General features: G+C 38.6%; 3 protein-coding genes and 1 pseudogene across 9 annotated transcripts; 3 read left to right on the top strand and 1 right to left on the bottom strand.

Moving 5' to 3' along the window:
* Positions 1 to 4,815: 4,815 nt before the first annotated feature.
* LOC102408441 lies at positions 4,816 to 6,595 on the top strand (annotated as a pseudogene).
* Positions 6,596 to 22,644: 16,049 nt separating this feature from the next.
* On the top strand, positions 22,645 to 36,452 carry LOC102394123 (calcitonin receptor-stimulating peptide 2). 4 transcript variants are annotated; one of them, XM_045162947.1, is made up of 7 exons: positions 22,645 to 22,902; positions 31,270 to 31,887; positions 32,535 to 32,587; positions 32,915 to 32,989; positions 33,984 to 34,078; positions 34,816 to 34,944; positions 35,486 to 36,452. In XM_045162947.1, the coding sequence occupies exons 2-7, from the start codon at positions 31,845 to 31,847 to the stop codon at positions 35,646 to 35,648; spliced, it is 558 nt and encodes a 185-aa protein (XP_045018882.1). In that variant the 5' UTR covers positions 22,645 to 22,902; positions 31,270 to 31,844; the 3' UTR covers positions 35,649 to 36,452. The 4 variants fall into 4 exon arrangements, with proteins under 4 accessions (XP_045018882.1, XP_045018881.1, XP_044785506.1 ...); XM_045162946.1 differs by having other exon boundaries at positions 31,270 to 32,587; positions 35,486 to 35,669; positions 35,861 to 36,452; XM_044929571.2 differs by having other exon boundaries at positions 22,647 to 22,902; positions 31,270 to 32,587.
* Positions 36,453 to 41,290: 4,838 nt separating this feature from the next.
* Positions 41,291 to 65,488, top strand: LOC102394445 (vitamin D 25-hydroxylase). Of its 3 annotated transcripts, none has more exons than XM_006054438.3 (5): positions 41,295 to 41,815; positions 49,820 to 49,961; positions 60,269 to 60,901; positions 62,495 to 62,824; positions 65,089 to 65,488. In XM_006054438.3, the coding sequence occupies exons 1-5, from the start codon at positions 41,591 to 41,593 to the stop codon at positions 65,262 to 65,264; spliced, it is 1,506 nt and encodes a 501-aa protein (XP_006054500.1). In that variant the 5' UTR covers positions 41,295 to 41,590; the 3' UTR covers positions 65,265 to 65,488. The 3 variants fall into 3 exon arrangements, with proteins under 3 accessions (XP_025122482.1, XP_006054500.1, XP_044785502.1); XM_044929567.2 differs by lacking the exon at positions 41,295 to 41,815 and adding an exon at positions 42,066 to 42,250; XM_025266697.2 differs by lacking the exon at positions 49,820 to 49,961 and having other exon boundaries at positions 41,291 to 41,815.
* A 19,206-nt stretch (positions 65,489 to 84,694) lies between these two features.
* PDE3B (phosphodiesterase 3B) lies at positions 84,695 to 257,271 on the bottom strand. Of its 2 annotated transcripts, XM_025266693.3 has the most exons (16): positions 256,148 to 257,270; positions 151,550 to 151,600; positions 139,243 to 139,491; positions 136,300 to 136,442; positions 129,554 to 129,660; positions 122,139 to 122,340; positions 121,496 to 121,572; positions 116,140 to 116,291; positions 115,002 to 115,139; positions 112,721 to 112,832; positions 111,398 to 111,511; positions 102,168 to 102,355; positions 94,147 to 94,350; positions 91,746 to 91,907; positions 88,245 to 88,500; positions 84,695 to 87,043 (listed from the first exon to the last, which is right to left on the bottom strand). In XM_025266693.3, exons 1-16 carry the CDS (start codon positions 257,123 to 257,125, stop codon positions 86,829 to 86,831), a joined length of 3,348 nt encoding a protein of 1,115 aa, XP_025122478.1. In that variant the 5' UTR covers positions 257,126 to 257,270; the 3' UTR covers positions 84,695 to 86,828. The 2 variants fall into 2 exon arrangements, with proteins under 2 accessions (XP_025122478.1, XP_025122479.1); XM_025266694.3 differs by lacking the exons at positions 84,695 to 87,043; positions 88,245 to 88,500 and adding an exon at positions 88,514 to 89,005 and having other exon boundaries at positions 256,148 to 257,271.
* Positions 257,272 to 288,358: the final 31,087 nt, after the last annotated feature.

Genomic DNA, 288,358 nt, shown 5'->3' with positions numbered 1-288,358 from the left:
AACCCAAAACAATAAAGTAAATGGCAACGGGATCATACTTATCAATAATTACCTTAAACATAAATGGGTTGAATGCCCCAACCAAAAGACAAAGACTGGCTGAATGGATACAAAAACAAGACCCCTATATATATTGTCTACAAGAGACCCACCTCAAAACAAGGGACACATACAGACTGAAAGTGAAGGGCTGGAAAAAGATATTCCACGCAAATAGAGACCAAAAGAAAGCAGGAGTAGCAATACTCATATCAGATAAAATAGACTTTAAAACAAAGGCTGTGGAAAGAGACAAAGAAGGACACTGCATAATGATCAAAGGATCAATCCAAAAAGAAGATATAACAATTATAAATATATATGCACCCGACATAGGAGCACCACAATAGGTAAGACAAATGCTAACAAGTATGAAAGGGGAAATTAACAATAAAACAATAATAGTGGGAGACTTTAATACCCCACTCATAACTATGGATAGATCAACTAAACAGAAAATTAACAAGGAAACACAAACTTTAAATGATACAATAGACCAGTTAGACCTAATTGATATCTATAGGACATTTCACCCCAAAACAATTAATTTCACCTTTTTCTCAAGTGCACATGGAACCTTCTCCAGGATAGATCACATCCTGGGGCATAAATCTAGCCTTGGTAAATTCAAAAAAAATTGAAATCATTCCAAGCATCTTTTCTGACCACAATGCAGTAAGATTAGATCTAAATTACAGGAGAAAAATTATTAAAAATTGCAACATATGGAGGCTGAACAACACGCTGCTGAATAACCAACATATCACAGAAGAAATCAAAAAAGAAATCAAAATATGCATAGAAATGAATGAAAATGAAAACACAACAACCCAAAACCTGTGGAACACTGTAAAAGCAGTGCTAAGGGGAAAGTTCATAGCAATACAGGCATATCTCAAGAAACCAGAAAAAGTCAAATACACAACCAAACTCAGGCAGCTGCAACCGGCGCACTAAGTGCAGCCAAAAGGAGGTACCCCACGTCCAAGGTCAGGGGCGGAAGCCGGGAGGACCCCATGCCCAAAGGGCAGTGGCCAAGAGGAGTTATCACACGACTGAGGTCAGGGGCAGCGGCCGAGAGTGCCAGGCTGCGATGGCGCAGGAAGGGCCGAGAGGAGCTACCCCACGTTCAAGGTCAGGAGGGGGGCGGCCGAGAGGAGATACCCCGCGACCAAGGTCAGGGGCGGCAGCTGGGAGGAGCTACCCCACACCCCCAAGCCCAAGGCCAGGGGCGGCAGCCAGGAGAACCAACCCCACACCCAAGGAGCCATGGCTGCGCGAGCACAGGAGGGCCTAGAGGAGATATCCCACCTTGAAGGTCAGGAAGGGCAGCAGTGAGGAGATACCCCTCGTCCAAAGTAAGGAGCAGCGGCTGGACTTTGCTGGAGCAGCCATGAAGAAATACTCCACGCCCAAGGTAAGAGAAACCCAAGTAAGACGGTAGGTGTTGCAAGAGGGCATTAGAGGGCAGATACACTGAAACCATACTCACAGAAAACTAGTCAATCTAATCCACACTAGGACCACAGCCTTGTCTAATTCAATGAAACTAAGCCATGCTGGTGAGGCCACCGAAGACTGGCGGGTCATGGTGGAGAGGTCTGACAGAATGTGGTCCACTGGAGAAGGGAATGACAAACCACTTCAGTATTCTTGCCTTGAGAACCCCATGAACAGTATGAAAGGCAAAATGTTAGGATACTGAAAGAGGAACTCCCCAGGTCAGTAGGTGCCCAATATGCTACCTGAGATCAGTGGAGAAATAACTCCAGAAAGAATGAAGGGATGGAGCCAAAGCAAAAAGAATACCCAGCTGTGGATGTGACTGGTGATAGAAGCAAGGTCTGATGCTGTAAAGAGCAATATTGCATAGGAACCTGGAATGTCAGGTCCATTAATCAAGGCAAATTGGAAGTGGTCAAACAAGAGATGGCAAGAGTGAATGTCGACATTCTAGGAATCAGCGAACTAAAATGGACTGGAATGGGTGAATTTAACTCAGATGACCATTATATCTACTACTGCGGGCAGGAATCCCTCAGAAGAAATGGGGTAGCCATCATGGTCAACAAGAGTTCGATGTGCAGTACTTGGATGCAATCTCAGAAACAATCCAATGATCTCTGTTTGTTTCCAAGGCAAACCATTCAATATCACAGTAATTCAAGTCTAAACCCCAACCAGTTATGTTGAAGAAGCTGAAGTTGAATGGTTCTATGAAGACCTACAAGACCTTTTAGAACCAACACCCAAAAAAGATGTCCTTTTCATTATAGGGGACTGGAATGCAAAAGTAGGAAGTCAAGAAACACCTGGAGTAACAGGCAAATTTGGCCTTGGAATACGGAATGAAGCAGGGCAAAGACTAATAGAGTTTTGCCAAGAAAATGCACTGGTCATAGCAAACACCCTCTTCCAACAACACAAGAAAAGACTCTACACATGGACATCACCAGGTCCACCATGACCAGGTTTGGTCAACACCAAAATCAGATTGATTATATTCTAGGCAGCCAAAGATGGACAAGCTCTATACAGTCAACAAAAACAAGACCAGGAGCTGACTGTGGCTCAGATCATGAACTCCTTATTGCCAGATTCAGACTTAAATTGAAGAAAGTAGGGAAAACCACTAGACCATTCAGGTATGACCTAAATCAAATCCCTTATGATTATACAGTGGAAGTGAGAAATAGATTTAAGGGCCTAGATCTGATAGATAGAGTGCCTGATGAACTATGGACTGAGGTTCGTGACATTGTACAGGAGACAGGGATCAAGACCATCCCCATGGAAAAGAAATGCAAAAAAGCAAAATGGCTGTCTGGAGAGGCCTTACAAATAGCTGTGAAAAGAAGAGAAGCAAAAAGCAAAGGAGAAAAGGAAAGATATAAGCATCTGAATGCAGAGTTCCAAAGAATAGCAAGAAGAGAAAAGAAAGCCTTCCTCAGCAATCAATGCAAAGAAATAGAGGAAGACAACAGAATGGGAAAGACTAGACATCTCTTCAAGAAAATCAGATATACCAAAGGAACATTTCATGCAAAGATGGGCTCAATAAAGGACAGAAATGGTATGGACCTAACGGAAGCAGAAGATATTAAGAAGAGGTGGCAAGAATACACAAAAGAACTGTACAAAAAAGATCTTCACGACCCAGATAATCACGATGGTGTGATCACTGACCTAGAGCCAGACATCCTGGAATGTGAAGTCAAGTGGGCCGTAGAAAGCATCACTACGAACAAAGCTAGTGGAGGTGATAGAATTCCAGTTGAGCTATTCCAAATCCTGAAAGATGATGCTGTGAAAGTGCTGCACTCAATATGCCAGCAAATTTGGAAAACTCAGCAGTGGCCACAGGACTGGAAAAGGTCAGCTTTCATTCCAATCCCAAAGAAAGGCAATGCCAAAGAATGCTCAAACTACCACACAATTGTACTCATCTCACATGCTAGTAAAGTAATGCTCAAAATTCTCCAAGCCAGGCTTCAGCAATATGTGAACCTTGAACTTGCTGATGTTCAAGCTGGTTTTAGAAAAGGCAGAGGAACCAGAGATCAAATTGCCAACATCCACTGGATCATGCAAAAAGCAAGAGAGTTCCAGAAAAACATCTATTTCTGCTTTATTGACTATGCCAAAGCCTTTGACTGTGTGGATCACAATAAACTGTGGAAAATTCTGAAGGAGATGGAAATACCAGACCACCTGATCTGGTCTTGAGAAATTTGTATGCAGGTCAGGAAGTAACAGTTAGAACTGGACATGGAACAACAGACTGGTTCCAAATAGGAAAATGAGTACGTCAAGGCTGTATATTGTCACCCTGCTTATTTAACTTACATGCAGAGTACATCATGAGAAACGCTGGACTGGAAGAAGCACAAACTGGAATCAAGATTGCCGGGAGAAATATCAATAATCTCAGATATCCAGATGACACCACCCTTATGGCAGAAAGTGAAGAGGAACTAAAAAGCCTCTAGATGAAAGTGAAAATGGAGAGTAAAAAAGTTGGCTTAAAGCTCAACATTCAGAAAACGAAGATCATGGCATCCAGTCCCATCACTTCATGGGAAATAGATGGGGAAACAGTGGTAACAGTGTCAGACTATTTTTTTTGGCTCCAAAATCACTGCAGATGGTGACTGCAGCCACTTACTTCTTGGAAGGAAAGTTATGACCAACCTAGACAGCATATTCAAAAGCAGAGACATTACTTTGCCAACAAAGGTCCGTCTAGTCAAGGCTACGGTTTTTCCTGTGGTCATGTATGGATGTGAGAGCTGGACTGTGAAGAAGGCTGAGCACCGAAGAATTGATGCTTTTGAACTGTGGTATTGGAGAAGACTGTTGAGAGTCCCTTGGACTGCAAGGAGATCCAACCAGTCCATTCTGAAGGAGATCAGCTCTGGGATTTCTTTGGAAGGAATGATGCTAAAGCTGAAACTCCAGTGCTTTGGCCACCTCCTGCAAAGAGTTGACTTACTGGAAAAGACTCTGATGCTGGGAGGGATTGGGGGCAGGAGGAGAAGGGGACGACAGAGGATGAGATGGCTAGATGGCATCACTGACTTGATGGACGTGAGTCTGGGTGAACTCCAGGAGTTGGTGATGGACAGGGAGGCCTGGCGTGCTGCAATTCATGGGGTCGCAAAGAGTCGGACACGACTGAGCGACTGAACTGAACTGAACACCTAAAGCAACTGGAAAAGGAAGAAATGAAAAACCCCAGGGTTAGTAGAAGAAAAGAAATCTTAAAAATTAGAGATACGTTTGTGAGGTTACTCCTTTCTGCCCGTGGACGCCGCCGAGAAAGCATCGTTGAAGTCTTCCCCGCCTCCACTGCCATCATGTCTAAATCAGAGTCTCCCGAAGAGCCCAAACAGCTGCAGAAGCTCTTCATCGGAGGATTGAGCTTTGAAACAACCGATGAGAGTCTGAGGAGCCATTTTGAGCAATGGGGAACGCTCACAGACTGGTAATGAGGGATCCAAACACCAAGCGCTCCAGAGGCTTCGGGTTTGTCACATACGCCACGGTGGAGGAGGTGGATGCAGCCAAGTATGCAAGGCCACACAAGGTGGACGGAAGAGTTGTGGAACCAAAGAGGGCCGTCTCAAGAGAAGATTCTCAAAGACCTGGTGCCCACTTAACTGTGAAAAAGATTTTTGTTGGTGGCATTAAAGAAGACACTGAAGAACATCACCTGAGAGATTATTTCGAACAGTACGGGAAAATTGAAGTAATTGAAATCATGACTGACCGAGGCAGTGGCAAAAAGAGAGGGTTTGCTTTTGTAACCTTTGATGACCATGACTCTGTAGACAAGATTGTCATTTAGAAATACCACACTGTGAATGGCCACAATTGTGAAGTGAGAAAAGCCCTGTCTAAGCAAGAGATGGCCAGTGCTTCATCCAGCCAGAGAGGTCGAAGTGGTTCTGGAAACTTTGGTGGCAGTCGTGGAGGTGGTTTTGGTGGGAATGACAACTTTGGTCGTGGAGGAAACTTCAGTGGTCGAGGTGGCTTTGGTGGCAGCCGTGGTGGTGGCGGATATGGTGGCAGTGGGGATGGATATAATGGATTTGGTAATGACGGAAGCAATTTTGGAGGTGGCGGAAGCTACAGTGATTTTGGCAATTACAACAATCAATCTTCAAATTTTGGACCCATGAAAGGAGGAAACTTTGGAGGCAGAAGTTCTGGCCCCTATGGTGGTGGAGGCCAATACTTTGCCAAACCACGAAACCAAGGTGGCTATGGTGGCTCCAGCAGCAGCAGGAGCTATGGCAGTGGCAGAAGGTTTTAATTACTGCCGGGAAACAAAGCTTAGCAGGAGAGGAGAGCCAGAGAAGTGACAGGGAAGCTACAGGTTACAACAGATTTGTGAACTCAGCCAAGCACAGTGGTGGCAGGGCCTAGCTGCTACAAAGAAGACATGTTTTAGACAATACTCATGTGTATGGGCAAAAAACTCGAGGACTGTACTTGTGACTAATTGTATAACAGGCTATTTTAGTTTCTGTTCTGTGGAAAGTGTAAAGCATTCCAACAAAGGGTTTTAATGTAGATTTCTTTTTTTTTTTTTTTTTGCACCCATGCTGTTGATTGCTAAATGTAATAGTCTGATCATGACGCTGAATAAATGTCTTTTTTTTTTTTTTAATGTGCTGTGTAAAGTTAGTCTACTCTGAAGCCATTTTGGTAAACTACCCCAACAGTGTGAAGTTAGAATTCCTTCAGGGTGATGCCAGGTTCCATTTGAAATTTATTTACAACCTGCTTGGTGGAGAAGCTGTTGTCTTCAGAACCTTGGTGTAGTTGAACTGACAGTTACTGTGTTGTGACCTGGAGCTCACCATTAAAAGGGTCACGCATGCAAAGTCATGGAGTTTTTTTATTTTTGGGGGTTATTAATGACTGTTGGCACATCCTATGCAATATATCTAAATTGAATTATGGTACCAGATAAAGTTATAGATGGGAATGAAGCTTGTGTATCATCCATTATCATGTGTAATCAATAAAAGATTTAATACCCTCTTGAAAAAAAAAAAAGAAATCTTAAAAATTAGGGCAGAAATAAATGTAAAAGAAACAAAAGAGACCATAGCAAAAAGCAACAAAGCCAAAAGCTGGTTCTTTGAAAGGATAAATAAAATTGACAAACCATTAGCCAGACTCATCAAGAAACAAAGGGAGAAAATCAAATCAATAAAATTAGAAATGAAAATGGAGAGATCACAACAGACAACACAGAAATACAAAGGATCATAAGAGACTACTATCAGCAATTATATGCCAATAAAATGGACAATGGGGAAGAAATGGACAAATTCTAAGAAAAATACAACTTTCCAAAACTGAACCAGGAAGAAATAGAAAATCTTAACAGACCCATCACAAGCACGGAAATTGAAACTGTAATCAGAAATCTTCCAGCAAACAGAAGCCCAGGTCCAGACGGCTTCACAGATGAATTCTACCAAAAATTTAGAGAAGAGCTAACACCTATCCTACTCAAACTCTTTCAGAAAATTGCAGAGGAAGGTAAACTTCCAAACTCATTCTATGAGGCCACCATCACCCTAATACCAAAACCTGACAAAGATGCCACAAAAAAATAAAACTATAGGCCAATATCACTGATGAACATAGATGCAAAAATCCTTAACAAAATTCTAGCAATAAGAATCCAACAACACATTAAAAAGATCATACACCATGACCAAGTGGGCTTTATCCCAGGGATACAAGGATTTTTCAATATCTGCAAATCAATCAATGTAATACACCACATTAGCAAATTGAAAAATAAAAGCCATATGATTATCTCAATAGATGCAGAGAAAGCCTTTGACAAAATTCAACATCCATTTATGATAAAAAAAAAAAAAACTCTCCAGAAAGCAGGAATAGAAGGAACATACCTCAACATAATAAAAGCTATATATGGCAAACATTATCCTCAATGATGAAAAATTGAAAGCATTTCCCCTAAAGTCAGGAACAAGACAAGAGTGCCCACTTTCACCACTACTATTCAACATAGTTTTGGAAGTTTTGGCCACAGCAATCAGAGCGAAAAAGAAATAAAAGAAATCCAAATCGGAAAATAAGAAGTAAAACTCTCACTGTTTGCAGATGACATGATCCTCTACATAGAAAACCCTAAAGACTCCACCAGAAAATTACTAGAGCTAATCAATGAATATAGTAAAGTTGCAGGATATAAAATCAACACACAGAAATCCTTTGCATTCCTATACACTAATAATGAGAAAATAGAAAGAGAAATTAAGGAAACAATTCCATTCACCATTACAATGAAAAGAATAAAATACTTAGGAATATATCTACCTAAAGAAACTAAAGACATATATATAGAAAACTATGAAACACTGGTGAAAGAAATCAAAGAGGACACTAATAGATGGAGAAATAAATGGATGGAATAGATGGAAATAATAAATGGAGAAATGTTCATGAATCAGAAGAATCAATATAGTGAAAATGAGTATACTACCCAAAGCAATCTTTAGATTCAATGCAATCCCTATCAAGCTACCAACAGTATTTTTCACAGAGCTAGAACAAATAATTTCACAATTTGTATGGAAATACCAAAAACTTCGAATAGCCAAAGCAATCTTGAGAAAGAAGAATGGAACTGGAGGAATCAACCTGCCTGACTTCAGGCTCTACTACAAAGCCACAGTCATCAAGACAGTATGGTATTGGCATAAAGACAGAAATATAGATCAATGGAACAAAATAGGAAGCCCAGAGATAAATCCATGCACATATGGACACCTTATCTTTGACAAAGGAGGCAAGAATATACAATGGACAAAAGACAATCTCTTTAACAAGTGGTGCTGGGAAAACTGGTCAACCACTTGTAAAAGAATGAAACTAGAACACTTTCTAACACCATACACAAAAATAAACTCAAAATGGATTAAAGATCTAAACATAAGACCAGAAACTATAAAACTCTTAGAGGAGAACATAGGCAAAACACTCTCCGACATAAATCACAGCAGGATCCTCTGTGACCCACCTCCTAGAATATTGGAAATCAAAGGAAAAATAAACAAATGGGACCTAATTAAAATTAAAAGCTTATGCACAACAAAGAAAACTATAAACAGGGTGAAAAGACAGCCTTCAGAATGGGAGGAAATAATAGCAAATGAAGCAACCGGCAAAGACTAATCTCAAAAATATACAAGCAACTACTGCAGCTCAATTCCAGAAAAATAAAGAACCCAATCAAAAAATGGGCCAACGAACTCAATGGACATTTTTCCAAAGAAGACATACAGATGGCTAACAAACACATGAAAAGATGCTCACCGTCACTCATTATCAGAGAAATTAAAATTAAAACCACAGTGAGGTACCATTTCATGCCAGTCAGAATGGCTGCTATCCAAAAGTTTACAAGCAATAAATGCTGGAGAGGATGTGGAGAAAAAGGAACCCTCTTACGCTGTTTCTGTTAGGTTCATACCATTTCTGTCCTTTATCGAGCCCATCTTTTCATGAAATGTTCCCTTGGTATCTCTAATTTTCTTGTAGAGATGTCTAGCCTTTCCCATTCTGTTGTCTTCCTCTATTTCTTTGCATTGATTGCTGAGGAAGGCTTTCTTTTCTCTTCTTGCTATTCTTTGGAACTCTGCATTCAGATGCTTATATCTTTCCTTTTCTCCTTTGCTTTTTGCTTCTCTTCTTTTCACAACTATTTGTAAGGCCTCTCCAGACAGCCATTTTGCTTTTTTGCATTTCTTTTCCATGGGGATGGTCTTGATCCCTGTCTCCTGTACAATGTCACGAACCTCAGTCCATAGTTCATCAGGCACTCTTATCTATCAGATCTAGGCCCTTAAATCTATTTCTCACTTCCACTGTATAATCATAAGGGATTTGATTTAGGTCATACCTGAATGGTCTAGTGGTTTTCCCTACTTTCTTCAATTTAAGTCTGAATTTGGCAATAAGGAGTTCATGATCTGAGCCACAGCCAGCTCCTGGTCTTGTTTTTGTTGACTGTACAGAGCTTCTCCATCTTTGGCTGCCTAGAATATAATCAATCTGATTTTGGTGTTGACCATCTGGTGATGTCCATGTGTAGAGTCTTTTCTTGTGTTGTTGGAAGAGGGTGTTTGCTATGACCAGTGCATTTTCTTGGCAAAACTCTATTAGTCTTTGCCCTGCTTCATTCCGTATTCCAAGGCCAAATTTGCCTGTTACTCCAGGTGTTTCTTGACTTCCTACTTTTGCATTCCAGTCCCCTATAATGAAAAGGACATCTTTTTTGGGTGTTGGTTCTAAAAGGTCTTGTAGGTCTTCATAGAACCGTTCAACTTCAGCTTCTTCAGCGTTACTGGTTGGGGCACGGACTTGGATTACTGTGATATTGAATGGTTTGCCTTGGAAACAGAGATCATTGTGTCATTTTTGAGATTGCATCCAAGTACTGCATTTTGAACTCTTTTGTTGACCATGATGGCTACCCCATTTCTTCTGAGGGATTCCTGCCTGCAGTAGTAGATATAATGGTCATCTGAGTTAAATTCACCCATTCCAGTCCATTTTAGTTCGCTGATTCCTAGAATGTCGACATTCACTCTTGCCATCTCTTGTTTGACCACTTCCAATTTGCCTTGATTAATGGACCTGACATTCCAGGTTCCTATGCAATATTGCTCTTTACAGCATCAGACCTTGCTTCTATCACCAGTCACAGCCACAGCTGGGTATTCTTTTTGCTTTGGCTCCATCCCTTCATTCTTTCTGGAGTTATTTCTCTACTGATCTCAAGTAGCATATTGGGCACCTACTGACCTGGGGAGTTCCTCTTTCAGTATCCTATCATTTTGCCTTTCATACTGTTCATGGGGTTCTCAAGGCAAGAATACTGAAGTGGTTTGTCATTCCCTTCTCCAGTGGACCACATTCTGTCGGACCTCTCCCCCATGACCTGCCAGTCTTCGGTGGCCTCACCGGCATGGCTTAGTTTCATTGAATTAGACAAGGATGTGGTCCTAGTGTGGATTAGATTGACTAGTTTTCTGTGAGTATGGTTTCAGTGTATCTGCCCTCTAATGCCCTCTTGCAACACCTACCGTCTTACTTGGGTTTTTCTTACCTTGGATGAGGGTATCTCCTCACCGCCGCCCCTTATGACCTTGAACGTGGAATAGCTGAGGTGGAAAGAAGAGGTAGCAAGAATACACAGAAGAACTGTGCAAAAAAGATCTTCACGACCCAGATAATCACAATGGTGTAATCACTCACCTAGAGCCAGACATCCTGGAATGTGAAGTCAAGTGGGCCTTAGAAAGCATCACTATGAACAAAGCTAGTGGAGGTGATGGAATTCCAGTTGAGCTATTTCAAATCCTGAAACATGATACTGTGAAAGTGCTGCACTCAATATGCCAGCAAATTTGGAAAACTCAGCAGTGGCCACAGGACTGTAAAAGATCAGTCTTCATTCTAATTCCAAAGAAAGGCAATGCCAAAGAATGCTCAAACTACCACACAATTGCACTCATCTCACATGCTAGTAAAGTAATGCTCAAAATTCTCTAAGCCAGGCTTCAGCAATACGTGAACCCTGAACTTCCAGATGTTCAAGCTGGTTTTAGAAAAGGCAGAGGAACCAGAGACCAAATTGCCAACATCTGCTGGATCATCAAAAAAGCAAGAGAGTTCCAGAAAAACATCTATTTCTGCTTTATTGACTATGCCAAAGCCTTTGACTGTGTGGATCACAACAGACTGTGGAAAATTCTTCAAGAGATGGGAATACCAGACCACCTGACCTGCCTCTTGAGAAATCTGTATGCAGGTCAGAAAGCAACAGTTAGAACTGGACATGGAACAACAGACTGGTTCCAAATAGGAAAAGGAGTACGTCAAGGCTGTATATTGTCACCCTGCTTATTTAACTTACATGCAGAGTACATCATGAGAAACGCTGGACTGGAAGAAGCACAAGCTGAAATCAAGATTGCCGGGAGAAATATCAATAACCTCAGGTATGCAGATGACACCACCCTTATGGGAGAAAGTGAAGAGGAACTCAAAAGCCTCTTGATGAAAATGAAAGAGAAGAGTAAAAAAGTTGGCTTAAAGCTCAACATTCAGAAAATGAAGATCATGGCATCCAGTCCCATCACTTCATGGCAAATAGATGGGGAAACAGTGGAAACAGTGTCAGACTTTAGTTTTGGGGGCTCCAAAATCACTGCAGATGGTGACTGCAGGCATGAAATTAAAAGACACTTACTCCTTGGAAGGAAAGTTATGACCAACATAGACAGCATATTGAAAAGCAGAGACATTACTTTGCCAACAAAGGTCCGTCTAGTCAAGGCTATGGTTTTTCCAGTGGTCATGTATGGATGTGAGAGTTGGACTTTGAAGAAAGCTGAGCACCAAAGACTTGATGCTTTTGAAGTGTGGTGTTGGAGAAGCCTCTTGAGAGTCCCTTGGACTGCAAGGAGATCCAACCAGTCCATTCTGAAGGAGGTCAGCCCTGGGATTTCTTTGGAAGGAATGATGCTAAAGCTGAAACTCCAGTACTTTGGCCACCTCATGCGAAGAGTTAACTCATTGGAAAAGACTCTGATGCTGGGAGGGATTGGAGGCAGGAGGAGAAGGGGATGACAGAGGATGAGATGGCTGGATGGCATCACTGACTCGATGGACGTGAGTCTGAGTGAACTGCGGGAGATGGTGATGAACAGGGAGGCCTAGCATGCTGCGATTCTTGGGGTCGCAAAGAGTCGGACACGACTGAGTGACTGAACTGAACTGACTTATGCTGTTGGTGGAAATGCAAACTAGCACACCCACTATGGAGAACAGTGTGGAGATTCCTTTAAAAACTGGAAATAGAACTGCCTTAAGACCCAGCAATCCCACTTCTGGGCATACACACCGAGGAAACCAGAATTGAAAGAGACACGTGTACCCCAATGTTCATCGCAGCACTGTTTATAATAGCCAGGATATGGAAGCAACCTAGATGTCCATCAGCAGATGAATGGATAAGAAAGCTGTGGTACATATACACAATGGAGTATTAGCCATTAAAAAGAATACATTTGAATCAGTTCTAATGAGGTGGATGAAACTGGAGCCTATTATACAGAGTGAAGTAAGCCAGAAAGAAAAACACCAATACAGTATACTAACGCATATATATGAAATTTAGAAAGATGGTAAAGATAACCCTGTATGCGAGACAGCAGAAGAGACACACGTATAGAACAGTCTTTTGGACTCTGTGGGAAAGGGAGAGGATGGGACGATTTGGGGGAATGGCACTGAAACATGTACAATATCATATAAGAAATGAATTACCAGTCCAGGTTTGATACAGGATGCTTGGGGCTGGTGCACTGGGATGACCCGGAGGGATGGAATAGGGAAGGAGGTGGGAGGGGGGTTCAGGATGGGGAACACGTGTATGCCCGTGGTGGATTCATGTTGATGTGTGGCAGAACCAATACAATATTGTAAAGTAATTAGCCTCCAATTAAAATAAATAAATTTAAATTAAAAAAAAAAAAGAAATCGCAGAAGCTTCCTGCAGGAAGCTGACCTTGACCAATAGATGAAGGAAAAGAAAGATATCTTGTGAAGATGCTGACATTTCAAAGTTAGTTTCCAAACTGGCTATGCATCAGAATCACCTGGGAAGTGTAGAGACTATTTAGATTCCTGGAGATTCAGATTCATTAGACAGAGTGGGACTTCTGAATAGAAATATATGTCTTTAACAATACCCAGATGACACTAATATAATAAATCTTTAGACCTCTTGGAAATTTTAGCAATTTTAGGGCAAAATTTAGGACATTTTTTTAAAACTCAAATGTTTAGCATTTGAAAAATGTTTTGATGTCCCTTTTCCCATCAGATTTTTTCCCTTGGCTTTCTTTTTTTGTGGGTGGAATACCTACTAGGTGATGTCTGTTCTTTAGTAGAAGCCAAGATTCTGATACATTCTTTTGCAATTATCATAACAAGTTATTGTAATAACCTTTTAGCTGAATCAGATGAAGTTCTATTTCCATGTTTTCATTAGAATTAAAAAATGGAATAAGACTCCTAGAGCATATGCTTATGAGGTACTTGATATTTTAATATTTGGATTTCTTTTAAATGTCAACATGAATTACCACTGAACAGGGCAAGAGATATTTGGTTGATATTTCCTTTTTAGTGCAGAAATCACTGCCTCCTAGATCAGCTTTCTTTCTTTCAATGTGTGCTAAAACTTTGAAAACCCGATGGATATTACAATGACTTACCAAAAGGATGATTTCTCCCAAAACAGATCTGTTACTATGGCATTTTTCAGAACCTCCTAGAAATATCTACAAGGCTTTTAGCTCATGTCTTCCCCAAATCTATAGTGCACTAAGCAGGGTTCCCAAAAACTGTGTTGAGAATTTTCATATTGGTCTTCTTATATTCTTCAAATTTACTAGAAATTCATTTATTCAAGACAGTTTGGAACATATACTATACTCTAAGAACTAGATACAAGAATGGACAAGGCAGATATCATTCTTGCTTTAATGGAGCTTACAGTCTGATATGAAACAGATAATTATATGCATTATAATCATATCAAGCAAAAGGAAGAATTCACTTTTTCAACAACGTCCCAGTTATTCTACCTCATTACCATAGGAACTGGTTCTCCATCTTCCTGGAGAGAGAGCAGAAAAGATTTCTTAGTAGTATTTTGGTCAGTGAAAATTCCTGAGACAACAATAAAAGGAACAACTCATCACAGATTGACCATAAGGCAAACTGGGAAAAGGAGAAACCAACCCTTCTCTATCTTGTGCTCTTTGCTCTGCCCTTGGGCTCCTCAGGGAGCTCATTCTTCGCATTTTCATTTTAAATGGAAGTTTGCTGTGATGGCATTTATTGGTGCTAAAGAGAAGTTGGGCATTGATTGCTTAAGCCTATTTAACTACTGGTTGAAGACAACTGGCCCTGGGCTGATGGGTTCCCAATGGGCCTTTAAGATCCTCCAGGCATTTTATGCCAATGGGTGACTTTGATCTGGACATTTGAAAGTTGATCAAAAACATCAGCTGAAAAAACTAATTACTTATTTGCCAAAAATGAAACACGATTTCTACTCATGTCCTCAGAACCCTATTATCCAGGGACACATTCCTCCCAAGGTTGCAGCCCGGATCACCAAGCCCTTGCCACATCACAGACTTTGTCTTTCTTCACTATGACTACACTCTTGAAAGAAACTACAAAATGCCCACTCATCAGGTATCCTTAGACTGAAGAGTTTCCTTAAACCAGACAAAGCTAAGAAGAAGAAACCAAGAAAATAGCCTCAGGATAACCTGAAATAGGCATCATAACATTTCATTACTGCCATCCTGACCATTACTGAATTCTTATTCAATGTCTGTAGGCTCTGCATTCACACCCAGATCTAATTTGTGTGGCTAATCTCTGTTTTTCCCCTGAGCACGTTAGTTAAAGCTGTTGTTGGAAAAGACCATGAAATTGCTGATCATTACTCATAAATGTTCACTTGGTATCTATTTACTCTGTACTTACACACAAATCAGACAAGGGTTGTTTCTGTTCACCAGTACAGATTAATGCAGTAAATGTCCAAAAAGAGGCTTTTCATAATTCTTGATAAATATATAAGAAATATATAACATGTATAAATATATAAAATGTACATTTTATAAAGTAAATATATACAATAAATTTACAGGTTTGCACTCAGTGTTTGTAGATAGGCCTGTTGATCCCATAGCATTCTACTAAGCATGGTTTTTGCTGTTTTGTTTTTCTTTTGTTGTGTATTTTACCACGCATCAAATGAAAATGAGAGTGGGCAGACTGTTGCAAAAGATAGTTACAGTGAAACCAGCAAGATGTGATAGTCGACAACCTGATGAACAGAAATGAAATAAAATACCTCTCAGTTCAGTTCAGTTCACTCACTCAGTCATATCTGACTCTTTGTGACCCCATGAACCACAGCACGCCAGGCCTCCCTGTCCATCACCAACTCCTGGAGTTTACCCAAACTCATGTCTACTGACTCAGTGATGCCATCCAACCATCTCATCCTCTATTGTCCCCTTCTCCTCCTGCCTTCAATCTTTCCTAACATCAGGTCTTTTCAAATGAGTCAACTCTTTACATCAGGTGACAAAAATATTGGAGTTTCAGCTTCAACATCAGTCCTTCCAATGAACACCCAGGACTGATTTCCTTTAGGATGGACTGGCTGGATCTCCTTGCAGTCCAAGGGACTTTTAAGAGTCTTTTCCAACACCACAGTTCAAAAGCATCAATTCTTTGGCACTCAGCCTTCTTCACAGTCCAACTCTCACATCCATACATGACCACTGGAAAAACCATAGCCTTGACTAGATGGACCTTTTTGGCAAAGTAATATCTCTGCTTTTTAACATGCTGTCTAAATTGGTCATAGGTTTTGTTCCAAGGAACAAGCGCCTTTTGATTTCATGGCTGCAGTCACCATCTGCAGTGATTTTGGAGCCCCAAAAAACAAAGTCAGCCACTATTTCCACTGTTTCCCCATCTATTTGCCATGAAGTGATGGGACCGGATGCCATGATCTTAGTCATCTGAATGTGGAGCTTTAAGCCAATTTTTTCACTCTCCTCTTTGACTTTCATCAAGAGGCTCTTTAGTTCTTCTTCACTTTCTGCCATAAGGGTGGTAACATCTGCATATCTGAGGTTATTGATATTTCTCCCAGCAATCTTGATTTCAGCTTGTGCTTCCTCCAGCCCAGCGTTTCTCATGATGTACTCTGCATAGAAGTTAAATAAGCAGGGTGACAATATACAGCCTTGACGTACTCCTTTTCCTATTTGGAACTAGTAGTATTATATTAATTTTAAACTGTAAAAAGAAAGATAATGTGATATCAACTAGTACAAGGCTGTTGGCCTTATATGTCTTCTTCTTTGTTTTTTTTTTTTTAATATTTATTTATTTAGCTGCCCTGGGTCTTAGTTGCGACATGCGGGATCTTTTGTTGAGGAGTGTCAGATCTATTCCCTGACCAGGGATGAAACTCAGGCCCCCTGCATTGAGAGCACAGGATCTTAGCCACTGGACCATCAGGGAAGTTCTGGTTCTGCATGTCTTATAGATGCTGAGAGAGGACAGTATTAGTGTCCAGCATGTTAAGTTATGTTCTTATAGTGTCAATGAAATCAAGAAAGTATTAAAAACTATATTCATTATATTCTTTTAAGAATGAAGAGGAGCACTGTTTGCAGATGACATGATTCTCTACATAGAAAACCCTAAAGACACAACCAGAAAATTACTAGAGCTAATCAATGAATATAGTAAAGTTGCAGGATATAAAATTAACACACAGAAATCCCTTGCATTCCTATACACTAACAATGAGAAAACAGAAAGAGAAGCTAAGGAAACAATTCCATTCACCACTGTGACAAAAAGAACAAAATACTTAGGAATAAATCTACCTAAAGAAACAAAAGACTTATATACAGAAAAACTATAAAACACTGATGAAAGAAATCAAAGATGACACAAATGGATGGAAAAATATATCATGTTCATGGATCGGAAGAATCAATATAATGCAAATGAGTATACTACCCAAAGCAGTCTTTAGATTCAATGCAATCCCTATCAAGCTACCAATGGTATTTGTCAGAGAACTAGAACAAATAATTTCACAATTGGTATGGAAATACCAAAAACCTCGAATAGCCAAAGCAATCTTGAGAAAGAAGAATGGAACTGGCGGAATCAACCTACCTGACTTCAGGCTCTACTACAATGCTACAGTCATCAAGACAGTATGGTACTGGCACAAAGACAGAAATATAGATCAATGGAACAAACTAGAAAGCCCAGAGATAAATCCATGCACCTATGGACACCTTATCTTTGACAAAGGAGGCAAGAATATACAATGGACACAAGACAATTTCTTTAACAAGTGGTGCTAGGAAAAGAATGAAACTAGAAACACTTTCTAACACCATACGCAAAAATAAATTCAAAATGGATTAAAGATCTAAATGTAAGACCAGAAACTATAAAACTCCTAGAGGAAAACATAGGCAAAACACTCTCTGACACAAATCACAACAGGATCCTCTATGACCCACCTCCCAGAGTAAGGGAAATAAAAGCAAAAATAAACAAATGGGACCTAATTAAACTCAAAAGCTTTTGAACAATGAAGGAAACTATAAGTAAAGTAAAAAGACAGCCTTCAGAATGGGAGAAAGTAATAGCAAACAAAGCAACTGACGAAGAATTAATCTCAAAAATATACAAGCAGCTCCTGCAGCTCAATTCCAGAAAAATAAACAACCCAATCAAAAAATGGGCCAAAGTACTAAACAGACATTTCTCCAAAGAAGACATACAGATGGCTAACAAACACATGAAAAGATGCTCAACATCAATCATTATCAGAGAGATGCAAATTAAAACCACAATGAGGTACCATCTCACACCAGTCAGAACGGCTACTATCACAAAGTCTACAAACAAGAAATGCTGGAGAGGGTGCAGAGAAAAGGGAAGTCTCTTACACTGTTGGTGGGAATGCAAACTAGTACAGCCACTATGGAGAAGAATGTAGAGATTGCTTAAAAAACTTGAAATAGAACTCCCACACGAGTCAGCAATCCCACTGCTGGGCATACACATCAAGGAAACCAGAACTGAAAGAGACACGTGTACCCCAATGGTCATCACAGCACTGTTTAAAATAGCTAGAACATGGAAGCAACCTAGATGTCCATCGGCAGATGAATGGATAAGAAAGCTGTGGTACATGTACAGAATGGAATATTACTCGGTTATTAAAAAGAATGCATTTGAATCAGTTCTAATGAGGTGGATGAAACTGGAGCCTATTATACAGAGTGAAGTAAGTCAGAAAGAAAAACAGCAATACAGTATATTAATGCATATGTATGGAATTTAGAAAGATGGTAACAATGGCCCTATATGCGAGACAGAAAAAGAGACACAGATGTAAATAACAGTCTTTTGGACTTGATGGGAGAAGGTGAGGGTGGGATGATTTGAGAGAATAGTATTGAAACATGTACATTATCATATGTGAAACAGATCCCCAGTCCAGGTTCGATGCAGGAGACAGGGCGCTCAGGGCCAGTGCACTGGGATGACCCTGAGGGATAAGATGGGAAGGGAGGTGGGAGCGGGGTTCAGGATGGGGGACACATGTACACCCATGGCTGATTCCTGTCAATGTATGGCAAAAACCACTACAATATTATAAAGTAATTAGGCTCCAATTAAAATAAATTAATTAATTTTTAAAAATAAAATAAAAAAGAATGAAGAGGAGAATGCAATATATGTTTTCTAATTTCCCATACAAATTGATGTAATTTGAAACTTGATGGCATGCATGCTTTTGTGCTAAGTCTCTTCAGTCAGGTCCAATTCTGTGCAACCTTATAGTCCAGACTATAGCCCAGCAGGCTCCTCTGTCCATGGGATTCTCTAAGGAAGAATACTGGAGTGGGTTCCCATGCCCTCTTCTAGGGGATCTTTCTGCCCCAGGGATTGAACCCATGTCTCTTATAAGTCTCCTGCATTGGCAGGTAGGTTCTTTTCTCTAGCAACACCTGGGAAGCCCACTTGATGGGGTAGAGATAAGCTTTTGTTTCAATAACAATAATAGACCCGACTCAAGTGCATACTCCATGCCAGGCAGTGTGCCAGGTGTTTAATATAAATTATCATTAACCTGCTGGGCAATGACACTGCAACCTGACTAGGCAGGTATCTGAGAGGATAGGAAAGGCAGATTTATTCTTTTGGGCCTTGACTATTAGTTTTATTTTGAGAACTAAAAACCCAGATTGCCTCTTTCTTAAGAAAGCAGAGGAGTATGTAATGATTTCATTTAATTTACTCTATTAACCTGATACAATTTGGCACTTGAAGGGATAAGCCTTGTTTATAATAATAATAATGGCCACTACTCTTAAGTATCTGCTTCTTGCCAAGTAGGGGCTTCCCAGGTGGCTCAGATGGTAAAGCATCTGCCCGCATTGTGGGAGACCTGGATTCGATCCCTGGGTCAGGAAGATCCCTTGGAGAAGGAAATGGCAACCCACTCCAGTACACTTGCCTGGAAAATTCCATGGATGTAGGAGACTGGTAGGCTACAATCCATGGGGTTGCAAAGAGTCAGACATGACTGAACAACTTCACTCTCTTTCTTTACTACTTGCCAAGTAATACGTCTGGTCTTCAACATAAATACCTTTACTACTCCTAGACAGTTATTATTATTCCCATTTTACATGCTAAGAAACTGACAGAGGGAGATAACTGTGTGCTGGAGGACAAAAAGTGAGTGGTGGAGACAACTTAAATCCAGCTGGCTAAGACACCAACTTATTATCTTCATGACTCAGATAACCACGATGGCGTGATCACTCACCTAGAGCCAGACATCCTGGAATGCAAAGTCAAGTGGGCCTTAGGAAGCATCACTATGAACAAAGCTAGTGGAGATTTTTCAAACAGTTGAGCTATTTCAAATTCTAAAAGATGATGCTGTGCAAGTGCTGCACTCATATGCCAGCAAATTTGGAAAACTCAGCAGTGGCCATAGGACTGGAAAAGGTCAGTTTTAATTACAATCCCAAAGAAAGGCAAAGCCAAAGGACGCTCAAACTACCACACAATTGCAGTCATCTCACATGCTAGCAAAGTAATGCTCAAAATTCTCCAAGCCAGGCTTCAGCAATACATGAACCATGAACTTCCAGATATTCAACCTGGATTTAGAAAAGGCAGAGGAACCAGAGATCAAATTGCCAACATCCATTGCATCATTGAAAAAACAAGAGAGTTCCAGAAAACCATCTACTTCTGCTTTATTGACTACGCCAAAGCCTTTGACTGTGGATCACAACAAACTCTGTAAAATTCTTCAAGAGATGGGAATACCAGGCCACCTTACCTGCCTTCTGAGCAAGCTGTATGCAGGTCAAGAAGCAACAGTTAGAACTGGAAATGGAACAGACTGATTCCAAATTGGGAAAGGAGTACATCAAGGCTGTATATGGTCACCCTGCTTATTTAACTTATATACAGAGTACATCATGTGAAATGCCGGGCTGAATGAAGCACAAGCTGGAATCAAGATTGTCAGGAGAAATACCAATAACCTCAGATATGCAGACGACACCACCGTTATGGCAGAAAGCAAAGAAGAACTAAAGAGCCTCTTGATGAAGGTGAAAGAGGAGAGTGAAAAAGTTGCCTTAAAACTCAACATTCAGAAAACAAAGATCATGGCATCCGTTCCCATCACTTCATGGGAAGTAGATGGGGAAACAATGAAAACAGTGAGAGACTTTATATTTTTGGGCTCCAAAGTCACTGCAGATGGTGACTGCATCCATGAAACTAAAAGACCCTTGCTCCTTGGAAGAAAAGCTATGACCAACCGAGACAGCATAGTAAACAGTGGAGACATTACTTGGCCAACAAATGTCTGTCTAGTCAAAGCTATGGTTTTTCCAGTAGCCATGTATGGATGTGAGAGTTGGACTATAAAGAAAGCCGAGCGCCAAAGAACTGATGCTTTTGAACTGTGGTGTTGGAGAAGACTCTTGAGAGTCCTTTGGATGGCAAGGAGATCAAACTAGTTAATCCTAAAGGAAATCAGTCCTGAATATTCATTGGAAGGACTGATACTGAAGCTGAAACTCCAGTACTTTGGCCACCTGATATGAAGAACTGACTCCTTTGAAAAGATCCTGATGCTGGGAAAGATTGAAGACAGGAGGAGAAGGGGATGACAGAGAATGAGATAGTTGGGTGGCATCACCGACTTGATGGACATGAATTTGAGTAAGCTCCAGGGGTTGGTGATGGACAGGGATGCCTGGAGTACTGCAGTCCATGGGGTCACAAAGAGTTAGACATGACTGAGTGACGGAACTGAACTGAACACACCAAAGTCTTACTTTTCCCAATCCCAGGTGACCCCTTATAGGCACCTCGTGGTTCTCTGACAGTGTTCAAAAAGGAGTCATCAATATTAGGACCTTTGTAGTATGCTGGGAAGATTCCTATTTCTATTCCTTTTCTCCATGGAGCATTGTTCTCAGCCTGGGAGAGGAGAGATATTCTGTATCTGGTAAGGCTGAACTAAGAGAGAATTTTAATCATCTAAGAAGAACCCATCCAGAGTAACTCCTTGACATGACCAGTTGAGTCTATCCATCTCTCAGAGTGACCAGCCTGGTCCTCCTCAACCATACTCATTTCTTTCCCTGGAAGCTGAACTCACCCTAAAAACAACCTTTTGACTTCCAAAGGAATCTCTCCTGGTGCTTATAGCAAGAAGGAGCCTGCAGGGTTGGAAGGAGGCAGCCTGCGGAGGTTGGAAAAAGGAGCCTCCAGGGCAAGTCTGGACAGTGAAGTGGAGCCTGGCGTGCTGCAGTCTATGGCGTAGCAAAGAGTTGGGCACAGCTGAGGAACTGAACAACAGGGTTAGAACTCCCCCAACCCCAGAAGTCCACACCCTAATCCTTGGAAATGAAAATATATTATTTTACATGGCAAATTCAGTTCAGTTTAGTCGCTCAGTCATGTCCGACTCTTTGTGACCCCGTGGGCTACAGCACACCAGGCCTCCCTGTCCATCACCAACCCCTGGAGCTTACTCAAACTCATGTCCATTGAGTCAGTGGTGCCATCCAACCATCTCATCCTCTGTCATCCCCTTCTCTTCCTGCCTTTAATCTTTCCCAGTATCAGGGTCTTTTCAAATAAATCAGTTCTTTGCATCAGGTGGCCAAAGTACTGGAGATTCAGCTTCAGCATCAGTCCTTCCAATGAATATTCAGGACTGATTTCCTTTAGGATGGACTGGTTGGATCTCCTTGCAGTTCTTTACATGCAAAAGAGACTTTGAAGATGTAATTAAACTAAGGACTTTGAGATGGGGAGATTATCCTGGATTTATCCAGGTGAGTCCAATAAAATCACAAGACTCCTTCCAAGTAGAAGAAGGAAACAGAAGAGGAGGCTGGGGTGAGGTGATAGGAGGACTCAAATGGCCAATACTAAAAATGGAGGAAGGTTCTGAAAATGGAGGAAGGGGGCCTTGAGCCAAGGAACATGCTGGCCACTAGAAACAGGAAATAGAAAGGAAATTAATTCTTCTCTAGAACCTCCAGAAAGGACCCAAGCCTGCCAAGAATTTTGCAAATTGAGCACCACGTTGGACCTGAGACTTCTAACCACAGACGTGTAAGTTAATAAACTTGTATTGAGTTATGACACTAGAGTAGTGATAATTTGCTATAGCAGCAATATGGAAGGAGTACTAATTCCCTGGGCTTTCCAGGTGGCTCAGTGGTAAAGAACCCACCTGCCAATGCAGGAGATGTAAGAGACATTCAATCCCTGAGTCAGGAATATCCCCTGGAAGAAGGTATGGCAACACACTCCAGTATTCTTGCCTCGAGAATCTCATAGACAGAGGAGCCTGGTGGGGTTACAGCCCATAGGGTCACAAAGAGTCGGACACTACTGAAGCGATTTAGCATGCACACACTAATTCCCTATCTTTTATTGTTCTTTAATTATTTCATCTGTGTGAGTATTACTTCCCTGTTGTTTCTACTGCTGCTAAGTTGCTTCAGTTGTGTCCAACTCTGTGACCCCATAGACGGCAGCCCACCAGGCTTCCCCATCCCTGGGATTCTCCAGCAAGAACACTGGAGTGGGTTGCCATTTCCTTCTCCAATGCATGAAAGTAAAAATTGAAAGTGAAGTCACTCAGTCGTGTCCAACTCTTAGCGACCCCATGGACTGCAGCCTACCAGGCTCCTCTGTCCATGGATTTTCCAGGCAAGAGTACTGGAGTCCTAGGAGACCATAATGATTCTTAGGAGATTGGTCTTATTCTTTTCCTCTTTCTTTTTCAGGTTCAATTAGATATAAGCTTTAGGCTCTAGGTGAACTCACCAAGCAGTCACATTACAAAACTTCTGCAGACAACTTGCAGAAAGCATGGCATCCAGGCAAGCACTAAGAGTTGTAGACCCATATTTATTAAGAAGAGAAAGATCTGGTGCTGCCAGTCCAGGTGGCAAGCTCTCTCTCCCCTGTCAGAGGGCACTGTTACATATTTTACTATCAACAGTACAAGCGCTAAATATCACTCCGCCTCTTCCTCCTATTTTGAAAATTCTCCCTCTTCATGTTTAGCAACATTTTACAGACATATATCATACCTAAGCATATAGACATAACATATATAACTATACATTATTGAATATACCATTGCTATTTTTATTTTGAACAAATTGTTATCTGTTGGATTAACTAAGTATAGGAAAAATAAATTGATTTGATACTTGATACCTATTCATGTTGTCTTATCACCTTTTTAATTTTTGGATGGCTGGACATGATGTACCAGGTCAAAGGAAATGCCAGAAATAGACCATTATGTGGTAGTGAGGTGTGGGGGCATGGAAAGATTTCCATAGCCCTATAATTAGGTCTCAGCCGTTTAGTGAGACTATTCCTCCAGACTGTGAGCTTCACGGGTGTTTTTCAATTTTTATACTTCCCCACATAGGTGAGAGAGGCAGCTAGAGAATCCTGGAATTGGTGGTTTCCCTACTCCCACCTGAAAGCTTAGGATCGAAGTTAATTGGGAATTTCCCTTCCCCCAGGTCACTTAGGCTCTGATAATACCTCAGCAAAGTTAGGCTCTGATTAACTTAATAAGGGCAGACCTTATTAAGTAAAAACAGAATGCTCTGGTTCATTTCAAAAGGGTTCTTTTCTCCTTTCCAGGTTGAAAGCACAAAGGAATTTTTCTCCAATATTTACTGTGAGAACCTAGTTGAGCTACTGGGGTTAAGTTGCAGATAGTGGCAGCTTAGGAAGGTGAGCTTTTAAGTTTCAGAAATTGCCCACATCGAGCCTCCTGCAAGTTGTCAGTTACAGTTCAGGTTTTCCTACTCTGTCTGGGGCTGGTTTCAGGTGAGTTTGGCCTTGTGAGTGTCTGCTCTGGAAAGCCATTACTCCCTGCATTCACCTGTCTGTCTCCCGAGTCTTGAGGGCAGAAATTTGCCCATACAGTCCTTATCTCTCTTAGGGCTCCTAGAAGAATTGTTGATATTTTTATTCTATTTAACTTTTTATTTGTTATTGTGACTTCTAAACTCCTTGTAAGTGGAACCCTATACAATCAATGTTCAATTAAAATTCTCTGGTTAATTGGACAGTTCTGAGTTTCCCCCAAACTGAAAAGAGTGAATTTGTGTTGTTATTGCTACTACTCTGAAGATGTTATTGTTGGGGTTTTGCTGTTGTTGCTGGTGGTGACTCTATATCATATACAAATTATATAGAATGAAAGGAATAACCTAGAGGAGAACTTCAGGAGAACATTCTTTGACATGAATTGTAGCAAGATTTTCTTAGATCTGTGTCCCAAGGCAAAATAAATGAAAGCAAAAATAAACAAATAGGACCTAATCAAATGCAAAAGCTCTTGCACAGCAAAGGAGACCATCAACGAAACAAAAAGACAGCCTATGGAAGTGGGGGAATATATTTACAACAATGTAACTGACAGGGTGTCAATATCAAAGATATACAAATAGCACATACAGCTCAATATGCCCAATCAAAAAATGGGAGGAGGAGCTGAATATACATTTTTCTAAAGAAGACATACAGATGGCCAATAGGCATAAGAAAGGATATGTGATAGGAATCACTTCACGCTAGTCAGAAGGGCTATAATAATAATGATTGGTGGAAAGGGTGTGGAGAACAGGGAACCCTCCTACACTGTTGATGAGAATATAAACTGGTGCAACCAGTATGGAGAGAAGTATGTAGGTTTCTTAAAAAATTAAAATAGAGATACCAAATGATCCAGAGATACCATATGCACTCCTGGGCATAATCTGGAGAAAACTATAATTCAGAAATATGCATGCACCCCAATGTTCAATAGCAGCACTGTTTAGCTAAGTCATGAAAAAAACCTAAATATTCCTCAGCAGATGAATGGATAAAGATGTGATACATATATACAGTGGAATATTACTGACCCATAAAAAAGAATGAATTAATGCCATTTGCAACAACATGAATGGACCCAGAAATCATCACACTAAGTGAAGTCAGAAAGAAAAAGACAAATACCATATGATATCACTTATATGTGGAATCTAAAATATGACACAAATGGACTTATCTATGAAACAGAAACAGACTCACAGACATAGAGAAAAGACTTGTGGTTGTCAAGGGGGAGGGATGGGTTGGGAGTTTGGGATTAGCAGATACTATTATACATAGAATGAATAAACAACAAGGTTCTACTGTGTAGCACAGGAAACTATATTCAAAGTCCAGTGATTTAAAAAAATGGAAAAGAAGATGACAAAGAATGTATATATGTATATAACTGAAGAACTGTGCCATACAGTAGAAATTAACACAGCATTGTAAATCAGCTATACATGGGTAAAATAAGTTTCTTTAAAAAATGTGTATACCGTGGCAGATGCATGTTGATGTATGGCAAAACCAATACAATATTGTAAAGTAAAAAAATATATATATACATAATAAAAATGGATATATAGAGGAAAATTACTCAGCTATTAAAAAGACTGAAATAATACCATTTGCAGCAACACAGATGGACCTATAGATTATCATTTTAAATGAACTAAGTCAGGCATAGATGAAGACAAATATCATATGAAATCACTTACATGTGCGATCTAAAAAAAGATACAAATAAACTTATTTACAAAACTGAAATAGATTCACATAGAAAACAAACTTATGTTTACTAAAGGGGGAAGGAGAGGAAGGGTAAGTTGTGCATTGGGAATTACATATACATACTATTATATATAAAACAGATAACAATGACTTACTGTATGGCATGGGGAACTATATTCAATATCTTATAATAACCTATAATGAAAAGAATCTGAAAGAATATGTATATATAACTAAATCACTTGCTGTACACCTGAAATTAATAAAACTTTGTAAATCAACTACACTTCAATAAAAAAAAAAAAAGAAAAGTCATCAGAAACAAGCTAAAAATTTTAAAAGACACATGCATCCCAATGTTCATAGCAGCACTATTTACAGCAGCCAAGACATGAAAACAACCAAAGTGCCCATCAGATGACTGACTTAAGATGTGGCACATATATACAATAGATTATTACTCAGCAAAAAAAGAGAATGGAATTTTGCCATTGGCAACGACATGGATGACTGTAAAGAATATTATGCATAGTGAAAAGAGTCAGAGAAAGACAAATATTACATGATATCCCTTATATGTGAAATCTAAAATATAATACAAATGAATCTGTATACAAAACAGAAGCAAACGCACGTAGAAAACAAGTTTATGGTTACTGAAAGGAAGAGGGAATTAGGGAGGGACAAATTAGGAGTAACAGATAAAAACTATGTAAAATAGAAAAGAAACAGGATTTTCTGTATAGCACAAGGAATTATACCCTGTAATTATATCCTGTAATAACATATAATGGAATACAATCAGGAAAAAAAAACAAAACTGAATCACTATGCTGTATGCCTGAAACTAATATAGTATTGTAAATCAACTATACTTCAATTTAAAGAATAAAAGGCATAAGCCTTTAGGAGTCACCTTTTTTTATTCTTATTTTTTAAAATATTCATTTATTTGACTGTGCCAGATCTTGGTTGCATCATACAGAATCTTTCCTTAAGGTGCGTTGACTCTCTAGTTGCAGCACTCAGGCATAGTTGCTCCACAGCATATGGGATCTTAGTTCCCTTGATCAGGGATCAAACCTGCCTCCCCTGCGTTACAAGGTGGATTTTTAAACTCTGGAACCACTAAGGAAGTCCCTAGGTGTAACCTTTTTAATTTGAAGATAATGAGAGACATCTTTTTCTGCACTCCACCTACCAAGGACAGCAAGTCAGGACCTCAGACCTTCCAGGAGGCCTTAGAGTAGTATTTCAAACAGAGAGATCCAGAAACATGTTGGGCAGATAGGAGGGTGGATATGCTGCATAACTGGGTGTTATACAGCATGCTTATTCTTGAGAGTGAGTGCAGGCTTCATAGATGTAGGTCATAATCATCCAGGTATATGCATGTTCAGGGTGCAACTGAGAGTGGATGCCACATGGGTCCCTCTGTGTGCCAGTGTAATTTTGCCAGTGCCTGTGGTTTAGGAGTAGGCACATGTTTGGAGACAATATTGAGTTCATGTGTGTGGAAAAGTATGACTTGAAACATGAGGATTAGGTCCCACAGTAAGTCTTCAACACCATCAAGACTGCAGCCAGCAAAAAAAATTTTCCTTTTTGTATATTCCATCATGTAAAAAAAAAAGTTCACAAATTTGTGAAAGTGAAATCATGCTTTGATATGAAAGAAGATATCATAAGAGAAGCTAGCAAATATTTATAGATGAATGAAAATGAAGAATACAACATACTAAAAGTTATAGGATGCTATGAAAGCAATGCTAAAGGGGAAATTATAGCCTCAAATGCTTAATTAAAGAACAAGAAAGATCTCAAATCAACATTCTAACTTAACAACCTAAGAAACAAAGTACAAATTAAATGCAAAGACATCAGAAAAAAAGGAAGTAATAAAGACTGTAAGGGTAAGGGTTTTTCGCTCAGTTGAGTCCAACTCTGTGACTCCATGGACTGTAGAACACCAAGCTCCTCTAGCCATGGGATTCTCCAGGCAAGAATACTAGAGTAAGTTGCCATTCCCTTCTCCAGGGAATCTTCCCAACCCAGGGTCTCCCACTTTGCAGGCAGATTCTTTATCAGAGCCACCAGAAAGCAGGGTAAATGAAATAGAGGGAGAAAAAACAGTAGAGAAAAATCAAAGAATCCATAACTGGTTCTTCAAAAACATTAACAAAATTGAATGTTTTACCTAGTAGACTAATTAAAAAAGAGAAGACTCATATTACTTAATCAGAAATGATAGAGGGACATTACTACCAATTTGATACAAATTTAAAAAAATGAAATTTTATTGTGAAAAACCACATGCCAAAAAATTGGATAACCTAGGTGAAATGGACAAATTCCTAGAAACATAAAACCTACCAAAATTAAATCAAAAAGAAATAGAAAACCCAAGGGAATTCTCTAGCAGTCCAGTGGTTCAGACTCCACAAAACAAAGACTACTTTTGCTTCGAAGGGTATGAGTGGGGAATTAAGACCCTGCAAGTCATGCCACGTGCTTCCCAGGTGGTGCTGAAAAGTTAAGTGAAAGTGTTAGTTGCTCAGTCATGTCTGACTGTGAGACCACGTGCACCACAGCCTGCCAGGTTCCTCTGTCCATGGAATTTTCCAGGCAAGAATACTGGAATGAGTTGCCATTCGTTTCTCCAGGGGATCTTCATGACCCAGGGATCAAACCTGGGTCTCCAGCATGCCAGGCCAATTCTTTCTGTCTGAGCCACAGGTGGCACTAATGGTAAAGAATCCGCCTGCCAATGCAGGAGACACAAGAGAGGCAGCTTCAATCCCTGGGTCAGGAAGATCCCCTGGAGTAGGAAATAACAGTTCAGTTCAGTTGCTCAGTCATGTCTGACTCTTTGTGACCCCATGGACTGCAGCACACCAGCCTTCCCTGTCCATCACCAACTCCCGGAGCTTACTCAAACTCATGTCCATTGAGTCAGTGATGCCACCCAACCATCTCCTCCTCTGTTATCCCCTTCTCCTCCTGCCTTCAATCTTTGCCAGCATCAGGGTCTTTTCAAAGGAGTCAGTTCTTCACATCAGATGCCCAAAATATTGGAGTTTCAGCTTCAGCATCAGTCCTTCCAATGAATATTCAGGACTGATTTCCTTTAGGATTAACTGGTTTGATCTCCTTGCCATCCAAAGGACTCTCAAGAGTCTTCTCCAACACCACAGTTCAAGAGCATCAGTTCTTCAGTGCTCAGCTTTCTTTATAGACCAACTCTCACATCCATACGTGGCTACTGGAAAAACCATAGCTTTGACTAGACAGACATTTGTTGGCCAAGTAATGTCTCCACTGTTTACTATGCTGTCTCGGTTGGTCATAGCTTTTCTTCCAAGGAGCAAGGGTCTTTTAATCTCATGGCTGCAATTACCATCTGCAGTGATTTTGGAGCCCAAAAATATAAAGTCTCTCACTGTTTCCATTGTTTCCCCATCAATTTGCCATGAAGTGATGGGACTGGATGCCATGATCTTAGTTTTCTGAATTTGTGTTTTAAGGCAACTTTTTCACTCTCCTCTTTCACTTTTATCAAGAGGCTCTTTAGTCCTTCACTTTCTGCCATAAGGGTGGTGTCAGCTGTGTATCTGAGGTTATTGGTATTTCTCCTGACAATCTTGATTCCAGCTTGTGCTTCATCCAGCCCAGCATTTTGCATAATATATTCTGCATATAAGTTAAATAAGCAACAGTTAGAACTGGACATGGAATGACAGACTGGTTCCAAATTGGGAAAAGAGTACATCAAGGCTGTATATTGTCACTTGCTTATTTAACTTATATGCAGGGAATAACAACCCACTCCAGTATTCTTGCCTGAAATTTTCCATGGGCAGAGGAGCTTGACAGGCTATATAGTCCATAGGACCACAGAGAGTCAGACACAACTGGGCAACTACGCACACACACATAAATACACACACACATAAGCCACACCACATGGAAAAACAAACAAGCAAAAACAAACAAGCAAACAAACAAAATCCAAAATACCTATAATTAGCACAGATTAAATCAGTAATCAAAAACCCTTCAGCAGTGAATTCCCTAGCAGTCCACTAGTTGGGATTCCACACTGTCACTGACAAGATCCCAGTTTAATCCCTGGTCTGTTGTTCAGTCACCTCAGTCCTGTCCAACTCTTTGGGATCCCGTGGACTGCAGCGTGCCAGGCCTCCAAGTCCTTCACTATCACCCAGAGCTTGCTCAAACTCATGTCCATTGAATCGGTGATGCCATCCAACCATCTCATCCTCTACACCCTCTTCTCCTCCCGCCTTCAATCTTTCCCAGCATTAGGATCTTTTCCAGTGAATCCACTCTTACCTGTAACTGGCAGAGCCCACTTACATGCCACACAGTATCTGCATTGCCGTGATCGCCAATTTGGTCTTGAGCCCCTAAACCCCAAAACTGTCTCATACCCTGATTTCTTCTTCTAGACTTCAGGATGTGGTCCGCCATCCCGAACCCTTCGCTTGTGCATTTTGCCTTTCCCGGCTCTGTACCTCATTGCACTTGCGCACTTCCCACTAGTTACTCCGATCTCCGCATCCCTTGCCGCCCGGTCTGAAGAGAGCCGATATCAGATACCCAGTTTCCCCGCCCCAAGATTTTATTCCCTTGAATTGATGCCACTCCTGGGCTTAAAAAGCAGAAAACTGGGATAAGAGCAGCTTCGAGGTTCATGTTCTAAGCCGTGAGACCACGAACCTGAAAGGGGAAGAGATGTGCCGCGAGGCAGGCGTGTCGAATGGAACACTGAGGTTTCTTGACACTGAGGTCTGGGTGTGAACCTGTCACTCGGTCACTCATGTCTCGTTTCAGCTAGAATCATTTCTCCTGGGATCTGTGCCCCATCCCCCAGCTCCCCCGCTCCGCAATGCCGCTGCAGTTCTTGCCGCGCTGGAGGGTCTCTACAGGCTGCTTGGATCATGTGCTGTGCGCTCAGACCCAGCGATCCTGTGTACAGTGAGAAGCTTCTTTCTCTGCGTTCTACCTGCTAAGGACAAGTCAGGACCTCGGACCTTCCTGGAAGGCTTAGAGCAGTCGCTCCAACAGAGAGATCCAGAAACCTGTTGGCCAGGGTGTAGGAGGGTCGAGGTGCTGGGCAATCGGGTTTTACAGAGCACGTTTATTCCAGAGAGCCATGGACGCAGGACGTAATCCTGCTCCTGTGTGCTGCACGCTTGCTGCCGGACTGTGAGCATCACCTGGATGCCCCGGTGCACCAGTGTCATTTTGTGAGTGCCTGTGGTTAGGGAGCGCACCTGTTTGGAGTCAGTACTGAGTTTGTGAGTGTGTAAGAGTAGACAGAAGCCAGCACGGGATTACACATCCGCAGGACTCTTCAGCACCATCAAGCTTGGCGGGCTTTCTAGCAGAGGACTGAATTGCAGTAGATGAGGGTGCAGGGCTACCATCACAGGTCACTGGAACATCTTGGTAAACCGCAGCGGGAAGCTGGGCAAATGGTTGGGGAAGGAGGGTGAGCATTAGATGATGAATGGTGGGGGAGGAGGCGTGGGGCTAGAAGTCCGCTTGGAAGCCGGGAGGCGTCTAAGCCTTGCACTTCGCTGCTCAGGCTCAGCGGGGCATCCAGCCCCTCCTTAACCAATGTAGGACCACCCAGCATGACTCCAGGTAGCTGCGGAGGGTGTTGATTGGGAAAGTGTATCGTGATCCCACAGAATCTCCTATGAACTTCCTGGTAAGCTCTTCTAGATCCCTAACTGGGTGGAGAACAGGTACACAGTTAGTAATGATAGCATTGCTTCAAGACTGGAATATGATTCCCATTTCAGAGATAAGTATGTTGAGACTTTACTAGTTTCTAGCCTGCAATCTTTTTACCTGGCAAAGTTACAGCTGGAACAGAGCTGAAATCTGTCAAAGTTCCTGGACTTCCAGGGCTTTATCTCCACATGCCCTGCTCTCCTATGCGCGCTTCCTGCTGCCTGAATCCGACTCCTTGCTTGGGCACAGAATCGTCGACTCTGCTGCGCATTAACCCTGAAGCGCTCTTGGACAGGGGTCTATGGTCAGATCAAGGGGATTCAGGGTTCCCTGTAATGTTGGATTCTACCCTACAGGACTAGGAATGGAGTGGGATGCATGCCTGTTCAAAACCCTTGAAACCCAACAGGTAAAATTAACCGTGACGTCAAATTGTCCTCAAATTCCAACTTACTTTTCCTGTGTTTTTCATTTGTCCTCACCAACCCCACTCTGTGTCCCCTTCCCACCCCCGCCATCAATGACCTCAGTGCAAATACAAGTGGGGTGGTACTTCTGGATGCTCCATGTTCTGGACGCAAGTGGTGACATAATCCTTCTGGGGCTCACATCCTTCCCCTCATTGGTTGCCCGGAGCTCCTGGAACCCCCCCTAGACCCAGAGCAGCGGGAATAAAAGCAGCTGCTCGCGCTGGGAGGTTTCAGAGGCATTCAAGTGTCTCCGCCACTTCTGCCAGAGTGCCATCGCCCACCACCAAAGCTACTGCTGCTGCTCCTTCCTCTGCTCCCAGCCACCTGGTGCCGGCTATCAGGTAAGCCTGGAGATTCCTGCTTAGCTGGGATTCTGTTTCTCTTTCTCCCCTTGCTTCCCTCTCTCTCTCTCCAGTACTTTTTCTTAGCGGATCTCTTCTTGTCTCAACGGCTCTGTCCACTCCTGTCCAGGTCTCTTCGACACACTGCGTTACTCTGCAAGGCTCCTTCCACAGGTAACCCTGAATGGTCTCAGTTTGCAAACTCCCTTCTTCACTCTCCTCATGCCCAGGCTGGCTGCAGTCTCTTTCTCGCGGCTCATGTACTTAGGTCAGTCCGGGATGCTGAGGCTCCCCAGGGCACTGCAGGCTGATCCTGATGCAGGAATAGCTTTATGAAGCCAGTGCTGTCACGGGTCACGTCTTATGTCTAGTGGACCAAGGGAAATGCTTTTCAAATCTAGGACAGTGCAGGCAGGTGGGAAACAGGGACAGGTAGCTGTTAAACAGAAGCCCTCATTTGTGGGTTCTGGGAATTTTTTTTTTTGCCAGTTTAAGTCCTGGGTCCCAATTTGAGACTTCCAGATTGATTCTTACTGGTCATATTTATCAATGTGAACAGCTGAGCATTGGAATTTGGTCCTTCGGTTTCTTGGGGATTCCAACAGCAGAAATTTGTCCTTGGGAACTTCCTTCCCCCACCGTGTGTAGTAAAAGTCCCACACCAGCAGGACAGCTCTGGGTTGTACAAGCGGGAAACTGGTGGTCACAGGTACTCCCAGTATGTCCTGAGTGTGTAAGGTGCTGGTAGGGACCTATAGACCAACATCTTTTCACCCAATTTCCTGCCAGTTTTCATTGCTAAACCAAGCATTCTACAGGCTTACTGGATCATCTAGTGGTTCACTTAGCTATTGCGCATATGATGGTGAAAGGGAGTGAAATGACCAGCCTGAAACCAGGACAACTGGGAGTTAGAGGCACAGGCAGGAGCAGAGCCCAGGTCTGTGGGCTCACGGAAAGACCTGCTACAGGTGGTGACATTCTTTTCTTGCAGAGAGGTATCATGGGGTTCTCGAAGCTGCCCCTCTTCCTGGTCCTCAGCATGCTGATCATCCACCAGGCAGGCATGCTCCAGGCAGCACCATTCAGGTAAGACAGCCCTGCCTGGAGCCCCGTCACTTCCCACAGCCCCTGGAATTATACAATTCTATGTTCTCAGTTGCGCTGTGCTGAATCTGGCTCTTATGAGGGGGTGGTAATGTATGAATGTAAACATGTAGATAAGTTTATCATAAATTTTTTATGAGATGAAGATGTATAGCACACAGTTTATAGATAGACATATGATACATTATATTCCTTGCAAATTTCATATACTGTGAACCTCATAGCATTCTTTTGTTGATTTTTACCAGACATTTTTATCTTTAGGAAACCTAGTTACTAGTTTAACCATAATTTGTGCAATGAGTTGCATCCTAATTTGCTAATTGCTTTGCCAATAAATGTTATTAAATCTGATATATATTTTATCTAATTTCTCACCTTCATTCAAATTACATTAAAGTGAAACCATTTTCAGATTTAAATAATTAATAATGGCTATATTTTATACTAAGCTCATAAAATTCCTGAAAATCTAACCATCACCTTTCACAAGTCTATATGATCCACTTGGACCAAGCCACTTCTCTAGGTCACACCAGATCCTAAATCCTGGTGAAGCAGCAATTTTGGATGAACAATGGCCTACGCCCTGTCCATTGAGAGCTGGTTTAGTCACATCTGTAGGGGAAGTCCCAGAATCCAAGAAACTTCATTGCTTATCCTAGAATGAGGATTTTCGGGGACTCAGAGCACCTGTTGCTCTTGTTTCTCCTCCCCAGGTCGGTCTGGAAAAATGGCCTTGTACCAGCTACACTCACTGAGGAGGAATCGTACTTCCTACTGGCCACAATGGTGAAATATTATGTGCAGAAGGCCAGTGAGCTGGAGTATGAGACTGAGGACTTCGGGTAAATCTGTGTATCCCTCTCAGAACATGGCTTAGATTCTCCATTGGCATACCAGGAAGACATATCCTTAAACATGAGATTGGGGGACTTCCTTGGTGGTCTGTGCTTCTGATGCAGGGGGTCCCAGTTTGATCCCTGGGTGGGGAACTCACGAGTTGGCCACATGTTGATCTCACATGTTGGAAAAAAAAAAAAAAATTGAGATTGGGATAGTGCCATAAGTGTCTCTCTCATCTCATAAGCCTTGGATGATTTTTAATTTACACAGAAAAGACTGGCTGTTACAGATCTATGTTCTAAGACCAGTAACCCAAACCCCCTTTGTTTTATGATACCCCTGGAAATGTCTACAGGGAGTGATTGTAGTATTTTCCCTAATGCTCTAGGCTTTTCTACTGTGATGATCGTATTTAGCAGAAACATTTAAGGTTCACTGGTGCCTCTCAGAGTAGTAATTTTCCACTGATGGTCCCATGGGGCAGCACCTGCCCTCAACCTCTCACTGACAGATCTTTTCATTTTTCTCCATCCTACAAATCAGCATCATTGCCCAGGAGAGAACCAGTAACGCTGCCACCGGCATGACCCATAAGATGGCAGGCTTCCTGGGCAAATCTGGGAGCAAGATTAAGAGGAACATCATGTCCACCAACGTGGCTCCAAAGCCTTTGGCCGGCACCACAGGGATCTTCAGAACCAAGTAGTGAAATAACTCCAGGAAGAAGGTGACCAGCCCAGTACTTCAAATGGCACAGCTGGTGACTGGGTATTACAGACATGCATGCCACATTCTAACCCTCTCTTGGCCCGTACCTTAAAAAAATCCACAGCAGAGTTGCTGAGCCCAGTGTCTAGATACAGAACAGAGAGTCTCAATATCTGAAATCCCTCTAACTTGGATTCATTTGTTTTCCAGTGTCTCCCGGTGATACTGAGATCATCTGCCGGGAAACATAGATCCTATTCATTTTAAAACACTGTTCCAGACTTCTCTGGTGGTCCAGTAGTTAAGACTGCACACTTCCACTACAGGGGGCAAAGGTTCGGGCCCTGGTTGGGGAACTAAGATCCCACATGCTTAAGATCCCTCACTGCAACATGCCACACCATGGTGCAGAAAAAGCAAGCATACAAACAAAAACTGCTCCTTGCAGTTATAATTGTGATTATTCTAGTTTTTGAGTTTGAAAGGCAAAGACCCGACCCTTTGAGAATATTCCCTACAATGTCATCTGGATTCAGAGATAGACTTGGGTTCAAATATTGTGTCCTCTACTATGTCACCATGGGCCAAACCCTCTATAAGCCTGTTTCCCCATTTAACTTGAAGGTAACAATACTAGCTACCTGTTAGCAGCTGAACTCTACTTCTTGTCATTTGCAATGAAAGAAACTTGCAGAAAAAATAGCATGGAAGACCTGCATGTATGCATGCTTGTTGATGTTGAAAATGTTCTTTTCCTTGAAGTAAACTGAAGCTAAATGCAAAATAAAATCATTTGCAGTTATCTAGTGTGCATCTTTTTAATATTTGATTCTATGTTCAGTAAATATGATTCTTGTCTCATCGGCTTATCTGGCAGAAAATTAGGGCCCTGTCAGCCAACTTTGCCAAGAGGTATTACATCCATTATGAATTCAAACTAACTTAGTCTTCATAGACATATTTTGTCCTTAGAAGTATTTTGATTGTGAGATTTTTTTAGTGATAATATATCTGACAATGTTTATTAAATGGCAACCAAACTCTTAGTTTAAAACAAACTTAGCCAAAATACACTACATTTTCCCTGTGCTCTAAAGTTAGAATGTCCTTAAAATAACTTTAATATTCTTTAATGTGTGTGTATGCTCAGTCGGGTCTGACTCCTTGCAATCCCATGGACTGTAGCCTGCCAGGCTGCTCTGTCCATGGAATTTTCCAGGTAAGAATACTAGAGTGGGTTGCCATTTCCTATCCCAGGGGATCCTCCCAACCCAGGGATCGAACCTGCACCACTGAGGCACCTGGGAAGCCCAATCTTCTTTAATAAGCATATTCGGTTTAACCTACTGTTTATTTTGCTTCTTCAAAGTTAACTCTTTAGAAGCACAGTCTAAGAATATTTATCAAGATCTTCTGCAAAGCAAGAGTAAAAAGGCTTCAAATTAGGACTGAAGTGACTCTTTGAGCGAGGTTCACAGATTTAAAGAATGGACTTGTCGTGTTCTATTTCCTTACTCTTCCTACTTGGCACTCAAAGTTCCATAGAAGCCCAGTTGCTTGAGAAGAATTTCAGTAAACTTTGCAGTCAGTATGACTGTGGGGAAGACAAGTCCCTGGTATGAGCTAGTCCTGTGCCCCAGACAGCAAATTCTGACCTCCACTGATTACATTTCCTGTGTTATACAGGCTAATAATACTATTTCTTTACATCAGAAAACTTAACTATTTGTAATGATACATCTATTTGTGATTATTTGATTTATGTACACATTCCCCAATAGACTGTAAATACCATGAAAGTGAGGACCATAGCTAGTTTTTCTCACCATTACATCTCCAGCATTTAGTCTAGGAGGTGTTCAGTAATTCTGTGATGAATGACTGAAGAAACATGTGCCAAGTCTAGAGCCCAGATTTCTGGTTCCACTGGTGCTGCCTTGCATTACCTTGGACAGAGAATTACATATCCACTGAGTCTCAGATACCATGTTTGGAAGAGGGTTTTCAGCAAGATGGTCACTAAGTGTTTGTCCATCCACTTTAGACTTCTAATCTCTTTAAATATAAAGGAGGGAAGAGAAGTCATCCACATTAGAAAATGGCCCAGTAGGGTGCTGTAGGAGAGGCTGTGGCAGAGGGTGGTTGGCTGAGCATCCCTAGGAAATGGCATACATGACTCCCGAAAGAAGTGTGACCTGTCTACAGCCTTTGGAAAAATTGTGAAAGAAAGAAGTTTCTCACTGAAAACTACTTTTTTCCTTATCAGTTTCTTAAATCCTCACACCCACCACCATCAATATGACCATGCTGACAACTCCAACAGATCAGTGTCCTCTCACCTCCCATTCTGTCCTGACTCTAAAAAAAAAAATGCTAAAACAAACACATTCACATATAAGCCCACTTTTAGGAACTTTTTTTTTTAACACTTTACTCTCCTGCCATTGGGGTCTGCATTTTCCAATTTAAGCTGTTTCGGGGGGATGTTTAACTCATACAAATTAAATAGTAAAGACTGAACTTCAGGCACGGTGGGAACTTTTTTTAGTGGTTTAAGGGAGGCTTTCATAAGCTTCCTCAAATCCCATGCAGAGGTGCCACACTTTACCAGCTTTACCTCACTGCCTGACTCCTAGGAGCATCAACGAAATTCAAGTGCACAAACCCATCCTCCATAACACTTTGTTAACAAAATCATCACTTAGGTACCCTTCCAGGGCTGAGACTCTGGTGAGGTATGTGTGGTATTCACCTTGGGAGCAAATTAAGGGGGCACCAAAAAGCTTAGTAATCAAGGTGATATTTTAATGTAACACTTTGAAATAAAAATGCAGAAAAAATTCATGATGAACAAGATACCAAGTTTTTAATGAGCCAACATCGGTATTGATTTTTTTTCTTTTTGCCTTAGGCTTCAATACAGCTAGGCAATACGACTAGGCATTTGAACTCTTCCTCCCTTCCATTCTGATGAAACACAACTGTGAGTGTACATAATGAAATGTGCCAACAAGGCCCCTTGTGCTGATTACATCACTGTAGGCTGGGGGAAGGGCTGTTGGGAGGGCACCCAGGGCTCAGACCATGGGAGCAGGCATCCAAGAACTGACAGGGAACCTTCAGAATGTGTCCTGGAGGGAGGCTTCCGAGTTCACGAAAGAGGCTTCTGCTGGAGCACAGACACTCTTTAAAACCATTACCTGTCTGCACATAGAAATAACAGAGCCATGTACAGGGTTTTCACATTCTTCAGGCAGCCATTCAGCCCTGCATACTGAAGAAGGGATCTCTGCCGTGAAACAGTGAAATACTTCATTTCCTGTTCTACCAAACATCCCTGTCCTGATAAAGTCCAGAGACAAACATAATATTGGTTGTTTTCTCTCACTCTAGGAGCAAATGCAGGGAGGGGGGACAAAGAGAGGGCTTTCTCTTCGCTGAGTGCTGAGAGAACACAGTAAACGATGACAGGAAGGATCTGTGTTCTGAGAGACTCTAAGTGAGTCGTGACGACCTCCCACACAGTGTCCCCAAGGGGCAGTGGGGGTGGGGATGAGGCATCTCATCAGTGCTGTTAGTGAGTCAGGCTGCCGTCAAGGCTTCAGCTCTCCTCTGCAAACGTAGGCAGGGGGAAAATGCCAAAGGAGAAATGCTCCTTACTTTACGTGAAAGGGAGAATATTTGGGGAGTGAAAATTAATCCTTTTTGAAAATAAATGATGGAAGGGGGCCACTCTTGAACCAAGCACCATACTGCCTAACAGCTGTGGCCAGCCAGACAACGCAAGTGGGATGATGTTGGGGAAAGCAGGCAGGGCTGACCTCAGACATCCAGTAGGTGATATGACTCCATTCCTGGTGCTTCTGCATCACTGTGCTCCACCTGCAATGCCAATATCCTCCCTGGGCCATTTCCACTGACCTTTGGTTAGACACTGAGGACTAAGTTTAGAATGGTCACCTAACAGATTATTTTTTCCATTTTACTAGAAAGTTATTGATTAATAAGAATTTTAAGGAATCCCTAAAGGTAATATATTAGGCATTTGTAATAGGCAGTAGGTAGATATTCTGTAGCTGGAGATCCTGTGAAACATACAGGACACTGGAGAAGTCCATTTACCAGATAGTGAGCTCAAAACAGTTAAAAAGGAAAACTTAAGGCTGACGAACTACCTAGCTTCCCCTTCAGTGTTCTTGCATCAGAGATATAGAGAGACTAGAAACACTCTCAGAGGACAAGGCTTGCTTAGCAGATGGGGGCCTTTGCTGTTGGCATTTCTTCTTTGGAGTATTTTCCCCATATCTCTTCCCCTGAGTGTCCCTCCATCCCTACCCCTCATCTCCAATATATCCACATCCTAATTCCCAGAACCAGAGTATGTTAGGTTTCACGTCATGGAGCAATAAAATGGAATTAAGGTTGATAAGGGCTTCCCTGGTGGCTTAGAAGGTAGAGTCTGCCTGCAGTGTGGGAGACCCAGGTTCGATCCCTGGGTTGATAAACATCTGTCCGTTGAGAAGTGGAGATTATCCTGGATTATTCAGGTCCTAAGTAGAAGAGGCAGGCAGAGAAGGGGGCAGAAGGGTCACTGAGATCCAATGTGCTGCCTTTGAAGATGAAGGAAAGGGAACATGCCTTAAGAAATGTGCATATCCCCTAAAATTTGAAAAAGGCAAGGAATCTAATTCTTCCATAGAGCTTCTAGAAGGAATGCAGGCATACAAACACCTAACTTTTGGCCTCTAAGACCTACTTTGGACTTCTGAGGACAAAAATCTGTCAGACAATAAATTTGTGGTTTTAAGGCACTCTAGTAATTTGTTACAGCAACAGTAGGAAACTAACACATCTTATCATTTGATCTAAGTTCAAATGTCATCTTCTTAAAGAGACTTCTTGACATCTCTCACCTGATAAAGGATTTTCCCATGCCCAAGCACTTTCTATAACACATTTTCATTTTGTCTGCTTATTATTATCTACAATTACTTTACTAATGTGTTTACTACTCCTCCCTCTCACAAGAATGTAAGTTCTAGGAGGGTAGTGGTTTTCTTTTCACATATCATCTCCATTGCTTTGCATACTACTACATGGTAGATACTTAAATAATATCTGCAGTATGAATAAGCCTTAAGCTAACAAGGACCATAACATTCCTGCTACTGCTCAGTCACAAAGGGCAGCTGTTACAAGTGTCTCGTGGCCAGCAGGTCCTGTGTTGCAAGGAATTCCCAATACAAAACAGGAATAGAAGCAGAAATAGCAAACAGAATTTTCCAAGTAGTTAATCAGTTGCTTAATTTTAGGTACCTGGAAGCAAAAAGTTTGAACAGTAAGCACTGTCCCTGGACAACTGTAGACCAGACAGCCTTCTGTGACGGCCAAATAGTAACCAGTTGGGGATGACCAGAAAGCTGTGAAAATATATGTAATTCACTCAGGTTGCCTAAATATCATGTAACTACAATTCATAAGGGAATCACATGTAAACACACCTTATATCGTAAGGACAAAAGGATAAATAAAAAAAGGCCAAATCGTGAGATTACTTTCTTTTTATATTGATAGGTCAATTCTTTAATAGAAATTCTGAAGAGTATCAGCTTCTGCTCAAGACAACAGCGTTGATAATCTCCAGTTGTCTGGTCAGATACAAGCAGACCTGGTTCTTAAAAGGATAGCCACAGAAAGGGCTGGCTGCCAGGGACGTTGGATCCGCCTGCTCCAGTGAGCCGCGCATAAATCAAAAGGGCCGCACACCCTCCCATACCAGAACAAAGCCAGCAGTAACAAACCCGAGGGCCCTACGCTCAGCCAGCCAATGGCCATAGAAATGGGGCGGGACCTCGGGGTAATGGACCAATAGGATGCGGTGGGGTTGGAGCTCTCCCCGGGTCCTAGGGCAGCCCGGGTTTGCAGCCCCCGCCCCAGGCCATGTGGGAGCCTCACAGCGCCGAGGCGTTCGCGGCGGCCCTCGGCGGGGTCTTATTCCTGCTTCTCTTCGCCCTGGGGGTCCGCCAGCTGCTGAAGCAGAGACGGCCGTCGGGCTTCCCCCCGGGACCGTCGGGGCTGCCATTTATCGGCAACATCTACTCACTGGCCGCCTCGGCCGAACTCCCCCATGTCTACATGAAAAAACAGAGCCAGGTGTACGGCGAGGTACAGCCGACGGAGGGCCCGCGCCTTCCTCCCCGGGGTAGGGGATGGGGGTGGGAGTCCGATGCTCGTGGGTACCAGTTGTCGGGACCCTGCTCCGTGTGCCCGCAGCGTGGGAGCAAGCCCACTTCCTGTGCCAAGGGACAAGGTCCTCAGGCGGCGCCACTGCCGGGGGCGGGGGTCCTCAGGCGGCGCCACTGCCGGGGGCGGGGGAAAGGAGAGCCCTGCCCATCCGTGAGCCCCGCCCACACCGACGCCCGCGGAATCTGGGCGGGATTCTCCCGCCCCCGAGGGCGAAGAGGTGCAGCTCCCGCGCATGTGCAGTGGGACCCTGGACCCGCGCCGGACGCTCCGTCGGGCGTCACAGGCGCCGACCTCAACTGTTCGTTCCACGCGCCCGGCTTGTCGGGTTCACGGAACCTCACGCCGCGCGCGTAGGTTAGCGTCCCCTTACGGCTTCTGGGGATTTCTAGGGTTGAGTTAATGGTTAATAGGAGGTCGTTGGGTATTTGCATTTGAGAATGGCTGGTCTAGGCGTCTGCTGTGAGGAGGAGCGCAGGTGAAGGACTGTGAAAGAGCGAATGAATGAGTGAAAATCAATGCGGTGTCCCACTGCTGTGCTGTCTACCTGGAGATAGGAGCGCCCCCACAGCAAACACGGAGCCTCCCTTGCAGTGTGACCTCTCCAGGGCAGGTCTTCTAGTACTTTTTTTCGGCGGGGGAAATTTTGGCGCAGACCTGCTGAGTGACTTGTAGGTTGCTACACAGCTGCCAAAAGCAAGAGAAAGGCCAGAGTCCTAGCTTGCCTTGGGAAGAGTGTCCTAACGTGGAGGAGGCAGAAGTTTCCAGAAAACGCCTTGACCCAGCTCAGTTGATTTGTTTTAAATCCTTTCCTTTATAGGAAGCTACTAGCCAGACTCTGATAGGTTCTGTGATGAAGAGGTGAAGAAGGCAGTGTCAACTTAAAAAAATGCCTGATGATAGAGTTGGGAGTTAAATTTTATTTGGGGGCAAAATGAGGACTGCAGCCTGGGAGACAGCACCTCAGACAGCTCTGAGAAGCTGTTCCAGAGGCAACGGGGTAAGGCCGGTATTTATGTGACTTCGGTGAAGGGGTTGTTCATGTAATCTGGGCACATATTTTTGCAGAAGGTTTTAGTAGTCGTGAGGAACAGATGTCACCATAAAGGAATTGAGTGCTTCTCTAGAAATGAAGAGATGCTAGAATTGGGTTCATGAAATCAGCTCCTGAAAATAGCAGCCTATCTGAAGACCTGTTCTGCCAGTTTTTTGGAATGGAGTGCCTCCTTCCTGGTCTCCATCCTGACTGCCTTCAGGTCATATTGAAGGTCAGCAGGTGCAGCAGCGCTTGATGTAGAGGTAGATGGCAAGTGCCAATTGGAAGTAGTTGACAGCAGTCACAGCCTGATTTTAGGTAGTTACAGTCCAGTGAGAGAGAAGCATTAATGATCAACCACAAATTGTGTGTGTTGTAAAAAAACAGGACTGTTGGGCAGTTGTGGCATTCAGGTTTGGGATTACATTCATATTTAAACCAGTTTTTACAAGAATTATTCGAAGTTTCTGCAGTTCACTAATGGTCTCTATCACTATAGGAAGGCTGGACTTAAAGCAAATATATATAATTCTTAGATTTTATTTTCCATCCTCCAGTTCGTGAGTGTATTTGCATGGTTTTCATCAAGTGTATTTGATTTCTGGTGTATTGGTATGAAGCATCATCAATATTACAGAGAAATCAAAAGATGTGAAAGCACAAGACCAGAGGTTGAGTCCTCTTTCAAAAAAGGTCAACATTTCTTAGGTTCTAGTTGATGTGGTGGTTGAACACTTCAGGCTAATGTTTACCATTTAAAGAGAACTGGGATTTTTTTTTACAGCTGATGCATTATCTTTGCTATTGTTACTTGTTTTGCATGATAAATCATTTGTTCTTTTATTCCCTTAAGATTAATTACTGAGACCTGTACAAGGGCAAGTATTGTGCCCAGGCTTAGATCCCCAGATGGCTTAGGCAGAAAATGACTTCTCTTAAGAAAGCCATTCCTGGTTCTATCTTTCAGGGAACCCCTATCCTATCTGATGATAAACAATAGAATATATGAATGTGTTGGAAGATTGTCATCTTGGGATAGGTAGCTCTGGTTTAATGGATTTGTGGCACGAATTACCAGTTTTATTGCTAGTACAACTATTTAAGGCAGCCATGGATCTTTACAGACTTTCCTGATAGCTTAGTTGGTAAAGAAACTGCCTGCAATGCAGGAGACCTCGGTTCGATTGCTGGGTCAGGAAGATCCCCTGGAGAAGGGATAGGCTACCCACTCCAGTGTTCTTGGGCTTCCCTTGTGACTCAACAGGTAAAGAATCTGCCTGCAACGTGGGAGACCTGGGTTCGATCCCTGGGTTGGGAAGATCTCCTGGAGAAGGGAAAAGCTACCCACTGCAGTATTCTGGCCTGAAGGATTCCATGGACAGTATTGTCCATGGGGTTGCAAAGAGTCGGACACAACTGAGCAACTTTCATTTCCACTTTGGATCTTTACAAAGTGGTCTTTTTACTGAAGGTGGTGAAATCAAATAGGACTAACTGTGTTATTATATACAAGAGTGGAGGGAGAAGAAAATGCAGAAATTGAAAGGATGTATGCATTGAAGAGTAGACATTGTTTGAATAAGTCTATTTTAGACTTAAGTTGAAAACCACCTAAAGTATTAACCCTTTAATCTGATTGTTCTTTATCTTAGTTGTGAAACACCCCTACAGGTGTCTCATTGTCTTAGAGATATTTTTCAATTATGACAAAGTCTCAGAGTTGGTTTGAGTTTTTAATGTACTATACTTTTCTTGGAAGCAGAAGGAAACTATTATCTTCTATACTTCTAGAAGGTTGTGGAAAGTTTATATGTCTTACTTATAAATAAAATCTTATTTTTCTACTATGTTTCATGATGATCTGGAGATGTGTGCTCAGAGAAAGTCATGGACTTTAAAATTGCTTATGAGAAGTGACAATCACTTCAAGTGACACCTACTTTTATGAAGTCTGTGAATTCAATTCTCCTTCGTAATTCTTGAAAGGAAGACAACCAGTCTTCAAGTCTTATACAGTCATTTTAAAGACATTCTTATATAGAAGTGTACCACACTGAGACTTAACATTACCTTAGAGATCCATCCTGAATGTGTAAGCTTCTGCAGTGACTAATCTTACAGATTTTCAGAAGCATTCCCTAGCTAGCAAAGCTAGTATGAGGGGTTTTAACAGATTATTTTCAGGTAATGCACATAAGGATAATAAAATAATTACTTTGAGGCAAGTGGAGTTGACAACCTATAATTTATTTATACAGTAAGCATTTATTGAGATTTATGCAAGGCATTGAATGAGATTTTATGGAGTGTTTGAAGATGAAAGGGATGAAATCACTGAATCAAAAGAGTTTATAATTTAGCCAACAAGCAGAAGATAGGCATTCATATAATGCTTCTGGTTTTTTGTGCCAGTGCTATGTTGCTTCAGTCATGTCTGACTCTTGGTCTGTAACCCATTGTAACCCACCAGACTCCTCTGTCCGTGGCATTTACCAGGGAAAAGTACTGGAGTGGGTTGCCATTTCCTACTCCAGGGGATCTTCCTGACCTAGGGAGTGAACCTGTGTCTCCTGCATTGGCAGGCAGGTTCTTCTCCATTAGCGCCACCTTTGGTAGTATTAAATTAAGTGCCATGGGAGCTTTTAAGCATGTGCTGTGGTGGTTCACGGGAAAAAGAGAATGCACCAAGAAAGGCTTCATGGTGGTTGGTCCCTAAAGACTTGGTGGTTTGGACAGTATGGCAGTCAAGGGGGGCATTCCAAATGAGAATACAGCCCAAGCAAATGTTGAAAAGTATATGGCAATTACCAGTTTTTATCAAAGGACTTTTTACATTCCTCTGTTATTAGCACTTAGTCTATAGTGTTGTAAAATATGCTTAAATGTGTTTCTCTACCACTTTTCTTTAATTCAACATATATTTATCAGTTGTTAGCATATGCTGTGTACTATCCTAATTGTGGAGATTTAGCAATGAACAAAACAAGTGGAAATCCCTGCTCTTGTGTGGTTTACATTATAGTGATGGAAGGGAGGCAGTGAGCAGGATAGGAACAATGTAAACACAGTAAGTATATAACATATTAGAGTATAAAGTATAAAATAACTAAATTAGGGTAAGGAAGATGGAGAATACTAGGGGGTGAAATTTTAATGGGTTAGAGCAGGCCTCACTGCAAAAAAGGCATCTGAGCAAATACTTCAAGGAAGTGAAGTAGCAGGCTATGGGAATATCTAGGGGAAGAACATTCCAGGCCAAGGGAACAAGTACTAAGGCCTTGAAGCAGAAATATGCCATGTTGAGAGTCACCTGTAAAGAGACAAGAGGCAATTGAGATCATATAGGGGAGAAATGAAAGATTAGAGTGATGAAGATTACACTAAATGAAAGATTAGTGATGAAGCTGGTAAGAAACTGTCATATTTTGTCTGTATTGTTAAGTTGAAACATCATGACGGCTGAGAAGTGATGTGGAGCTTGGGTGAAAAATGGAGTCAACATGGCCAACTCGGGACTTCCCTGGCTGTCCAGGGGTGAAGAATCTGTACTTCCTCTGCAGAGGGTGCAGATTCAGTCTGTAATCAGGGAACTATGATCCAGCATGCTGTATAGTGTGGCTAAAAGAAAAAAAAAAATCCAAAACAAAAAACACCATGGGCAGCTTGGGACCTGAATATAGTTGTAGGACATCTACCTGGTGTCCCAGAATTGCGTGATATATGGAAAATCAGACATCTGGTGTCATAAGTATTGAGTGCTGAAAGTTGAGGAGGCACACAGGAGGAGGAGTTTTTTCTTTGTATTTACTTAAAATTATGCTTCTGGGAAAAGACTTTAAGACCATCCGCTTACTGCTTTGGAAACTGAAAAGGGCCCTTCCTTTGCTCAGCTGATAATCACTTCCTTTGTACTGAAACTCTCACACTGCCACTATTGACATACCATTGCTTATGGCAGTCAGTCCACGACTTCCCCAGAGTTCTGGGTGTACCTTCTGCTCTGTTAGCAGGGTACATCCTTGTGCCCAAAACTGTGTTGCTCAGTTTGTTGATTCTGTTGCTATTTGGAGGTCTTTATCACTTTTTCTTCTGTAAATACTTCTGTTGAACTTCAGTTCTCTGCTAAGCCTCCATCCCACCCCCCAAAAATTGTGTGAATCATGGCCAAAATCCATTCTGCCTGTTTGCACAAAGATGAGGCTTGACCCAGTATTTTTGGCACTCGAAAACCCTCAGCTAGGGACTTCCATGGTGGTCCAGTGATTGAGAATCCGCCTTCCAATGCAGGGGACATGGGTTTGATCCCTGGTTGGGAAACTAAGATACTGCAGGATAACTACTGCAACAGGAGAAAGCCTGGATGCTGCAGCAAAGAGCCCTGTACACAGCGATGAAGACCCTGCACAGCCAATTTTTTTTTTTTTTTTTTTAAGTTCTCAGCCAGTGCCTGAGAGGATGAGGTTAAGCAATCATTGCATCTCACTGATAAGGTAGCACTGTTCCTTCACTGGATTAGGCCCCTCTGTGGGGCTAACTAGAATAGAGTACCGGACGTATGACATTTTAAGTGAACCTGTAGTGAAGCACGTGAGAAACTACAACAAGGAACAGGATGGATATTCCATCTTTTAGCTCAGAGGCAGCCACGTATACCAAAGTGGCAAATGCCTATACTCCAAGGTCAGATACCCTTAGGGCCCTCTGTTAACCTCATGGCATTCAGGGGCCTAAATAAATAAACCAATGAGTTTCAGTATGTTTTGTTGAGGAAGGGGAAATTTTCCCCTCTGCCCCTCTTGAGTTCTTATGGCTGGACTAATAATAGAATTGACACAAGACAGAGTAACAGGAGAGAAAGAAACACATTAGAATTCATGCGCATGGAGGTCTCATAGAAATGGGATGGAGGAAATGACCAAAGCAGGCAGATTTTATATTTTTTAAATAAAGAACCAATACATTTGCAAAGAATTGACAGGACAAGAAAAACTTTGGTTTTGGGTGCCCAATTAGTGAAGAATCTAAACAGGTCTTGTGATTGGGCAGTAAATTAAAGAAATAACAAGATTTGTTTAAAAAAAGGCTTCTCAGCCCCAAATTCCCTGTCTTTGGTAATTGGCAATGAGTCCTAGGGCGATGAAAGTGAAAGTGGAGAGTGAAAAAGTTGGCTTAAAGCTCAACATTCAGAAAATGAAGATCATGGCATCTGGTCCCATCACTTCATGGGAAATAGATGGGGAAACAGTGTCAGACTATTTTTGGGGCTCCAAAATCACTGCAGATGGTGACTGCAGCCATGAAATTAAAAGACGCTTACTCCTTGGAAGGAAAATTATGACCAACCTAGATAGCATATTCAAAAGCAGAGACATTACTTTGCCAACAAAGGTTCATCTAGTCAAGGCTATGGTTTTTCCAGTGGTCATGTATGGATGTGAGAGTTGGACTGTGAAGAAGGCTGAGCGCCCAAGAATTGATGCTTTTGAACAGTGGTGTTGGAGAAGACTCTTGAGAGTCCCTTGGACTGCAAGGAGATCCAACCAGTCCATTCTGAAGGAGATCAGCCCTGGGATTTCTTTGGAAGGAATGATGCTAAAGCTGAAACTCCAGTACTTCGGCCACCTCATGCAAAGAGTTGACTCATTGGAAAAGACTCTGATGCTGGGAAGGATTGGGGGCAAGAGGAGAAGGGGACGACAGAGGATGAGATGGCTGGATGGCATCACTGACTCGATGGACGTGAGTCTCAGTGAACTCCGGGAGTTGGTGATGGACAGGGAGGCCTGGCGTGCTGTGATTCATGGGGTCACAAAGAGTCAGACACGACTGAGCGACAACTGAACTGAACTGAGGGCTTCCCTGGTGGCTCAGGTGGTAAAGAATCTGCCTGCAGTGCAGGAGACCCAGGTTCAATCCCTGGGTCGGGAAGATCCCTGGAGAAGAAAATGGCAACCCACTCCAGTATTCTTGCCTGGAGAATTCCATTGACAAAGGAGCCTGGTGGGCTACAGTCTGTGGGGCCATAAAGAGCTGGGACATGACTGAGCGACTAACACCAACACAACAACCTCCGTATGCAGAGAGTGCACCTTTCACATGAGAGATTTATTTCCTACTTTCAGGGAGATAAAAAGAGAGAGGTGTCCCTCATTTTTATTTATTTTTATTTTGGCTTGCAGGATCTCAGTTCCCTGCCAGGGATCACACCCAGGCCACAGCAGTGACAGTTCCAAGTCCTAACCAGTAGGTCACAAGGGAACTCCCTAGAGTTTCCTTTTTGTGTTGGCCATTTCTTCAGTAACTTTTAATTCAAAATAATCAATGTGCCATTGAGGCATATTTTGGGATTGCATATCCCAGGCCCCAACAAAAGTTGTCTTCAGTTTCAAGTCTCTTGGGCCTTTGACAATCCCCTCCCTTACCTAAACCTAGAATAATAAATGATATATAGATGGAGTCACCTCCTCAATTTTTCTTGGAAATAAACAGAGGTTCTGAGATATCATTGACTGTTTTGAGTTGGAATGAATTTTAAAAAAGCATTTAACTCAAGTATTTCTTGATTTTCTATAGCAGCCCCGAAGCCCAAAAACTAAGGGTTCTATCCAGTGACCTATATCTGTTTAATGGCAAAGCTTAAAGTATAACCCAGACCTCATGAATCTGGTACTGTTTGCATTACAGCATTTGCAAGATTATGTCTTGAGTCATTGAATGTGTAATGAAATCATTGTGCTTGATAGGCACTCTAAACAGTCAACTGGGTAATAAATGCCAGTATTTTCAAGAAATAACAAATACTGAGAGAGCTGGACTTAGTACTGTAGATTTCTCTGGTTATATTTCTCAATATATTTTTCCATTTAAATGTTTTTCTTTTCTTCTCAAAGATCTTCAGTTTGGATCTTGGAGGTATATCAGCTGTGGTTCTAAATGGGTATGATGTAGTAAAGGAATGCCTTGTTCATCAAAGTGAAATTTTTGCAGACAGACCATGTCTTCCTTTATTCATGAAGATGACAAAAATGGGAGGTACGTTTGTTTTCACCTATCTAGTGATTTACTAAACTATTATAAATTGTAGTTCTTATTTTATATAAATTTATTACATAGTAGTGACTGAACAACTTACAACAACAGACTTAGGGACTGAACAACAACAATCACATAGTAGAGATTGGTTTCTGTTGTACTGATTAATTTATACTGTTCAGTTACAAAGTCATGTCTGACTCTGCAACCCCACTGCAGCATGCCAGGCTCCTCTGTCCTCCATTATTTCCTGGAGTTTGTGAAAATTCATGTCTGTTGAATGTGTGATGCTATCTAACCATAACCACCTCATCCTCTGCTGCCCTCTTCTCCTTTTGCCTTCAATTTTTCCCAGAATCAGGGTCTTTTCCAGTGAAACAGCTCTTCACATCAGGTGACCAAAGTATTGGAGCTTCAGCCTGGCATCAGTCTTTCCAATGAATATTTGGAGTTGATTTCCTTTAGGATTGACTGGTTTGATCTCCTTGCTCTCCAAGGGACTCTCAGAGAGTCTTGCCCAGCACCACAATTAGAAAGCATCAGTTCTTCCATGCTCAGCCTTCTTTATGGTCCAACTCTCACATCTATACCTGACTACTGGAAAAAATGTAGTCAGGCTTAAATTGAAGAAAGTAGGGAAAACCACTAGGACATTGAGGTATGACCTAAATCAAATTCCTTATGATTATATAGTGGAGGTGATGAATAGATTAAAGGGATTAAATCTGGTAGACAGAGTGCCTGAAGATTGTGGACAGAAATTCATACTGATTAATAGGAAAGCATTAATTAGTTAAGTTTTAGAACCTAACATTTGAGGACTTTTAGGCTGTATTACTCGCATATTTTACACGCTAATTCTTCTCTTGTAATCTAGTTCTAATAAATACTGTAAATGATGTTTTAAAGAATTAGCACAAGCAGGTTTTGTGAAACAAGTGTGTGCACACATACTGGAATCAGAAGTATGTTTTAAGCTAGTCTTGAGTGCTTGGTGACATTTTATGATCATTTTACTTCTAAGTTTATAAACCCTGAAACAGCCTTTCTTAACTGTTAATTAATATGATATGTAAATGAATAACTGTACGGTATGTGTGAAGGACTAGTATTCTCTATGGTTTAGTCTTGATCAGTATCAGATGATTACATATTCAACAAGAAAGAAAGGCTGAAAGTTAATGGATGAGAAGAAAGCAACAGAAGACTAACATAGAATGTTGATGTCTGTACATCCGTTTTCATACTTAATAGTATGAGTTTTTATGAACTTCAAAATTTTCCAATTTAATGAGAGCTTCACACTTCATTTCCAAGAAAAATGCAATAGCTTGGTTACATAGACTAAAATATACATAAATTTAAAATGAAAAAGGTAAAAAGTAACTATTTATTAAATTGCAAAGCCAATCAACTTGTGCAAAGAAAATACCAACTTAAAAGGCTGAATTATCAGGCCAGGGTATGATGAACCTTGAAAGCAATAGTATAACTAAAAAGAAGATCTCCAACTTCTTAAATACTCTTCTAAGTAATAATTAGACCAAAAAAGAAATTATACCACAAGTATAATAGAAGACCTTTTAGGAAATTATGAAAATGAATGATATGATCAGAGTAATATTTAGGATAAAATATATGTTTTTTGGCATCGCCTTTAGTTGGAATGAAAAACATTCCATTAGAATTAGATTGGAATAAAAGATGACCTTTTCCAGTTGTGTGGCCACTGCTGAGTTTTCCAAATTTGCTGGCATACTGACTGCAGCACTTTCACAGCATTGTCTTTTAGGATTCTAAATAGCTCAACTGGAATTCCATCACCTCCACTAGTTCCTAGTGATGCTTCCTAAGGCCCACTTGCCTTTGCATTCCAGGATGTCTGGCTCTAGGTGAGTGATCACACCATCGTGGTTATCTGGGTCATGAATATCTTTTTTGTACAGTTCTTCTGTGTATTCTTGCCACCTCTTCTTAATATCTTCTGCTTCTGTTAGGTCCATACCATTTCTGTCCTTTATTGTGCCCATCTTTGCATGAAACGTTCCCTTGGTGTCTCTAATTTTCTTGAAGAGATCTCTAGTCTTTCCCATTTTATTGTTTTCCTCTATTTCTTTCCACTGATCACTGAGGAAGGCTTTCTTATTTCTCCTTGCTATTCTTTGAAACTCTGCATTCAAATGGGTATATCTTTCCTTATCTCTTTTGTCTTTAGCTTCTCTTCTTTTCACAGCTATTTGTAAGTCCTCCTCAGACAGCCATTTTGCTTTTTTGCATTTCTTTTTCTTGGGGATGGTCTTGATCCCTGCCTCCTGTACAGCATCACGAACTTCCATCCATAGTTCTGCAGGCACTCTGTCTATCAGATCTAATCCTTTGAATCTATTTCTCACTTCCATTGTATAATCATAAGGGATTTGATTTAGGTCATACCTGAATGGTCTAGTGGCTTTCCCTACTTTCTTCAATTTAAGTCTGAATTTGGCAATAAGGAGTTCATGATCTGAGCCACAGTCAGCTCCTGGTCTTGTTTTTTGCTGACTATATAGAGCTTCTCCATCTTTGGCTGCAAAGAATATAATCAGTCTAATTTCGGTTTTGACCATCTGTCCATGTGTAGAGTTTTCTCCAGTGTTGTTGGAAGAGGGTGTTTGCTACGACAGTGCGTTCTCTTGGCAAAACTCTGTTAGCCTTTGACCTGCTTCATTTTGTACTCCAAAGCCAAATTTACCTGTTACTCCAGGTGTTTCTTGACTTCCTACTTTTGCATTCCAGTCCCCTATAATGAAAAGGACAACTTTTTGGGGGTGTTAGTTCTAGAAGGTCTTGTAGGTCTTCATAGAACCATTCAACTTCAGCTTCTTCAGCATTACTGGTCAGGGCATAGACTTGGATTGCTGTGATATTGAATGGTTTGCCTTGGAAATGAACAGAAATCATTCTGTCATTTTTGAGATTGCATCCAAGTACTGCATTTCGGACTCTTTTGATGACTGTGATGGCTACTCCATTGTTCTAAGGGATTCTTGCCCACAGTAGTAGATATAATGGTCATCTGAGTTAAATTCACCCATTCCAGTCTATTTTAGTTCATTGATTCATAAAATGTCGATGTTAACTCTTACCATCTCCTGTTTGACCACTTCCAGTTTGCCTTGATTCATGGACCTAACATTCTAGGTTCCTATGCAATATTGCTCTTTACAGCATTGGACTTTACTTCCATCACCAGTCACATCCACAAATGGGTGTTGTTTTGCTTTGGCTCCGTCTCTTCATTCTTTCTGGAGTTATTTCTCCACTAGCGCATCCAAGTATGACCTAAATCAAATCCCTTACGATTATACAGTGGAAGTGAGAAATAGATTCAAAGGATTAGATCTGATAGAGTGCCTGATGAACTGTGGATGGAGGTTTGTGACATAGTACAGGAGACAGGGATCAAGACCATCCCCAAGAAAAAGAAAAGCAAAAAGGCAAAATGGCTGTCTGAGGAGGACTTACAAATAGCTGTGAAAAGAAGAGACATGAAAAGCAAAGGAGAAAAGGAAAGATATACCTATTTGAATGCAGAGTTTCAAAGAATAGCAAGGAGAGAAAAGAAAGCCTTCCTCAGTGACCAGTGGGAAAAAACAGAGGAAAACAATAAAATGGGAAAGACTAGAGATCTCTTCAAGAAAATTAGAGACTAAGAGAAAGTTTCATGCAAAGATGGGCACAATAAAGGACAGAAATGGTATGGACCTAACAGAAGCAGAAGATATTAAGAAGAGGTGGCAAGAATACACAAAAGAACTATACGAAAAAGATATTCATGTCCCAGATAACCACGATGGTGTGATCACTCATCTAGAGCCAGACATCCTGGAATGCAAAGGCAAGTGGGCCTTAGGAAGCATCACTAGGAACTAGTGGAGGTGATGGAATTCCAGTTGAGCTATTTAGAATCCTAAAAGACGATGCTGTGAAAGTGCTGCAGTCAGTATGCCAGCAAATTTGGAAAAGTCAGCAGTGGCCACAGGAATGGAAAAGGTCAGTTTTCATTCCAATCCCAAAGAAAGGCAAAGCCAAAGAATGCTCAAACTACTGCACAATTGCACTCAACTCACACGCTAGTAAAGCAATGCTCAAAATTCTCCAAGCCAGACTTTAACAATATATGAACTGTGAGCTTCCAGACGTTCAAGCTCGTTTTAGAAAAGGCAGAGGAACCAGAGATCAAATTGCCAACATCCGCTGGATCACAGAGAAAGCAAGAGAGTTCCAGAAAAAACATCTATTTCTGCTTTATTGACTATGCCAAAGCCTTTGACTGTGTGGACCACAATAAACTGTGGAAAATTCTGAGAGAGATGGAAATACCAGACCACCTAACCTGCCTCTTGAGAAATCTATATGCAGGTCAGGTAGCAACAGAACTGGACATGGAACAACAGACTGGTTCCAAATAGGAAAAGGAGTGCGTCAAGGCAGTATACTGTCACCCTGCTTCTTTAACTTATATGCAGAGTACATCATGAGAAATGCTGGGCTGGAGGAAGCACAAGCTGGAATCAAGAATGCCAGGAGAAATACCAATAACCTCAGATACGCAGGTGACACCACCCTTATGGCAGAAAGCAGAGGACTAAAGAGCCTCTTGATGAAAGTGAAAGAGGAGAGTGAAAAAGTTGGCTTAAAGCTCAACATTCAGAAACTAAGATCATAGCATCTGGTCCCATCACTTCAAGGCAAATAGATGGGGAAACAGTGGCAGACTTTATTGTTTTGGGCTCCAAAACCAGTGCAGAATGGTTTTCAGCCATGTAATTACAGCCATGAAATTAAAAGATGCTTACTCCTTGGCAGGAAAGTTGTGACCAATTTAGTCAGCATATTAAAAAGCAGAGATATTACTTTGCCAACAAAGGTCCATCTAGTCAAGGCTATGGTTTTTCCAGTAGTCATGTATGGATGTGAGAGGTGGACTATAAAGGAAGCTGAGCGCCAAAGAATTGATGTTTTTGAACTGTGGTGATGGTGAAGACTCTTTAGAGTTCCTTAGACTGCAAGGATATCCAGCCAGTCCTTCCTAAAGGAGATCAGTCCTGAGTGTTCATTGGAAGGACTGATGCTGAAACTGAAATTCCAATACTTTGGCCACCTGATGGGAAGAGCTGACTCATTTGAAAAGACCCTGATGCTGGGAAAGATTGAAGGCAGGAGGAGAAGGGGACGACAGAGGATGAGATGGTTGGATGGCATCACCGACTCAATGGACATGAGTTTGGATAAACTCCAGGAGTTGGTGATGGACAGGGAGGCCTGGCCTGCTACAGTCCATGGGGTTGCAAAGAATCGGACACGACTGAGCAACTGAACTGAATTGATCTCCCGTGACATATTGGGCACCTGCAGACCTGGGGAGTTCATCTTTCAGTGTCCTATCCTTTTGTCTTTTCATGCTGTTCATGGGGTTCTCAAGGCAAGAATGCTGAAGTGGTTTGCCATTCCGTTTTCCAGTGGACCTTGGTTTGTCAGAACTCTCCACCATGGCCCACCCATTTGGGTGGCCCTACATGGCATGGCTCATAGTCATTGAGTTAGACAAAGCTGGGGTTCATGTGATCAGTTTGGTTAATTTTCTGTGATTGTGATTTTCATTCTATCTGCCCTCTGATGGATAAGGATAAGAGACTTATGGAAGCTTCCTGATGGGAGGGACTGACTGAGGGGGAGTCTGGGTCTTGTTTTGATGGGCGGGGCTGTGCTCAGTAAATCTTTAATCCAATTTTCTATTGATGGGCGGAGCTGTGTTTCCTCCCTGTTGTTTGACCTGAGGCCAAACTATGGTGGAGGTAACGAAGATAATGGCAACCTCCTTCAAAAGGTCCCATGCACTACTGCATTCAGTGCCCCTGACCCTTAAGCAGGCCACGGTCAACCCAAGCCTCCACCAGAGACTCCTGGACACTCCCAGGCAAGTCTGGGCCAGTCTCTTGTGAGGCCATTGCTCCTTTCTCCTGGGTCCTGGTGCACACAAGGTTCTGTTTGTGCCCGCCAAGAGTCTGTTTCCCCAGTCCTATGTAAGTTCTGGAGGCGCTATGGTGGGGTTAATGCCGACCTCCTCCAAGAGGGCTTATGCCATCCATACCCAGGTCTACTGCACCCAGAGCTCCTGCCCCTGTGGCTGGCCACTGCTGGCCTGTACCTTCGCAGGAGACACTCATACACAGTTCTGGCTCAGTCTCAGTCTCTGTGGGATCTCCGGATCCTGGTGTGCACAAGGTGTGTTTGAGCCCTCTGAGTGTCTCTGGTGCGTAAGGGGTTTGATTCTAGACATGATTTCACCCCTCCTACCCTCTTTCTGGGGCTTCTCCTTTGCCGTTGGACGTGGGGTATCTTTTTTTGGTGGGATCCAACATTCTCTAGTCAACGGTTGTTCAGCAGTGAGTTGTAGTTTTGGAGTTCTCACAGGAGAAGATGAGCACACATCCTTCTACTGTGCTGTTTTACGCCACTGGAAAGGGTGTAATCCTAAAGAATTTCCAATCCCAAAGAAAGGCAATGCCAGAGAATGTTCAAACTACCACACAATTACAGTCATCTCACATGCTAGCAAAGTAACGCTCAAAATTCTCCAAGCCAGGCTTCAGCAGTACGTGAACCATGAACTTCCAGATGTTCAAGCTGGATTTAGAAAAGGCAGAGGAACCAGAGATCAAATTGCCAACATCCATTGGATCATCGAAAAAGCAAGAGAGTTCCAGAAAAACAATCTATTTCTGCTTTATTGACTATGCCAAAGCCTTTGACTGTGTGGATCACAACAAACTGGAAAATTCTTCAAGAGATGGGAATACCAGACCACCTGACCTGCCTCCTGAGCAACCTGTATGCAGGTCAAGAAGCAACAGTTAGAACTGGACATGGAACAACAGACTGTATGTTGTCACCCTGCTTATTTAACTTACATGCAGAGTACATCACGTGTAATGCTGAGCTGGATGAAGCACAAGCTGGAATCAAGATTGCCAGGAGAAATATCAATAACCTCAGATATGCAGATGACACCATCCTTATGGCAGAAAGCGAAGAAGAACTAAAGAGCCTCTTAATGAAAGTGAAAGAGGAGAGTGAACTCAACATTCAGAAAACTAAGATCATGGCATCCAATCCCATGACTTCATGGCAAATAGATGGGGAAACAGTGGAAACAAAGAGAGTTTATAGTTTGGGCTCCAAAATCACTGCAGATGTGACTGTAGCCATAAAATTAAAAGACACTTGCTCCTTGGAAGAAAAACGACGACCAATCTAGACAGCATATTCAAAAGCAGAGACATTACTTTGCCAACAAAGGTCCATCTAGTCAAAGGTATGGTTTTTCCAGTAGTCATATATGGATGTGAGAGTTGGACCGTAAAGAAAGCTGAGCACTGAAGAATTGATGCTTTTGAACTGTGGGGTTAGAGAAGACTCTTGAGAGTCCCTTTGACTGCAAGGAGATCAAACCAGTTAATCCTAAAGGAAATCAGTCCAGATTCTTTACTGGAAGGACTGATGCTGAAGCTGAAACTCCAATACTTTGGCCACCTGATGGGAAGAACTGACTCATTTGAAAAGACCCTGATTATGGGAAAGATTGAAGGCAGGGGGAGAAGGGGACAACAGAGGATGAGATGGTTGGATGGCATCACTGACTTGATGGACATGAGTTTAAGTAAGCTCTGGGAGTTGGTGATGGACAGGGAGGCCTGGCATGCAGCAGTCCATGGAGTCGCAGAGAGTCAGACAGGACTGAGTGACTGAACTGAACTGTTTTTTGAAACTATAAATTTATAGTTTAGACTATTTTTATCATGAAGAAATAGTAAGTATTCAGCTTAAGATTTTCAAAGAAATAAGAGAAAAAACAGAAAATTAGATGTGGATTTTTGTTGTTGTTGTGGCCACGGTGTGCAGCTTGTAGCATCTTAATTCCTAACAAGGGATTGAACATAGGCGAATGACAGTGAAAGTGTGGATCAAATTGAACACTGAACTAACCACTAACCACTGAACCGCCAAGGAATTCCCTAGATGTGTGATATTAAGATAGATGTACACTAAACTGTATATACTCGGAACTGGGAAATCAGAGCCACCATAAACCCACTGTTTGAATAGGAAAAAGTGGCCCCTTTTTGGTGGGTTTGGCCCATGCCTAGGCATACAGATTGGCCAGTGTAGGCTTAAAATCAGGTTCCTGTGTACCGTCTTATATGTAATTATATACATATGTTACAAACACGTATCCTATATGCATACATGTCCCTTGGGCTTGCTGTCATCTCAGCGCCTGTGCACTAGTTCTCTACCTTTCCTCGGATATCTGCCTGACTCACTCCTGAATCACATCCTCTATGCCTTTACTTACGTCACCTTCTCACTGAGTGTTTTCCTGACCACTCTTACGTCTCTTACCTTGCTAAAGAATTTGTTTGACTCTTCTCAGTAGTATGTAAGGTCCATGAGAAAGAGCCATCTTTGCCTTTTTTTTTACTGATATATCCCTGGCACTTTAGCTCCAGAAATACATTCATGTTGAGTGAATAGTCATCTGGGAGTATGGGGAAGAAAAGAGAGTATGGAATATAAGATTGTTGCACAGCCTTAAAGACCCTCTTATGTATGGTTAACTTTATCATCAGTTCAGTTTAGTTCAGTTGCTCAGTTGTGTCCGACTCTTTGCAACCCCATGAATCGCAGCACGCCAGGCCTCCCTGTCCATCACCAACTCCCGGAGTTTACTCAAACTCATGTCCATTGAGTCAGTGATGCCATCCAGCCATCTCATCCAATGTCTAAGTTCCAAATTTTGTGCAACAGCTGTTGCACAAAAGTTGTTGAAGTGTGAATTATATAGGCACCTCAGGTAGACGAGAGAACATGACATTTTTCATGATAGGTAGACCTATGTACCAATTATAAATGAAATTCCAAGTGAACTACATGTTACATAAATATATGTGCCGAGGATTTTTTTTTCTTGATAGTTGATTTAAAGGGAAGATATTCCAAGTACATAGAACAGCAGAGTGTTCTGTGGAGACTCTGAAATTTTAAGGCAAGTAATATCAATATTAGAAGTTTGAGTTTCATGTTTGTCTTTTTAGTTTGGGCTACTGTAACAAAAATATATAGAGGATGAGTGGCTTAAACAATAAACATTTATTGTCACAGATCTGGAGGCTAGGGAGTTCAAGATCAAGGTGCTAGCAGAACAGTGTCTAGAAAGAGCCTGCTTCCTATAAACTGTAGACTGCTGTCTTCTCCTGTATCCTCAAAAAACCAAGGGCCATCATCTCTACCCACATCCCTTCTTATAAGGGCACTAAGTTCATTCATGAGGGCTCATGACCTAATTGGGCTTCCCTGGAGGCACAGTGTTAAAGAATCTGCCTGCCAGTGCAGGAGACACCAGTTCGATCCCTCAGTCAGGAAGATCCCCTGGAGAAGGAAATTACCCACTCCCATATTCTTTCTGGGAAAATCCCATGGGCAGTGAAGCCTGGCAGGCTACAGTCCATGGGGTCAAAAAGAGTCTGACATGACTTAGCAAATAAACAACAACAACAAACTCATTCATGAGGACTCATGACCTAATTACTTCCCAAAGGCCCCACCACCTGATACCATGACACTGGGAACTGGCAGCACATTCAATCCTTAGTGCCTTCTTTTGGGTTGAGTATTTCCACTACCTCATTCAGGCCATCCTTGCCTCTGCCAGTTATATTATCATGTTTCATATGCCTTTCATGGGAGTAATTTGCATTCTAAAATCTAGTCTCTTAAAGCAGAAAATTTCTAATTCTAGAAGGATGATTTTTCAAGTATGTGTTTAGTCCAGAATAAAAAGTTGCCAACAGAACACACAGTCATTTGTCTTTTGTAAAATAGGCTTGTAGTAGAAGTTCAATAATAAAGTCATCCATGCTTACTTCACCCAGGTTCAATTACACAACATAGTTCAGTTTCTTGTGATGGAGATTATAGGTCTTTTCTGCCTGTCCTCAGGGAAGTATAGATAAGTGTATCGGTTTATAGTATTCCATGGCTACTGAGGAGTAAAGAATAGGGCTTGACTGCTGGGTCTAGTTTTAGTTTTATAGAAAATTTGAAGAAGAATGAATAACCATCTTCCCCAACCCCACTCTGCCACGATAGCATTTTTAACTGTTAGATACAGGGATGTAGGACTAATAAAAATTTTTAATAGTTTTATAAAGAGATGATTGGGAGAAAAATTACTAACCATCCCTTTTATTTATTTATTTTTTTAGGCTTACTGAATTCCAGATATGGCCGAGGATGGGTTGATCACAGAAAATTAGCTGTAAATAGCTTTCGCTGTTTTGGATATGGCCAGAAATCTTTTGAATCTAAAATCTTAGAAGAAACCAAATTTTTCATTGATGCTGTTGAAACATACAATGGTAGCCCTTTTGACTTAAAACAATTAGTAACAAATGCTGTTTCAAACATAACCAATTTGGTCATTTTTGGAGAACGATTCACTTATGAAGACACTGATTTTCAGCACATGATTGAGTTATTTAGTGAAAATGTGGAACTAGCTGCCAGCGCCACAGTCTTCCTCTATAATGCCTTTCCATGGATTGGCATCTTACCTTTTGGAAAACATCAACAACTGTTTAGAAATGCAGCTGTGGTCTATGACTTTCTCTCTAGGCTTATTGAAAAAGCTTCCATCAACAGAAAACCGCAGTTACCTCAGCATTTTGTTGATGCTTATTTAGATGAGATGGAAAGAAGTAAAAATGACCCATCATCTACTTTCTCCAAAGAAAACCTAATTTTCTCTGTGGGTGAACTCATCATTGCTGGAACTGAAACTACAACTAATGTGCTGCGGTGGGCAGTTCTTTTCATGGCCCTTTATCCTAACATTCAAGGTGAGGATTCTCATAATCTTAAGATCTGTGCTTACATTTAGGGTTCACACGTTTTACAGTCTTTGGCTGTATACAAAGCATTCTAGTTAGGAACTCCTGCTATGCTGTCCAGAAAGAGACGTACTGAATAGCTATAAGGTTTTTAAAACTTAATTCATGTAAAAACCTCAGATATAAATCTTACAATACCTATATTATAAATGAGGGAAAAGGCTAAGTGACTGATTTGCCCACTTCCTTCTAGTTCTAAGCCAGAACCTGAACCCTAGTTTTTTGGGAATTTTTGTTTGTTTGGTTTGGTTTGGTTTTGGTTACACCACGCAACATCCAGAATCTTAGTTCCCCAACCAAGGATTGAACCCATGCCCTCTGTAGTGGAAGCATATAGTCTTTATAGCTGAACTGCCAGGAAAGTCCCAACCCTGGCTTTTTAAAAATTATTATTTATTTTTAATTGAAGGATGATTGTTTTACAATATTGTGTTGGTTTCTGCCATACATCAACATGAATCAACCATAGGTATACATATGTCCCCTGCTTCTTGAACCTCCCTCCTAACCTCCCACCCCAGCCCACCTCTCTAGGTTGTTACAGAGCCCAGATTTGAATTCCCACTGACTATTTACATGTGGTAGTCTATATGTTTCCATACTACTCTCCATTTGTCCCACCCTTTCCTTACCCCCAACTCTGTGCCCACAAGTCTGTTTTCCATGTCTGTGTTTCCATTGAAAGTGAAAGTCACTCAGTTGTGCCCAACTCTTTGTGACCCCATGGACTGTATATAGCCCACTAGGCTCCTCTGTCTATGGAATTGACCAGGCCAGAATACTGGAGTGGGTAGCCATTCCCTTCTCCAGGGGATCTTGCCAACCCAGGGATCAAACCCAGGTCTCCTGCCTTGTGGGCAGATTCTTTACTGTCTGAGCCCCAGGGAAGCCCAAGTCCCCATTGCTGCCCTGCACATAGGTTCATCAGTAACATCTTTCTAGATTCCAAATATATGCATTAATATACAATATTTGTTTTTCTCTTTCAGACTTACCTCACTCTGTATAATAGGCTCTAGGTTCATCCACCTCATTAGAACAGACTCACATATGTTCCTTTTATTCACTGAGTAATATTCCATTGTATGTGTATGTGTGTGTGTGTGTGTGTGTATATATATATATATATATATATATATGTACTTTTTCCATTTAACTGTTGATGGATGTTTGGGTTATTTCCATGTCTTAGCTATTGTGAATAGTGCTGCAATGAACATTACCAACCCTGGTTTTTTTTTTTAATTGAAGTTTCTAATGCTTCATTCTTTTCCTCGATGAGAGTAATGTTATTCTAATCCTAGATTTGTTTAATTTTTATTACCTACGTGCATTTCACAGCACAGTTACTTGGAGTCTTAGGTACTGGTTGTATAAGATATGTGGCATGTATTTAAGTAGAACTCCCAGATAATGAAAAATCTGAATCTGAATGTACCCATGCCATGTTGGCTGGTTATCTTTTGTTTTATCCTAAAGAGAGTTTACTTTAGATATAATTCTAAGAATTGCATAATAATGGGAACACTTTTTCTCTTACAGGACAAGTTCAGAAAGAGATTGACTTAATTATAGGACCCAGTGGGAAGCCTTCTTGGGATGACAAGTGCAAAATGCCTTATACCGAGGCAGTTTTGCATGAAGTTTTAAGATTCTGTAGCATAGTGCCATTGGGGATTTTCCATGCAACCTCTGAGGATGCAGTTGTACGTGGTTATTCCATTCCTAAAGGCACAACAGTAATCACAAATCTTTATTCTGTACACTTTGATGAAAAGTATTGGAGAGACCCAGAAATATTCTATCCAGAGCGATTTCTGGACAGCAGTGGACATTTTGCCAAGAAGGAAGCTTTGATTCCCTTTTCCCTAGGTAAGAGAGCTTTTTCACAAGGGCTTAACTTTAGAACAAAGTATAGTGATGATTCATTATGTGTAACATCTTAATCTGAAGCATTCTGTTGTAGAATTAATATCCCAACTCTGAAAACAGCATTGACTCTTACAGGAGAGAATGGTTTAATTAGATGTCATTAACACCTATTTCTACTCAAAATAAACAAGGCATAATTTAGCAGCTAGAAAGTAACTGATGAGAAGCTCTGGCTTTTATTGAAACTCTCTTGCTTGTGAATTTTGACTTGTAATCAAAAATTTGTAGAGCTGGAAGTCAGTAACAGGCACCTTAAGAAACTGAGACCCAGGGACAGGAATGGCATCATAATTTAAAGTGAAACTGGAATCTAGCTCTCCTGATTTTTAATATCATACCTTATCTCCAAAAATATTGCATCTCCTGAGAAAAAGTACACAGATCACAAGACCCATGGAAGATGGCTTGGAGAAATCTTTTCACTGGGGAAGGGTACACATACAGTCATTTGAAATGAAATGAACTTCTCCCGGGTCAATAGAACTAAGTGTTACACCTTAGATCTTTCATGGCATATCTCAGGCTCCATTGCAAAGGAAGCAGAGACTGGAACTAATGAGCTTACAAAAGTACATGACCTGACAAAAGAAGGTAAAAAATGGGCCCTGGGAACTGAAATGCTAGGGCCCATTTCTATTCTTTGGAGCTTAAGAAAATCCTTTAATAAACATAACTTCCTCTCAGTTCAGTCGCTCAGTTGTGTCCAACTCTTTGCGACCCCATGGACCACAGCACACCAGGCCTCTGTCCATCACCAACTCCTGGAGTTTACCCAGACTCATGTCCATTGAGTCAGTGATGCCCCAACCATCTCATCCTCTGTCATCGCCTTCTCCCGCTTTCAATCTTTCCCAGCATCAGGGTCTTTTTCAATGAGTCAGCTCTTCCCATCAGGTGGCCAAAGTATTGGAGTTTCAGCTTCAACATCAGTCCTTCTAATGAACACTCAGGACTAATCTCCTTTAGGATGGACTGGTTGGATCTCCTTGCAGTCCAAGGGACTCTCAAGAGTCTTCTCCAGTACCACAGTTCAAAACCATCAATTCTTCCTTTGGCCCTCAGCTTTCTTTGTAGTCCAACTCTCACATCCATGCACAACTATTGGAAAAACCGTAGCTTTGATTAGACGAACGTTTGTTGGCAAAGTGATGTCTCTGCTTTTTAATATACTGTCTAGGCTGGTCATAACTTTCTTGCCAAGGAGTAGGCGTCTTTTAATATCATGGCTGCAGTCACCACCTACAGTGATTTTGGAGCCCCAAAAAACAAAGTCAGCCACTGTTTCCACTGTTTCCCCATCTATTTGCCGTGAAGTGATGGGACCAGATGCCATGATCTTAGTTTTCTGAATGTTGAGCTTTAAGCCAACTTTTTACTCTCCTCTTTCACTTTCATCAAAAAGCTCTTTAGTTCTTTGCTTTCTGCCATAAAGGTGGTATCATCTGCATATCTGAGGTTATTGATATTTCTCCCGGCAATCTTGATTCTAGCTTGTGCTTCTTCCAGCCGAGCATTTCTCAGGATGTGCTCTGCATATAAGTTAAATAAGCAGGGTGACAATATACAGCCTTGACGTACTCCTTTTCCTATTTGGAACCAGTCTATTGTTCCATGTCCAGTTCTAACTGTTGCTTCCTGACCTGCATACAGATTTCTCAAGAGGCAGGTCAGGTGGTCTGGTATTCCCATCTCTCTCAGAATTTTCTACAGTTTGTTGTGATCCACACAGTCAAAGGCTTTGGCATAGTCAATAAAGCAGAAATAGATGTTTTTCTGGAACTCTCTTGCTTTTTTGATGATGCAGCGGATATTGGCAATTTGATCTCTGGTTCCTCTGCCTTTTCTAAAACCAGCTTGAACATCTGGAAGTTCACGGTTCACGTATTGCTGAAGCCGGGCTTGGAGAATTTTGAGCATTACTTTACTAGCGTGTTAGATGAGTGCAATTGTGCAGTAGTTTGAACAGAGTTTTCCAAATTTGCTGACATGTTGAGTGCAGCACTTTCACAGCATCATCTTTTAGGATTTGAAATAGCTCAACTGGAAGCTCCATCACCTCCACTAGCTTTGTTCCTAGTGATGCTTCCTAAGGCCCACTTAACTTCCTCTAACATTCTTTAAATACCAGAGTTCCTGAAAGATATGTATTAAACGTAAGTTTTGGTAAAAATTTTAAAAAACCATTATGCCTGCTTTCTGTTTAGGGAGAAGACATTGTCTTGGAGAACAGCTGGCTCGGATGGAAATGTTCCTGTTTTTCACAGCATTGCTTCAGAGGTTTCATTTGCATTTTCCACATGAACTGGTTCCAAATCTGAAGCCCAGGTTAGGCATGACATTGCAACCCCAGCCCTACCTCATCTGTGCAGAAAGACGCTGAAAGTACACAGATGTTTTGTGAAACAAGTTGTTTGCCTCACCCCCAAACCTTATTTAATTCCTGTGTTTGGACAGGAATCACAGCATCATAAAACCAAGTGAACAGAGATGTTTCTTTAAAAACATCTACCATAATAATATGCATTAGTGTTAGTCGCTCAGTCGTGCCCAACTCTTTGCGACCCCATGGACTGCAGCCCACCAGGCTCCTCTGTCCATGAGATTTTCCAGGTAAGGATACTGTAGTGGGTTGCCATTTCCTTCTCCAGGGGATCTTCCCAACCCAGGCATCAAACCTGGGTCTCCTGCACTGCAGGCAAATTCATTACCGACTGAGCTACAAGAGAAGCTCAATAATATGCCTTAGCTATTGTTTTTTCCTTATAAGTCTTATGACTTATAAGGTGGAATTATCTGAGGAAAACAGAGGTGCAGTCTGTTCTGATTTGCTTCAAATAGCTGCCAGTGCCAGCTCCTTTCTAATCAGGTATTGTCATTAACAGATTGTGTTACCACACAATCCAGTCCGGTTTCATAGTGGACTAAAGAAATTAGAACCCAAATAAGTGAGTTTGGACTACAGAGGTATTTTATTAGACTCAGTGATAGATGACAGAATATATATTATACAGTATATTTAATATAAAACCTGCTAATACTTTCAAGTCTTACTTCCTACTATAGTTTCATAAGTTGTATCATTCTTCCTACATATGAGGGTTCCTATGATATATAATAATGATATGATATTGATAATGATATATAATAATGTATTTAAAAATGATAGGTAGCATGACCTAGATGCTTCATGGTGTAATAAAGATCCTGTTTCTTCACATCCCTCAAGTTTGCTTTCCAGATGATACTAGCTTTATCTTAAGGCTGGCTTATGGAAGTACATGTTCTTTGCCCATGTCCTTTCAAGATACTGAGCTTGGATTGTTTTGGGGAGAGTAAGGGAGCTTTTCAGATGTTTCCTTAAGACTGTTCTTTATGTCCCATAGGTCCTAACTAAGCTATGTGTCCACTCATTAACACTATGTCTTGGGACTTCCCTATCAGTCCATTGGTTAAGACTCTGTGGTTCCAATGCAAGGGACACAGGTTCGATCACTGGTCAGGGAACCAAGATCCCACATGATATATGGCCAAAAAACCAAAATAAAAACAAAAAAACCTGTCTTGTGAACATGGAAGCAACCCAAGTACCCAGTAACAAATGATTAGATTAATAAAACGTGAGATATATATATGCTATTTATTTTCTTTACCTTGCATCTAAGGAAATGTTGTATTTTTCCCTAATCAAGTTAATTAAAACCTGATGAAAATTATTTAAATATGTAGATTCACAACTTGTTAATGTTAGAAGAGGTCTAATCTCACTTGATGTGCTCATTTTATGGCCAAGGAAGTAGGCATTCAGACAGGGAAATGAAAAGCATAACCCTCTTTCACCTCATCCATGTATTTTTTTAATCCAAACTGTTTATTGGGATGGTTCCTCATTCATCCTGATTCAGAGTGCTTTTAGTGCTTCCATCTGAAGGAACATCCTTTTGTAAGCCTTGTTTTTCCTGCTGTGGGTGGTGGAGTCTTGCTGACTTTGCCAGAGTCCTAGTTAGCACATGGCTAACAATGGCATTCTGGGCATTTCATATCCATGAGGTAAGAACTGCGACTCTGTACCAGGTGCTTCTTTTTATGTATTCTCTTCTGAAGAGGGATGAAGGGGCTTCTTTGTAAGAGGCACATTCTTGTCAGGAGGTCATCAGACCATCTCTTATTCTTTTTACTCACACCCAATAATTTATACTATGCTTTATAGTTCATATGAGTGACTCAACTGAACTGAACTTACAGTTCATAAAGTTGTTTTCATACTGTCAGCTCTTGACTCTTTTCAGCCAATTAACTGGTAAAAGTAAAATACTGCAATTTTAGAAAAATATAAATTAACATGAATTTAGTAAGTAATCCATAATGGACAATATTTCCTTTTTAGAACTACATTGTAACAGACTATCGATCTACTATAGTGAGAAGGCCTTCTCTCTGATCAGTCAGTGGTGAGCTACTAACTTAAAATGTTAGAATTCACTTATGGTTTAAGATAGCAACTGAGCATACTTATTTCTTTACAAATGCCACTGAAATAACCATAAGGATAGAAAAAGGGATAAAGGCATTGATGATGGGGTTGGAGGGATATATTAGTGAATCAGCTACTTCCAGGTTCTAAAAGATGGAATGTAAATGGGATAATATTGAAAGAACCACAGATAGGACCATGCATAGACAAAGCCTGAGGTAGAGATGGGAGCTCATTCTTCACAGCTGATTATGGAAAAAGCAAGTGGCGAAGGAGAGTAGTACATAAGGACAGCAAGAGTGGAAAGAAATCATGTTGATGCTCCTGTCCCCACCCTGCTTTCCCTTCTTGTTTGTGCAGCTATAGAATGTGCTCCCAGTGCTAAAGTAAATGTCTAAATAAATTGAGTTCTATGTCTGGGAGCTAGTGGTGCTCCTACATAGGGATTGGAGCTGTCGATTGGCAGCCCCTTAATTTGGTCTGATTTTGGACCTAAAGTTCTACATAATGCAAATGATTAATCAGGTGGGAGGGCAAATTTCAGTCAACCAAGTGATGACTGGGGAGACATCAGCAAAAGGGCCAGTGTTAAGAATTGAAAATATTTAACTATAGTACTAAGACTAAAACAAAGGTTGGAATATGTGCAACAAAATAATATGTAAAAGTTTATACTCTGACAGTGTGGAAATAATGTATCTTAACAAAAATAAATGAAAGAAAAAAAGGTGGAAAGTAGAATAAATCTCATTGCTTCATGTATAATAGTTAGAAGTCAAAGGATATAATTTGACAAATCAAGTAGTAAATGTGTGAGTAAATTTAAGAGTACAAAAGTAAATGGTAGTAATACTGCTTAAAATTGGGTACTGGAGGACATGGAAGAAGAAAATGTCCATGTGAATTTATTATTCTTAGAAGAGAAGCAGATATTATCCAAACATATTATATAAAGGTAAAAGCATAAAGATGACCACTAAATCAAAAATACAAGGCCACAAAAAAAAAAAAAATACAAGCCTTCCTAAATGTCAGAACTAAAATTAATATTTTAATAAAGAACAGATTATATGAGAGAACTAAATAGGCTTATCTTACCTATTAAAACCATATTCAAATTGGATCACAGAGATAACTTGATGATATAGTTATGTTGTATATGAGAGACATCTAAAAAAAAAGATAAAAAGTTAAGAATATAAGGATGAGTAAGGTCATACCAGGCAAATGCAAATAGAAAGCATGACTCATGATCTTAATAAAACGAGGTAGAATTCAAGGCAGAAAGCATAAGCAAGACAAAGAAATTTGGTCTTTAATCCTAAAGACTCTGATTCTAGAAGAAGTTATAATAATTATGAATAACTGTTGCACCAAAAAGCAGCATCTTTCATGAAGCAAAAATGGCAAGAGGTACAAGGAAAAATGTATGGATGTATATTAATACTAAGAAACTAATTCACTTCTCTCAACCTAAGACAAAACAAGTGGATCTCAAAAAATGAAGATAAAGAAGACCTATACTAAGAATTCCCTGGTTGTTCAGTGGTTAGGACTCCACTCTTCCACTGCAGGGAGCACAGGTTCAGTCCTTTGTTGGGAAACTAAGATCCTGCGTGCCCTACAGAGAGGCAAAAAAAAAAAAAAAAAAGTCATCTGTATTACATAATCAGTAAGGTAGAACTGAGGAATATACATCAAATTTTATATCTGATAATAGAGTATGTCATTTTTATACATGTTGATGAAAATTGGCCATGCAATGGATCAAAAGTTGAACTTTGAAAAATTTCAGAAGTATAAATATTACAGATTTCATTTTCTGAACATAAGATAATAAGAATGGGTATTAATAACAGAATAATAAAACCAAAAACCAAGATTGCCTTCGTATCTTGAAATTAAAATTGTAAAATAATCATTGGACAAGGGGAAAATGCAAACAATAATTGGAGAATTTCTAGAAAACATGATAAAAACATCAGAATCTATGGAATACAGCTGCAGTTGTCTTCAGAAGAAAATTCATGGTCCTATGTACTTGTTTAAATGAAAAAAATAAATCTTGAGGATGAGCTAGGCATGCTTTTTTTAAATTAGAAAAACAGCAAACCAAAGGAAAGTAGAAGGAAGAAATGACAAATTCTGGATAAACAGGAATTAATGAGTTAGACAATAGAAAATAAGACCAACAGGGTGTATCCTTTTTTAAAAAATCTATATGCTAAATCAGGGGTCAACAGTTTTATACTTCACAGGTGAAATTTGGCCCACCATCTGTTTTGTATGACCCCAAGTTAATGGTTTTTACACTTTTACATGCATGGTTAAAAAAAAGAATGGCTGAATGAGGGGAATTAGGGTAAATGGATCAATATGTGATAAAGCAATATAGGAAAATGTAAATTCTAGCATCTAGATTGTTTAAGGGTATTTCTTCTATAATTCTTTCAACTTTTCTGTTTGAAATTTTTGATGATAAAATATTGGGAGGAACACTACAAACAATATTTTGTGATAAATGAAAATTTTCTGCATTTCAAATTTAATGTTCATAAAGTTATATCTCTTTCCAGAAAGAGAATTTTAATCATCGTAAGAAATTGATTTGTAGAACTCAGTGCAAAGAAGTTTGAAGACCTGAATGAAATGGATAATCTCCATGAAAACATAATTTACCAAAGTCTAGTTTTCATAAGAGAAAAAGTTGCCAAAGATGACCTTCAGAAAACTATTTGAGCTCTTCTAGAGCATAGAATGGAGAAGGAAATGGCAACCCACTCTAGTATTCTTGCCTGGAGAATTCCATGGACAGAGGAGCCTGGCAGGCTACAGTCCATGGGTTGCACAAGTCAGACACAACTTAGTGACTAGAGAGAGTGAGAGAGAGCAGAGAAATGAAAAGGAAAATTTTTTTTTTTTTTGGCTGCTCCACTCAGCATTTGGCATCTTAGTTTCCAGATCAGGGATCAACCTGTGTCCATTGCATTGGAAGCACAGAGTCTGAATCACTGGACCACCAGGGAAGTCCCCTGGATGTCAGTTTAAATGTTCTAAATAAGTTATGGAGAAGGAAATGGCGACCCACTCCAGTGTTCTTGCCTGGAGAATCCCAGAGACAGAGGAGCCTGGTGGGAGGCCGTCTATGGGGTCGCACGGAGTCAGACACGACTGAAGTGACTTAGCAGCAGCAGCAGCAAATAAGTTGTTAAGAAAGGATTCAATAGTACAGTTAAAAATTAATACATTCCAATTAAGTCGTTACTCTGGGAATATATGAATGGTTACAATATTAGAAAATGTTATTATTAATCATTTACAGAGAAAATTCATATGGACAAGCTCATACATTTGACAAAATTTAGCATTGAGTGAAATACAAATTGATAGAATGAATACATCAGTATATACATGTATACACCTCTAGGGGACTTCCCTGGTGGTACAGTGGTTAAGACTCCAAGCATAACGCAATGGTGGAGGTTCACTATCTAGTCAGGGAACTAAGATCCCACATGCTTCATGGTGTGACACACACACACAAAACATATATATATATACACACACACCCACACACGCAAACAACATATATATACTCTACAATATACTATATATATAGCAAATAGTATATACATTATATATATATAAGTATAATGTGTATTATATATGATGTTGTTCAGTTGCCCAGTTGTGTCTGACTCTTTGCAACCCCATGGACTGCCAGCATGCCAGGCCTCCCTGTCCCTCATCATGTATTATATATACACATTCCAAAACTGATGTGAAAATATTGGAGGGATTCCCTTAAAGTTACAAACAAGAAAATGAGTCCACTTTCACCATTCTGTTTTCACATTGTATTGAAGGTGTTCACTAGCACAGTAACAACATTGGATTAAGAGACTTTGAGAGAGTAAAACTTTTTATTTGCAGATAATATGACTGTATTCCTGTACAATCTATGAAAAGAAATAGAAAGTAAGATTATTTAATAAAGTAATAGGATATTTGCTGACAAAGGTTCCTATCATCAAAGCTATGATTTTTCCAGTAATCATGTACAGGTGTGAGAGTTGGACCAGAAGGAAGGCTGAGCACCGAAGAATTGATGCTTTTGAACTGTGGTGTTGGAGAAGACTCTTGAGAGTCCCTTGGACAGCAAGGAGATCAAACCAGTCAGTCCTAAAGGAAATCAATCCTGAATCTTCATTGGAAGGACTGATGCTGAAGCTGAATCTCCAGTACTTTGGCCACTTGATGCAAAGAGCTGATTCATTGGAAAAGACCCTGATGCTGGAAAAGACTGAGGGAAGGAGAAGGGGGCAGCAGAGGATGAAATGGATGATATCACCAACTCAATGGACATGAGTTTGAGCAAACTCCAGGAGATACTAAGGACCAGGAATCCAGGTATGCTGCAGTCCATGGGGGTCACAAAGAGTCAGCATGACTTAGCAGAATATAAGATTTACATATAAAAAATCAATAGCTGTTACATATTACAGCAACCATTAGTAGATATATGGAAGAAAAACTACTATTTTTCAATTTCAAAAAAAATAAAATACTTGGAATAAACATAACATAATAAACATAAATACTGGAGTGGGTAGCCTTTACCTTCTCTAGGGGATCTTCCCAACCCAGGGATCAAACCCAGGTCACCCACATTGCAGGCAGATTCTTTACCAGCTGAGCCACCAGGGAAGTCCCTTATAAACAACAAGAACATGCAAAAGATGAGTGGGGAAAACATTAAAACATTCCTGAAGGAGCTGTCAGGGAGAAAGAAATTTTCCTGTACATTTCTGCATTCCTCTTGTATATCTAAGAATTAAATTGAGAGATTAACAAAAAATCAAACAATTTAAAAACATATATACATGGGTGGGAGGGGCCTCAGCACACTGAGTATTGCCAAAATGGTTGAAGCCCTCAGGTTAAATACCTTTCTCAGCTAAAGACAGAAGAGGATGATCAAGGTGGGAAAAAGTCAGTTCTGGGAGGTTACCAAGAAAAGCACAATGAACACGTGAGTGTGATGCAGATTTAAGTCGTTGACTTCTCCCGAGAGTTTCTGGAGCTTTGTTCATTTTCTGGTACAGAGACACCCTTACAACTGGAGTTTTCCCTAAAAAGTGTAAACTTCACTGAGGTTTTAGAGATTTCCCCAAGTCTGCCGTTTCTCTGAAAATAATGAGCTTAAAACAATATGTCATAGAGATGAATTTTAGGGTGGCAAATTCTGCTCCCCTACAGAGCTAATGAGGAGACTTTGACAACTGAATAAATATGTTCTTGGATAAGAAGACAACACAAAGATGTTGGTTCTCCCTAGGCTACGGTGTGAATTTAATGAAACCGTGTAGTTTCTTTTTCTTTTCCCATAAAACTAGACAAGCTGTTTCTAAAATTCACATAAAAAGGTAAAAGAATAGCCACAAACAATACCAGTGTGGGGGTTTTACCCCATCAGGTTTTGAAATATACTTTTGAGTTTGGCTAATTAAAATAGTTGTCATGGCATGGATAGAGTTGAAAAGAAAGAAATTCAAGTACATAAAAGAATATCAAGTCAGTGGAGTAAAGATGGACATTTTAGTAAATGGTACGACTACTTTTCGTCATTTGGTAACCAGTTAAAACATTTGAACCCATATCCCATGGCATATGCTTGATATTACTACTATAGACTGAAAAAAATGGACAGTCTAAATGTTGAGGATTATGCTTTATTTGGGGTATTACTGAGGATTTAAGCCTTAGATACAGCCCTCTTGGAGATAAGGGAGAAGGCAGGATATATTGGAGTTTTTGCAAAAAGCAAGCAAACAGAAACTCAGTGGTCGAACATTGAAATATTACTGCTAATTAAGGAAAAACCAGACTTCTAAAGTTAATGAGTTTAGCACTTTTCTGTTTATGGATAGATGCACGTCTGGGCCTATTTAAACTCTTCCTTTGACATGCACCTTAACTGTCTATAGCCAGTATCCTGTTTTTTGTCCATTCAGGGTGTGCACAGGGGTGCGGGCGGTGGGGGTGGGGTGCGGGGGTGGGGGTGGTGGGGGGTAGCTGCTGCAATGGCTGAAGGCCGAATGGCTGTTGCCTCCTTTGTTTACATTCTGTAAACTTTTTTTTTGTTTTGTTTAATATGATTTATCCTGGGGATCTCTCCATATTGCTACATGTAAAACTTGTTTATTCTTTATATAGCCTTACATATTCTATTGCAGGATATACTATAGAAACATAAAACACAACATAAAAACAACAACATAAATCCACTACAAGGCAAACAATAGTATAAGTGGAAACAAGCTGGGAAGAAATAGGCAAATCTTATTGCCAACAAATGGCTAATCTCCCTAATATAAGAACACTGAAGGAAAAGTTTTAATAAATGCATTAAAAAACATTGGTCAGAAAGAAAGAAAAGAAAGTGAAGCTGCTCAGTCGTGTCCAACTCTTTGCAACCCCATGGACCCTACCAGGTTCCTCCGTCCATGAGATTTTCCATGCAAGAGTATTGGAGTGGGTTGCCATTTCCTTCTCCAGGAGATCTTCCCGACCCAGGATTGAGCCCAGGTCTGCTGCATTGTAGGTGGACACTTTACTGTCTGAGCCACCAGGGAAGCGTTGGTCAAAGGGCCAGTTATGACAGTTCACATAACATACACCACATTGTAAACATCTAAAAAGATAACTAAACCTCACTCAAAAAAAGAAATGCAAATGTAAACTTTACTAAGATAACATATCTCATCTATCATATAGCAAAAATCATAGAACTGTTAGGGGAAACACACTGACTGAAACTGCCCACCTGGCCAGCCACCATGGTAACCATTTGCTTGAGTTATTATAACAGGAGGTCCTTGTAAGGATCACGGAATTAACAAGTCACCAAAAACCGTAAGAACTCAGGAAAGGTCAAAAGGAGACGTCTCATGTCCGACCACCTCCCAGAATTCTCACTCTCATTCATCTTGGCTGAGCAATGCCTGTACCACCAGGAAGGACTCTGAGTCAGAATAATTGGCCAAAGATAATCTGGAAACTAATCCCATTATCATAAAACCTGATGCTGTGAGCCATGTGGCAGAGCAGCTCTTCTGGGTTCCCTTATGCGTCTGCTCTCCACCTGGGCACCCTTTCCCAATAAAATCTCTTGCTTTTTCAGTGCATGTGTCTCCTTGGACAATACATTTACGAGTGCTCGCTCTTGGGCCCTGGAAGGCTTCCCTCTTCCTGCAATAGAACTTGACAATAATCTCTATTGAGAAGGTAGTGCTGAAACATGCCCTTTCATACGTGGGTGATGAAATTACAAATTCACACACATTTCCTCTGGAAGGGAATTCGGCATTATCTATCAAATAATAGATGTATTTCGCTTTAGAACAGTTCTAATTCTTAGAATCTCTCTGCAGATACACTTGAACACTTAAGAAGAGACATAAGTGCCAGGTTATTCACTGATGTGTTATTTGTAATAGCAAAATGGAACAAAAAAGGTCAATGTAACAATACATATCTATCAACAGAGGAATAGTATAGCCTGTAATAGGATATACTATTATAGTAGTATTAACTTTATAGTCAGGAAGTTTTCTTTGTAGTGATCTGTAGAGAGCTCCAGGATAAATCACATAAAAAAAAAACAAGGAACAGCAACATACAGAACGTGGTAGCCAATCTCCGAAAATACCCTCAGTGACCCGCACCTGGTCTAATAACCTTGTTAATCACAGCTGGGCAGTGGGAGGGATAGAACGTGATGAAAGTGGTGGTGCATAAATTCTAAGGCTTGTCTAAAAGCATTGCAGCTTTTCACCTTGGTTTCTCTGACTGACGAAGCCAGCCACCATGCCATGATGACACTCAAGCAAGTCCTGGGGAGAGGCCCACTTGGAGAGAAATTGAGGCCTCCCACCAACAGCCAAAGAATTGATGCTTTTGAACTGTGGTGTTAGAGAAGACTCTTGAGAGTCCCTTGGACAGCAAGGAGATCCAACCAGTCAATTCTAAAGGAGATCAGTCCTGAATATTCTTTGGAAGGACTGATGCTGAAGCTGAAACTCCAATACTTTGGCCACCTGATGTGAAGAACTGACTCCTTGGAAAAGACCCTGATGCTGGCAAAGATTGAAGGCAGGAGGAGAAGGGGATGACAGAGAATGAGATGGCTGGATGGCATCACTGACTCAATGGACATGAGTTTGAGCAAGCTCCAGGAATTGGTGATGGACAGGGAAGCCTGGCATGCTGCAGTCCATGGGGTCGAAAAGAGTGGGACGCAACTGAGTGACTGAACTGAACTGACCAATTGCCCAGATCAACTTGCCAACCTGCCAACCACGCAAATGAGCCAACTTTAAGGAAATAAATTCTCCTTAAACCTTAAGATGCCTGCAGACCTAGCTATCATCTAATTTCGAACCCATGAGAGAGATCCTGAGCCATTTCTAAATTCCTGATTCAAAAACTCACAATAAATATAGTATTTGGTTTTCATCCAGTTCCCTGGCTCACAGTTCCCAAAACCTCGGAGGTTTCCTAAACAGTAAGATCAGTGGGAGCAAGTTTTGTTACAGTATTTTGTCTGTTGTCCTCAATTCCTAAAAAAACTCTTCAACGGCATAAAGGCAAAATGGGTGTCTTGTTATTCATAACAAGCGTTTTTCCACAACAATTGGGTTTATGTTAATGAGGTGATTTTGGAAAGCACCTAAGGACTGGGACTGGTTATCAGGGAACCAAGTTGATTAGAGGGCTGAAACTTCAGCCCCGCCCCCTGGTTACCTAGAAGGAGACAGATTCTGGAGATTGAGTTAATCACCAGTGCCTACAGATTTGATCAACCACACCTGTGTAGTGAAGCCTCCATTAAAAACCCAGAAGGCAGGGTTTCGAAGACTTCCCGGTTGGTAAAGCAGAATGTCTCTAACGGGCTGCTGTACCAGGCTCCAAACTCCAGGAGGACTGAATTTCCTTTGTTGCCCTACGAATCTCTTCATCTGGCTGTTGGCTCCTATGTTTTAATATCTTCGGTAAAAAGCCACTCCGTCTGGTGAGTAAATTGGTTTTCTAAGTTCTGTGAGCTGGTCTAGCAAATTGAATCCAAGGAGAGGGTTGTGGGAGTCTGGTTTATAGCTGGTTGGTGAGAAGTACAGGTAACAACATGGACTTGAGACTGGCATCTGAGGGGGAGAGCTGTTTTGTGGGACTGAGCCCTCAGCTTGTGGGATTTGATGCTATCTCTGGGTAAACAGTGTCTGAGTTGAATTGTAGGACACTCAGGTGCTCTCGAGAATTGCTCTTTGGTGATGTGGGGGAAACCACACTCCTACATAGAAGTTTGTTCCAGAATTTTTTTTTTAGGTTTGATTTAAATAAAACTTAAGTTTGACATTAAAAATCTAGATTTCTTGTAGTATGTTTTTAAAAAATCTAGATTTCTTGTGATATCCATATTTTCAGCTTTTCTTTAAAAAAAGAAGTGACATTTCCATCAATGCTGGGCTGGCATTTTGAATAGCAAAAAACAATTAGAGCTGAACTGTGTTTTTTTACATGATATATACACATGTACTACACAAAGTCCACACCATCGAGGTTTATGTCATTATTTGAACATTCTGTCTGATCTCATGTCCCCCGTACCCAACCTTTAAACATTTAAAGAAAGCTTCCATTTTGGTTCCCCTGTGAATCTTTGCTTCTCCCAGCTAGAATATCATAGGTTCTTTATCTGATTTGGCTCTTATCACTCTTCTCTGGACTTTTAATTTACCAATGTTCCATTTATTTTATCTGGCTCTTTCAGAATGGGGTGGATGCAGACAGTATATTTTGAGGAATGCAAGTTAAGACACTTTTTGCTTTTTTATTTTTTTCCTTAACCAGAGGAACATAGGTAATTGACAACAGCTTCCAGGGCTGTTATCATGAGAGGGCTTATTAAATCAGCCCTTCTCCATTTATCCTTTTCTGAAAGCAGTTATTTGAACTTAAATGCAGTGAATCATACTAAGTCTTCTTAATGGTGGATATTTTATATCTTTTTGGATCTTCTTTGTCTTCATTCAGGCTGATGATACTGAAACACCTATTAAGGGAAAACAGATCGAGACAAAGCGTTAGCAACCAGATCTCCACTTACACTGTCTGTCTTCCTGATGACATTTAACTGTGAATATCCTCTTTAAAAGCTTTCCTTTGAAAAAGCAAGGGACCCCCCCCCCCCTCCCCCGCCCCCTGCCAGCTGGGACTTTTGACTATGTGTGAAGCCTCAAGAGAATTAAAGTGTGTCTGGGACCCTGAACTTGGGGATCATTTCCAAGCTGAAACTAGTGACAGCAGAATTTGATGCTGTTCTCTGAAAATGCAGTGACAGTGTTAGTCACTCAGTTGTGGCCGACTCTTGGCAACCCCACGGACTGTAGCCCACCAGGCTCCTCTGTCCCTGGGAATCTCCAGGCAAGAATACTGGAGTGGGTTGCCATTTCCTTCTCCAGGGAATCTTCCCGACCCAGAGATGAACCTTGGTCTCCTGCATTGCAGGCAGATTCTGTACCACCTGAACTGATGGGGGAAAATGCAGTAGAAATTTGTATATTGATAGTATATGACAATAGTGCCAAACTTTCTATTTTGAATAATTTAATTCTTCATCTCAATTCTTTGGGATTTCCTATTAGACAGTAATATCGTCTGTAAATAATGACTGGTATGTTTTGTCCTTTCCAATTTTTATGGATTTTATTTCTTACTGTTTTGGTTAGAACCTCCAGTAGAGTGCTGATGAAAAGTATGGTGAGCATTCTTGTCTGTTTGAGGGAATGACTGACATTTCATTGTTAAATATGGGACACTGTCATTTCTTTTATGCATACCCCCCAAACTTACGTTTTAGGTTGATATTTTTTCCCCTCTCTTCCCTTCATCCATTCTTTTTTCATTCCTCTTCTTTGTCTTAAATGATTGACTTTTATTATTTTTTGCATTTATCGAGGTAGTAATTCTTTCTTCTCCTTTAATTGGTTAAAGTGCTTAATTACATTAATAAAAAAATTTTTTGAGGGGGTGCACCAAGCAGCTTGTGGGATCTTAGTTCCCTGAGTAGAGATTGAACCCTGAGCCCATGGCACTCATAACCACTGGACTGCCAGGGAATTTCCCAAATTTTCTGATGTTAATCCTTCTGTGCATAATAGCCCTCTTGGCCTAACTGCCTCCCAGTGGCCCACTTCCAAACATCATCTCACTGGGGTTTAGGTTTCAACATATGAATTAGACCCATTGCAATGACCTTTTAGTCCAGCATCTCTTATCTGATAGTTCCTTACTAGTCCAAATTCTTAAGGAGGAATGTGATGGACTAAGCTTAATCTATGGGTTAGAATTTGGGTTTGGTGTAAATTCTTGGATCAGTCAACTGTGGCCAGAGGTCATATGGTTCCAAAAAGGTGGTCTAAACCACTGGAGACAATGTTTTCCAGAAAGGAAAGGTAGGCACTCAGACCTTTCTATTTTCTATCTCTCATTCAGTCCCTAAATTGTCTCAGTGTTGTCTTCAGAAGGTTAAGGCATTGCAGGTATTACCGTCTACCTTTTCCTGCCAAGTTCAGCTATAACAGGTGGACCTTCACAGGCAAACTCTGTCCTGTCCATTTCTGAAATCGATGTATTCAGTGTAAGCGGTTCAGTGTAATCGATGTATACAGTGTAAGTGTCCAATGTCTGCCAGCAGATGGGGTCTAGAAATTAGTCTGGCACACATAAGCAGAAAGTGTCTGTGTCTACAATACTGGTTTCCCCTCACCACTTACTAGGTCTTTTTTTTTTTTTTATAGCCATAGTTAGCATATTTGTTTCATGTGTGCAACATAACGATTACATATTTGTATAAGTGCAAGATAATTGTCACATCAACCAGGGGAATGACCACAGTCTAACTTTTTCCTCCCAGAAGTCTCCTTACATACTGCAAATAATATGATTCAGTCAGTTCAGTTCAGTCGCTCAGTCGTGTCTGAATCTTTGCGACCCTATGGACTGCAGCACGTCAGGCCTCCCTGTCCATCACCAACTCCCGGAGTTCACCCAAACCCATGTCCATTGAGTCGGTGGTGCCATCCAACCATCTCATCCTCTGTTGTCCCCTTCCCCTCCCGCCTTCAATCTTTCTCACCCTCAGGGTCTTTTCAAATGAGTCAGTCCTTCCCATCAGGTGGCCAAAGTATTGGAGTTTCAGCTTCAGCATCAGTCCTTCCAATAAAGAATCTGGACTGATTTCCTTTAGGATTAACTGGTTTGATCTCCTTGCAGTCCAAGGGACTCTCAAGAGTCGTCTCCAACACCACAGTTCAAAAGCATCAATTCTTCGGCACTCAGCTTTCTATATAGTCCAACTCTCATATCCATGCATGACTACTGGAAAAACCATAGCTTGGTTTAGACAGACCTTTGTTGGCAAAGTAATATCTGTGTTTTTTAATATGCTAAGTTGGTCATAGGTTTTCTTCCAAGGAGCAAGCGCCTTTTGATTTCATGGCTGTAGTCACCATCTGCAGTGATTTTGGAGCCTAAAAAGTCTGACACTGTTTCCACTCTTTTCCCATTTATTTTCCATGAAGTGGTGGGACCAAATGCCATGATCTTCATTTTCTGAATGTTGAGCTTTAAGCCAACTTTTTCACTGTCCTTTCACTTTCATCAAGAGGCTCTTTAGTTCTTCTTCACTTTCTGCCATAAGGGTGGTGTCATCTGCATGTCTGAGGTTATTGATATTTCTCCTAGCAATCTTGATCCCAGCTTGTGCTTCTTCCAGCCCAGAGTTTCTCACGATGTACTCTGCATATAAGTTAAATAAGCAGGGTGACAATATACAGCCTTGACTTAACTCCTTTCCCTACTTGGAACCAGTCTGTTGTTTCATGTCCAGTTCTAACTGCTGCTTCCTGACCTGCATGCAGATTTCTCAAGAGGCAAGTCAGGTGATCTGCTATTCCCATCTCTTTAAGAATTTCCCAGAGTTTGTTGTGGTCTACACAGTCAAAGGCTTTGGTATAGTCAATAAAGCAGATGTTTTTCTGGAACTCTTGCTTTTTTGATGATCCAACGGATGTTGGCAATTTGATCTCTGGTTCCTCTGCCTTTTCTAAATCCATGTGGTTGACCCTGATCAAATGAGCATGAACTTGAGCATATCGACAAGGGATTTTTGTCAGTGACATCTCTGTGTAGCATTTGAGCTGCAGCTCCAGTGAGTGTCCTGCCATGTGCACATACTTCTCTCTGCTCCTGGGCTGTCCAGTACTTGTAGAAGAAACAGGAGATTCACCTTGTTGGTGTTGAAAATATTTGTTGAATGAGTGAATTAATAATGGATAAGCAGCATCCCTCTTAATGGGAAAGATTATGGACATGAAAAATGTTTTCTGATAAGTGACTCCTGAGAGTCCTGGTTCCCAGAACGGAACAATGCCAGGAGGTATCAGGCATTGTAATCTCAGCTGCTCTTACACTCAAGTAGAGGACACCGGAGCCCAGAGGAGGGGTTTGGAACAGAAATTCCCTCTTAAACTAAGTAAGAATATGACTCCAAGAAATCTTTTCACACACTAGGGCAGAGCAGGGGTGAGGGTGGGAAGAAGGGGCAAAGGAAGGGTATAGGAAGTAAATGGGGAACTGGTGACCTCTGCCCCCAACATCTCCCCTGGGGCCTTTTCTAATTGGAAATCCTACCCTGGAGCCTGAAGCCTGGGTTCTGCAGGTCTCTTTGCTGCACCTCCTCACCAGGAGTGTCTAGTTAACAAGAAGGATTTGAAGCCTTCAGTGTCTTTCACTTAATACAGCAGCTGCTTTGACACCACTCCATTTGGACAGCTCATTTCTGGTCCTTCATCCCATTAGAGGCAGCCCTTGCTTACCTCCATTTGTCTAAGGAGACTGGGCTTCTTAGAAGACCATTTACTGTAAATTATTCCATTAGAATCAGGAGCAAGAGCAGTTTCTGCCATTGTCTGACAGACTAATCCCAGCGCAGCTAGAGATGGCTGTGAATCCCCTCCCCCCTCCACACACACACACCCCTCCAAGCTTACAGGATTCCCAACCAAGAATCCAGCCCATACCCCCACTGTGGTAGCACAGAGTCCTAACCACAGGAGCGCTCAGGAATTCCTGGCTGTGAACGTTTAACCTGCAGAGTCCCTTTGGGCCATCAACAGGAAGGGGACAGCAAATGTAGGGGAAAGCAGTTAAGGGGTGTGTCCTGACCCGAGCTTCAGCAGCAGCCCTAGGACAGGGAGGAGGTACCTGAGGAGCAGGTGATAGAGGATGATGGTGGGGGTGACAGGCAGGGTAAGGCAGATCTGGGTGTTCCTCCTTCATGCCCACCCCTCATGCACTTCTAGTCTATTGGTTCTCAACCTTGGATGCTCACTGCAATCTCGTGGGACTTTTGCAAAATGCTGATACCCAAGTTCCACCCTTTCCTCCACATTCTGATTAAACCGGTCTGGTCTGTAGCCTGGGCATCAGGTTTAGAGCTTCCCAGGTGAAGAGCCTGTGAAAGGCTATGAAAGGAAATGAGAACATTTCATAGTAGAGAACTCAAAGGACCTCTCCAGAGCAAGGTTCTCAGGTGTAGCAACAGGCCAAGAGGGAAAGGTCATCTACCTACATTAGTTCCTTGCCAGTTTTCCCATTTGTCCTTTCTTTCATGTCATGTGGTCTCTGTCAAGTCTTATTTTCCTCACCTGGGAAATGGGTGCATGCATGTGCTCAGCCATGTCTGACTCTTCATGACCCCAAGCACTGTGGCCCACCAGGCTCCTCTGCCCATGGAATTTTCCAGACAAGAGTACTGGAATGGGCTATTTCCTTCTCCAGGGGATCTTCCAGACCCAGGGATCGAACTCCACATCTCTTGCATTGGCAGGCAGCTGTTTCCCACTAGTGCCCTCCTGTTACCATTTTTGACTCTGAAGTTATTTAGGAGCAATTTCTTACATCTATCCAGCATTCATAGTTTTCAGAGTTCTTTGCTATTTATTTCTAATTAATTGTTTTGTGATCATGGAACATGGTTTGATACATCTTTGAAATTTATTGAAACTTGTTTTATAGACAAGCATGTGGTCAACTTTTTTTTTTTTCTTTTCCATTAGGATATTATTAAGGATATTGAATACAGTTCCTGTGGTCAACTTTTATAAGATATTGGATTTGAGGTTCAGTGTATGTCCAACAAATCAAGACTGTTCATTGTGCTATTTATATTTTTACTAATCTCTGGTCTATTTAACTTACTGAATGTTAGGTCTCCTGCTTGAGTTGTAGATTTGTCAATTTTCTCTACCAAAAAAGTTCTACCAACTTTTGATTTATGCATCTTTGAGACTAATAGATAAGTTCATTTGTTTTATGTACCTGGTGAATTTCCTCCCTACAAAACAGATGATAATACCTATAAAGGTTGTGACAAAAATATACCTACATTATGAGGGTTGCCACAATAATATACCTACATTTCTTACATTTTTATCACATATCGAAGTTATCACTAAGAATAACGCCTAACACATCGTGAGTATGAGAAGATAAGGTAGTCTTTTCTGGTTTCCATTGTTGGTACTGAGAAGTTTGGATACTTTTAAAATTTCATACTGCTTGTTCACCTTTGTCATTCCATATTTTCTTAAACATTTCATACATCATTATTTTGTATTGTTTTTGATAATGCGATGTATAGTCTGAAGATATTGGGACGTCTATATCTGCTATTTCTGCTATTCTTTCTTACATCTGTTTCCTTGTGTTTGGCTATTTTGTCAAAGTTCTCCAGAGAGAGAGAGAACCAACAGAACACGTACACACCTCAGTATCACATCCAAAACCTCCTCCTCTGGCATACCCCACCTCTGAATGACACTGACAGTTGTCCAGATCAGAAACCTGAAAGTCACTCCCATCATCTTTCTTACCGTCACATCCAATTAAGTGGGGGACATTGATTCTAGGTTTTAAATCTTAAGTCCATTTGCTTGACTGTTGTCCTACAACCCATCCTAGTCTATCTAGATCACTGAGGTCTCCCCATATCTAATCTTACTCTTCCACTCAACATGGTATGTTAGTTGAATGATCCTCACAAAATGTGAATCTAATTGTCACTTACAGATTAAACTTTATTCCAAAGGGAAATGGGGGAAAATTGAAAGGGTTTTAAGTGTCCTGTTGTGCTTTAAAAGGCCCTTCATGAACCACCTTCTCTCTACCATTCCTTCTTGCACTCTTAAGTCCCAGCTACCCTAAATCTCTTGGCTCCTCCAAGGTGGGTATGCTTTCTCTTCTCCTGGCCTGTACACATGCTGTTATTCTCTGTCCACAAGGCATCACCTCTGAGCTAACTCATTAAGTCTTCAGTTCTCAGCATTAAAATCTCTGGGACACTTTCATCCCTGCTCCACAAAACAGTCACTGCCTCCCCCATCCCAACAAACACCCTCTAGAGCTGCTGACTGGCCTGGCAGCTACAGTAAAGAATGGCTTGGCTCTACTCATCTGTTTTGTGAAGGTTGTTCCTATGAGATGATGCAATATAGACAGACTGAAGCAGTTCCAGAATACGATCCCTAGGATTCATATAAAAATAAGTATAAAAATTTAATAGCATCAGAGTGAGAAGAGCAGGAGAACAGTCTTCAAATCATGAAGTAACTTTAAAAAGTAGCCTTTTATGGAGAAAAATGTCAGTAAACACACAGATATTATAGCACTACAAGATTATTTATAAGACCAGTGACTTAAAACAGCGAATTCATGATGAAAATGATTCTAATTAAAAAACTGGTCTCATGAATAACCAAAATAGGACCTGCAATATGACTGGCTGCAATTTCTCAAGTAAGATTCCATCTACTAGTGCTGTTTATACTTAACATGCACTCACATTCATTTCTTACAATTTATGAATTTAAGTTTCAGGAAGAATACTTTTTAGTATTTGGGTTATTTTAATATATGTCAATTACTTAGTAAAGGTTAAATAATTTAAGGGTTAACTTAGTTAATGAGTTTTCAGTAATATCATTTAATAGCATAAAAACATGCTGCTTTTGAGAAAATAAAAATACACATTAAAAAACCCAATACAATGTTTTAGTAAAATAGTAAGGAAATTTGTCTCATTATGTACATATGCATGTGTATGAATTTTTATATATGTATATGTACTTTTCAGTAGCAGAAATGTATTTCTGCAGGATAGAAAATGTACTCTAGAGAAACAGAAGCAAAGGATATATACACTGTAAGGGCAAACTCAATAAATTAGATAAAATTTTATTCCTCAGTAATGAGGGACCAGTTTACAATGATGTGACAATGGTAGCAAAAATAGTAGGAAGGAGTTCAGCATCAAAGTATCAAATAAATAAAGCTTAGTGATTCATTAAATATTCTGATATTATACAGGATCAAAACTTTCAACACTTCCATGGGTCTTTAACTGATATCTTTCAGATAAGCTATATAATCTAGATAGTTAAGAAATTGCTTGCTGACATCATACTTTAAAGGAATTACCTGGCACAGGAAACTCTGTTCAATACTCTGTAATGACCTATATGGGAACAGAACCTAAACGAGTGGGTATCTGTATAACTGACTCACTCTGCCATACAGCAGACACTAACACACCGTTGTAAATCGACCATACGCTAATAAAAATTAATTTTAAAAAAGTTATCTTGGAAAACAAAAAATGTTACATAACTTATTTTCCAAAGCCACATGGATTCAAAATATAATATGGTCTCTAAGAATAATGGAAAATATTGGCCTACCATCTTGCTATCATTCTGGCTTGTACTTGATATATTCAAAAATTTTTCACAACTAGGGTATATATCTGGACCCTAGCAAGTTTATAAACATTGTAAATATGGTTCATTTAATTATCTTAATATGCTTTTGTGTAAATGGTATTACCAAAATATTTAATACTTTTAATATAAAAATTAAATAAGTACTCCCATCATTTACTTTATCTCAGAAACTAGACTTGTAGTTGGGCTCCAGATGTACTGAGTAGTCATAGGTCATTTCTGTCGTGTAGTCTCAAGGCAGAAGGAGATTAACAGAAAGATGAACATGGGTTTTATAGTAACTAAACACATGACACCCAAGATAGGGATCTAAAGATTAGGCACATATTCAATTACTTATTCAACATGTGACCTTTAGAGCACACACTATTTCATTTGTTCTTTATCTTTGATACGATTAATTGCATCTGATTTTTGTAGTAAGGCAAAAGACAGACATCTCCTTTTCCTTGGCTTTAATTAGTCTCAAATTCAAGAAGAGAGAATAATGCTTGTTTCATACAAGGTTAATGTCAATATTAGGACAGGTTTTTGTTTTTCTTCTGACAAATTTGTGTTTATATTAAACTCAGTGTTTACAAATACTAATCCTGAGCAAGAGTAAAAATAAGAACAGTTTTGACTAAAGAATAAAATTCATTCATTGTTAAACCTAAACAGCTTTAAAATTCAACCATGGAATATAAAATTGATAAGACTGGAATTCAGACTTCAGATGTCCATGGCAAACCTGAATACTCAGAAAGAACATACACGTAGTAGTAGATTTAAAAAACGAAACAGTAAAAAGCATCAAATATTGATGCACCTGGGTTTTGTTAAATATAACAAAGGTTACTCAGTCCTTCATGGATAAACCTAGCTGGAGAACACCGAACAGTGTACTGCATTAAACAGACCCCTCAGAAAGGCAACACTGGATTTCTCTTTTTAGATAGACAGAGACTGCTCCTCCCCACCTCCCCCAAAACAGTCAAAGACATAAAAGACACATTTGGCAATACAATATGAATCCTGTTTTGTGGGGCTTTTTGTTTGGGGGTTTTTTGTTTGTTTTTGGCTGTGCTGTGCGGCTTGCAGGATCTTAGTTCCCTGGCCAGGGACTGAACTCCAGCAGAGATTAAACCTGGGCCATAGCAGTGAAGGCGCTGAGTGGAATTCCCTTGTTGTTGTTTTCTTTTTTTTAAATCACGTCTTTAAGAAAGCAGAAAATTCACCACTTAGGAAACTACAGTGAATTACTTGAGTTTTTAGGTGCAGCTCCTGCCTCATGAACAATAAAAGCCTTCTACTCAGCAAAGCAGTATTATGACAAAGTATTTATACACCAGTAAAAGCACTGAGTATGGGCTTGGCAACACAAGTCAATTGAAACCAAGCTCTTAAGGATACTTTTCGTCCGTGTGGTGAAAAAGTGCATGGGAGTGGGAAACGCTGGCACAGCAGGGATCCTCTCACAGTGTTAGGGCCTATGGACCTAGGAGCGGTCAGTTCCAAGTCAGGGTGATGAGCACTGGGCAATGACATCGACATAAGGCATGGCCCAAAGCACTTCTTCAACATGCCTTTTCTTTTATTCCAGCTGTCTCTCTTCCTCTTCATCTGCTTCTTCAATGACCTGAATCTCATCTCCTTGAGGTAAGGAAGAATTCTCCACCTGCAGTTTATTCCCATCAGCTTTACCTTTCTCTTCTTCCTCTATGATTTCCTTCCATATCTTGTGGTTTTCGGTGAGATGGTGCATTAGCTGACAAAATATTTGCCGTCTGCCTTTCCGTCTTTGTGGTTCTGTGAAATTTAACACATGTGTATTCTAATCATAGCAATATGATTCAATCATTCAATAAATATCTGAGTGCCTGTTACATCCCAGGCATTTATTTAAGCACTGGGTTTAAAGTTATAGTAAGAGTAAAATAATCTCTGCACCATGGGGCTCTCTTTCTAGTGGGAAGACCTAGATAAGCAAAGAAGCAAGACACTTGTGTGTTAGATAGTGTTAAGTATTATGGATAAAAATAAGTTAAGGTATTAGGGAAGATGGTGGGGGGTGGGAGTTGTGGGGAGAAAGGAGGATAGTATTGAAATTTCAAATGATAATAATGCAAAGTTAAAAACCATCCTTCTAAGGGATTTTTTAAAAAATGTGTTGAATTAAACACAATTATCAAAATTTTGGTGAGCATAAATAATTTTTAGAAGTCAACTTTCCCAAGATGACATCAGATGGTAATGCCATACAATTACTCTTCACTATGCTACTCCTGAATACAAGGTAGGGTGGGGAAAAGTTCTTTTATTATCTTGTTTCACACTATGTTATCTGTTCTGATTTATATAGCATGCTTGGGAAACAAAACAGCTAGATATAATTTAAATCCTGCATTAAAGAGCAGATAACTAGTTTAATTTATAGTTGCAAAGGTGACAATGTCTTTTTTATTTTCCATTTATACTCGTTGGTTTAAATTGCTTTATATAGAAAAACTATGCATTACAATTTGGTACTTCAAAGCCATAATGCTATAAAGCTTGGTTTTCCTCAGAGTTAAGAGAGGATATATTTTCCTCTTCTCCCAACTGGGTTGAATGAACTATTCCCAAGTCTATATGAAGGGTATGTTAACAGGGGTGCATGGTGTGAGAAGGGGTTAGGCAAAGGAGGACTAGTCCTTGAGACCAGCCACCTCACCTAAGTTCAGATTTGGCAACAGCTCCATCATGCGTGCACAGGCAGAGCCTGCTGAAGAGCACTGGCTGGAGGACAGCATCTCCAGAGATGCTGCTTTAACTCAGAATGCTTGTTGTATGATAGCATTCACATGGTACCCAAGCAGTAGCTACTCAAACCGAGATTATTCAGTCTGCACACTTAGATAGTACTTAAGATATAACTACTGTATCTTTAAAAGGAAAGACCCAAATCCAAATTAAATGGACATTTGCAATTAACAACATTAAAGAAACGACAGTATCCCTATATTCTTACTAGGATTTAGATTGTCCTCTATTTCTTCATCCTCTGTATCTAATTCTTCAGCATCTTCTTCCTCATAACAACTTTCAGTATCATCGTCCTCTTCTGATTCTATCCACTGACCCGGTAGCAGACCAGCAGCGTCATAGGAGTTACACAGGGGACCCACTATGTGGGTGATAAAAGATTCCTGGAGTTTTGCTAGTTGAGGAGAAGAACGATCCATGAAGGGACTGATGGGCAAACCAAGATTTGCTTCTTCATCTCCCTGATCATATTAAAAAGGAAAGTACATCTTTAACTGCTGAGAGAACCACTGAGCTTCGTTGTTAAAATTACCTTGAGGTTTTTTTAATCAAGAAAAGTCTAACTCAAAATAATTTTTAGAAAGAAGTATCAATGAAAATTACTCTGTCATTCCAACTATAAAACTTTTTCTACTATTTGAAAAATCCTAAACAAGACTTTATTCTCACACTCCCAGTCAACCAGTATGGTTGATATACAGGCAGCAAGAAAAATATACATCTTTTCAACTAAGTTAAGCAAATAGTTATGAACAAATCAAAATTATACTACTAGAATATATAAATTCTATATAAACTGTCAGAATTCTATAGTATCAGACATAGATCCTCTTTCCCCTAGGGGGGAGATGGTATAATAGAAACATTTTTTGTTGCAGTTGTACCTCAAATGTAGAGTTGACTTTTCTAATGCTTTTCAACATCTTCTCCCTTTTTTTTTTGTAACAGCAGAACCCTTTAATGAATCTAAATTAGAAAACTCGGTATGTAAAACAGAAAGAGATAGAGCAATTGTGTTTGAGGTGAGGATTTGCCCCAACTGCCTGGCTGGCGATCTGTGGTCCCCAGGGTTCTGGAGAGCACAGCTGGAGATCAGACACATGATTTCAGAACCTTCTTTGCTGCCTACAGCCTGTGTGGTGCTGGGCCAGCTCTATGCCTAATTCACGTGTAAGATGTGAATAATCATCTACAGGGTTGCTATAGGATGACAAGCAGTATATATTGAGCACGGTCCCGAGCAGTCCTCAAACGGTGGTAACAATATTAACATTTTAGTGCCGAGTGTCTGAACTAGTGGAGGGTGAATACTCTTCACAGTGCACAAGTTCTGTAGGCAAGCAGTGTGTATCTGTGCTGAGCCAACACAATCCTGAGGAGACAACCAGAAACTGTCCCGAGGTTAAAAAACTTACATGGCTTTGTTTCCTGTGAGGATGAACAGTAATAGTATTTAAAAAATGTATCTAGGTGGGTTTGTTCATAGGATTCTACAGTTTCGTACATTTGACTTTTAAATAGGAGTTTGGTTTTTCTAAGCCCATGGCATGTAATGGGCTTTTTGCAACCTCTTGGAATTCTCCAGGCCAGAATACTGGAGTGAGTAGCCTTTCCCTTCTCCAGGGGATCTTCCGAAGGATCGAAGCCAGGTCTCCCACCTTGCAGGAGGATTCTTTACAAGCTGAGCCACAAGGGAAGCCCAAGAATACTGGAGCCTATCCCTTCTCCAGAGGATCTTCCTGCATTGCAGGTGGATTCTTTACCAACAGAGCTATCAGGGAAGCCTGATGTAATAGCTATAGAAGTATAAATAAAGACAGTATAATGAAGTTAATAAAAAGTTGAGCAAGGTTAGAGATTTGCATCCATATCTAAAGAAAGCTGAATAGCATAACAAGACAGAAGGAAATCTGATGGTTTTGGTGAGGGCTGACTTCCTATATACATTTAACCTTCATGACCACTGTATGTTAGGGTTATCAAGTATATCATTTTTCTCCTTTGACACAGGAATAATGAAACTTAGAAAGATTAAGTGAAACTGTCTGAAATATTGTTTTTTTGTGTGACCTGGAATTATAATATTTTATTGAGCACTTATGTGTCAGAAAACTGTTCTAAGAACTTGACATGTATTAATTCACTTAATCCACAAAGCAACCTTATGAGGTAGGTACCATCAATATTCCTGTTTTCTCAATGAGGAAATTGAGGCACAGAGAGATTAAGTAACTTACCCAAGGTCACATTGCTGGTAAGGAAGAAGAGCCAGGATTCAACCTCAGGCATGGCTTCCAAGTTTGCTTAATAAGAATTAATCTCTATACTTTAAAGATATATTATAAAATGCATCTAAATGAAATTATCTCATTTTCTTTCACTGAATTAGTGGATTTTCTAAAACGGGCATTTTCTACCACTTTATTACTAATGTTTGTACAGATAATAATAAAGACAGAATTTTCCCTAGCATAGAATTCTTTTGTGAATATGAACTGAAGCCTGAGGCAGTCTTCAATTATCTCTGAGAATGAGGATAGCAATATGCAAACCACTATACATACTGTAATCTACAAATTAAATATTTATAACTTTATTTCTTAAAATTATACATAATTTAGTTCAAATGTATCAGCGAAAATTATTCTAAGATTATTACTAAGATTTTACTAATCTGTTTTCATAATTACACAGTATGGTATTTTGTTAACTTGTAAACAGCACAGTATACACTATTTTATTGGGATGTTTAGCTAAGGTAGGTGAAAGACATGGTACACTTGCTGGTCACTCAGTACAGTCTGGGTGTGACAAGGTGTAACAGATAAGTGTGCGTGGTTTATAAGTATGCAGTGCGTCACTCCTACTGGAGTAGCAACTCATGGTGAGAAAGCCCTGACCCAGAAGTTTTACTTGGTAAACATCTTGATCTTTCTTGATCAGTGGGTCTAGTAAGGATTCCCAAGGAATACAATTCCAGTTAAGAGTATGTATTTGTTATTTTGTATTTGAGATAATGTAACATTAGACTTGTGGGGAAATCATTATTTTTCTACAGTGTAGGGAGCCTCAAAATTGTACAAAAAAATAGGTAAAGACTGCAAAATAGTAGGATTAATTTAAAGACAACATTTAAAAACACATGAGAAAAGAGCATGTTTATATCTTAGAACCTTGAAAGCCACTGAGTATCTACTTTGTCCCCATTTCTAGCTCTGATTTCTTACCCTCTGCCAGGACTTTGATCCTACATAACCCATCAACCCAGTTGATGTTTCTAAGGCAGTCTTTCTATAGCAGAGTTGAAAATGGCTTGATACTTTAAAAATACAGTCTAAATATATGCTGAATCAACTAAACAACTTCTTTTGGAAATAAATTATGCTTAGGTTATATAGGTTTTCAAGGTTGAAAGGGATCTTGGAATCATAATGTAGTCTTCCCTTAGCTCTAGACTGGAGTACATTCAGCCTACTCCAGATTGACAATAAGCTTATTACTTTTTTTTTTTAATTTCTGTCTTTCAGTTTTAGCAACAAAGGCAAAGGAGCTGAGAATATTAAAACCAGAGCAAATGCAACAATTTCTAACCATTTTTGGTTAAAGCAACTCATTTCAAGTATTTAATGTAGCTGTCCAAATCCAAAAGGCAGTGTCTTCAGATGACAGCTGTTAAAAGTCCCACCAATCCCATGTTTCAACTTACCTGCTCATAAAATTCATTGACAATGCCTTCTGTCCATTTCAAATGCAAGTCTCGAACTTTGGTTGGGCCATTAATATCTGCCAGTTTGATGCACACCTGGCACACTAGGAGGCGATCATTTTCATTACTCCATTCTATACCGTTACTATTTACATCATTGGCCTATCATTGGAAAAACAGAATTATTGTAGGTACTGAGGGCACAAGAGTCTGTTTTTTGTTTTGTTTATTTTTGGCTGCGCTGTTTGGCTTGTGGTATCTTAGTTCCCTGATTAGGGTTTGAATCCTCGCCCATGGCAGTGAAAGCATGGAGTCCTAACGACTGGACTGCCAGGGAATTCCCCAACTTTTGCTTTTTACTGGATTATCTTAAAACTGTTTCCTGTCCTCTGGACAGGAAGGAATTTTAATAAATGTTTCTTTTAAGTTTGTTTGTGCCATGACATGTACCTCTATGGGTTAAATTTCTCTTTGAAGTGTCATTTACAGCTTTGTTTCAGTGGAAGTAGAGCACTGTATTATACAAGCAGAACAAACCATGAGTTTCAATATTTGTGATTACTGCAGAAAATTATAATTTGTGTATATTGTACATTGTACATATTAGTATATATGACATAAAACATATATGTATATGTAAAAGTAAATCATATAAGAATTGTAACTATTTGTCTCAGAATGGCATGCTTAAGGATCTAACTACAAAAGGCACCGTGATATAGCTGAAAGAATACAAGTCTTATAAGCTGATCTCTATGGTTCTAAATCCTGCCTTAGTATGATTTACCAATCATTGAGTAATGCTGGAAAAATTACTTGAGCTCTTTGAGTCTATCTTTCTTCATCTATAAAATAGGAAAAATAATATCAATCTAGTCATATTGCCTGAGGATTAACGAATGAAAAATGCACAGTTCATAGTAAACGCTAACATTGTTATTTAAATAAATGGTAGTTATCAGGCAAATTACCATGCCTTTCAAGAACTCAAATTTCTCTTGTAAGAAATAAAGTGAAAGGGCCAGATTAGTGACTTTGGAACTATACTGTAATATTAGATTTTTAGTGGCATCCACCATCCTCCCTCCCTTTTTTTTTGGCTGTGCTGCATGACTTGAGGGATCTTAGTTCCCTAGCAGATTGAACCTGGACCTCCTGGGAATTCCCTGGCATCCACCCCTTTTGTTAAAGGAACTCTATGTAGACCACCACCACAGAAAACAGTTAAAAGAAAGGTGAGCTCTTAAGATTGAAAGTATGTAGTCTAGGGAATTCCCTGGTAGTCCAGTGGTTAGGACTCTGCTTTCACTGCCAAGGCCTGGGTTCAATCCCTGCTCAGGGAACTAAGATCTGCAAGCTGTTCCCCATGTGTCACTCATGTGACATTTTCTTGAGAGACTACAAATAGATATCTCTGAGGAACACAGATTCCAAAGTTTTGGGCTAATCTTTCACTTGTAAAAAGAACTTCTGTTTACTTACTATGACTTAAGTGTTTAAATGAATTTTGAGTAAAAATAAAAATTAAATTAATAGAGCTATACAGCTATGAAGTAAGTTTAAAGGCAAACTGATATCGTACTGATTTTTTTCATAAATATTTCATTAAAATTTTCATAAATTTTTTTTTCATTTATCAATATCACAACAGTGACATATACAGGCCTCCTTCCAGGAGGTTAAGTGTGTACTCCTTTGACACCTAGCCCCTCTACCCTGAAGGTAACACCTTCCTTTAGGGCAAGGATGTTATCAAGAAAACAATGGTTTCCTGCCTGCAAAATATGGGGCCTCTTTCCCTCAGGAATCTAAAGCAGTGGTTCTCAACGGTTTTTCACCCCAACCTCTGAGGGATACAACACGCTCCCATTAGTACCACCATCACACAATGGCAGTGATCAATTCCATGGTGAATGTGAGCTCTGTGAGGACAACGACTTCAGCCTGTTTATGCCTTATTCTTAACTAGGATGACTGCACGCAGTGGGCAGTCCTAATAGACAGCAATTCAATGAGTGCTTCATTCTCAAGTACTTCTCCATTCCCACACCAGCCAGTTAAACACTTCACAACATAGAGAAGGGAGACAGGTGCAGCAAAGTAGGAATAACTGGCTTCTTAGAAACACATATTTAATTTCATAAAATGCCTTACTTGGCACTGTGCATAACTTTCTCAAATCTGTCCCTGAAAGCTTCAACTGACATAATTGGAAATGTCACAAGCAATCGTTATTTTTGGACATGTTATAATTTTTTTAATATTGGCATATATATTGTCTTACCAGATTTATCATGACTTCATGAGTGATATTCTGACTTAACGTTAAAAAAATACCTTTTGTCAGTAACATCGACAATAATTTCTGCTTTGAAACCAGGAATTAATTTGCATAACAAACCTTGGCATTGAATTCAGCAAGGAAATCAAAATGCTTTTTAAGATCTGTGGCAAGGATTGCTTCTATGACTAAAAAACGAAAGCGCTTGAATTCCACGTTGTCAAGATTAAGAAGGAAGTTGTATTCTGGACGAGAAAGATATAGAGTCCAGGCTGATGCAGCATGATGATTTTCCAAAACAGATCTGTCGTTGTATAAGACTGCCTAAAAAGGAACAAGAAAAATGAGGCAGGCATCTCAAAAGATATTGAACTTTAGTAATAAACAGAGTTAGGATCATGTTGGAAGAATACAATGAGTATCTATTACATGCCAGGCATTTTAATACTTGTGTAGAAGGGTTGATAATTTGATAAAGGATTAGACTGAAGTGCAAAGAGGATAAGGTACACTTTTCCAGCATTCATAGCTAGTAAATGAAAGGGTAATTTGTCTCCAAGGTTCATCTTCCTTGCAGACACCATGCTGCCTACCAAGAGATATAAAGTTGATATTTGAGGTCTGCTTCCTTAAAGCAGTGAAACTTCTCAGATAAAGCTTCTGTAAATACAGTCATCAGGGACAGAAAGAGCAGGTTTCGGGATATATTACTATTCTTTAGTTAGCATGGAATGAATGGTGGTGGTGACTGAAGGAGAGGAACCCAGAATATTCTGTGCACGGTGAGCTGGAGACCATTAAGTATGAGAAAGGCACATGCTATACTCCCAGCTGACACAGGACCTGGGAGTCAGAGAAGTATCAAACAGGTAAAAGCACAAATCCTCTGTCCAAGTGGTGCAGATCTAGGCACTGTATTTCCCATTTCACTTCAGTGGAAGACCCGGAGGTACCTCCTCAGTAGTCTAGGATTTGGGAATATAGATTCTAAAAATCACTGGATTACAGAATTTTTAAAGCTTCTTCCATCTCTAACAAGTTTAAGTTTTTTAAAATTATTAAATATGCATAGTAATTAAGATGTTTGTGGGCCATTTTTAAAGTCTTTATCAAATTTGTTCCAATTTGCTTCTGTTTTATGTATTGTTTTCTTTTTCCTTTTTGGCCACAAGGCATGTGGGATCTTAGGTCTGACCTGGGATCGAACCCCCACACCTCTGCATTGGAAAGGGAAGTCTTAACCCCTGGAGTGCCAGGGAAGTCCCCCAAGCATAGTAATTATTAAAAGAACTCTTATAGCTAGTGCTAAAGGCTGAGAAGAAAAAGTAAAAACACTGTCTCTATTTTCATAGCACTTTCTAATGGAAAAAGACAGATAAAAATATTGTATAATCTCAGCTACAGTGCATATTCTGAGCCTAATTAGGTCATTTTACAGATCTGTAAAAATTAACTATAGTCTAGATATAAACCATAGGTATTTACCATTTGATTTTTTTTAAAACATCATTTGATTTTAATGTTAGCAGTGATGATTTAAACTTTGGGTCACAAAAAGGTTGAAAAAAATATATGTCCATCAATGGGTGAATAGATAAAGAAGATGCAATATATATACATAGAGTAGAGTATTTGTTAGCCATGAGAAAGAAGGGCATCCTAGCCTGGATGGACCTTGACAACAATATTGCTAAAGTAAGATAAGTTAGACAGAAAAAGACAAATGCTGATATCACTTATGTTTAATCTAAAACTGAACTCGATTTACAGTAGAACTAGGTGGTTACAAGAAGATGGGGAAATTGGGAGACAGTGGTCTAAGGGTACCAACATGCATTCAGAAGATGAATGGGACTTCCTTGATGGTCCAGTGGCTAAGACTCCATGCTCCCAATGCAGGGAGCACAGAATGAGATCCCCATGCCACAACTAAAGATCCTGTATGCTGCAATGAAGATCAAAGATCCTGTGTGCATTTACTGTACAGCACAGGGAACTACAGTCAAAATCTTGTAAGAACCCTATAATGGAAAACGATCTGAAAAATAATATATGTGGTTCATGTATAACTGAATCACCTTGCTGAAACATTGTAAGTCAACTATACTTCAATAAAATTTATGTATTATGGAATTAAAAAAAAAGATCCTGTGGGCAGCAACTAAGAATTAGCACAGCCAAGTAAATAAATAAATATATTTTAAAGTTGAATAAGTTCTGGAGATCTAATGTACAGCATTGTGATTATACAATCCTATATTATGAACTAAAAAGTTGCTAACGACTAGATTTTAAATATTCTTACCACACACACCAAGAAGTTAATTATGTGATGTGATGGAGGTGTTAGCTATTGCTCTGGTGGTAATCATATTACAATATACATGTCAAATTAAAACACTGAACATGTTCAACGTCAAAGACTTGCTAAGAAGTCAACTTACATATAAAAGTGATTTAACTAACTCATGTTTAAATCCAATAAAGACTGATAAATGATCAGAACAACTTTGTTCATGAAGAAGTAATCCAACTCCCAGGTCAATAAACCACAGTGCATAATGAGTGTCCTATAAAGCTACTGGACTTAAACTCGCAGTTAATGAGATCAGTTAAAAAAACAAGAAAACAAAAACCAGTAGTTCAGAATTCCTGCAGCATCCAAATTGCCCTTTGACATTACCAAAGAAATATAAAATGAGGATGAAAAGAAATCTGAATCAATATTAGAATCTAGATATAATCGCAATACTAGAAGCTTTAAAGACATGGTAAACATGGGAATGGATTGAGGAAAGGCCATCTAAGTCATCACCTAAGAAGGAAAAACCCACCTGGAGAATAAGGGGACGGAGGCCTCTCCTGGACCCCAGTGAACGGACTGACTACCTCATGGCTTTGTGGAGGCAAGAATCATGGAGCAGTAAGGAAGAGGCAAATTCTACTTTAGGAAGAACACTGGATGGTCACACACAGAGCAACAAGCAAAGCTTAACTTCAAGGAGGAAAACATTCCAAGTAAAACAGATAATGAATGAAGCCTCAGCTGGCTTTTACTGAAGGCACCTTGACAACTAGAAAATGAAGACAGTTTCCCCCCTAATTCAGAGCTGCAGTAACTTACATTCTTTGAATTTTTGCTAAAGCAACTTGCTACCTGCTTTCTCTAACTATGAATCTTCCTTATCTTCACAAGCAAATTTCTTCTCTAACATGGTAAAGCAATTTAGTTGGTCATAAAGTTTACTTTCACCCAGAGTCAAAAAGATTTGAAATGGAATGAGGTTTAATACAAAAGGATGGAATTAATCTTAATAAATACTTTGCAATAAATGAGCAAAAAGAAAAACCCATCAGACATAAACACTTAGATCAAACAGGAAGCTATGACAAATCTGAACAAACGTCTCCTGTTGAACCACAAGAAAAAGGAGACGTTAAAGTAAATCTCTAGGTCACAGTCCTAAGATTATAAGAAGGTATTTTAATCTTTCTGAAGTGAAGAATCTTGGATTAAGAAGGACGGTTTTCATTAAAAAACTAATATTCCTAACTGAAAAGAAAATCCAATATAGGCAGTAAACAAATTAGGTGCAGCAGAAAACAATGCAGCTACTTTTTTTTTTTTTTAAGAAGTGCTTCTCTTTAAAGAAATAGTTTTGATGAACAGCTTCCATCTAGGGATTCCTTTACCCTCAAGTTCTGCGTTCTAAAATTTCTGGTAATCCTGTATCTTCTAAGGCCCTTTGTCATAGTTTATCACCCTTGTTTTGCCTAAAACACATTTTTATGTAACTTTCTCAGATAGGATGCATGGAACATGATTTTTTTAAATCTTTGTATACCCGAGACTCTTTATTTTGCTCTTAACACTCAACTGTAGCTTAGCTGGATACAGAACTCTTAACTTGAAAATAACCCTTCTATCCAGCACCATCTCCTCCCCTGTTTTACATTTTTCCTAGCACTTATGTTATAATCATCTCTCTTTTACACACACACACACACACACACACACACACTTGTTGGTTTTTTCTTTACTAGAATGTGAGTTCCATATGGGCAGAATGTATTTTTTGCCTGTTTTGTTCAACAGTATTGCCTAGAATAGTGCCTGTCCTTCAGTATGCATCTCATAGCCTTGTGTATGTTTTACTGCTAAGTCTCTTTAATTGGGAAGGATGAGTAGGAGGCCTGTTAATGTGGGTGGGGCTTGTTTACCCAGCAGGTTTTGCTTTGGAATTACCAGTGTGATTTCCAAAATGAGAACGATTTACTCTGGAGTACAAAATCTCTTCTGGCCATTTCCTTCAGTATTTAAGAGATGTGTTTTCTACCTAGAAGTGAATAGATAAGTCACGGTAGCCTTGCTTTAAGGTGTATGGTGTATGTTATATGGGAGAGGCGTGTGTGTGTATGTATGTGTGAGAGGTGTGTGTGCATGTGTGTAGCAGACAAGGGCAATGGCATCAGGAGTCGCCAGGGTTCCACTCAAACCTTGGCTTCCTTTCTAGTGTATTTTAATCTCATTATATTTGCCCACATGATTTTCATTTTCCAAAAACAGTATGAAATTCTTTAACTTACTGGTGATAATATCCTTCTGCCTACTCCTCTCTGTTGTAATGCATTTTATCTTTTATTATTATTTTGATCAGGAGGAAAGGGGGGGGAAACGTACCTGCTTAGTTGCCATCCTGATCCATATTTGGGAGGACAAATGTTTATGACTGTCTCAGATCTATAGTTCTCAGTATTGTTTCCTTTGACCCCAAATCAAAATGTTTTGGCCAACTGCACTGGCAAAAAAGTTCGTTCAGTTTTAAGTACAAATAAAAGACATATATTTCATTTTCACCAAGAACTTTATTGAATGTGTTCACTAACAGAACAAACTTTTTGGCCAATCCAACTCAAACTGTAATATCTCAATCACTAATCAGCATCTTCCAGCCATCCATTCATTTGAAAATAGCTCAGAAATCTCTTATAATTTTAATACTGATGTCCCTCCAAGATAAACTTGACTGAATGTTTCCCCTTCTATGGCAGGGATTCAAAATAGTCTTCCTAAGTCTTCCCACACACTTCCCTTACCATGAGAAAGGAGAATGCTTGATCCTATTGGTGGTATTATGCCCTATTGTCCCTTTTTATCATACACCAGAGAAATAATATCTTTCACTAATTATGGCCTGATTAGACTTACTGAGCTTCCTAAAATGAGAGAGACTGCTTTATTACCTAATAAACAGGTTAAGCCTCAAGTTTTCACAAGAGTCCTTATCTCATAGGCACTAGCTGAAGAAGGTCTGGTGAACCTCATTACTTTGGGAACAATAGAGTATATTTCAGACAAGCTTAGCAGCCTGGCAGAGCAAAGAAGTTAGGCATCCTTCAACATTCAATATATGTTTCCTGAATGCCTTTTGTGTGCTAGGCATCATTCTAGGTATTAGGGAATAAAAGAAAAATGTCTGGCCTCATAGAATTTCATATTCCACTAAAATATACACAACAAAATACATAGTATGCTAAATGGTCGCTGCTGTGGAAAAAACAGAGGAGGAACATAATGAGTGTCATGGAGGAGCTTTTGAAATTTTAGGTGGAAGGAAGTCACAAAGTGATCTTTATAGATGTGTAGGGAAAGAGCACTGTGGGCAAGAGAACAGAAAGAGGCCAGGTTCTCAGAAAGGGAGTGTGCCTGGGACACAGGAGGAAATAGCAAGGAACCCAGTGAGACTAGACCTGAGTGAGTTTAAAAAGAGAATTAATGGGGGCTAAATCATTTAGGACCTTCTGAGCCACTGTAATGATTGTCTTTTACTAGGAGTGAGGGTTCAGGGCAGAACAGGGCCCCTCTGGCTGCTGTGTGTTGAACCCGGACTGAAGAGCATCAGGAAGTAAGCACAGAGACCAGGGAAAAGGCTATACTTTTTCACAGCTGAACTCTCTGATCAATTTCCTTTTCATTCCGGCCCTTCTCACTGCTTCATCTCTTGGCTGTCCTTAACAATGAGAGTTTAGAAATAACACATAGTTATTGACTGTGTCTAGACTTTATGTTTGTATTTTGTTCAGGACAACAGTTTTGAGTACATATAAATTATTGAATACATTTATGTGTCATTGTTTTAAACTATCTGCAATGCAAGACAAACAACACTAGAATTCACTGACTTGTAATAGCCTTGAAGAAGAGGTAATACACAAGTCTGACTCACCTATACTCAATGCTGATCAAGAGAGAATGAAAGTAGAGAGTGGAATAGAATAGTAAATAATTTCTGTCTACGTGATAATCTGATCCAGCAGAAAACTTCCCAAATATTATCTCTTTTTACCTGTACTCACATCAGGTACATATTTTGAGGTTCAGAAAGTAAGGGTTAATTGCCTAATGTCACACAGCTAATAGTGGGTAACCAGAAATCAAGCACAGGTCTCTCCATCCCAAGACTAGTACTTTTTCTATTGTGCCAGTCTGTGACCTGCTATAGAACTAGGATTTTCAAAGATTATGAAGTGCTAGGCTAGAGAAAATGGACATCTGATTCTTGCAGAGTGGGATTGCAAATGAGGAAATGTGCTTAAAAGTGGGTTCAGTTCAGTCACTTAGTTGTGTCAGACTCTTTGTGACCCCATGAATTGCAGCACGCCAGGCCTCCCTGTCCATCACCAACTCCCAGAGTTCACTCAGACTCATGTCCATCGAGTCAGTGATGCCATCCAGCCATCTCATCCTCTGTCATCCCCTTCTCCTCCTGCCCCCAATATAAGTGGGTAATATCTCCCAAAGCAATTCTTAGAAAGTGGAAAAACATTAATATCTAGATTGAAATTCATCTAAAAGTTACCTGGAAATCATGAGCTATGAATAAAGTCTAATTAGAGAAAATGAATTACCTAGCACTTTTAATTTTCTCTCTCTCTGCATCCTATTCTTGTTCTGGCTAGAGAAACTATCTCCTATATTTTAAGTGCTGGGAGTGTGTGAAAGAAAGAGAAATGAGAAGAGGAACAGGGAGAATGGCTATAAAAGATGAAAGAATCAGAACTGAAGTTTGAACATAGAGCAACAAAGTGAGGAAGTAAGACGAATTCAGTAAACAATATTGACAACTTGCTCTTTGTAAGCCAGGCAGGCAGGCAGAAATTCAAAGCTGACATTTCAGGAATCATCTGCCTAAACAAAAACTCACAACCATACTTTGTTTTTGTTTTTTAGTTGCTAAGTCATCACACTAAATTCTGCTTAAAACCAAGCACAGCCATCCCTCAGTATCTTCAGGGAGTTGATTCTAGGACCCCTGTAGATGCTCATATAAAATATATATAAAGTAATGCAGTATTTTCATATAACCTATGCACATCCACTGTATACTTTAAATCTTCTCTAGATTACTTATAATACCTAATACAATGTAAATAGTTACTAGTATGCAGTAAATTTAAGTTTTGCTTTTTGGGAACTTTCTGGAATTTTTAAAATTTTCAAATATTTTTGATCTGCAGTTGATTGAATCCAAGGAGGCAGAACTCCTGGATATGGAGGGCTGCCTGTATTTAGTTCCAAGTCCTAATATTTAAAGCTATTACAATTACAGCATCCATTTGTTGAAACTCCTACCTCTTATGCAAATTGTGACCCTAAAGAAATCTTGCACCTTATCAACTGTACTGAATTCAAAAACAATGTACTAGAAGATTTTTTACATATATGAATATATGCTGAGCTAAGAGATTGCATATTATGGCATGTCTTAGAGGACAAAAAGAGGATAACAAAAATAATAACAATTCTCAGTTATTATAGTTTTTAGGCATATGAAGGATATGGCTAGAAGGAAGAGTAAGTCTTAACAGCTAGTCAAAATCTTACCAATTTGATCAAAGGCAAAGATACTGACAGCACAGGACTCCAGAATTTTATAAAAACAGTGAATTATTCTTTCAGGAATATTTTTATTTATCTTCCAGTTGAATATCTTTCCCTAACTCTTTAGCACATGTCATATCGACGTGTTTTATCCAAGGGCAAAATGCTTCAACTGAAGAATGGTGTGCAAAGGGAAATGTAGCCTGGCTGTAAAATTTCAGAATCATTCCTTAGACTTTCTGAAAAAATTATTTCCTACCTGAGGGGCATTGGTAGCCACTAGGAACGCATTTGTCCGTCCCGGGTGGTCATAGTCATGCATGGCAGCTGCCACATACAGAGCCATCAATTCCAGCGCAGGAATGTTTGAAGAAAGACAGCCGTAGCTCTCATCTGGAATCGAGCAGCTCCTCGAAGAAATGTAAGCAATTCGCTCAGGGTTAATTGCTGAGGAACAAGCAAAATGAAAGAGCATTACATATAAAATCCTTACAGTGAGGCTAAAAGGAGCTTCCCAAAGGTAATATGATCATCTTATTTGTTGACTTAAAAGAAATACTCTCTAAACATGGACATAAAATAGTATGCTATTTCCAACATACATGCTAACAGAGAGGAGCAGTGTTAAACACGACATGACAGGATTCTCATGATGCTCTGTTAACTCAAGCTAGTGGTGATCTTTAAAAACCTCTGATTTTCTAAACTTTTGTTATTTAAAGGTTAAACATAATGGCCAGAGTAATAGGAAAAAACAATCTAGAGAATAAAATTACATGAAACACTATAGAGACTTAGGAACTTAATATATTAACAAAGCAAGCATTTCAACATACATGCTTTTCAAATCTTACCTAAATAGATTTCATTTGTAACCCTGACTACACTATTTCCTCTTCTTTTTCCTTCCATGAAGCCCCTTATAAAATACTGTAAAGAAAAACTCTGAAACCTGAAAAGGTATGGAAAACTGAGGAGTGATCCAGTCAGTATAATTCTTTGTATCTTCTAGTTAGAAACAATAATTTTACTCTCAGCACTGTGCTTTTGATGTCCTTAACACCTTATCATTTGTTTCTCCTTTTTTGGTAATTTGGTGGCTATACATATTTAGATGGTCACTCAAATTGTTTTTGCTAAAGGTATCTTAAAGTATTAAGAAGGAAATAATAAAGTATATTGTGCGTAGACAGCAAAGAAAACCACAAAGATATCAGAGAGATACAAAATTTCATTGGTTGTGTTCAGCAGGGGAAACAGAATAATGTCCTGGCTTGTCAAAGTCCAAAAGGACTTTATCATGATTTAGTTCATTTAATATTTTCAATCACAAGGGTTTTTTAACATAATAACTTAAATACACAATACTGATAGTTATAAAGATACCTAATTATTTTCATGCTGTTTATATTTTGCACCTAAATTGAGTTTTAGAATTACCCACACTAGAGCTTCTTTTAAAAATAAAAAGTAAAAACAAGATACTTAAATGTATGGATAAAGATATATTTAAACATTCAAGTTTCTAACAAGATTTAAATTACCAATATCAGAGTGAAAACTTCAACTTTTTCTGCATTATATGCATTCTGTAGTGCCCCTAGAATTTAGAATATATATATAAAATATTAAAAAATGCAAAAAAATCCTTTTAAACTCAGTATATACTTACAATTGACATATTAGGATCTTAATACATTAGTCTGTGTATGTTTAATATGAAATTACTAGTATAAAAAAAAAATACATGGCAAGACAACTAAATGGCCACACAACTAAACATAAGTACTGAAGATTCCATTTAAAAGGAGGCCTCAGAAAAAGGCATTAGAGACTGAAAAGGAAGAGGCAGAACTATCTCTGTTTGTAAATGACATAATTCTGTATACAGAAAAATCCTAAGAAATCCACTGGAAAAGTATTAAACTAAAAATGAGATCATAAAGGTTGCACGGTACTAGATCAATATGCAAAAAATCCATTTTATTTCTCCACACTAGGGATAAATAATCAAAAAATGAACCCAAGAAAGCAATTCCATTTATACTAGCTTCACTGTTGGTGGGAATGCAAACTAGTACAGCCACTATGGAGAACAGTGTGGAGATTCCTTAAAAAACTGGAAATAGAACTGCCTTATGATCCAGCAATCCCACTGCTGGGCATACACACTGAGGAAACCAGAAGGGAAAGAGACACGTGTACCCCAATGTTCATCACAGCACTGTTTATAACAGCCAGGACATGGAAGCAACCTAGATGCCCATCAGCAGATGAATGGATAAGAAAGCTGTGGTACATATACACAATGGAGTATTACTCAGCCATTAAAAAGAATACATTTGAATCAGTTCTAATGAGGTGGATGAAACTGGAGCCTATTATACAGAGTGAAGTAAGCCAGAAAGAAAAACACCAATACAGTATACTAACGCATATATATGGAATTTAGAAAGATGGTAACAATAACCCTGTGTACGAGACAGCAAAAGAGACACTGATGTATAGAACAGTCTTATGGACTCTGTGGGAGAGGGAGAGGGTGGGAAGATTTGGGAGAATGGCATTGAAACATGTAAAATATCATGTATGAAACGAGTTGCCAGTCCAGGTTCGATGCACGATACTGGATGCTTGGGGCTGGTGCACTGGGACGACCCAGAGGGATGGTATGGGAGGGGGAGGGGGGGAGGAGGGTTCAGGATGGGGAACACATGTATACCTGTGGTGGATTCATTTTGATGTTTGGCAAAACTAATACAATTATGTAAAGTTTAAAAATAAAATAAAATTTAAAAAAAATACAAAAAAGAATAAAATACTTAGGAGTGAATTTAACAAAAGAAGTGAAAAACCAGTATCCTGAAAAATAAAAAACTTTGTTGAAAGAAATTAAAGAAGACAAATAAGTAGAAAAATATCCATGCTCATGGTTCAGGAAACTTAATATTGTTAAGATAGCAATACTCCCTCAAATGATCTATGGTTCAACATACTCCTGTCAATGTCCCAGCTGGCTTTTTTGTACAAGAGATATATAAACTGGCCCTAAAATTCATATGGAAATGAAAGAGATCCAGATTAGCCAAAACAATCTTGAAAAAGAATAATTTTGAAGTTTACTACAAAGCTTTAGTAACAAAAGATTGTGTGGTAATGACATAAGGATAGGTACATAGATTAATGGAACAGAACTGAGTCCAGAAATAAATCCTTATACTTAATGGTCAACTGATTTTTGGATAAGGGAGCCAAGACCTTGTTGAGAGCCAACTATGCTTTGCATGATACAAGGCACTTTCATACATGTTGTTTCATTTAATGCCACATCTTAAAGGCAGAAATGATTTTATAACGTTTAAGAACCAATCATGTAGAATACATAAAGAAATTTTTTCAACAAATGGTGCCAAGACAACTAGATTTCCATATGCTAAAGATGAATGTTAGACCTCTTCCTTACTTCATCCCCTCAAATTAGTTTTAGTGGATCCTAGACCTAAACTATGAAACTCTTAGAGCACTATGAAACTCTTAGAAGAAAACATAGTAAATCTTCATGACCTCAAGTTACACAAACCCTTTGTAGATATGACACCAAAAGCATGAGCAATGAAAGAAAAAATTAGTTAAATTAAACTTCATCAAAACTGAAAACTTTATGCTTTGATTGTTGTCGTTCAGTCTCTCAGTCAAGTCTGACTCTGTGAACTCATGCACTGCAGCACACCAGGCTTCCCTGTCCCACACCATCTCCCAGAGCTTGCTTAAACTCATGTCCATTTAGCTGGTGATGCCATCCAACCATCTCATCCTCTGTCATCCCCTTCTCCTCCTGCCTTCAGTCTTTCCCAGCATCAGGGTCTTTTCTAATGAGTTGGCTCTTCACATCAGGTGGCCAAAATATTGCGGCTTCAGCATCAGTCCTTCCAATGAATATTCAGGACTGATTTCCTTTAGGATTAACTGGTTTGATCTCCTTGCAGTCCAAGGGACTCTCAAGAGTCTTCTCCAATACCACAGTCCAAAAGCATCAATTCTTTGGCTCTCAGCTTTCTTTATGGTTCAAGTGTTACATCCATACATGACTACTGGAAAAACCATAGCTTTGACTAGACAGATCTTTATTAGCCAAGTAATGTCTCTGCTTTTTAATATGCTGTCTAGGTTTGTCATAGCTTATCTTCCAAGGGGCAAGCTTCTTTTAATTTTATGTCTGCAGTCACCATCTGCAGTGATTTTTGGAGCCCAAGAAAATAAAGTCTGTCACTGTTTCCATTGTTTCCCCATCTATTTGCCATGAAGTGATGGGACTGGATGCCATGATCTTATGCTTTGATAGACATCGTCAAAAAAGTGCAAAGATAACACAATGTGAGAAAATAGCAGCAAATCATAAATTTAATAAGACACTTGTATCCAGAACATATAAAAAACTTCTACAACTCAATAATGAAAAGACAAATGACAAAATTTTTAAATGGACAAAGGACAAATATACATATGACCTAAAAACATGAAAAGATGCTCAACATCATTAGCTATTAGAAAAATGTGAATCAAAAAATCCACAGTGAGATACCACTTCACACCAACCATAGAATGGCTATCAAGAAGACAGATAATGATAAATGGCAGATAAATTAATATTAATTTATTATAATAATAAATTGGGATCTTCATACACTGCATGTGGGAATGTAAAATAGTGCAACCATTTTGGAAAATAGTTTGGCAGTTCCTCCAAATGTTAATCACAGAGTCACCTTATGACCCAGCAATTCCATAAAACTAGGTAGATGGCCAAGAGAAATGAAAACATAAGCCCACACAAAAGCTGGTAGATGAATATTCATAGCAGCATTTATTCATAACCGCCCCAAAGTGAAAAGAACCCACATTTCCAATAGGTATACCTACATCAGTAAATTCAGAAAGATCAACCATTACCTTCCTCTGTCTTGATGTAACACTTAAAATCCATTCCCATATATGTTCCTCAGGTTTCTGCCAATATAAATTTAGGAAATTATTCTGGTATTCAGACTTAGATTGTGGCAGATCTGAGTTTAATTATGGATCACAAAGAAATGAGAGGTGGTGGGACTAGGTTTAGAGGTGAACTAGCATAAACCTACAAGTCAAGAATCTCAGGTGAGGTTGTTACAAGGTCTTCAGGCAACCAACATAAGGTGAAATGATGGTTTTTCAGCATGGAGGTACAGCAAGATATGAGGGGTTCAGGGTAATCAGATTTATTGAAATCGACTCAAATATTCTTCCAATTATAAGGGTCCTTTCTTTTCCAATCAATACCACAGCTCTGACATAAGAGGCCTAGTTGAGGCCATGAACTCAACTTGCATTGAATTTCAGGTAACTTCAGGATCAAACTTTGGATTATGTTTTCAGAAGTTATGATCCTCCTACTATAATAATTAAGAAATTCTTTTTTTTTTTAATTAAAAAATTTATTTAATTATTTTTGTCTGTGCTGGCTCTTCACTGGTCCTCAGGCCTTTCTCTAGTTGTGGTGAGCAGGGGCTACCCTCTAGTTGCAGTGCTGCAGCTTCTTGCAGCGGCTCCTCTTTTTGTGGAGCACAGGCGGTGGAGTGTGCACTTCCACAGCTGCGTCAGGTGGGCTCGGCAGTTGCACTGCTGGGCCCTAAAGCACAGGCTCAGTAGTCGTGGCACACAGGCCTAAGTTGTTTGGTGGCATGTGGGACCCTTTCTGGATCAGGGATCAAACTCAAGTCTCCTGCACTGGCAGGTGGATTCTTTACCACTTAGCCACCAGAAAAGTCAAGGAATTCTTTTAACTATCTGGTTCTCTAACCATTCATTAAAACTCTAAACTTGTTATTTCATTTCTTTTTTTATTGAAATATAATTAATGTGAAACACTGTGTAAATCTAAGGTATACAATGTGTTCATCTGATGTATTTGTACACTGCAATATGATTACCACCTGTAGCATCAGCTAACACCTCTACAACACCACATAATTATCATTTCTTTTCCTGGGATGAGGTCAATTAAGATCTAGTCTCTCAGCAACTTTGAACTTTATAAGGTAGTATTTATGACTATAACCACTAGGCTGTGCATTAGCTCTCCAGGACTTATTTATCTACGAGCTCCAAGTTTGTAACCTTAAACAACATATCCCCAATTCCCTCACTCCCAGCCTCTGGTAACCACCATTACATTCTCTGTTTTTACAAGTTCAGCATTTTTATATTCCATATGTAACTGACATCATAAAGTATTTGTCTGATATTTCATTTAGCATAATGCCCTTAAGGCCCATCTGCTGCAGATGGCAGGATTTCCTCCTATCTCATGGCTGAATAATATTCCATTGTGTGTACATGTACACACACACACACACACATATCTTTATCCATTCATGGATTATTTTCATGTCTTGGCTATTATGAATAATGCAGTAATAAATATGGAAGTGCATATATCTCTTCAAACTTCTATTTTCATTTCCTTTGGATATATACCCAGAAACTGCTCCTTCACATGATAGTTCTGCTTTATTTTTTTGAGAAATAAAACTCTCCATACTACTGCTCACAGTGGCTGAACCGACCTGTCTCCCCTTTAACAGCACACAAGTGTTCCCTTATCCCCACATCTTGGCCGAAACTTGCCTCTTGTCCTGATGACAGCCGTTCTAACAAGCATGAGGTGATCGCCCGCTGTGGTTTTGATTTGTGTTTCTCTGCCCGTTGTTTAAAAATTGGATTTTGGGGGGTATTTAGTTGTATAAGTTCTTTATGTATGTTCGATATTAACCCCTTATACTCAGTATATGAATTACAAATATTTACTCCCATTCTGCAGGTTGCCTTTTCATTTTTAAAACTGTTTCCTTTGCTGTGTAGAAGCGTTTTAGTTTGATGCAGTCCCACTTGTTTATGTTTGCTTTTGTTGCTGTTACTTTTGGTGTCACAGTCATCTTTTCTATTCTCCACTGTGGTCAGAATAAAGCAGTGCATTTCATAGTCCTTACAGTCTTTGTTTCTACCACAGTTTCCCATTTCAGCAGCTGCTTGGTTTTCCAAAGCAAACTGTCTTCTACATATACTCTATTCCATAATATTGTATAAGGACTTATAACATTGCTAGTAAGAACTCAGAAGGAAGTGAGGAGCACAGAAAACAAGACACTGCCTTAGGGAATACTCAAATCCTCTTGAACAGGGTGATGGTGGAAAACTTCTGTTAAGGACACTGCCAAGAACCCATCATTGGAAACTAAGGAAAAGGGTGATTGTTAATATAGCAGCAGAAAGCTTGGTTGCACTGTGTTCATGGAAGACAAAACATGTAGACAATGAACTTAGATATTTAGCTGAGGAGATTTCCAAGGAAAGTATTAAAGACAAGCCTGCTAACTTACTGTTTGAAATAAAATGTAAGAGGAGAGTGAGGAAGAATTGCTAAGCAAGAAGGTAAATCTGGGAAATCCTCAACCTGTCCAGACTGCACAAAATACGAGAAGTGAGAGATTCACCATCAGGAATGTGTACTCTGGACAGAAAACCAAGGTTGTAGTTGTACCGCTTTTTGCTAATTCCTTTGAAGGATGAAAAGGTCAGGGTCAGAGACATACTTGAAGCTGCTATGCTGCTGTCTTTGAAGAAGGGGCCATTAGCCATGGAATGCAGGTGGCTTGGGTAAGTTGGAGGAGGCAAGGAAACATTCTTCACTGGGGATTCCAGGAAGAAAACAGTCCTGCGGACACCTGGATTTTAGCCCAGTTGAATGATTTTCAGACTTCTGGATCCAGAATAATAAGTTAATAAATTTGTATTTTGTTTTTGACCACACCACATGGTATGTGGGATCTTAATTCCCTGACTAGGGATCACAGAGTCCTAACCACTTTGGCAGGGAATCCCCCAGATTTGTATCATTTTAAGCCACTAAGTCTGTAGTACTTTGTTACAGGAGCCATAGGAAAATAATACAGATTTTGGCACTTGGAAGTACAGTGTTGCTGTAACAAATATCTAAAAATGTGGAGGTAGCTTTGGAATTGGCCAGTGAGTGAAGGCTGGAAAAATTCTGAAGAGTATGATAGAAACCAATAAAAGACATTAATTAATATATTCAGGAAGTTCACTGAACCCCCAAATAAGATGAATACAAAGAATATAACCTGAGTGTACCATGCACAAAATGCTAAAAACCAATAGCAAAGAGAAAAGGGACATGGTACCATTAAGGAGAAATAAGACTTACGGCTGATTTGTCAACAGATATTATAGATGTCTGAAGATATAATGATATCTACAAATGTGCTGGAATAAGGATGCATTCTTCTAGGATAAAATAAATACATCTACAAACAAAAAGGCTGAAGAAAACAATCTCTGATGGAAGCACAGAACTACTGGAAAGAAGGAAGATCAGTATGAAAGTAAATATGGATGGCAGAGAAAAATGAATCAGTGACATCCGGCAAATCCATCAAACAATGGTGTAGTCCTTTAGACTAAACCACCAAAGAATGTGAAGAAGTGGCTAAGACTGAGACCTTTACACTGATTAGTATGACAACAATTCTCAGGCATTTGTAACTGAGCAAATTCTGTCCTGATTTGTGTGTATTTCTTACTGGAGTATTTCTCCTCTCTTTTTTTCAATGTTTTAAGATTCTGGCTGCAGAGCTTTCAGGATCTCAGTTCCCTGATCAGGGATTGAACCCAGGCCATGACAGTAAAAGCACGAGATAGAGGTTTCCTCCCCTCTTTTATAAACTAGAATAAAAGAGCTGTGAATGTTACAATTCATCACATTTGCATAAATAGTTATATTTATGATAAGGAAACAAAATTTGAATGTTAACAATTTTTTTTTAACATCACTGTTTAAATACTTATGTGAAGCTTTTAAACATGTCCCCCATCTGTTGGGAATGTTACATGTTTTAAATTTGCATGATATACCTAAAACAGGAAAAACAAGAACTGAAAGAAAAGCAAAACAGATTATCATAATATTCAGGATATTGGCTATCTCAGTGAAGAAGCAGCAGGGTGGGACACAGAAAAGAAACATGGTAAATTAAGTAGTATTGAATCTTCAAACGGGGAGTAAGTTTCCCAATTTGCATTCATCAAAATTTACATAATACTTTATCGCCTGAGCCACCAGGGGTATATATAAAGCATCTGCCTACAATGTGGGAGACCTGGGTTCAATCCCTGGGTTGGGAAGATCTCCTGGAGAAGGGATGGCAACCCACTCCAGTATTCTTGCCTGGAAAATCCCATGGACAGAGGAACCTGGTAGGCTACAGTCCATGGGGTCGCAGTCAGTCAGACATGACTGAGCAATTTCCCATTCACTTTATATATACCAAAGGTGGCTTAATAAAAATGCTAAGAGAACAGAGATAATGAAATGAGATAGTTTGATTTATAATGCCTAATGAAATACTTTAAGGAAAGATTAGTAGAAGGGAGTACCTGTTTCATTTCCTGCTCCATGATCACTGTGGATCTGCTGTAGGCCAGGAATGGGCCGTGTTGTCAGATACCAAACAGCATGTAGGACGTCTGTGGCATGTATACGATTGTGATCTAAAGTCAACAAAATGTTTTATAAAAATGGTTATTTTGTTATTTTTAACATAGGACATTTTAAAAAGTACTTTCTAGTCTCACTGTATCCTCCTAAATAAAACATATGGCTTAGAATAATTTCCAACAATTAGGTTTTTGTTTCATCTTATTTTGTCATTTCTTGATGTCTCTTTTAAAAACTTTCACATATACTATGAAAACATAGTACAGGGATCAAAGAAAAGGCATCATACCAGCGCTAACTTACTTAAGGTTACTTTTGCTTGTTTTTGGACCATGCCATTTGGCTTGCAGGATCTAGTTCCCGGAGCAGGGATGGAACCCATGACCCCCGCAGAGGAAGCACGGAGTCCTAACCACTAAGTCTAGCAGGTGCCAGGGAAGTCCCCAGAGACTCATCTTAACCAGTATATCCTAACTGGACATGACAGTGAAGACTCCTCACCATGGCTTTCTTTTTCCCATTCCTTTCTTTTTCCCATTCCTCTGATCTTGAAGTACACCTTAAAGTATCATCTTATTCCATTTGTAAAATTCAGCCACTTTTCAAAATACATACTTTGTGATAATTATAGTACATATAATGCATGTTAAATTATTAAGCATCATTATTATTAATGAATCATGCTAATTTAAGAATAATTGGCTATTTCTCCAAAGAATGTTCCCCTGGAGGTTAAGTGTAGAATGAATCATAAAGAAAATTGTATCTTTTCCTACTATAAAATTAAAATTCTATTTTATCATAAAATCAAATTGCCATTAAAAAGTATTCCACAAGTCAGGACACAGTTAAAAAATTCTGTGGGTAAATTTTAAACATTTTAAAATAAGAAATTTAGGAAACTCATGACAATATTACCAAACATCTGAAATGATAAGGTATTCATATAAATAATTATTAGCAAAGAAAACTTATACTATATAATTATGTGAAAAAGCAGACTATAAATAAGGTATTAATAGTATGTTCACTTCATAAAAAATAAGTATACGTATAAGAAAAAGTCTTGAAGGATATATACTAAAATGTTAACAGCAGTCAATTAACTCTGGGTTGGAGGATGTAGATTTTCTTTTTAAATTACTATTTTTCAATTCTTCCAAACATGCAATTTAAGAAGTGTTTAAGGGACCATCTAAAGGGAGTTTACAAGGAATTTCAAAACCAGTATTATTTCAAGTTAAATAATATATAATACTTACAAGGAATGTCTCGATAACCATTTTCTAAAGCATGAAAGTAGTTCATGAATTGTAGAGTGGGAATTTTAAATATCTCCAATAAGCCAGTGTCTTGAAATAAGGTATACACAACCTAAATGTCAATTAAAAGAAAGTACACTTTAAAAATCAGAATTTCTATTTCTAGTTGAGTATAATGTTTTTTGATTTGCATTGGCAAAGCTAACCATGTACATGTCTCTAACTTAATAATTTATTAAAAATTTCCCTACAATGATTTCTTTCCAAAACATGAAGGAAGATACTACCCCAAAGCCCTTGAAAACCAGAGAACGATTACCATTATCATATCCCAGTTTTAAAAATTTTCCACTCTTCCCTTCAGCTTTTCAGTCATAATTTATTGAAGGGCTTATGAATTGTATTCTAGTATAGCCCTAGGAGTTAAAGAGATGTCAGAACAATATATTTATCACATTTCTGACCCTAAATTACTCAACGTGCTGCTGCTGCTAAGTCGCTTCTGTCGTGTCTGACTCTGTGCAACCCCATAGACGGCAGCCCACCAGGCTCCCCCGTCCCTGGGATTCTCCAGTCAAGAACACTGGAGTGGGTTGCCATTTCCTTCTCCAATGCATGAAAGTAAAAAGTGAAAGTGAAGTTGCTCAGTTGTGTCCGACTCTTAGCAACCCCATGGACTGCAGCCTACCAGGCTCCTCCGTCCATGGGATTTTCCAGGCAAGAGTACTGGAGTGCCTTGCCATTGCCTTCTCTGACTCAACGTGATAAATTATGGGTTTTTTCCACATATTTTATCCTTGTGTTCTCTCATTTCATGAATAAGATACTTTGGAGTTAATGACAGTGATATTTCAGGAAGATTAATCTGACCCTGTTGTGTAGACCCATAAGGAAGAACCTTGAGTCTGGGTGGTAAAATGGAAGTATTTTTCCATGGTTCTAGCATGAAGTGGACCACCTGGCCTTGGGTAAAGCACAGGGAAAGTGAAAGTGAAGTCGCTCAGTCATGTCTGACTCTTTGTGACCCCATGGACCGTAACCTACCAGGCTCCTCTGTCCGTGGGATTTTCTAGGCAAGAGTACTGGAGTGGGTTGCCATTTCTTTCTCCAGGGGATCTTCCCAACCCAGGGATTGAACCTGGGTCTCCCGCACTGTAGGCACATGCTTTTACCATCTGAGCCACCAAGACAGGGTGGACAGGTGAAAAAGATGAAGCCTAAGAAACACTGGACTGTATGAAACACAAGCTGGAATCAAGATTGCTGGGAGAAATATCAATAACCTCAGATACACAGATGACACCATCCTTATGGCAGAAAGTGAAGAAGAACTAAAAAGCCTCTTGATGAAAGTGAAAGTGGAGAGTGAAAAAGTTGGCTTAAAGCTCAACATTCAGAAAATGAAGATCATGGCATCTGGTCCCATCACTTCATGGCAAATAGATGGGAAAACAGTGGAAACAGTGTCAGACTTTATTTTTTTGGGCTCCACAATCACTGCAGATGGTGACTGCAGCCATGAAATTAAAAGACACTTACTCCTTGGAAGGAAAGTTATGACCAACCTAGATAGCATATTCAAAAGCAGAGACATTACTTTGCCAACAAAGGTTCGTCTAGTCAAGGCTATGGTTTTTCCTTTGGTCATGTATGGATGTGAGAGTTGGACTGTGAAGAAGGCTGAGCACCGAAGAATTGATGCTTTTGAACTGTGGTGTTGGAGAAGACTGTTGAGAGTCCCTTGGCTGGAAGGAGATCCAACCAGTCCATTCTGAAGGAGATCAGCCCTGGGATTTCTTTGGAAGGAATGATGCTAAAGCTGAAACCCCAAATTTTGGTCACCTCATGTGAACAGCTGACTCACTGGAAGAGACCCTGATGTTAGGAAAGATTGAAGGCAGGAGGAGAAGGGGACGACAGAGGATGAGATGGCTGGATGGCATCACTGACTCGATGGACGTGAGTCTCAGTGAACTCCGGGAGTTGGTGTTGGACAGAGAGGCCTGGCGTGCTGCGATTCATGGGGTCGCAAAGAGTCGGACATGACTGAGCGACTGATCTGATCTGATCTGATCTATTACTAGATTGTGCTTATGTATATATATGGCTTTACATATTATAGGTTTCTCTTTTCAAATTTTCTACTGAAAACTTTTACTTGTGAAAAAAAAAATTCAATGAACAATGTTGAACTTATATGTAAACCAATATTATAATCTTTAGAATTTGCTTTTTATAAAGATTCAAGGAAAAATTAAAGCAGTAGAGATGTGAAACAAACCTGACTGAGGATCCTTCCTGATTTCTCTCCCATCTTTTCTACAAGTTCAAAAATTTGAAAATTCCAGTTACTCATATTTTCTATTAATGAGTCATAATCTTCTATTAAAATCAGATCCTGTGATGCTTCTTGTTCAATCTGTATATGTAGGGGGAAAAAAACAAACCAACTTAACCTTACCTTTTATAAATATTGTTGTATCCACAGCTAAATGAGAACACTTAAAAATGAATAAAAAATGGTCAATATTATTTTTTATAACAGTTATTCTTAAATATAAACATGTCATCGAGGCATCAAAAGACTTACTGGTCATTATACTACTTTTATAAATAAAAATATTTTATTTCCAAAAGACTACACAATCTAAAATTTATCATTTTCATTTTGGAAGTTAAAGAGATCATGGGATAACAGAGAGAAACTTAGATCCTTATACTGACATTTGTTACTAGGATAACTTCTCACAAGAAATGGTTGGATTTTTTCCCCCTAAAAAGCTTGAATTTTGAAAAAAAAAAATTAAGAAAAAAATGTCCTATGATTTAGTAGATTATTTTCATTGTTTTTAATGACTGCACATACTTTATTGTCTCAGTTTAACATATATAATGAAAATATTAGCATAGAAAATAATATATTGACTATAAAACTAAAGAAATGTGTTCATTTAAAAGTGAATGCACTCAGTTCTAGGATGATGAATTTTAAAGTAATTTTTTTTAATTCAAGGTTTTCCTTTTTTTTAATTTTTATTTTATATTGGAATATAGTTAATTTTCACTGTTGTGTTAGTTTCAGATGTATGGCAAAGTACTTCAGTTATACATACACATATATCTATTCTTTTTCAGATTCTTTCCTCATATAGGTTATTATAGAATATTGAGTTGAGTTCCCTGTGCTATACTTTAGGTCTTTGTTGTTTATCTTATATATAGTAATCTGTATATGTTAATCCCAAACCCCTCATTTATTTAAAGAAATTTTTCTTTCAGGTGTCACAGCGACTTTTCAGTAAAAACTTTAAGAAAATTATTGTATTAAAAACCTTGTTCTGGGCAAAAAATAATAAACTTAGTACTAACTAATAATATATTTCACCTTAACATAATCATATTGAAAGTTTATCTTTTACATTTGGTTGCTCTTCATTCTGTGCTGCTTCTTTTAGGTGATTATCACCTTCCCAAAGTAATTTTCTGCAGTCTCTGTTCTCTGTTTCCACTTCTTGTTGAGCTTCGGTAAGGTTGAATGATGCTTTTGAGAAAATGGTACCGTCTTCGCCACCTTTCCAAACATATATAAAGTAATAAACAAGAATAAAACTTGTCCTGTATGAACAACTTTGTAAGAAAAGTTTGTAAAAAATATTCGGATAAATTGAACCATACTGGCATCCAATCTAAGCTGACACAATTAAGTTGTATCTTGCTGGACTATGTGGCGTGGGTGCCTTGTGCTCAGGCACCGTTTAACCTGATACAGCTACTCGTGGATGAAAGAGATGTGTGAGTATTCACTGTAAAAATGAGAAACTGAAAATGGCAGTCCCTCTCAATAGGGATTGTTTTAAAACCAATTTCATGTAAGCAATTTCTAATACTTGAAATTATTTGAGTTTTGGATATGAAAATTCTAAAGTCATAATTATGGATGAGATTAAGGCACATCTAAAAATTAAAACAATGTCATGAATTATTTCTCTACTAATGTCATTAATAATGTTCTTTTCCCCAAATTGCATGGAAATGGGATGCAGCATTGGTGGCTAACAGCATTCATTCATATGCAAAAAAATATTCATACTCATTCTATATGTAATAGATAAACAGGAAACTTTCCCCAAACCCATCAACAGTAAAATAAATAAACTGTAGTGTATTCACACAATTGGACACTGCAGAGCAAAAAGAATAAACTACAGAATAAACAATATAGTTTTTAAAAATACAATGTCAAATGAAGGAAGACAGACACACAGGCATACTCTGTGATTCTCTTTATGAAAAATTAAAAAACATATCAAAATGATACACATGAATACTGAAAGACAGGATAAACATTATCTTTGGGGGAGCAATTCCTGGAAGCAGGCATGGGAGGAATTTCTGAGGTGCTGGTAATATTTTATGGATCTGGGTGCTGATTATATATGTATATTAGATGTATGAAAATTTACCAAGCCACAAACTTCAGATTTACTTATTTTTCAACATGTAGGGATTTTTTTAAATAAAAGGTTTTTTTAAGTGTTTTTCAGAGCACTCATTTGAGTTGACTTTCAGAAAAACTAGGCTTATTTATTCATTTATTTTTATTGAAGTACAGTTGATTTACAAGGTTTGTTAATTTCTGCTGTAAAGCACAGTGATTGTTATTCATATATATATATATATATATATATTCTTTACTTTCTTAATTTTTTAAATTAAAAAAAAATTTTTTGGCCCAACAGCATGCAGGATTTTAGCTCCTCCAAAAGGGTCGAATCTGCAGCCCCTGCAGTGGAAGTACAGCGTCCTAAAACACTGGACTGCCAGGGAAGTCCTGCATTCTTTTACAGTCCTCTTTTCCATTATGATTTACCATAAGACATTGAATTAGTTCTCTGCGCTATTCACCAGGACCTTGTTATTTACCCATTCTATAGAGAATCCTTTGCACTTCTGCTAATCCCTACCTCCCACTTCATCTCTACCCCAAACCCCTCCCTCTTGGCAACCAAAAGTCTGTTCTCTGTGCATGACAATCTAGTTTTAGAACATTCACATCACCTCAAAAGGGGTTTCCCAGGTGGGGCTAGGTGGTTAAAGAACCCGCCTGCCAATGCAGGAGATAGAAGAGATGCAGGTTCGGGAAGATCCCTTGGAGGAGGGCATGGCAACCCACTCTAGTATTCTTGCCTGGAGAATCCCATGGACAGAGAAGCCTGGTGGGCTACAGTCAGTCCATGGGGTCATAAAGAGTTGGACACGACTAAAGTGACTTCAAAAAATATCCTCATGCCTATTTACATGCCTTATTCTCAGGCAACCGCTATTCCAATTATTGTCACTATAAATTTGCATTTTCTAGAATTTCATATAAATAGAATCAAACTGTATTATCTTTTTAGTTTGGTTTTCTTCACTTAAAATAATGTTTTAAAATTTATCCACATAGCAGCATATATCATAAGTTTGTTCTTTTTTTGTTAATTAGAATCCTACAATATTTATTCAGTTACAAGTTGATGAACATTTGGGTCATTTCCAGTTTAGCACTATCATGAATAAAGATGTCATAAGCAGACACAATCCTGTCTTTTGAGTGCTCTTATTTTTTCTCTTGAGTAAATTCTTATCCTTGTTAGTGCTGGGTAATATGGTAAATTTATGTCTTATTTTTCTGTTTGTTTGTGTTTTGGTTTTTTTTTTTTGGCTGTGCCACACAGCATGCAGTATCTTAGTTTCCCGATCAGGGATCAAACCTGTGAACCTCTGGACCACCAGGGAAGTCTCTATGTCTAACTTTTAAAGAAACTGTCAAAATGTTTTCTGAAGAGGGTTTATTTTAACATTTTATATTTCCATCAGCAATGCACAAGGTTCCAATTTCTCTGCATTTTTGCCAACACATGGTATTGTCTATCTTTTTGATCATGCCTATTCTAGTTTACTGGTATCTCAGTATAATATTAATTTGCATTTCCCTAATGACGTTAATCATTTTTTCATGTATTTACTACCCGTTCTCTATATTCTTCATATCCTTCACCAAAAGTCTTTCAACACAAAATATAAAATCTTTTGCTTGTGTTTTAATTGAGTTAGTTGATTTCTTAAAGTTATATATCACAGATATAAGACCTTTATCAGATGTATAACTGCAAATTTTTCTCCCACTCTGTGGTTTGTCTTTCATTTTGTTATTGGCATCTTTTGAAGTGGAAATAAGTTTTGAAATCAGGTAGTATCAGTCCTCCAAATTTGTTGTTTTTCCAAATTGTTTTGACTTTTAGGTCATTTGTATTTCCATGTAAATTTTAACACCAACTTGTCGACTTCTACTTAAAAAAAAAAAAGCCTTGTGGAATTTGATCAGAATTCGGATGAATTTATAGATCAATTTGGAACAGCCCTGTTGAAAGTACTGTTTTTTCCAATCTGTTTGCTATTGCAACGTCTCTCAATTTATTTAGACTTTAATTTTTCTCAACAATCTTTTATAAATCTATTTTTGTGTTAAATTTATTCTAACTTTATTCTTTTTGATACTATTGTAAGTGGAATTTTTTTTTGTAATTTTATTTATTTTTGGCTGCATTGGTTCTTCGTTGCTAAGTGCCTCTGGTTTTGGAGTGTGGGGGCTACTCTCTCTAGTTGCAGCACATGAGCTTCTCATTGAAGTGGCTTCTCTTGCTTCAGTAGCTGTGGCGCATGGGCTTAGCTTCCCTGTGGCATGTGGAATCCTCCTGGACCAGGCATTGAACCTGTGTACCCCTCACTGGCCAGGGAATTCCCGTGGTGTAGTTGTAAAGAATCTGCCTGGAATGCAGGAAACCCAGGTTTGATCTCTGGGTTGGGAGGATCCCCTGGAGGAGAAAATGGCAACCCACTCCAGTATTCTTGCCTGGAAAATTCCATGGATAGAGAAGCCTGTAGGGCTACAGTCCCTGGGGTTGCAAAGAGTTGGACACAACTGAGCATGCACATACACACACCCTCACTGGCAGGTGGACGGATACACACACCCTCACCCTCACTGGCAGGTGGAGACACACACCCCCCCACACACACACCCTCACTGGCAGGTGGAGTCTTGACCACTGAACCAATAGGGAAGTCCTAGAAAGGTTTTCTTAATTTCAGTTTATGAGGGTTTATTTCTGGTATATAGAAATACAGTTGATTTTGTACATGATTTTGTCTCTTGTGACTCTGTGTGTGTGTGTGTGTGTGTATTCTTTGGAATTTTTTAACAAATGATCTGTGAATAAGAAGAGTTTTATTTATTCCATTTCAGGATTTCCTAATCTTTTTATCTTTCTAAAAATTTTCCTGGCTAGAACCTCCAGTACTATATTGAATAGAAGTGTTTAAAGCAAAAATCTTTCTTTTATTCTTGATCCTAGTGGGAAAGCATCAGTCTTTTTCCAAGAAGGATGATGTTAAACTTGTGTTTCTTTCAAAGATGCCCTTAATCAGGTTGACGAACTTCCTTAATACCATGTGTTTTCATCATGAAAGAGTGTTGGATTTTGTCAAATGTTTTTTGTGCATCTATTTAATTATCATGTGACTTTCCCCCCCTCTTTATGGGGTGTATTACATTAATTAATTTTCAAATGCTATACCACCCCTGCATTCCTGGTATAAATACCAATGTCATGAATATGACATTTTATATGTTGCAAGATTCAGTGTGCTAGTATTTTGCTACGGATATTGGCAATGTTGGTCTCTAGTTGTCTTTTCTTGTGATGCTTTTGTCTGGTTATGGTGTCAGAATAATTCTGGTTTTATTTATAGAATGAGTTGGGAAGTTTGCCCTCCTATTTTGGAAGTATGTGAAGGATTGGTCTTCTTTGTTATTGTTTTTTAATCTTTTAAAATGTAAACCCCCAAAACTATTATATTGTGTACTACGGAAGGGTGAATTTCAAAGTATGTGAAGAGACTGATATTCACCTGTAACCCCTGAAAGAGCCTATCTATTTCTGGTTTACCTTTATTCTTAAGATGCAGTACTGCAGAGTTTACCAAGTTAATCCTGTCATGGCAGACTTTCAACTCTAATCTTTATCTCCGTAGTCCCAAGAAGCTGTCCCATGAAGCTACCAAAAGGGACTGTTTGTTCTATCAGTACTGGCCCCTCTGGAAGCAGCAAACACCTTTTGGTAGCCCCAAACTCGAGACTCATTTCCTTAGTCTCTATTCTCCTCCAGGTCTTACACTGGATATTCTGAGGAGCCTATGAGTTCTTCAGTGGCTTCAAGCAGATTGTTGTTGCTAATAGTTTGTAACTTTTCTAGCCACCTTCAGGAGGTATGTTGCTCTGAGTTACCTAGTTAACTATTACTGGATGCTTGAGTCATCAGTGTTTTAAAATTATAAAACAACTATAATTTTATCACCAACAATATTCTTTTTTTGAGGGTACGTTTCAGAATGACATAACTGACTAAATTTTAAAACAACTTGTTTGTGTAATTATTAAAATGTATGCAAACCCAAGCTTACATAATGCAATTTAAATTTCAATGTTAATATAATTTCACTATTTATGAAGCCTAACCGTAACATAAGACTATTTAATTTATACAGCACATTTTTACCCTTCAAAATACTTTAACCATCTATTATTTATAATTTGCTAATAACTCCTCTGTAAAGTCGACAAAACATTGTAATCTTCGTTTTAAAGATGGGTATCTTAACTCATTTATTCATTTTAAAAACAATGTTAAGATTGTTCTTAAAGTTAAAGACATATGACTTTTGCAGTCTCACCTGACTTTTCCCTGTGGCAGTCTGTACCAGACTCTGGTTCAGATGCTGAATCATATTTCAGTATTTGATGTCCACAGCTTGAAAAATAAAACAGGTAAATATGTATATATGACAAATGAGACAATTTTTGTTTTTATCTAAATACAGTCAGAAAATCTGTTTCTTTTTAAACTGTAAGATCCCAACTGCAAAATACCCTAATATTACAATCTCTCTATAAACTTAATAGGCTTTATCCTAGAAAACATCTTTGTCTCTGTGAAGGAAATAACGTATTTTGAAAGTAACCCTGGGATCGGAGGTAAACATCGTAAAAGCAGAAATGAAAATGAACACCAAATGAACTGGTTACTGTAAGTAAGTAGTAAATTAGTGCATAAAATTATTAGTACTAAAATAATTTTCATACATTTACTGATATCTTATGGATAAAATACCATTATATTTCCCTTTAGATGGAGATCATTTAGCTGGGAAATGAATAATAGCAGTGAAATGAAAAAAAAATTGTTTAGAATAAAAACTACTAGATGAAGAAAAGGATATAGTATTAATCATCTAGTTACAATACAGAACTAGAAAACTAGGAGTACTTTATTAAAATAACCTATATTTTGAAACCATAAACATCTGGGAAACTTACCTGTTACATAAATTGCTATCAGAATTTCTAAACTGCTGATAAAAATCTGGTGAATTGGGTGTACTGCTCAGAGATTTGTGTAAAATGACAGGTGGTTTAGTAAGAAATTCAGCAGTATCAGGAAATTCTATAGGTGATCGGTTAGCTGGAGAGCCAGCAGACACTGGTCCATGACTGGGTGAATTCATGCTTGGTAAACCACCTTAAAAATTGAAAGAGAAGAAAGAGATATTATGTATGCATGTATCTGTTTATTGTCTATGTTTGGGTACTTATAAAGAGCATTCCCCTTCTTTAAAGAAAGCAAAGCATTTTCAATTAAATGATAAAACTACATTTCTACATGGAGCTATCATCAAGACATTCTACGAATTCAGGCAGAATATAGACTATATTTGTTATCGTCAATGACCGTGGAATAAACACCCTGTGGCAGGATGACACATAATAGTAAATACTAAGAGTACGAGGAAAACGTACATAATAATGATAATAACGTGTGTACACGATAATGTGTGGCACAGATTTTCCTAATCCATATTGATCTTCATCTGTCACATTTTGTGTCCCTACCAGCCTGATTATCCATTTTTACCATCTTTACTGTATTGTTTCAATACAATAAAATTCATTTTTATTTTTAAAACAGAGTTCTTAGTAGCATTGAGCAAGCTGAGCATGATAAAATTATATGAGCGTATGATAAATTATATGAACACAACAGCAGATCCCTTAAATAAAATCTACATCTTTCCAGCTCGTTCATTCATTCAACAAGTATTTGAGAGCCTATTATATGCTGGAAAATGTGCTGGGTTTCACAACGGAGAAAAAGATGCCATCCCTACAGTGTTCAACAAACCTAAAAAAGGCTAGTGGAAAATACAAACAAGTGCTGAGTGAATGCTAAAATAAGAGGGAAAAAGTGCTTTGGAAATACATCCCTAATCCTGTTGATTTATTCAAGAGCCTTTGCTAGGTGCCTTGAACTAAGGGTGTATCTGGAGAAGTGTAGGTAGATTTAAAACTTTATTTCAAAAAAAAGATTCAAGTAAAGTGAGAATCACAGAAGAAAGCAAGTAACAGTTATTAAGGTATCATGGTATTTTCAGACATAGTTACAGATGTGTGTGATGGTTAATTTTGTGTGTCAACTTGGCTGGGCTATCATGCCCAGTTGTTTGGTTAAAATCTAGTCTAGATGTTGCTGTGCAGGTATTTTTCAGATGCGATTATCACTAGACTGAATAAAGCAGATTACCCATTGCTATGTGGGTTGGCCCCATTCAATTTGTTGAAGGCCTTAAGAAAAAAAACTGAGCCCCTCCAGAGAGGAAGGAATTTTGCTTCCAGATTGCCTTCAGAGTCAAGACTGCAATACTGACTCCTGCTACAACTTCCAGGTTGGCAGCTTGCCCTAATAGTTTTGGACCTGGCAATCTACCAAGCCAATCCCCATCAATCAGTCAATCACTGTCCCCCTCTCCAATATATGTGTATGTATGTATGGGTATACACACATGCACAAACATCCTGTTAGTTCTGTTTTTCTGGAAAACCCTGACAAATAATATGTGTGTTCTTTTATTTAATCTTCATAATAACCCTGTGAATTAAACAGCATTTTCATTTTACATATGCAGGGCTGCCGCTGCTGTTCTACCAAACAGACCTGTTTAGAGGCTCCCATAATTTCATATAATGTTAGAGCTGAAAAAAAGATTTTTATAAATAATCTGGTCAAACACTTAAATGTTTCAGAAGAAGAAACTGAGGTCTAGAGAGGGGAACTATCTTGCCTGCCAAAATAATGTTAGTTATTAACTGGAGACTAAAGTTCCAATTTTCAGCATTCTTTTCTCTACTTATACTGCTGCTGCTGCTGCTGCTAAGTTGCTTCAGTCTGTCCAATTCTGTGCGACCCCATAGACAGCAGCCCACGAGGCTCCGCCATCCCTGGGATTCTCCTAGTGAGTGTCCAAAACTCTGACAAACAGGCTGAGAAGAATAAAGGATAAACTAATTTTAGGGTAGAAATTTGATATAATGTAGAAAAGCTTTTGAGGAGAGGACAGAATGGTACTGAAAACCCTTAGCAACCCTTAAGAAATACTTTCTACAATACAGAGTCACCATTTTTATTCTAAACCTTTTAAACTGTGAAATATAACATACAGAAAAGTTATAACAGGAATGCTCACCACTCAGGCTAAAATATAAAACATGGCCAGAGATCAGAAACCCATGTCCAGTATCTAATTCTCAGTCCTTTCATTAAAGGAAAGCATTACTTTCACATTATGGTACTGTTTTTCTCGTCTTTCTTTATATTTGTACCACATATATACCTCTTTAACAATTTAGATTAGTTTTGCACTTTCTTTGAACTTTGTAAATGGAATCAGGCAGTATAAATGCTTTTATGCCTTGCTTACTTTACTCAACATTTTTAAAAGATATTTCACATGTTCACTCATTTTGAATGACATATAAAATTGTATGTATGAATATAGCACAATTTTATTTCTCTATTCAAGTACTGAACTGCCAAATTGTCTTCCAAAGTAACGGTAGCATTTTACTTTCCCATCAGTGATGTATGAGTGTTCCTACTTCTGAACATTTTTCCAATTCTTGTTATACCGCCTTGAGAATTATAGACACCATAGTGGGTGTGAAGTCATGGTTCACTGTGGTTTTGATTTGCATTTCCCTAATGACTAATAATGCTGAGTATCTTTTCATGTGGGTAAGGGCCACTGGTATAACTCCTCTGGAGAAACATCTATTCAAATCTTTCACCAATTTTTTAGTGAGATCATTTGTGTTTTTATTACTGAGTTGTAAGATGTCTTCTGTAAGACTCTGGCCACCTGATGCGAAGAACTGACTCACTGGAAAAGACCCTGATGCTGAGAAAGATCAAAGGAGGGAGGAGAAGGGGACAACAGAGGATGAGATGGTTAGATGGCATCACCGACTCAATGGACATGAGTTTGAGCAAGCTCTGAGAGTTGGTGATGGACAGGGAAGCCTGGCATGCTTCAGCCCATGGGGTTGCAAAGAGTCGGACATGCCTGAGCGACTGAACTGAACTGAAGACATCTTTGTCTATTATGAATACCCAAGTTCATTGTCAAATTATAATTTGCAAATATTTTCTCCCATCTTATGGATTGTCTTCTCACTTTCTTTAGGTGTCTTTTGAAGTGCAAATGTTTTTAATTTTAATGAATTCCTATTATCAATTTTTTTCATTCATGCATTGTACTTTTGGTGTCATATCTAAGAATATCCAAAGTCACAAAGATTTTCTCTTGTTTTCTTTTACAAGTTTTATGGTTTCATACTTACATTTGAGTTTATGAGCATTTTAGGTTAATTTTTGAGTATGATGACAGGTATGGTTCAAATTCACTCTTTTTCATATGCATATCTATCCAGGTGTCCCAGCATCATTTATTAAAAACACTATTCCTTCCCCATTGGATTACTGTGGCACGCTGGCTGAAAATCAGTTGACCGTGTAAGGGTTTATTTCTGGACTCTCAATTCTACTCCATTGATTTGGAATATCCTTAGGCCAGTGTCACTGTCAATCAGTGTCTTGATAACCACCGCTTGGTAGCAAGTTTAAATTTACAAGTGTGAATGAATCTCTCCTTTTTTTTTTTTTTTTTTTTCTTTTTTACTAAAGATTGTTTTGGCTACTCTGGGTCCCTTGAATTCTGACATGAATTTTAGGATCAGCTTGTCAAATTTCTGCAAAGAAGCCAGCACAGATTTTGTTAAGGATTGCACTAAGTTTAGAACAATTTGAGGACTATTGCCCTCTTAACAACACCAAGTCTTCTGATCCATGAATATGGGATATCTTTCCATTTATCTGGGAATTCCCTGACAGGACTCCACACTTCCACTGCTGGGGGCTCAGGTTCAGTCTCTGGATGAGGAACTAAGATCCCACATGCCGTGCAGTACCAAACAACAACTAAATCATATTTGGGTCTTCTTTAATTTCAACAACGTTTTATAGTTTTCAGTGTACAAGTCTTGCACTGTTTTGCTAAATTTATCCCAAAGCATTTTATTCTTTTTGATGCTAACTTTAAATGGAATTCTTAATTTCAGTTTTGTACTGTTCATTGCTAGTATATAGAAATGTAACTGATTTTTGCTTACAGATTTTGTATCCTGCCACACTGATTAATTTTTCTATTTGTTGTAATAGGTTTTAAGGAATTTCTTAGGATTTATACATATAGGATGATGTTGTCTGCAAATAGTTTTACATCTTCCTTTCATTTGTTTTTACCTAAACTTCTCAGGGTAGAACCTCTAACCCAATATTGAGTAGAAGTGATGACTATTTTATAATTATTTAAATTATTTTATAATTTTATCATATAATTTCTAGTTCTTTAAATTCATTCTTTAGTGAGATATTGTTATCTCACTAAATAAGAAGAGTATGATATCATACTCTTCTTACTTTATGGTTTCCTGAAGTTCTTTAAAGATATAATGGTAGCAAATTTAAAGCCATTGCTAAATCCAAAGTCCAAGCTCACTCAGGGAAATTCTGTTGGCTGTTTTTCATTGTCTACATGGCAAAAAATTCCTGTTTCTTTGCATGCTTCATAAATTTTTTTTTATTGAAAACTGAACATTTTAGATACTATACTGTAACAATTCTAGTATCAGATCTCTCCCACCCTCAAGGTTTATGTGGCTTATTTTGTGTTTGTTCATTTTATTTCTGACTATTCATTGAATGATCTCCTGAACTCATAATGTAGATTTTTTTCCACTGAGGTGTGTAGCCACTGAGTGCTCTGATGCCTTTTTTCCCCTTTCCTCTTTGATTTATGTTTGACTTCTTAGAGTCACCCGTGGGTCAGTATGATTTAGTTGAGACAGAAAATTTCTTTAAATGTCTTGCCTATGTGTCGTCATCTCCTGATGGGAATATGTTTGAAAAATTACAACTTCAAATTTCCAGGCAGTTTACAAAACAGCTTTAGCTTTTACTTCCTGCTTGTGCAGCACTTCCAGGTCAGCTACAGGTGCCAGGTCAGCTACAGGTGGAGCAACCAGGGCCTTCTCCTTTCACAGATCTTTCCTGAGCATGTGCACAGCCCTGAAAAAGTGCTCAGCCTAGTAGGTCTTCAGGCATATGCCAGAGCTTTTCACTTTCCTGTGGTCATCTAGTGTCCAGGATTTCCTTTGAAATTTCCAATCAGTTCTTGTTTGTCTCAGTTGAAATCACAGCTTTACCCACTCAAAATGTTACTGGCAGAGGGTGTGGGTGTTTTTTGTTGCTGTTATTTTTTTGAAGAGCTGAGCTCTCCGTCAAATGAATTATCCACAACAACCTGGGAACAAGGACTTTTTCCAGTGAGTTTGGACAAAACATTTACTGTACTCTCAGATTGTTGCTTTTAATGCAGTTTTTAAAGAGGTCAGACTCCAATGACTGCAAAGCTAGTGGCTTTTAGCTTAGTACCACTGAGCTGGGGAGAGAGGGTTTGGGAGCTGCTTTCAATTAAACTGTCATAGAACCCAATGCCTCACCAAGGTTCAGTAGTTAGTTTCTCTTGTACAGATGATTTCTAGTGTGTTCTCTGGCCTTTGTTAACTTCCAAAATTCTGCAACAGTTTAGTTTTTCGCTCCTATTTTTGTCCCTGGTGGCTCAGATGGTAAAGAATCTGTCTGCAGTGCAGGAGACCCAGGTTTGATCCCTGGGTCGGGAAGATCCCCTGGAGGAGGGCATGGCAACCCACTCCAGTATTCTTGCTTGGAGAATTCCATGGACAGAGGAGCCTGGTGGGCTACAGTCCATGGGGTAGCCAAGAGCTGGACATGACTGAGCAACTAACACTTTTTTTATTTGACTGTCACACTGGATATTACAATGTACATCTTTGAAGTATTAGTTTCTTTTAAGTTTAAGAACTTTTTAGTACTTTTCAATCACTGCTAGTACATCCCTTTCCCCACCCTTTATGCCACTGTTTCCATATACTTCTTTATACATTATGCAAACTGCAGGGAGTCATTGTTTTCATGCACCCACATATTTAGGCTTCCCAGTGCTTTTCATTCATTCCTGCAGATCCATGCTTCAATGTGGATCACTTTCCTCCTTCCTAAAGAACTTTCTTTGCTAAATTCTCAGTAGTGCACATCTACAAGCAATACATTTTATCTTTTTTTGTATAAAAAAACTTGTTATTTCACCTTAAATTTTAAAGGATATCTTCACTGGATAAAGAATTTCAGGTTGGCAATTTTTGTTTCTGCAATACTTTAAATATGCCATTTCATCATCTTTGGTTGGTGACTATAGTTAATAATACTGTATTGTGTATTTGAAAGTTAAGAGAATAGATCTTGAAAGTTCTCATCACAAGAAAAAAACTTGTAACTATGGTGACAGATGTTAACTAGACTCATTATGGTGATCATTTTATAGTATATACAAACATCAAATCATTTTGTTGTACATCTAAAAGTAACAATGTATCGATTAACAGCCCCCACCCCACCCCCAGATAAAGATTCAATTAAGGGTGGCTTATTAGGATATATCTTCCCTGGTGGCTCAAATGGTAAAGCGTCTGCCACAATGCGGGAGACCCGGGTTTGATTCCTGGTCAGGAAGATCCTCTGGAGAAGGAAATGGCAACCTACTCCAGTACTCTTGCCTGGAAAATCCCACAGATGGAGAAGCCTGGTTACAGTCCATGGGGTCGCAAAGAGTTGGACATGAATGAGCAACTTTGCTTTCACTTTGTTTTGTTTTATTAGGATATAGGATACAGTCAGGATTTTTCCTACTCTCATATTAAGTTTTTCTCCCTCTACAATCACCATGCTACAAAAGAAGGTCCTTTACTGAGGGTTTTCCTTTGTTCTTTGTCTACAACTATTCAGGTTAAATAGTTCTATATTTTATCCCTGAATCCTCAGTGTCTAACAAAGTTACTGATACATAGTATATGTTCAAAAATTAACAAATGAATGAGCAAATTGTCAACTAATAGCCAACCCAAACTGCTTAGTTTTATGTTAACTTAGAACACATGAAATGGTATTCAAAATTAGCTACGAATGTTGTTCTTCGGTTGCTAAGTCGTGTCGGACTCTTTGCAACCCCGTGAACTGCAGCACACCACGCTTTCCTGTCCTTCACTATCTCCCAGAGTTTGCTCAAGCTCATGTACATTGAGTCAGTGATGCCATCCAACCATCTCATCTATGAATAGGTAATGAAAACCCTGTTCTCAGCTAAGAATAGTTTCTATTCGTATCTGAGAAAATATATTCTCAGCTATTAATAGGTAATGAAAAGTTTGTACTACCATATAGTTTGAGACCTCCCATATTTAAGTCACAAAGAATGATTTCTTACCAGCTCTTCTTAGACCTACATGGTGAGTTAACGATACAGATGACGACCTTTGCTTCGGGACTGTCAGTAGATTTGAACTAAAAGGCCCATTTAGATAGCATCCTTGACTAAAAGGGAAAGATAACAGGTTAAGATTTTTAAAAACATGAAAAATTCATTTTTTCCTTATGGTCTTCAATTCATTAGCAAATATCTGCTTATACATCCAGAGTAAACCAGGCACCAGCAAACTTTTCTGTAAAGAACTGAGTAGTAACTACTTTGGACTTTGCAGGCCATAAGGTCTCTGCAATTACTCAATTCTGCCACTGCAGTATAAAAACAGCCTTAACCAATGATAAACAAATGAGTATAATCATGGTTTTCAATATAATTTTATTGACGAAAAAACAGGTATGGGCCTCATTAGATCCACAGGCTGTAATTTGCTGAACCCTGGCAAGAAGCAGGTTATCACTATCACTGGATTTCACCAGTGACTGGTGAAATATACTTCAGAGTCAAAGATTTCTGATTCAATAGGTCTGGGAAAAGGTCACAGATTGGCATGTCTGACAAGTGCTTAGGTGGTCCAGGGACCTCACTGACAATTACTGACCTAAAACATACAGTTTTTCACCATCTTCCACTCCCCTTCTGCACAGATAATTGATTACCCATTAACACAGTCATATCCTGTAACTGAAATATTTATTGTAGGTTTTAGGGTTCTTATGAAGAAATTAAATATAGGGGAGCAATCATAGTATACCAATTGATATATAAAATGCATTTTAAGATTACATATTTTAAAGCCCTTGGCCGAGGGCCATACATATAGTGCTTCCTTTCTTAGATATTCACTAGCCTGTTTTCTTCTGTTAGTCAACCCTGATGTGGGCAATTTGCCACAGGATTAAGAACAAATCTCGAGTCTTTATTTTTCACTCAACATTTTGTTAGTATAGGCTGAGTTCTCAGTAAGCTTCCCCCTCCCTCCAACTCCATTTTTTGTGTCCTCCCATACCCTTACTCAAGAAAGATCTATTTTTCTATGACCCTAGAGGTTTTTGTCCATGTCTGTTATTATATATATCCATACCATATTACAGTTTCAGTGTTCACAGATTCTTATGCCTCACTAAGTTGTGAATTCCTTTCAGGGGCCATAAGATACACCTCTTCATTCAGTTGTGGATACAGCACAGTCAGTGCCTGGTAAAGGTGTTCAGGAGACATTACTGGATTAAATGAATGACCTTGTCTTTAGGTTGCTATTCTCACTTTTCAAGAGAACAGATCTTTTCTCTCTCCAGTTCTGAGTGAATGGACTCTTTCGCTCACTCCTGCTTTGAGGCTTTCTTTGGGCCTTTTTCTCGAAATCTAGTTTGTCTTATAATCTTATGAGAGAAAAAAATTCTGGATAACAAACAGAAGGCTTGTAAAAACAGTTGGCAACCAATTTATCAACAGAAAAATTTTCGTGAATAAAAATTATAAAAATAATAGCACTATTTTGAATATTACATATCATCCATTATTTTAGGTAATTTGCATACTTCATCTCTTTTAGTCATCTGAACAACTTTGTTATTAGATAAGAAAACTGAGGCTTTGAGAGGCTTAGTATTGGGTTAAGCTAAAATTGACAGTGGCAGAGATAAAATTCAACTTCAAATTTCTCTGACTCTTAAATTTTTCTGACTCTGAAGTGTATGCTCTTTCCACAAGACAATTCTGATGTTATTTTTGTGTGTTTCTCCATCTGTAAAATTAGAAGTTTAGAATAAAGAACTTCTAAGATAACATCTAGCCTCTGCTGCTGCTGCTGCTGCTAAGTCGCTTCAGTCGTGTCCGACTCGGTGCGACCCCATAGATGGCCTCCTACCAGGCTCCTCTGTCCCTGGGATTCTCCAGGCAAGAACACTGGAGTGGGTTGCCATTTCCTTCTCCACTAGATTTTGTAATTTTTTTGCTCAAGCTAATAGTAATAATAATTTGTTCACAGTGTTTAAAAAAGAGGCAGTATGTACATAATAACACTCAATAAACTCATCTCCCTACCAGTGTGCAATCATTCTTTGTATTTGAATATTCATTGCCTTCAAAAGGAGTGGGAGAGATGGGGAAAGAAGAGTAGCAATGCCACCCAGGGCAATATTCAAATAGAACAATCTGTGTACTCTACCAACACCTACTTCCTTATTAATATTCAAAACAAAGACAGGTTTTTCTCCTTCACAGAAGAGCCCTGAAGCACACTCCCTAGTCTTCTACCTGAACGGGGGCGAGGAGGGGGTGTCTTCTAGTAATTAAAATGGTTAGTTGTTTAGAATTGAGAAGTATAGGTCAAATTACAGGTTTTCAGCTCAGTTCCATAATCATCCCATTAATTCTTTGCCTAAAACCAGATAAATATTTACCGTAATAAGATATATAAAATAATACTGAAGAAAATAGAGGGCAAGATAGGCTAGGAGTCCCAGTGATTATTAATAGTTGGCAGGAAGATGATTAAAGTCAGAATTACATTGCAAGAGATGTCAAATGTTATGGTCATAGAGTTAAGCCATATATTAACAGCTGATTTCTAAGACAATCAATGCAAATTACCTTGACAAGGTTTATATCACTTCATGTATTATTATTTTTTTTTAAGTAGCTGTAAAAACTTGTTGGCTGTACAATGTCCAGATTTTGCAGAGTCATTATCTTAAGAACTGAGTGGGATGACACCAGTTAGCTGTCTTGAATCTCTGCAGTTCAAATAGGGTCCAGGCTTTAGTATAATTCGCTAATAAATTATGAGACACATAATTGAGAAGCTGGTTCCCAAGTACATTATTTAGGGGACATACTATTGCCAGGCAACGTTATTAGGTTTAATTAAAGAGCACTTTCCGTGATGAACGATGAATCAGAATAGGTTAAAGGCAAGCCTCTTTGGTGTGGGAGTACCTACAGCTGATAGCCCTCAAAGTTTTGGTATGGGATTTGCCTGTGTTTCCCCAGGGAAAATCTGTTCAAAGGAAATGGGCTGTGAGCTCTGAATCTGTACCGTCTGTCCACAGGGAGGGTCTGGGTCCCAGCAGTCCATGGACAGCAGTTCAGCCAAGCTTTCAACTCTAGATACTAACGCTGTGCCTGGATAATTCAACTGTGAGCTAACCCCCAAAACATAAATTCAACCTTGTTGGAATTTCCTGACCAGCAAAACTTCATCCTAGGTCTGAAACTGAAGCAGAAAACAGTATCCAGTGTCATGTGGATAGCATACTCCTGCAGGATACTTGTTAAGCAGCTGTTTATCTTCAAAGACCTGTTTTAATGTAATCCCAAACTCTTCACAGAAGTCCAGCAGGTTTCAGAAGGGTCGTAAGGTCTAAAACAGGTAGGAAATGAAAATTTCCATGAAAGAGCAAAGAAAACGTGTTAAGGAGACTCAGAGGCAAAACAGATTACTTTTCCTTAGAGAACAAAGGAGGGGGTGTCAGGGTGTTACTCTGTAGCCGTGACGTCTGAGCCCAGTCTTTTAGGACATACAGAAGTAAGGGTGAGAGGTCTATTCTAGGTAGAGGGGCACACATGTACACAAACAGAGGGAATATCAAACAGTTTAACTTGCCTGGAGTTTCAGATAAATCAAAGTGATACTGGAGTTATTTCAGTGTTAAAAAGTAATGACCTTCTTAATTAACCTCTCAAGTCCTCTCCGAGATAAACAGTGGCAAGAAGAATAGGTAACACAGCGGCTGTTCAACTAGAACTACCTCTTCTTATGTTTTGCCTAGTATACCTATCACAAAGTTTATAATACTTCATTTTTTTTCTCCAGGCAAAGCATTAAAAAAAAAAAAGCAAAATTAAGTCCTATATTACACTTTACACAAATAAGGCAGCTAAAAAGTATAATTCAGCTTAATTTTCTAAGGGAGTGAAACTAAAAAAGTTTTATGAGAAAACTTCAAGGAAGTGTCTTCTTTAAGGAAGAATCTAACACAACTTATGTGCCTGTTATTTCCATGTAGAGAGCTCCCCAAACCATTTTTCTACTCCTCATTGTGGGACTGCTCATCTATCTCTGTTTAATTTTTCTAAGTAAGGGTGTAGCTTTGTCATGAGCGAATAACAGAATTTCAAATCTCAGGCTAGGAATTGGGGCAGTATTCTACAGGTACGATAAAGGTTCAAAACCTTAATGACTAGAAGAAACAATATAATCAAAATTTTGTTTAAGGACAAATTGTGGTGGAAGGTAGAAGATGGATTGGGTAGTGAAGAATATTAGAAATGGGAAGGATAATTCAACAGCCCACGTAAGCAGTAATGAAAGCATGAAATAATGTAGGCAAAGTGATAAAGGGAAAAGGGAACAGAGAGGTAACAAGCTTTGGAGATTAGACGTGACAGCTATTATCTGTAGAGTAAGGCAACAGGATGTAAAGACAACACCAAGGTTTTCTAGGTAGATCAGTTTTGTAAGCAACCACAGAACAAGAGGATTACAGCCAGCACTGTGCCAGGAAATGAGGACAGAATAATAGTAACAGAGGGAAGAGCAGCCGGAGAGATGAGAAATTAGGTTTCAGACATAGTTTCAGGGAACAAGAGGTTCAATATTTACATCATGTTGAAATCATGGGCAGGGTCATTTAAAATCATAGAGAAGCTTATGACCAGAATGTAGAGCTGCATTCATATCAAAACCAGGAAATGTGCTCTCCATTTGGAGTACTCTAATAAATTTGAAACGAATGCCTCATGAGTTCAGTCACAAGCCTGTTAGTTCTGTGCTTCTAAAACCTGAAGGTCCCCAAACAAAACGTCACCATACATTAAAGATCTATAGCTGTGCTGTCTAATGCGGTTGCCGTTTAGGTCTGTGTAACAGCTGAGTATGGCTCTTTGTATTTTAACTAATTAAAATCAAATCAACTTTAAGTTCCTTAGTCATGACAGACACATTTCAAGTGATCAATAGACACACGTACCTAGCAGCAACCAAACTGGACGCACAGCTATAAAACATTCCCATCGTGACAGACATCTCTACTGGACAGCACTGATCCAGAGACTTGAATTTCAAAAGGAAGAGGCTTGTAAATGCTTCACATATTCCCCTTTACCCTATGTTCAAAGTACACTTAGAAATTCATTACAGAGCAGCTTCAGCTTCTGCACCCTAGAAAAATTCCTTCTAACCTCACCTCTTTAAAGAAGATGTTTCATAATACCACCAATTACTTTATGCTTTACAGTTCTAAATCTTTTATGAGGCATAATAATTTTGTTCTAATGAATATTAAGTAAATATATTGAATCTGCCTGAATTTACCTTTAATTCTGAGATATGTTCATATAAAAATTAGTTTTCCTTGGACCATGTTTCTATTTTATTATCGATTATGTGGAGGCAGTAGGATAAAAATAACCTTAACTCAATGTATCAGACATTTAATTTTAAAAGCGTTGCTGTTACGTCAGTGTGACAGAAAGCTGAAAAAACAGAATCATTTTCATCATTCTTTCTTAAACTCAAAACTATTCTCAAGATGATGTCTCCCAGGGTTAAGAAATACCTGTCGTATTTTCAGTTCCTAACGTCATTTATTTCGTCATATCCTGCTTCCGTTATAAAAAAAAAAACAAACAAACAACAGCAACAAAAACTATCATGTTTAAGCTCTGGGCAAGCTTTGGACCAAATCTCATTTTCCTGTAATGTTCTCTTCTCACTTGAATCCAATCTTGTTTTATATATCATTTCACTGTTTTTCTTTTACAAAAATGGAGTTTCATTTAGTTGAACGTACTGTAGAAGATTCAAATTAATAAATCACAGAAGAATCTGGAAAATTACAATTCTCTGATATTTCATATATAAAATGCTAATACAAAGTTGAACAGAAATAGCTCTGATCCAACACTGCCACCTACTGTTTCAAATGTGTAACTACACAGATCAAGTTATTAAAGACCAACACATGCTCAGTCCTAAAAGAATGGTTTAATAGGAAATTTACATTGATTACAATTTTATTAACTATGGTTATATAACTGACTACATAGATGCCTATAACTCACACAGGAGATAAATATCTGTCCTGGCCATTAAAAGGCAAAGTATCGAATCCTTTGTTTGCAGAGTAAATAGATATGCTTACATTCAGAAGATCAGGTTCTGCTATCTCCCAGCCTCACCTGGCTGTAGTTAGCGACGCACTTCCTTTGCAGGATAAGCACTGCTTAGTTCCAGGTAAATCCTCAACAGGATACGGAATGTATTAGTAGTCTTAATTCCCCAGTAGGAAAGGGCTTCAAAGTGTCCTGCTACCGATATACCTCACGTCTGAGGCAGCATCTGGGGTGAACCTTGGGGGTGCTCCTGCTTTCATAGGTCAGAAACTATTGACCAACATGAAAACTCAGCCGTGGATGATGACTGCCTCTAACTTGGCCACCTCTACCGTGGCTTTCCCAGTTTCACATCTAAAACTGATTCTCCTTTTCTTACACTGCCTCCCTGGTTCATGTTCTTAGGGCTCCAGCATGCTTTGTACCCAACTTGCCTGTTTTGGGTGGAGAAGGCAGATTACCTTCTTTTTAAGGATCAGTTTCTCTACCAGGCCACGTTACAAACCATGCTGTCCTATACCTAAAACACTTCCAGGGTTCCTTTAGGCTTTCAGAATTATTTCACACTTCATTCACAGAAACAGAGTGGCTGGAAGAGATTCAGGCTTCTTGAAAACGCTCTGGGATTTTACCTTAAAATGCCAAATTCTTGGTGAGGCCGTTTGCCATTATTGCGTTCCCACCTTGGAGAAGTCTGATCGATAGGTGGCAGACCTGAGGTTCCCGAGCTCCTCCTCAGATGTGGGGTTGGTAAACTATTCCTACTGCTCAGCCCCTGTTGAATAATTTAACAGTGGTTAAAATTGTTACCCTTTAACATGCTGTAAATGTGATGCTAAAGATGGTACATGAAAATATCAGTACAAAGTACAACTAATCCTTGAACAACTTGGGAGTTAGGGGCACCAATATCCTTCATGCAGTTGAATATCCAGGTGTCATTTACAGCGGGCCCTCCCTACATGTTCTTCCTCCATATCTGAGATTCTACATTCATGGATTCCACCAACCGCAGATGGTGTAGAACTGTAGTTCTACATCCATTTACTACTGAAAAAGATACTGCACATAAGCGGGCCCACACAGTTCAAACCCACGTCATTCAAGGAGCAACTGTACATTTTTAGCATGTATAGGAGAAGCAGAATGAATATGTTTTACTCCAAATATCACATTCTATACAGCTCTTTTATTTACCTTCCTCCTATTTAAAAATTGGTTTCTGAATTCCTGATAGTTTAACCAAATTTTTTTTTCTTTTGTACATTTTATTCATAGTTTTATGAGAAATAAGCAACTGACAATTTTAAAAGTAGATGTACCCTGAAAAAACTACTTTTAGAGGCCAAGCTTAGGATCGGGGATGAGCCCTATTTCCTAAAGCTTTTGTATTTTAAGTACAATGCTAATGTACATAGAGGCTAAGCTGCAGAGTTCTGAGCTTCTGAATTAATGACTACATTAAATTCAGAACACCTTTCACATTAAGAATATCCTAATTTTTGAAAATATTCTCAGGTTAATCCAAATGTTAACCCAGAATATTCCATTTTTGACCACTCTGAATAGGTTTTTTAGTGAAATTGACATAAAACCATTTCTGCTTCTTATGAATTTCCCCTATGAGCAGACATGAAACCATCTCAGAGAGATAAATATGTCTTATATTTAAGTTTTCCCAAGGATGTTGATTTTATAAAGATTCAATGTTAGTTACATTTACACTGAAAAAGCTGTTTACGTAACATGTTAGTTACATTTACATTGAAAAAGTTGTTTATGTAACATCCTTTCTGACTATAATTTAGGTCCATATAATCTTTCTTAGTTCTTATCACGCATATAATTTACTTTAAATCATCTCTTATAAGTCCCTTTTCTTTACTTTTTTCATAAATGCTTTTGCTCTTTTAACACCAGGCTTTTTATATTCTTTTCCAAAGCAGATAAAGTAGATATGAAATTTAAGTAAGAAGTTAAAAGAACACAAAGAAAAGAAATAAGGGTTACTTCCTGATTCTTCTGTGACTTATTCCTATCAGTAAATTGGAGTACTCAAATAAGCCTGATTACCTAGATTTCGTTCAGGAAATGAGGCAATTAGGCATCCTGTTTGTTTAAAATGTTTCTAAAATGTACAAGTACACTTTTCTACATAGTAAACATAGTAACAAACAGAATACTGATATCAATGTGATTTTTAAAATTTCTTCGCCTGGCTGCATGGCTTGCAGGATCTCAGTTCTCCAACCAGGGACTGAACCCCGGCCACAGTAGTGAAAGCCTGGAATTCTAACCACGAGGCTGCCAGTGAACTCCCTCAATGCAATTTTTATGCCTAACAGTTTTAAGAATTATTACTTTTTAAAATTACTATTTGAAACCTCAAATGCCAATGGAAAATATAAAGGAAGAGCAACATACCAAATGAAAACCATTAATAACTCAAAATGTATTAATTATTTTATTGATGAACTTATTGCTATCCCTATTTGATGCTGTGATTAACCCTTTTCTCACGGGTAGAGTGCTTTTAAAAAAATGTGTGTAACTACCATTGGGTTTTGAATAATGCAGCTGCTATTCTATACACTTTAAAAATAAAGCATCACAACTACTTATGATCCAGATTTGTGATCAATAATTACCAAAATTTTGCCCTAACCAGGCTTACTTCATTTTTCAACATTTCTATATAACAATGCTGAGAATTAACAAAATGAATTGATGATCAAAGTCTCCAAAAACTATATTTAACTTTTTCTAAACTCTGTATACACTATTACAATTATAATTAACTGATTGGAATTTCATCTTCTCTTAGTTTCTTTAACAGTAGAACAAAGTAGTTAAAATAATCTCTAAAATATTTCTATTTTTAAAGTTTTATGATATTAACTACAGGTAAAAGTATCAATTTGACTATTGATAGCCAAATAAAAGAATTAAAAGCACTCTGAACATGCATAATGTATACCTATTTAGAATAGTACTTATTATTTTCTAAAGGAAATCCTATTTTGAGTCAATGATATTTAAAGAAAAATCAATCCCATGTCTAGTGATGGAAAAATCAGTGCCTATTGGGCTACAGTAATCTCCAGTGGGTAGGTAGACAGAGTTCCAAAAAATGTGAAAATCAGTTTAAAATAATGCTATGGAATTTCATGACTATTATAATGATCATTTTTTTTTTTTTTTGGTCCAAAAAGAATTCCTGGTTTCCAAAAAATAAAATAGATTAATGACACAATTTGACTACTAGTTTGCTGTACAGCCTGAAAATAAATTTTCCTTCTGTTCTCTGCTTCTTAAAGATAATAAAAAATAGTTGTTACCAATGAAGTTATAACTGCTAATTACAGTAATATTATTCAGAATGAAAACTGAAAGCTTGCTTCATACTGAACTATTTGAAATTATAACTACCTCTGAAGTCCCAAGCAACTCAATGTACTATAAAGGAACCAAGCCCTTTAAAAAGAAATTCTATTTTATCTAAGATTTAAAGGAGCAGTTTTGATTCAAAAACATTATTAAACATAAATAGGGCTGGCTGATTATTGTATTTTGACCTTGTGAAGTTTTCGATCTCCTTTCTCAGCGGGGTCCTCTATCTCAGAGCAGGGATAAAATCCAGGAAATGGTGTGAGGGGATTAATCTTTGGCCTACAGGAGCCTGAGAAAGCACCCATCAAGCTACTGATACTCCGTAGGGAAGCAATGACTTGTGGAGGAAGGGTGGGGTCAACCAGAAGATCTGACACCATATTGCGAGCCTCATTTAGCACTGAAAGATCAACTCCACTTCCACCTCCAGAAATCTAGAAAAGAAAAAAAAACAAGACATAAAATTACATATTTGTTAGACACAAAATTAAAAAAAAAACTTTAAATCAAAGTCCATCTAACAATAGCTTAAGTAATTGAATCCTATTAAATATTAATTTTCACTTATTTGGACATAGCATAAATGATATAAGCAGTATGATTCTAAGCTTAAAATTTTGATGAAGTATATAACATATTGTGAACTTTAATTTTTTTCTACATTATTCATTAGTATATCTCATGTGGTATCAAATGAGACAGTGATAAACTGAACTGAATGGTTAATATGGAAGGAATAACATGAGGCTGGGTCCTGAAGAATAGACAGAAAATACATTTTTCTTAATTTATAAATGTTTCATTGATAAATACATATATTTTTACTTTTCAAAAATACATATGTATTATGTTCAACTCAATTACCCACAGAAATCAGTGCTCTGGTGATCAGAATAGTCAATTAAATGTTACTTCTGTTGTTTTATTGTACCTTGAATTTACGTTTGGGTGTGTTTATAGTTCATAACTATTCATAGTATCTGTTGAGTTCACTGTTATGTATCCTCACCACATTTTTAAATTGAGAAGTGTTATGAAAGTTAGACCAATAATTAGCTTAATAATGTATTTGCTCTTTGAGGAATTCTTTTTTCTTTTTCTTCTTAAGTATTATTTTGTATTACTTTATTTTAAAACATTCCCCATTATTGGGCCATAGCTCAGCTATTTCTAGTCTTTATAAGCGAACACCTCTCTTAATATGTCACTGTAGATAATTAAGCATATTTCTGATAGATAGCTTCCCGTTAACTTGAACTACTGAAGCAAAGTAAATGAACATGTTAAAACCACTATATAAACAAATAAAAAGTGAAAAAAAAAATATTAAAAAAAAAAAAAAAACACTATAAAACTACCCTTACATATTTTGGTCAAACCAATATTTCCACAAATTGTATATAACAGTATCTGTTTTCCCACACTCTAAGAAATCTGTTGTCATTTGACTTGGGTGTTCCTTTATAGGCCGTGTGTCATTTCTCTCTGGCTGCTTCCAATATATTTTCTTTGCTTTTAATTTTCAAAAGTTTAATTAACATATTTTACAGAAGATTTGTTTTGGGGGGGGGGGGACACTGATACTATTTGAGATTCACTCAGCTTTTAAAATATATACATATATTTATTTATTTGTTTATTTGGCTACACTGGGTCCTAGTTTCAGTATACAGTATCTTTGGTTGCGGAATGCAAACTCTTAGTTACGGCATGTCGGATCTATTTCCCTGACCAGGGATTGAACCCAGGCTCCCTGCACTGGAGTGCAGTGTTTTAGCCCCTGGGCCATCCAGGAAGTCCCTGCTCAGCTTCTTGAATTTGCAGAATTACATCTTTTGCAAAATTTGGGAAGTTTTCAGCTATTATTTCTTCAGATACTTTTTCAAACTCACTCTTTCTCCTGCTCAGACACGGATGATTATGAATGCTGGATCTTTTGTTATTGTCCTCCAGGTCCTTAAGATTTTGTTTATTTTGCTTTAATTTCCATTATTGCATTTTGTAGCTCTATAAGCTTCCTCCCCCCTTTTTTGGTAACTTCTATTTTCTTTTTTTCCTGAGATTTTCTATTTCATTTACTGGTTTCAAAAGATTTGTAATTGCTTATTAAGACATTTTTATGATGGCCACTTTAAAATTCCTGAGTTCAGTTCAGTCATTCAGTCGTGTCTGACTCTCTGCGACCCCACGAACCACAGCACACCAGGCCTCCCTGTCCATCACCAACTGCCCGAGTCTAACCAAACCCATGTCCATTAAGTCAGTGATGGCATCCAACCATCTCATCCTCTGTCATCCCCTTCTCCTCCTGCCCCCAATCCCTCCCAGCATCAGAGTCTTTTCCAATGAGTCGATTCTCCGCATGAAGTGGCCAAAGTACTAGAGTTTCAGCTTTAACATCATTCCTTCCAAAGAAATCCCAGGGCTGATCTCCTTTAGAATGGACTGGTTGGATCTCCTTGCAGTCCAAGGGACTCTCAAGAGTCTTCTCCAACACCACAGTTCAAAAGCATCAATTCTTTGGTGCTCAGCTTTCTTTATCATCCAACTCTCACATCCATACACGACCACTGGAAAAACCACAGCCTTGACTAGACGGACCTTTGTTGACAAAGTAATATCTCTGCTTTTTAATATCCTGTCTAGGTTGGTCATAACTTTCCTTCCAAGGAGTAAGCATCTTTTAATTTCATGGCTGCAGTCACCATCTGCAGTGATTTTGGGGCCCAAAAAAATAAAGTCTGACACCGTTTCCACTGTTTTCCCATCTATTTGCCATGAAGTGATGAGACCTGATGCCATGATCTTAGTTTTCTGAATGTGGGCTTTAAGCCAACTTTTTCACTCTCCTCTTTCACTTTCATCAAGAGGCTCTTTAGTTCTTCTTCAATTTCTGCCATAAGGGTGGTGTCATCTGTGTATCTGAGGTTATTGATATTTCTCCCGGCAATCTTGATTCCAGCTTGTGCTTCATCCAGCCCAGCGTTTCTCATGATGTATTCTGCATATAAGTTAAATAAGCAGGGTGACAATACACAGCCTTGACGTACTCCTTTTCCTATTTGGAACCAGCCTATTGTTCCACTTCCAGTTCTAACTGTTGCTTCCTGACCTGCATACAGGTTTCTCAAGAGGCAGGTCAGGTAGTCTGGTATTCACATCTCTTTCAGAATTTTCCACAGTTTATTGTGATCCATACAGTCAAAGGCTTTGGCATAGTCAATAAAGCAGAAGTAGATGTTTTTCTGGAACTCTCTTGCTTTTTTGATAATGCAATGGATGTTGGCAATTTGATCTCTGGTTCCTCTGCCTTTTCTAAAACCAGCTTGAACATCTGGAAGTTCATGATTCACGTACTGCTGGAGCCTGGCTTGGAGAATTTTGAGCATTACTTTGCTAGCATGTGAGATGACTACAATTGTGTGGTAGTTTGAGCATCCTTTGGCATTGCCTTTCTTTGGGATTGGAATGAAAACTGACCTTTTCCAGTCCTGTGGCCACAGCTGAGTCTTCCAAATTTGCTGACATATTGAGTGCAGCACTTTCACAGCATCATCTTTTAGGATTTGGAATAGCTCAACTGGAATTCCATCACCTCCACTAGCTTTGTTTGTAGTGATGCTTCCTAAGGCCCACTTGACTTCACATTCCAGGATGTCTGGCTCTAGGTTAGTGTGAGTGATCACACCATCATGATTATCTGGGTCATTAAGATCTTTTTTGTACAGTTCTTCTGTGTATTCTTGCCATCTCTTCTTAATATCTTCTGCTTCTGTTAGGTCCATACCATTTCTGTCCTTTATTGAGCCCATCTTTGCATGAAATGTTCCCTTGTATCTCTAATTTTCTTGAAGAGATCTCTAGTCTTTCCCATTCTATTGTTTTCCTCTATTTCTTTGCACTGATCACTGAGGAAGGCTTTTTTATCTCTCTTTGCTGTTCTTTGGACCTCTGCATTCAAATGGGTATATCTTTCCATTTCTCCTTTGCTTTTTGCTTCTCTTCTTTTCACAGCTATTTGTAAGGTCTCCTCAGACAGCCATTTTGCTTTTTTGCATTTCTTTTTCTTGGGGATGGTCTTGATTCCTATCTCCTGTACAGTGTCACGAACCTCCATCCATAGTTCCTCAGGCACTCTGTCTATCAGATCTAGTCCCTTAAATCTATTATAATTCCTAGTCAGTTTCAAATCTGATTCATCTTAGTGTTAATAATTGATTGTCTTTTCTCACTCAAGTTGTAAGTTTCCTGGTTCTTGATATGACAGGTGATTTTCAAAATTCTTGTCAACATTTTGGTAACTATGCTAGAAGACTCTGGGTCCTATTTACACCTTTTATAGTAAGAGGTGATCTTTCTGTTTAGGTTTAGTACTATGTCCTACACTGCTTTTTTCAGGCTGTAGTTCTAATGAAATTTAATTTTCAGGGCATTCACAGTGGTATTTTTAGTCTGCTTGATTTCCTTCTGGTTCCACCAGGGCTGGTGCCTAGGGGTGGGAGTTGCAATGTGAGAGACCTGGGTTTGATTTGATCCCTGGGTTGGGAAGATCCCCTGGAGAATGGCATGGCTACCCACTCCAGCATTTTGGCCTGGATAACTCCATGGACAGAGGAGCCTGGCAAGCTACAGTCTATGGGGTCGAAAAGAGTCAGCCATGACTGAGGAACTCCCCAGGTTGGGCTATCTGCTGCAAAGTCAGGGAAGGGAGTCTGCAGGTCACAGGACAAAGAGCACTTTCTGGGCCAGGCACCTGTGTTGGGGAGACCTGGCCACCCCCTGCCTTGCTGGGGAAGGAGAGTCTCATGCTTAGTAGAGAATGAGCATACTTCCCTGGCCACTTCATATGAATGGAGTTCCGGATCAATTTGCCCTTGGTGTTGTTGGCAAGACTCAATCAGTTTTGAAGAAAGGAAGAGCCTACCAGCATCACAGTCTGTGGCTAGGTTGGAAGTCTACATTACCTTTTGCTGTTGGGTGACGGTTATAAGATATCCTATCACAGGTAGGGGTGTGTGTGTGGGGGGAGTGTTATATATATATATATATATATGTTATATATTTAAAAAAAGAAAAGAGCAGTACAAAATAAGGTTGGAGAAGCATGTTGGAACCAATATTTGAGAACATCAGATTCCAGGATAAGGAATATGAACGATGGAAAGTCACAGATTTTGAGCAGGCCAGAGAGAAACACAGCAAGAAAAAGAAAAAGGAAGTGATGGAGGGCACTGAAAAGAATGCACTACGTATGATGTTAAAACCCGACAAATGTGAAAGAGCATTCCAGCACACAGACTAGCACGTGCAAATCTGCAGAGGCAGAAGCCTGTCTGGCTAGTTTGAGGAATAACAAGGAGGCCAGGGTAGCAGGGGCAGAGTAAATGAAAAAGAACGCGTAGATGAAGTCAGAGAACTAAGAGGGAGGAAAGGAAGGGACCTTATTGTGCAGCGTCTTTTAAGTCCTTGATGAGGACTTTGGTTTTTATTTTGGGTGAGATTGCAGCATAGTGAGCAAGAGGCTGACATCACCTGATTTATTTCCAATCGAACTGAATATTCAAAGTATTTGTTATAATTTTAAAAGTTTAACTTAAATTATTTCCCATCAGCTTATATATTTGGCAAACTCTTGTTTGTTGTACACAGAGTCAAGAATAAATTCTACATTTTACCAGTTATTGTGGGAGTGGGGGGGGGGGGCACACAGGTGGGTCCCTGCAAATGCTAAAATACTTGCGATATGGCCCTTTATAGGAAAAAACTTGTTAACTCCTAACTTATGCTATAATTTCAGAGATGCTTAGTATTTATTATTATTGAAATTAATATAATATTAGCTTATAAAATCCCTTATGATTATACAGTGGAAGTGAGAAATAGATTTAAGGGCCTAGATCTGATAGATAGAGTGCCTGATGAACTATGGAATGAGGTTCGTGACACTGTACAAGAGACAGGGATCAAGACCATCCCCATGGAAAAGAAATGCAAAAAAGCAAAATGGCTGTCTGGGGAGGCCTTGCAAATAGCTATGAAAAGAAGCGAGGCGAAAAGCAAAGGAGAAAAGGAAAGATATAAACATCTGAATGCAGAGTTCCAAAGAATAGCAAGAAGAGATAAGAAAGCTTTCTTCAGCAATCAATGCAAAGAAAGAGAGGAAAACAACAGAATGGGAAAGACTAGAGATCTCTTCAAGAAAATTAGAGACTAAGGGAAAGTTTCATGCAAAGATGGGCACAATAAAGGACAGAAATGGTATGGCCCTAACAGAAGCAGAAGATATTAAGAGGAGATGGTAAGAATACACAGAAGAACTGTACAAAAAAGATCTTCACGACCCAGATAATCACAATCGTGTGATCACTGACCTAGAGCCAGACATCCTGGAATGTGAAGTCAAGTGGGCCTTAGAAAGCATCACTACAAACAAAGCTAGTGGAGGTGATGGAATTCCAGTTGAGCTATTCCAAATCCTGAAAGATGATGCTGTGAAAGTGCTACACTCAATATGCTAGCAAATTTGGAAGACTCAGCAGTGGCCACAGGACTGGAAAAGGTCAGTTTTCATTCCAATCCCAAAGAAAGGCAGTGCCAAAGAATGCTCAAACTACCACACAATTGCACTCATCTCACACGCTAGTAAAGTAATGCTCAAAATTCTCCAAGCCAGGCTTTAGCAATATGTGAATCATGAACTTCCAGATGTTCAAGCTGGTTTTAGAAAAGGCAGAGGAACCAGAGATCAAATTGCCAACATCTGCTGGATCATCAAAAAAGCAAGAGAGTTCCAGAAAAACATCTATTTCTGCTTTATTGACTATGCCAAAGCCTTTGACTGTGTGGATCACAATAAACTGTGGAAAATTCTGAAAGAGATGGGAATACCAGACCACCTGATCTGCCTCTTGAGAAGTTTGTATGCAGGTCAGGAAGCAACAGTTAGAACTGGACATGGAACAACAGACTGGTTCCAAATAGGAAAAGGAGTACGTCAAGGCTGTATATTGTCACCCTGCTTATTTAACTTACATGCAGAGTACATCATGAGAAACGCTGGGCTGGAAGAAACACAAGCTGGAATCAAGATTGCCAGGAGAAATATCATTAACCTCAGATATGCAGATGACACCACCCTTATGGCAGAAAGGGAAGAGGAACTCAAAAGCCTCTTGATGAAAGTGAAAGTGGAGAGTGAAAAAGTTGGCTTAAAGCTCAACATTCAGAAAACAAAGATCATGGCATCCGGTCCCATCACTTCATGGGAAATAGATGGGGAAACAGTGGAAATAGTGTCAGACTTTATTTTTTTGGGCTCCAAAATCACTACAGATGGTGACTGCAGCCATGAAATTAAAAGACGCTGACTCCTTGGAAGGAAAGTTATGACCAACCTAGATAGCATATTCAAAAGCAGAGACATTACTTTGCCAACAAAGGTCTATCTAGTCAAGGCTATGGTTTTTCCTGTGGTCATGTATGGATGTGAGAGTTGGACTGTGAAGAAGGCTGAGCGCCGAAGAATTGATGCTTTTGAACTGTGGTGTTGGAGAAGACTCAAGGAGATCCAACTAGTCCATTCTGAAGGAGGTCAGCCCTGGGATTTCTTTGGAAGGAATGATGCTAAAGCTGAAACTCCAGTACTTTGGCCACCTCATGCGAAGAGTTGACTCATTGGAAAAGACTCTGATGCTGGGAGGGATTCGGGGCAAGAGGAGAAGGGGACGACAGAGGATGAGATGGCTGGATGGCATCACTGACTCGATGGACGTGAGTTCAGTGAACTCCAGGAGTTGGTGATGGACAGGGAGGCCTGGCGTGCTGTGATTCATGGGGTCACAACGAGTCAGACACGACTAAGCGACTGATCTGATGTACCAGGCACATATTATTTTAATCACCCCTCTGGAGGAACTGGTATTATTTAAAATTTATAGATGAGGAAATAGGTTCATAGTGACTTAAGAGGCTTGCCTATTTTTCAGCTGGGAGGGACTAGTTTGTATCAGACCAACTCTACTGCCTAGAACAACTAATCTAGAAAAGCCAAAATACACCAGAAATGTATCCATTTCAGGGCATTAGAACAGAGTCAAGCAGTCAGGGCTTGAAAAAACAGCCATCTATGGGGTCGCACAGAGTTGGACACGACTGAAGAGACTTAGCAGCAGCAGAGAAGAGATTGAAGTGAACTGAACCCAATATTCTGTGCTTTCTCCTTTCAAGGAATTTGCTACTGATTCATAACTGACACAGGGCAGAGAAGATGAGAAGCAGAGTAGTTACGAGGCTAGGAAATAGCATAGAGCTCTCTATAGTCTCAAGGGGCTGGGAGACCAAATATGGAATTTAGGGTTATAAAGACAGAGAGCATTAAATGCTTCCGAGCAAGATCCCAGAGAGAAGAGGAGAACAAAGATGCAAGCCTGAATTTGAAGCTGCCTTCCCCGCTGGAGATATTTGCCAATTTGTAAACAGAAGCCAAAAGATAGAGAAACCAAACAGAAATCCTCAAAAAGATTTCTATTTTGAAAGTAAAATAAAGCTGTCAGCAGTCTCAATGCTGGAGGGAACAAAACCAAAGAGTTCCGAGAACACTATGAACAAAAGAAACAAGAAAAGACAGAAAGCTTGAATAGTCCTAAAACTTTAAGAAACTTAATAATTTAAAACTTGTCCATAAGAAAGCTCCAAACTGAGATAGCTTCACCAGAGTATTCTTCCAAAGGAAGAAAAGAAACCCGTCTTACTAGACTATTTTAGATAATAGAAAAAAAGTGGGGGGAATTTCCCACCTTATCTTATGAGGCCAGTATAACCTTTATGCCAAAAACATGATAAAAACAATAATCATAAGGCCAACTCTCATGTAAGCATGAATTCAAAATATTAATAAATAAAATCCAGTGATATATATTTTTAAAAATAAAACAGTTCTTGATCAAATTTTCTTTATTCTGGGAATCCAGGGATGGTTCAACACAGGCCCATAATTAATTTACCACATTAACAGAAAAAAATGGGGGAAAATTCAGGGATCATCTCAATAGACACAAAAAAAGCATCTGATAGAATTCTAGACCCATTTCTGACTCAGAAGAAAAAAGTTTTTGGTGAACTGGGATTAGGATAGAACTTCGTTAATCTGATAAAGGGTACCTATATTAAACATTAGTGGTGAGCATGTTGAATATTTTCTCCCTGAAGTCATGATGAGGACAAGGTTATCTACTAGTATCACTTCTATTCAACACTGCATTAGAAATCCTAAACCATATAGTTATGCAAGAAAAGTCTCATATGATTGGAAATAATAAGCCTGTCTTTATTCATTGATGACATTATTATATCCCTAAAGACTCTAAAAGGATCCTCAGACAAGCTATTAGAATTAATAAGTAAATTTAGCAAGGACACTGGACACATGGGTCAATATATAAAAATCAATTAAACTCCCATGGGGCAGCACAAATGGTTAAAAACATGGAATTTCTAAAAATTGCTACCTTTTACATTTTTCAACTTTAAAAATCAAATATCGAAGAACAAATCTAACAAAATAGATGCATGACACCTGCACTGAAAACATTATTAAGATAAACGATGACTCAGATAAGTGAAGGAATATATCATTTTCATGTATTGAAAGCCTCAGTATTATAAAGATGTAAATTCTCCTCATAGTGATCTATAGAGTCAATAAAATCTCAGTCGAAATCCTAGTATATTTTTTTGGATATGGAAATTTTCAAGTTTATTAAAGAATAGCCAAGATAATTTTGAGAAATAACAAAGCTAGAGAACTTACACTATTATAAAGTTACAGTAATTAAAATAACAAGTCTGGTATTAGTGTTTCAGGAAAGACAAATTGACAAGCAGAATAGAAAGTCCTGAAACAAATCTACATTTTGTCACTTAAAAGACAAAGGTGATAATACAGTACAAAGAAGAAAGATATATTTTTTTCAATAACTGGAAGTGGATCAATTAGATAACCATGTGGAAAAAAGCTGTCTTGATACGTAAACCACAATACAGAAAATCAATTCTAGATGTATTACAGATCTAAAAATGGAAAGTAGAACAATAAAACTGCTAGGAGGTAACAGAAGAGGGTAGACACTGCCCAGGGAGTAGACAAGATGTTCTTACGTAGGACACATACAAAAAACACTAAATAAAAAGGAAATAAGTTGACATAAAAGGAAATGATTGTTGAATAGTGTTTTCAATAAGACACCATGATAAGCCACAGACAGGGAGAAGATTTCTTAAGGAATATTCATGTCCAAAATACATAAAGAACTCCTATTGATCACTAAGTAAAACGCAGATAATTACTGGGGAAAAAATGGAGACAAGATCTTCACCAGAGCATATCTGAGTAGCAAATTAACATGAAAAGATTCTCAACTTGATGAGCCATCAATGAAATGCAAATATTAAAACTACAATAAGATACTCTTCAACAGCTACCAGAATGATTTAAAACACACTACCAAGTGTTGACAAAGATGTGGATCAATTGGAAACATCTATATACTGCTGATGGCTGGGTAAAAGTGATACAATCTCTTTGGAAAATTATCTTGTGCTTCCTACTAAAACTGAACATATACATGCATACCTCCCTCTAACATCCAACAAAAGACATCAAGAATATTCCAGCAGCATAACTTGAAATAGACAAAAAACTGAAAAATAAATGTCAGTCTACTATAGACTGGATGAATTGATTGTATATTCATTCAATAAAACACTAAATGGGATAAGAGTGGGTGAATTACTACTACGCATAACAACAAATTAATCTTACAGAAAAATTTTGAAAGAAGTAAAACAGAAAACACATATGAGTGATTCCATTTACTTACAATTCAGAAAAAGACTAAGTTGTGATGACAGAAATCAGTATTGAAATAACACCTGGGAAAAGCTGATGACTAGGCAGGGGGCTTTTGGGGTGCTGAATTCATCTGAAAAATGGTCACATGTATATATTCACTCTGAGAAAATTCATCAAGTTGCACAGTTGTGACTTGTGCACTTTTATACATGAGGGTTACACTTCAAATTTTTTCTTTTTTTCGCCATGCTGTGTGGCCTACCGTAACTTTAATTCCTCGACCAGGGATCAAATTCGAGACCAGGGCAGTAAAAGCACCAAGTTCTAACCACCAGACTGCCAGGGAATCCCCTACATTTCGATTTTTTTTTTAAAGGATTATTTGAAAGAAAAAGAGAGGTAGAAGAAATAAAATTCTGTGGGACTACAAGCCCATGTGTGAACCATCACTGCTTGCTTATCTTTAGATTTTAGCAGTAATTTAGATACTCTTCCTGGAGAAGGAAATAGCAACCCACTTCAGTATTCTTGCCTGGAAAACTCCATGGACAGAGGAGCCTGGTGGGGTCCACAGGGTCGCAAAGAGTCGCCCACGACTGAGTGACTGAGCACGTAGATACTCTTTTAATTGGAAACTGAGAATCTTGGTGGACATGACTGAGGCAAAGGCCACTATTTAGGTCAAGAAACTCCAGTCCCTTTTATTTAACAGGTCAGATGTAGCCTTCCTCACTTCACCTAACAGTTACATCAGAGAATATAGGCTGTTGTGGTTATGCCATTTATTGTTTAAAAATAAGACTCAACCATTCAAAGGGGTGTTCATTTTTCAAAGTGTTATGTTTGAACAACTAATATTAAGTAAATAGATGTGATAAATAGTTAATGTTTCCGTACACACGTATGACAAGGATTTGATATTAATGTTTATCTGTTAGTATAAAAAAAATCAGGTGTCAAAATAGCATATGGAATATAATATTACCATTTTTGTACTAAAATTATATAAACTATACATTTCAGTACACTGGAAAACTAGGAAAAGATCTATAAAGATATATATCAAAAGTTAACAAAGTTATTCCTTGATGTTTGATTTTCCTTTGTTCTCCTACACGTCTATTTTCAGTTTCACTGATACCAACATAAAGTGATGAAAAATCTTTAAAAAAAGTCCATTTTGTATGATTCCATATGTGTATATCTATCTATATATATACATTTCATAAATAAAACTAATTTCTAGGAGTATGGATAGGGATTTTCTTTGGAGACATATGTAATGACTAGAATGGTACACAAGCGAGGCTTGTAGGACGCTGGTGATGTTCTATTTTTTGTTATGGGTACTAGTTACATGGGAAGTTTAATTTGTGAAAATTCATTCATCTGTGCAGTTTTCTATTGATAAGCCCAGACTGTACCAGCAACATTTAAAAAGTAACTATATACGTTTGGTTACTGATCATTTTCTTTTCCTTTGCAATTAAAATTTATTTTTAAAAAATCTACCTAAATGAAGTTTTGGTTATTTTAATTCAGCTAAAGAAAAATCTTATGGCATAGAAATCTTCTGAATGTAATTTTATATGTCAAAAATTTGATTACAGATGTTAATTATTAGTGATATCATTTATATTTACCTGATAGTGAGGTTTATACCACTGCTTTAAGTCCCAATCCCAAAGAATCATCTGAAAGAAAAAATAAATAAAAGAATTCATTTAGTTACAAAATGGAGCATCTTCAATTACAGATACAAAAACAGCTTAAATTTTGGGAGAGAAATTGGGGAGGTGAGAATAAAAATGATCTCTAGATGGAATATTTCATTAATTGCACAATCTGTGATTGAAAAAGCAAGCGAGTCAGAATAAAGTCACTAAACTAAGCTATATTAACCTTTAAAATATCTACTACCACAGAACCAAAAATATAAATCCAAAATCACATCCATTTACTAAAAATACACCAAAAATGAGAAATCACCGCTCTCCCCCCTTCCCACCCTCTCCAAAGGCTCATAATTTGTCATTTTAAACCAGTGTCAGTAGGTGGTGCTATTTCCCAAGCAACAAGGCTCTGTTGTCCAAAGCACCTTTAAAAAGCTTGCCTGGGGTTTACATAAAGCATGAAAGAGTGGATTTATAAAAAGTTACACACAACCCTTTTGATTCACAGATTTAATTAGTTTCCCTGTTTCTTTTCTTTATAGATTATTATCAATGATAACTTCTTAGTACTAGACTAGTTTTTTCCTGCCCATCTCTTCCTAGCAGGCTGTGGGGCTACTTCCCCATCCAACAGTCACTGCTCAAGGAGACAAAATTAGCTCAAATTTGGCAAGCTATAGCTGCTAACTACAATTAAAGCTAATTTCTTTTAAATTTACTTAAATTGATAAATAAGTTTTTCCTTTTGCCTAAATAACTGATATAATGACGATTTTCTACATAGCTTTGAACCCTAACCGTGAACATAAGCCTAGTTAATTTGTAATCCAATCACACAATTTCTATGTACTAAAATATTTGTTTCTGGTCATAAGGCTCCTGATGCAAAAGATCTTAAAATGTTATCTCTTCTTTCATTGGTCCAATATTTCATTTAGGAGTTGACAGAATTTTTTCGTAAAGGTACAAATAATTTAGGCTTTGTTAAGCCACATAAGGTCTCCATGGCATATTCTTTGCTTTTTGTTTTACAATCCTTTAAAATGCAAAACAAAACAAATATTCTTAGCTCTGTGGCCACACACAAAAGGTTGCTAGCAGGATTTGGTTAGTGGGCTACAGCTTGGCGACCCCTTTTAAAAATCATTATTTGTCATTATCATCAACTCCTTGTCAACATCCTTGCAGAAGGTCATCTCTTGCCAGTGAAGAGAAACATATTTCTTCCCAAAGAAAATCCAGACATACTACAACCGCTTACAAAATTCATGGACTAGTACCTGCAAAATTGCTATGGTACAGCAACATGAAAAGAATTTAATATATATTAGTAGACTCATCAAATTTACACAGTATTTTATACAGTCCTAAGTGTGGTCCTCATAGAATTGCTTCAGGCTGTGATTTAACCATCATATAAAGACATTAATTAATGCAGTTTAAGACACTAATAACTTCCTAAGAACATTCACATTAAGATTAGAGTAACCTAAAATCCCTAAGTTTCTTGTATACTTGTCATAAAATGTAGTAGAAGTGTTAGTTGCTCAGTCATGTCTGACTCTACGACCCCATGGACTGTAGCCTGCCAGGCTCCTCCATCCATGGAATTCTCCAGGCAAAAATACTGGGGTGGGTTGCCATTCCCTTCTCCAGGGCATCTTCCTGACCCAGAGATTGAACCTGGGTCTCTTGCATTGCAGGCAGATTCTCTACCATCTGAGCCACCAGGGAATACATGTTCCATTTGTACACTATGGTTACACAACTGGCTTTTTAGTCCCAAGTGCAACACCTTACTTCAGTCCTGATTTTAGCCTGTCCAAATTTCTTTGGAGAGTGGAATGTTGACTAGCCTATTTACCATTCTTCGCATCATCATGACATTTGTAAATCTGATGTTTCCTTAAATTCACCAAAAAAAAAGTACAGAGTGGACAGGAATGAAGACAGGACCGCCGGTTGCGTCACTAAAGATTACCTATGAGAGTTGTGTCTGAGTCTGCAAAGTTGCCTAACATGCTATTGTCCAATCCATACTCACACATTTCTTCTACAAGGGTACCATCAAATGGTGACATACCTGTGCCTCATTTCTCCTCATCATCAGTCTGAGTAGAAGTTGATTTCTTGCTAACTCCAGCATACTTTCATCATGAGGGTTTCTTAACATTCCTTGCTTCCCACCTGCTACTCTGGTTTTGAATAAACTCTTGAGCAGTAGCTCAGTCTTATTTGCAGTCACTTTCTCTGTGACCAAAAATACATTTGCCAAAAAGCAGCAGGTCTTAGTCTAAAATCCCCTGCATATTAGGAACTGAAGACTGACTTCTGTGTAAACTGGACAAGTAGAATACTAGTGATTTTGAGAAAACAAAATTTCTGCGTAAGTAGTAGAAGATGTATGATCCAGGAATCATACAGCTACAGCAAGACACATCTTAGAGCAGAGTTACTCAATGTGTGGTCCACAATAAAAAAGTACAGAAATGAAGAGTAAATATTTAGAGATGTTTATACCAATTTGATATAAAATTTGATATTTCATGTCATTTGAATATTGCTTTTATCTGTTGAATTTGCATTCTTGGCATTGTGTTACACCTTATGTTGCCAATCAAAAAAATAAATGGCTCAAAATTGGTTTCCTAAAGCTCAAGGTACTAACAAAAACAGTAACATAAATAACTCCAAATAAATGTTAAGCCTAAATCAAGAACAATACTCTAATACAAACTCACTACAAATCTGTGGGTGTGATAATACCACACAAAACCATAAAAGCAAAAATATTACTAAACCATACAACCAGCTAAAAACTGGAATTTTTTTTTTAGACTGCATGTTATCTACTTTGAAACTTTTATGACAGTCACGCAAAATGTGAAGCCTTTTTGGTAAACCAGTAGAACTTTTCCAGAACAATCACATAAAGCTTTCTTATATGAAACTGAAGATTTCTGTTCCTAAAATAGAAGTGGCATAAACTGGAGGCATCATTCAGATTCTGTGCTTCCCCAAAGGAAAAGCATATAAAGAAGATAAACTATTGCCAAGAGATGTGTAAAATTAGCCACACAGATGATAAACTTTATGCTGGAAGAGAGAACAGACCAAAAAATCTCCAAAATGTATTTACTATGCAACACCTTGGAACATCACAGAACTGAAAAGGCATATAAGGTAAGAGTAATTACTGTCATATTTGTACATAGCAAATACTTTAGGGGCTTTCCTGGTGGCTCAGATGGTAAAAGAGTCTGCCTACGGTACAGGAGACCTGAGTTCAATCTCTGGGTCGGGAAGATCCTTGGAGAAGGGACTGACAACCCTTCCGGTATTCTTGCCTGGAGAATCCCATGGACAGAGGAGCCTGGTGGGCTACAGTCCGTGGGATTGCAAAGAGTAAATGCACACATGGGATGAATCTAGACCAGTTCTTGGTTTATGTTCAATACACACAACAGAAGATGGGGGGCAACCTTTTTATGTTTATCATTGAAAAACCCATACTACAAAATAGGATTTTTTTCCTATTTAATCATTATTTTGTGAACAATGATAGAGACTTGGAAATGTGCTGGAATTAGTTTTCAATCAGTTATTGCACATCAAAGAAGAGCCTGGCTAAACAATGAGAATATCTCTTAACTGCAGATCTATCACGGCTTTATTCACAGAAAACGGCTGGTGGTTAAAACACACACGCTGGGCACGATTCAGTGGTCGAGAAATAGTGTAAGAGTAAATGCATTCAATGTTTGGCCACACAAAGTACATCTTTTCGGTGTGCTGTGGGAAAATGGAGTGCAAATAAAAACTATAAATAGCAGATAGAAGTATTTTTTGCAATAAAATGCAAAGAGCTTCTATTTCTCAAGTTTTTAACCATGACAATGCCCATTAACTTAGCAACAGACACAGCCTCAAAAGTAATCTTCAGTGAGAAATCTCTTTATGATTACAGGGTCTGTGTTGAATTTCAGTATTCAGAATCAACATCAAAAAAAACTACTTGCTGCATTCCACTGTAAATTACAATTTTGCTTTAATTTTTTCAATTTAAGAAAATAGAGAAAAGAATCTGGTTGGATATACAGATTGTGTTGTATAGGTTGTGAATCTACAACACACAACCGATTTACTCAACAGTGAGCTAAAACAAATATCTTTAATATTGCAAACAATGTTCACTAATTTCATTTTTAAAAACTGAGTCATTTCATTTTAATACATTTATTTAATACTGGTAGGTAACCACCACACATACTGAATACACAGTGGATGGTGCATGAATATTAAAAGTTTAAGAAACATTGGTAGAAGCATTCATTCCTCCAAAATAACACTTAGCTCTTAAAATTTTACTTCCAAGTAGCCAGTATATGCTCTATATCAATTGTTCCGAAGTCAGCAAAACCTAAACTTCACTCTCAATACCAAAGGAAATCCTATAAATAAATATAAGGATAAATAATTCAAATATTATTAAATTTTGAATCAAGTAAAAAAAGAGTTTTAGTGACTATGGTATGTTCTCAAAACATGGTTATATTATATGATAAGACATCATTTCATGAAAGTGAAGTGAAAGTGAAGTCACTCAGTCGTGTTCGACCCTCAGCAACCCCACGGACTGCAACCTTCCAGGCTCCTCCGTCCATGGGATTTTCCAGGCAAGAGTACTGGAGTGGGGTGCCATTGCCTTCTCCGCATTTCATGAAAGGATGAATTTTAATTGCTGTTTTTAGGAGCTTCCAGTACTCCATTTGTCTCTTTCCATCTAAATTCAAATATTACACAGTATCAGAAATTAGTATTTTCACACACTGTAGACATCTGTTCAAAAATACTTTTAAAAACAGCATTTTCTCATAATTTAAGTAACATATGAGATGCCTATTATTAAAAAAAATTCTTTTAGTTGATTTGATAAAGTAAACCCAAAACTGTGCTTTTATAAACTCAGCTTTTCTTTGTGGTTAAAAAGTTGAATCCTGATAAAAGTTTCTGTTTGAATATGTTTGTAAGTCCAACATGCTTTACAGAGCTCTATGAAACCACCACCACCACAGTGAAACATCAGCAGCACAACCAGGAGATGTTATCAGGTTCAATTACGTCAATGAGGTTTTACTTCATTGTTCCCTAATGTAGCCAAGAAGAAAAACATATATGTGTCCTCAAGTTAAGCTTACAGAACTGTGACATTTATGTGAAATTTCAAAGATTAGCTATTATGTAACAGCTGTGAATTAACTGTTAAAACATACTTTATTTTCAGCATTTTTCACTTGAGCTTCATGTATAAATCTAGGTTAATTTCTCAAATTTCAGTACTTTCAACTTTTTCTGTGCCTTTCAACTTTAGGCCCATTTAACTATGTTTATTGACCATAAACCAAAAACATAAAATAAATGGACACCCTAAAAAGCTAAGCTAAAACTGTACAACTGTACTTTCTAATAGTCTAAAGTGCAACGACAGTCATCTTGACCCCTGCATGACAAATGAAGGCCCCAGTCAGAATACCTGAGAATAAGGGCAAGAAAAAAAGGGTGTGTGTGTCTCTCTGTGTGTGGTGGGGTGGAAACCTGAGAATAAGGGCCAAAAAAAGGAGGGGGGGCGGGGGGGGCTGGAGACGAGTATTACTTGGAAACTAGCCTCATTTACTATTCTTACCAGTCAATCAAAACATACGCTTGCCGCTGTGGCGATCTGGACTGCACGCTATGCACCAGCGCTGTCGGGTGCCTATTCACAATGGCTTCTTTACTCTTTACTAGAATTCTTTGTGGTAAGCCTATTTCCCCATTTTACAAATGACACAACAGAGACTAAAAAGGTGAAGTACCCTGCCCAGAGTCACATGACTAGTAAGTGGCAGAGACAGAAATTAAATTCAGATCTGTCTCATTCCAAAGCTTTTTAAGGATTCTTAAACTTCATGCTAAACGATCTTTTTTTTTTTTTTTTCACTTTGTATCGGGGTATAGCTGATTAACAATATTGTGACAGTCTCAGGTGAACAACGAAGGAAGTCAGCCATACATATACATGTATTATGCTACACCATCCTGTATTATCAGCACTACTATGTGCTAGTAATATGGCAGGTGCTTGACAGCCATGTGGAATCACAACAATTTTGCAAGTAACCCCATTTATATATGGAGAAGTTAAGGCTTAGTGATTATACTAATTATTCTCCATTTGCCTCTCAGATCCCTTCTTTGTCCTCCTCTCCATGATGGGAAGGCTGACCCCGACACTCTGCATCTCCCAAGCTGCCTATGCAGTTGACTTCTACTTAGGTTGGAAGATGATGGCAGGAAACTGGAGTGTGGGAGGAGAGGAAAATGGTTGTGCCCTTCCTGCTGCCTCCATGACTACAGCTCTTAATCAGTTGGTCTTCCCTTCCCAACTTGAGCTGTGACTCTGGAAACACTATTTCCATCCTTGTTCTATCAGCCTCAGGTGAGGTAACAGCTTTCTAGTGTTACTAGCTCTCGAGCTGCCTAACCATCCCTTGATCACCCTCTTGGGCTTGTTCCTTCTTTTAAGGTTTATTTGAACCACCTTGGAGTGAGTTCCATTAATATTTCTTGCAATCCTAAATACAGGGACATTGTGAACCAAGTTCTATTAGGTGTCAGCTAGTAAACTGCAGTGGAGAAGGCGATGGCACCCCACTCCAGTACACTTGCCTGGAAAAACCCATGGACGGGGGAGCCTGGTGGGCTGCCATCTATGGGGTCGCAAAGAGTCGGACACGACTGAAGCGACTTAGCAGCAGTAGCAGCAGTAAATTGCAGAGCAAGTATCTGAACTCAGATTTATCGCCCTTCAAATTTTATTCTCTTTCTACTACTATGCTGAAAGGATAATTATTTAAGCTTTTAATGAGATTTCTTTCCAAAAATAATAAAAAAAGATCATCAAATCATCAGATTACCCTCCAATACCTGATCCCGTATTTCCTGCATTTCATTCTGTTAGTACAGTTGAACTTGCCAAGCTCTAGTCAATGACTCACTTTTCCATAAATGGTCTAGATCCAATCTGCTGGTACCCGCATCTTGCTTCAGAAGTGTCCGACTCTTTGCGACTCCATGGACTGTAGCTCATCAGGCTTCCTCTGTCCGTAGGATTCTCCTTACTAAAAGACCTTACTAAAGAATACTGGAGTAGGCTGCCATGCCCTCCTCCATGGGTTTGATCCCAAGATCCAATCCAGGTGTCTACCTGAGAATGCTTCACAAGCAGCTCTCTCCCTCGCTATTCCATCATTTTTTCTCTCTACTAAATCATTCCCATTATTCCCGTTAGACTATAAACATGCTGCAATTTCTCACCTCTCACACACACACAAACTTTTTCATGATCTTACACTCAGCCTGTATCCCATTTCTTTGCTCCCATTTATAGCAGAGTTCTTCAAGGGTAATGTTTACTTTTTGTTTCTAATTATTCTTCTATAATTCTGAGCTATACTAGGTGGTCCTTGAACATGCCAGGCAACTCCAATGAAGATTTTTTCCTAAAGCTGTACTGATAATTCAGAATTTATAAGATAGCAATTAAAGCGTACAAGTTTGGGCTTTTTTCTCAAAAGTTCCAAACTAGAAACAACAATATTTAAAGGGAGGGTACAAATATAGGTTGAGTGGGAAAAATACGAAGTACTGAAGTCATAGAATGTTTGAAAAAGAGCTTTAATCTTTCAAAGTACCAACTAAAACATTTATAGCCCATTGATCTTATGAGACTTGTTTTTATCATTTGATGTTCTTAAATTGAATTAAAACACCTACTTTATTTTTAATCTTTCAGAATCATTTTAAAACAGTTTAACACACCAAGGTCTCATTAGTTGTGCTAAGGGAATTCAAGCAGAGAGAGTCATTTTCTAAATATATGAAATAGCATCTATCTTATCAGTATTCTTAATCTCTTATCCACTCTAGATGTTTTCAAGTTTTTACCTACCTGCTTCTCTTCTGGACCCGTGTCCTTCTAGATGTATAACTTGGTACGTACCTCGACTGGTTTCTCTACCCTATCGTTAGGCAGAATTCTATCTCCATCTCAGATATGGTCTCTACATTCCTACCGAGAGATACATATTCTGGGGAGACTGTACCAAAAATAACTGGGAAAAAAAAAAAAAAAAAGGAATTGCAAGCCTATAACTTCCGTTTTTTTCCCCTAATGTGAACAGTGTTTTCCTTTTAAGTTACTATATAATTTTCAGTGGGGCTTCCCAGGTGGCTCAGTGGTAAAAATTCCACTTGCCAATGCAGGAGATGTGGGTTCAATCCCTGGTCTAGGAAGATGCTCTGGAGAAGAAAGTGGCAACCCACTCCAGTATTCGTGCCTGGGAAATCCCATGAACAGAAGAGCCTAGTGGGGTACAGTCCATGTGGACACAAAAAGTCAGACACAACTCAGTTGCTGAACAACAACAAAAATAATTTTTCAGTATAGTTTAAGCAAAAGATTAAATTAATAATAGCTAATATTAAAAGACCTTACTAAAACATGTAACAATTCAGGATCACATGGTGGTGGTGGTTTAGTCGCTAAGTCATGTTCAGCTCTTGCAACCCCGTGGACTGTACCCTGCCAGGCTCCTCTGTCCATGGGTTTCTCCAGGCAAGAATACTGGAGTGAGTTGCCATTTCCTTCTCCAACAGGATCACATGAGGAATGTCCTAATAAATATTTTTATGAACAAGAGCAAAAGAGAAAAAAACATTCCACACCTCAGTCAATAGGAATATGCTACAAACTTGACTGTGATTTGGAAAGAAAATTGTGAAATCACAATGGCCTCCTGGGGATTTAAGGTTGATCTAAGATCAACCTAAAATCTAAAGACATGTTCCTCTATACTCTATGCCAGAGCCCAGGCTCTCAAACACTTTACTGTACTGCTTCTCAGCTACTAAGCAGCCTGCATTGCTCTGCTCCTCCCCCCCCCCACATCAACTCTATACTGCTCACAGAGCTGAAAGATCCACAAACTGCACAGACATTCAAGAGAAACAAAGGAACTATCTAGTCCTAGGCAGGCATACCCACTGCCTAACAAAGCAAATATAACAGATTGATTTTTTCTTTTCTGTGATTGCCCATTATAACTTATCTGAGAACAGATATAGTTTAAATTTAAGAATAATGAACCAACCAGACACCAGTCTTACTGGTAAAATAATTATATATATATATATATATGGAAAATAAAATAACATGCAAATTCTCTGCTGGAAATCCCTATGTTTAGGAATTCTCCTTGACTCTCCTGATATTTAGGACTCTAATATGTTCACGCAGACACATAAGCTTTGTATTCCCAAACAACACAATGGAGAATCCCAATGGTATTTCGCCATGAGCAGAGAGTGTATTTCGCCAATAATGTGTAATCTTTGCCCCAAGAGGAGTACTTGAAGAGGGTTAGAATACTGCTGTAGGAAAAAATCTAGAAATTCCCTCTAAGGGTTCAACTCCAGGCTTTGATACCCTCTTGCAATCTGCCCACTCCACCCTGTCTTCAATCATTAGAACTATCAGTGCCCAGAACTATGGGCCCAGAAACCATTCAGATTATGGAGATTTTCCATCTTCAAATATGTCCAGCCCATTTGGAGAGAGGGTGGAAATCATTGTATGTAATAGCTAAATATTGTTTGGGTAATGCATTTGAAAGAGAACAAATGGTGACTTTTAATCAGTCTCAAGTCTTTTAGTGTCCTCAAATTCCTACCTCATTGCAACTAAAAGTAAAACCTAGTTGAAGCGGGGAGGCAACCTCAAGTATGGCAAACCATAGGCAACAAAAGAGGCTCTGAAAACCTTGTGTTTACTACATTAGGTACTCTGTGGGAGCTTTAGATATACAGGTATTATTACCTTCAACCTATGAGATCACTTTTTATAAATAATTAAAGTAACTTGTTGAGTGAATAAATGACTCATTTTTTAGTTCCTCTTTCCTCTTCCCCATAACAATTCAATTCGATCTAGATGTTTCTGATTTTTTGCCATAACCGTATTTTCGGATTTTTATCATATCAGGCCTTGATCACTTTCAACAGCTTCCAATCAATTTTATCTACTTTATACAGTAAAATCAAACTTCAAAGCCATATATTATGGTACGCTCCTGTTAGAAATATTCAGAGTATATTTGAACTTAGGGGAATTTAGAAGTTAATTCCAGTGTTCTCATTTTACGGATAAAGAAAACAAGGACCAGAGTAATTAAGTGATTTTCTTTGTCTTTCCTACTCTCTGCCTAAAAGCACTCAACTAAAAACATCTACCTGTAAGCAGTCAAGTAAAACAAAGAACTATTTGGTTTTAAATGAGACAAGTCTTCCCCTAAGGATTTGTTGTTGCTGTTGCTCAGTTGCTAAGTCACACTGGACTCTACAACCCCTTGGACGTAGCACGCCAGGCTCTTCTGTCCTCCACTATCTCCTGGAGTTTGCTCAAATTCATGTACACTGAGTTAGTGATTCTATCTCATTCTCTGCCACCCCTTCTCCTTTTATAATTCTACCAACTCATCTTTCCAACCAAATTCACGTATGATTATCTCCCCAAACCCACGGGGGAAAATCTAACAACAAATCTGCTTACCACTTTCTACATCTGAGTTAAACCTTCCCAATTTCCTTGGTTCCTATTCTCTACTTCCTATTTCTTAATCTCTTAATGTAGCTGACCACTTAAAAGAAATACTTAAAGGCTACAATGGAGGAATTCTTTAGTAAAGTTTTTTGAAAGTAGCAACTGGAAGTTCCTTTAGAAAGCCACAATCATGACTTAGATTATTCAATATGAACTACCACATTGCCAATATAATAAAGATTCAGGACCACAAACAAAGAACTCTTATTCTGTCAAATGGCTACATCTCCAAAACATAAGGGACATTTTATATACAAAGGACTATATAGGAAAGTAGACAGGTATATGTAAGAATATTTTCTGGGCTTCCCTGGTGGTGCAGTGGTTAAGAATCTGCCTTGCAATGCGAAGGATGCAAAGGACACTGGTTTGATCCCTGGTCTGTGAAGATCCCACATGCTGGGGAGCAACAGTCCGTGCGCCCCAACTACTGAGCCAGCGCTGCAGCTGCTGAAGCCGGCGTGCCTAGAGCCCGTGCTCGCAACGAGAAGCCACTGCAATGAGAAGCCCACACACTGCAACGAAGACCCACCATAGCCAAAAACATAAAAATAAACAAACCTATTTTTTTAAGTGTTTTCTTACCACTTGTTTATATAACTTGTCATGGGTAAAATTTTAAGTAACAGAGATACATTTACTAGGCCTATTTCTGTGTTTTATTTGTTTTTTTTTTTTTTTTTTTTTTTAGAACTGGGGCTTCCTTGGTGGCTCAGATGGTAAGAGTCTGCCTGCGATGCAGAAGACCTGGGTTGGATTCCTGGATTAGGAAGATCCCCTGGAGAAGGGAATGGCTGCTCACTCCAGTATTTCACTGCAGAATTCCATGGACAAAGGAGCCTAGAGGGTTACAGTCCATGGGGTCACAAAGAGTCAGACATGATTGAGAAACTAACATTTTCACTTTTTCTTTCACCACTGGTTTATATAACTTCTCAGGGGTAAAATTTTAAGTAACAGAGATACATTTACTATGCCCTTTCTTGCCTTTTTTTTTTTTTTAAAGAACAGATTATTAAATTTAGGAGGTAGAAGTATTAAAGAAAATTATAAAAAGCATCAAAGTAGATTTTAATTAACCAAGAAACTTAAAAATGTATACTAACAAAACTATTTTTCCACTTAATATTAAATTTTACCGCATTTCATTTGGCATTTTTATCAGTCAGGTGGAAATTACTCAAGTTGGCAGCAGTATTTGTTATTTGAGTGAACAAGTTTAGTCATGATAACAGATAAAAATTAAGCAAAGATAACAGCCCCATAGTGACTTGATATGAAAATGGAACCTCTAGTCAAAAAAAAAAAAATCAGATTTCCCCAGGGATCATCAAAGTATCCCACAGTATCCCAAACATATGAAACAAAATGTACTAAAAGTTTTATGCTTTGCATAGGGAAAATGACTTTAATATCTTTTAAATACAGAGATAAATTTAACACATTTAAATAAAAATTTTACCATGTAAGAGACCACTAAACACTAATTTTCCATGTATAAAATCATGAAAATCTGGAGTATTTAATTTAAATTAGCTAATACTACAATGTAACATCGATCAGCTAAAGAAACCGACAGATCAAAAGCAAGTTTCAAATAACTCTAGAGACCCTATCTAAAAACTCAGAGCAACTATTGACTCTTTTGTTTGCTATCAATTGATATTCAAACATGAAGCCTTCTGACAGTGCTGCACAAATAATACTCACCATTAGTTACTCCAACTGGCAAAGAAAAAGGAACCGACTGTTATATTAAGGTCTGTCAATGATCAATATATTAGTAACAATTTAAAAAGACTTCTTAACTATCTATCCCCCTGCCCCCTCCCCCAATTAATGGTTACTCACTCATTAGGGGACAAATGCACACAAACTTAGCATTCTGCTGAGATTAGTGAGTCCAGCACAATGGGAAATGGTGCTATTTTTTGACCATGAACCTATTACAAAATAAACTAACCTACTCTTTTTTGTAGCTGATAGTTAATGAACTCAGCTTGATAAACTATCAGCCTGGCAACATGGAGTCAGGACAGGCACTATTTACTGATTCACCAACTATTAAATAAATCAGATGCAAATTATGCACCTTCAGCCTCTAGGAGGACAAGGTCATCCCACCATCTAGCAAAGAAAGCACCTAGCACATAAGAGCTGCTTAATAAATACTTGTAGAAAGAATTAACCTGTAACTTGTCACATTAGTTATTATTTATTTTTGGTTGCACTGGGTCTTCACTGCTGTGCCTGCATGCTTTATCTAGTTGCGGTGAGTGGGGGCTACTCTTCACTGCAGTACGTGGGCTTCTCATGGTGGTGGCTTCTCCTGTTGCCAAGCATGGGCTCCAGGACATGTGAGCTTCAGTAGTTGCAGCACATAGGCTCTAGAGCACACGATCTCTAGCCGTGGTGCTGGGCTTAGTTGCTCTGCAGCATGTGAAATCTCCGACCAAGGATCGAACCCCTGTCCCCTGAACTGGCAGGTGGATTCTTATCCACTGTACCACGATGGAAGTCCCACTTTTCCCATTTTATAAGTTTGAAATTTTGATTATGTAGCCTATTAATACTACTAATAGTAGCTAACTATTTAGTGAGAGCTTGCTTACTGTATGACCTGCTGTCCTCATTTTTACAATTAATCATAGCTGCGAGAGATGAAACTGACCAAGTTTACATGGCAGGTGAGTGGCAGAGCAAGAACTCAAACTGGTCTTTCTACCTACAAGATCCAGAATTTTAATAACAATATTTCACTGGAATATTTGTAATTCATTATCATACTAAGAGTCTCTACTATATAAGTCTCTTTTATCCCACAGCAAAGATCAGTTTACAAAAATGTGAAAGTAAATGGGACTTCCCTGGTAGTCCAGTGGCTAAGACTCCAGGCTCCCAATGCAGGGGGCCTGGGTTCGATCCCTGGTCAGGGAACAGGAGGTCCCACATGCTACAACTGAGAGAGTCTCCTGCTGTAACCAAGATCCTGCTGCTGCAATGAAGACCAAAGATCCCAAGTGCCCAACTAAGAACTGATGGGGAACACATGTATACCTGTGGCGCATTCATTTTGATATTTGGCAAAACTAATACAGTTATGTAAAGTCTAAAAATAAAATTAAAAAAAAAAAAAAACTGATGCAGCCAAAGAAGTAAGTACATTTTTAGAATGTGAAAGTAAAGAATTTTCAAATGATAAATAATTATAATACATTATTTGCCTTCCTGGCTTATAGTACTTGGTCTACTGCTGAAGCTGTGTTCTTAATCACTAAAAACAACATTTGCTTCTATTAGAGAACAGAACAACTTTATGCAATGGAAGAAGGAGCCTACCCACTTAGAAAACCAGGGGCTAAGCTATTTTTGTTCCAGATGCCAGCATATAAAACAATGCACTGTATTAAACCTGTTGTGAATATAAAATTAAGAATGTACTTTATAAAACATAAAGCACTACAGAAATGCTCAGAAAATGATATTTCATCTGTTTATATGCTATTGTCCAAAATACATGTTGCCTAGATTACTCACACTTAAGACTATGTTAGCATGCATTGCTGTATAAACAATTTTGCTCCCTATGCTGAATATTCTCTATTTGTCCCTTCAGATCCACTCTCTAAATGGCAGTTTTCTCTTAGGAGGCTGAGCATTTTGGACTGCATCAAAAGGTTGTCATCTGGCTTTTCATGGGGGACAACAGGAGGCACCAGCAGGAGAGGAGAGGGCAGGAGGAGAGTGAGGCCGAGGTATTTATAGGTGAGGATACCATCAGCTCTCTCTGAGACAGCACAGGCTCACAGTGGCTCAACTCCTCTAAAGCTGCAGCTCCTGTGAGGGACCTTCTTCTGTATATCCCAGAGTTTTATCCCTTGTCTCTTCAGGCGGTAGTAAGGGTTATTTCCGTTACCTCTCTTCACACTTTTACAAATTAAAGTAAAAATGTTAGTCACTCAGTTGTGTCCGTCTCTTTGCAACCCCTTGGACTGTATGCAGCTTGCCAGGATCCTCTGTCCATGGAATTCTCCAGGCAAGAACACTGGAGTGGGTAGCCGTTCCCTTCTCCAGGGTATCTTCCCAACCCAGGGCTTAAACCTGGGTCTCCTGCACTGCAGGCCGATTCTTTACCATCTGAGCCACCAGGGAAACCCCCTTCCTCGGTTGGTGGGTAATGCAAAGCTGCCGGTCGCCCACACCCTGAGCTGGAGAGGCCCGGTTCCTGCTATAAATAGTTCTTTACTAAATGATCCTGTGGTGGTGGTTTAGTTGCTCAGTCGTGTCCAACTCTTGTGACCCCATGGACTGTAGCCTGCCAGGCTCCTGTACATTGGATTCTCCAGGCAAGAATACTGGAGTGGATTGCCATTTCCTTCTCCAGGGGATCTTCCTGATCCAAGAATCGAACCTGGGTCTGCTGCACTGCAGGCAGATTCTCTACCAACTGAGCTATGAGGGAAACCCTATAATGATCCTCAGTTACTCCATTTTAGTGTGCCATTTGTTTCTCCCTAAAACCATGGCTGATGTACTACCGTACATCACATGATTTAGGCACTGTTTTTCATAATTCTCCTTTAATATCCTTAGTACCCAGCATGAACACCTGCATATAAAGTATACTAGAAAGGATACTAGACAGCAAATAAGAATGTCTTAGTTCTATTTTCACTTCTACCAATGACTGCTGCTGCTAAGTTGCTTCAGTCGTGTCCAACTCTGTGCGACACCATAGACAGCAGCCCACCAGGCTCCCCTGTCCCTGAGATTCTCCAGGCAAGAACACTGGAGTGGGTTGCCAATGACTAGCATCCACTAAATCAAAGAAGTTGGATTAAATGGTAAAGTCTGTTCCAGAAATGATGTCTTTTTTTCTTTTTTTTTTTTTTTCTATACTGACAGTTGAAACCTCACCAATAGAGTTTTGTGTTTGGATAATAATGAGAATACTTAAAAACAAATGAGTAATTGTTTAGCACTCTTTATGTAAAGGGCCAGAGAGTAAATACGTTAGACTTTGTAACCAAAAAAGCAAAATCAAAAGCTACTATGTAGGGACTTCTATAACTACAAACATATTGCTACAGTTTAAGTTTTTGTAATTACGTTCTGCCCATGGGAAGAATGAAATGAATCTGGAAGGAGCATTTCATTTAATTGGGACTCCTTTATATAGTTGGTTTTCCCTATCCTCAACATCAGTGTCACCTGTTAATGTTCATCTTTAATGATCTTATATATGTCACCTTTGAAAATTTCTTTTCATACAGACAGGGACTGGCAAATATTGGTACCAGCCCACAAACAAGTGATTTTAATTGAATATAATCATTACTTTAAAGGTATTTATAGAATTATATTAGAGTGACTGTACAAAAAAGATCTTCACAACCCAGATAATCACGATGGTGTGATCACTGACCTAGAACCAGACATCCTGGAATGCAAAGTCAAATGGGCCTTAGGAAGCATCACTACGAACAAAGCTAGTGGAGGTGATGGAATTCCAGTTGAGCTATTTCGAATCCTAAAAGATGATGCTGTGAAAGTGCTGCAGTGGATATGTCAGCAAATTTGGGAAACTCAGCAGTGGCCACAGGACTGGAAAAGGTCAATTTTCATTCCAATCCCAAAGAAAGGCAATGCCTAAGAATGCTCAAACTATAGCACAGTTGCACTCATCTCACACACTAGCAAAGTAATGCTCAAAATTCTCCAAGCCAGGCTTCAACAATACGTGAACCATGAACTTCAGATGTTCAAGCCAGTTTTAGAAAAGGCAGAGGAACCAGAGATCAAATTGCCAACATCCTCTGGATCATCAAAAAAGCAAAAGAGTTCCAGAAAAAAACATCTATTTCTGCTTTATTGACTATGCCAAAGCCTTTGACTGTGTGGATCACAATAAACTGTGGAAAATTCTTCAAGAGATGGGAACACCAGACCACCTGACGTGTCTCTTGAGAAACCTGTATGCAGGTCAGGAAGCACAGTTAGAACTGGACATGGTACAACAGACTGGTTCCAATTAGGGAAAGGAGTACGTCAAGGCTGTATATTGTCACCCTGCTTATTTAACTTATATGCAGAGTACATCATGAGAGTACATCTAAAGGAGATCAGTCCTGGGTGTTCATTGGAAGGACTGATGTTGAAGCTGAAACTCCAATACTTTGGCCACCTGATGAAAAGAGTTGACTCATTTGAAAAGAACCTGATGCTAGGAAAGATTGAGGGCAGGAGGAGAAGGGGCGACAGAGGATGAAATGGTTGGATGTGCCAACTCAATGGACATGAGTTTGGGTAAACTCCGGGAGTTGGTGATGGACAGGGAGGCCTGGCGTGCTGTGGTTCATGGGGTCGCAAACAGTCAGACACAACTGAGCAACTGAAATGAACTGATATTTGCATTTCACCATGTCATTACATTGCAGATAATCCATTCCAGTTGAAGGTTACTTGGAAATTCCCTGACTGTGCAGTTAAATGGATTCTGAAATATGGAAAATCCTTTACTTTGAGTTCTGAATGCCACTGCTAGAATAGTACTTAGACCTAGGACATATAGCTGTTGCAAATCTGTGTGGTAATGGAGACTCAACTTTCTGACAAGATGTGAAGTATATAAAGCAGCTTGATGTAACTTGTGATCCGAACAACATTCACTGTTGTCAAAATTACTTTTACCACAATATAAATTTTGCAACTAAGCATTGTTACTCCTTATAATTTTAGGTTGAATTTGTTAAGAAATATCAACTCTGGGCTGGGCTGTGCTTAGTCACTAAGTCATGTCCAACTCTTTGAGACCCTGTGGACTGTAGCCCTCCAGGCTCCTCTGTCCATGGGATTCTCCAGGCAAGCATACTGGAGTGGGTTGCCATTTCTTTCCCCAGGGGATCTTCCAGACCCAGGGATCAAACCCACGTCCTCTGCATTGCAGGTAGATTCATTACTACTGAGCCACCAGGGAAGCCCCAAAATATTTGTACTAGTGGGTTATTTAGATAAAGTGAGATAATACTCATGAAGAGTTTATGTATTATTGCACAAACTGACTCAACAAATGTTAACATTATTTATTAGTATTATTGATGCTAATTCTCCTTGTTGTTAACAAAAAGTTAAGGAATATGAACATTAAAACTAAAGTGGTAAGGAAACTATCCAGTAAAATTAGGTTATCAAATGATCAAATTATCAAGGAAAAAATAAAACCATATTTCCATAAATATCCATGTTACTCAAAAAGGAACAAATAATTCAAGAAAAGTGGCCTATTCCTCTAACACTAACAATGCATTTTGAAGTTTTTGCCTATGTAACTGAGTCAAGTCCTATCTCACAACCCTATCACTTTGTGTCTTTGTATGTTATTTAACATAATTTAAACAGGAAGTGCTGAAAACCCAAGCTTCCATAATCACTCTACCCTGCTCAAAAATAAAAATAAAAAAGCCAATAAGATTTTCATAATAATTCTTGTTTCTTAAATTCTAAAACAAAATACCATTTAGTCATCTAACATTAAGTGGAGTTTTTAAAATCTCCAGGGCCTGCTTGAGTTTTCTAAGAAAAGTAACGATTTTAAGACTTCATGTGTGTTTTACCTACTAAAATATTTGAACACAAGTTGACTGGACTGTGAAAAATTTTTAAAGAGATGGGAATACCAGACCACCTGACCTGCCTCTTGAGAAATCTGTATGCAGGTCAGGAAGCAACAGTTAGAACTGGACATGGAACAACAGACTGGTTCCAATTAGGGAAAGGAGTACGTCAAGGCTGTATATTGTCACCCTGCTTATTTAACTTATATGCAGAGTACATCATGAGAAACCCTGGGCTGGATGAAGCATAAGCTGGAATCATGATTGCAGGGAGAAATATCAATAACCTCAGATATGCAGATGACACCACCCTTATGGCAGAAAGCAAAGAACTAAAGAGCCTCTTGATGAAAGTGAAAGAGGAGAGTGAAAAAGTTGGCTTAAAACTCAACATTCAGAAAACTAAGATCATGGCATCTGGTCCCATCACTTCATGGGAAATAGATGGGGAAACAATGGAAGCAGTGATAGGCTTTATTTTGGGGGCTCCAAAATCACTGAAGATGGTGACTACAGCTATGAAATTAAAAGACGCTTACTCCTTGGAAGAAAAGTTATGACCAACCTAGACAGCATATTCAAAAGCAGAGACATTACTTTGCCAACAAAGGTCCATCTAGTCAAAGCTATGGTCTTTCCAGTAGTCATGTATGGATGTGAGAGTTGGACTATAAAGAAAGCTGAGCGCTGAAGAATTGATGCTTTTGAACTGTGGTGTTGGAGAAGACTCTTGAGAGTCCCCTGGACTGCAAGGAGATCCAACTAGTCCATCCTAAAGGAAACCAGTCCTGAATATTCATTGGAAGGACTGATGCTGAAGCTGAAACTCCAGTACTTTGGCTACCTGATGCAAAGAACTGACTCACTGGACAAGACCTGATGCTGGGAAAGATTGAGGGTAGGAGGAGAAGGGGATGACAGAGGATGAGATTGTTGGATGGCATCACCAACTCAACCAACATGGATTTAGGTAAACTCTGGGAGTTGGTGATGGACAGGGAGGCCTAGCATGCTGCAGTCCATGGGGTCGCTAAGAGTCGGACATGATTGAGCAACTGAACTGAACTGAAATGACTGGACATTGCAGAAAATATTATCTTTCTATGGAAAACAGTAATAAATGTGAGGAAAATTTTAAGTCAATTTTATTGACCAGTTTCATATTTATAAACCGGCTTCTTTTATTACACTAAAAAAGTTTAAAAACAATATGGGGCCAGATGGTGGCCCCTGCTTCCCTCCGATCCCCTAAAAGGGATACTTAAACTCAGACATCATTCTATTTTCAATTAAATTACCTCTATCACTTAAACACAGGGGCATAAAAATAACAATACTTCTCTGGCAGAAAATGGTGAAGATAGGGAATGAATGGTTAGCTTAACATTTACCTAAGGAAATCAAAGCTATTGGATTCTTAAACAATTTTCAACTTTACTAAAGAAATCAGAATTGGCATCTGAGAACACGTCAACTTTAAACACCCAATAACTCAATTTATGAACCAAGGATTCAATAATGTCAAATGTTATTATTCCTGAAGAGATTTCATCTAAAAAAAATCCACCATTGAGAGCATCCAATTTTGTTTTGACTTTAAAATTCAGTTATTTGTTTACATTTCCAACTTCTAGACTTTTTGATGGCAAGATTCCTTCCTTATCCTCAGTCACTAACAAAGTACATGGTTCATGGAAGGCACTCTAAAGAAATATAGAATGGATAAGTGAGTAAATAAAAGCCAGCTATCAAGGTGTGCCTAAGAAAACTGTGACCTGCTGAAATGTTTACAAAAACATCATCTTCTTGACATGAAATTTTTGCAGACTTTGGAAAAGTCTCCTTCAAATATCCTCACACAAATCACTAAACATTCAGAGAAAGTGCTGGTTTGGCATTGTGGCTCAGACGGTAAAGTGTCTGCCTGCAATGCGGGAAACCTGGGTTCGATCCCTGGGTTGGGAAGATCCCCTGGAGAAAGAAACGGCAACCCACTCCAGTACTCTTGCCTGGAAAATCCCATGGATGGAGGAGCCTGGTAGGCTACAGTCCATGGGATCTCAAAGAGTCGGACACGACTGAGCAACTTCACTTCACTTTTCACTACTTGATTTTTAAAATAAAGCTATTACAATACTCAGAAGGTCATCCAGCACAAATTTTACTCCATACGTTCGAGTGAAAGGCAAGTGAAAAAGTAAGTTAGTTTGATAGCTTTTCTAAGAATGCAAGTTTCACTGGTGCTGGTTAGGAAGCATTCATATTTGGGATATACTCCATGATCATTATACCTACGCAACAATATTACATCAATACCACCTTACCATAATTAACAGTCATTTACTGAAAACTATGTGAGATCTCGTATACCAGGAAACACACGCATAGATACACAGTGGCTAAACAAATGCAGAACTCACTTTATCATACTTAATATAATCCCACAATGCCACTCTGATTTTCCCTAGTCTTCTCTTTTCCTTAAATATTTTCATCTGTGCCACTCTCAGATCTATGATCTGTGCTCCCTCTTTCCTCTTAACTTTCTTTAGCCATAAAATAAAATGATTTTAAAATATGTACTGAAGAAAACTCCACGGACATTCGCTTTAGGTTAAAACCACCTGAGCTGAAACTTTTATATTTCTCCCTCCAAAGAACTAAATTCCTTTTCCATTGTGTTAATAGTCAGTTGATCTTTCCTGTGACCCCATGTCTCAAAGATAAGGGAAAAAAAGGTGGGGCTTGGGAAACAGGGATTTAGGTTCCTGACAAAAGACAATTATGTTTGTCTCCCAAACATTACCATTCCTAATATCTGGGCCCCAAATAGTTTATCAGATAATCTGTAATCATTGAATAAGAGTCCCAAGGCAATGGGATAAATGAGAGCAGAAAGGATAGTTCAGAATGTGAAAGTTCAATAGACCATATTAAAACACTAGATAGCTTTCAAAGGAAGAAGGAACAGAACAGAGAAAAAAGAAGAAAGAATGGGGCAGGAGGGGGAAAAAAAAAAAAAAGACAGAAGCCTTTGTATTGCACAAAGACAGACAATAAGGGTCCAGTGCTAACCAGAACCAAGGAGCAAATGTAAACAGTGCGATGGCCATAGAGAGAAAGTTTAGACATAGTCATATGTGACTCCTTAAATTTAAGAAAACATTTCAAATTTATCACAGGAAACAGAGCCATGATTCCACAGCAGAAAAAGGCCAAACCTCAAAATTATCTATGACTTGTAAAATACAAGAGACATCAAAAGGGACTTTTCTGCTGTAAGACCTTATCTCAGAAAGTATTTTAATCCTAACAGAGAAAGCAAAACTCTCCCTCCTAGATTGTCCCATTTTTGTGTGTCACGGATTGAAAAGATGTGAGCTAACATCGTAATGCTGGAACTAAAGCCTAGTACAGGTAAGTTCAATTTCCCTGTAAAGATGAATTACAGTTAAAGGATATGGAGAGAACTAACACATGAGGTCATTTCTAACTGAAGGATTCTAGAAACAAACAAATGTAATTTTCTTCTGAAAGGGAAAAGAAAAGAAAAAAACAACGGATTCCATAAAATGTAAAAGATAACTGTAGCTGGGACCACTGGCACCACATGTCACAGCTCCTCAGCCCACTTCTGGTCATAGCCATGGTGTCCTGGGAAAACTCCTCATATTAACAGAATGATGCTTTACTGATTTATTGATTTTTATTATTTTGGCTGTACCATATGGCATGTGAGATCTTAGTTCCCTGATCAGGGACTGAACCTGTCTGTGACCCTGCAGTGGAAGCCTGGAGTCTTAACCACTGGACCAACTGCCAGGGAAGTCCCCAGAAAACCACTTTAAACATGCATTAGCTCATCTTCCCATTTTCCCATCTCAGGGCTTTCAATGGCACTCAGCCTGTGAGCAAGCAGGTTAACTCCCCCAGGCTGAGGAGGGAAAGCAATCCTCAACTAACAAAAAGCAACACTGGGAATTTCCTGACCATCCAGTGGTTAGGATTCCACACATTCTCTTCAGGGGGGCCTGGATTTGATCCCTGGTCAGGCAACTAGGATCCCACAAACCAAGTGGCACAGCCCAAAAAACCTGATTGGCATTCTGAACACTCTTCAGGAAATCCCAGCATAATCTAGTCCTGGTAATACATTCGTATATGGGCTTTTCCTCCTTCCTTGTTTCACTCTCTCCTACTTCCTTCCAATTCCACTCCCACTCTCAAATTAAACTGACCACTCCACATCCTCGTCTTAGTCTTGATTTCTAAAGGAACCCAGCCCAAATAATGAAGCTGATATTAATGGATCAAAAACAAGATTTAAGGAATGAATTGCAAGAAATTAGGTGAAAAAGCAGGGATCAGAAATTTATATCAAGTCACTAGAAAAATGAACGACAGTCTCTTTTTTGACAAGATTTACAGTTAGATGGCAGATCAAAGTGAGGAAGGTAAACTGTTCATTTCTCAAATCTGATCAAAATGGGGAAGTATAAATTTTATAGCACTATAATATAAATTAATAATTGTTCGAACCTAACGGTACTGCAGGTCAACTTGAAGAGACACAGCTACTACAACGCCTATAATATTCTAATAGCATGTACGGTATAAAAGAATGGGTTCCACATATGAACCCACAGACAAATGCCAGGAACGCTATAAAATCACTAGGTGCATAGTCAGTATTTCTAAGTGTGAGGTAGGACTGCAGAATCTGTTTTTTACAGTTCCTCAGCTGATTCTGATGGGCACCAGGTGTGGCAATCTGTGATAAAAAAGGTTTGCTTATCATTTTTGTGGATGACAAAAACAAAGAGCAGAGAATACAATAACAGTAACTCAGAAATTATAAAGACTAGGACAGGCTGACTCAAAAGATAGACTCTGGAGAAACTTGACTAATAAAATACCCAAATCCATGGATTCCCTGAATTCTATTCATGGTCTGTGCCCCTGGTAGAGGCCATCTGAAAGACATTCTCAGTGATAGAGAAGGACGGTGTGACACATGAAGAATGACTGAAGGAGTTATAAATTTTTAATCTAGCAGAGAAATTTCAGGAATGAAGAGCAAAACAGAGGGGCCACAAAAGCTGTCCTCAAATATTTCACAACTGTTATGAGGAAGGCAGTTAAGGTTATTCTTTACAGCCCCTAAGAAATCTAGGGCCAATGACTTAAAAAGAAAGAAACACAGGGAGACAGACTTTGCTTCACTATAAGTATTTCCTTTTAATTGGTTAATGATATTCAAAAATGAGATGTATCATCTTCAGAAGGACTGAGTTATTCATCATTGGCTCTGTCCTTGCAGAAGCTAGTATATTATTTAGGTATGTGTTCAAGAAAAGTAAGACTAGATGATCTTTTACTTCCTTCCTAACTTGAATATTCTATTACTTTCATTTATGTATATACTAACCCAGATGGAAAACAAGTCATATAAAAAGCTCCTTATATCATAGGTAAGTCTTTAAGCATTTATAAAGTTAGCTTTTCTCTGCGTACTATCAGTGTAGTATAGATATTTCAAATGATGAAGAAAAATACCACTTTCATTTCACTTTAACTATTCTGTAGTTATTACAGGCAGGTGCCTGGAGGCTGTCCAAAGCCATAATGAATGATATTAAAAGAGAAAGAGAGAGAAAGAGAAGTGAAAAAAATCAGATGGTGAGAATTTCATTGTTAATAATTTTTCCCATTTTAAAATTATTAAAGAATAAATGTAATAACCATCTACTTGGGTCATAATTTAAATAATTACTCATAAGAAGTTCTATGTAAAAATATAATTAGAATTCTTAGCTCACTTTTATGTTAAAATAAGCAGTTATTTTATATAAGTGAATATTGTTACATAAAAGTCAAGCTAATATAAATTAACTATGTGAAACCTGAAAGAATATTTATTTGAGTTCTAAAATCACCTCTGTACTGAAAAGCCTTTCTATTTCTGAGAAAGATTTTTAAAATACACAGAAAAAGTGTTAGTGTTTTAATTCATGGATGCTGCTTCTTCAGGCCACCTGCTTCAAATCAAAACAGCTGCCAATGGTAAACTGAGATTGTGACCAATCTATGATCAATATGAAGCACAACAGCTACATAACCAAGAGAACAATAAGTTGCAGAACAGCTACCCATTATAAAAAACCAATTCTGAAGTCTGAGGTCCAATATGAATAATATGGCTCTAAAATAATATTGTCTGAAGTAATTCTTAGCATTTTAAAACATAATTTTAAACTATGTGATCTAATCTTATTAATATTTCAGGTCTGTGTAAACTGATAATATAATTTATAATATGACACTGTTAAAGCAACTGTTATGTTACATATCGTAAATAAAGTATGGCCCTTGCATAGAAACAAAAAATTTGACAGAAAATATCAAGAACAGAGCTATAAAGGAGCAGAGTTTTCAAATACTATTGAAACTATGTTGGAATCAATTCAAACTTAATTGTTATGAGATGGGTAACAACTAAGGAAAAAACAATACAAAAAAATCCAGAAAAAGACGGGAAAGGCATCAAACCAGTACACTAGAAAATATCGATTAAAAGCAAAAGAAGGCAACAGTGGAGAAATTTAGCAGGGAAAAGGTATAAGGAAATAGAGGATTTGAACAACAGTGTAAATCAACTAGACTTAACAGGTATATACAGTACAACACACACAAAACTGTACACAGAACATATCCTAGGATGAGTCAAATATGTTAGGACACAAAACAAGTCTCAGTAAATTTAAAACAACTGAAATTATACAAAGTACGTTCTCTGAACAATGGAATGCAACTAGAAATCAATAACAAGGACAACTGGAAAATTCACAAATATTTGAAAATTAAACAATACATTCTTAAATAGGTCAAAAGAAGAAATTACAAGTAAAGTTAGAAAATATTTTGAGGCAAATAAAGATGAAAACAACATTCTAAAACCTAAAACAGTTCAGAGAGAAATTTATAGCAGTAAATGCTTACATTAAAAAAAAAAAGAAAGATCACAAATCAAAAAGCTAACAGAGTAACTTCAACTCAAAAGTAGCAGAAATAAAGTAATAATAAAGATTAAAATGGAGCTAAAGCAGAGAACAGAAAAGCAATACAATGAATCAACAAAACCAAAAGTTGGTTTCTTTTTTTATCAAAATAAATTTGGTACATTTTTTAGTTAAGCTGACCAAGAAAAATCAGGAGGAAATTTGAACTGCTAAAGTCTAAAAAGAGTAGGGCCATTACTACAGATATGACAAGTAAAAAGAATCATAAGAAAATGCTATGGATTCTATGTTGTTACCTTTTAGTCTCTAAGTCATGTCTGACTCTTTTGCAACCCATAAATTAAATAACACAGGTGATATATGGCCAAATTCCTTAAAAAAAAAAAAAAACAAAAAACTATCAAAACTGACTCTAGAAGAAATTCTTCAGAAAATCTGAACAAATCTACAAGAGATTCAATCAGGAATCAAAAACCTCAGAACAAAAGTAAAGCTTAGGACAAGATGGCCTCGGTGATGAATTTTACCTGACTTAAAAATTTAACACCAGTTCTCAAACTTTTCTGAGAAAGTGGAAGATGCAACAGCTAGTACACGGATCCAAGGGGCCAATCTGTCACAACTATGCATGTGAGCCCATGCTGATTCCACTACCTCCTCTCTCAGATACTCAAAATCCATGTTTTTCATCTTTTCTGAGACTAATGTCAAACAAATACATTTATTGTTTGTGGAACCCCTTTTTCCTCCCTCTGAAAATCAGAGTACTGTGTACCTGTCTCTAGCATTTGAGAACTTTCCTCATTCTCTACAGTGCCTCCAAGAAAAATAAAGGCTTTTGTTTGCTAATCTCTTTTGTAAATTCTCTCCATACCCTGGGACAAAATCCATCTGTATTAGGATGTTTGACTATGTCTGTGAATAACCACATACTGTCCTATAATCTTCACTGATCTGAGACTTCAGTTCCCTTAGGGCAACTCTAGTTCCACTCTTTTCAGTTAGAAAGTAGATCACTCTCCTTGCCAAAAAAATACTGAAATAAAATGTGTATAAAAGAGAGCTCATTTTCTTTATGATCTGAAAGCCTTACAAAATATGCCGCAAGCAGCAATCCTGTATCCTCTTTCATATTCTTACTTTACAAAGACACTCCCAAAGACGACTGCATTTCAACAAGCTTTTACCAACCCTTGGGGCTCTTGCGTCCTTCTATACTTCAGGCTATCTCTTATGTGCTCTTTACTGAGCATCTTTTGCTCATTTAGTCTGTCAGACTGTGTTCTGTGCCTTGTTTCCAAGGCTGTCCTCACCCTGAGCTCTTGTACTCCACAGTCACGGGCACACCCTACCAACACCCAGTCTCAGGGCATCAAGCCTAGATTAAAGGCTTAGCCCTCATTTGGAAGGGACAAGAACACAGATAAAACTAGATTAAAGCCTAAAGTGAAGTCGCTCAGTCGTGTCCAGCTCTTTGTGATCAAGTGGACTGTAGTCTGCCAAGTCCTCCATCCATGGGATTTCCAAGGCAAGAATACTGGAGTGGTGCCACTTCCTTCTCCAGGGGATCTTCCCAACCCAGAGATAGAACCCAAGTCTCCTGCATTGCAGGCAGACTCTTTACCGCCTGAGCCACCAGGAAAGCCCATCAAAACTAGATTATCTATTTTCTACTATCTTTCTTCAGTATACCCCATCTTTGATAAATTTTAAAAGGCTCTCTGCCAAATCCTGAATATATACCCTAAAAGCATATGGTGAGCCTAATGCAGTGCTGTCCAATAAAAGTTTTTTTCTTCATTATGGAAATGTTTTATCTAATTTGATTGCCATCAGCCATGTATAATTACTGTGCACTTGAAATGTGACTAGTGTGACTGAGGGGTCGGAATTTAAAATTTTAATTAGTTTTTAATCGAAGTTGCAACAGCTCTTTCTGGCTAGCCTGACAACTACTGTGTGGCCATCTCTTCTAAATAGTGCAAGTAAAGTGCTTTCTTTCACCTTGTAGTTCTAGGCAATATCCCGTTATTTTTCCACACTGTTCACCAGAAGATCTAACATTCTATTTAGGATAAATCTAGTAATATTTTTAAAAGTGTCATAATGCAACTTTTTCATCTATCCCCTTTCTTTCTTCCTAGTCCTGCTTCATAACCTCAAAACAGGAAATGTTAACAGTTATCATATAGCTCCTAAGTTCCTAGTTTTTTCCTTCCTCCTTTGCATCACATTCCTCTACTCCCTATTTCCCTAACACTGGCTCTGTACCCCGGGACTTTGTTCTATCTAGGAACTTTTCACCTTCCTTCAAATTGGAGTACAGAGGTATGATTCTCAATGCCATCACCTTCTTTTCAAGTACTGCAGTCAGTTCACATTTATCATACATTCATCTGAATGTTTTCCTTTGTTTGACAAAGAAAAATGTGACATCTCTGGAAATTAGTACAATAGTCCAATAGAGTTCCATACATCTTGAATGAAGTTGAAATTTCAATGACAACTCTAATTACTGTCTTCTGGATTACCATCTATACTAATCTCAAGGGCAAAGTACCCAATCACTTCTGACTTTTCAGGCTTAGTAGTATGTCAAGTACAGCACAGGAACTCCGTAAGTTTTGCTAAATAAAAAGAGCATCAGGGACAATGAATCAAGAACATGGACTTTAGAGTCAGGACTAAGTTCAAGTCCTAGATCTGCCACTTACTAAATACATGATTACAAGTAAGTTATTTAAAATATTCTTCTGTTTATTCATCTAGAGGAGAGATAATAATAGTTTATACTTTCTATCAAAAAGATCTAGCACACTTCTTTGGTGTACTGTACCTTGAAAAAAAAAAAATCTCTCACAGGAAAGTTACCTCCAAGAATTGTTGTGAAGGAGTAAATGAAGTAACGTCTGCAAAGCACTTAACACAGTGCTGGGCATGTATTACTGCTAGACATTTTAATTGTTATCATCCTTCTAACTACTGTGTTTTCTCTTTCTGGCCAGGCATATGGTTTGGTTATTAACAAACTAATACCATAATACAAGTAATATAGTCTCCCGGACATAGTTACCAGACCATAAACTGCCCAACTACAAGAAAATGTATCATTTAACTATTATTCAAATTTTTCCCACCTTCTAGAGTCTCTTATAAAAGTACATTCAATTTATGGACAACTTTTGAAGAAGTATTTTAAAGCTCTGAAGTCAATGTTGAGGAGACTGGCAAATACACTATGAAAAATTACTGCCAAACAACAAAAATGTGAGGTAGAAAAGTGGGCTGACACTAGAAAGGAGCACAGTATACAGTAAATACTATTGAAATACAAAATGATTTTCATAACTGAGAAAAAATATGGACAAAATTATTATTTTTTTTTCTTTGTTATTACAATACTTTGGGAGTATCTATAAGTGTCTCAGGCAAAAGATATCTAAGCAGTTACAGGCCAGGAGTAGACAGGGGAAAAGCACTGGGCTAAGATTCAAGAGAATACTTTTGAGTCCACGTTTTACCACATACTCGCACCATCTTCACCTTTCTGGCTTTTAACTTTTTTGTCCATAAAACAAAGGAAAAGACTATCAGAGGTCCCCAAACATCATGAGAATCACTTAAGAAACCTTTTAAAAAGTACAAATCTCTAGACTGAGCCTACTGAATCAGAACTCTCTGGCAGCAGGTACAGGGAAATAGCGTTTTTAAATGCAACTTAGTTAATTCTGAGGTGCAGCCATTGGGGACCAGTGTACTAGAAAGCTAAGATTCCCTTCTACTTCTAAATTCCATAGTTTGTACACTTCTGCTTTCTTCATTTTGATTTTCTGATAGCAAGACCTATCAGAAATTTACTCAAAATAGCTAGTCTAGCAATACTGCTAAGATTAGATGAAGTTGATCTCCTATCTTATGCCTTCTGCATGCACAGAAGTCACAGTATAACAAAGGCACTTCATAGGAGACCTGGGTCTATATACTAGCCAGGGGCCTTGGGGAAGTCATATAACCTCTATATATTACGTTTCTCATCTGCAGGGTGCTACTGGACTAAAATGAGAATACTGTACTAGGAAATCTCTTGTACATATTATAATAGTTTAGTATTTAGTATATTAATATTCTAAGTTCTCTGTAACCATGAAAAATATAGTGTATACTGTGGTTATTAAACTTAAGTATGTATGTAATACAATTTAAAGGTTTTTCAGTAGAAATGTTAAATTTACAATGTTTAATCTATGTTTCTAAAAATACACTGTTGCAAATTTAACAGTCTATAAATTATAAATGTAAGAATCTAGTTAGGTAATAATAGATTTTGAAATCCAATGAAAGGCTATCTGCACTATAATAACTGAAGAATAGAAATTCTGATCCCACCAAGAAACACTAACTAAGAATATTACTGAGTTTAGCATTGATTCTGATTGCCTGAAGTACAAATGCTAATATCCAAATTGCTTATGGATGGACAAAACTATAATTTTAGGAAAATTAAAAATGACAATGACAAAATCCAGAGTATGTGTTCTACCCTAAAATTTTCTAATGGAAAATTGGATCAACAGCAACAAAAAAGATACCCCAGGGTACAGTTTCAAAAGCCAATATTTTTTATCCTAGCCATAATATAGATTCATTTGCTTATTGTTAGTTTCTTTCCTGGATGAATGCCTACTGACTTTCTAAAAGACAGAGTAATGACCAACACGTGTTTCAAGAAAACAGAATTGCCAAGAACTGAGGAAGGTCAGATATATTACGTCAGAAGTGAACTTTCTTCCACAATGGCACAATACAAGCATGAACGCCATATGTCAGAGAGAACAGTAAATGCGAGGCATCTTTGTCACTTGTTTTTCTTTTTAAAGAAGGAGGCTGTAACAAAAAACTGACTTGGTTTTCACATCTTAGTATTTTTTTTAACCAAGAACAAACAGCAGAAGAGAGAGTTTCTTGTGATTCACTACCATTGCCAAACCTTTTACATTCCTGTTTCTTCCATTCCATGCCTTTTTTTTGGCTTTCCTCATTATACCCTCTTGGTTTATGGTACCACAGCCTGTTCCACGGGCCTCCCAGGGACACCCTTGGGTGCTGTTTATTTAACCCATACACTTAAAACTAATTTTAAATTTCTCCTCTGTAATAACAATTCTTCCTAATTAACCTGTAAATTATTCTTGCCATAATTACCTTGCATTTAACTTTAATTACAATGAAAGGTAGAGACAAAGAAAGAACTTGGATTATTAGTCAAACAATTTATCCAGACCCTACAATGAAGACAAATGAAATGCCAAAGAAAACCTATAGTTCTTAGAAAGCTAAGTGTTAGTCACTCAGTTGTGTTCTTTGCAATCTCACAGACTGTAGCCCGCCAGGCTCCTCCATCCATGGGATTTTCCAGGCAAGAATACTGTAGTGAGTTGCCATTTCCTTCTCCAGGGGATCTTCCTGACCCAGGGATTGAACCTTGGTCTTCTGCATTGCAGGCAGACTCTTTACTAGTCTGAGCCACTGGAGAAGCCCAGTGAAAGCTAAAAGGTGCATTAATAAATATCTGAACATATTCTACAACATTTAAAATATACTTCTTCAAACAAAAGTACTCACTGTAATTGATACATAATTATGTCACAATTACAAAACCCAAAGGTTGATAAAAATTAGGTGGGATAAAATTTGGGGGCAAAGGTCGAAAGATTTTCTGAACTTCTTTATAAGTACTTTTCTTCTATCTTCCTCATTCTCCTACAGCTACATTATTATCATTTTTTAAACTATCACATTTAATGTGTTAAGGAGCAGGAAAACTTTCCCCATAGAGGGTAAGACAGTAATATTCTAGGCTTTGTGCCATATATATTCTTTCTTGTTGCTGCTGCTTTGAACATTCCTTTAAAAATGTAAGAACCACTCTTAGTTCACAGGCAATACAAAAAGAAGCCAAATCCTGGATCTAGCCCAAGAGTTGTAGTTTGCTAATCCCAATGTTACTATATGCCTATTACAATTCTAAGGATCTATACATATTAAATCATTCTAGTAATCCTGTGAGGCTGGTGCAATTATTATCATCATCTCCATTTCAAAGCAAGGGAAACTGGGGTACAGAACTTGCCCAAGGTCACAGAACCAAGTAAATCATGGAGCTGAGATTCACATCTGGGCAGATTGGCTCCTATTCTCTACGTACTTTCTCTATTACAAAGGACTTAAGAGTATAAAATGTAGGAATTGATGCCAATTCAGAAACCTTCCTGTTAATAAAGAAAGGAACTGTCATACTGACCAACCCCCTCTACTTCCAGAGATTTTTAAAAAATGTCACAATCAGACTGGAATTCAACTTTCAGCAATACTGGATAAGAGAAGACAACAGAACCTTCCAATCTCTGAAGAACAGCAATGTCAAACAACTTAAAAACCATACATATACTATGTAATCAAGTCTAAGGGTGAATAAAGTCATGTTCAAGCATGCAAGAATTCAGAAAGCATACTTTTATACAGTCTTTCTTCAAAGGTTCCTTGAGAATGTACTTTAGCACAATGAAGGAATACACTGAGCAAGAGAAAAACAGTTAAATTATTATGGAAGTTCAAAGGAAGAAGAAATTGTTTTTAAGGAAGAAGGTTAAGTAGGATCTGATTACTCCAGAAAAAAAGGGGGTTGGGGGGAGGAAAGGGATGAAAATACCAGAATGGGGGAGGGTAGTGAGAGCAGTATGGAAGGACAGCTGATTTCAGACAGGGGCCATCTCTTGGTTATTCCTGTGGATTGCTCTTTGGTTAAAAAGGATCAAAATTAGCATCTGAGTAAAGTCTTTCTCAAATTGCAGTTCTAAAACAACACAGATTTTGTTAAGATCATCTAGGAGGTTTCTAAAGTTTTCATGCTTTATAACATGTTTATATTACTTTTGTATATGAAATGTATCAAACTAATCAAATTTTGTTAATAGCTGTCACTTTACCAGAATCAAGAAAGGCAACACATTCTTAGCATTTATTCTAGATAACAGGCGAGGAATCAGCAGGGGGGCCAAGTAGTCAAAGTTCTTTGAAAGAAAATTACTTAGCCTCTCTGTACCTCAGTTTCCTCATCTGTAGAACAGAGTTAAACAGAGAGCAGTAGCAGTGGCAATGCAATAGAGAGTATGGCTTTCCCAGAGTTGAGCTCAAATCTTGGCTCTGCTACTTAAACAGCTGTGTGACCCTGGAAAAAGTTTTAACTTTGCCTAGTTATCTGTAAAAATGGAGCTAATTTTGTAATCAGTTTCAAAGGACTGTTAAAATTAAGGACGATAACAGGTATAAATCACTTAACATAGTGTTTGTGCTTAAGCACAAAGTGTTCAGTAGATATTATTGATCTATACTGCCAATGCAGTTTAAATACATACATTGTCCTCCCACCCCAAAGCTTTACAGTCTGGATCTAACAATAAAAAAGTTACAAAAATTGAGCATACTGAGAAAATTAATTGGATTTAGTAGCGCCCAAACAGCCAGCAGATATTATAGAAAAATTAAATGGATTAAACTCAACGCCTCTGCTGTAATACTCACACATTTAATTTTCAAGCTTTTTGTCTGTGGCAGTCAACCACAGAAACTAGATAACAAGACTATTGTGCCTTGAAGTCCAAAACAAACATCAGTTGGAAAGAATTAAGGAATTTATTCTAGAAATTCTAATATCCATACTGTATAGAAGTTACCCCTAGGCTTAGTATGATTCCTAACTAAAAAAAAAAAAAAATCACAAATATGATGTCCTCTTGGGATAATCAACATATCTGATCTGCAGGTGTTTGAGTACTGGCTAAAGGAAAACTTAACAGCCACTGGGTCTTACAAAGTAGCCAATGTAAGCAAATTAAAAAAAAAAAAAAACAGTAAATAAAATTCTATGAAAAATAAACTAGAGTAGATTCTAAAACAAAGCTCTACAGTGAAATCTACTTCATCAAACAGTATATCACAGGAATATCCTTAAGTCAAAGTAGGTCTACAAGTTAACCTGTACTTTAGAACCCTTATGGCATGACTGTTCTTAAGAGAAAGTGTTTAAGATTTTACTTCTCATCTAGAAACATCATTTGTCTGCAATTTTAAAAAGACAGAGAAATAGTTATCACCTGAATTTCACAAGCTGAAATTTTTCTTTAGCATTTAAAAATTATCAGTAGAATTACCTTGATAAGGGTTGAAATTATGAGTTTCAAAACCAGATTCAGTTAAAACACATCTTGGCCACTATCCATTGTGTTATCTTAATAATCAACAATCTCTCTACTTTTCAGTTTTCTCACCTATATAATCCTACATATTTCTAAAATAATTAATAAACTTGCATGTTTAATATCTGTCTCACATATTAGTAAAGATCTCTATGAGAATAAGGATAGTTTCTATCAAGGCAACTGGCCTGAACTCTTCAAAAAGTCACTTTATTAGGGAAAAATAATGGTGGGGAGAGTGTGGTTGTAGATTAAATAAGATGAAAAAGATATAACCACATGCAATATATAAACCTTGCCTCATTTGGAAAAAATGAGAACTATAAAAGATATTCTGGAACTTCCAGGGAAACTTAAAGAGTGGATATACAATTATTAATTTTCTTAGCTATGATAAGAGTTTTGTAGTCATGTTGGAGTCTTTATTTTTAGGATGCATGGTTAAGTATATAGGGTGAAGTATCATGATTTCTAGTGATTTCAAATTGTTTAGGAAAGAAAACTGAGCGAATATAACACAATGTTAACTATTAAATTCAAGGACAGGATACACAGATTTTGAATGAATTATTTCAACTTTTCTGTGTGGTTAAAAATGCTGCAAAAGATTGAAGGCAGAAAGAGAAGGGGATGACAGAAGATGAAATGGTTGGATGGCATCACCAACTCAGCGGACATAAGTTTGAGCAAGGTCTGAGAGATGGTAACGGACAGGGAAGCCTGGTGTGCTGCAGTCCACGGGGTCACAAAGAGTAGGACATGACTGAGCGACTGAACAACAACAACAACAAATTTTCATAACAAAAAGATGAATGAATAAAAAAATAGAATCATATGATATGTTCTAAAACCTGTTAATATGTTTCCCCTTAATTAACAAGTGAAAGAAAAAGTTATTTCAGCAGATGCTGAAGAAGTACAGTCTTGGGAGGGATTTTGTCTTTGTGCAATTAGAGAAGAAAAGCAAAATCTGAGATTGGAAAGAAAAAATTATCTCTTACAGATGACATTGTTTACTTGGAAGCTTTAAGAAAAAAACTTAAAATTTATAAGAAAAAATAAATTCAACAAGATTGCTATCAATATATAAAATTAACTATATTAAATTTCAATGTCAGAAGAAATGATATATAAGTCAAATTTTACTTGAAATTTTGAGTCAGATGACTCCTATGCATAAAGCAGGACAATCATCTAGGCTCACCTACTAGCAGACCACCACACCCTAGTCTGAAGAGTATATAATTAAAAGTCATGCCTTAACAAAATTATTTACTTCTATTTGTGAATCTGAAAATTCACCAAGATGTCAGAACTCATACCCCATAATATACCAGAAATATTGGTCAATTTCCAACTTTGACAGATTTAGAGAAAGAAACAGGAGTAATGGGAAGCAAAACAGAGAAAGCAGAGGAAGAGGCAAGAGAACCTAAAATAGGAAATTGAAAAAAGACACAATTGCAGTTTTATTGTCTCTTTTTTTTTTTACTATCTTAAAAGATACTTTTACAAGATAAAACATTCATACCTATAGTTTCAACACTCTATAGAATCCTCACAAACTCCTTGTTATAACTCTATGTTGACAAATATTAGTGAAAAGTAACGAGTAAAAACTAAAATGTTGTTCAAGTATTTTAGAATTTGAATGCCATTTTTTCATATTTTCCTTTTGTAAAGCAATATATGGAAAAATATATGGAATATATGGAAGCAATATATGAGGGGAAAAAAATGGAAACAGTGACAGACTTTATTTTCTTGGGCTCTAAAATCACTGCAGATGGTGACTGCAACCATGAAATTAAAAGATGCTTGTTCCTTGGCAGAAAAGCTATGACAAGCCTAGAGAGCAAATTAAAAAGCAGAGACATTACTTTACTGACAAAAATCCATATAGTCAAAGCTATAGTTTTCCCAGTGGTCATGTATGGATGTGAGAGTTGGACTGTAAATAAAGCTAAGCACTGGAGAAATGATGCTTTTGAACTGTGGTGTTACAGAAGACTCTTGAGAGTCCCTTGGACTGCAAGGAGATCCAACCAGTCAATCCTAAAAGAAATCAGTCCTGAATATTCATTGGAAGGACTGATACTGAAGCTGGAAGCTTCAATACTTTGGCCATTTGATGCAAAAACTGACTCGTTAGAAAAGACCCTGATGCTGGGAAAGATTGAAGGCAGGAGAAGGGGACAACAGAGGATGAGATGGTCATATGGCATCACCAACTCAACGGACCGAGTTTGAGCAGGCTCTAGGAGTTAGTGATGGACGGAAGTCTGGCATGCTGCAGTCCATGGGGTCACAAAGAGTGGGACATGACTGAATGACTGAACTGAATTGAGAGCAATATATATATACTACTCTCCCCAAATATGTAATATGTAATAATAATATGCCAAATTGACTTTTCCATAATATTCACTTTAAAAATATCAAGAAAATAAGTGTGTCTAAACAATGGGAATAATATTTTCATTGGGAATAACAATTGCATTAAGTATTTATGAAACTGCACAAAACATATTATCAATAAATATTTTCTGCAAGGTAAAACAAAACATCTAGAATGCTAACCTGATATATTTATTTATTTTTTTAATTTAATTTTATTTTTTAACTTTACAATATTGTATTGGTTTTGCCATATATCGAAATGAATCCGCCACAGGTATACATGTGTTCCCCATCCTGAACCCTCCTCCCTCCTCCCTCCCCATACCATCCCTCTGGGTCGTCCCAGTGCACCAGCCCCAAGCATCCAGTATCGTGCATCGAACCTGGACTGGTGACTCGTTTCATATATGATATTATACATATTTCAATGCCATTCTCCCAAATCATCCCACCCTCTCCCTCTCCCACAGAGTCCAAAAGACTGTTCTATATATAAGTGTCTCTTTTGCTGTCTCATATACAGGGTTATTGTTACCATCTTTCTAAATTCCATATATACACGTTAGTATACTGTATTGGTGTTTTTCTTTCTGGCTTACTTCACTCTGTATAATAGGCTCCAGTTTCATCCACCTCGTTAGAACTGATTCAAATGTATTCTTTTTAATGGCTGAGTAATATTCCATTCTGTATATGTACCACAGCTTTCTTATCCATTCATCTGCTGATGGACATCTAGGTTGCTTCCATGTCCTGGCTATTATAAACAGTGCTGTGATGAACATTGGGGTACACGTGTCTCTTTCCCTTCTGGTTTCCTCAGTGTGTATGCCCAGCAGTGGGACTGCTGGATCATAAGGCAGTTCTATTTCCAGTTTTTTAAGGAATCTCCAGACTGTTCTCCATAGTGGCTGTACTAGTTTACATTCCCACCAACAGTGTAAGAGGGTTCCCTTTTCTTCACACCCTCTCCAGCATTTATTGCTTGTAGACTTTTGGATCGCAGCCATTCTGACTGGTGTGAAATGGTACCTCATAGTGGTTTTGATTTGCATTTCTCTGATAATGAGTGATGTTGAGCATCTTTTCATGTGTTTGTTAGCCATCTGTATGTCTTCTTTGGAGAAATATCTATTTAGTTCTTTGGCCCATTTTTTGATTGGGTTATTTATTTTTCTGGAATTGAGCTTCAGGAGTTGCTTGTGTATTTTTGAGATTAGTTGTTTGTCAGTTGCTTCATTTGCTATTATTTTCTCCCATTCTGAAGGCTGTCTTTTCAACTTGCTTATAGTTTCCTTTGTTGTGCAGAAGCTTTTAAGTTTAATTAGGTCCCATTTGTTTATTTTTGCTTTTATTTCCAATATTCTGGGAGGTGGGTCATAGAGGATCCTGCTGTGATGTATGTCGGAGAGTGTTTTGCCTATGTTCTCCTCTAGGAGTTTTATAGTTTCTGGTCTTAGGTTTAGATCTTTAATCCATTTTGAGTTTATTTTTGTGTATGGTGTTAGAAAGTGCTCTAGTTTCATTCTTTTACAAGTGGTTGACCAGTTTTCCCAGCTGCTGCTGCTAAGTCGCTTCAGTCGTGTCTGACTCTGTGTGACCCATAGATGGAAGCCCACCAGGCTCCCCTGTCCCTGGGATTCTCCAGGCAAGAACACTAGAGTGGGTTGCCATTTCCTTCTCCAATGCATGAAAGTGAAAAGTGAAAGTGAAGTCACTCAGTCATGTCTGACTCTTAGCGACCCCATGGACTGCAGCCCACCAGGCTCCTCCGCCCATGGGATTTTCCAGGCAAGAGTACTGGAGTGGGGTGCCATTGCCTTCTCTGAGTTTTCCCAGCACCACTTGTTAAAGAGATTGTCTTTAATCCATTGTATATTCTTGGCTCCTTTGTCAAAGATAAGGTGCCCATATGTGCGTGGATTTATCTCTGGGCTTTCTATTTTGTTCCATTGATCTATATTTCTGTCTTTGTGCCAGTACCATACTGTCTTGATGACTGTGGCTTTGTAGTAGAGCCTGAAGTCAGGCAGGTTGATTCCTCCAGTTCCATTCTTCTTTCTCAAGATAGCTTTGGCTATTCGAGGTTTTTTGTATTTCCATACAAATTGTGAAATTATTTGTTCTAGCTCTCTGAAGAATGCCATTGGTAGCTTGATAGGGATTGCACTGAATCTATAAATTGCTTTGGGTAGTATACTCATTTTCACTATATTGATTCTTCCAATCCATGAACATGGTATATTTCTCCATCTATTAGTGTCCTCTTTGATTTCTTTCACCAGTGTTTTATAGTTTTCTATATATATAGGTCTTTAGTTTCTTTAGGTAGATATATTCCTAAGTATTTTATTCTTTTCATTGCAATGGTGAATGGAATAGATTCCTTAATTTCTCTATTTTCTCATTATTAGTGTATAGGAATGCAAGGGATTTCTGTGTGTTGATTTTATATCCTGCAACTTTACTATAATCATTGATTAGTTCTAGTAATTTTCTGGTGGAGTCTTTAGGGTTTTCTATGTAGAGAATCATGTCATCTGCAAACAGTGAGAGTTTTACTTCTTCTTTTCCAATTTGGATTCCTTTTATTTCTTTTTCTGCTCTGATTGCTGTGGCCAAAACTTCCAAAACTACGTTGAATAGTAATGGTGAAAGTGGGCACCCTTGTCTTGTTCCTGACTTTAGGGGAAATGCTTTCAATTTTTCACCATTGAGGATAATGTTTGCTGTGGGTTTGTCATATATAGCTTTTATTATGTTGTGGTATGTTCCTTCTATTCCTGCTTTCTGGAGAGTTCTTATCATAAATGGATGTTGAATTTTGTCAAAGGCTTTCTCTGCATCTATTGAGATAATCATATGGTTTTTATTTTTCAATTTGCTAATGTGGTGTATTACATTGATTGATTTGCAGATATTGAAGAATCCTTGCATCCCTGGGATAAAGCCCACTTGGTCATGGTGTATGATCTTTTTAATGTGTTGTTGGATTCTGATTGCTAGAATTTTGTTAAGGATTTTTGCATCTATGTTCATCAGTGATATTGGCCTGTAGTTTTCTTTTTTTTTGGCATCTTTGTCAGGTTTTGGTATTAGGGTGATGGTGGCCTCATAGAATGAGTTTGGAAGTTTACCTTCCTCTGCAATTTTCTGGAAGAGTTTGAGTAGGATAGGTGTCAGCTCTTCTCTAAATTTTTGGTAGAATTCAGCTGTGAACCTGTCTGGACCTGGGGTTTTGTTTGCTGGAAGATCTTTGATTACAGTTTCAATTTCCGTGCTTGTGATGGGTCTCTTAAGATTTTCTATTTCTTCCTGGTCCAGTTTTGGAAAGTTGTACTTTTCTAAGAATTTGTCCATTTCTTCCCCGTTGTCCATTTTATTGGCATATAATTGCTGATAGTAGTCTCTTATGATCCTTTGTATTTCTGTGTTGTCTGTTGTGATCTCTCCATTTTAATTTCTAATTTTATTGATTTGATTTTTCTCCCTTTGTTTCTTGATGAGTCTGGCTAATGGTTTGTCAATTTTATTTATCCTTTCAAAGAACCAGCTTTGTTGATTTTTGCTATGATCTCTTTTGTTTCTTTTGCATTTATTTCTGCCCTAATTTTTAAGATTTCTTTCCTTCTACTAACCCTGGGGTTCTTCATTTCTTCCTTTTCTAGTTGCTTTAGGTGTAGAGTTAATTTATTTGACTTTTTTCTTGTTTCTTGAGGTATGCCTGTATTGCTATGAACTCACTAGATGGTGACTGCAGCCATGAAATTAAAAGACGCTTACTCCTTGGAAGGAAAGTTATGACCAACCTAGATAGCATATTCAAAAGCAGAGACATTACTTTGCCAACAAAGGTCCGTCTAGTCAAGGCTATGGTTTTTCCTGTGGTCATGTATGGATTTGAGACTTGGACTGTGAAGAAGGCTGAGCGCCAAAGAATTGATGCTTTTGAACTGTGGTGTTGGAGAAGACTCTTGAGAGTCCCTTTAACTGCAAGGAGATCCAACCAGTCCATTCTGAAGGAGATCAGCCCTGGGATTTCTTTGGAAGGAATGATGCTAAAGCTGAAACTCCAGTACTTTGGCCACCTCATGCGAAGAGTTGACTCATTGGAAAAGACTGATGCTGGGAGGGATTGGGGGCAGGAGGAGAAGGGGACAACAGAGGATGAGATGGCCGGATGGCATCGCTGACTCGATGGACGTGAGTCTGAGTGAACTCCTCGAGTTGGTGATGGACAGGGAGGCCTGGCATGCTGCGATTCATGGGGTCGCAAAGAAGTCGGACACGACTGAGCGACTGATCTGATCTGATCTTCCCCTTAGGACTGCTTTTACAGTGTCCCACAGGTTTGGGGTTGTTGTGTTTTCATTTTCATTCGTTTCTATGCAAATTTTGATTTCTTTTTTGATTTCTTCTGTGATTTGTTGGTTATTCAGCAGCGTGTTGTTCAGCCTCCATATGTTGGAATTTTTAATAGTTTTTCTCCTGTAATTGAGATCCAATCTTACTGCATTGTGGTCAGAAAAGATGCTTGGAATGATTTCAATTTTTTTGAATTTACCAAGGCTAGATTTATGGCCCAGGATGTGATCTATCCTGGAGAAGGTTCTGTGTGCGCTTGAGAAAAAGGTGAAATTCATTGTTTTGGAGTGAAATGTCCTATAGATATCAATTAGGTCTAACTGGTCTATTGTATCATTTAAAGTTTTAACCTGATATATTTTAAATTGTTCTCTTTGATTTGGCAAATACATGATCCATCCTAGTACATTTTCTTGAATAGCTGTATTTTTTAAGATAATTATTTTCCTCTCAAAACTATTTAACCATTAAAAATGACACTAAAAAAGGCCTCAAATTACACATAGCTCCTCAGAGGATATTTAATCTGACCTATTCGTCACATCCAACTATTCTTGAGCCATGGTTTTCAACCTAGGTGCCCCAATAAAGTACAGTCACTCAAACCCCATCCATCCTCTGACATGCTGTTTGAGCATTAACAATTCTTACTAACAATGGAAACATTCAGGACAGTTAGGTACCAGTATGTAATCTAGATATAAGAAAAAAATATTTCTTAGTAAGCTTTTTTATTATTTTTATCTTATCTCCTTTTACTTGCCCCCTCTGCTTGCCCAGCTTTTGACATACCGTCTCCTTTGCTTAATGTGAACATGTCAGACACATGCCTGTCTCAGAACCAATGCCCTTGTTCTTAAATTTTCTTCTTCAAGATACTTGCATGTCTCCCTCGCAAACCTCTTTTAGGTCTTTTTTTTTGCTCAGATGTCAACTTCCTAGGAAGGTCTTCCTCAACTATCCTGTTTAAAATTACAACTCCCCTCTCCACCCTCAGAACTCTCTTTTTACCTTTCCTTAGTTAATTTTGACCATGGCCCTCACTTATCAACAGCTGACCACTATTAGTTTTCACCTTTATTTTCTGTCTTCTTCTACTAGGTGGCTCAGATGGTAAAGCGTCTGTCTACAATGTGGGAGACCTGGGTTCGATCCCTGGGTCGGGAAGATCCCTTGAAGAAGGAAATGGCAATCCACTCCAGTACTATTGCCTGGAAAATCCTATGGACAGAGGAGCCTGGTAGGCTACAGTCCATGGGGTCACAAAGAGTTGGACACGACTGAGCGACTTCACTTTCTTTCTTTCTACTAGTATATTGGAGAAGGCGATGGCACCCCACTCCAGTACTCTTGCCTGGAAAATCCCATGGGCGGAGGAGCCTGGTGGGCTGCAGTCATGGGGTCGCTAAGAGTCGACACGACTAAGCGACTTCACTTTCACTTTTCACTTTCATGCATTGGAGAAGGAAATGACAACCCATTCCAGTGTTCTTGCCTGGAGAATCCCAGGGATGGGGGAGCCTGGTGGGCTGCCGTCTATGGGGTCGCACAGAGTCGGACACGACTGAAGTGACTTAGCAGCAGCAGCAGTTACTAGCATATAAGGCCATTGAGGGCAGTTCCTTTATGGGAACTAAATTACAGCCAGATGGCTAAATAGCACCAAACAGAAAAGCATTTCTACTAAGGAAAAAAAAGTAATAATATTGAAACAATAGTACATTATCAAAAAAAAAAAAAAAACCATTAAAACATGCTCTGACTTAGTTATATACCAAAAAGTCCTTAAATAAAGTACATAATCACTATTTAGAAGACTGATCTGAAAGAAATCATTTTTCCTCTACATATGTCAATTTCCACATCTATAAAATTGACATTATAAGGGTGTCATAAGGATAAAATCAAAGTAAAAGGCTTTAAAAGTTTACAAACTATACAAAAGTAAAGTGACAGTAGTGGGGTATAATCAAGAGTTACTATTCAGAATAAGAACAAAATTCTAAACATAAAACCCATTTGAGAAATTCTCTACATTTCTCAACTGAGAAACGCTACATTTGAGAAATTCTCTCTACCTGATGACTGTTGAGAAATTCTATATTTGAGAAATTCTCTACCTCAGAATTTGAGCAATTCCCTACCTGATGAATTCTGATGGCCTGCAGAGCTCACTTGCCCTCTACACAACCTGAAAATGTCAGACATTCACTTGCCAATCATTTCTGGAGTTATGGTATTAGCATATGTCCTTAAATCAACTACTCAGAAACACACATCAGGGCTTTAAACTGGGGGGATAATGATGCAGTGGGGGGGAACATTAGAGAATCCATTCTGGAGACAGATGGACACTGGTGATAGCAACATCAAGGTTCTGACATAACAGTGTCAGAGCTAACAAGTAACATTTGTGAGTTAGGATAATTAAGGTGCAGTAAGTATTCACTGTTGGTGGCAGCCATAAATATATTCATCAGATGAATGCTGTGCTGTGATTTGGGGCTGTAGTCCTGTCTTCTGCTGTGCAACTTCTCTTTATTTTTGTCCTTTTTTTGAGACTAGTTTTCCAGATTTCCCAGGGACTCTCTGAGCTGCTCTATATTCTTTCAGCATTTCTTTTTCAGTTTTTAAAACAGTCAAAATTGATTTCTGTTAGTAACAAATAATAGAATGTTTCAGTAGAACTTTTGGCTTGCAAATTAAAATATAAAAAACTGCAAAATCTTGGTATTTCACTATGTAGTAGTTAATTTCTGCAACCAAGATGGAATAATACAGGGAGCAGTGAAAAATATGACTCAGTTTTACTAAAGCAACATCTATCATTATATAAATCTGAGAAACTACAACTAGCCAGGTTCCACCCAGGCTAGAACTTTATTGCTTTTGATCAGAGGTCACTGGGGAAATAAGCACAATGTGATCTTTGAAATGTTATAAAATATAAATAAGGAGTAAACACAGAAGTAAATTAATTATTCCCGTCTCTTGAAGAATTTTCCACAGTTTGTTGTGATCTACACAGTCAAAGGCTTTGGCGTAATCAATAAAGCAGAGAAAGATGTTTTTCTGGTATTCTCTTGCTTTTTCGATGATCCAACAGATGTTGGCAGTTTGATCTCTGGTTCCTCTGCCTTTTCTAAATCCAGTTTGAACACCTGGAAGTTCATGATTCACGTACTGTTGAAGCCTGGCTTGGAGAATTTTGAGTATTACTTTGCTAGCGTGTGGTCGCAAAGAGTTGGACATGACTGAGCAACTGAACTGAACTGAAATTAATTATATTCGAATTAATTTCAAATAAGAATCATCAAATTAATACATTACTATCATTTTATTTGGAATTCCTAAAACAACTGAACTATGATCATCAATAAAAGGCTTGATGCTTTCTTATTTATCTACAACAGTCAAGGATGCATTTGCTGTTGGCATTCTAAGGTAAATGCTAAAGAAAATATCTCCAAGAAACACCTATTATGCCCTTATCTAAAACTATATCAGAAGTAAAAGGGAAGGTTGTCTAACTCAGGAGCTCCTACAGAAGATAAATGAACTGGGTGGAGATAAAGATAAGGTTGTTCATGAGTTATCTTCAGTATGGTAGTGAGCATGATCTGGAGTCACACTGCTATAAAAATGTCTGGGCTTTGGAAAAATATCAATGACCATACATATTTGAGACATGTACTTTAATTACTTTTAAGTATTCTATATCACTTTGACAGATAAGGCAGATATGCAACTCGAAAAGATATGCATCTATGAAAAGACTTGTAAGCATATTTAGAAGTAGTGTCGTATCTTGATGTTTATGATAACTACATGACTAAAATTTAAATATCATAGAAATTCTGTTATTACATAAAATAATTTTCTGCTTAGCAAGGTCAAAGAACAACTCCATGAAGCAAGAGTATAGTATCAAATAGCTCTGGATTTTAATTCTAGTTCTACCTGTGTTGATAAAGATCAAGATAATCTTTGTAACATCAGTTTCCTCATCTTTAAAAGGTAACTGATTAATACTTACCTTAGAAGAGTTTTGTGAGAATTAAATGAGAGAATGTAGGTAAAAACCCTACCACTGAGTTTCTAAGAGTCTAAGAGATGCTCAAAAAAATGTTACTCCCTCTTTCTTTTCTCTGATCCTCCTAACTTTTCTCCATTGCCTCTGGCATTCTTTATATTGCTAACATGAAAAGAAAAAAAAATGAAGTCAACCAGTCATGTCCAACTCTTTGTGACCCCATGGACTGTAGCCTGCCAGGCTCCTCTATCCATGTGATTTTCCAGGCAAGAATACTGGAGTGGGTTGCCATTTCCTTCTCCAGGGGATCTTCCCAACCCAAGGATCAAACCTAGGTCTCCCGCATTGCAGGCAGACTCCTTACCATCTGAGCCACCAGGGAAAAGTACTGTCTAAATCTAGGTTCTTACAGTTTCTTCTCAATGGTAGCAGTAAAACTATTTTAAATTTTAAATGTGACTTTCATAAAAGCACAAAAATTTATTTAAACAAACTTTAGCCTTTCAATATTAGGACATCATCATCATTTTATCAGCCACATTTGGTTTGGCCAATGACCTGAAATGAACAAACTTAATTCATAATTTAAAATTTTAAATTCTAATTCTAAAATAATTCCAAAATTAAATTCTTAAAAACTCTTATCTTTCATTAAACACATTACTAATTATCTTATAAAACCTACTCATGTATTATAAACTCTACTGTAGGCATGTTGATAAGACCCTTCTGTATTAGATAAATGAAAGAAACGTGTACAACTATCACATAAACAGTGCCAACATTCTTTTTCAATGATGCCTATGAGTATGCTCTTTATCACTGTCAAAATGGAATGTCATGAATCCAAGAGAGTATGTTTAAGAAGTGTGAACTTGATAATGGCTACTCTGACATTCTGGAAATTGTAAGTCTTGTAAGGTTAATTAAATTACTCACAGAATAAATAGTGCTTATTCATATAAGCACAAATAAATCTAAAATTAAAGTTCATAGCTAACAGAGGTAGGCCAAAAAAGATACAGGGAAAGAAATGAGATTTAGGAAACAAGTCTATCTGATTAGTAAATTTTATTCCAGTCATTATTTAATTAAATGTTTCATCTATCTCTGAAACCTGATTATTGTAAAAAATAATGGAATTACCAATAACCCAGTCCAAAACTTGAATTCATATAATAGACATAAAGGGAGAGGAGGAGAATTCTTGACTACCAAAACGTTTAACCAGAGACATAAATGTTTAACATACTTGAAGACACTTGCTTTGTTAAGGTAGAGACAGATTAGCATAGTGCCTAAGAGCAAAAGCTCTCGAACAATACTGACAGTCACTTCCTAATTGTATAATCTTGAGGAAATTAGTTCAAGCTTTCTGCACCTCATATTCCTGGATCCTCTGTCTAGAATAATAATAGCACCTGTCTCCCAGGGTTGTTTTCAAATACTAACTCAATAAACACATGAAAATCTCTTCAAAATATCCCATGTACACAGTAAATAATATACATTAGCATCTTATTACAATCACTACTACTACTGTTGACACTTGAAAGTATCTATGACGGCTATGCAATGCAATAAAATCATCAAGCAAAGCAAACAGCTGAAAAAGCTTAATTTACTAATGAATTATCACTTAAAGAAACAGAAAGCATTTATCAAGGACTCTAATGAAATGAAGAAAGAAAAAGTACCTTGGCAAATAGAAGGTTTGGGGAGGAAGCTGCTGCTGCTGCTAAGTCGCTTCAGTCATATTCGACTCTGTGCAACCCCATAGACGGTAGCCCACCAGGCTTCCCCATCCCTGGGATTCTCCAGGAAAGAACACTGGAGTGGGTTGCCATTTCCTTCTCCAATGCATGAAAGTGAAAAGTGAAAGTGAAGTCGCTCAGTCGTGTCCGACTCCTAGCAACCCCATGGACTGCAGCCTACCAGGCCCCTCCGTCCATGGGATTTTCCAGGCAAGAGTACTGGGTTGCCATTGCCTTCTCTGGGGGAGGAAGCTAGGTTCTTGCAAAAAGACATTATAAGCAAATCCACCAGTTAACTGATGACAGCTCAACCTCAATCCAAGAGAAGATGGATGGATCCCAAGACGAGAAAAGGAGAGGAAATGCTTAAGCCTTCCCTTGCTTTCATTTCCTTCCTTCAGTGATCTCCCAATTCTCTGTTCCCCTTCACAGCAAGACTCCTCAAAGGGCTTCTCTACTTGTCTCTTTCTACTTCTTGACCTTTATTCCTGCCACTAAAATCTCATTTCTGCCCCAACCACCCACTGAAATAAGTCCTGAAGCCCACACAACAGGCTTCACCTTGTCAAATTCAATGGTTAAATTCACAAACTTCATCTTGGTCACCCTCTCAGTATCATTCAACACAGCTGTATGCTTAGAATATTTCCTCTCTCTGTTTCAATGATGTTTCTTTTCTGGTATTCCTAATTTCCTGGGTTCTTCTATTCTGCTTTATAAGTGCAAAGGTAGCCCACAGCTTAAATCTGGGTCCCCTTTTCTGCTATGGCTACACATTGCCCCTTGATAATCTCCTATGGTTTTAAAAAACCATCTCTATGCTACTCCTAAATTTACATTTCAGCACTGAACTGTCCCCTGAACGCTAGACTTAAATATTCATTCATTCAACAAATCTTTATTGAACTCACACATTATGCACCCGGCATTATTACAGGCTACTGGGATACAGAGATAAATCAGAAAAGGTCTCTGAATTTTAGATAGGGAGAAAAATAATAAACAAATGTGTGTCTGTGTGGGGTGGGTGGTAAGTGGAATGAAGAAAAATAAAGTGGCTTATGGAAATATAGAATGATAGGCAGTCATGGAGAGATGGTCAGGAAAAACCTCTCTTACAAGGTTACACCTGAACAGAAATTGGTATGAAATAAGAACAAGGTCTATGGAAATTTATTGGAAGAGCATCGAAGAGGAAGAAACAGCAAATGTAAATACCCTAAATTCAAGAATAATGCTGATACTCTGAAGTAGAGTGAAAACGCATCTGAATGTGAGGTGAGAAAAGCAGAAAGTGACCAGGTCTAATAGAGCATTATAGCCATGATAAAGTGCTTAAACTTGACAGGGAGAAAGACTGGAGTACTTAATCAAGGAAGTGACATTGTAAGATATTCATTTTTAAAAGACCACTCTGGCTGCAATGTGCCAGACAGATTACATGGGGACATGACTGCTGCTGGGAGGCCACAGAAGAGGTTAGTGTAACTGTCTAGGTAGGGAGAACTGGTGATCTCCACTGAAGAGATAGTATCAGTAATCAAAGTAATCAGATTGGGCATGTATTTTAAAGAGAGTTGTCAGCAGTTATTCTAAGAGACTGAATATGGGATTTAAGACAAACAGAAGGAATAAAGAATGACTGACAAGCTGGGTGAATGACGGTGCTATCTACTAGCCGGAAGCAGTCACTGTTATCCACTTGGCTCTCAGATACCTCAAAAGTAGCATGGCTAAATGAAAGTTCTTTATCTTCCTCAAAAACCTTGTTCCTCTTTCAATCTTCCCCATCTCAGATGCTTCCACATAATCCCTTTCTATTTCCTTCTAGCACTTGTCCCCATCTGAATTATTTAGTTTCTTATGTACTGTCCTCTATAGTGCAAGCTCTAAGAGGGTAAAGACATTGCTGGTTTTGTCCACCGCCATACCCTAGATCCTATAATATTGCCTGATATATAGCAGGCACTCAAATACTCATTGAATGGATGAGTAAAGGAGTGAAAGAACCTCCTACCCTCTCCTTTGTATTCTCTTTGGGTTAGCCAGTTAATATGGAGCACCCCAATTTCTAGATTCTCCTCTCACTAGCTTTCACAAGGTATTCTTACCTAACACTTTAATCTCCTTCTATTTGCCCATTTTTTGAACATTTTTACCTCTAGGCCAGAGTTCTTTGAAATCCAACCTAGTATATGCTTCTTAAGATTTCAACATGGATGAATCAATGGTATGTCAAATTCAGCAAGAGAGCTAACTAGTGAGCTCAAATTCAGTAAAAGCTACGTAGTGAACTCTAACTAGTTTGCCACCAAACCTGTCCCACTTCCAATATTCTGTATCCTAATAGACAGCATCACCATCCATCCAGATAGGCAAGTCAGAAATATTTCAGTCATCATTGATACCTCCTCCCCCAGCCCCTGGTAATCTATCACCAAGTCCTGTTGACTTTATCTTGCAACCATTTTTCAAATCTATTTCCTTTTCTGAAAAGACGTTCACCATCACCCTAATCCATCTTCTTTAGCTGAATTATTGAAATACTTCCTAATAATCTCCCCACAGTTACTTTGGTAACAGTACAATCTAATTGTCCGTATTTCAGCTACAATCATCTTTTCAAAAGAAAGCCTTAACATCTACTACATAAAACTTTTCAATAGCTTCTCATACCTCTTAGGGAGAATAACAATATGCCACCTGCCAAGGCTGGCCAGCCTAGCCCGTGCACATATTTCTGGCCTAATTTCACATCATTCTTCTTTTTGCTTTCTGTGCTACAACCACATCAGTCTTCTTTCAGCTCCTAAGCATGTCATTACTCACCTGCAACAGGACTGTATTTCTATTAAAGAATCTCCCTGTTTCAGTTTATTTATTAAAGAATCTCCCTGTACTCAGTTTCATAGCACTTCCCTCAGGCTGTAAATACTTATTTTACTGATGTCTATTTCTTTCACAAGATTATAAATGCTGTGAGAGCAGAGATTGTGTCTCACTTTCTTCACCACTGCATCTCCAGCATCCGCCAAAATTTAAGAATTCCTCAGATGCTCAGGTATGTGGATTTCTGAACCTGAGAAGTTCTCTGATGGCAGTATGGTACACTGACTGGCTAAACCAGAGTCAAAGAGCTTTGGATTTAAATCCCAAATGCATCTGTCCTTGTAACTTTAGGAAAGTTACTTAATCTCTTAAAGCCTGAAGTACCTCATGGGATTCTGTGAGGATCAAATACATAATGCACATAGGATGCTTAGCATAGTTTCTGACACACAGAAAAAGTTCAATATATGTTAGCTACTATTAGCTATTTTTCATTCATTCAAATAGCCATTTAGGTTGGCGAGTTTAAGTACCTTATTTTTACCTTTTTCTAACTTATATTACCTTAAACTAAATTCAATATATTTTCATAAATAATTTTTTAAGTTTAGAAAATTATATTTATTCAACATTTAATACCAAGTACCTGCATCCTCAAAAAAAAAAAAAATCACAGCATAATAAACATATAGTAAATATATATTAGCTGTCTCCTCTGGGGAAAAAATGTTATGCCAAACTGAGCAGCTTGAAACAAACTTTTTTTTTTAAATCTCATAGCTTTGGGTAAATAATCTGAAAATGGCCCAGCTGACTGTCTGGCTCCAGTTCTCATGAAGTTGTAGTCAAGCTGTCAGCCAAGACTGCAGTCATCATGACTCAAAAGAGCTGAAAGATCTGCTCCTAAGCTCTTCACATAGTTGTTGGCAGACTTTAGGTCTTCACAAATTTTTAACGAGGTCTGATGTAAGCAATATGATGAAAATGTCTCCCATCATTTATAAAATTGTTATGAAATTATGCCATCCATTATGCTATTCAACACCCCCTATAAAAATTCAATAAATTTGTTTCATCTTATAGAAGTTTTTCTCTTGACAAAATGGCATATGTCTTTTTACTATACAAAGGTGTTATTTTTTATTGGATTTCTCTTTTTATTCTGATCGTTGGTACAGATAAATTTTTTGGTCAAACTTAATCTCCACCTAGACTTTTATAGACCCTTCTTCCCCTCCTGTCCTTATTCTGTCTTCTTTTATTATATGGCTCCTTCCTTTTATCATCATTTTAATAATTCCATTATTAGTATATCACTTAACACTCACATACAGTATTTGGTATTAGGAAGAGTATATGTAATCAATTATTAAATTATTAACTAGTTTTTACTAGAGTTGATAATCTCAAATTTTATTTATGAAACCACCAAAAACAGTTCAGTTCAGTTCAGTCGCTCAGTCGTGTCCGACTCAGCGACCCCATGAATTGCAGCACACCAGGCCTTCCTGTCCATCACTAACTCCTGGAGTTCACCCAAACTCATGTCCATCGAGTAGGTGATGCCATCCAGCCATCTCATCCTCTGTCGTCCCCTTCTCCTCCTGCCCCCAATCCTTCCCAGCATCAGAGTCTTTTCCAAAGAGTCAACTCTTCACACAAGGTGGCCAAAGTATTGGAGTTTCAGCTTTAGCATCAGTCCTTCCAAAGAAATCCCAGGGCTGATCTCCTTCAGAATGGACTGGTTGGATCTCCTTGCAGTCCAAGGGACTCTCAAGAGGCTTCTCCAACACCACACTTCAAAAGCATCAAGTCTTTGGTGCTCAGCTTTCTTCACAGTCCAACTTTCACATCCATACATGACTGCTGGAAAAACCATAGCCTTGACTAGATGGACCTTTATTGACAAAGTAATGTCTCTGCTTTTCAATATGCTATCTAGGTTGGTCATAACTTTCCTTCCAAGGAGTCAGCGTCCTTTAATTTCATGGCTGCAATCACCATCTGCAGTGATTTTGGAGCCCAAAAAAATAAAGTCTGACACTGTTTCCACTGTTTCCCCATCTATTTCCCACGAAGTGATGGGACCAAATGCCATGATATTAGTTTTCTGAATGCTGAGCTTTAAGCCAACGTTTTAACTCTCCTCTTTCACTTTCATCAAGAGGCTTTTTAATTCCTTTTCACTTTCTGCTATAAGGGTGGTGTCATCTGCATATCTGAGGTTATTGACATTTCTCCTGGCAACCTTCATTCCAGCTTGTGCTTCTTCCAGCCCAGCATTTCTCATGATGTACTCTGCATATAAGTTAAATAAGCAGGATGACAATATATGGCCTTGACGTACTCTTTTTCCTATTTGGAACCAGTCTGTTGTTCCATGTCCAGTTCTAACTGTTGCTTCCTGACCTGCATATAGTTTTATCAAGAGGCAGGTGAGGTGTTCTGGTATTCCCATCACTTTAAGAATTTTCCACAGTTTATTGTGATCCACACAGTCAAAGGCTTTGGCATAGTCAGTAAAGCAGAAATAGATGTTTTTCTGGAACTCTCTTGCTTTTTCCATGATCCAGAGGATGTTGGCAATTTGATCTCTGGTTCCTCTGCTTTTTCTAAAACCAGCTTGAACATCTGGAAGTTCACGGTTCACGTATTGCTGAAGCCTGGCTTGGAGAATTTTGACCATTAGTTTACTAGCATGTGAGATAAGTGCAACTGTGCGGTAGTTTGAGCATTCTTTGGCATTGCTTTTCTTTGGGACTGGAATGAAAACTGACCTTTTCCAGTCCTGTGGCCACTGCTGAGTTTTCCAAATTTGCTGGCATATTGACTGCAGCACTTTCACAGCATCATCTTTCAGGATTTGAAATAGCTCAACTGGAATTCCATCACCTCCACTAGCTTTGTTCCTAGTGATGCTTTCTAAGGCCCAAATATACTTAAAATAATATTCTATTTTTAAAATGTGTTTACTTTAACCCTATGTGAGTGAAAACACTATCTGGTTAGCCCGTTCAATACCACAGAGCTAAAAACATGTCAAAACTGCTTAAGCTCTATAAGCATGCTGTCCCATACAACAGCCACTAGCCATATGTAACAATTTAATCAAAATTAAACTTAAAATTCCATTTCTTAACCATACTCGCCAAAATTCAAGGGCTCAATAATAAACATAATTACAAAGTAATATACATCTTTCTGTAACTTAGATCCACAAATAAAGAAGCAAGCTCTTCACATCCATACATGACTACTGGAAAAACCACAGCCTTGACTAGACGGACATTTGTTGGCAAAGGTCCTCTGCTTTTGAGTATGCTATCTAGGTTGGTCATAACTAGCAACACACACATACATACTCTCACACATTTACAGTCTCTCTGAATCTAACCATCTCTTCCCCTGGACTAGAATCTCTTCCCTAGTCCCTTGTCAAAGTAATGAAAAATTATCACAGGTTAGATTACCTAGGATGCTGAGAAAGTAGGCTTTCTCTTTAGTCAATAATCAAACCACCTGCTACAGTCATTAAAAGTTGCACACATATAACCACTACCACCAGCACCATCCAGTACTACACCAGTTGTGGTAAAACGTGTTTTCCCACAACTCTTCTGAAATACAAAACAGCAGTAGAAACACCCTGCAATCTAGCCAAACTGTATTACTTGAGATTGTTTCCATCACGTGCTATTTCCTCTGCCGAAAGTGTTTTTCTTTACCATCTTTACCTAATGAAATCTTGCTATACAAGACTTTATAGACCTTAAAACACTTGTAGTTGGCACAAGATATTTGATATATAACACTTTAAGTAACAGATATTTGTATGAATGTAATTGGCCTAAAGACTATCTCTTGAATTTTTGTATTTATCATGGTGTCCTACATATAAACTGGTAATCGAATTTTTTAAGAAATACTAAATGAAGCAAGTCTATGTGCCTGACAGTAAAGGATCTCAATATCATTCTTTTGTACAACTTCATGAGGCATTAAAGGAATCATAGGACAATCTCTAGTATGGTCAAAGTATTTTTAAGACATTACGCTTTATGACATTATTTAAACCTGACATTAGTAGGAGGACTTGTATGTAATTATACATACAATCTATTTCAAATCCTAAACGATGATGCTATGAAAGTGCTGCACTCGATATCCCAGCAAATTTGGAAAACTCAGCAATGGACACAGGACTGGAAAAGGTCAGTTTTCATTCTGATCCCAAAGAATGCTCAATCTACCGCAAATTGCACTCATCTCACATGCTAGCAAAATAATGCTCAAAATTCTCCAAGCCAGGCTTCAACAGTATGTGAACTGTGAACTTCCATATGTTCAAGCTGGATTTAGAAAAGGCAGAGGAACCAGAGATCAAATTGCCAACATCCGCTGGATCACTGAAAAAGCGAGAGAGTTCCAGAAAAACATCTACTTCTGCTTTATTGACTATGCCAAAGCTTTTGCCTGTGTGGATCACAATAAACTGTGGAAAATTCTTAAAGTGATGGGAATACCAGACCACCTTACCTGCCTCCTGAGCAATCTCTATTCATGTCAAGAAACAACAGGTAGAAATGGACATGAAACAGACCGGTTCCAAACAGGAAAAGGAGTATGTCAAGGCTGTATATTGTCACCCCTCTTATTTAACTTATATGGAGAGTACACCATGAGAAATGCTGGGCTGAAAGAAGCACAAGCTGGAATCAAGATTGCCAGGAGAAATATCAATAACCTCAGATATGCAGATGACATCACCATTATGGCAGAAAGTGAAGAAGAACTAAAGAGCCTCTTGATGAAAGTGAAAGAGGAGAATTAAAAAGTTGGCTTAAAACTCAACATTCAGAAAACTAAGATCATGGCATCTGGTCCTATCACTTCATGGGAAATAGATGGGGAAACAATGGAAGCAGTGATAGGCTTTATTTTGGGGGCTCCAAAGTCACTGAAGATGGTGACTACAGCTATGAAATTAAAAGACGCTTACTCCTTGGAAGAAAAGTTATGACCAACCTAGACAGCATATTGAAAAGCAGAGACATTACTTTGCCAACAAAGGTCCATCTAGTCAAAACTATGGTTTTTCCAGTAGTCATGTATGGATGTGAGAATTGGACTACAAAGAAAGTTGAGTGCTGAAGAATTGATGCTTTTGAACTGTGGTGTTGGAGAAGACTCTTGAGAGTCCCTTGGACAGCAAGGAGATCCAACCAGTCTGTCCTGAAGGAAATCAGTCCTGAATATTCATTGGAAGGACTGTTGCTGAAGCTGAAACTCCAATACGTTGGCCACCTGATGCAGAGAACTCACTTATTTGAAAAGACCCTGATGCTGGGAAAGATTGAAGGCGGGAGGAGAAGGGGACGACAGAGGATGAGATGGTTGGATGGCATCACCGACTCAATGGACATGAGTTTGAGTGAGCTGCAGAAGTTGGTGATGGACAGGGAGGGCTGGTGTGCTGCAGTCCATGGGGTTGCAAAGAGTTGGACACGATTGAGCGACTGAACTGAACTTGTATGTAATTCTACTATGCAACCACTTGCAAAGGAGATCAGTTGTCAATCCACAGGACTATTATCTACTTTTAAAACACATCTCTTGCACACCCACGTAAACCACTTTTCCAATCTTGGGTAAAATTGAAATGCAAACACACATAAAGAAACCAGAAGTACAGATGGTAGAAGTTTTTACACTATACTCTAGACACAGCGATCCTAAGACTTGGAACATGACTAAAAATTTAGTCATGTTTCTCAGCTTAAAGCATTTCTATCACTCCAAGTATTCAGTGTGCAGCATGATTTTAAAGGAAATAATTTTCTTCCCTAACCTTTTCTCAGGTTCTAATCAAACTGCAGATTTGCATGTGGCCATATTATGATCCTTGACCCCTATTCAGACTGACTGTTCCAGTTGAGAACACAAAGAGCATTTTTACCAGCTGTGAATGCTGACACTGATTCATTACCCTTCTGGTCCTCTCGATTGCATTCTGGGTCATGCCTTAACTTCAGACAGGTCAGGCACTGCTCACTCTCTCTATGGCAACCCACTCCAGTATTCTTGCCTGGAGAATCCCAGGGACGGAGGAGCCTGGTGCGCTGCCGTCTATGGGGTCACACAGAGTTGGACACGACTGAAGCGACTTAGCACCAGCAGCAGCACTCTATCTGAGAGTCTTAAAAAGCAAAATCAGTAAAGAACCAACACACGAAAAGCTGCAAATGAAATTTTATCCCCTTTTGCCCATTATATTTTTAATCAGTGCTTATAAATGTGGCTAACAGTTTCTAATTAAAATCATACTGCAATTTTTCTTTGCAAGTTTAAATAGAAATTTACTTTAAATATGGTATTCTCTGTAGCATCACTAGAAAGAATCATGTGACAAGAAAAACATCTTAAACTCAGGAATATTCCCTTAAAAAATTATAATTTTATGTCTTTCCCCAGGCATTTATCCTTCATTTAATGGTCTGTCAAACACCAGTTTTTGAATATTCAACATGGAAACAATAAAGGTAGCTCTTTGAGCAAGAAAAATTATTGGGACAAATAATATCATTATTCTACCCATCAGAACTCTGCATTGCAAGTGACAGAAAGCTAACTCAAGTCACATTAAGCCCAAAAAAAAAGACATTAGTGGCTTATAAAGCTGGGCAGAAACTGGCATAGTTCTGAAAGAAAAACTGTAGAAAGGAGGGCCTCAAAAAATGGGAGGAGGTCTCCTTTGGTTGGTTGGTGTGTGTGTGTGTGTCTCCCTAACCACCCTCCCCCCACACTCAACTCTTATCCCTGATAGTTTCTCCTTAGCTTTATCATTTAAGCAGAACTTAAAGCACATGTAATGAGTAATGTGCCCACCTCTTTGATGGTAGGGGGAGAATGGGTGGGCAAGATTCGTTTCTAAAAGAGGGGTTGGGTTGAAGGGAATATCCTGAGGAACCCAAAACAATTAATTAATCAAAAAATTCAGCACCACACCCATGCCAGATGTCACACTAGACCTTTACATATGCTATTTCCATGAAAGGCTCACAATAACATCATCAGAGTGGTATTACCATATCCATTCTCTAGATGAGGAGACTAAGGTTCAGAAAGCTTAAGTAACCAGTAAAACTTACTGGTTTAAGTAACCAGTAAAAGTCCTGATTTAAAAGCAGGACTAATTCCAAGTCATATGTATACTCATTAACCTTTTCTATAATGTTGTCCCAAATGTCTTCCAAATCAGAAACAGACAGTGATACATTGTACATTGCAACCTCTCACCAAGGGAGCTTGAACTATAAATGCAGGTACTGTTTTACTTTTAGAGGGATTCCTCTAAGTCAGGCAAGATTAAAGATACTATGAAACCATAAACAGGAATAATATAATTAAGGACATATATCCAAATAGTAGGGCTTATCTGATGGCTCAGATGGTAAAAAATATGCCTGCAATGCAAGACACCCAGGTTCAAACCCTGGGTCAGGAAGATCCCCTGGAGAAGGGAATGGCAACCCACTCCAGTATTCTTGCCTGGAGAATTCCATGGTCAGAGAAGCCTTGCCAGCTACAGTCCATGGGTCACAAAGAGTCAGTCATGACTGAGCAATTAACATTTCCACTTTCATTCAAATAGTAAGGATGTGAAAGTTAGCCAGGAGGAGGGAAAAAGGGTATTTTATCACCATTATTCTTACAAGTAATGCTCAAAATTCTCCAAGCCAGGCTTCAACAGTATGTGAACTGTGAACTTTCAGATGTTCAAGCTGGATTTAGAAAAGGCAGAGGAACCAGAGATCAAATTGCCAACATCCGTTGGATCATCAAAAAAGCAAGAGTTCCAGAAAAACATCTACTTCTGTTCTATTGACTACACCAAAGCCTTTGACTGTGTGGATCACAACAAACTGTGGAAAATTCTTAAAGAGATGGGAATACCAAACCACCTGACCTGCCTCCTAAGCAATCTGTATGTAGCTCAAGAAGCAACAGTTAGAAATGGACATGGAACACAGACTGGTTCCAAATTGGGAAAGGAGTACATCAAGGCTGTATATTGTCACCCTGCTTATTTAACTTGTATGCAGAGTACATCATGAGAAATGCTGGACTGGATGAAGCACAAGCTGGAATCAAGATTGCTGGAAGAAATATCAATCACCTCAGATATGCAGATGACACCACACTTATGGCAGAAAGCAAAGAACTAAAGAGACTCTTGATGAAAGTGAAACAGAAGAGTGAAAAAGCTGGCTTAAAATTCAACATTCAGAAAACTAGGCATGGCACCTGGTCCCATCACTTCATGGCAAATAGATGGGAAAACAATGGAAACAGTGATAGACTTTATTTTGGGGGGCTCCAAAACCACTGCAGATGGTAACTGCAGCCATGAAATTATAAGACACTTGCTCCTTGGAAGAAAGTATGACCAACCTAAACAGCATATTAAAAAGCAGAGACATTACCATCAAAGGTCCATCTAGTCAAAGCTATGGTTTTTCCAGCAGTCTTGTATGGATGTGAGAGTTGGACTATAAAGAAAGCTGAGCACCAAAGAATTGATGCTTTTGAACTGTGGTGTTGGAGAAGACTCTTGAGAGTCCCCTGGACAGCAAGGAGATCCAACCAGTCTGTCCTGAAGGAAATCAGTCCTGAATAGTCATTGGAAGGACTGTTGCTGAAGCTGAAACTCCAATACTCTGGCCACCTGATGTGAAGAACTGACTCACTGGAAAAGACCCTGATGCTGGGAGAGATTGAAGGTGGGAAGAGAAGGGGACGACAGAGGATGAGATGGTTGGATGGCATCACTGACTCAATGGACATGAATCCGAGTAAGCTCCGGGAGTTGATGTTGGACAGGGAAGCCTGGCGTGCTGCAGTGCATGGGATCCCAAAGAGTCAGACACGACTGAGCGACTGAAGTGATTCTTATATACAACTAAGAACCAAAAAAAAATGCCCAATATGAGGAGGGTAATAGGAAGCCCCATAATAAAGCTATGTCATAAAGTACACAGGAAGAAAGAGAAACGTATTATATGAAAAGCAACAGCACAGAAACTTATCTTCTTAACTTTGGCACAAGTTGAAGGTGTGTGTTGGGGGGCAAATAACTCTGCTTCAGATCTGAAACACCATCCAGAACTACCAGACTTGTAATCGGAATTCATACTACTAGTGCAGTTCAAATACTCAACCACTAAATTTAATTTAAAATGGTCTCAGGTTGCTAGGACCCCAGGCAATGGCAGAAGCAAACACAAATCTTTTATGCAAAAACTGACTTTCAACCCACACTGACACTGATTGTCAGATACCATCGACTGTAAGGCACATCCAGATTCCAGAGGTTTTAATACATCGGGGTTGAGGGGAGAAGTGAATATTAAAATAAATGAGGTACGAAAAGACTGGAAACCACACACTCTACAGTGGTAGCATTTAAATGAAAATTGACTTCCAAATTCACTTTCTCCAATTCTGAACTCTGTAGCCAATTCCTTCCAATTCCCCAATCTCACCTCACTACCCCTACTACCACACAAACTTTTTGTACTTTCTTCACAGTCCTAACATGTAGTCCGTAACCAGTCTTTCTCAATTCAAGATTCTAAAAATATTTAGTTTGTAACACAATAGTTAATACCTGCTACTCATAGTAGCCATACTGTTCTTCATGAGAAACTCTGTGAACAGAAGTAGTAGCATTTCTGACAATACAGCTAGATTTTGGAATTATTTCTCCCTACTTAGTACATGTTAATACTCTCAACTCAATGGACATGAATTTGAGCAAACTGTGGGAGATAGTGAAGGACAGGGAAGCCTGGCGTTTTGCAGTCCATGGGGCCACAAAGAGGTGGACACGACTTAGTGACTGAACCACAATAATAATACATAATAAAATACTACATAATAAAATGCTACATAATAAAATACCACTGATCAAAAATCTTTTGAGTTTATAAAAAAGATCTTTGGGTTTATAAACAGCTCATCTTTATTAAAAAAATCTTTAATCCATTTTAAAAACACTTTATTTGAACATAACTGCAACCTTACAGAAGAGTTGCAAAACAAGATTTAATTCATAGAAGCCCTGTTTGTCCTTTACCTGGCCTGTCTATTGTTAATATTTTGTCCCATTTGTTTCATCATATACACTCTCTTGCATGCTTACTCTATTTTTTTCCTCTTGAACTTTTTTAAGAGAAAAGTTCTTATATCATACCTTCTATCCCTAAATTCTTCAGTGTAAATTTTTAAGAATAGGGATATTCTCTTACATAACCATACAGTTACCTTCAGAAAAATCAACACTGCTAAATGCTTTTATCAAATCTACTGCCCTATTCTAATTTTGTCAACCAGCCCAATAGTATTCTGTAGTTTTTATTAATAGTATCAGATTGCCTGATCCAATCTGTAAAATTTAAATCCATTTTAAAAATTCATTTAAAAACTATATTAACTATATTTAATGACAGATAAAGTCTATACTGAGAAGTCTAAAATTGTACTTAGTGTTACTTGAATTATCTGAACTTTAGCTTGCATATAAACCTACTAAAATAAATATTAATTTTAATTGCTTTAGCTCGTTCATGGCCTGTATTAGTTTTCTAACAACTATGCTGAGCACTGTGCTACTTATCTTTGAAATTAAATGTAAAATTCAAATTCTGCCACATAAGTATTTATAAATATGTCACAAGGGCCTAAAAAAATAATGAAAATAATTGGTACTTTTGCCATAACCCAAAATATTTTATCACTAAAATTTACCTATTTACTGTCAACTCTTTTTTGTGTATTAGCTAGAATATGAAGGGAAAGTACTAGAACACAGACGTGGGGCATATAAACTGTTGCTACTATTTTGAAGGACAATTTGGCAACTGCTCTAAAACTTTTAAAGGCATATGCCTAAGGATAAACTTATACAAGATGCAAGGATACAAATTATAAGAAACTGGAAGAAGCCAGGTCAATACATTACACTATATTTAAAGAATGGACTACCATACAGCTACTATAAAAAACAAGATGGGTCTATGAAAGACACCTACAATAAATGTTAAGTGACAAAAATGTTGTAGAACAGTACTGCAGATCTTATATATGTAAAAAGAGAAAGGAAGGGAGGACATACTATATATGTAAATTTACACACACAAACACATGCTTACACGTGTTTACATAAACATATGAAATTCTAGAAGGAAACACAAGGACCTATTAGCAATGTTCAGATCTGGGGAATAAGACTAGAAAGTAAGTTAGTTCCTGACTTTTACTTTCCATTTTACATCTTATTCTACTTTTTAAATTGCTAATCAAAAGCAGAGTTGTTTATATTTTTTAATCTGTGACAATTTTTTAAATATCAGAAGTAAACTAGCAATCACAACTGAAAGTGAAATAAAAAGAATTATCACCTGCTAGGAATAGCATAAAACTATATTTTTTCATATTCTAATTCTAGTCTCCAATACAGAAGGAGAAATTAGCAGTTGCTGCACACACACAGCCAATATTTTTCTATTATTATCTTTCTAGTAATTATCAATGGCACAAAATTTCTAGATGGCTTACCAGAGCAAAGGATACTTGTGGCCTATGGCCCTGAAAGAGAAAAATTACCTACCAACATGACAGAAGTTAAATTTATAAGGAAAAACTTGAACAAGTCAGCCAATCCCTTCATAAAATCCATGATATTCAACTAAATTATCAAGTTGAATGAAGTAAAGAGTGACTTATTCACTATTCACTAGTAACTATTTAGTCACTATTTCAGTGACTGAAAGATTAATGCAATTCCTCAAAGTACATTCCCTGGAGAAGGAAATGGCAACCCACTCCAGTATTCTTGCCTGGAGAACTCCATGGGCAGAGGAGCCTGGTAGGCTACAGTCCATGTGGTCGCACAGAGTCGGACACGACTGAGCGACTTCATTTTCACTTTTCAAAGTACATTAATCCAAAATAAAAAATTACTAGCAAACTGCATAGTTGGTAATTCTATATAAATATGATAGGTTCATATCTTGTAATAGCATTCATAAAACATGAACCAAAATTATTAATACTCATGTATGTGTCTAGATCTATTAGCCTCCATTATACACATTTGTTGTCGTTTAGTTGCTAAGTTTTTTCCCGACTGTTTTGTGACCCCATGGATTGTAGCCTGCCAGGCTTCTCTGTCCGTGGGATTTCCCAGGCAAGAATGGAGTGGGTTGCTATTTCCTCTTTCAGGGGATCTTCCTGACCCAGGGATTGAACCTGCATCTCCTGCACTGGCGGGCAGATTCTTTATCACTAAGTCACCAGGGAAGCCTTGTGTATATATACATCCACATATAAAAATATATTTATGTAGTTATATTACAAATACATATTTAAATAATGGGAGGAAAAGGTGCTATATATACAAGTTTTCTCCTCCACTGCTTTTAAAACAAATTTTTATAACCTGATATTTCACTAAAAAGAAGGCAGGAATCAGTCAGGCCTGGTTTATCTCCAGAGACTATAAAATTAACAATTATTTCTTTTATTATACTTCCAAATCCCCAATAAAAACCTTTGTGGATATTTTTTTGGTTTCCTAAAAGCCATATTGTTAATATCAACCACATGTTTTCCATTCTTTTCTTTGTTAGTGACATCAAAGTTCACAGAGTACAAAATGATTCCCAGGGCGATATGTGAAATACATGTCCCTGCCTATCTTTACACCCTATCTCCTTTATCACTCTTACACTCAATCACTATCCTTCAGCAATACTCATTTTCTAAAGTATTCAAATACACCAAGCCCATCAAGCCTGAGAAGTAGTTGCACTCCTATTCCCACTAACCAGAAAATCCATCTCCAGTTCTTCATGAGACTATCTCTTCATCATTCAAGCCTCAGCTCAAATGTCCTCTTCTTACAAAGGACTTTTATAACCATGGAGTATAAATTAGTCCTTCCAGGCACACTCTACCCCACCATCCTATTTTATTTTCTTCTCAGGACTTATCACACTATTTCAAGCTGTCTTGTTCTTTTATGTATTATTTTTCCAATCATTTTTCCCCAGTATTTTCCTCAACAATGATTTCTAAGCCTTGTGACAGCAGGAATCTTGACTAAATTCTTCATTGTGATATCCCCAGTATCTGGTACACAGTAGATACACAATATGTATTTGCTAGACGACTGAATTAGGGAGAAATCAATCTTGCCACTACATTCTCTCAGATGTTGGCAATATAATCTAATATAGCATCCACCAAAATGTGAAAATATATGTATATGAAAACCACAATTATGTCTTTACAGCTATTTTGAAATCTATGAAAGTGACCAAGAATTCTAAAAAATGAATGAATATTGCTCCTGTCTAAATGATCATTACATAAACCTAATACACTGGCAACAAATATAATTTAAAAACCCAATCATATGTATGATCTAAAATTTACAATATATTTTGTTTCTTTGAAAGTGTCATTACTAACATTTTTCTTTAAACTACATTATATTGCTTAGTAACACATATATTAAAATAGCCATAGTGAGATACAGAAGTTTTGCTTTTGATATGATCGTGATGATGGAACGTAAACGTTTGTCGAGTAGTTACTATGTGCCACCACCTTAAACACATTAGCTCATCTAATCCTTACATCACAATAGGAGTTGCGGTACTATTACCGTTGTCATTTTACAAATGAGAAAATTGAGAAAGCGGGCTTAATTTATCTAAGGTCACTTAGTAAATTACAAATTCAATCTAACTTCTTAACTGAAAAACAGATGTTAAGAATTAAGAACATGTAATACTTTAAAAGATAAGTCAGTTTATTGAGCCTTTAGTTTCAGGTATTATATAATGTAGTTTAATTTTCATTCATTTAACTCAATTAAAAATTATTTACATTAAGTGTGAGCCTAGATCAATATACGAATTTGACTTGCACTGCCATCATCAATAAGAAGGAAAGGGAGGGGAGAGAAGAGGTGGAGGAGGAGAAACAAGGAGGGAGGGCAATTACTGCTAGCAAGTATAATGCACACCATTTCCAGGGCAACTGTCAAAGTCCTGGACTGCCTGATTCAGCCCTTCTTCCTCTGTTTACAATCACTCTATCAGTCTAAAAACATGGTCACTGCATCCTGTTTTGTACAGCAGTTAATTCAACATATACAAAAGGGTATTTAACATTTTTTTCTTTAATAAGCTCAACATGAAAGATGTGAAATAGCTAGTATCCACATATTTTTTTGGAGAAGGCAATGGCACCCCACTCAAGTACTCTTGCCTGGAGAATCCCATGAATGGAGGAGCCTGGCGGGCTGCAGTCCATGGGGTCGCTAGGAGTCGGACACGACTGAGCAACTTCATGTTCACTTTTCAGTTTCCTGCTTTGGAGAAGGAAATGGCAACCCACTCCAGTGTTCTTGCCTGGAGAATCCCAGGGACGGCAGAGCCTGGTGGGCTGCCATCTATGGGGCTGCACAGAGTCGGACACGACTGAAGTGACACTGCACATATTTTTTTAAACAGTATACAGTTTTCACCTTATTACTATATAAGTAATAAAAACATTCCCAGTATTATACAACAGGATGCAATTGTAACCTACACTTAAAATACATGCTATATCAACATTCAGTTAAAGGTTAAATTATTTCATTTCTAAATGAGCCAAGACCATACATATACTTTCTCCATAGTAAACATTACACATTCAACCATGAACACTGTAGTTTAACCACGAACATGGATTTGAAGTCACAAAATAAAAGCCAGAAGCTACAATTTCATCCCCCAAGTTGTTTTTGCCTGTTTTATTCTCTGGTTACAGGCTACATGTTAGGACTGTTTTATTCTGTAGTATTTTAAAGCTACAATTCCCTGTTTGCTTATTTTTGGTTTGTTTTAGAAGAGGAAGCCCTATAGTAAAGATTCTATGCACACAGTGCACATACACAAAGTTAAAAACAGAAGTTATAATCTTTCTTGAAATGTAATTCTGATTTTCAAATTTTATTTTAACACAAACTAAACTGCTAGTATAAACCCATAATGGTAAAGTAATAAATAAAAACTGAAAAGGACACATAATTATATACTACGATAATTGGACAAGAATACAAGATTGTCCAATCCAGTGCCACTTTTCTTAAATTCAAACTTATTGAAGTAAAAATTACTTATAGGTGTTTAAAATGTTCAGTGTGATGGTATTTGGCAAACACTATATAACTGTGTAATTATCACCAAAATTAAGATATGACTATTTCCATTACCAACATAAGTTCCCTCAAATTCCTCTACATTCAATTCCCCCTACTGATGGCCCTAGGCAGCAGATGTTTTGTGACACTGTAAATTATTTTCATTTTCTAGAATTTTATGTAACTGAATTATACAGCACTTATTACTTTGTATATGGCTTCTTCCATTAGCATGCTGTTTTAGTGATTTGAGATTCACATGTTATATGTATTCATAATTCATTCCCATTTATTAATGAGTAATATATTATGACCAACCTAGATAGCATATTAAAAAGCAGAGATATTACTTTGCCAACAAAGGTCTGTCTAGTCAAGGCTATGGTTTTTCCAGTAGTCATGTATGGATGTGAGAGTTGGACTGTGAAGAAAGCTGAGTGCCAAAGAATTGATGCTTTTGAAGTGTGGTGTTGGAGAAGACTCTTGAGAGTCCCTTGGACTGCAAGGAGATCCAACCAGTCCATCCTAATGGAGATCAGTCCTGGGTGTTCACTGGAAGGACTGATGCTGAAGCTGAAACTCAAGTTCTTTGGCCACCTCCTGCGAAGAGTTGACTCATTGGAAAAGACCCTGATGCTGGGAGGGGTTGGGGGCAGGAGGAGAAGGGGATGACAGAGGATGAGATGGCTGGATGCCATCACCGACTCGATGTACATGAGTTTCGGTGAACTCCGGGAGTTGGTGGTGGACAGGGAGGCCCGGCATGCTGCAATTCATGGTGTCGCAAAGAGTCGGACATGACTGAGTGACTGGACTGAACTGAACTGAGTATATTTTATTATGGGGATATACTACAGTTTGTTTACCCACTCACCTGTGATGAACATTTGGATTGTTTCTAATGTAGGGCCTTTACGAACAAAAGTGCTACAAATTCACATGAATAAGTTTTTCTGTGGATATATGTTCTCATTTCTCTTCATTAAATACCACAGAGAGAACTCCAAAATCATATGCTAAATTGCCAAATATTTTCCAATGGAATGTACACATTTACATTCCCAGCAGCAGTATTCACATTTTTTGCCTAATTTTAATTTGATCATTTGTTTTCTTTTTATTGAATTATAAGAAATCTTTAAAAGTACTGGATAGAAGTCATTTATCAGACTTAGTATAAATATTTTTCCCATGCTAGTGCTTATCTTTTCATTTTCTACTGATAGCTTTCAAAGAAAAGTGGTTAATTGTAATGAAGTCTAGTTAATTTTTTTGTTTGTTTTTTTATATTCAGAATTTTCTTCTAGATGTTTTATAGTTTTGTTTTTTAATTTTGGTCTATAACTCTTTTTGTTGTGTATGGTATGAAGGAAGAATCAGTGTTTATTTCCACACTGTGCTCCCCAACCCAGATTAGCCAGTTGTTTCAGGACATTTATTGAAAAGACTATAACTTCCTCCTTTGAAGTGCCCTGGCACCTTTGCCAAAAGTCAATTGACCTTTTAGAAATGTGGGTCTATTTCTGGACACTCAATTCTATTCTATTGATCCATAATGTCTGTCTTATTACTACTACCACACTGTATTTAAATAAATCTTGAAACCAGGCAGTTTAAACTATGTTCTTTTTAAAACTGCTTTATTAATTTGTCTTTTCAATTAATTTGTCTTTTCAAATATATATATGTACTTTTTTTTTTTTTTTGGCTAGCACACAGTATATTGGATCTTAGAGCTCCAACCAAGCATCTAACCCGTGACCCTTGAAGTGGAAGCATGGAGTCTTAACCACTGGATCGCCAGGGAACTCTCAAAAATTTTTGCATTAGACTATCAATAACTTTAAAAAAAGACTCCTGAAGTTTGTATTAAAATTTCACTGAATGCACAGATCAATTTGTAACTCAGTGTTTCTTAATCTCTATCCATACATTAGAATTATCTGGGCACATCAAAAGATAACTCAAGCCTAGCTAGACCCCCATCCCAAACCAATCAAATCAGTAGGTTCTAATATGGAGTTATGATTCAGAAATGCTGGTTTAATCTTTCAGAGAGAATGATTTCATTAAAATTAAAGATATTTGAGACTACAAAGAACTTTTTTGTCACAAATATTACTGGTGTGTAATTAGAAACTGGGATACCCATTTAAAAATTAATTTCCATTTGTTAGACTACAGATCTAAGATTTAGATAAGACCTAAGTTAAATATCAAGCCCCCTGGTCATCAAGCCAAACTTAAAAAAGAAAAAATTTGGGGGGACTTCCCTGGTGGTCCAGACTCTGAGTTTCCAATGCAGGTTTCCCAGGTTCGATCCCTGGTCAGGGAACTAGATCTCACATGCCACAACTAAAAGATCCTGCATGCTACAACTAAGACCTAGTGCAGACAAATAAATTTTTTTTTAAAGAAGAAATATGGAAAATTTTCAGAAGATATCTGAGGAAGAAAAACTCCAGAGAAAAAAAAACCCCGACAATCAAGAATTTTATGTCTTGGTAAACTATCATTCAAGAGTGAGAGTTAAACAAAAAAACTTTCAGAAACACAAAAAGAGCTTACACTAGCTGAACCTAACTAAAAGATATTTCTACATGAGAAAGAAAAATATTAAAACAGAAGGAAGGAAGAGTGGCACACACACAAAAAATACTACTAGCCCCAAACTCAGCAGTTCAAACACACATTTCAGGAACAACTAACCCCAATTTTGTACAAACTGTTTCAGATTACAGAAAAAGAGGTAACACTCACCAACTTTTTTCACAAGTATAGTGCCACCCTGACATCAATACCAGATGAGAAGAGACGTTAAAAGAAAAGAACATTAAATGCCAAAATATCTTATGCAAATAGACACAAAATTCTCAATAAAATATTACCAAACTAAACAGCAAAGTAGAGGAGAAAAACCAATATAAGCTTAGCTGCCTTGATATCAACAAGTGGTGGCAAGTCTCCTAAAATGTAATCAAATAAAATATCTTGGCATTAAGAAAAGGAAGAGAAGAGAAAAAACAGCACATCAAGACCTAGTTGGGTTTACCACAGTATTGCAAGAATTGCAAGTATATTTTTCTTTATACTTTTCCATAAGTTTGAAACACTATATGTCATAATTTTTTTTAAGCTCCAAAGGGATGGTAATCCTCAGATAAAATAGATTGAAACCTAAATAATGCCCACAGTAGGGAAAAAGAATAGGAAATCAATTTACTCACAGAACCCTCCAAATACCTAGAACTTGAAGATCTCAATGCCACAGAATGTTGGGGGAAGACTTCCCACTAAAATCTTGAGAGTTTGATTGAAAACCTACATATTCACACTAATTAAGATGCTACCTCCATCATGCTCAGTCAAGCCATTACTTCCCTTCAGACTGACAGACCAGAATGTTGGTCTCTGGAGGAATTCTACAGAGACCAGACATCTAGAGAAATTCTGCATTTGGTATCAGCAGTAGAAAGCAGACGTGACATAGCAGACTGATACAGGCCAAAAGTAACAGGTAGTTAACCTCACCAGGAGCAACTTTAACCAATAAAGGACAGATTTTGGTAGATAAACTGCTCAGTTTTCCTGCACCTCAGAGAGACAAGTCTGTGGTTATTACGCTCTAAACCACCAAGGAAATGTTTGATATTTACACTGTCCCATATGGTAGCCACTAGCTGCAAGTGGCTATTGTGCACTTGAGATGTGGCTAGTGTGAACAAAAACTGAATTTTAAATTTTATTTAAGTAATTTAATATTAAATAACAACATGTGACAGCACAGAGTCTGAGCGTCTCTAGTAATACTGAATCCTTAGCTGTGCCCACAGTGGTAACCTACTCAATCAATATACTCTTTACTATTAAACAGTTTTCCTCTTGTACTGTCTCACTTCCCCCCATTCTCTCTGATTATAATTCCTGGAATCATCTCCCTATCTTAAGAGTCTGCTTTTGGGAGACTAAGACTATAAGGATCTGATGAAAGCTTCCTGTAGAAAGGCAAAGATTAAATTCAGCCACAAGAAATTAGGAAATGACAGGAAAAAGAAACAGAACAAATCATCAATAAACTGTTATTAATAATCTCAGAGATAAAAGTAGATATTCTATCTATGAAACAAAAATGTAATATTAAAATGCGAACAGAGAATAAGAAAGCTCTAGGAGAAATTAAAACCATGGCAAAAAAATTTTATAAGTCAGTGGAAGGATGAGAAGATAAAGTGAAAGACAGTAAGAAAAACAAAAATCCTAACAGTTGTACTTTGGAAGAAAAAAAAAGATTAAAAAAAATTATGCAATTAATCCAAGAGATACAATGTCCAAATAGGAGAAACAATGGCAAATTAATAGTAAGTCCAGAAAGAAAGAATTGAAAAGAAGAAAAAAAAGAGAAATTATTAAAAAAACTACAGGAAATTTTCCCAAAATTAAAATATATCAATCTCCTAAATTAAAAATATATATATATCAGCACATGACTGAAAAAAAGACAGACTAAGGCACAATATAACAAAAGTTCTGAAGACCAAGATAAAGAAAATCCTAAAAGCTTCCAGAGAAAAATCAGATTAGTTTCAGACTCTTTAACAGTAACAGTGGATGCTTTTTTAAAAAGTAGACTTAATTTAACAGTAAACAATATTTTTATAATCAGAGAATGTAAATACCAAAAACAGATTTTAAAATTGGGACGTAGCTATAGTAAAAGAATGGAATAAGAGTAAAAGGGGAGGACTCTGAAACCTAAAATCTCAATTACATACAAGAATTACTTAAGTCAAGAAATTGGCAGAAGAGGCATATTATTTTTAATTATGTAGATAAATACCACAAGAAATAATGAAAAGAATTAGGAGTGATTATGTCTGAGGAGCAGAACTGGAGAGAGGGGAAGAATTAGAGAGGGGACTGCAATTTTTCATGTTAATCTTTTAGTGCTATTTGGTTTTTTAACCATGTGTATGTATTACTTTGGATGAAACAAAAATGTACTATAAAAGCAGAACAGAAATTTTATGCTAAAATGGTTCAAGTTTTTGAAACTATTTTTGATTATCAGTTGTAAAGAGATGGTATAATAACTGGAATCCAAAGATAATTGCAACACAGAAAATATCTACTACTCATTTTAGACATCTCATTTAGTAAAACTTAAGAAAATGCTAAGAGGAAATATAGTTAAACCTATTCATTTGTGCTAAGGGAAGACAGAATATGAATAAACCCATTTATTTTTGCCATTAAAATACACCAAGAAAATATAATCTGTTGGGAAGATGAAGCCTCATATATGGAGAACGTTAAGCTCTATATATTTTACAAAGTTAATATTAAAACTGGGTACTATCACAAATCAATGAGCTAGACATTCACAGAAATGTTAGGCACATAATCGGCCCTTAGTTTTGTTAACTAAATGACAAAGGAGATACTCCAAGCAGGGCTCCTAAAAAAAAAAACAAAGAAAAGCCAGTACAAAAATAAAATTTACCATGGATAATATGCAAATAGCAATTGATAACTTAGTATATATTTAGTCACTTTTAGTTTCAGTTTCATCTCTTTTCCTTTCCAGCTAACCTTTTGCCTTTCACTGTGTCATTTTCCCATAAAATGACAGCCACGATAAAAGACAGAGAAGAGAATGATGACATCAGAACATTTACGATAGGAGAATAAATTCACTAGTCAGGAGATCTTGCCAGCAATAAAATCACTTGAACTTTACAAGTGAGAACAGAGGTTAAAAGAAAATTTCATTTAGAAGAAAAACTTCATCTGGAATATTAGTGATTTTTCTTTTTATTCAACAAATATTTTAAAAAATAATACCCTAAAATTTTTTCCTAAAAATGGAATAAACTGACAAGCCTTTGCTATGAAGTTTTCAAAGCACTGTACTATGATATTAATTGTGGCCAAAGATTATTACAGTTGTCAGTTCATCAGTAATTCAACATCTAAACATTCCTTTCTAAATTCTCATTTTGACAGCTTACCTGGATAATTTAAAATTTTTTCCTGATTCACAAAGTTAGTATAATAAAATCAATCCACTTCCTCTTCTACTATCTCAGAATTTTAATACAACTTTTAGGGCAAGCGTTTCTAATTCCATTAATATACAGAACCTCCAAACTTAAACTTTTATTATTCAGCACAAATAATTAAAGTCTATTCGTTTGGTTTTATATAGAAATCAAATGAAATCCTTCTCATACTAATAATTAACCTCACTAAACATTAGCATCACATATTAACCAATCAGACGTATAGAATGGCAAAAGAATATGATGTAAAGTAAAAGACTAGCGGGCCAATACTTTTAACTCCAATATTAAAGGCTACCAAGACTGAAAATAACAGCTATTCCTTTATCTCCCCAATGGTTGTGACCACTGAGAGCAGTAGTTGTGTTGCTTTCATAACTATGAGCACCCGGCACAATACCTAATGCTCTCCGTCGAATTTTAGTATATGAAAAACTGAATAAATTGTTTGTCTCAATAATATCTATTCCTTTAAATTAAATTTGTGTCTCCATTGTGGGAGGCACCCATAATTAACAAAGGATTTTAGAAAGCAATAAATACTACATTTGTCAGCAAAATAATCCCATTAAGATGTCAATATCACAAGTACTAAAACGATTAAATGATCTCTTGGAAAAGCTTTCAGCTCTAAAACCCTGAGATTTCACTACCACAGAATATTTTTCTCCTAAAAAGAATTACCTTCTCTGATATTATTCTTTTGTAAGCTTCACTAAATAACACGTTATGCTTTGAAAATGAGAAAGTGTTTCAAAGGGAGCCAGACTTTCTAATTAACTGGAAACGAGAAAAAAATTATTGAGGCTTTCATACGAAGGGAAGAAAATAATGTCACTGGCACAATATAAATTTTAGTGACTAAACAACATTATAACTTGCTGAAAAATCATAAGGAATCAAGCATTTCCAATACAATTCTAAAAATAAAACAGAAAGTTATAAAATGAGAAGTCATTAATAAATAACTGCTTGAAAACCTAAAGTTTTTAGTAACTGACGAACAAGTACCCCTTTTCATGTATTTTGTGTCCCCTAGAAAGAGGAGATGCTTCTACATGGAATAAAAGTTAACTTTCTTTTTATAAGAAAGGGTCTCTGATGAGAATGCCTGAAGTTGAGGGGAAATAAAGTACTAGATAAGTCTTAAAAACCACCTTATATTTCCTTTGTATAAAGTTTTTTCCCCTATCCTTGGTCCTGTCAGTATAGGATAAGCTGACTCTCTGAACCTATCATATGCAAGGAAATATCTTAACTTCTACAAAGTCAAAGAACTTTTGCCAGGACTATGTGGATTTGGAAAAAGAGGAATTCCAGTAAATTCCAAGTAACCATTTGTTACCACAGAGAAATAAAACTGATTTGTTCAGTTTTGGAATGGACGAGCTTTTCATTGGACAGAGCCAGCTGAGAATTATAAAGCTAAGCTGCTTTAAGCCACAACCCTCACAAACAGCTAAGAAGCAGTCATCAAGGGTGTGATTCTTAGACTAGCAGAAAGTACATTTTCAAAAGTTCTTTCAGCTTTCAAAGGAATAACTTCTGTTAATAATATTTCTTAAGCCTCCATATGACCACTTGGTCAGTCACTTTCCTCCATGTACATTATGCATCATAGGTTTTGAAGTAAGACAGATCTAGTTTTTAATAATCAGATCAGTAACTACCAGCTGCCTAATTCTGGTTCCCTAACTATAGAGAAGACAATCATACTCTATATTTTGATGACTACTTCATAAGCTTTATAAGAAAAAAAAAAAAGGTGATCTCACAAATTAAAAGTAGCAGAAACCAATCTTACACAACTTTTTTTTAGCCAATAGTGAAAAAAAGGAAATACTAAGTCATTGTATGAAGCCAGCATGACCCTAAAACCAACACCTGACATGGCCATTATGAGAAATGAAAATTATAGAGCAACGTCTCTCATAAACAGTGATGAAAATTCTAAAAAATTAATAATAATAATTTAGCAAGGCAAATTCAGCAAAATATAATAAAGGATAATACATATGACTAAGTGGGATTTATTCCAAGAAAACAATGTTGTCTCAACATTTGGAAATAAACCACAGTAACTCACCACATTAACAAAATAAAAAAGAGAAATCCCAAGATTATCTCAAACATGCAGAAAAAGTATCTGATAAAATTTAACAGTCATAATTTTAAAAACCTCTTAGCAATCTGGAAATAAAAGGATAATTCCTTAATCTGATCTGTGTTAAGTCACTACAGTCCTGTCCAACTCTTTGCAACGCTATGGACTGTAGCCCACCAGGTTCCTCTATCCATGGGATTCTCCAGGCAAGAATACTGGAGTGGACTGTCATTTCCTCCTCCAGTTTATCTTCTCAACCCAGGGACTGAACCCACATCTCTTATGTCTCCTCCACTGGCAGGTGGGTTCTTTACCAGTAGTGCCACCTGGGAAGCCCCTTAATATGATAAAAGATATCTTTTACACAAAAAAATACACACACATCCTCACCTACAGCTAACATCAATTTTGACGTTTATATACTGACTCTATTCCCCAGAAGTTGGGGAGAAAACAAGATTGTCCACTGTCATCACTCCTATTCAACTTAATATTGGAGATTCTAGTCATTAAAATGAGACAATAAAACAGCAGAAAAGTATAAAGATCAGAAAAAGTAAAACTGTTCTTGCTCACAGATAACATAATTATATACATAGAAAATGCAAAGCAATCTAGAACAAGCAACTACAATGAATAAATGAACCCAGTAAGGTTGTTTTAATACGAGTTTAAGACTTTTCTACTGTATTTCTATAAAGTAACAGCAAACATGGAAAATGTAATTTATGAAACAGTATTATATAATAACAAAAGTCAAATAATGAATAAATATTGCATAAGATAAGTAAGATAACTACACTGAAAAAAAATGAGAAAAAAATTTAAAAATGAAAAGAAATGGGGAAATACACATGGTTCATAGTTTGGAAGATTCAATATTATTATGATAACCAATTCCCCCCCAATTAATGTATAGGCCCAATTCAATCCTAATCAAAATCCCAGCAAGACGTTTTGTGGAAACTGACAAACCAATCCAAAAATTTATCTGGAGATGCAAAGATCCTAGAATAGCCAAGTTTAAACTTTAACAGGAACAAAGCTAAAGGACTTAACCAAATTTCAACATTTATTATAAAGTGATAGTGTGACAATGGCCAAAGGATGGACAGATATACCAGCGAAACTGAGTTCACACACAAGTCCAGACATATATGGTCACCTGTTATGAAAAAGATGTCACTGAAAATCTGTGTGGAGAAAAGACAGTCTTTTCAATCAAAGGCACTAGAGTTTTGGAAACTAGTATGAAATAACAAAGAACCTTGAGCTCAATTTCACATCATTAACAAAAGTTAATTCAAGGTAGATCACAAACCTAAAAGTCAAAGGTAAAAACTACAAAGCTTCTAGAAGAAAATATAAGAAAATATCTTCATGATCTTCATGTAAGCAAAAAATTTTTTAAATATTCAAAAGGTCACTAAAACTGCTAACTAAAAACTCAAGTTACTAAACTATTAATAGAAAAAAATAAGTTGTACTTCATTAAAATTAAGAACTTCTGTTCAGCAAAAGGGGTGCTAGTTCATCCTAGGTGGTGCTAGTGGTAAAGAACCTGCCTGCCAATGCAAGAGACAAAAGAGACACAGGTTTGATCCCTGGGTCGGGAGTATCCCCTGGAGGAGGGCATGGCAATCCCCTCCAGTATTCTTTCCCAAAGTATCCCATGGACAAAGGAGCTTGGTGGGCTACAGTCCATAAGGTTGCAAAGATCTGGACAGATGAAGCGACTTAGCACGCATGCACGCATTCATCAAAAGATATTCATGTTGATGTTTGGCTGTCAAACATCAACATGAATATCTTTTGATGAATGCGTGCGTACGTGCTAACCTCATGCGAAGAGTTGACTCATTGGAAAAGACTCTGATGCTGACAGGGATTGGGGGCAAGAGGAGAAGGGGACGACAGAGGATGAGATGGCTGGATGGCATCACTGACTCGATGGACGTGAGTTTGAGTGAACTCCGGGAGTTGGTGATGGACAGGGAGGCCTGGCGTGCTGCGTGCGATTCATGGGGTCACAAAGAGTCGGACATGACTGAGCGAATGAACTGAACTGAACTGAATGCAATTCTGTAAAGCAATTATCCTTCAATTAAAAAATAAATTTAAAATAAAAAATATTAAGAGAGCAAACAGATAACCCACAGACCAGAAGATATTACCAGTACATAAATCCAGAAAAGGTTTTATATGTAGAATTCATAAAGAATATAAAATACTACTATAAATCAAGTGGGGGGAAAAAAAAAGACAATCCACTGTCAGTAAAAAAAAAAAAAAAAGACAATCCATTTTCTTAAATGGGCAAAAGATCTAGTTAGGAATTTCACAAAAGAGAAAATCCAAATGGCCCATCAATATATAGAAAAGTATTCAAACATCATTAGTGCCCAAGAAATGCAAATTAAAGTGACAATAACACACCACTATCCAACTCATAGAATGGCTACACATTCATTGGAAGTGTTGATTAAAAAGTGGAACAACTGGAACTCGTCATCAACTACTACTGGGTGTGTAAACTGATACAACTCTGGAAAACTACTTGGCACTTAACTGCCAAGAGTCAAATATATACTCACTCTGTGTAAGAATATATACTTATTCTGCATGCGTGCATGTTAAGTTGCTTTAGTCGTGTCCAACTCTTTGCAACCCTAAGGACTGTAGCCCATTAGGCTCCTCTGTTCATGGGATTCTCCAGGCAAGAATACTGGAGTGTTGCCATTTCCTTCTCCAGGGGATCTTCCTGACCCAGGGATGGAACTCGCAGCTCAATCATTACAGGCAGATTATTTACCACTGAGTCACCTGAGAAGCCCCCAATGATTCTGTAAACCCAACTCCTAGGTATATAGTCAACAAAAATTAATATATGTCCACCAAAAGATGTATAAGAATGTTCACAATAGCTTTATTCGTAAATGTTCCTCCCAAATGGTAATAACTCAAGTGTCTATAAACTGGAGAATGAATAATACATTTGTACCATACTACACAGAACTGTAATAAACTAGTAATATACTGAACAATATTTTTGGATATTGTAGGTTATTTTCAGCAAATGAAACGAGATATAAAAGATAACGTACTATGTAACAATTTATATGAAATTCAGAAATAGGCCAAAAAAATTCATGGAGATAGAATAGTGGTTAATATATGGAGGGAGTAATGTCTCTAAGAATAAACAAAGATGTCTTCTGGCATGCATGGAATGTTGTATATTGGGATCTGAGTGGTAATTACATATGTATATACCTATGAAAATATTCATTGAGCAGTATATTTAAGATTAGTGTATATGTTATACCTCAATTTAAAATTTCTGTATTCTCTAAATTTTAAAAAAAGCTTCAATCTGGAATTTGGAACTATCTGCAGGAAAAGAAAGCATTTAATAGAGGACTTGGTCAACTCATAACCTATTTGGTTCAAAAAAATGCATATAAAATAAATGGAAATAAAGTCATGCTAAAAAGGAGACTCAACATTTATTGAGAGTCAATAATAACTCAAGCATTGTGCCAAGGCTATACTTGCACGTATATAAACATACAGAATCTTAAACTCTAACGAAACTTCAGGACAGGTACTATTATTAATAATATTAGAGATGAGAAATTTATGGTGAATAGATGTTGCTCCTATTCAATTTTAAATGGTTTGATCTTCATAAACACATTTTGGTTTGCATAAAATAGGTTTCTAAATATACTGACAAAAAGTGATTTGTTAATATCCCAACTGGCTTTCCTATCACTTTATCTAAATATCCTACCTGGCTTTCCTATCAAATTATCTAAATATCCTCCTTCAATACAATGTCATCTTACTCTCTCTTACTTTTCTTTATGACACACATTGCTATCTGATAATATATGTGCTTATTTGCTTATTTTCTATCTCCCCCACTAGAATGTAGGTTATATGCAGGCAGAGACCTTGGCCATGTTGTTCATAGCTCTCCCCCAGCACCTAGACGCATGTCTGGCATACAGTAGACACCTAATAAATACTAGTGGATGGAACGGAAAATGTAGTAATAAATATCCTGACTCTCAATTTGTTCCCTTTTGCATAATATCTATAAAACTAAAAGAAGATGACTGTATTCCATGTCTTTGATAAAAATGTTTATATAACCTTACCAGCAAAAGACTTGATATATATCTTTAATATGGTTGAATCACTTCATACAAACAAGAATTTAGAAGACTGAGTTTAACATGTTAAACTAATAAAGATTATTATCTTCCAATTATGTCACAAATTGTGTTATTCTGGAGCCAACTAAGCAAAGAGCTGGCTTCCCTGGTAGCTCAGAGGTAAAGAATCCACCTACCAATGCAGGAAACTCAAGTTGGATCCCTGGGTTGGGAAGACCCCCTGGAGAAGGAAATGACAACCCACTCCAATATTCCTGCCTGGGAATTCCATGAACAGAGGAGCCTGGTGGGTTACAGTCCATAGGGTTGCAAATCGGACATGACTTTGCAACTGAACATCAAACAACAAAGCACAGAGTAGGTCACAGTTTCAGGAAGAAGTGCTTGGGGCTAGCATTGTGAAAACTAGCATTGTTAATACTCAGCATTAACACAGAGCTAAAATAGTGATAACTATACAACCACTGAAGTACTCCATTATTTATGAATAGCCAAGATAGGGAAATAACCTAAGTGTCCATTGATGGATGAAGGAGTAGGAACTGTGATACCTGTGTGTGAGTCCATATATCCACAAATAAGCTACAGATTCAGAGAACACATTAGTGGTTTGCTACAGTTGGGGCTGTGGGAGTGCACGAAATTGGTGAAGGAGGTCAAAAGTACAAAGATCCAGTTATAAAATAAGTTGTGATTATTTTAATAATACTTTATTGCATATTTTAAAGTTTCTGAAAGAGTAAATCTTAAAAGTCTTTGTCATAAGAAAAAACAATTTTTTTTATAACTATATAAGGTGATGGATGTTACCTAGACATTTTTTGCATTAAACACAAGTACTGAATCATTATTTGTACACTTGAAACTAATATGTTATATATCAATTAAATCTCAATTAAAAAAACACTACTCAAGTGTGTAAGGATGAATGTTTGCACCTTCACTGAATTCTGTTTAATGCACTCTCTTGTCTTAACCCCATTTCCTCACCTCTCTGCTCTAGCCACTATCTCTGCTTTGCTTTAACTTCTCTTGCTATTTTCTTTAATTTTTCCTTCTGTGCTATATAAATATATGTGTATCTATATATAGACACACACACATATATATGCATATATAAATATATATATATATATATATATAGTTCCCTAATAGCTCAGTTGGTAAAGGACCTGCCTGCAACGCAGGAGACCCTGGTTCAATTCCTGGGTAGGGAAGATCCGCTGGAGAAGGGAATGGCTACCCACTCCAGTATTCTGGCCTGAAGAATTCCATGGACTGTATAGTCCATGGGGTCCCAAAGAGCTGGACACAACTGAGCGACTTTCACTTCACACACACACACACACACACACACACACATATGTACACCATGTATATATCTTTTCCCTCTCACATTTACTTTTTTTAATTTGTGGTTGTGCTGGGTCTTTGTTGCTGCAGGGGGGCTTTCTCTAGTTACGGCAACCAGGGGGCTGTGCTGCAGTGCATGGGCTTCTCACTGCAGCGGCTTCTCTTGTGGAGTACAGGCTCTAAGGCGCACAGGATTCAGCAGTTGCAGCAAGTAGGCTCAGTAACTGTGACTCTCAGGCTCTAGAGCACAGGCTTAGTAGTTGTATAGTGCACAGGCTTATTTGTGCCACAGCATGTGGGATCTTCTCCGACCCCTAAACCCCTGTCCCCTGCATTGGCAGGTGGATTCTTATCTACTGTACCATCAGGGAAGGCCTCTCTAACATATTTAGATATGCATCTATCTTTGAAGCATACACACTCATAAAACTTGCCTGGACCTTGCTTTAACCCCTGCAAAACAGTGTTATTTGACGTACTGCCACTTCCTTCAAAAAGTATACAACCTCCACTCCCTACTCCCAAATTCACATGATCACCAATAACGACCTTTGTCACCAAGTCACACTGCCTTCTGTATAACCTCAATGCATCATTTAAAACAGAACACATCCTCCATCTTTAAACTATCCTCATGACATCCATGATTTTGTGCCTCCCAGGTTTTGTTGGGCCTTGACTTTAAACAATTTAGGGGAACCTCTTTAAGTCAAAAAAGCAAAATTACAAATATGAACTTCGATATAAAGGTGAATACTTATCTAGAATGGGGGGGGAAATCACAAGTTTCACTAAAATATAGAAAAATAACATCATAACTCTATCAATAATAAACTCCCTGACAAACTTCCAGAATACGTCTTCTACATTTTAATTGTATATCTTTCATGAACACTTCTTCGTGTGACAATGATATGTAAGATTTTCTATGATTTTCCATGAGGAGATGGAAATATGTAAGATTTTCCATAAAGAGGCCAATTAAAAAAAAACCTTCTGATGACTAAATCACTACTCACATTTTAGAAAATATTCTTTTAGGTTCACAAACTGTTACTAGCTATGTCATAAACTTAGTATTTAGTAAATTTACTGTGTCACAAATTTTAGTATTGTCAAATCTGGGGAAACTTACCTTTGTTTCTTTTCTTTATAAGCTATCAGATTCAAAAGAGTTTTCTCCATACTAACTTCTGGTTCTGTATATTTCAAATTGTATTTCTCTTACCCTATTCACATACTTCTAGTGTCAGATTCTGTAGAATGTGTCTATATCATCTATAATCTCTGGCCTTGCATATTTTTTATAACACTGAGTCAGTACAGTAAGTAACAAGAGTACAGTTCACCCTTGAACAACTGCGGGGCTAATAGTGCCAACCCTTGGAACCACTGAAAACCTGCATGTAATTTACAGTAAGCCCGCCATATAGGCAGCACCTCATATCCACGGTTCCACATCCACGGAGTCAACCAACTGCAGATAGCATAGTACTATAGTTATTTATTACTAAAAAAAGAAAATCTGCATGTAAGTAAACCCCCACAGTTCAAACCTGAATTGTTCAAGAGTCAACTGTATTCCAAATGTCATTCCCTCCTATAGCAGAAGGAACAGGAACATTCCTATACCTAACTATCCTCTGAAGTAATAATGAACCACATAAACATATGCTACCCAAACTAAATGCATCCCCAGTTCAACTTTCCTTTTCCATTAGCTGGATCCCAAAAATACCTATAGGCACTCCAGTGCTACATGACATGAGGGAAAATGAAGAATGGGAAGAGACAGCACTCTTCACTTAAAATACTTTACTTTTGGAAAGCCTATAGAAATGTATGGCCATGTGAACACCTTTCTCCCCAAGTCATAGAAGAAATCTGCACAAGTGGTAAATCTCCCACATCCTACCACTCTTCTTCACGGACTCCTCTGTGACATGCCAACCACTAAACAGAAGTATTTCCCACAATTTTTGCTTTTCTCCTGAAAACCTGTATAATACAGATACTTCCCAAAGTCATGTTGTCCTTAATTTTTTTTAATTTCATCTGCACTTCTTTCCCACCTGCGCCACCCCACCCCCCAACATCTCATCTATTCTCAAGCTTCATCTATGACTTAGCAAATAATCCTCACTCTAGAATGTAGTGACTAGACTATCAACTCTATGGGAAAGTGATATGTCAGCCTTGTGCTCTGCAGGAAAAAGCCTGACCCCAAGGCATCACATTTCCCCGAGGCCTTTGGGGAAACATACTGAGTAGCTCTGAAAGTTGATCTCTAGACTCATTCTCTTTTCAAGCTTCAAACCTATAATCTTCAATTCAGAGTACTCCAGGGTACTCTGAAATGAATTTCATTTTAGTAATACCTTTTAACGGAGAAGGCAATGGCACCCCACTCCAGTACTCTTGCCTGGAAAATCCTATGAACGGAGGAGCCTGGTGGGCTGCAGTTCATGGGGTCACAAAGAGTCGGACACGACTGAGCGACTTCACTTTCACTTTTCACTTTCATGTACTGGAGAAGGAAATGGCAACCCACTCCAGTGTTCTTGCTTGGAGAATCCCAGGGACGGGGCAGCCTGGTGGGCTGCCACCTATGGGGTCGCATAGAGTCAGACATGACAGAAGCCACTTAGCAGCAGCAGCAATACCTTTTAAACTCCTAGTAAAAAATTTTCAGAGTAACATTTAAGAAAATTAAGGCACAATGAAATTATAGGCCTTGTTCAAGAAGAACACAGATTATTCTACTGTTTAAACTTCCCTTTTAAAAATAAGTCATGTAGCTCACAAGCCATATAGACCTAACCTGGAATCACACTCAGTACCCTATACAAGAACACCATAATTAGAAATGCAAAGCCTAGTGCAAGTTATCAAACATGAACAGATAAAAGACTTTTGAGAAAGAAATCAAATACAATAAATAAGACTAAATATCAATAACTAAATAACAATAAATATGCCTGTATACACGTCTTAAAATTTGTATACAGAATGTACTCAGACAACACAGAGTACATATTCAGTCATGTAGTCCTGCTCCAGTGAAAGACTCCATTGTAAACATACTACTAAAACAAAAGAGTTCCCAAGCAAATAGGACAAACTGCTGACATAAGCGTGGCACTGACGTATCTGTCTATTTGCCTTCAGTTGCTAGGATTCACTGTGTCCATTTTTCTCTAAGCTCTAAAACATGCAACTCTTTGATGTTATGAAGAGTCCATGGTTAAACAAAAAGCTGGCAGAACATTTAACATAAAAAATATTTCAAATTCAAATCTCTAATTTCTTGAAAACACATTTTCCCTATGGTTAAAAATCAAATGTTAGTGAAATTTGAAATTTCTTTACCAAAAACAGCAACAAAAATCAATTTCAATAAAATGAAATGAAAAGGGAAACTGCATACTTCCAAGTTACTACCACAGAAATAAAATTCTGAATGCAACTATAAAAGAAAATTATCTCCTATTTAGTCAGAAACGTTTTGAACCTGTATAATAAGAGAAGTACACATTTTGCATTACTCAAAACAAGGAAACTATGTAGTGATTTGAGTAAATTCCTAAATTACTCAATTAAGATTCATTTCACCTTTAGAATTATAATCTTAAGATTATAAATGAATGTATTAGACAATAAGTAAAGTGAATTTTATGTAATCTGTATGATCTATGAGTGAAGAGGCGATAAGAAATATGTTTGGTAGGCAAGAAAATAGAAACAGTGGCAACTTTCTGTAGCTCCATAACTATTAATATAATCCTATCTCAAATTATATGTCAGTGGGAAAGCTCCCCCAGGAACTTCCATCTGCTCTTGGTACACCACAGCTGTGATGCATTAGATGGACTTAAACTACTTTTGGTTAGCAGCAAAACCAATCAAATTTCCAGGAAACCTTCAGAATTTATTAATATTAAATGAACACAATTCCATTGTTTCTCTAACAGCATTTAACAATATTTCCTCACAGTCCCCACATGGCTTTCTAACTACTAAAATATTTTTCAACTTTTATATTCTTTGGGATACAACTTCCTTTTCTATTTAAAAATTCAAATATTTCAAATCAATTCAATATAACTTATTATAAATTTACTATGATTTTTTAATTTAAATAAATATTTGGGAAGTCACAATTAATAATTTTTCTACCAATACAGTCCAAAGGGTCACAAACATTCAGACACAACTAAAGTGAGTGAGCACACGCACACACGCACACACACACCCGCCCCACACACTACCTAAGTTTTATGTAGTTTTATGTAGTTATTTCACTTGAAAAACCATTTGGCATTATTCAGCAAAACTGAAGCATAGACATAGCCTACCACCTAGAATGTCTATCCAGGATAAACATAGCAAAGAAAAGATAATACACAGGCATCTAATATATGTAGAAAACTGAAATTATATAAAGTAAGTTGACTGTAATAACATTTAAAATTAGACTAGAAATCAACAACAAAAAGATAACAGAAATACTCCAAACACTGAGAAATTAAATAACATCTAAATAAGCTATAATTCAAAGAGAAAATTTAAAGGAAAATTAGAAAATAATATGAACCAAATAAAAAGTAAGATATAACAGATTAAAATTTATGACATGCAGCTAGAATAGTCCTTAGAGGGAAAGCTAAAACACTAAATGCCTATATTAATATTAGAAAAGAAGAAAAATCTAAAATCAATAATCTAAGCTTCTGCCTTAAATTAGAAAGAGAACAAAATAAGCCTATAAGCAAGCCAGAAAAAAGGTAGCAATGATAAAATCACATATCAATGAAAAAGCAACAGGAAAGCAAGAGAAAATTAATAAATTGAATACACAGTTTAAAGCTTTCCAAAGAGAAAAAAGGAATTTCTAGTCCCTAATGCTATCACTGGAATATTCTACTAAATACTTAAAGAATAAATAGAACTAATTCTACATATTCTCTTCTGAAAACAAAAAGGGAATACTTCCCAACTCATACTGGGACATCATTACTCCATACCAAAATCAGACAAAAACAGTACCAAGAAAACTACAGACATATCCCTCATGAACATGGATGCAAAAATTCTCAATAAAATATTAACAAATCAAATCCAGCAATGCACAAGAATAATAATACACCAGAACTGAGTGGTACTTAACCCTGTGATGCAAAAGCTGGTTCAATATTTAAAAAACAAGCAATGTAATCCAACAAATTAACAATGTAAAGAAACAAAAAAGACATACTTTATGACCATATCACTTGACGCAGAAAACTCATTTGACAACATTCAACTTTCAGCAAACTAAGAACAGAAAGAGACTTTTCTAACCTAATAAAGAACAGGCCTGAATTCACTTAGTAGATCCTTATTAAGTGCTTCGTTGACTACAGCACTACCTAGGGACTGAGGATAAGGAATGCAAAAGAGGGATGACACTGCCCCTGTGCTTAAGAAGCTCAGCATCTGAACAGGAAGGTAATCACATACTTAACTACAGGCACTTTAACAGCAGCATATATAAAACATTATGTTAAAAAAAAAAAAAAAAAGGACATTCTATCCAGGGGATCAGAGGGGTAGAGGTAGAAAGTCTACTGAAATAGTCCAAGCCAGTTTTCTCTCACTTGTACAACTGCAACAGCCACCTACCTTTGTGCTTCCACTCTACCGACTCCCCACCAATACGACTAAAAAAAAGCCAGAATAGTAATTTTGAAGCATAAATCATACCATGAAATTGTCTCATGGCTTCCCGTTAGAATGCAGTTAGAAAGACGTGCAAGTGTCAACATGGTCTACAAGGCCCTGTGTCACCTCTCCTACCACCTCTACCCAGCCATCTTTCTTACTAGCTCCCAAGTACGCCAGGGTCTTTCCCACCCCAGGGACCTTATCTTTGCTAGGTCCTTCAGCCCAGAATGTTCTTCCCCCAGAGCTTATGTGACCAGTGCCTTTTCAACATTCATGTGTCAGTTAAAATGTCTCTTCAGAGAGGCTCTCCCTGACGATCTTACCTAAAGCACCACCTCTACCTCCACCACCCTGGCCCATTATTCCATTTTACTTTTTCATGAAATTTAGAATTACCTGAAGTTATTTTACCATGTTTTTATTTTCTATTTACCTGTGCTACAATTTTTAAGACTCCATTAGAGCAAGAACTTCATGCATCTTGTTCACAGTACTAATCACAGTATCTAGAACAAAACGTGGCACATTTGTATGTGCTCAATAAATACTGCTAAAGAAAGATGACATTTAAGATGGATTAAGGAAGGGGGGAGGGCAGGAGGGATTGACCTTGTCAAGAGGAATAAACAGACAAGGAGAAAAGGAAATCAACACGGTTTATCCAGTGTTTCAACTTTCACAGACTCTGAAGAATAAAGCTACAGTTGTGAGGTATCCTGAAGATATTTAGTTTTGTTGTGTTTTCATGATGCATTAATATTCTTTCAAACATCCCCAGTCTTTTCTTGAACACTTTGCCTGGCATGCAAATCATTAGCTCATGAAGTAATCAACTCTGATCAACACCTTTAAATGACCAAAACATCTTCTCATGTTTGTCAAAAAACTGCCTGCTGCTGCTGTTGTTGCTGCTAAGTCGCATCAGTCATGTCCGACTCTGTGCGACCCCATAGATGCCAGCCCACCAGGCTCCCCCGTCCCTGGAATTCTCCAAGGAAGAACACTGGAGTGGATTGCCATTTCCTTCTCCAATGCATGAAAGTGAAAAGTGAAAGTGAAGTCACTCAGTCGTGTCCGACCTCTAGCGACCCCATGGACTGCAGTGCACCAGGCTCCTCTGTCCATGGGATTTTCCAGGCAAGAGTACTGGAGTGGGGTGCCATTGCCTTAATCTCGGTTCTGACCCCAGAAGTTCTCATGAAAATAATAAGTTTAATCCCTATTTTATAGGGCAGGCTTTCAAATATTTGAAGACAAGTAAAAACCTCCTAAATATAATTTTTTAAATAGATATTAAGAACATCTCTTGACAGTGCCTGCTGGGCCCTGGGCTAAGCACTTCATATGAATGACTCATTTAATACTCACAACTTCTCTACGGTAAAGTTATAATGACTATGCCTATTTTACTAATGAGAAAACTGAGGCCTGGATTAGGTAATTTGTCCAGGTCATCACGCTGGAAAATGAATTCTGATGCCAGACTACAAACACAGACAGTCCAATTCCAGAGCCTACATTCTTAACTATTAACCTCACTCTCTAAATGACTCCTGCTGTTTCTACTGTTAGGGCTCCGTCACCATGTGCAACACACTCAGATGGCAATGCTAAGGCTCAAAACTTGACCCCATATCTTCTACCTAATGATGAAGGCAACACTGATTCCCATGCATTTATAAAAGCCATGATATAATGTAAATTTAATAACAAACGAGGAAAAGCAGTGTAAAAATTAATGTTTCCCTGCAAATACTACCCATTTTTATGGCCTACTATTCCTCTTTGTTCAGCACAGACTCCAAACTGAAATACTCTCCATTTTCAGAGCACATTTATTTCACTACTTCTCTACCTTTGTTTTCATGATTTTCTCTTCCTAAGCAGCTATTCCACTTCTGCAGAGAATGGTATATACTGTGTTTTTCATTTTAAAAATTTATTTATTTACTTATTTATTTTTGGCCACACCTTGCAGCATGCAGGATCTTAGTTCCCTGGCCAGGGATTGAACCCATGCCCCCTGAGTGGAAGTGCAGAGTCTTAACCAATTGAATCACCAGGGAAGTCTCCGAAAGTTACTTCAGTGGCAGTTTCTTGCAGAAAGCCCTCATCTTAGGGATGTTAATGGGATTCTCCTCACGATTGTGAGTTTGTCTGGATTTGTCTCAGTGTACTTAACTGATTTACAGAGCCATTTTGAATTGTGAAAACTCTGGGGCCATGAATAAGATAGGGGAAGGAAGACAAAAAACCCAGATTAAAACCTGTGCTCCCAGAATAAATGCTCTGCTGCACCAGCTTCAAAAAAAAAAAAAGCCAGTTGTGCTGGGTATATTTCATTTGCCCCTCCAGAGCCATTCTCCATTTTTCTCCACTCTGTTCTCTGTCCCCAGAAGGCCATCCTGAATAGACTGTAATAACAGTCTCCTTTGCCCAGTCTTTTGGGCAAATTCAGCCAATGGAGACAAGAAAAGAACAAGCGAGGAGTAATGTCACCTCTAGTTAGTCATCTACCAGAAGCCAAGGCTTCTATTCAAATGCCCTCACAGTCTTGACAATAACCTCCTATTCCTGCCCGTACGTGTCCAAAGGCTGTGATGGCTACCTACTGTTACTCACTAGATACTTCATTATCCCATGTCAGCTTCCCTTAACCCTTCCCACACTTCTATAAATCACTCCTGTGGTAAGCTCTCCCAAGTTTACCCATTTGAGTGTATCATCTATTTTCTGCCAAGGACCTCACTGACACATCACCACTCTTTCCCTACACCTTCTCTGTTTATACTTCCTTTATAGCACTTTTTTTTCCCCTGCGCTAGATTCATCTTTGAATCTCCCAAATCATTAATTTCTTACCTGTAGTAGGCACTGAATGAATGTTTCAAGAGTAAATGGGGGTAGTGGGGAGCATTCCTGGTGGCTCAGTGGTCAAGAGTCCACCCGCCAATGTAGGAGACATGGGATCCCATATGCTGCAGAGAAACTAACCCCGTGGGCCACAGCTACAAAGCTGTGCTCTAGAGCCTAGGAGCTGCAACTACTGAGCCCCTGTGCTGCAGCTACTGAGTCTGTGCTCTGCAACAAGAGAAGCCATCACAATGAGAAGCCCACATACTGCAATGAAGAGCGGCCCTCACTTGCTCAACTAGAGAAAAAGCCCTCGCAGCAATGAAGACCCCGACAGCAAAAATAAATAAAATTATTTTTAAAAGAATAAATGAGGGGACATAACATTAAAAAATCAAAAGAACAATACTTCATGACATAAAAAAAAATACAAAACCCAAATTTCAGTTTCTATAAATATTCAAAGACAAGAAAGCTAATCTATTAGGATAAAGGTCAGAATCGTGGACATTTCTGGATGTGGTGATTAACTGGGCGAGAACACAAGGGAGCCACCTATGGTGCTGAAAATGCTCCTTATTTTGATCTGAGTAGTAATAATATGGGTATATACATATATGAAGTTTTGTTGAGCTGTACACCTAACATTTGTTCACTTTACGGTATGTACATTAGACCTCACTAAAAAAGAAAAGGAAAAATAAATCTATATGTGGCTGCTTATGTTGAATCAACATAGCTAACACCTCATTTATCCAGAGATTCTTTATTAAAACAAGCAAAAAAGGTCTCTGAACAGTCAAAATAGATGTTACAAAGTCCATACACTTTATCCATGAGAAAGACTTTCAGGCCTTTTCATCCTTACATTTACACCCAATTCCAATTAGCTTTGTTAACTAGCTTCCTGACCTACTATTGATAATCAGTAGCAAATTGGAAAGGTAGGGAGGATGTGTGTTAAAGATTGATAAGTGAGAAATAACAGCGAACAAAAAGCAAGCAAGCAAAATAACCTTTAAAGAGCAGGTAAAAACTCAAGATACAAAAAAGTCTGAGATCACTTACTATATGGCAAGGAGACTTTATAAAGCACTTAAGGCATCCTTCTATCACAGCACAGTAAGAGAAACAGTGTAAAATGAAAACTCTTACTTTTCAGGGAAATAATGAACTATTTTCATCAAGATCTGTCAGTAAGCAGAAACAGGGGTAAACATATGAGAAACAGTCACAGTAAAAATGCATTTAAACTAATTATTTGTAAAAAGATAAATGTCAGTTACCAGGCATAAATGTACTTAGTTTAAAATAACCGCATTTCTGGAGCTTGCTAAATAATTACAACTAATAATTTACTATCATCTTCCTCTTTGGTTTCCCTGGTGGCTCAGAGGGTAAAGCGTCTGCCTGCAATGTGGGAGACCTGGGTTCGAGCCCTGGGTAGGGAAGATCCCCTAGAGAAGGAAATGCAACCCACACCAGTATTCTTGCCTGGAAAACCCCATGGACGGAGAAACCTGGTGGGCTACAGTCCACGGAGTCGCAGAGAGTCAGACACGACCGAGCGACTTCACTTTCACTTTCCTCTTTGGCAAACTATAAAAATTAGCAGATTTGTATTAAAAATGCCAAGTTCTCCCTACAAATTTTTTTTTAAGTGCATCTAAGCACTGAAAGTGTTCATTCTATCAACACTGGTTAACTGAGAACCATTCAAACCAAATCTTAAGCATTTTTTGTAAGCCATATCTAAAAAACTAACATCAAAGTTGTTTATAGCACTACTGAACCACTCCAGTGTCACTTCAAATCACCAGTGTAAGCCACTTCTTTTTTTAAGAGGGAATTCCTACCCATAAGGTCTACATTAGTCTCCCAGCTCTGAATGTTCTACACTTCACTTCCAAACTCTGTCACTCCTAAAGCAATCCCTCTCTGGCTAGAGAAGATTACTGCTGGTTTCTGTGATTTCAAGAATGTATTTTTTAGGAATTCTCCTCCTCATGCTATTTTCAACGATGGTATTATAAGTGTGTGCCTGTGTATTAGTAGCTCAGTCATGTCCAACTCTTTGCAACTCCGTGGACTGTGGCTCACCGATCTCTTCTGTCCATGGAATTCTCCAGGCAAGAATACTAGAGTGGGTTTCCATTCCCTTCTCCAGGAGATCTTCCCAATCCAGGAATCAAACCTAGGTCTCCCACATTGCAAGCAGACTCTCTACCATCTGAACAACCAAGGAAGCCGTAGAATTATAAGTAGTATCCAGCAACTAGGAAAAAAAAAATGCCATGTTAAGTGATTAAAAAGAAGAGTATTTAGTGCAGTAATTCAATTCAATAACCTATTTGGTATATGCCAAGCACAGGGCATACATAAATGAATGAAAAACTATCTGTGCCTTTAAAGGCAAGAAAGACCTGTCAACAAATATATTCAGTGTTAAGAACAATAGTAGATGAACACTGAGAAGGAAGTGACTCAGTTTTGTCAAGAGAAGGAAAAAAAAGAACAAAAGTAGAATCTGTAGCAGTTTTAAAATTAAGTACATGCCATGCAACTATATAAAAAACTATAGTAGCAAAAATGAGGCCATGCAAAATTTAAAATACTTGTTGCATAAAATGTGTTAGATTACAAATGGCTTTTCCTATTTTCACGTTGAAAGGCAATGCCTTTTCCTCAATCCTATGAGTTTCTGTGAGTTGGAATTTCCCCTAAACTTTCTAACCTCTGTGTGCTTAGTCGCCCAGTCGTGTCCAACTCTTTGCAATCCCATGGCCTTGAGCCTTCCAGGGTCCTCTGTCCATGGGGATTCTCCAGGCAAGAATACTGGAGTGGGTTGCCATGCCCTCCTCCAGGGGATCTTCCCAACCCAGGGATCAAACTCAAGTCTCCCGCATTGCAGGAGGATTCCTTACTGTCTGAGCCACTAAGGGAGCCCAAGAATGATGCAGTGGATAACCTATCCCTTCTCCAGGGGATCTTCCTGACCCAGGAATTGAACCAGGGTTTCCTGCATTGGAGGCAGATTCTTTACCAGCTAAGCTACCAGCGAAGCCCCTGGCCTCTCTCTATTCCCTCACTATTTTTCCTCTAGAAGGAGAATAGTAACTTACATGATTGGTAAGTTTAGACTAAAGAATTACCTAAGCATAATTCTACCTGTTGCTTTTTTGCTCTTGGGGGCCTACCTGCTAGCTGGAAGTAGTTCTCAAGTGCTCCTCCATGGATAGGCTCTCCTAGCAAGCAGGGAGGATGTTCCTGGCCCTGTCCTGCCTGTGTGCAGGTATGTCTATTTAGCTCTAGGCTTTATGACTAGAAAGCAAAACTGCCTGCATACATAACCTATGTCCTGCAACATGAGCTTTATCAGGAATAAAGGTGGTATTCTGATCTCTCATCTGTCACTCTTTTCTCAGTTTGTTCAGAATTTGGGAAAGAAATGTGGGTTTTATTTATTGAGACCCCTCAGACACAACTAAATTACAATGTCTTCTCATTTAAAATAAAATCTTCACTTTCACCTTATACTAAGCAGCTGGGTGTAATATATATACATGATTCTTCTTCAAAGACCTCATCATTCCTAGCAGAACTTTTGTCTTAGCAATGTTCGCTGAAGCAATAAATTTTCAAATAGTAAAGCTCATTCATTATGGTGCTTGTGTGCTCAGTCACTTTAGTCATGTCTGACTCTTTGTGACCCTATGGACTGTAGCCCACCAGGCTCCTCAGTCCATGGGATTCTCCAGGCAAGAATACTAGAGTGGGTTGCCATGCCCTCCTCCAGGGAATCTTCCCTGCCCAGGGAAACCCACATCTCCTGTGTCTCCTGCATTGCAGGGAGATTCATTACCACTGAACCACTTAATTTACAACAAAAGCAAACTATAAAATGACGTATAAAGTAGTAAATATTGGTGTTCACTATGTGTATGTAGGTATTTTCCCCCTAGCAAAAAATATTTCTCCATATATTTGTAAAAATTCACATCCGTAATTATTTCTGTCTGCTTTAAACCATTACCATGTAAGTAATGAAAGATCTTTAGGGAACTTTAAAAGGTAGAACAGACTGTTAAATTGAAGAAGCAGTAAAGCTCAGTGCCTAATGACTGGAGAGCTGGAGGAATCACTTTTTTTATACAGTCTGTCTTCCTTCTGTTCCCTCATCTCTTGTCTATCCCTTATCAGCCCTGGGGTGGGGCTGCATAACTGTCAGCATGCTTAGCAGACAGTGAGCTATGAAGCAAGAATTATGAGTGAAGGCATTTGTTTGAAGTTCCAGTGTACCTCCAACCCCAAAGTGACAAACTGGAACAAAAGTTTAAGCGACAAAAATCATGGCTGCAGTAGCTGACAAATTCTTCATCTGGTAGACCAAAGGTTCTTAACCTTTAACTCTGAAACTTCAAAAGATAAGAAGCCCCAATTATCCCTTTCAATTGCTTTTAAACTCATCACTTGCATCTTTGTTGTCCTAATAATAAACAACTGCTAAAAGATTTTTCCCCATATAATCCCTTATGCACAGCCTTTTTACTCAATACAGGCTGCAAAAGGAGTTTCAGGACAATAAAAAGGATTGTCTGAAAAATATAAATTTCAATTAACCTTACCACTGATTTATTGCCAACATTCTCTGCATGATCAAAAAAGCAAAAGAGTTTCAGAAAAACATCTATGTCTGCTTTATTGACTATGCCAAAGCACTTGACTGTGTGGATCACAATAAACTGTGGAAAACTCTTAAAGAGACAGGAATGCCAGACCTGACCTGCCTCTTGAGAAACCTATATGCAGGTCAGAAAGCAACAGCTAGAACTGGACATGGAACAACAGGCTGGTTCCAAATAGGAAAAGGAGTACGTCAAAGCTGTATATTGTCACCCTGCTTATTTAACTTATATGTAGAGTACATTATGAGAAACGCTGGGCTGGATGAAGCACAAGCTGGAATCAAGATTGCCAAGAGAAATATCAATAACCTCAGATATGCAGATGACACCACCCTTATGGCAGAAATTGAAGAAGAACTAAAGAGCCTCTTGATGAAAGTGAAAGACGAGAGTGAAAAAGTTGGCTTGAAGCTCAACGTTCAGAAAACTAAGATCATGGCATCTGGTCCCATCACTTCATGGGAAATAGATGGGGAAACAGTGGAAACAATGGCTGACTTTATTTTTTGGGGTTCCAAAATCACTACAGATGGTGACTGCAGCCATGAAATTAAAAGATGCTTACTCCTTGGAGTGTTGTGTCTTTTGTTGACAAAGTACAACAAACCTTCATTGACAAAGTAATGTCTAGTCAAGGCTATGGTTTTTCCAGTAGTCATGTATGGATGTGAGAGTTGGACTATAAAGAAAGCTGAGCGCAGAAGAACTGATGCTTCTGAACTGTGGTGTTGAAGACTCTTGAGAGTCCCTTGGACTGCAAGAAGATCTAACCAGTCCATCCTTAAGGAAATCAGTCCTGAGTGTTCACTGGAAGGACTGATGTTGAAGCTGAAACTCCAATATTTTGGCCACCTGATGCGAAGAGCTGACTCATTTGAAAAGGCCCTGATATTGGGAAAGACTGAAGACAGGAGGAAAAGGGGATGACAGAGGATAAGATGGTTAGATGGCATCACCGACTCAATGGACATGAGTTTGGGTAAACTCCGGGAGTTGGTGATGGACAGGGAGTCCTGGCGTGCCGCGGTTCATGGGGTCGTAAAGAGTCGGACACGACTGAGCAACTGAACTGAACTACCACTGATTTTAAAGTAATCTGGCATAAAGTACTAAGCAGTTCAATAATGAAAATTTTAACTATAATAACAACACTAATATTGCATGGCATCCTTGCCAGGTGCCAGACACTGTTTCAAGAACTTCACAAGTTAAGATCATGGCATCTGGTCCCATCACTTCGTGGCAAAAAGATGGGGAAAATGTGGAAACAGTGACAGATTTCATTTTCTTGGGCTCCAAAACCACTGCAGACAGTGACTAAAGCCACGAAATTAAAAGACACTTGCTCCTTGGAAGAAAAGCTATGACAAACCTAGACAGAGTATTAAAAAGCAGAAACATTGCATTGCTGACAAAGGTCTGTCTAGTCAAAGCTATGGTTTTTCCAGTAGTCATGTACGGATGTGAGAGTTGGATCAGAAAGAAGGCTGAGCGCCAAAGAATTGATGCTTTCCAACTGTGGTACTAGAGAAGACCCTTGGGAATCCCTTGGATAGCAAGGAGATCAAACAAGTTAATCTTAAAGGAAATCAAATGTGAATATTCATTGGAAGGACTGATGCTAAAGCTGAAGCTCCAATACTTTGACTACTTGATGCGAACAGTCGACTCATTGGAAACAACCCTGATGCTGGGGAAGACTGAGGGCAAGAGGAGGAGGAGGCAACAGAGGATGAGATGCTTGAATGGCATGGCTGACTCAATAGACATGAGTTTGAGTAAACTCAGGGAAATAGTGAAGGATAGGAAGCCTGGCATGCTGCAGTTCATGGGTCAAAAAGAGTCAGATACGACTTAGCTACCAAACAACAACAGGTTATTAACTCATTTAATCCTCACACCACCACCTCACATCAGTGAGACAGATGCTTTTATTACCTCCAGCTTATACCTGGGGAAACTGAAGTACAGAGAAGTTAATATTTTGCCTAATATCCTGGAAATACCCTCTGGCCATTTAAACTCTGAAGTCGTCTGGCTTCAGCATTGTGCAACACATCTTATTGTTAATGAGAACTCCAAAGACAGTAGGGAATGGAGACCCATCTCCACCTAGAGTTCTTTCCTTTACTCAAGATCATCATGAACTATCAAGAGAAATGACAGTAAGAGTAAATACAATAATAGATAACCACTGTCAATTCCAAAATATACTATGAGAAATACTAAATAGAGATGTTTGATCCCTGTTGTCAGGAAGGTTACATCTCATTTGGACATAGCAAGTATGCACATGAGAAAACATGCATTAATCAAGAAAACCAAGCTCTTTGTCATTTCTCCTAAAGCAGATCCTTTTCTCTAACTGCCTACATTGACTAACAATACCACTCACCTTTCAGACAGCCAGAGATGAAATGTCTTCAGACCTCTCTTTCTTCATATGAAAATGTTCATACTTCTCTGTGTCTCCACTGCAGTATTCTCACTATTCTCATTTTTCCTTCCAAGGTAAACACTATTTTTTTCTAGTTTCAGCTCTGGCTTGTTCTCCCCTCACAAATTTGGCACTGTGAGTAATGTTTCAGGACATCAAGGCTACTTAATTTTACCTATATATTTATGACTAGCATTCCTTCTTGATTTCAGTTCTTCCTGTCTGAAGTATGTGTACTTTTGCTGGTAAAAAAAAAAACAAAACTCAGTTTTTATTTCTCTTTCTAGAAGATTTTACTGGGCATTTACTAGTTTGACAGCTATTTTCCCTCAGCACATGACAAATAACAGTCAACTGTTTTCTGGCTTCCATTCTGTTATTAATAAGTCATTTTTCAGTGTAATTGCTGTTCATTTTTTTTTGGTAAGCAACTTCTCTTTTCTCTCTGCTCTCTTTTAGAACTTCTCTTCTGTGTGTGTTCTGAATTCTGCAACGAAGGCATCTAAGGGTGGATTTCTTTTTCTTTGTTCTGCTGGGATTCAGTGGGCTTTCTGGATATCAGCTGGTATTTTTCATCAGTTCTGTAAAGTTCTATTTACCAGCCATCATCTCTTCAGATATTGCCTGTTCTCCCTTTTATTATCTCCTTTTGGAACTGCAGTTAAATTCATGTTAAACTTTTTATTGTCTAACTTTTTTGATCCCTCTTTATTAACTTCCATGTATTTTTTTCTCTCCGAAACATTATGGACAATTTCTTTGGATCTATATTCTGGTTCACAGGTTCTGTCACTCAACTGCTGTTTAACATGTGCATCAGGTTTTAAATCTGTGGTTATTTTTTCATCTTTAAAAGTTCTATTTTCAAATCTATATGATTATTCTTTAATCCTCTGTTCCCCAAACATTCCCTCAAGCTTCTATTTCATTTAAGCATATTAAACATGTTTTTGATATCTTATATATAATAGCTCCAAGCTCTGAAACCTTTGTGGGTTTCTTTTGTTGCATACCTTTTTCTGTAAGTTCTTATTCATAGTGTCCTGTTTCTTTGCAAGTTTTGTTCACTTTTTACTATGTACTGCTCAATTTCCTTGGAACTTTATCTGGGGGAATTATCTGATGTCTTAAGAAAATCTGAATTTACTTCTATTTTACTTAGAGAATTTTAGTTTATTTCTATTTATCTGAGACCACTTTACATTTTTCACTTAAGGTTCCTAAGTCTACATATGCAGCATTACTTTAGATAAAAAACTAAATAAGTACTCTGATTCTAATTGTATGATATTTTTCTACTTTGGTCACTTCTTTGAGTCCCATTTTTTTATGAGGCTTCCATACACACAAAATTAAATTTGTTTTTTTCCTGTTAATTTGTCTTTTATCAATTGAATTACTAGCTCAGCCAAAGAACCTACAAGGGAAGAAAGGAAATTTTTTCCTTTCCCACACTACTCCCACTTCTTTTTAGGGATCTGAGATTTTTCTTACTCAGTGATTTCTTTCAAAAGATATATTCTAAAATGCTTAAACTTGTAGCTTAGTTGTTTCAATTGGTTGAGTTCTTAAGGGCTTGTTATATACTGAAAGTGGCACTTAGCATATTACTTACCTACATTGACTAAACATTTGACATGTGCTCTCTCTCGTGCATCCTTTTTGCTCTCCCTCCAATAAGTAATTTCATCCAATTTGTGAAGTTCTAGTCTCTACACATTTACCCACAAACTACGGGGGGCGGTTTGAAAGATCCACCAAGAAACTGAGATTTTTAATACTCTATCCAGTTTCTTACAGGTAAAGAAGATAAAAAGTCAATAACAACACAGAAGGTATGACAAGGACATTTTACAACTTTATCAACCAGATAGCTAATAAATAGTGTGCCTAACAATTGAAAAATGTATTTGTTCAAGCACATAGATTATTTATGAAAACTGGAAAAGGAAATGGCAACCCACTTCAGTGTTCTTGCCTGGAGAATCCCAGGGACGGGGGAGCCTGGTGGGCTGCCGTCTATGGGGTCGCACAGAGTCGGACACGACTGAAGCGACTTAGCAGCAGCAGCAGCAGATCATATGTTAGGCCACATATTTTGCCCATATGACACTTAAATCAGAAATCAACAACAACTAGAAAACTTGCACATGATTAGGATTTTTTTCTAAATAATTGTTAGTCAAAAAGGGAAATCAAAATGAAAATTAGAAAATTCTTTGGACTGAACGATAACCACACTACACACCCAAATTTGTGAAATTCAACTAAAGCAATATTTAGAGAGAAATGTATAATCTTAAATACATATGCTGGAAAAGCTCAAAGTTAAAATGGGCTTAGCATCTCAATTATAAATTTTAAAAAGGAACAAGAGGGAATTCCCTGGCAGTCCAGTGGTTAGGACTCCTTACTCTCACTGTTGAGAGCCTGGGTTCAATCCCTGGTAAGGGAACTAAGGTCCACAAGCCTTCCAGTGCAGTCAAAAAAAAAAAAAGGGAACAAGAAAATAAACTCAAAAAGAGAAACAATAAAAGAGCTGATATAAATAAAACAAGTACCAGTCCCAAGAGTTGGTTTTTTAAAAAAGATTAGAAAACAAATTTCTAGTAGGATTGATTCAGAAACAAAGAAAAAAGATAGAAACGATGTTAGGAATGAAAAAGAAGACAAAAAAGCAGATCTTGAACAAATTAAACATAATAAAAAGATATTATAAAGAAAATAAATTTGAAAAGTTATACTAAAATTTCTAGAAAAATACAGCTTAAAATTTTCAAAGTCAACTTCTCCTCTAAATTGTTCAAAAGATTTAATTCAATGGCAATCAAAATCCCAATATGAATTTTTGTAGAAGCTGAGAAACTTATTCTAAAATTTATATGGAAAAGCAAAGGTCCAAATATAAATGGCAGATTCTTGAAGAATAAGATGGGGGAAAAGATAATAAGATGAGGGGACTTACAGTATACCGTCACACTAAGCTACTGTAATTAAGACAGCGTGGTGCTAACACAGGGCACGTAAACTACTCAATGAAGCACAACAGAGAAGCCAGATAGACTCACACACACAGTGAAATCTGATACAGGACAGAGGCAGCACTGCTGATAAATGGAAAATAAACTTTTCAATGAATTGTGTTGACGTAAGTGGGTATATGGGTTAAAAAAGAGCTATATGGGTAAAAAATGAGCTAGGACCTCTATATCACATTATACATGTAAATCAATTCTAGGTGGATGAAAACTATTTGAAAGGCAAAACTTTAAAACTCTGAAAAAACAACACAAGAGTCTATTCTATGACTTCCAATAGGGGAAGACACGGAGGGTCTCACACCATTAGAGGGCAAGACTAGTAGCCTTGATAATATTAAAAATAAGAACGTCAGTTTCAAAGACACCATGAAACCTGGAAGAAGATATTTACAACCGAAATAACCAATAAAAGATTATATCCAAAATATATAAAGAACTCATGAACTAAGAAAAAACAAAACTCTGAATTTTTAAAACACGCAAGACATGAACACATAATCCCTGAACAATAAATGCACTTCATAAACATAAAAAATATTCAGCCTTATTAAGTAACTAGATAAATGCAAATTAAAATCTCAAAGTAATACACTTCACACTCCACTAGATGAACAAAAATTAAAGTCAGTAAATAGGAATCATTGGTTCAAGGGCATTCTCATTCTCTACTAGCAAAATATAAATTGCGTGACCATTCTGAAAAACAATTCAACTTCCCAGAGGGTCTTAGTTTTCTACGGCTATGTGTATGGGTTGAACCCTGTCCCTCAAAAAAGGATATACTGAAGTCCTGACTCTCAATACCTTAGAATGTGACTTCATTTGGAAACAAGGTCTTTACAGAGGTGATCAGATTAAAATGAGGTGATTAGGATGTAGGCCCTAGTCCAATATGACTGGGGTCCTTATAAAAAGGATAAATTGAGGCAGAGAGACAGGGCACAGAGGGAAGACTGTAAGAAGAGACATGGGGAGAGTGCCATGTGATGAAGGCAGAGGTGGAGTGACAAATCGAAAGGCTGGAAAATGCCAAACATTGCCAGTAAAACCAGCAGAAGGTGGGAGACGGGCACGGCACAGATCCTCCCCTCAGAGCCCTCAGAAGGAGCCAACGCTGGGACAGTCTGACCTTGGCTTTCTAGACTCCAGAACTGTGAGACAATAAGCTTCTGTTATTTAAGCCACTGGGTTTGGGGTGCTTTGGCATAGCAACCCATGCAAACTGTTAGTCGTTAATGCAAACTAATACATTCCGGTAACAAATTACCACAAACTCAGTCACATAAAACGAGTTATCATCTTACAGTTCTGTGGGTCAGAAGTCTGACACAGGTCTCACTAAGTTAAAATCAAAGTGTTGGAAGGGCTGCCGCTTTTGAGGACTTGGAAAAATCCACTTCCCTGTCTTTTCTACCTTCGAGAGCCTGCCTGCTTTCTCTGGCTCCTGGCCTTCTCCCACTGTCAAAGCTAAAGGTAGACTGAGTCTTTCTCACACTATATTACCCCAATCCTACTTCCATTGTCCCTTCTCCTCCGATCTCTGCTTTCCTCTTTCATTTTTTAAGGAAGCTGTGATTACATTGGGTCTAAAAGGATAATCCTGGATAATCTCCCCACCTCAGGGTCCTTAACTTAATCCTATCTGCAAAGTTTCATAAGGCAACACACCCACAAATTCCAGGGATTATTACATGGACACCTTTGGGGTGCCATTATTCAGCCAACCACACATAGTGAAGTTGAATATGAACATACCTCGTTGTTGTTTAGTCGCTAAGTCATGTCTGACTCTTTGAGATCCCATGGACTGTAGCCTGCCAGGCTCCTCTGTCCATGGGATTTTCCAGGCAAGAATACTGGAGTGGCTTACCATTTCGTTCTCCAGGGGATCTTCCCAACTCAGGGATCAAACCCAAGTCTCCTGCATTGGCAGGCACATTCTTTACCACTGAGCCACCAGGAAAGCCTTACAACTTAGTGATTCTAGATGCATGCATGCACCTAGGAGACATTTACAAAAAATTTCACAGCAGCACTGTAGATAATAGCAAACAACTGAAAACCACCCACAGGTCCATGAACAGTGGAATGGATAAGTTTTATTATGGTGTTAAGATGAAATACTATACAGCATTGAAAAATGAACTACATCTATCCACATCAACACGAATGAATCTCAAAAGTCAAGCAAAAAAGTTACAGAAAAATTCATATAGCATGATTCTATTTGTTAAGGTTCAAAAGCAGACAATAATTACAACATATTATTTCTATTATTTAGTAATAAATAATAATAGAGTCATGTCCAACTCTTTGCAACCCTAAGGAGTATAGCCTGCCAGTCTCCTCTGCTGAAGGGATTTTCCAGGCAAGAATACTAGAGTGGGTAGCCATTCCCTTCTCCAAGGGATCCTCCCAAGCCAGGGATCAAACCCACATCTCCTTTGTCTCTTGCACTGCAGGCAGATCATTTACCACTGAGCCATTAGGGAAGCCCATGTTCAGGGGAGTTATAAAGCCAAGTAAAGGAATGAATAGCCAAAAAAAAAAAAAAAAATCAAGATAAATGTATTGTCTCTGGGACAGAGAAAAGGGGATACAAAAGAAGTTAACACAAAGGAAATGAGTGGTAAATACTTGATATTTTTCTTTTTTGTCTTATTTTCTTCCTTAAACCATATTTTAAAAATATATATATATGTACAGTCTTTTATGTATGGCATTTCTCATTAACAAATATAAATGCTGCTGCTGCTGCTGCTAAGTCGCTTCAGTTGTGTCCAACTCTGTGTGACCCCATAGACGGCAGCCCACCAGGCTCCCCCATCCCTGGGATTCTCCAGCCAAGAACACTAACTTTAAAATATGCTGAAAGCAAGTTTTACAAAATGTAAGGAAGCAACCAAATAATGTACTCTATCTGATAGAGGAGGGAAAAATCTATAAAGATAAGATAACTTCCAGGTAAATCAATACTGGAGAAAAAGTTCTAGGCTATAAAAGAGGAAGTGGGAAATACTCCTCTTCCCCAAATTCCAAGAACAGACTTCCAACAATCTCTTAAATAAACATGAATCAGCTTGTAAATAATATGGTGAACAATGTTATAAACTGTCAGGAACTGCCCACAGATAGAACCCAGCTCTACTAAAGTTTTGCTTGGCTAACACAGTTGTCCAGTTTGTTTTGTTCAAACTGAAAGCCCTTAGGTAAAGCAGGCAACAGTCCATTCACTTCGATTCTTCCTCATCTCCCCTCCTTCCTCAACATACAACGTAAATAGGCTCTGTGGCTAGCCTCTGAAGGCACCTGAGTTTGAGTCCAGCTGCATCCTAATAAGTCACCCTGAAATAACAATATCAAGTACCAAGTTTACCTATGACGTCATGAACTATGTGATTTCAAGAGTACCTCCTGTCTCTCACTTCCCTTTCTCTCCCACCACTACCCTCAACCTCTTTTAACCAGGGACACTGTTTATCAAGTAATTGGAGATGGCTGGCAAATTAAGTACAGCCTTGGAAAACCATGACCACAGGCACATATGCTCTTTACAGCAAGCACTAGGGGAACTTGGGAGTCAAGACGAAGCTTCTAGTCCTGAATCCCAATAATATCTCATGTCATAACCTAGAGACAATATTCTTTCTCCAGAGCTGAATTTTTTTCCTTTCTACAAATCTCTTCTCTCTCTTCTCTCTTCTATATCTATATAAATGTGCTAATTTCTAGACAAACTTTTCCAGCATGTATAGATTCTCTCTGTTTTAGGAAAGGTTTAAGAAGGCAGGAGAATTTGCTAAGGAAACAGGCTGACTTGGTAACTGAAAGAGAACAAGGAAAGAGAATCAGAAAAGGGCTTGCCACTGAGAAGGATTAAAAAAATCAGAGGACAATGAAAAACAAACTTCACTAAACTTGACTGAAGCCAAAGTTTTACTTATGGCTAGCCCTGTTTACCTTCCACTCTGTGTGGGAAAACAAACTATGGAGATGTTACTATTTCATGTGGTACAATGAAAATATTCTCTCACACATCATCACATCACTGCTCCACAGGACTTGTCAACTTTTATTTTTAAACGCGGCCAACTCTGCTACGACGCAGTTTTGTTCTCAGCTTATACACTTAATTTGAGCATCCCTTTGGTATCGAAAGGCTTCTTAATCTTAACACATTTTAATACATTTCTTAAAGGAGATTTCAATCAGTGTGAATGGTAAAAGCAAAAGCAAAACTCTACATACACATCAGGAACAATAAGCAGTCCTCAAACATCTAGAGCCATGGATGGACGCGGGGAAAAGGTGTTCCATAAGTTCTAACGGCTTTTTAAAAAAAACAAAACACAAGGCTAAAAACATTATTATGGGCTGTGCAAGTAAGGGTCAAGGGCATGAACCTTATTCTGTGTACAATGAAAAGCCATAAGAGATTTCTGAAACACAGCAAGTGATTTGATAAAAATCTGTTTTTGAACGATAACTCTGATGGCAAGGTACATATAATATTTACAAAATAAAGCATAAAAAACACTATGTAGGCTGATGTTTCATTGTAAAATATTAACACGAAATTAGAATTGGCCAAATTTCACAGTATTCTTTAAAAAATTCATAGAAGGTTATGCCTTGCAAATTCCTTAGGAGAATAATCACTTAAACTAAAATCTTTTTAAAACCTTCCTACTACATGTGTATCCTTTTTCAAATAAAATTAACACTTTAAATAATATTCATGTGCTTTAAGGCCACAGAATTTTAAAATATTTACCTAACCATTTAGAAAGCACTCAGCATTTTAGGTATAGAATAATATCTCACAAACAGACTAACCTAGTATTTACCTAGTCCATCACACATAAAATGATCTGGTTTACAGCTGAAATCTCCACTGTAGAAAGTATAATTAAAATGACACAGAAATGTCGTTTGTTAAATTCTGGCCAAAGTATCTCATGTAGGCAACTAAAAAAAATTTTTTTTAACTTCCTATTAGTTTCAGCTGAATCTTGGCAAATATACTCCAAACTCAGTGCTTCTTTCCATTAACCCAAGGAGCACAGTCAGCAGTAACTAAACAGTAAACCTAACTGTGAAAATCATGTTTTACAAACATATGCTATTATGCTTCAATACAGTATCCGACATAACAATCTAAAAGTTAAAAACTACCTAACATCTACTTTCACACAATTAAAAACATTTTTATTGACACGAGTTTTCAATTGCTTTTCAAAGATGTTCATAAAAATGTTTAAATTCGTAAGGAAATGAAGTGTAATAAATTTATCAATCCAAAAATGAATGTCCACATATACGGCTTAAAAGAAAAGTTCTATTAAAAAATACAGACTATTTCTTCATATTTTTCAGTTATCATACCTTGGAAAATATAGGCTAGCAATATCAACATTAAACATTTAAGTAAAACATCAAGATCTATTAACTTGTGAAGTTTTTTTATACTTTCATTTGTAGCTTACAAAAAAAGTAAACTAACGAAAAGAAATGAGTTCTAGAATTGAAAGGTGGTATAGAATTCATCTACTGGATCCCCTGATTTGACAGGAGACTGAGACTCAGAAAGGCTCACCAACTTTTCCAGTATGACGGTAGACCCAAGACTTTACCCTTGAATCTCTATGAATCTAGGGCACTTTCCCCAATATCAGCTTCTACCCAAAACCGTTTGTCTCCCTTCATTTTCTGAAATAAGAGAGTGACTTTACGATGATGACATACAAAGTTTAGCACTTTTAAAATTAGAAAGTCTCTTAATCTTTTACTTCTATAAAAGTATAGGTTTCCACTTAATTTCTTTCATATAACGTATATGCAAACAAAACCACAGATCCACTGCTGAACTTTAGGAAAAAAGCATAAGTAAAAATTTTTGTTATTACAATGTCTGCCAAGTTAAAAACACCTTGTAGTTTCTAGTATTGCCAAAAGAATATTATAGTTTGACACTGAACATTAGCTAATCATATATAAACCCCTGAACTATTAGCATATACTTAAGACCCCCAAAAAAATGTTCCTATTCATAGTGGAATGTAAAGCGTTTTCTGTACTAATAAAATATGCCCTTTTTAAAAAGCACAAATTGTATTTTCCTCTAATACAAATTAAAATTAAAGCTACCTAGCATAACAATGCCGCACCTGGTTAACTGTCGAAAAAAGGTTGCTGTGATAGAAAGAGCACCAAATCAGGAATTTGCAATTAATAAGATAACAGCCATAATTCACTACTCCAACACACTACAATTATGTTAAACTGTAATACTACTACGCTCAGGAAAACTGTCTACCAGTGTAATGAAACTATGCTAAAACACTTTCCTGGTGTTAAAAAATGCAATCTATTCACAAAAAGTCAAATGTCCATCCAATGTTATTCCTGTCTATGAAAATAGTTGATACGACTTTTCTCTACAGTGAATCTTCTGACAATTTTTCTCCTGATACATGTTTTCCTGGGCATTGTCTACTATTATCATTGGTAGTAAACTGAGAAAACAAAAGGCATGATATTTTTTGAACAATTTTTTTCAAGCATTTGACCAAATACAGACCACAAAAGCGGCCTCTGAAAACACTTTTCAGGAAGTAAGGTGTTTGTCTCTTTGAGCATTACAGATAGTATAGTAGTTTATAGATTACATTGAAGAGCAAAGAGCAAAAAAAAAAAAAAAAAAATCAGAATTAGTAACAATAAGAAACTTCTGTTTCAGATATATTAGGTCCCCAGTGTAAAATGTTTCACTTATCAAAAAGTCTGAAAACCAAGGGTATAAACTCCTACTTGCCCATTTAAGCAAACCTCTACATTTATCCTCTTAGCTGCTTAGAAGAGGGCATTGAAAACTGAAAAATCTAGGTTCAAATCCCAGCACTTCCACTGTTGATGATAATGTGTGAAGTTGGGTAATCTCTATAAGCCTCAGTTTGCTCATCTCTAACTTGAGGTTAATGTCATCTACTATACAGTGTCCTTGTGAAGGTTTAAGACAATACAAGTATTTTGCACTTAGTAAAATGCTCAGAGAACAGTAGCTATACTTAGTGAGTTTCTTCCTAATGTAGAACAGGTAAGATTTCCCTAGGCTATAAAAAGAAACTCTTTCCCTAATGATGATTTCAATTCCTTAAAAAAAAAAAAAATGTAAACCTCCAGGAAAATAAATTGTAAATGTTTTTGGTATATTTCCAAACATTACTAAGATTAAAGGTTAAATTGTTACAACATTCTCCTAATTATGCAACAAACACACAGGACCACAGAGTTAGTCTGTAAAAGATTATATTAGCTTATTACTGCTGAAATTTGGGGTGGGGGTGGGGGAAGAAACCTCTTAAAATTATCCCCAACGGTCTTTTCATCTAAGTTAACTAGTCTCTGTTCCAAAACTCACCACTTTTCTTTTAATTGTAAGACCTAAGATTTGTCCTATTATCAAGAATAATACTGATTATTTAAAACTGATTAAAATTCACACATCTATATATTCACTCATTCTAACGGCTGTATGTTATCTTTGAGGGAAACAGCACATTATTACAGCAACAAATAAATGACACCAGAAGTGTCATAATGTAATTCTTCAAATAATTACAATAAAAGATTCTTCATTCTTCTGAGAACACATCTACTGCATAAACAAACTCTTTAAAAAGTGTAGCATGCTTAGTCTGCTATTGCATTTCTATTGAAAGATAAATGGTACTTCTGCGTTTTTTTGTTTTTGTTTTTCTAAGCTTCCTGTATTTTAGGAGTTATTTCCAGAATAAAACTTTTTTTTTTTTTTTTTTTTTTTATACCCTGGAAGTAAACAAGCTTTCAAACGCACTAATTCAATTCGGGAACTGAAGCGATAAAACAGCCCTCCTTTCCTTAGCAAACCTTGCCTTTCTGGAAACGTACCTGTTCTCTCGAGATGCAAGGCAACGAAGGTCTCCTGAACATTTTGCAACTGCCAGAGTAACCGCCTGAAGTTTCTCCGAATGACACGCAGCTGGACCTCCTCCGGGGTCTGATCACAGGCACTTTTTCTTCTGCGGTACTGGACAACTGAGGTTGCTGGGGAGCTTCCCTGATTTGAAAGAAGTGATCCAGCCCCAGGGCAAGCAGGCAGCCGACGCCCCCCACCAGGCAGGACAGCAGGGGCCGGAGGGCTGGAGGCAGCGCCCCAAGGCTAGTGAAGGACACCCACCAGATGAAGCTGGAGAAGACCAGCACCACGATGCTGTGCCGGAGCCTCTCCGGCTGCGCGAGTGTCAACAAGCCCACGCAGCTCAGCACCAAGAACCACCGGCCCGCCACCGCTGGGGGTGTGTGCGGGACCGGGGCCCCGGCGTCTCCGTCCCCCCAAGACCAGGATTCCCACTGCCCCACCAAGAAGTCCCCCAGGTAACAGCAGGCGGGGAGTGCCAGCAGCCACCAGGAGCCGCCGCCGCTCCGGCCCGGCCCGGCGCCCCGCTTGGTCCGGGTCAAGAAGCAGGTGAGGAAGAAGAAGGCACAGGCGATGCTGAAGAGGGGGCTGAGGCTTTGCGAGCAGACGCTCAGCAGGGTCCGCAACCGGGCGGCCCCAGCAGCCCAGCTCTCGGGCCCCGAGCCGAGCAGCAGGGCGAGGACAAAGGCGGCCAAGGCGCCCAACAAGAGGCGCGCCCGGGAGAAGGGGGAGCCGCGCCGCGGCTGCTGAGGGGAGGCGGACGGCGGCAGCAGCAGCTCCACGTTGCAGAAGCGGCAGAGGTGGAAGAAGAAGCCGCGCGGAGGGTCCTGCCGCAGGGGGCTCACGCAGCCCTTCACGTAGCCGTTCCTCACACTCTCGAGGGGCGAGGCGGCCCCGTCCGGCGGCGGCGGGGACCGCATGGCTTTGGCGTCTCGCTCGTCCCTCCTCATGGCCGGGACGCCCGGTGGCCGCGGGGGCTCGGCACGCCCCGCTCGGACCGCAGCGGCCGCTCGCGCTCCCTCCCGCCTGGCCCCCACGCTCGGAGCGCCCCCCGGCTCTGCGGCGCGTCAGGGCTGCGCCCGCCGCCGCGGCCCGGGGTCCCCGCCGCGCGGGTGGAGGAGCGGCGGGGTCTGGGACATGCTGGCTGAGAAGAGGGGCGGAGGGGGCTCCTCTCCGGGACTTCGGCGGCCGGACCCCGCCCCCCTTCCTGTTACCCCGGGCACTTCTTGGGACTGGAGCGTCGGCGTCGCCTCCCGGCTCCCGCGGGCTGCAACAGTTACCTCTCGGCCCCAGCCTGGTCCGTTGGGCGCGCGAGCGGCGGGCGGGCGCTCCTCCCCCGCCGCTGCCCCGGCCGGGTGCGCGCCCCGCCCGCCCGCCTGCGCGCGCCCGCGCCCCGGCCCGTCCGGCAGCCAAGGGCGCCGCCGCTCCTACCGGCCGCCTGCCCCATCGCGGGCTGGGGACCCCAGCCGCCTCAGCGTGCCCAGACTGGGGAGAGCGCGGCTTGCGGCCGCCCGGAGACCGATCCAGGTTGGGAGGGATGGGAGGGACCCTTTTCGGATAGAAGGGGGCAAGCCCGCCATCCTGGAATCCCCCCAGGCGCTCAGGTTCCTTTGGGGTAAGTCACAGACCTCAGGCAGGCTCCGACAGGTCACCACTGGGGGCGTAGGGAAAGAGGGCGCTTATGGTCCCCAAGGGGAGTGCCTAGTAGAGAAACTGAGTTAAGGTGGGGAGGCGACGGGTCCCTCCTTTACCCCCATCCCAGTTTAGGGTGGACCCTTGGGCTGTCCAAGCCGAGCTGCGACCTGGTAAGTGCCAGTCCCCACCAAAGTCATGGGGAAGAAGCCTTGATCACTGTGGCTAGGTCTGTCCTCAACAGCAGCGTGGATTCTTGGGCCATGCAGCAGGCCCTTGCAGTGGCTTTTTAGGGAGGAGCACGCACGTGGAGCGCTCCCTGGGAGCATCCTAGTCGGTATTACCGAGTCTGTCTTCCTCAAGAACCATCTTCATAAAGGGAGGAGCTACCGTCCCATCGTCCCTGCACCCTTGCCAAACTACCAGTGGGTCCACATCTGTTTCTGCCTCAGCAAGCATGGAAAATCTGTTGTCGAAAAGATCTTCCCACATTGAAGGCTTTTCACTGTAACTACATATGGGGGGGGGGGGGGGGAGGCCGGAATGGGAGGATTAGGAGTTCACTCCAAGACCATTGCCAGGTTTGGATCAGTTGGCCGTGAGAGAAGCCAAATAAGATGCTATCTGTGAATTACTGATGAAACTAGCTACATGTGGGAAACACGGACTGGAAAGCGGGAAGAACTGCTGTACAGAAAGGACTGCTCTGGAATCTCACCAATCATAACTATCTTAGTGACTGAACTGTGTTTCCCTCCTCCAAAACTCTCCCTTCCACCTCATGACAGGCCTGCATGTCTCAAAGAGCTAATTCCACATTTTTCCAGGGAGATGTGAAACCTTACTGTGTGGTAAATCCCACAAACAGGCCCATTTTTCACCAATTAATCTTTGCCCACAGCCAAGACCATTTTTGTATATGGTCATAGTTCACATGCATAGCAGAAATCACAGTGAAATTAACACAAGAATTGGACCAAGATGAAAAAAGACCAGAATTTTTGTCTGCTTCTTAGATAAAGGAAAAAATATGTAATAGAGTTTTCAAATTGATTACTCAAATGCTTGCCCTAAGAGATAAAAATCATGGGGTCTTTTTTTTCACCAGGACAGTTGAAATTCTTTTTTAAAATATCTCATTTCAACAGAACTCCGCAAATACATTTTTAAATGTATTTAAAAATAAACAGGACTCATCATTACCAGTCAAAGAGTAAATTAGGAAGCTTGATGGATACATTTTGAGCTTGTACAGAAGGGCATGGCAAGCTAGTGTCAGCGTCACTGAAATGCCCATTATAAATTCTCATTGGAAATAATAAATTGCTCTGATATAATAAATTCAGGTTAAAGTTGTTGTTAATAAATACAGTTATTGTTATTACTGTTGTTTTAAAACCTTAGGCTATCATCTGAAGTAGGATAGGCATGGTAATGGAAATAGTGGTAAACTAGAAATCCATTTCATTGTTTCTAGTCATGGCCCAGCCATTCATACCCCAGCATTAAGCAAGTCATGTAACTTTTACAGGCCTCAGTGTCCACAGTTGTAAAGTGAAGCAATTTCATTTTGATGATCTTAAAATCACTTCCAGTTTTAAAAAGCTGTGATTTCTACATGCCAAAAATATATAGGCCTTTTTAGGATCCAAGTATTGCTAAGAGTAATAAAGTAAATAAGGCAGAGCACCAAAGAATTGATGCCTTCAAACTGTGTTGCTAGAGAAGACCCCTGAGAGTCCCTTGAACAGCAAGGAGATCAAGCCAGTCAATCTCAAGGGAAATCAACTCTGAATACTCATTGGAAGGACTGAAGCTGAAGCTTCAGTATTTTGGTCATCTGATACGAACAGCCAGCTCATTGGGAAAGTCCCTGATGCTGGGAAAGATTGAGGGCAGAAGGAGAAGAGGGTGTCAGAGGATAAGATGACTGGATTGCATTACCCATGCAATGGACATGAACTTGGGCAAACTGCGAGATGGTGAGGGACAGGGAAGCCTGGCATGCCGCAGTCCATGAGACCACAGAGTCGGACACAACTGGGCGACTGAACAACAATTGCTATGAGCAACCTTTGAATTATTCATACCACCAAACTAAAGCAAACTCTGTGTTGACAAAGATAAAAGGATTTGTATCCAAGGACTGCTGCTGCTGCTGCTGCTGCTAAGTCACCTCAGTCGTGTCGACTCTGTGCAACCATAGACGGCAGCCCACCAGGCCCTGCCATCCCTGGGATTCTCCAGGCAAGAACACTGGAGTGGGTTGCCATTTCTTTCTCCAATGCATGAAAGTGAAAAGTGAAAGTGAAGTTGCTCAGTCGTGCCCGACTATTAGCGACCCCATGGACTGCAGCCTACCAGGCTCTTCCATCCATGGGAGTTTCCAGGCAAGAGTACCGGAGTGGGGTGCCATTGCCTTCTCCCATCCAAGGACTATTATCTGGAAAATAAAATGCAAAGTCCTCTTCATACTTCCCAGTTCTCCTTCTCTGAACCAATTCCAGCACCTGAGAAGATTGCAAAATAAAATGTAAGGACATGCCCAAAGACCATCAGTTTACTTAACTAAAAGTGGAAGTGTTAGTCACTCAGTTGTGTCAACTCTTTGTCACCCCATGGACTGTAGCCCACCAGGCTCCACTGTACGTGGGATTCTCCAGGCAAGAATACTGGAGAGGGTAGCCATTCCCTTCTCCAGGGGATCTTCCCAACCCAGAGATGGAACCCAGGTCTCCTGCATTGCAGGCAGATTCTTTACCGTCTGAGCCACCAGGGAACGCTTTCACTTACTTAAATAAAAATATGAATCAGCTAGCGATGTTTATAACAATTTCCTTTTCTCTTTACAGTTTTTATCAGAGATTATTAGTAGGTCACATGTCTTAGGGTTAAAATTATTTATTCTTTTGCCACTTTTAAGCAACCAGTAGATTTATTTAGCTCCTGTCTTAGGGTTTAAGAATGTATGACCATTATCTGTTGTGAAAAAAAAAAGACCTAAAGTGATAACATACCTTTGACTTTTCTCAACCATCTCTACCTCAGCCTCATTTTTACCTGGCTTTGCCTTCCCTCATGTCTTGACACATAATCTCCCCACTGGACTCATTCTCCCAGTTTACTGATCCCTCACATAGGATCCTGGTGCTTACCACCCAGCTCCTGAGTCCTTCTGGTGCAGTGCAACCCCTGTCTACTTCTGTATTCTGAATAGGACGTCCTTGCCCTCAAACCCTGAAGACCCAGTTTTCCCATGTGCCCCAGTTTATAGGATGAGAATTTTGTTTTGTTCTCTATATTAGGTCCCCACACCAATAAGCTGCCAATGCTGCAATTAATTATGGAAGAACTAAAATCGTGCCTAGGTCATTCCAGTGTCAGGGCCAAAAGCTCTGCCCATAAACAGTAGTCTACTGGTAAGGACCTGATTGGTAGGCCTTCTAGATGCCACTGTCTGCCCACCTATCTAAGCATACAGGCACCAAATGAGATGTCCCATTGCTGGGCTCAACCCAAATGTTAGAACACTCAGTTTTTCATGTGGGACCTCTGGGTCTCACTATTCCTTGTTTGGAAATTGCTCTCTGTGTGAATTCTCTTGTTCTCTCCTTTGTCCTCAAAGAAGCCAAAATAACACATGACCTCTTCTTAGATCTTAGCAACTCCTCCCCACTTCTTCTGTCCTCTGATGAGTCTTAACTCCTCATCCTTATACCTTGTGCTTTCAGTCTCTTTTTTTAAAAGAAGACAGGATTATTTCCTAAATTCTAAAATCCAGATGTAAAGAAAATCCATTTCTAGAGCAGGATTCCCAGAAATTCCCTTCCAAAATTAAAAATTTTAAATGGATTGTAGTCCCTACACATATTGGTGATCATATTACCATGGAATATAAGTAGGAAAGGGTGGGTAAAGGTGAATGGATGAGGGCTAAGACTCTCCAGTCACTATCACTGTTCCATGATCAAGTGAATTCTCAGGTTCTGACTCCTCAGCTCAATTTATGGAGGAGCCTCTAAAGATTTGCTAAGAACAGTTGAACAGTAGCAGATAAAGATTATCAGTTCTTTAAGAGCTTTTTAAATTACTGTTCTTATTCTGTATTGTCACCTCTCAACCCTAGTTTTCAAATTTCTTCAAAAGAATTGTTATGCAAATAAAAGCAGACTTGTTATTGAAGTGGGCTTCCCTGAAGTGGCTCAGAGGGTAAAGAAACCTCCTGCAATGCAGGAGACCTGGATTTGATCCCTAAGTCAGAAAGATCCCCTGGAGAAGGAAGTCGCAACCCACTCCAGTATTCTTGCCTGGAGAATTCTATGGACAGAGAAGACTTGCAGGCTACAGTCAGTCCATGCAGGTCGCAAAAAGTTGGACAAGACTGTGTGACAAACACCGTTATTGAAGTGGAGATGTCCTGGGTCAGAGCCTGACTACTAGCAGGTCTCTGACACCTCCTACTCTGATCCGAAGCCCCTCTTTGGAATCCTTGGGCCAAAAGAAAGGAAGACAGTAGAGAAGGAGGGAAACAAAGAAAGGAAGGAGGGAGGAAGGGAAAGAAAAGGGAAAAAAATTTGGAAGGGAGGGAGGGAGAGATGGGGGAAAGAAACAAAGGAAGGAGGAGAGGGAGGAAAGAAAGGAGGAAAAGGGGAGGGAGGGAAGAAGGAAGGAAGATTTAAAGCCTCTGTAATAGACTATAAAATGGATCTGAATTGGATTTTGGAAAGCGGTTAGGACTGCGTTCTCTTTCTAAAATGTAACTTTTCAGAATTCAGTAATAAAGCAATCCTAATTTTTCAGGGATAAAGATATAAAGCAGTCTGAAAAAGAAATTTTTATAAATAGCCAGTAAATTAAGCAGTGTCATTGAGATTCCAAATTCCAAAACTAGAACGCTTTCTTAAGATAGGAGAAAACTTTAAAAGGTATTGAAAGAACGAAAGAAATAACATTTTCAAACTTACATTTGAAAACAAGAAGACTGGCTTTTCTCTGGAAAGAAAGGTATATTCTATTCCTCTGGTATAGAAAGGTTTGTTCTGTTTTCAATATGCAGTGGCAGTTGCCTAAGTATGTTTGTTGCTGCTTCTACTGCTGCTAAGTTGCTTCAGTCGTGTCCGACTCTGTGCGACCCCATAGATGGCAGCCCACCAGGCTCTGCCGTCCCTGGGATTCTCCAGGCAAGAACACTGGAGTGGGTTGCCATTTCCTTCTCCAATGCATGAAAGTGAAAAGTGAAAGTGAAGTCGCTCAGTCGTGTCCAACTCTTAGCAACCCCATGGACTACAGCCTACCAGGCTCCTCCATCCATGGGATTTTCCAGGCCAGAGTACTGGAGTGGGGTGCCATTTCCTTCTCCATCTAAGTGTGCTAATACTACCTGTTTTCCTTCCAGCTAATACTCATCTCAGAATCTGAACCTCACTTTGACTCACTCTTTAGATCATCTCAACAAGTATTTATTGATTGCCCTCTATATGCAGAGCGTCATGCTAGATGCTAGTCAGAACAATTAAAAACTACTGTAGAAACTTCTAGAAGCTTCCTCAAGATGCAGTTTTATGTGGGAGGTAGGGCCTATGTACATAGATCGTTAAAGAGCACAAGAGAATATATGATTTAAAAAAAAAAAAAAAACTGTTGGGAACTGTGCTTGAGAACTATTAAGAAAGGAGAGAGTCATTCTTCTCTGGAGTCTCCCTCCTGTATGGTCATCTCAGCTCGTTTTCAAGTTTTGTCCTCTCCCCAGTATCTGTCTGGATGGCTGTCTTCCTCCCTCTCTCCCCTCTGCCCACCTTCTCTCTCTCATCTCTATATTTAATCCCTCACTTCTTTTCTCTCTCATCTCTATATTTAATCCCTCACTTCTTTTACTTCCTCGGCTCTCCTACGCACCATTCCCTTCTGCAAGCGATGAACCTCTCTCCCTTAATGAATGCATTCATTCATTCAACGTTTATCAAGTGCCTGACATTGTGCTGGGGACTGTGCTAGCTGACAAAGATACAATGATGAAAGATGGGATTCCTTCCCTTCAGGGTTCATGGTGAAAGCTAGAAAAGTAAGCTCAGTGTACTGAACGAGCTCAGAGGAGGGAAACCTAACCCAGACCAAGGGTGGAGTATCGGGCAAGGAGTAATGCTCTTGAGGAATCAGAGAAGGAGATTTTGAGGCTCAGTACTGAAAGATGCCTTCCAGACTTTCCTGGCTCAGACGGTAAAAGCATCTGCTTACAATGCGGGAGACCCGGATTCCATCCCTGGGTCGGGAAGATCCCCTGGCGAAGGAAACGACAACTCACTCCAGTACTCTTGCCTGGAAAATCCCATGGACGGAGAAGCCCGGTAGGCTGCAGTCCGTGGGTTCACAAAGAGTCGGACACGACTGAGTGACTTCACTTTCACTTTCACTGAAAGATGAGACATTAACTAAATAAAACAGGAGAAAAGATAGCCTGGACAAAGGAAGCAAGTGACTTTAAAGTTTTGGAAGAATAGTGCATTGGGCTGGAGTGTAAGATATGAAGCGGCAAAGAACAAAAGTGTAAGGAATTGAGGAGGCTAGAGAGATGGTACAGAGAAGGCAATGGCAACCCACTCCAGTACTCTTGCCTGGCAAATCGCATGGATGGAGGAGCCTGATAGGCTGCAGTCCATGGGGTCGTGAAAAGTCGGACATGACTGAGGGACTTCACTTTCACTTTTCACTTTCATGCATTGGAGAAGGAAATGGCAATCCACTCCAGTGTTCTTGCCTGGAGAATCCCAGGGACGGGGGAGCCTGGTGGGCTGCCATCTATGGGGTCGCACAGAGTCTGACATGACTGAAGCAACTTAGCAGCAGCAGCAGCAGCAGAGAGATGGTATGGTCCTAACATGAAACTGGAATTTATTGTTACGATTTGTTATACAGATGTTCCTTTTCTATTTGTTTGTTTACATAGTAAAGTCTTCAATATACTCCTCAAACATAAGAATCCTGTCTTAGTCTCCATCCTATGCATAAGCACTCAGTTAATGCTCAAAATTTTTTTAAGTAAAACAATTTAAATCAGAGTGTTTTAGTTGCATGCCCTTTGGTTTTTGTTATTGTTTTATTAGTCAATGAGTTTTCACTGAAACTTTTAATACCTGATTTAAAACAAGTTTCCATATTATTACTGAAAAATATTTTTCTTAACATCCATTTGCACAAAATCAGTAAAAGAACACTTTCTCTTAGATTTATAGAAATTATTAAGCTTGATTTGATTTCCACTATAAGGTAAATGTTTAAGAGATGTGTGGGCGAATTATTTTTTTTTACTCAAGTGATAGTACCTAGATTTCTTTTGCCATGAAAGAATATATTCTACTGCTTTAAGAATTTTCCTTTTTTTATGTCTCTTTTTCAGAGCAACAACTGTATCTATGATGCAAATCCACTATATTTTTACCAGAAGTAACTGGTCAAAGTATAGACCTGTAACTGTTAATCTGAAATTGCCTGGATTTTTTTTTTTTTAATTAAACCTAAAGCCCGAATCTTGAACAATAAACAGCAATGCAGACTCTTTCCAAGTTTCCTGTTCCTTCCTTAGACAAGCGGTAGTTTCTTCAGCTCTGGCTATCCCAGCAGATCTGAAGGGTCACAGCCACGATGGTGGCAGCCTACCGTTGACACTGAACTTGTGGTTAATTGTGGAGTTCTGCCACAAAACCACCGCACTGCCACAAGCTGGATTCTTGCCCAGGAGAGTGACATACTGCCAGGCTAAGCAACGTACAGGAGGCAGGAGAGCAGACTGCCTTTTACCCCAGGCAGCCGTTGTTTCTGGATTCCAGCGGAGCCAGAAGTCAGGCACACTAGGAAAATTTAGAAGTATGCTTTCTCCACTAAACCTACTTCAAATGTATTGTGTTGTTCTTCAAGAGAAGCTCAGAAAGATTCTTCCAATTCATTATCTAGCATCATCAACAAAGGCAAGACTATTCATTACTAAATTTTTCAAAATGAGCGTTGGAATTGGAAATAAAATGATTACTGTTAACTAGTAAGTGAGCCACATACATAGGATCACTGCAAATAGGAGCAAATAATGTGTCTTTGTGTGTGTTGCTAAGCTCCACACAGCAGCAGGGCAGCTCTGGGAACTTTGAAAGTCAGGGCAGCATGCTGCGAGGGAAGGAAACTTTAGAGTCAATCAGATCTAGTTACCACTTTGCAGCTGCAGGACCTTGGAAGTTACCTAATGTTTCATGTTACCTGCCTCATCTACAAAATGGTAATAACAGTGTCTACCTTATAGGGTCATCGTTATGGATTACTTTAATCTGTAAAATGACTACCAATGACTAGATGCTTTGTAAATGTAAGTTTATTTTTCTTATATCCTATTCTCTTAACATTCTTCATCCTTTCCGGACTTTCCAGGATTCTATCGATGCTGGGTTTTTCCAAGATCCCCAGATTATATCATCTGTTCAACTTGTTTTCAAGAATTCCTTTCAATGCTATATCAATCAACCAGGAATCTGTCTTTCTAACTACACAGATAGATAAATTAGCAGCTCTCTTTCATCACAAGGCAAATGCTATAGGGATTTTATGCTCTATTCTAATTCTTTACTATAAATGCAAACAAATTTAATACATTAATTTTTAAAGGAATGACTGACTACACATTATTATCATAATTTTATGGGCTTACATATCTGAGATCCCATTCTGCTAAAAAGATGTTGATTAAAGTCCCATCAGTGATAACATGGAGAAAAAGAAAAAAAAGTCAAACCTTACAACCAGTTTCATCCATAATAACATAAATCACAGTAAAGACAAATAAACATTTTTATTTGCAAAAGTCTATTTATTCAGACTGTGCCAAGCATTGCCCTAGATACTAAAAGTACAAATATGAATAAGCTATAGCCTTTGCCCTCCATTTGGTAGAAGACAAGATATGTAAACATTGTAAACAAGTGAAGCACATATGAAATGCTCTAATATAGCTCTTTAAAAGTATCTGCAGACAAATAGATAAGAAAGCTGTGGTACATATACACAATGGAATATTACTCAGCTATTAAAAAGAACACATTTGAATCAGTTCTAATGAGGTGGATGAAACTGGAAGGTATTATACAGAGTGAAGTAAGTCTGAAAGAAAAGCACCAATACAGTATATTCACTTATATATATGGAATTTAGAAAGATGGTAATGGTGACCCTATATGCAAGACATCAAAAGAGACAGATATAAAGAACTGACTTTTGGACTCTGTGGGAGAAGGCAAGGATGGGATGATTTGAGAGAATAGCATTGAAACATGTATATTACCATATGTGAAATAGATCACCAGTCCAAGTTCAATGCATGAAATGGGGGACTCAAAGCAGGTGCACTGGGACAACCCCAAGGGATGGGATGAGGGAGGTGGGAGGGGGTTCAGGATGGGGGGCACATGTACACCCATGGCTGATTCATGTCAGTGTATGACAAAAACCACCACAATATTGTAAAGTAGCCTCCAATTAAATTAATTTTTAAAAAAAGTATAGTGGCGGTTTGAAGACACGCTACCCTGGGTACCAAAGAACACATAGAGGTTTCCCAGGTAGATAAGGAGAAGGTAGAGCATCCACACAGAGCAGTATGTGCAAAGACACGGAGGTGTGAAAGCACAGACACTTTTGCATCTGTTACCAGGTAGGTGTCATTTGGGTTGGAAGGAAGGTGGACATGGAGAAGTGAAGTTGGATAGGTAGGTGGTTTCTCTGGTGGCTCAGACGGTAAAGAATCTGCCTGCAATGCAGGAGACCCAGGTTCGATCTCTGGATTGGGAAGACCCCCTGGAGAACGGAATGGCAACCCATTCCAGTATTCTTGCCTGGAGAATTCCTGGAGAGAAGCCTGGTGGGCTACAGTCCACAGGGTTGTAAAGAGTCGCACATGACTAAGTGACTAACACTCAGGTAGGTGGTAGTCAAATTATGGGATGCTCTAGAAGCCATCCTGAGAAGATTGGAATTTATTCTGTGAGAGATAAGGAACTTTAAAGGGGTTTGTTTGTTTTGGCGAAGCCGTGCAGCTTGTGGGATCTTAGTTCCCTGACCAGGGATTGAACTCTGGTTCATTGGCAGGAAAAGCCCATGTCCTAACCACTGGGCAGCCAGGGAATTCCCAGGGAACTGTTAAAGGTTTTTAAGCAAGGAACAGGCATGATTGTTTTTTTGGCAAGGGAGGGGCATGATCAATTTTAATTGTACATTTCAAATCTCAATGCTAGTACCACTTGAATAGTTTGGTAGAGTGTGAAACCAAAGCCAGGAAAATCATTTCAGAAACCTTTATAATAGGTCAAAGGAACGATAAAATTCTCTAAGGCAATGGAAGTAAATTTGGAAGGAAAGGACTGAATTAGTAGAAAGCAACTACAGACCTTTCAGATCAGTCCCATAGAGGGAAAGGGGGAATTCAATGAGGGTTCCCTAGGTCTAGCCTAGGCAACTACAATATCTTGAAACCATAAACTAGGATAGGAAGTATTAGAGTAATCATTGATAACAGAGATTGTGAATTTTACCTTGAACAGGTTTAAATCCAAGTGGAGATGTTTCTTGGCAGTTGGATATATGAGTTTGAAGCTCAAGATAGCAGTGTGGACTAGAGAGAGAGTTTGAAAGCCTCGAGTATGCAGGCAGAATGGAACCCTGGGAGGGAAATGAGACACCCCCAAGAGAGTATATAGTGTGAGGACAGGATCAGTATCTGAATTCTGAGGAGTACCAGCATATAAAGGACAAAGAGCAAAAGAATTGCTCAAAAGGATGACTGAAAAGGAAGTGGCAAAGTAAGAGAATCAGGCAAGAGTGTTGTCACATATCAAAATAAGGAAGTTGCAATAAGGGGAGACAAAAGACATAAAGTGCCACATTCTAAAAAGATGACAAGAAAGTATCCACAAACCATTGTCAACCTTATGTGGAACAGTGGATTGAGGAATAAATTAATACTTATGTTGACATTAAGAAAAGTTTCTTTCTAGAAAGTTTAGCCAAGAAGAAGCTTTACCTTTAATTTTATCATTATCTTTGCTAGTTTTAGCTAAATATACATAGCACACACAGAGAAATGTAAATAGCTTGCTGATACAATATAAAGACCACACACACATTTTCTCCTGTATTAAAAATAATGATTACAGATTTCCCTTAATGGTGTACTTGCAGGTTTCCCTACATTTTTACAAGTAAGTATTATAAACTAGTACTTATTTTGTATTCATTGTGGTGTCCTACAAATAAGGAATAAAAAATCAGACAGTGAGGTTACAGATTCTATATTATATAGAAACAAACGTCTAACACAGCTCTGAGAGATTTTTTTTTTTTAAACTAAGCGGTTATTATGTAGCTTTAATGAGTACTATGATCTTAGTCTGATTCTTTTTTTATCTCATATCACTTTGAAGTCAGTGAGAAATCCTTTTTTAAAAAGACTTGGATGATAAGATCATTTAAATCATCTCATTTAACATTCTTTGTTTAAAATCACAATACTTTCACCACTTCTGGGAATAGTAAACAAGTCACTAAATCCAATGAAAAGCAAGATGTAAATTTGTATAGTTAGAGCATTAAAAAATATATATCTGATTGGATAATTCAGACACAAGGAAGCATATTTAAAGTCCTTTTCCTGCTAAATAACCCAGACTCACTGCAATCCTCCAGTTAACCTAACTTCAGTCTTCAGCAGAATTATGCTTGGCCTGTTACCAGTGACAACTCTCTAGCATGGTTTGGTGCCTTGGAAACTATATTAAATGTAAGTGCAAACTGTGAAAAAATAACAAGAACCCTTATATAAATTCAAGATTTTAATACTGTCTTTTGGGGACATATAATCACATTTGAAAGGATGATAAACATCCACTCAAATATGGACAAGACTTTAAACAAATCAAAACTATGGTTTTTTAACCAGGAAACCTCATGGGTATGGCAGATTTTATTCCTGAGCAACCCCTCCTTTTCACAGGTGAAAAGGTTTACATCAGATTTCCGCTCATTAGAACCTCTCAAATGCCTTCCGCACCAGCAACCCACTTTCTTAAAACAAATACCAGCCAACCAGGAAGCCATGAGTTTTTATTGTGCTATAAAGTAGACCAGACATATCCAAACCTTCATAGGAATGATCCTGACTAAATCATTACTAAAAATAGTTTCAAAATGAACTGTAGGCTCCAAGTTTCTCTAACAACCAAAATTCCTTCATCCTTCATCAACCTCATTTTCAAGCTCTTTGCTCTTTCAGAGCTACAGTGCAAGCAGTTTCTCTGGCCACATATTCATAATAAGAACTAAAGGGTCCACTTCTATTTGATTACAGGCACATGAGAATTGAGATAATGTTAGCTTCACTCCCTGTAAATATTTACATTTGTCAAAATTCTGTTTCCAATTTTCCCGTACACCAGCCGCCTCCAAATTATGAGCTACTTCTTGTAGTATATCATGGGCATAAAAATAGTGTATTTTGCAAAGAATTAAGCCAAATCTTAAACTTGAAAAAACAGATCCCCTTTAATTCCATTCAACAAGTATTTATTAATTTAAGCCTTGTTCCAGTTACCCTCAAGAAATATATGCTGCGCATGTGTGTATGTGTTTGAGGATGGAATCATTTGTCAATGGCCAGTGGGGAACAAGGCCTATACAAATAATTATAATGCAAAAGAGAATACACTAAGAAATAGCCAGAATGCAATAGGGATTAAGAAAGGTGACATGAAGTAGGTAGGATTAAAAACCCATCTAAAAGATGGGTTAAGATTTAGAGATGAGAGAAGAGGGTGTTGTAAGAAAGAAAAAGAGCATAAAGGTGAAGAAGTTCACCATTATCAGAACATAAAATAAAGAATGATAAGAAAAAATTTAAAAATTAGGAAACACATATAGCACACCAGGTCCTCTAATCTTCTACCTTTATTGCTTACAACAATCTGAAGGTAGTGATCTTCCTTATCCAGGGATCAAACCTGCATCTCCTGCATTGGCAGACAGATTCTTTATCACTGAGCCACTAGGGAAGCCCAGTAATAATAATACCCATTTTACATATGGGGAAATCGAGGCACAGAGAAATTAAATTCTTCAGCAAATATTACTCAGCTAGTAATTGCTGAAGCCAGAATTTTAATATAGGCAACAGACTCCAAACTCTCTCAGTTCTTTCCATTGTATTGGTAACTATTAAACTTTGGTACACAAAAATCATTTAGATAGACAACTTTTATCCAGATGGTAAAAACACACATTGCTGAACCCCAAACCCCCAAAATTCTGAGTTAGTAAACCCAAGATGAGGTTGTGAAATATGCATTTTCCCCACACACCTCAACTGATCCAGATGCAGGAACCACAATATCCTGAGACAGACCAGGGCAATATTTAGCAGGATCTAGGTGATGCTACGGAGAAGGCGATGGCACCCCACTCCAGCACTCTTGCCTGGAAAATCCCATGGACGGAGGAGCCTGGTAGGCTGCAGTCCATGGGGTCGTGAAAAGTCGGACATGACTGAGTGACTTCACTTTCACTTTTCACTTTCATGCATTGGAGAAGGAAATGGCAATCCACTCCAGTGTTCTTGCCTGGAGAATCCCAGGGACGGGGGAGCCTGGTGGGCTGCCGTCTATGGGGTCTCACAGAGTCGGACACGACTGAAGCGACTTAGCAGCAGCAGCAGCAGGTGATGCTAGTGGTAAAGAACTTGTCTGCCAATGCAGGAGACATGGGTTTGATTCCTGGGTGAGGAAGATCCCCTGGAGGAGGGCATGGCAACCCACTCCAGTATTCCTGCCTGGAGAGTCCCATGGACAGAGGAGCCTGGCGGTCTATAGAGTTGCAAAGAGTCAGTCACAACTAAAGTGACAGCATGCACACACAGAATGGCCTTGAATATTCTTAATGATTAGTGTTATGAGATTAATTATATCCCCCTTCAGTTATATGATGAAACCCAAACTCCCAGTGTGACTGTGTTTGGAGATAGGACATTAAAAGAGGTAGTTTAGTTAAATAAGATCATAAGAGTGAAACTCTAATCCCAGATGACTGGGTAGCCTCACAAGAAGAGGAAGAGACACCTGGAGTGTGTTTAAACAGAGAAAAGGCCAAGTGAAAATGTGGCAAGAAGAAGACTCTCTGCAAGCCAAGTGGGAAAGCCTCAGGAGAAACCAACTCAGCCCACACCTTGTTTTGGACTTCTAGTCTCAAGAACTATGAGAGAACAAATTTCTGTTGTTTAAGCCCATAGTCTGGTGTTTTGTTATGGTAGCCCTAGTAGACTAGCTGTTGTTGTTCAGTCGCCCAGTCGTGTCCAACTCTTTGTGACCCCATGGATTGCAGCACACCAGGCCTCACTGTCCCTCACTGTCTCCTGGAGTTTGCCCAAGTTCATGTTCATTACATTGGTGATGCCATCCAGCCATCTCATCCTCTGACACCCTCTTTTCCTTCTGCCCTCAGTCTTTCTCAGCATCAGGGACTTTTCCAAGGAGTCATCTGTTCACATCAGATGACCAAAATACTGGAGCTTCCACTTCAGCATCAGTCCTTCCAGTGAATATTCAGAGTTGATCTCCCTTAAGATTGACTAGTACAAGTAGACTAGTACAAGGAGTTCCACAACTTCTTGCTTCTCTTAAGCTACAAACATCATTCATATATCAGAAGCTGTGCCAAAGATCCCTAATTATCATCACCATCATCAGAGCTGAGGTCTATATGGCATTTTATAGTTTACAAAGTCTTTTCACCTGCTCTGTTGCACTTGAACTTTGCAACAACCTCTAAGGTAAGGCAGACTCAGTAAGGCAACAGGACTGGTGCAGGTTTGTTACAAGTTGTAGGACTGAGTTCAGGTCTTCCAATCACAAATCTTAAGCTTCTTTTTCCTATATCACACATACACACACCATCAAGTATGGTTATTATATAAAGGACCCATCTGGGAAAATATCTTTCTTTAGCTTAGAAAACAAATACCTTTACCCCTATTTTCTAGTAAAGTAAGATATGGTTTTAGGAATTCAAGAGGTGTATTCAAACATAATAGGAAAGATGAGATAAGAATGCTGTCCAAGATTCCTAAGTCTGGTGTTCTCAGATGATCGACTAGGCAATAATATTCTCCCATTTATATGAATTAAGATTATGCTTTTAGGCCTTTATGGCACATACTTTTTGGTGGTTTTCTAGTAATAGGAATATGTTTGCTCAGATAGCAAGTGAGATAAATGTGTGTAATACCAGGCTGTACAATGGACTACAGCTTAAGTAATAATAGAAACTAAAAAGAAAAAAAAAAAAAAGTGAAAGAGCAGTTAAAAAAGAGGAAGTGACTCCTTTACTTTCATTTTCTTTTGGTGGCACTTCCTTCTTTTTTAGGGTAGTGTAAACAATAAATTGTGAATTAGTGTTCTCAGATGACAATGCAAACATTATATCAACAGTTTGTAAAAGATCCAGTACAAGAAAGTAGGTTCTCTGAGGCTTAATACTCTCTACCATTTTCTTGTTAGAGAAGGTCTTATTTCCCCAGTGGCATTATGTTAATTTGTGTCCTCTGAGAAGCAGATGCCAAGATAGAATTAGACGTGCAAGAGATTTATTGAGGGAAATGCTGGTGAAGGTAAAGAACAGACAGCGAGAGGACTGGGGAGAGCCTTCCGACTGGGATGGAAGCCTGACACCAGCGAAAGAGAGGGGAGGAAAGATTGAGGTAGAAGGAGTCTTACTGCAGCACAGATCTGAGAAAGTTTCAGCCAAGCCAGAGGAGTGTCCTCAAGCCAAAGTCACCTGTTAAAGGAGTTGCTGTATCACAGAAACGGGCTTAGGTTAGCATACTTTTATCACTGGCTAAGGGAAGCCCAAGGGATGTAATGACCCCGTGCAAAAACAAGGGTGGATGCAGCAGGTGAAGTTTGGGTCCAACACCGCAGATTTCAGTGGCACAATTTCATGGTTTCCACAGTCCACCCATACTCTGGATGAATCTGCTTCTCTGTGCAGATCCTCCATGATTCCTGTGGGCCCTTCTTCCTGAGAGAAAACTTAGAAGAAATTAATGAGATGAACCAGAGCTCCATGGCTGCAGTTGGTCTTGGGGCTACAGCTGTTACTCACCCTCTCCCATCTCTATTGTCCTTTCTAAATTCCTGTCACTCAGGAACCACCTTGGCAAGTCTTGTTAGCTTACCTCAGGGTGGAACATAAAACCTTCATTCCTGATGGGTACTAGTCCTTGGCAGTCATACCTTTTGCAAGTCAAGGGTGCTGCCCATGCCTACCCATTGCTACAGTGGGCCAAGGGAGTACCTGCTTTCCATACACATTCCTATCTTTGTGTAAAAGCAGCACTACCTTCTCCTGATGATCAGGATGGGTTACTCCTCCCAGAATGACGACTCCTATTTTTGCGTGCTGGTCTCTGGACACAAGGAATCCAAAGTGCCCTGGCAGGATCCCCAGCTTATACAGTTCATTGAGATACTTGCTCTGTCCCTTGGAGAGTACGCCCCTTCTGGGCACCAGAACCGCCAGCCCCACAGAGCCCAGGATTTCCGGTATAGGCAGCACAGTGGATTATCAGAAGTAATATAAGGCTATTCCTGATTCCAGAGCTTGGTGTTCATTGTGTTCTTCCTACTGGGGACGTGACACCTATAAAGGCCTCTGATTTAGTCCAGATCCCCATGTCATCTACCACAGTGGTGACATCACCCATCCCTGCCCTGAGCTGATACCTATAGCTATATGGATTAGAGGGGGAGAGGGTTCTCATATGATCAGCTGCAGGAGGAGAAAAAAAAGCCTGTGCTTTTCTTTAAAAGGATAGCACTGCATCCTTTCAGAGAGTCACTTCAGAGCAGTGCCTTTAAAAGGCTATTCCAGTGTCCTGTGAGGTTGGGTGCTTCTATACAGTACAGTATATGATATGGCTGATGAATCCCCACAGTCGTGAGGTCAGGCCTATACCTCCGTTGAAGTGAAATGCATCACCTGTCCAGATGTTCATTGTGTAGGATTCACACCTGTGAATCAGGCATTCTTTAAGCCTCCAGATTTCGGTGCTGGCAGAGGCAATGCAATCAGGAAAGATAAAACTGAACCCCAAATGAGTATCTATCACTGTGAGGATAACCCACTAAGCTCTTGTAGTTGACTTAGTACTAAGTTCTCAGCTGGTCTTATGAAGAAATAATGATACATCAGCATTTGTCTTTGTTGTTGACAAGTTGGACATTCAGAAGCAGCAGAAGCAAGATTAGCTTCAGTAATGAAAACTCCACGTTATTGAACCCATGCATAGACTGTAAGACTGTCTCTGTTACCATGGCTACTTTGTTCATGTGCTCGTTATGGCAGCTCCAGGATGGCCAATGACAAAAACTAGCTTATGTCCAATAGTCTAGTTATTATATGCTATTCACTTCCCCTTCTATGGTGGATGCTTTCTGTTGAGCTGTAATGTATAATACAAAACTCTTTACGTTCATCTGTGTGTGTGTGTGTGTGTGTGTGTGTGCGTGCGCATGTGCGTGTGTATTAGTAGCTCAGTCGTGTCTGACTCTTTGCGACCCCATAGACGGTAGCCTGCTAGGCTCCTCTGTCCATGGAATTCTCCAGGCAAGGATACTGGAGAGGGTTGCCATTTCCTTCTCCAGGATATCTTCCCATCCTATGGATCGAACCCGAGTGCCCTGCATTGCAGGCAGATTCTTTACCATCTGAGCCCCCAGGGAAGCCCTTCATGTTCACCTACATGCCTCTATCTTCTTGTCTCCAATTTTGCCATTTTTTTTCTTTCCAAGCCACTTCCAAAGTCTGCATATACTAGACCACTTCTCATTCCACAAAAAAGAAGATGACTAGGTGTACTGTCTGCAGCTCTGCCCATCAAGAAGATTTCCCCTCGCCGCTGTCTTTCAAGGTTATCCTTGAATGTGGCTATAACACAGCCATGGTCCATGTCCAGCCTATACCCACATCCATAAATCAAGCTGGGGCTTTCCCTTCTTGTTTAGCTGCTCATACAGGGTCTCCCACATGGCCCTAGAAGCAGGCTGAGGAAAGGTTCTGTTGCAGCTATGGTGAGTTACCTACAGTTTACAGTGTCCTCTGTCTTACTGGCGCTCAGTTCTAAATGCATCATTCCCGTATTAGAATGGACTGCTATTGGACCTATCTGACTTTATGATTTGATATACTCAACAGAACCCAGCTTATAATGGGCAGCCCTGGATCTATAGTCACTTGGTGCCCCATGAAGAATTCTACCTCTACCAGTCCCAGTATCTCACCGATAGCTATTCCTCAAAAGGCACATAATTCTATGCTACAAAAGGCATGGTCTTGCTCCAGAATCCCAGAGGCTTGCATTGTTATTCTCCCAATGGGGCTTGTCATAAGACACTTCATCTTTCTTACCCCAACACCTCCAACACCATAAGATCTGCTGGACTGTGCGGCCCAAGTGGTGGGACTGTTTGTTCTGCAACGTGGACATTTCCCACTCAAAGCTGGCTGATGTCAGTGTCATTCAGTATATGGAGCAGTATTTGTAGATTTGGAATGTGTTGCCTCCAGAACCCAAACAGGCCTACTAGGCACTGTGTTTCCTTTTTCTGTGGTTACAAATACAAGATGCAGCAATTTTCTTTTACTTTGGAGTAGAATACCTTGTCATGCTTCTGACCGTTAGACCCCTAAATACTTCACTGAAGGTTCAGGTTCCTGAATCTTCAGAGAATTTTTATCTTCAACCCTCTGGAACACTGTGTCTTACCAAGGCCTTCAGCACACTTCTGGGCTTAGTTGCTCAGTTATGTCCAACTCTGCAACCCCCTGAACTGTAGTCTATCAGGTTCCTCTGTCCTTGGGATTATCCAGGCAAGAATACTGGAATGGGTTGCCATGCCCTCCTCCAGGGGATCTTCCCAATCCAGGGATTGAACCCAGGTTTCCCGCATCACAGGCAGATTCTTTACTCTCTGAGCCACCAGGGAAACCATTCAGCACACTAGCCACTTCTTACTTGTCCTGAACAATCAGCATGATGCCATCAAAATAATGTATTGGTGAGATGTTCTGTGGGATTTCCAGGCAGTCCAGATCTCTTCAGGGTATATTATAACAGAGGGCAGAAAAGTCAATACAGCCCCAAGTCAAAAGTTTAAATGTATATTGTTGTCTGTCCCACAGGAATGTGAACTATTTCTGATCCTCTCTTCTAACTGGAATAGAAAAGAATTCATTCACCGTATAGATACCTACGTACCACAGACCTGAAGCCTTGTTAATATGCTCCATCAGTTATACAATGTCTAGCAAATCAGCTGCAATTAGAACTACTAATTACTTAACCCTGAACTACTAAAAGACAGAGTATCCAGCCTTATACATATTTTGTATCTAGAACACTTAGCATTTTGCATACATTCTAGAACATCTGTATCTAGAACACCCAGTACTTTGCATACATTCTGTAAGTATTTTATAAATGATTTAATAAATTGGGAATTGAATTCAAGAAGATGCCTAGGGGTGGGATGAATTGCAAGATTAGGATTGACATGTATACTTTACTATGTATGAAACTGATAACTAATGAGAACCTATTGTATATAGCACAGGGAACTCGACTCGGTGCTCTGTAGTGACCTAAATGGGAAGGAAATCCAAAAAAGAAGGGATATATGTATACATATGGCTGACTCACTTTGCTGTAAAGCAAAATATGACACAGCAGCATAAAGCAATTATACTCTAATAAAAATAAAAATGAAAAAAAAAGTAACATGTTTACATGAAAAAAAAGAAGAAGCCTGCAGGTGTTGATTTCAGTTCAGTTCAGTCGCTCAGTCGTGTCCGACTCTTTGTAACCCCATGAATCGCAGCACACCAGGCCTCCCTGTCCATCACCAACTCCTGGAGTTCACCCAAACTCATGTCCATCGAGTCGGTGATGCCATCTAGCCATCTCATCCTCTGTCATCTCCTTCTCCTCCTGCCCCCAATCCCTCCCAGCATCAGAGTCTTTTCCAATGAGTCAACTCTTCGCATCAGGTGGCCAAAGTATTGGAGTTTCAGCTTTAGCATCAGTCCTTCCAGTGAACACCCAGGACTGATCTCCTTTAGAATGGACTAGTTGGATCTCCTTGCAGTCCAAGGGACTCTCAAGAGTCTTCTCCAACACCACAGTTCAAAACCATTAATTTTTCGGTGCTCAGGTTTCTTCACAGTCCAACTCTCACATCCATACGTGACCACTGGAAAAACCATAGCCTTGACTAGATGGACCTTTGTTGGCAAAGTAATGTCTCTGCTTTTAAATATGCTGTCTAGGTTGATCCTAACTTTCCTTCCAAGGAGTAAGCGTCTTTTAATTTCATGGCTGCAGTCACCATCTGCAGTGATTTTGGAGCCCCAAAAAATAAAGTCAGCCACTGTTTCCACTGTTTCCCCATCTATTTCCCATGAAGTGATGAGACCGGATGCCATGATCTTCATTTTCTGAATGTTGAGCTTTAAGCCAACTTTTTCACTCTCCTCTTTCACTTTCATCAAGAAGCTTTTGAGTTCCTCTTCACTTTCTGCCATAAGGGTGGTGTCATCTGCATATCTGAGGTTATTGATATTTCTCCCGGCAATCTTGATTCCAGCTTGTGCTTCTTCCAGCCTAGCGTTTCTCATGATGTACTCTGTATATGTGTTGATTTAGATGAGGTCTAATTCAAATGACCCTGATGCTGGGAAAGATTGAAAGCAGGAGGAGAAGGGGATGACAGAGGACAAGATGGTTGGATGGCATCACCAACTCGATGGACATGAGTTTAAGCAAGCTCTGGGAGATGGTGAGGGACAGAGAAGCCTGGAGTGCTGCAGTCCATGGGGTCGCAAAGAGTTGGACACTACTGAGCAACTGAACAGCAACCCTAATTCATAGGGTCAGTATGAGGATTAATGAGTTACTAAATGTAAAGCCTTTACAGCTCCGCCTGGTGCCTAAAAAGCACATAGTGTACCTCATTAACCTTATTTTCTGGGTCATAGAGAATTAGCATATAGGACAGAGAGTTGTGACATTAGGTTAGCTTCTTGACCGATGTTTTAAATGACATGTGACAGATGTGAGTTGCCCTTTAAAATGAAAGTGCCTGGAATATTTTTCCTGAGGTGTGAAGTTTCCAAGGAAAATGCAAAAGAAAAATGATCTTAAAGCTATTATAGAAACAGACATTTAACCCAATGGGAGGAAAAAAGGTGGTTGCTGTGTGCCAATGCATTACCAGTGTTGCTCTATTTTAGATAATTTCATGAAGAACTGAAGCTGAAATTCTTGACAAATGTTTCTCACTGATAGGTGAAACATGGTCTTAAAATGAAATAAATGCACTTGTGCCCACTAGCCATCTCACAAAAATGACCTTTTCCATTACCTAAATGTCTGTTTAAATGCATATATTCACATTTTTCATCTCTGTCAATGTAAGAGCCAATATAGGAAAATGACAAAGAATTATGCCAGAACACACACAACACCACACACCTACACACACACACACCCCCACACCCACTCAGTCTTCGTTAGGACAAATAGCTCTTTTTTGGGCATAATACTGTGATTGAGCAGACTCAAAGCTATTACCCTCTGGCGTTCGCTTAGTGGTCGAATCTTAAATGATGTTGGTGACTCTCAGGGAACTGCCAGGTCTCATTAAACTTCCCAACAATTGTCACAGCTGTGAAATAATTCCAGGGCTTCTAAGAAAGGATCCACACTTGCTACTTTTAAGAGAGCTAGGAAAAGGGTGTTGGACAAAATCCAAACAGGACTTCTTTCACCTACAAAAAAAGCTGAGCCACTATGACACTTTTAGTGCCCTCTCGCAGTTACCAACGTGCCATCTCACAACAAGCGAAGCTCAGACAACTTCAGAACTTAGGAAGTTGCTTTGTTGCTTTATTGCCAATATCTCTGTCCTAACAGTCTTCCAGAAAAAATCAGCAGACTGAGTTTATTCCACCAGTGAGTCAGTTGCTTATTAGCACTTTTGACATCCAGATGGTTTGAGACAAAGGCTAACTTGGGGGTAACTCCCAAGTGTAACCAGTGGAAACTCTCTTTTGCTGAGGGACTCTCTTGTCTACTGGGCAGTGGGCCAGAGTATGGATTTCTTTCACAACCTCCCAGCACTGCTGTGTCTTTTCTATTACCCTTGAAAATCGTGTCACCTGAGAGGCCAAGAGTTAAACTGGCTGTACGGTCTGAACTGTGAAGTTTGGAAGTAAATCGGAATGGACCAATAGCCTGGATCTGTTTCATGAGTAAACAGAGGAGTTCAGGCTTGAGACCCTATAAAGCTAAGTCAATATTAGTTATAGAGGAAATTCTGTTGTTCTTTCTTCTTTTAGAGTTGCTTTTAAAAAAGTAGACGTTTCAGTATGTTCTAGTGCTAAAAATACCATTTCTTGCACATACACACCCACACGTGCACCAACACACACACACAAAAGTAAGAATATTTTTAACTGAGCAGAAAAAAAATTGCTATTGTCTTTACTATCAATATTAGGTCCCAGGTGGTACAGTGGTATAGAATTCACCTGCAGTGCAGGAGATGCTGGTGTAATCCCTGGGTAGGGAAGATCCTCTCGAGGAGGAAATGGCAACCCACTCCAGTATTCTTGCCTGGAAAATTCCATGTACAGAGGAGCCTGGCGGGCTATGGTCCATGTGGTCGCAGTTGGATACCACTGAGTATGCACACAACACAAGATTTAAGGATGTTTTCCCAATATCCTTCAAGTATAAAACTTAAAATGCCCTTATTTATGAAATGGGAGATGCTTGTCTAGATTCTGATACTATGTAGTCACCTTATCATAAATACTAAGATAAAGATAAGTGATATTATTAAAACCCTTTGCTCTGTGTATTAGGCACAAATTTCTCCCAGTACTCATGACCTAAATTGTATGCAACAAGAGCTGAGCAAGTATTTAAACTTCTAGAATAGCAGGACAATGATTTCTAACCCCTTTGAAGTAGTGACACCCCATCTTGTTTGTTAGATTTCACAACTCTCTCTCCTGACATACTGTCCCCCAGAGCCCCACAAAAAAAAAGTTATTAATCTATGATATGGAATTTTTAAATTTTTAAATGAATTGAAATTAATCTTACTTTGCTTCAGGGTTTAGTTTTATTGTTAGTTTTTTAAAAAATAATTTCCTCTTCTCTGAAGCCTAAGTCACCCTAAAGCTAGTGCCTGAATTAGCCTCTCTTCTTGCTGTATTCTTACAGCTTTTATATAAATCTATATCACAGTATCTTAATATTGTATTTATTTATTTTTAGATGCGCTGGGTCTTAGTTGCCATATGTGAGATCTTTAGTTGCAGCGTGTGAACTCTTAGTTGGAACATGTGGGATCCAATTCCCGGATCAAAGGTTAAACCTGGGCCCCTTGCATTGGGAGCATAGAGTCTTCCCTGGACCACCAAGGAAGTCCTCTTAACACTGTATTTTTCTTGGTTAATTTTAAATCTTTCTCCCTGGTTTACATGCAGGAACCAAATCATGTTCATCTTTTTTTCCCCCAGAATTTCTAGCACAGTGCTAAAACAGCAGATTCAATAAATGTTAGTTAAATGAACTAATAAATGAGCAGTGGTCTGGGAGACAGAAACACACCTAGGGTGTCAAAAACATAAAACAAAAAATCATTACTCTGTCTAAAGATGGCTCCGTGTAAGATCCTCTGTTTTAGAACTCAAATCCAGTGAGAGAATGGGTGGGAAACATTTCACAAACCTGGGTAAATATGGGCAAACGTCACTGGTACTTATTATTTAGTAGCCTTCAGGGAATAGTTTCTAAATCTGTGAAGACAAGAATGAACTTGGCTTACTTCAGTAAGAGGATCATTAAAGGATTAGTATATGGAAGCAAGATGACATGAAGTTGTCCCATAATATAGTGGCAGTCCAGTTTTGAAAAACTGGGTCTTGCTGAAGTCTTTCCCAATTTTTCATTCATGGGCCCTAGTTTATAAATGACCATTTCTTTAGATGCTTAGGTTTTGAATAATTTCATATAGCATTACCAGAGATATGCGTTCCTACGTACAAAATACACAGACTTGATTGGTCAAGGAAACATGTTAGTTACATTTGGATAACTATTGAGAGGCTAAAATAACTGCCGCCTTTTGAAGGGACCACTGGTAGTAAGCTTCAACAGTTCTGGAAGATGCAGTAAAAATATCAGGGCAATTTGACAAGCTACTGTGCTTCAAATAGATGTCAGTGGTAGTCAAAGTCCACAATTATGTCAATGAAGCTGGTTTCCATTAGTCAATCAGTAACTAAGGAAATGGTTAATTGAGATACAATCACAAACTAGAAAAACAGGATAAAGAAGTAAAAGGAAAAATCACATTTCTCGAGAGTCACATGCTATCAGAGAGCAGAATCTGATGTCTGAAAGATAAAGCAGGCTGATTTCAAAAATAGAAAGGGAGGCAATGAGGTAGGGTATGAGTAATTCCATCAAAGCAGTGAAACCGGAGCCTTTCTGAACAGTTGATGACGTCCTCGCAGAAGGGAGCTGCCTAAAAACTGCTAGAACGTAACTACTATACACAAGCATAATCTGCCCAAGGTCACACAGCTAGTAAATTGCAAACTGGGTTTTCAAAACCAGGTTGAAGGCCACCAAAATCCAAGTTCTCTTTTTTTCTAGACAACGGAAAACCAAGATATATGCCAAGCTGCTAGGCTATGTTGTTTCTTTCTGTTGTCTGATTCCAGTTGCAGAAAAGCCATGGGTAGCAGCAGCAGTAAGTAGGAAGCTTTCTGCTTCTCCAGCTCACCTGTTATGCTCTTTTATTAAAAATAAAAGCCAGGAATTAAAGAGGCTCAGGATGACCTAAGGCCTAGGAGCTGAAACAACTAATTGATTCCTGGGCCAACAACAAATCCTAGAGTGCTGTTAAATTCTTACTTCTGTGTTTTCTGGGATTTTTAGCAAAAAATTTGTTTGTTCTTTCACTTAACAAGCAATTATCAACCATGTACTATGTACTAGTCACCCAAGATTCAGAGATTAACAGAAAAAGATTTCTGCTATTAAGAAGAATCTAGGTGAGGCAGGAAGGAAGAGGTAGAGACAGACAAGCAAATAATTTCAGCACAGTGGAGCACTGATACTGAGAACTGTAAAAAGGAATGTATATAGGTACATCACATTGAGGGGGAAAATATCTCTTTCCAATTCCTGATGTTTCCTTCTAGATGCAAGGGGCTCCACTAGTGTTGTTATTATGTAGTTGCTAATTCGTGTCTGACTCTTTGCGACCCCATGGACTGTAGCCTACCAGGCTCCTCTGTCCATGGGATTTCTCAGGCAAGAATACTGGAATTGATTGCCATTTTCTTCTCCAGGGGATCTTTCTGACTCAGGGATCGAATGTGCATCTCTTAAGAATCCTGCACTGAAGGCATATTCTTTACAGCTGAATCACCAGGGAAGCCCCTAATGTTAATATCCCTAATTTCCTCCACACCTCATCTTTCCCCAGGAAAGGAGAATTTACTCAATTTGATTGATGACTATGAAAAGAGAAGTGGCATGCTTAGGCAAGCTCCCTGTTTATCCCTTCTGTCTGCCTGCCTGTCTGTTTTTCTCTCTTACTCTTTCTCTCCCTCTCCTTGCAACCAGCCTGCCTGTAAGGAAGATCATTTCTTTGCTCTTGCGTGCCCCAAGTTTTCCAGAAACAAGTTCCATATAAGGGAGCGTGTAGAAGTTCAGGACTGCCATCACTAGAAGTTCAGTATTAGAAATCCTTCTTGTTCATAGATATAAATCTCCAACATCAGGTTTATCCATAATAAATGTCTTCCATTTCAAAAGGCAATACATCTGTCACTTAATAACATTCATGTGACTTTGGCCAAGTTACTTAACTTCCTTGTGCTCCAATTTCTCCACCCACAAAAACGGGACTGAGTATCTACTCACAGAACTGTTGTGAAGATTGAGTTCATATATACACAGCTCTTAGAACAGTGCCTATTACAAAAGTGCTCTACGAATCTGAGCTATCATTGCTGTTATCATTATTATTTTGGGCTCCATCTGTCTTAGTCTTTTATTTCTCCATTTGTTGAAAAGTTGGGCAGGAAGGACAAGTGCTACTGATTGGGGTCCTCCAAGTCTTATTTCCAACAGTTGTAAAAGTTTAAGAAACCGTATATGGTTTACAGAATCATTGTCCTTTTATTTATACTTCTTGGTTCCCTCATTATGTGAAATCCAAAAGCCTTTATTACTGGATTCCAAATGTCAGGCAAAGGATCTCAGACTTTAGCCCAAGTGAGGCAGAAATCGACAAAGCTAATTGTGTCATTTTTCAGTCCCTGCTTTCTGATTTTCCTTTTAAATTTAGACTCTCTTTTCAGCCAGGTTGGCCCCTCTGATCAAGGCAGGCAGGCAGTTGCTTACCTGATTCTCAATGATTCCTGCCAGGTCCTTCAGGTTTTCTGTACATTGTAGAGATCCCTCCTCACTCTGGCATCTGCCTGTCCCACTCTGGATTTTGCAAAGCCCTTCTAAGAGAGGAAGGCTCTTCTCTACCTAGTCACAAGGATTCTTTCTCTGGATTCAGACCTGCCCTGAGGAGTCTAATGGAGGAAATGAACAGGTAGGCAAAAATAATTGGAATACAATGTGTCAAATACAGCCAAGGAGATATCTAAATTGTACAAAAGCAGTATAGCAGTCAGGATAGGAAACAGATGGCATACTCAAAAAGAATGATTAAAGAGAGTTTAATAATTTATTTAGAAAATTGTAAGCAGATTTAGGGTAATTAAGCATCAACATTGAAAAACTGCTCCCACCCCTAGTCCTAAACAGGCAAAGGAAAGGAGCTATTACCAAAATCCAGAAAGACAGCTCTAGCTATAAGGAAGGTTTACCTAACAGGAACTCTTTTGGTAGATTAATGCAGCCCTTGTCAATCCAAGGCCTGGGAGGAAAAGAGGGAGTTAGGGAAATATTACTACAGTCTAACTCTCTTCTGCCTTCTGAGCTTCTTCCAGGGCCTCTCATTGTTTAAATCCACCAGAAAGTCAGAAAAAAAAAAACCTGGTTAATGTTGTTGAAAGAGGTCAGCCTTCCAGGGCACAAGATAGATGGAGAATGGTAGAGAGGGTGTCAAAAAGGTCAAGCAAAGAATAGCCCAGCACAGAGAGTAGCGGAACTAACTCTTCCACAGGACTTCAAAGATAGCCTTTTAGAGGAGGTAATATTTGAGCTACATTCTGAAAGATAAGTAGGGGTTGCTGCTGCTGCTGCTAAGTCACTTCAGTCATGTCCAACTCTGTGCGACCCCATAGACGGCAGCCCACCAGGCTCCCCCGTCCCTGGGATTCTCCAGGAAAGAGCACTGGAGTGGGTTGCCATTTCCTTCTCCAATGCATGAAAGTAAAAAGTGAAAGGGAAGTCGCTTCAGTCATGTCCAACTCTTAGCGACCCCAAGGACTGCAGCCTACCAGCATCCTCCATCCATGGGATTTTCCAGGCAAAAGAGTACTGGAGTGGGGTGCCATTGCCTTATCCCATATTCAGAAGCATGTGGATATAAAAGCAGTATGCACGGTATATGTAGGCAAGCAGTCCCATGTGGTAGAAAGACATAATATTTGTGGAGAGATGGGCCTGAAAAGAACATTTAGGACCAGATTATAAAGATTCTTAAAGGCCGTGCTACATAATCAGACTCAATCCTGTAGCTAGTCAGGATCCATTCAAAGACTTTCAGAGAGATAGAGACTGACATGAATGTATTTAAGTTAGAAAAAAATAACTTTAATGTCAGTAGAGAGGGTAGAGTAGAGTATTGAGAAACCAGAAGTAGGAAGATCATTTTGGAGGCTCAGGCAAGATAAGGGTGAATGGCACTTAAAGCAGTGGCAAGGCTGATGAAGCAAAGACTCTGTTCTGAAGATACAATTAACAGAATTTGAAGACCTGTTAAAATAACTATGGGAGTGCCAGCGAAGATAGTTCTAAATCAGCATCCAATTTCTCGTTTGAGGAACTAGATATCAGTAGATGGTGGTTCTATTGATTATGAAAGAATTCAAGAAGACTAGGCTTGTAGGAGACTACATAGAGTTCAAGCTTTGTACACACAGCGTTTGTGGGCTTGTGGAGCACTAGTGGGGAAATGGCTGGTTGGCAATGAATAAAAGCTGGCCAGGCGTCTAGAGGGAGACTTGGGAGTTTGGAGAATATAGATACACAGTTTGGAGAACAACAATTTCTTTTTTGTAACCTATATGAAGTATTGCCACCAGATTTTTCTCAACTTCTGAAACTAACAAAGGAAAAAATGTAACTCATCGTGTAATGAAGTAAATCACAATGAGAATCAAATAATCCATTGCTGATGCTCCTTGCCATGGGAAGCATTTTTCATTTGCTCGTTGGTGATAGAAACTCATAACTGAGACTTGCATGGTAGTTTAGCAGTGTTCTTTACTAAACAAACAAACAACCCTCAGTTTTGAAAACTGACTACTATTTGCTTCTTAAGTTTAAACTAATTTATTTTGTAAATAAATTCCAAGTTTCTCATAACAGCTTCATTTTATTATATGAACTCATATTTCATGACTTGCAATTGTTCTTCAATTGAGGCATTTGGTAATACAGTGCCCAGAAAAAGTGCTTTCCCTCATAGCAGGTACATAATAAATATTTACTGAATGAATGGATCGTAGACAGATGGATAAATGAAAGCAATAGTTTATATTAATGTTGATTTTGTTAGAAGTTGTGTGTGTGTAAAAATCATAATCGAGGGAGAACTAGAAACTGGTTTTGCTTCATCAGTGGAAGAAAGTCAAAATTAGATAATTCCCAGTTTCTCTTTTGTGTCCAGCTGCCTTAACCACCTCACCTAAGAAGGACTGAAATACTTCTCTTCCAGTTCTTTGCTGTGTTAAATGATTATTGATATAGAGTCTCACAATTTTACTTCTTTGGTATAATTCCAGCATAATTATCTCGAAATCTTAGAAATACTGTTTTAATTATCTGAAACCAGTGGAAGTCTACCATTAATAGCACACTCTGAGGCACATGTAAAACCAATTGATTTTTTTTAAAGTTTTTATTTTACATTTGAGTAGAGTTAACTAACAATGTGTTAGTTTCAGGTGTCTAGCAAAGTGATTCAGTTATACATATACATGTATCTATTTTTTTTCAAATTCTTTTATCTTTTTTGGTTGTTGCATAACATTGAGCAGAGTTCCCTGTACTCTACAGTAGGTCCTTGTTGGTCATCCACTTTAAATTGAATAGTGTGTACACGCCGGTCCCAAACTCCCTAGCTATCCTTCCCCCTTCCCTTCCCCTTACTTCCATAATCATAATCTCATTCTCTGTGAATCTGAAACTTGTGAGTTGAATTTTGACTTCTAACTTTACACATGATGACAGTGTGACTTAATCTACAAATCAAAAATTGCTGAATTTGGACTTCCGTGGTGGTCCAGTGGTTAAGGCTGTGCTGCCAATGCAGAGGCATGGGTTTGATCCCTGACCAGGGAACTAAGATCCCACATACATTCAGTGTGGCCAAAAGATTTTTTTTTAATGTTAAATTATTGCCTAAACTCTATTTTCTTAAAATCCTCTTCAAAGTTTTATTTAAAATAACTTAGAAACAACTTTCTGCTTGGCAGTTGTCCTTGCGAAATTTGGAGCGAGTCATTAACACACTTCACAACCATGTCCCTTTTCCTACCTTCATCTTAGTGTGGTTTCTTTGTTTTCAGTGGATACTATCAACCCTGAACCTTTTATCACTCATCCACCCAGCCCTCCCAGTCCCTGTAACAAGTAGAAAGGTTTCTTTCCAACTGCTGCCTCTCTAAAGAATGAAGTGCAGATACATGCAGGCTAAAGAAAGCTGGATCTCAAGTTAAATCATTACACAGCCAGGCACCCACAGATCATCTGATTTCTGGGTAAACAGAGCCTACCTCTAAATGAGTTAAAGGTAACAGGAAGATGTAGGAATATTGAAGATGCTTGACAAACTTTATCTTTCACTGAATACACTGAGTTTCACTGAATACACTGAATAAGTACAGGTACTTAAATATGTCTCTCCTATAGGGTACAGTCCATGTCCTCGTCATCTATGTATTTTTCTCAGCACCCAGCACAATAATATCAGTTGCCAGTGGAATAAACTGATAAACTGTTCCATACATAATTTTTCCTTCTTTCTAAATTTTTTGCATTGTCCACTTTTTCTTTAATGAATATAAATTGCTTGCATAATAAAAATAATGAAAAGTCCCAAAACTGTTTTTAATGTGTTTATCTTTATATGGACCTGTGGTATTATACATAGTGTATATATATATATATATATATTATATATTTGCACACACATATGATTGTACTTACAATA

The sequence above is a fragment of the Bubalus bubalis genome, chromosome 16, assembly GCF_019923935.1.
Source record: "Bubalus bubalis isolate 160015118507 breed Murrah chromosome 16, NDDB_SH_1, whole genome shotgun sequence".
Lineage (NCBI taxonomy): Eukaryota > Metazoa > Chordata > Mammalia > Artiodactyla > Bovidae > Bubalus > Bubalus bubalis.
The sequence above is the reverse complement of the archived record's forward strand: the minus strand, read 5'-3'. Positions and strand labels throughout refer to the sequence as shown.

Bases quoted from the DNA above. Each gene is read 5' to 3' on its own strand.
- LOC102394445 (XM_006054438.3), top strand. From the start codon at position 41,591: ATGTGGGAGCCTCACAGCGCCGAGGCGTTCGCGGCGGCCCTCGGCGGG. The intron at 60,902-62,494 runs GTGAGGATTCTC...TTTCTCTTACAG, and splicing joins CCTTTATCCTAACATTCAAG to GACAAGTTCAGAAAGAGATT. The intron at 62,825-65,088 runs GTAAGAGAGCTT...CTTTCTGTTTAG, and splicing joins TTTGATTCCCTTTTCCCTAG to GGAGAAGACATTGTCTTGGA.
- LOC102394123 (XM_045162946.1), top strand. From the start codon at position 32,480: ATGGTCAGATCAAGGGGATTCAGGGTTCCCTGTAATGTTGGATTCTAC. The intron at 32,990-33,983 runs GTAAGCCTGGAG...CTTTTCTTGCAG, and splicing joins CACCTGGTGCCGGCTATCAG to AGAGGTATCATGGGGTTCTC. The intron at 34,945-35,485 runs GTAAATCTGTGT...CCTACAAATCAG, and splicing joins TATGAGACTGAGGACTTCGG to CATCATTGCCCAGGAGAGAA.
- PDE3B (XM_025266693.3), bottom strand. From the start codon at position 257,125: ATGAGGAGGGACGAGCGAGACGCCAAAGCCATGCGGTCCCCGCCGCCG. The intron at 115,140-116,139 runs GTAAAAGATAAA...CTACATATACAG, and splicing joins AGAATGAAGAGCAACCAAAT to ATTGAACAAGAAGCATCACA. The intron at 87,044-88,244 runs GTAAGAATATAG...TAAATTTCACAG, and splicing joins AGAGGACAATCTAAATCCTA to AACCACAAAGACGGAAAGGC.